This window comes from Phyllopteryx taeniolatus, chromosome 8 (genome assembly GCF_024500385.1).
Source record: "Phyllopteryx taeniolatus isolate TA_2022b chromosome 8, UOR_Ptae_1.2, whole genome shotgun sequence".
Taxonomy (NCBI): Eukaryota; Metazoa; Chordata; class Actinopteri; order Syngnathiformes; family Syngnathidae; genus Phyllopteryx; species Phyllopteryx taeniolatus.
The window spans coordinates 31211563-31479927 of record NC_084509.1 but is presented as its reverse complement, the minus strand read 5'-3'; the positions used below and the strand labels follow the sequence as shown (position 1 = coordinate 31479927).

Sequence of the window (268365 nt, the reverse complement as noted above, 5' to 3'; positions counted from 1 at the left end):
AAACAAAACATGCTCGACCACGAAGGGACTCGAACCCTTAATCTTCTGATCCGAAGTCAGACGCCTTCTCCATTAGGCCACATAGTCATTTACTGTAATCATTGAAATTGACAATGAGGACATAGAAACAAAACATCCCAGCAAGTGAAGATCTCCGTATGTCGAAGAAGAGCTTATCTTTTCCCATTTCCGAAGCTAAAGAGCCTTGACCATGAAGGGACTCGAACCCTCAATCTTCTGATCCGAAGTCAGACGCCTTATCCATTAGGCCACATGGCCACTTTTTGTACCATCAGAATCCCCTCATTAACAACCATGACAGAGAAATAAGCCGCCTGTATAAAACAATACTATTGCCAGTCTCAATACAGAAACAAAACATGCTCGACCACGAAGGGACTCGAACCCTCAATCTTCTGATACGAAGTCAGACGCCTTGTCCATTAGGCCACATGGCCGCTTATTGTACCATCAGAATCCCCTCATTGACAACGGAAAGAGAAATAACCGGACAATACAATGCAATTGCCATTCTCAATACAGAAACAAAACATGCTCGACCACGAAGGGACTCGAACCCTCAATCTTCTGATCCGAAGTCAGACGCCTTCTCCATTAGGCCACATAGTCATTTACTGTAGTCATTGAAATTGACAATGAGGACGTAGAAACAAAACATCCCAGCGAGTGAAGATCTCCGTATGTCGAAGAAGAGCTTATCTTTTCCCATTTCCGAAGCTAAAGAGCCTTGACCATGAAGGGACTCGAACCCTCAATCTTCTGATCCGAAGTCCGACGCCTTGTCCATTAGGCCACATGGCCGCTTATTGTACCATCAGATCCCCCTCATTGACAACTTTGAAAGAGAAATAAGCCACGACTATAAAACACAACACTATTGCCAGTGTCAATACAGAAACTAAACATGCTTGACCATGAAGGGACTCGAACCCTCAATCTACTGATCCGAAGTCAGACGCCTTCCCCATTAGGCCACATAGTCATTTACTGTAATCACTGAACAAAATAATCCCATGCGAGTGAAGATCTCTGTGTTGTGGAAGAGCACGTTTTCCCATTTCCGAAGCTAAAGAGCCTCGACCATGAAGGAATTCGAACCCTCAATCTTCTGATCCGAAGTCAGACGCCTTCTCCATTAGGCCCCATGGCCACTTATTGTGCCATCAGAATCCCCTCATTGACAACCAGGACAGAGAAATAAGCCGCCTGTATAAAACAATGGAATTTCCAGTCTCAATACAGAAACTAAACATGCTCGACCATGAAGGGACTCGAACCCTCAATCTTCTGATCCGAAGTCAGACGCCTTCTCCATTAGGCCACATAGTCATTTACTGTAATCATTGGAATTGACAATGAGGACGTAGAAACAAACATCCCAGCGAGTGAAGATCTCCGTTTGTCGAAGAAGAGGTTATCTTTTCCCATTTCCGAAGCTAAAGAGCCTTGACCATGAAGGGACTCGAACCCACAATCTTCTGATCCGAAGTCAGACGCCTTGTCCATTAGGCCACATGGCCGCTTATTGTACCATCAGAATCCCCTCATTGACAACGGAAAGAGAAATAAGCGGACACAATACAATGCAATTGCCATTCTCAATAGAGAAACGAAACATGCTTGACCATGAAGGGACTCGAACCCTTAATCTTCTGATCCGAAGTCAGACGCCTTCTCCATTAGGCCACATGGCCGCTTATTGTACTATCAGAATCCCCTCATTGACAACGAGGACATATAAATAAGCCAGAAGACAATACTATTGCCAGTCTCAATACAGAAACGAAACATGCTCGACCATGAAGGGACTCGAACCCTCAGTCTTCTGATCCGAATACTGATACTTGTGGAAACGGCATTCAACCCTATGAAGATCTTCGTATGTCGAGGAAGAGCTGTGTATGTTCATGCAGTGCTGAAATCAAATCAGCCATTTTTATGCTTAACGTGTTTCGGAGTAAAGTTTCTGGTTTTCTCTTCAGTTTGAACTTAATACAAGCAATAGAATGACAACATATCTTACGCAAGAGCCTGCATTCAAGGCTTTTGGAAACAGGATTCAACCTGGGTGGAAGAGAACATAATACTAAAATGTTGCATGTACTAAGATGATGCGAAGTCAGACGCCTTGTCCATTAGGCCACATGGCCGCTTATTGTACCATCAGATCCCCCTCATTGACAACTTTGAAAGAGAAATAAGCCACAACTATAAAACACAACACTATTGCCAGTCTCAATACAGAAACTAAACATGCTCGACCATGAAGGGACTCCAACCCTCAATCTTCTGATCCGAAGTCAGACGCCTTATCCATTAGGCCACATGGCCACTTATTGTACCATCAGAATCCCCTCATTGACAACGGAAAGAGAAATAAGCGGACAAACACAATACAATGCAATTGCCATTCTCAATACAGAAACTAAACATGCTCGACCACGAAGGGACTCGAACCCTTAATCTTCTGATCCGAAGTCAGACGCCTTCTCCATTAGGCCACATAGTCATTTACTGTAATCATTGAAATTGACAATGAGGACGTAGAAACAAAACATCCCAGCGAGTGAAGATCTCCGTATGTCGAAGAAGAGGTTATCTTTTCCCATTTCCGAAGCTAAAGAGCCTTGACCATGAAGGGACTCGAACCCTCAATCTTCTGATCCGAAGTCAGACGCCTTGTCCATTAGGCCACATGGCCGCTTATTGTACCATCAGATCCCCCTCATTGACAACTTTGAAAGAGAAATAAGCCACGACTATAAAACACAACACTATTGCCAGTGTCAATACAGAAACTAAACATGCTTGACCATGAAGGGACTCGAACCCTCAATCTACTGATCCGAAGTCAGACGCCTTCCCCATTAGGCCACATAGTCATTTACTGTAATCACTGAACAAAAAAATCCCATGCGAGTGAAGATCTCTGTGTTGTGGAAGAGCACGTTTTCCCATTTCCGAAGCTAAAGACCCTCACCCATGAAGGAATTCGAACCCTCAATCTTCTGATCCGAAGTCAGACGCCTTCTCCATTAGGCCCCATGGCCACTTATTGTGCCATCAGAATCCCCTCATTGACAACCAGGACAGAGAAATAAGCCGCCTGTATAAAACAATGGAATTTCCAGTCTCAATACAGAAACTAAACATGCTCGACCATGAAGGGACTCGAACCCTCAATCTTCTGATCCGAAGTCAGACGCCTTCTCCATTAGGCCACATAGTCATTTACTGTAATCATTGGAATTGACAATGAGGACGTAGAAACAAACATCCCAGCGAGTGAAGATCTCCGTATGTCGAAGAAGAGGTTATCTGTTCCCATTTCCGAAGCTAAAGACCTTGACCATGAAGGGACTCGAACCCTCAATCTTCTGATCCGAAGTCAGACGCCTTGTCCATTAGGCCACATAGTCATTTACTTTAATCATTGAAATTGACAATGAGGACGTAGAAACAAAACATCCCTTGACCATGGGACTCAAACCCTCAATCTTCTGATCCGAAGTCAGACGCCTTCTCCATTAGGCCACATGGCCACTTATTGTACCATCAGAATCCCCTCATTGACAACCATGACAGAGAAATAAGCCGCCTGTATAAAACAATGGAATTTCCAGTCTCAATACAGAAACTAAACATGCTCAACCATGAAGGGACTCGAACCCTCAATCTTCTGATCCGAAGACAGACGCCTTCTCCATTAAGCCACATAGTCATTTACTGTAATCATTGAAATTGACAATGAGGACGTAGAAACAAAACATCCCAGCGAGTGAAGATGTCCGTATGTCGAAGAAGAGGTTATCTGTTCCCATTTCCGAAGCTAAAGACCTTGACCATGAAGGGACTCGAACCCTCAATCTTCTGATCCGAAGTCAGACGCCTTGTCCATTAGGCCACATGGCCGCTTAGTGTACCATCAGATCCCCCTCATTGACAACTTTGAAAGAGAAATAAGCCACGACTATAAAACACAACACTATTGCCAGTGTCAATACAGAAACTAAACATGCTTGACCATGAAGGGACTCGAACCCTCAATCTTCTGATCCGAAGTCAGACGCCTTCTCCATTAGGCCACATGGCCACTTATTGTACCATCAGAATCCCCTCATTGACAACGACGACAGAGAAATAAGCGGACAAACACAATACAATGCAATTGTATTGTGCAATCTCTGTGTTGTGGAAGAGCACGTTTTCCCATTTCCGAAGCTAAAGACCCTCACCCATGAAGGGACTCGATCCCTCAATCTTCTGATCCGAAGTCAGACGCCTTCCCCATTAGGCCACATAGTCATTTACTGTAATCACTGGACAAAAAAATCCCATGCGAGTGAAGATCTCTGTGTTGAAGATCACGTTTTCCCATTTCCGAAGCTAAAGACCCTTGACCATGAAGGGACTCAAAGATCTCTGTATGTCAAAGAAGAGGTTATCTGTTCCCATTTCCGAAGCTAAAGAGCCTTGACCATGAAGGGACTCGAACCCACAATCTTCTGATCCGAAGTCAGACGCCTTCTCCATTAGGCCACATAATCGTTTGCTGTAATCATTGAAATTGACAATGAGGACATAGAAACAAAACATCCCAGCGAGTGAAGATCTCCGTATGTCGAAGAAGAGCTTATGTTTTCCCATTTCCGAAGCTAAAGAGCCTTGACCATGAAGGGACTCGAACCCTTAATCTTCTGATCCGAAGTCAGACGCCTTCCCCATTAGGCCACATAGTCATTTACTGTAATCACTGGACAAAAAAATCCCATGCGAGTGAAGATCTCTGTGTTGAAGATCACGTTTTCCCATTTCCGAAGCTAAAGACCCTTGACCATGAAGAGACTCAAAGATCTCTGTATGTCGAAGAAGAGGTTATCTGTTCCCATTTCCGAAGCTAAAGAGCCTTGACCATGAAGGGACTCGAACCCACAATCTTCTGATCCGAAGTCAGACGCCTTCTCCATTAGGCCACATAATCGTTTACTGCAATCATTGAAATTGACAATGAGGACATAGAAACAAAACATCCCAGCGAGTGAAGATCTCTGTATGTCGAAGAAGAGCTTATGTTTTCCCATTTCCGAAGCTAAAGAGCCTTGACCATGAAGGGACTCGAACCCTCAATCTTCTGATCCGAAGTCAGACGCCTTGTCCATTAGGCCACATGGCCGCTTATTGTACCATCAGATCCCCCTCATTGACAACTTTGAAAGAGAAATAAGCCACGACTATAAAACACAACACTATTGCCAGTGTCAATACAGAAACTAAACATGCTTGACCATGAAGGGACTCGAACCCTCAATCTACTGATCCGAAGTCAGACGCCTTCCCCATTAGGCCACATAGTCATTTACTGTAATCACTGAACAAAAAAATCCCATGCGAGTGAAGATCTCTGTGTTGTGGAAGAGCACGTTTTCCCATTTCCGAAGCTAAAGACCCTCACCCATGAAGGAATTCGAACCCTCAATCTTCTGATCCGAAGTCAGACGCCTTCTCCATTAGGCCCCATGGCCACTTATTGTGCCATCAGAATCCCCTCATTGACAACCAGGACAGAGAAATAAGCCGCCTGTATAAAACAATGGAATTTCCAGTCTCAATACAGAAACTAAACATGCTCGACCATGAAGGGACTCGAACCCTCAATCTTCTGATCCGAAGTCAGACGCCTTCTCCATTAGGCCACATGGCCACTTATTGTACCATCAGAATCCCCTCATTGACAACGACGACAGAGAAATAAGCGGACAAACACAATACAATGCAATTGTATTGTGCAATCTCTGTGTTGTGGAAGAGCACGTTTTCCCATTTCCGAAGCTAAAGACCCTCACCCATGAAGGGACTCGATCCCTCAATCTTCTGATCCGAAGTCAGACGCCTTCCCCATTAGGCCACATAGTCATTTACTGTAATCACTGGACAAAAAAATCCCATGCGAGTGAAGATCTCTGTGTTGAAGATCACGTTTTCCCATTTCCGAAGCTAAAGACCCTTGACCATGAAGGGACTCAAAGATCTCTGTATGTCAAAGAAGAGGTTATCTGTTCCCATTTCCGAAGCTAAAGAGCCTTGACCATGAAGGGACTCGAACCCACAATCTTCTGATCCGAAGTCAGACGCCTTCTCCATTAGGCCACATAATCGTTTGCTGTAATCATTGAAATTGACAATGAGGACATAGAAACAAAACATCCCAGCGAGTGAAGATCTCCGTATGTCGAAGAAGAGCTTATGTTTTCCCATTTCCGAAGCTAAAGAGCCTTGACCATGAAGGGACTCGAACCCTTAATCTTCTGATCCGAAGTCAGACGCCTTCCCCATTAGGCCACATAGTCATTTACTGTAATCACTGGACAAAAAAATCCCATGCGAGTGAAGATCTCTGTGTTGAAGATCACGTTTTCCCATTTCCGAAGCTAAAGACCCTTGACCATGAAGGGACTCAAAGATCTCTGTATGTCGAAGAAGAGGTTATCTGTTCCCATTTCCGAAGCTAAAGAGCCTTGACCATGAAGGGACTCGAACCCACAATCTTCTGATCCGAAGTCAGACGCCTTCTCCATTAGGCCACATAATCGTTTACTGCAATCATTGAAATTGACAATGAGGACATAGAAACAAAACATCCCAGTGAGTGAAGATCTCTGTATGTCGAAGAAGAGCTTATGTTTTCCCATTTCCGAAGCTAAAGAGCCTTGACCATGAAGGGACTCGAACCCTCAATCTTCTGATCCGAAGTCAGACGCCTTGTCCATTAGGCCACATGGCCGCTTATTGTACCATCAGATCCCCCTCATTGACAACTTTGAAAGAGAAATAAGCCACGACTATAAAACACAACACTATTGCCAGTGTCAATACAGAAACTAAACATGCTTGACCATGAAGGGACTCGAACCCTCAATCTTCTGATCCGAAGTCAGACGCCTTCCCCATTAGGCCACATAGTCATTTACTGTAATCACTGAACAAAAAAATCCCATGCGAGTGAAGATCTCTGTGTTGTGGAAGAGCACGTTTTCCCATTTCCGAAGCTAAAGAGCCTCGACCATGAAGGAATTCGAACCCTCAATCTTCTGATCCGAAGTCAGACGCCTTCTCCATTAGGCCCCATGGCCACTTATTGTGCCATCAGAATCCCCTCATTGACAACCAGGACAGAGAAATAAGCCGCCTGTATAAAACAATGGAATTTCCAGTCTCAATACAGAAACTAAACATGCTCGACCATGAAGGGACTTGAACCCTCAATCTTCTGAGCCGAAGTCAGACACCTTCTCCATTAGGCCACATAGTCATTTACTGTAATAATTGGAATTGACAATGAGGACGTAGAAACAAAACATCCCAGCGAGTGAAGATCTCCGTATGTCGAAGAAGAGGTTATCTTTTCCCATTTCCGAAGCTAAAGAGCCTTGACCATGAAGGGACTCGAACCCTCAGTCTTCTGATCCGAAGTCAGACGCCTTATCCATTAGGCCACATGGCCGCTTGTTGTACCATCAGATCCCCCTCATTGACAACTTTGAAAGAGAAATAAGCCACGACTATAAAACACAACACTATTGCCAGTGTCAATACAGAAACTAAACAAGCTTGACCATGAAGGGACTCGAACCCTCAATCTTCTGATCCGAAGTCAGACGCCTTCTCCATTAGGTCACATGGCCACTTATTGTGTCATCAGAATCCCCTCATTGACAATCAGGACAGAGAAATAAGCCATGCCACTAAAAAACACAACACTATTGCCAGTCTCAATACAGAAACTAAACATGCTTGACCACGAAGGGACTCGAACCCTCAATCTTCTGTGCGAAGTCAGACGCCTTATCCATTAGGCCACATGGCCACATGTTAGCCCTTTTGGGACAACAGCTTTCAAAAAAAGTCGGCTGTAATCACGACAAAAAATCCCATGCGAGTCAAGATCTTTGTGTTGAAGAGCACGTTTTCCCATTTCCGAAGCTAAAGAGCCTTGACCATGAAGGGACTCGAACCCTCAATCTTCTGATCCGAAGTCAGACGCCTTGTCCATTAGGCCACAGGGCCGCTTATTGTACCATCAGAATCCCCTCATTGACAACGGAAAGAGAAATAAGTGGACAATACAATGCAATTGCCAGTCTCAATACAGAAACAAAACATGCTCGACCACGAAGGGACTCGAACCCTCAATCTTCTGATCCGAAGTCAGACGCCTTCTCCATTAGGCCACATAGTCATTTACTGTAATCATTGAAATTGACAATGAGGACATAGAAACAAAACATCCCAGCGAGTGAAGATCTCTGTATGTCGAAGAAGAGCTTATCTTTTCCCATTTCCGAAGCTAAAGAGCCTTGACCATGAAGGGACTCGAACCCTCAATCTTCTGATCCGAAGTCAGACGCCTTCTCCATTAGGCCACATAGGTAATTGCACAGTCTTAATGTATTGCAAATTGTCATTTTCAAAGCTATAGAGCCTTGCCCATGGAGGGACTCGAACCCTCAATCCGAAGTCAGACGCCTTATGCATTAGGCCACATGGCCATTTTCTGGAGTTACTGGAATTGACAATGAGGACATAGAAACAAAACGTCCCTTGAGTGTCGAGCAAATAATGTTTTTGCAGTGCTGAAAGCAAAATATCTTTGAGCCATTTATTTTTATGGTTAATATTGTGTTTTATGGTCAAAGTTTATAATATATGTTCAGTTTTAAGCAATAGAATGTCACTGTAAACTATGCTCAGCTATTTGGAAACAGTGCTCAAAATGGTATCAAACGCAACACTATTGCCAGTCTCAATACAGAAACTAAACATGATCGACCACGAAGGGACTCGAACCCTCAATCTTCTGATCCGAAGTCAGACGCCTTCTCCATTAGGCCACATGGCCACATGTTAGCCCTTTTGGGACAACAGCTTTCAAAAAAAGTCGGCTAACTCAGCTACCGCAAAGGTTTCTGCCTCGAGGCAATACCATTTTTTCATGAAAGCATATTTGCTCCGCCCGCTACCAATTACCGCATGGAAATTTATTGCAGACGTGTTGAACCAGTGAAGTGCCAAAAACCACGCTGTTAGATGACACAATGCAATGATTTGTAAATCATGTTCAACCTCTATTTAATTTCATATTTCATATTATTATTTATCTTATTTGTATTATTATATTATTTATATATCATATTTTTTTAAAAACAACTTTTTTATTTTATTTTTTTTCTTGGGGGCGGGGTGCAGCGATAACTCCAGTACTCAATGGAATCGTCGCTTCCAAAAACATTTGATAGCAACAGCCCGAACTGGGACGGTCAGACAAAAATCTCAAGGATGCTCAGGAATGCAAAGTCACAATGTTAAGTCGTATAAGTTGCAATCTTACAAGAATAAAGTTCTTGTCCTTTTTTCTGAACCTATCCTCATCTACTACTAACTCAGTAACTCAGCTATTTGTGTATTTTTGTGCTTTTTCTGTACCACCCTAAAATGCCACACGATGGCGCCAGACACCTGGCTAAAAGGAAAGTTATAATCGGTGTTAAGGAAGTGCAGTATGTCGAACTGATAGTCTTTGCTATTATTGCGATTATAATTCAATAAAAAAGCAAACATTTTGAAAAGAACTTGGGGGGGGGGGGCATCAGTTTTGAACTATTCGTGACAGGGCTCGTCTGCAATCCCCCATGGATAGCGAGGACAATTGTATTACAATTTAAAAAAAAGAAAAAAAATTGTCATAAGATTTAAGTGGCAACATGATGAGAAAAAATATGATGATAATAAAGTTTCGATAGTATCCAAATAAAATCGCCATATTATGAGGAAAAAGTGTGTTGAAAAGTGTTATGAGACAAAAGTGGTAGAATAATTCCACGACACTCCGAGTTATCGTATGTGGAGCTTTCCGAGTAAATAGCTCGACATGGCCACCGTGGGAGACGTCCAGAGCCTCAGCTGGGCTTCTCGCGCTCCCCTCAACGGGTGTGAACACACAAATGTCACTTGTGTTCTATTTGGGTTTTCCCGTGGCTCCAACAAGCGATAGGCGCCTCGGTCGTTGACGTGAATCGTATCGACAGCGCATCTGAGGTTTTTACGAGGTCACCCCACCCCCGGGTGAATAAATGGAAGAATCCGTCTTAACGTCTTCAGACAGCTTTTCATGTCGCACTTCATAGCCATGACAAAGTAGGTGTCAGCGAGCGCCGCGCTAATTAAGCCTTTTCAACGTCGCCGTGATGGAACGCAAGAGCGGATACATTAACGAGGGCAAAACGTGCGCGGGATGAGTCAACGGTGATCATCACGCTGTGGATCACGTTAATAAGCGCATTTCAATCAACCTCGCTAGTACGCGAGCTATCACTCTGGATTTTTGACAGCATCGATTAGTGTTTCCGAACTTTTATCGGGTCAAGGCATATCATATTTTAGACTTCAAACATTGTTAATGTTTCTGAAGAAAAACAAATTCCAAGCATCAAATGTACAGAAAATACTGTTTTGTATTATTGCGTCTGAATACGCCTTTAAGAGGCGGACCCTGGTGAGGTAGCTGCGTGTGGGTGTCTGGATGTGAGCTGTGACCAACAGCAGCTCCTGAGCGAGCGTTTTTCGGTTCTCCCAGCGTTCGACTGACAACTGTGACTCTCCTTTCCCACATGCGAGGGCATTACAATAAGTACCGTAGACTATCAAAACACATTAAAGGTCACTTTTTTAAAAAGAAATGACGTGATATAGCGGGAGTGTCAATCACCTCATTATATTATTACATATGCACAATTTCCCCTGCATAGTTTCAACAACATTCTGTTGTCAATGTTCTATTTGTGCTAGGAATGGATTTGGTGGGGAATTGTTTTGTTAAAAGTGAAGAAAAATTGCAATTTTGGGATCGATTCGCTGCCCAGAGGAAAATAACAAATCAATTTGTCAAGAAATATGAAGTAGACACACTTTATTAGCTTGAATGGGCCACAAGAACCAGATCTGTCCTGAAATAATAACCATTTTGTCGGACTTTATTCACAAATGTACTTTGTGTGAAATCCGGGCCAAAGCTTATTTTGTTTGCTTTGTTTTCAGTCAACAGGTTCGCCGCGCTCACATCGAAAGATGTCGGCTACGTCTCAGAATTGCACCCACATTCGGAAGATGCCGATTCTGATCTGAAGGGAAGCGATCCCAGGATTTGTTTTTGTTCTTTCTTTCTATCGACGTTGCCGTGACGCCTACCCCAATTGTGTCACAAATCCGGTTGTATACCAGCATGCTCCCGAACCGCCCGCAAATATTCACTCGTGCTCTGTAGTAGTGTAGACGAAGTCGAACATCATCCGACTTCTTACGATGCCCTTGACGCTAACAGTTAAAAATGCCGCGGGGACTACCGTATCCCGGCACTTATTGCAGCACTGTGACCTTTGCGATATGACACTTACACGCGCGCACGTCGCCCACAGAGGAGGCCGTGCCAAGAGTGTCCAAATCTGAATTACGGCGTCTGAGCCGTGTGTGGCGGCCAACGAGATAGCTTTTGCGCCGGTGATGTTCGGCTAGGAGGAGCGGAGCACGCTTTCACTCACTTATCATTCATGAGCGTCATCCGTGGGACGGGGGGAAACCAAACGTATCATTTGTTGTGTTAAGGACAGCGGAGGAGAGCGGACTCACGCCTCATTTGCACTTGCTGATTTCCGGAGCAATTTCGGGCTGTGGTCAACCGCGGCGGTCCTCCGGCCGAACCGGCACCCCATCGCTGCACAACACCGTCAGTTAACGTACCGAAAAGCATCGTGTCACGGGACGCGTTAAACTCGCGTGTCGAGGCAACCGCTGGATTGGGAAATAGATTCATTTGATTTCATGATTGCTTTTAAATGATAGCACATTCCAATATGGTGGAATTTATTGATGTATATTGATTAAACACAAATTCCTGCCTAATTTCTACATTAACCATCATTTTCAGGGTTTCCTGATTGTTTGTTAGGTCCTATTGTAGTTTCTAGCGATGGTGAATTCGGGGTTTTCGTTTGCTGTAAGATATAATCTACGTCACTGAATGAAGCTTTTGATACCATTCGGATGTACTGAGATGAGGTTCCGACACACCCGGCCGGGGTAAAACTAAAGTCAAAAAAAATGGTTGCTTTTTGAAAGTGAAATACAACTGAACTGCGATTTTGTATCACATGTCACTAGAGGGCGTAGTAGACTTTGAGAAGGGTTGTCCGAGCCGTCCCCGGCGACTTTGAGGGCAGAGCGCGGCGGTTGTTAGTTCCGCTCGACTCGTGTCCGGTGGCCTGTCACACGAGCCGGTCCCTGAAATCGCACGGCTATAACGGCCGAATCGGCACTTTACGAGCCGTGCTACATGAAATCAATGGCCGGCCTCCGTTTGGGGGAAATGCGGAATATTTGGAGGCGAACCTGAACAAGGCTGCGCTGTTCTTGACAGAAGTGCAGGCAGAACTCAACAATAGCAGCTTGTTTCCATTTCACTCGATAAATGAATAATATATCGGCGGCAACTGCAGCTAGGGCTAAATCAATCAATCTGCTGTAGGAGAGGGGCGAGATGGGTTTGGTGCTGTTGTTGTGTTTTTGGGCACGTGGAGCTACAGCGCCACCATGCGGTGTAGCCCGGGAAAGATGACATCACTCGGAGTAGAAAAGGACCTATTTTTCAAACTTTTGCATGTAGTTTTACTACAGCCTTGTTATTACTTATTATTTGTATAATTATTGTCTCTTTTTCAAAATAAATTATATTGTTAAATGTTTTTTTCTCTCCATTATTTATTCCTTATGGATCTTTTGGTTTTCTTTGGCCACATGCCCGCCGGACCCAACAAATTGGTTGGTTGGTAAGATTTATTGTTGTAAAAATTCAAACTTTCTGCGATTGGCTGGCGACCAGGTAAAAAGGGTGTTGCCCGCCTTTCGCCCGGAGATAGCTGGGATAGGCACCGGCCCGCCCGCCCGCCCGCGACCCTTTGCAGGATAAGCGGAACGGAAGATGAATGAATGAATGCTCTGAATATTATGACTCTATTCTGGTAATTTTACATTGTTTTTGTGCAATAGCAAAACTTTATTGCACTTAATTTGTATATATTTTTTTCTGGTAATTATACATTTTATACAATACACAATAATAAAACCTCATTGTATAGGTTTATACATATTTTTCTCAAAATATGAAAACTTTTTGAGCAATATTTGAAAACAATTCCCACTATATTGAAAATGTATTGTCAAAATATTCCAAAAAATCTTTCAATATTATGACTTCATTCTGGTTTTATTATGACTTTTTTTTTGCCTGGAAATATTAAAATGTTATTGTTGCAAAATCATACTGTATATTTATCAACTTTATTGTTGTAACCTTATGCATTTATTTTTCAATATTCCAAACTTTATTTTCCTAAATTTTTCCCCACATGATATTACAATTTTATTCTGGTAATATTACATCTTTTTTCTCGCAATATTAGAACTTTATTGTGGTGGAAATTCTATTTGTTTTTCTCTATTATTTTATATTATGATTTATTTATTTTTTTGTCATACTCTGAGGACTTTATTCTGGTAGTATTATGACTTTTTATCATTTGCAATATGAAAATGTTGTTGTCATAAAATGATCTTTCATAGTTTTACTAGTTAAGTAATCTGTATTGTCATTACTATGCTGTATAATATATTATTATAGATCATATATTACTTTTTCCCCCTTGAAATTAAACAGTATATATTGTCATTCAATTGTATATTTATAAATGTGACATTTTAACTTTATTCTGGTAATATTACAACTTCTTGTTGCAAATATAAAAACTTGATTGTTCGAAAAAGAAGTTCTTGTAAAGCTGAAAACTGACTATTACGACTATTCCAACATTATTTTAGTGACGAAAAGGGAGGGGGGGAGAAATCCTGCAAAAATGGACTTTATTCTCGTTATTACAACCTTCTTTGTGGAAAATATTTATTTTCCTAATATATCAACTCTATTCTCTATTATTTTTACTTGGTGATAGCCACCCACCGAAAAGACCAAATCTGGTTGGATGCCTGCAGAAAAAAATAAATAAATAAATGGGGAAAAAAAAGTGACATTTTTGACAAATGCCGTCCGTTAGTGTTCCACTCTCTTGTCAATGAATCACCAAATAGAATTGTTCCGCTTTGCTCATTAAGATGCAATCGTATGCATAATTGCTGCGTCTCCAAGCTGGCGCTCATTAATACCAGCGATGCATCACGTTAAGCTTTGATTGATGATGCGTCAGGATGGAGGCGAGACACCCGACCCGGCCTTCTGCATCTCTCTCAGACCGCCGGGCTCCGGGAGGCTGACAGACGTAGCCGGCCAGGGGAATAATTGTCCGTGGCGCCTTTTATTACAAAGCTGGCATCCTGATGTACGGCACTCGAGGGCGGGCGCGGCGGGTACACCCGGTGTCACTGCGGGTGGTGAATGAGCGCAAAGTGGACCACACACTGGCGGACCAAATAGTTTCTGTTCTCCTATGGAGTGGGGGTCCTCAAACTGGGGGCCCTGAACCCCCCGGTGGTCCGCGAGCCACAAGCTTTGGGATCGGCAAAATCATTTGCATTCAATTATGTCGTTGAAAAGTGCATAAGAGGTGTGTCAGAAAAGCTTCAGGACGCGTGTGGTGTCACTAAACATTTGATATCTTGTCCAAATCACGAGTTTCTCTTTTCGGAGTAATCCGCTGACTCGGATCATTCCCAGACTTAACAGAACTCCGACTTAATTTAAGGCGCTGATTGAAATTTTCTATTCCTGAAAAAGGTTTTTGTGGCTGAGCAAAGGTGCACATCGCACACATAGGGGCAGGGGGTCAAAAGTGTGTGTGTTAACTATATTAACTATTGATATTTACTACTGTGATATTAACATTGTTTTTTTGTTGTTTTTTTTTGCTGATATAGTGCCGCATTCAGGGTCCATTATGAGCCACCACTAAATTTAAGAAATATGATTCCAAATAAATCAATAACATAGTTTAGCACACCGTGACAAATAATGAAACAGTACATTATTTTGCCTCCAAAGGTTTTAAAACTTTTTTTTTTTTAATATATATTTTTGTGGATGATATAGACTTTTAGTCCAAATGAATGAATATATGGAAAACACTGCAATAACAGTTAGACCTGTCGCGCGTTTTGGTCATTTAAAAGAAAACTACAACTCCCATGAGTGGCCAAAGCACCATTGCGACATAGGAAATCTGATTGGATACTCGTCCTCACGTCATCTATCGGACCAATGGTGTGCGACACAACCAGGAAGTGATAGAACGGGACGAGATGAACCAACGTGAATGTCAAGTGAAAGCGGAGCCAGCAGTTTGATGCATAAATCGACAATAATTTATTTCTTTAAACATTTTCGCCACGTATGCATTTAGCGGTTTAGCATTCGTGATGTTATGAAGATGTTTCGGGCAGCGACGCAAAGGCTTTCTGTTGCTACCGCGTCCCGACGAATGTTCAAAACTCTGAGGCATTTCTGCAAGAAGGCACCGAGGAAGCTTCGTGTTTCTGAGGCACTTTCAGGCGCTGACTTGGAAGCAAACGTCCAAGTGCAGGTAATATTGAACACCTACCTGTATGTGTTTGACAATCATTTGTGTCCGAACGTTGCTTTGCAGATTCAAGGGAGTGGCGACTAACTTAATCGTGAGGAATTTTTGCACCTGCGTTTTCGGCTACAGGTACAATAACACATCGTTTCACGAGCTCACATCAGGTGTTAAGTCACACTGCCTGTTTTGTCGAGCTAGTCTCCAATTTTCCCATTTCCCCTGAACGCCTCTCGGTGTGATCGGGAGGGACCCACGGCGAGCAATTGACTCCTCCCCTAAATTTGTACAGTTTCCTTTTATATCATAGATTAATCACTAAATATGTCACAGAATATGATACTGAAACAGTTTAAATATCATTTAAAATTCATCTTACAACACTACTTTTTTTTAAATAAATGGCTGGCAAATTATTAAATTTAAAATAAAAATCATAGTCCAGCTAGCTGTCATATTTATTCATGTTTTTATCTTAGCATTTTATTATTTATAAAGCATCTTTGACTACCCTTTAAAAGTGCTCTATAAAATAATAATAATAATTACTATTTTAATAACTCATAAAAATAGCAAATGTCAAGCAACAATAAGGCCTATGTCATTTATTAGCTTTGAGGTTTTTGACAGCCACTTAGCAGAGCAAAAACATTACTACTTTCCTATTAGCCACGGCGAATAAGTGAGTTTTTCTCAACTCAACTGTATTTTGAAAGCACTTTAAAAATAAATAAATAAAATAAATAATAAAAAAAAACCATCTGCAGCTTTTTTTTATTTCAGCGAATGGTTGAGAATAGGTTCCACGCGGTGGGAGAATCGGCGTAAGTACGCTTTACATTGCATTTGCAGTACTTTTCAAGTACTTTTATGCGAACATGTTGTAGATCTCCATTTTGTTGTGTGTGTGTGAATAACACAAAGTGGTTGTCTCGCAGGGATGGGTTCGCTCCGTCAGATCCCAGAAGGCAAATTTGTTCCTGGACGTTAACGATGGGAGCTGCCTGCAGTCGCTGCAGATTGTCGCCAGTCCTCAGCTAAATGACCCGTAAGGACTTTCATTTATTGATGACTACGAACAGAGTCAAACTCATCTTTTTTTTTTTTTACACCACTTAAAGCCTGCTGACATTCGGGAGCGCCGTTGAGGTCCAAGGAGTCCTGAAGCAAAGTCTGCACGCCAAACAGCCCGTGGAGCTGGCAGCGGAGCACATTCGCGTGGTTGGAGAATGTAACTCGTCGGTGAGGACGCTCTTATATGTGCGCTCCACGACTATTAGGGCCACCCTTAAAAGAACAAAAATAACCTAAAGGTTAGATTCAAGTTTTAAAGAATTAAGTCATGTATTTACCAGAAAAAAATTCATTTTCAAGAAATCAGGTGTATATTTTCAGGATGGAAAGTCGGATATTTTTTAAAGTCACATATTTGAATGACTTAAAATTTCAGTCTTTCTTAAAATATTATGACTTTAACCTCAACATTTTTGAAAATCTCAAATATGATTTTTTTCCTCAAAAATACAGTACAATACAATTTTCCTTTTTTTTTTTTTTAAATCTCAAAGATACAACTTTACCCTTATAATATTGACTCATAAAATCTTATTTTCATATGACTTTATACAAACAAAAACATCTGACTTTTTATCCTGAAAATACAAGCATACAACATTTTTCTCTCAAATATTACTACTTCAAAGTAAAACAATTATTTATGTTATTAAAATATATATTTATATATTATTTTAATTTATTTATATATATATATATATTCTGGAAAACCTTTTTTTCTCATGTATACAACTTTATTCTAATATTATGACAACTTTCTGTCTTGGGAAATACAAGTTTAACGTTGTCATAGTCTGACTTTATTTTCTCATTGTTTTTCTTTTCAGTGTGGCCCCAAAATTCCTTCATACAGCTAAACTAGACCCTGACCTTTTTTATGTAATTCACAGCGACCGGTCATGCCTTGCTCTCATTTTCAGGATTTCCCGTTGAAAATCAAAGAGCGCCACAAGCTGGAGTACATCCGGCAGTTCCCTCACCTCCGCTGCAGAACAAACACCTTCAGCTCCCTGCTGAGGATACGCAGCGAGGCCACTTCGGCCGTTCACTCGTATTTCAAGGTGAGGCCAAGTCAGCGGAGGGTTTGCCGAGCGAGACCCCACGCTTGTGCTGTTTCCTGTTTTCCAGGAAAATGGCTTTCTGCAAATTCACACGCCGATCATCACCTCCAACGACTGCGAGGGGGCGGGCGAGCTTTTTCAGATCGAGGTGAGAGTGCATGACAAGGTTCTTGCCGCATACTCAGTAGGTACACTATGGAACCTTAGAATAGAGCTATAGGCATTATTTTACCTTTACATAAATGATATCCTTTATTGATTCCAAAAAATAGAAATAAACATATTGAATTTAAAACAATATATCTCTGAAAGAAAATCCAACCAGTCGTGAAATTAAAACCCCCTTGCAGCGCTGCCTCTGTATCTTTTTACCAAACTTTTACAGTTTTTTACGCTCGCTGCCTGCTGTTCCACTGGTGGCCTGTTGGTGGTCTCAACGCGTATGAGGTTGTCGTCCGATTCCGCAGAGGAGGGAGAGAAGAAGAACAATATGCTACCTATTTTTGAAGTTGTTAGTAGAGGAGAGACAGAGGAAAATGAAACAAGAGGAACAAAGCTCATGTTTGATTGACAAATGCTGGTCCTCCCGTGTAGCTAAATAAGTCATTTAAGTCATTGGGCCTAAAGGCGTACATCCTTCAATTTGAAGAAAATTAAGTTGAATATACACTGTAATTTACAGAGTTACACCACTCTTAACGGGGCGTTCATTCACAGGTGTGTAAAAAAATGCACGAGAACATCCAGAACATACCTGTAATTTCCCGTGTATAATGCGCACCCATGTATAATACGCACCCCCAAAGTTGACCTCAAAATTCTGGAAAACCCTTCTACCTATGTACAGTGCAGTTTTACAATGCATGATTTTGCTTCTACCCATATGATCAAAACATAAAGTATTATGTTTGTTTTTTTTCAAAGACTTATTCTGAAGTTAAGCACTTTATTTGAACACATAATCCTTTTTTTAATTTACTTGCTCTTATTTTTAAATTCACAGGCCTACTTTTATTTAGTAAATTAGAAAACACACAGTTGTGCTCATGTGTTTGATTACCCAGGCAGAATTTGTAAGATGGGTACCAATTCCTTAAAGAAAACATGAAGGACCAGGCAAAACACAATTTTATTTGAATGGTATTCAAATTAAACGGTCAAGCATATCATAACACATAACATAAGAATGAATGATGGTTGTTGTTCATTCATCAGTCATTAAAAAAAAAGAATTCCACAAATTCTGCCAGGGTATGTAAACTTATGAGCATAACTGTACATATATGCAGTCATATGTACCACCTCTCATATTGGAATGAAAGTGTAGGCTGCACCTTTTTTATAAGCAGTAGGTGGCGGTGGCATTTTGGAATGAAAGTGTACAGCTTTTTCATAACCACTAGATGGCGGCATACATTTCTAAAATGTGAAAGTTGTTTTCCCTTTTGCCCCTATCCCTATGTATAATGCGCACTATTGACTTTTGACAATTTTTTGGGGGGGAAAATGCGCATTACACACGAGGAGTTACGGTACCCGCTAAGGTGCGTCACGGTCATTTCCAAAGGCAGCACAGTAAACTCGTATGTCATGGGGGTGCTGTACCTAATGAAGTGGCCGGTGAATGTATTTCTCTGCAGCCTTCCAGTCAGCAGAGCAGCGAGGACGAGAACTACTTCTCGATTCCGGCCTACTTGACCGTGTCTGCTCAGCTCCACTTGGAGATCATGGCAGGGTGAGATGTAATTTGATTAGGTTTTTTTTTTTTTTTTTTGTATAAATATCTTCTTCAGCTGAATTACTGTGCAGTCAGTGCCTTAAGGCAAAGAAAGAGACTCTACACACACACACACACACATTGACGCATACTCAAGTTTATCTCTCCGTAATTATGCCTGCAGGTCATTTTCTAGAGTCTACACATTTGCGCCGGCCTTTCGCGCGGAGAACTCCCAGAGCCGACGCCACCTGGCTGAGTTTTTCATGGTGGAGGTGGAGTTGGCCTTCACCCGGTCCGTAGAGGACCTCACCGAGGTACGCCACTCAATGTTTACGCTCGTTAACCTCGGCACACCATAGGACTGGGTGTGTTGTCATTGTAGCAGCGTTCTGTAAAGCCAATAGAATCATGCAGTAAAGTCAATGAAACAAAAGGGATGTAGGGATGTCCCAGTCACCTTTTTCAGGCGGGTCGCTTGATTTTGAAGATCGGACGATACCGCGTCCGATCCCACACCTCGAGGATGCGTTATGAAGGAGCCAATTGGATTTCTTCCATAGTCAATAATTCATTTACATCACCGTACCATTCAATTCATGCAATGTGACAAAAATTGTTGAGTTATTTTGAATTCCACATCATTATTTTTTTATGAAATACAATATTATGAAGTGCTTCCCCCCCCCCCTCATTACAACCATTTTTTGGGGGGAGTGGGGGGCGGCTGGCTGGAAATGATTACTGACATTTTAAGACATTCGAACGGGAGAAGATGGTTTGAGATGTGAGAAGTGTTTTGAGTTCCAAGCGCGTTCACAATTAATTCAACTCTCGCCTCAAGGTATCACTGTCTTTACAGTTCACTTCGTACTTCAGAATCAGAATCAGAATCAGAATCATCTTTTATTTGCCTGGTTAACATGGTTAGGAAGTCCAACTGTAATGATTGATGGTGCCGCCGCTCCTCAGGTCATGGAGGACATGTTCAAACGGATCACCGAGCGCGTGTTGGACCGCTGCGCTGAAGACGTGGACTTGTTTCATAAGCACGTGAGACCGGGACACAGGGTGAGTCCCTCCGCCCCCCTCAAGGCCGCTCGACTCGTTGAACTCCTCCTGTCTCGCCCGGCAACCGGCCGGCCAATCGTCTGACTCGCTTCTCCTTGTGCATGCGCGACTTGCTGCAAGGATACCGTGGAGGCCACGCTGAAGGAGCGATTCCTCGTGTAAGTTGTTTTTGGAGTATTTGGGATCTTTCTAGAGTCAATGTCGTTCAGTTGAGGGACCGAGTCCTGTCACGATTAGCAGGTGTAATTGACGCCTCGGCAAAAAAATGCTTCGACTTGTCTGTAGTCATAGTTGAAAGTGCAAATATACCGCAAACTGTGACGCCCAAACATCCCAAAGTCAGCTCGCAACATCGGAACTTCCACTTCCAACAACCCAGGCTAAACTGAGCTGCACTCCACTTATCCTCTTTGTGGGGTCGCTGTTTTGCCTTAGCCTATCGCAGCTGACTTCCGGGGGTACACCCTGGACTGGGCGCCAGCCAATCGCCGGGCACATATCTTTTCAGCGACGAATTGGGGATCGGTGCCACAGAAAAAGAACCGATGAATTTGTGAACGGCAATTACGTAGGGGGTTACTGTTAACGATTCCATCTCTCTCGTATACACTATCATAAACAATTGGAGGGTCTATGGATATGTTTCTCATATTTGTGTCTTTGGGAAAGACAAATGATCAATGCAAATTGAACTTACGGTATACTGGTTCGTATGACACTTGATTTTACGTGAGCCTGTCTTCATCTTTTCTTTGCTATTTTCGCAAGTGAAAACTGTTTGCGGCGAGATCTTGATCTTTTTTTTGCAAAATGAAGTCTTATCTCCTTTCAGGATGACCTACAGCGAGGCTATAAACATCTTAAAGCGGAGCTCACAAACGTTCGCCTTCCCCACAAACGTGCGTATTATCGCCTCGGCTGGCCCGAGCGCCGCCTCGACCTCCCGCTCGCTCGCCTTTCTCCTCAGTGGGGCTGCGACCTTAAGACGGAGCACGAGAACTACCTGGTGAAACATTGCGGCACGCGGCCGGTCTTTGTCGTCGATTATCCCTACCAGCTCAAGCCGTTCTACACCAGAGACAACCGGGACCATCCCGAGCACACGGTGGGTTCAAGAATCGTCCCACGGCGGGACGATGAAAAGTTGTGACGCGGCGTTCTGGTGTGCAGGCGGCCGCCGTGGACCTTCTCGTGCCCGGCGTCGGCGAGGTGTACGGGGGCTCGCTGAGAGAGGAGAGGCTGGACCTGCTGAGGGCTCGCCTGGAGAAGTAAGCAGGCGTATTCGCGTCCCCTTTATTTTGTCGAGGAGAATACTTGGCAAATAAAGCTGATTCTGATTCTGAAATCAATATTTCCCAACTTCTTACGGCGCCAAGGCGCACATCATGTCACGGGTGACGAAACTCGCTGCGGTTATTATGTCGATGAACTGTTACGTAACAGCTGCGTGGAAATACAAAAGATTCCTTTTTGAGAGCGAGGTTTTGTTGAATTGAACTCTTGACGGTTGGACAGGCATTCCACAGACGCAGCTATTTGTACACCAGGCATTTAAAAGGGGCTTTTCCATAATACGCCCCCTTTCAAACTGTCAAAATATGTTTTTTTCCTCCTCAGGATTGGATTAGAAGACAAGTACAACTGGTAAAAAAAAAAACCCCATCTATTTATGTACAGTATATTTATTTTTGATGTTGATAAAGGTATTTTTTCATGTAAATGGCCGCACGGATTTATTTTCAGGTATTTGGATTTGAGGCGTTTTGGCTCCGTCCCACACGGCGGCTTCGGAATGGGATTTGAGCGATATCTGCAATGCATTCTGGGAGTGGACAACATCAAAGACGTGATTCCTTTCCCGAGATTTTCACATTCTTGTCTGCTGTAGTGTCAACAGTCGGACGACCTTTTCTACATGATGCCAAGAACAGTTCAAACAGCTATTTAATGTCAGAATTGAACAATAGATTGCTCCATTAAATCGTCAAATCATGTGCGACTGAAGCATAGAAGGCTGCTGCCATGTTCACTCGTGAAAATAGAAACATTGAGTCTTGAGTTCGAGTGCCGCCAGACTATCGCAAAATAGCTGAAATGGTTACATTTTAGCCGTACTTTTATTTAATGAGTTTTTTTTTTTCCGACTTATGTGGAAATTTACTACAGTAAATCTTAAAGGTTAAAAGAATCATCAATCATTGACATCTTTGAGGAGCCTTTTTTTTTTTTTTTTTTTTTATAAAATCAATTGACTGTAATTGTTCACTTACAGTCAAGGCCGCAACATTAGGGACACTAATGTTACCCTTATTTTGAGACACAAGTGGATCAAACTATTCTAAACGCTTTTCGTTTTGTATAATTATTGCAGTTGTACGCCACAATAATAAACATTGTTTTATTAATAGCTCTGTGACAGTGTCAATCCAAACTTGGGCTGTTTACCAAGCGAATGCTTGGCCAATAATTGGTTTCCATTTTCTAGATATTTAATCAATTTTTTTGAGAGATTTCAGCTATGGTAAGTCAGTTCTAATTATTTGTAAAGAAATAAAAGTACATTATTTTCTTAGTAGAATACCATTTTTAGAAGTGAAATGATTTTTTTAAAATGTAATACACTACAATAATGTCCTTATGTTAAAGATTACAGTTATTTTTCATGTGTTATACGTATTTATGTATTTCAGGTAGTGCTGTAGACTTTTTTTTTTTTATTATTATTTTTTGGAGAATTTCTTTTTTACATCCACCGCCACTAGATGGCGGCAGTGAACTACCTCGAATTGAAAATACAGTTATCTGTTGTGCTTTGTGCTCTCATTATATGATTTTCATGCTGGTATTTTGCCAAATGTTTTTTTTTTTGTTTTTGTTTTTTTTGTTTTTTTCTCCCCTAATCATGGGTCCTAAGAAAGCGAGTGCTGAAAAATGTTCCACTAAATTAAAGCTTGAAATCATAGAAACACATGAGGCAGTTATGCGTATAGGTGAAGCAGTACGAGCGTAGTACTTCTAAATGCACTATGCTGAAGCAGAAGGAGTCCATAAAGGCTCTAACGCCAGGCAAGGATGTTCAAATAAGCCGTGGACCTCTGTCAAAGGAAAAATGGAGAAACTGCTGAAAAGAAGGAAAGAGAAAAGGGCAAAAAAAAAAAAAGTTGTTTTTTTTTTTATTCAATGATATTTTTCTTTTTACACGTTCCACAAAAATAGATGTTTTGGGGGACAGCTACGTATTTAATGACGTATATCGAGACCATCGTAAACCGAGGACCCCCTGTAAACAAAATCCAAGCAGCCGAGTGACGCTTGTAATTACTTTGACCGGCCGCAGGATGGCGCTGTTTCCGTGTCCAGCCACGGGACGTTTGGCGACGAGGCTTTTGGATCCACTGGGGGGGGGGGGGGGAAACACGTTTTTATTTTGTTTCATTTATGATTAGTTGTAGTGAAACATGTCACCCTATCAAAAAGTTGAAGTATTGATTGTCAAATCTTGTTGTTGCTTCCCGGCGCTCCACGGGCGCCCATCCCTCTCGCGAGCCGGCCGTGGGCGTGGTGTCGAGTTGGGAAAACAAGCCGCAGACGCCCCGTGACGCTAACCCCGCATCAGTCGAGCTTCCCCGCGGAGGAGCAGCCGAGGCTCGCCCGGTAACGTCTCCCCCACCAGGGCCGTCAGACAGCCGCGGCCACCCCGGCCACCCCTCTTCTCCCCCCCCCCCCCCGTCTCGGATGGGGGAGAACCGCACGCCGACCGGGGGCGTCCTGCGCGTGTAGCCGCCTGTTGGCCACCGAGAGACGGACGATGAGCGGCGGAGAAGTCCTCCTCCACGGCTGGCTGAGGAAGTCGCCGCCGGAGAGGAAACTGCGGAGATACGTGAGTGGACCAAACTCGTTAATCGTCCAGTTCGAACGCGCTCGACTGTCACTTGATTACAGACACCTGCACAATATGCGCTATGACAAACGATGGAGAAATTCATCTCACCTGATTGCGCTTGTGGTTATTTTATTAAATAATAATGATTTTTTTTTGGGGGGGGGGGGGGGAGTAGAGGCCTATGCTACCGTACAACCGCATCGGGGGGGGGGGGAAATGTATCCAATCACATTGGCCTGGATAATGTTCATCTATCTATGCCGCCGACTTCCCAATGAGATGCTCACCCGCTCCCACCGCACATCACGTCAGCATGATATCAGTGGACACTATATGGCGGTGAGACTTTTGTAACGTCAAATACGCGCCTCGGCTGAATAAAGCTCGGGAAAGCCTGTCATAGCGTCCAAATATTAGGGACAGCTCTCAGTCCAGGCTGCAGTTCAGTTCTCCGCCAAAACAATAACACGTGAAGTTTTCCTTTTTCCTTTTTGCCAAAATACTGGAAACGACTCAATTACTACCAAAGTGGATGCAAACTATGCGGGTGATCCTTAACCAGTGTGCCGCGGGAAATGAGCGGATTTCTCTTAATTCTGATGAAAATGATGATTGAATTTGGTCCGCTTTCAAAACAATGGAACGCTCTTTCATTCGACGGCGGACAGAACACAATCGCCCCACGCGGCCGCTTTTTGCGACATTTTTGCTCGCTGGTCTGCCGTGAGATTTCCTTGTCCTGGCTCAGTGAAGGTCGGTAGGACCAGAGCTTAAAACCTGAGGTCACTTTGGTGTACCTAATGATTTGTCCCCTGACTGTATTTGGAGCGGTCGCAGGTTCATCCCCCCCAAAACACACTTTGGCACACTTTGCAAATCCCCACAGAAATACCGAGAAGCACAACTAGTAGTACTTTTGCTTGCTTGTTTGTGTGCTTTTGCTATGAACGTGCACATTTCACCCGGACGCCCACCCAGATGAGAGTGGGTGGGTGGGTGGGGTCAAATGTGCTGTCTACGTTCGCCACTAAATACCTGTCGCACTCACATTCGCATGATCCACTCACGATGAGGTCACGTCTGATGAGAGCCGTTTCCATCTTGTCCGTGTCACAATAATGGTGGCGCTCCTCGAGCGGCCCGATAAAGATCCCATAAGCCCAAGGGGGGGGGGGGGGCTAGTTGGGCGGTCGACGGCCGCCACTCACTTAATAGGATTTACGGAGGCCGATAGTAGCATGAGACAATCTATAAATACAGCTGTCGTTTGTTTATGTGTGGTGTTACATTAATACCGGACCGCTTCGTGCGCTCCGACGAGCCGACTTTGCCATTATATCATCCCCCGGTCTCATCTGGGGTGGGAAAAAAAAAAAAAACAAAACCCATCCGAGAATGTCTCCAAATGTCTTCTTCCGCTTACACGTGGCTGACGGTTACACAGGGACCACCGCGGTCAGCGTGGAGCAGCTGCCGCCACGACTGTACATAGGCTTAGCTTGACCGGGGGGCGAGAGAGAACCCGATCGTGGGGCTGCCCCCGCCCCCGCCCCCACTCCCACCCGCATGCAATAAGCCATCGACGGCCTAGCAGGGATGTAACTAACAAATACTTTGTTACTGGACTTAGGTAGACTTTTCCGTCATCCGTGCTCGAGTCCAGTGGACCGAGCCTGACGGCAAGTAGCGAATTTCCACGAATAATTGACGTGATTCAAATTGTTGATATTATTCATTTAAAGCAGGGGTGTCAAACTCATTTTTATTGCGGGCCGCATTGTAGTTACGATTTCTCTCAGAGGTTCCATTATGACTGTGAAACCATCTCAAATGTTTCATCGCTTCCTAATATTATGACATAGACACAGCAAATTGATGCATAACTCGTTTTGAAATCACAATTCAAGGATAATAGTTTGTTCAGTTACTGCAAAAGAGGGGTTTGGTAACCAAAACACGCTTGAAATTTCGGTGCAGACTTTAACGAGAATCGTGCAAGCTGCACCTGATTTGCTTTCGCGGGCCACATAAAATGAGGTGGCGGGCCGGATTTGGCCCCCGGGCCTTGAGTTTGACAGGACCGTTATGACTGTGAAGTCGTAAGTCGAGGGTAGTTAGTCGTTTGTTCAGCTGTTGTTGAAGTTAGTGTAAAAAAAGGGCTTTGGCAACCAAAAAAACGTTCTGATGTACATATGGCAGATTTGGGCAACAATCATGGAAGTTGACACATATCGTGTGTTTTCCCGGGCTACAGAACATCTTGTGGTGGGCCAGGTCTGGGCCCGCGGGCCTTGAGTTCGACAGCGCAAATATACCACAAACTACAAACCCTTTCATAGCATATCAAACGCTTCCGGACATCTCGAAACATTGCTGTGCACCTTAACTCAGAACGCTGACTTTTCACGCTCATTTTTTGTTTTTGTGACACCTCAAAACGAGAAAACAACAACAAAAAGAGACCGAGAAACGGCTTTCGATGTGTATACAGTGCACACACGCACAATTATTTATTTACAGTATACAACTAAGAGCTTTTTTTTTACATGGCTTTTCGCCATTCACTCCACGAATCTTCTGTCCATCTTTTGTCGTAAAGCAAAGCGCATGAAGTACACGGATGGCGCCGACGCGCTGTCGGGGAACACTGCTGCGTCGTAGTTCGGAGATACGTACGACGACTAGCTCTTCGGTGTTTATCGACCTGAAGCTGCGCAGGTTCCGGGGGGCGGCGACAACACGAATTGGCGCTCGTAGATAAGGTTTGGCGATGTGATAAAAGATTCCCCCGGTTCTGATACCGATTTCCGTTCGTCGTCTCTATTCAAGAATTAAAAGTAAGAATTCATGTTGACTTTTTTTTTTTTTTTTTTTTTTGACTACTCAAGGTAGTACTTCTAATGTTACCATTGTTGTGTACTTCTACGAAAGTACAGAGTGTGAGGACCTTTGCCACCTCTGCACGGCGGACGCACGACGTAGGTGTCATGAGACGTCCACAATGAGGAGACGTGCGGACGCAATCATCCAACCATCTGGAATTCCTTCCTCTTAAAGTCAAGAGCGGGAACAATCGGGACTATTTTACCCGCGGATATTACCGTCAGCTGACCGAGGTGACATTTAGGTCACGGCGCGGGTCTGTCGTTTTCTCCGCTAATCGACGAGCCATTTGGGCCTCTGTGAAATGTTAGCGGAAAGTGAAGAACATGGCAAGCCACCAAAAATGGATACAAACACATTTTTGGGAGAGTGAAAGTGAACAGCAACAAAACAAAAGGGAAGATTTTGCAAAACGAGACCCTGTCCCAGCTGACTTTTGGGAAGAGAAGCGGGGTACCGGTCGGTCCCAATCGATCACAAGGCACACAGCAAACCATTCAGACTCACCATCCAACCATCCGTTTTTCGATCCTCTTCTGGATCCCATCTCTTTTGGTGAGAGAAGCGGGGGTAAACGGCAGGCCACATGCAGACAAACAACCACTCGCCCGCACGTTCACAACTCTTAGGAATTCGGATCTAACGTGTCTGATTTCAGACCGTGAGAGTCAAATCGGGATTCTTTTGACCGCGTGAAGCTTTCCTCCACATTTACAGGAAATTCATTGGAGTACATTTGACTGTCATCTCACTAAGTACCAAACAAACAACCGGCTATGCAAAGCTCACCTTCTTGTGGCTGGAGGTCAATATTGACCTTCCTTAAAGCCAGGAGGAGGATTGGCGAGAAATAAAATGTCTCCTCTCGCAAAATCCATTCGACAATGAGTATGCTCTCACACGTACGCAGCTGACCTTCTCAAAGACGCCACTGTGTCGCCCTCACCCGCGCAGCGGAGTCATCTCCTAAAAATTTGCATTTCAGTCGATGACTCGATGGCAGATTATTTCAATTTCGCTTTACCCTAAGAGCGGTTACAGTATTTTCAATATGAGTGCATTTTAGTACAGTGTGTGTGACAGCATTTCAGTTGTGTGTGTGTGTGAGCGAAATAAATGTGCGAGGGTATTTTACTAGCATTTCAGGAGTATGTGAGAGACAAAAAAACGTGTGTGAGAGCATTTTAGTAGCTAAAGTGTGTACGTGTGAGAGCAAAAAAGAAAACAAATGTCTGTAATGTGTGTGCGAGCGTTTCAGCCGTGTATTTAATCTCATCCCCGGCGGCCCCTCGAGCCGTTTAATCGGCCGTTGCATCGGAACTAGAGTTCCCGTTGTCTCTTTTCCCGACAACGGACGATGAGGCGTCCCGGGTCTCTTCGCCAGTCGCGCCGTCCCGCCCGGCCGGAATGTCCTCCCTCATCCGGACGGGGCCGGATCGTGTTAATCAGTTGCTTCTTGTTTAAATGATTGCTCTTCGTCTTTTGGTTAGAGCACGTGCTCACAAAGTCTTTGGATCCAGGGAGACATTTTTCTTCCCTCCTCATAATCCGCACGTGTGCACCACACTGCCCCCAAGAGGCCAAGGCACGCGCCGCAGCCGCAGCACACGAAACCAGGCACGCACGGTACACTACAGTACAGAGTCAACTCAGGGCCGTGCATGAATCGTGCCTTCAAAAAGATAGTGGCGTTAAAGCGCCGTTACCTTGCCGTGCATTTCAATAGCTGTGTAATTAGTTCCATTTAATAACTGCACAAGGCACTTGAACAAGGCTACATACATGTTATCACGCACGACTTAACGATGGACACAAGAACACAAGAACGTGATCCCCACTTACAGATAGAAATCATAGCGCTCGCTTAAGCTAACGTAGCACTGAACTTAGCATAGCGTGCTAACCTAACCTAGCACATAACAGGTAGGTACACCGACTTAACCGTCGTACACCCACGAAGTGCCGGCTTATTTGACTTCTCGAGGACAAACACTCCAGGATAACTCTCTTCGGTAACACCTCTCGAACCGTTGTCGCGCGACCGGGACGTCATTCAAATTACGGAGGACCTACGGGTTTACAACCCGTGGGAGGTCCCCGGACCCCTAGTTTGAGAACCGCCGGTTGAGAGTGCACGTCAAAAGGCAAAAAGGCAGCGTGAGGGATGACGGAGGAGCCAGTTCGAAACAGGTCGGGCATGCAAATGGGATGCAAAGTCGGACAATCGCTGCGGCGGTGAAGCGGAGGGAGGTCGACGTGTTTACGAGGGAGCGAGACTCTTCTGCGATGTTTGCTACTTGTTTACCGATGTGATTACCTTGAGCGCTGGTGGCATTCTAGTTCCACAGCACACAAACACACAATGAGTCATTGGACTTTGGTACACGCTCCCTGCCTCATGCTAGAATATCAGCTGCGTGTCAATGTTGTCATCATGGAAACAGCTGCTGCGAGTGACACGGCTCAGCTCAGGTTTGCTCATCACGAGATGTTGGTGCAAAAGCCTTTTGAGACGCAAAACTTGGACCAGACGCTTTTTAGTTTCCCACCTGAATCGTCATCTTTCTTTTTATTGAGACATTTTGGACAAATGTATGCTTGGGAACGGGTTTTTTGTTGTTTGTTTGTTTGTTTCCAGTCCGCAAAGGCCTGCTGCGATGGGTTTGGTGTGGGAAAACAAAATCTGGAAGGAAATTATAGAAATAAAAAAAAAACTAAACTACGACTACAACAAAAATCCTCGTGAACAAATCTCTTTAAAAACATCCTAAAATTCACCCCTCCTGTGATACTATTACTACAATTAAAAATAGTCATGTCTTAATTGATTTTTAAATATCCTTAAATCAACAGCTTTGAAATCGTACAATATTTTGAATGTAATATTGTATTTTAATATTTTTAAAAAAACATAACTGCAATTGAGGAAAATGTGTATATATATATATACACATATATATATATTAATAATAAGAATAAGAATAATGATAACCTTTGCAAATCATTTTTAAAAATGTCCTTAAACTCACCGTTTTTAAAATATAACATAAACGTCTTTAAAATGTGCAATTAAGGAAATGTTTGATAATGTAATAATAACAGCAATAATAATAATAATACAAATAATACCAGTAAAACTATACAGAAAAACATGTTTTATTTCATATTTTGAGAAATTCTTGCCAATATCTACAAAAAGCAATGTAAGTACAAATACATTTCCATCCATCCATTTTCCGTACGGCTTATCCTCACAAGGGTCTGTGCTGCATTTTGTGTATTTCAAAAATACTAAAAATCGAAAAGAAAAAAGTTTGATCTAACAACATTTTACCACACCCCAAAAGTCTTCCTTTAAGGGAGGTGCCAATTACAGATGTTTGTGTCACTTTCAACTCCCTTTCCTTCCCACCAGTGTCCCAATACCTTTTTCCGAGCGGCTTGGCGGCGCATCGACCGCATAGGCCGACCGCATACCACCAAAACGATTAGAACGGGTGCGGCAACATTGTTCTTCCTGGTCACCTGATATGTTCCTGTCGTCACGCGTTGCTAGGCAGAGTTCACATTGCTCCCAAAAAGAACACTCGGATGGAGATGATGGCACACTTTCATGTATACTTTGTAATAAAAACATAAATGTTGATTAAAATGTAGTAAGAAGTCGATGTTTGTCGAAAATAATGTGACATTTAAGAAGGGTTTTGACTATCTTGGGCTCTGATTGCTTGCTAGTAACATTGAGTATTCTCAGAACACTTTTGGTTTGGTTCTAAGCTCGACGATGGCCCCCAAGCGTCTTATTATAATAATAATAATAACTGGAACTCCATACACCTTCAGCATTATATCTTTTTTCCACTCAACCGATTAGTTAGACAGTTGGCCATGATGTGCAGTGTGCACTGTAAATAGGAGTCTGAATCAAGCTCACGTCACTCTGCGTACATGAATCATGAATCATCCGAGTGACATCGAGTAAACAGTCTAATTCCTGTTCCCACGTAAGGGATCCCTAAAGAAGAAGAAAAGGGGGGGGGGGGGGGAACACCTGTCCTTTGCGCAAACGTGTCTGTTCACATACGGCGAAGAGTTGCCGCATTCCAGACTGATCGTATCGGGAAGGCGATAGCGCTCTTGCCCTCGTACGTCGGGAGCGGCGGGAGGGCGGCCACCGCCCGTGTCGCGCTGTCGCCCGCCAGCTCGGACGTTGTTTTGCACGCTTGGTCGTGGATGGTGGTGTGGGGGGCTTTGGGAAGGGTCAGGCGGGAGCGCCTCCCCGTTTCCTGCTTTGACAGGCATAGACATTTTGCTTGTTCATTTTTATTGGCAGGCGCTTGTATTCTGGAAAAGTGGAAGGCCTTCATCCGACATCAGTGAGGCATACGTTAGGGTCAGGGGTTAGGGATCATCAAGCGGGTAGGTTTATGGGAGTTAAGTTTAGTGGGCGGGTTAGGATTGGGATCATCAAGCAGACACTTAAGTTAGGGTTACTGGTTAGGGTTTATGTTTCTAGATCATCAAGTAGATCAAGTTAGGGTCGGCTTAGGTGGGACTAGCGTCTCAGTTAGGGATCGTCAAGCAGACACGCGTTTTGGAGGATGAACCGTACGTACAGTATGCACAGATGATTTTCTGAAGGGTGCTGCTTTGCCTTTCCGTGGGCCTGGGTCTCCGTTTGACTTCTTAGGGAAGCGTGCAGCTTTGTTATTAGCGCTGTTTTTATCATTAGCAGTCACAGATTGGGGGGATTTGTTTGGTCAGCAGCGGTTTAAATGTGTTTTATGTGGGATTAGCAAAAAAAAAATGGAGATTCGTGAAATTTAGTCAACAAAACCAATAAACCGGCTGTTAGCGATGCTAGCCAGAAGCATCCACATGCTCCCTCAGATTCCAAGATACATTTTGCACAAGCCTTGCTTTTCTTGCCCCTTGGCACAGAATGTTCACGGGAGTAAGTGTTAGAAATGTCCGAGCAAGTATATCAACGTGAACTTCAATTCGTTGCAAGAAAACACATAAACTCTTTTAAACCCCTTCGAAAGTCCAACCCACCAGGAGCAAGCTTATCTGCATCACAGGGCCAATCGAATGACAGTCACATGATGCGTAAGCCGCAGCCGGTAGCGGGACGTCCCGTGCGGACGCGGTCAAACCGACAGAAAGCACATTTGTGTGCCGACGCGGGAAAAACAGATGAGCCGGTTCTATCCGCAGAGCCGCAGGCCCCGAATCGCTCGTCATAAAGCGCAACCTCACCACCAATAAACCGCTCGCTGCGACCGTACCCTACAAAAAACATAAAAACACTGCCTCGATCTTGCAATTCCAAGCTAAAAGCAAACCGCAAAAAAGGAACTGTGTGTGTTTCCTTCTTCCAAAATATTCGGAGCAGTTTTGGCCGGAGTCTTTGAAGTTAGGAATGCCCTTTTAGAGAACACAAACTAAACTAGTGATCACAGAAGGACAGGACATTCAGGGGATTTTCTTACGGCGCACACAAAGCGCACAGAATTGTTTGACTGGAGTAATTTGGTCGTGCAAACCAGTTATGCGCCCGATTCACTAAAGGTCAGCGTGTGCAAAAACCGGCACAAACTTGTTTACTCACGGAAAAAGATGTAGAAGCGGATCTGCTAACTGGGGCGGCCCAGTATTACGTTGCAGTTCCTCTCGCGCGTTTTGGGAGGAGCGCAGTCGAGTAGATTATCGTAGCACACGCGATATGATCGATCAAACCCGAGAGGAATGCGCTGGCTGATTTGCACCTTTTAAATACCGCGTCCTAAAGGCTGCTGCAAATTGTGGCGCAGGCAACCGATATGCTCGTGTGGGGGCCACAGACTTTGTCTACGTTCGCACTGCAGGACGGGATGCCCAAGTCGGATTACACTATTTATTATTATTATTATTTTTTTTTTTTTTTGTCAAATCCAATCTTTTTATGTAGCCGTTTACATGACAAAAATAAATACAAGTTCTAATGTTGATCAGAATGAGTCCATGATTTGACACAGATGCACACAAAACACAACGCCATTGTTGCACATGGACACAAAACACGAGGCGCAGTGCGGTACAAAAGTCAAGATGGCCCTGTGTGTAGGTTTCAGTCCTGGCAATCTCAAGGATTCCGTGCACCCGGAGCCAGCATTTTCTGGTATTTATTAGTTCTTAAGCACCTTCTTTTTGCTGTTGATTGTTTTGGTTTTGCTTTTCACACGTCTGGTTTGTCGAAGAAGTCGTGACTTTCAGCGCCTTTCGATGGCCGAGCGCGACCCGAGCATCCGGACTGCATTCGCATCAGATACAGAATACGGAATAGTCCTGAATCGGAGATGACAAAAATCTGAATCGTACTGTACACGCTAACGTGAAAAAAAATCTGATCGATCGATTGTGACGTTGGGCAATCAAATCAGAATTGAACTGCAACGTGAACATAGCCTCCGTGATTGTGACGTGAAACCGAACAGTAGCCACCTCATACACTATCTGTGTGTCCAAAGATACACTAGTGCTTTTCTTTTTTTAATGAAATAAGGCAATTTCTTCGTGGCCCCTAATTTTGGAACGGTAGTGTCCTACTGTATGACTGACCAAAACAACAATACTGGCCTACATCGCCAACGGCTGGCCTGGCATGCATATTGTTGTTTTTGCAGGGAGTTTGAGCAGAACCTTTTTGAATTGTTGAATTTTGGATTTTTTTTATTTTAAGCTAACCACTGAGCGTGGGAGGTGTTGCGCTTACACCATGGAGACGCAACGCGACAGCCGGCGGAGGCGGCAAAAGTAGCACAGAGATGGAAGATAACGCTGTGAGGCGGGGAGTCGGGCGTCGTCGTTTTCCGAACGACGAGAGTGTCCGTTGTCATCGCCCTCCGTCCGTCGGTCCGCTCGATGCGTCTCCAATGCTGGGAGTGTTGACAAGGTTCAGCGTCCTCACCGCTGTCGCGATTCTTCTCGGTTGCAGTGCCAATCGTAATCGTGCTGTTGCAGAACAAGAGCGCGATTGATTTTGAGGGTCGGCCGAGGTAGCGGCCGGGTAGTCAACAGATCAGAGTCGAAGATAGGAGCCTCGCCAGGCACAGGGCGCGAGCGTTTACATTGACAAACCAGATTTCAATTTTCCACTCAATATGACTCGCTGGTGCTTGCTTGGTTGTTGTTTTTCAGTGTCCCAGTAAGCTTCCTATTGACAGCGAAGACACTATAGATGATTGGCCACTGCGCTCGATAAAATCAGTACGTACTGTACACGTTCGTTGTCCTTTTCCATTTATCTTCGTTTACGAACGGCAGAGTTTGCAGGGAATCTTTTGTTTGTCGGCGCACCGCATCGATTCGATATCTGTTGCTAGTTATTTGTTCAAGTTATAGATGACACATGTCCTCCTGTGGTTGTGTACGACGTCCAATGGCAGTGCCGAAACCTATTTTGCCGAATGTCGAAGTCGGTTGCGCAGTTTACCTGATTGGTACCATTCTCACACTTGGTACGCTAACATACCCGTAAACGGAATGCCGAAACCGCAAAGGCGGGTCGATAAGGCTTTTACGCCGTGCCCTGTGCTCAGCTAGTATTTTGCAAGCGAACAGCTTGAATGCAACAAGGCTCTCTCTTCATGATCATGAAGTCGAGCTCTGTTAAAGGTCTCGTCGCGTTCCCGTCGCTGTCCGGCGCGACGTGTCCGACCTCGGCGCGTCTGGATTCGCTCAACGCTAGCGACAGCGCCGCGCAAAATGTCTCTCTCTGCGCTCTTCCGTTTGTTTTGTTTGCGATACCTGCTTCGGACGTGACCGGAGAACAACCAGAGACGCGCGGCGTCCGTCCGTTCACGCCGTCTGCTTAACGTCTCTTACGACACTAGCTCGTGTAAACCCTGAGACTTCCCCGCTCGTGTTTGGTTTGAGCTCGCTGGCTGGCTGTTGTGTAAACCGATGTCACACGTGTACGCGCCGATAAGTTCAAGCAAAGGGACCGACCGCCATTAGGAATTACAAAGACACTCGAGGCCCAACCGATTCCCGCATCTGATTTAAGTTTTGTGTGTCGTTTTGCTCGGTTTCAAAAGAAAATCATCTGCAAGCCACTTATTCGTCGGGCTACTGTAAGATACTGTAAGTGTCTGTTGTAGTAGCACACGGCGTGCGTGTGCGTGTGCGTCACTGGTGTGACACACGCTGTGTCAACAAGCGAGCCGAAACGCCCCAGTCATCGTGTTTTCAAAATGTGCGTGAGCAAACATCCCAAACTAAACACGTCGTACTGTACGCCACAATAGGAGGACGAGGTGGAGCTGGCTGTTAACCTGGGGCCCAGCTGCACAAACACAAGGACCCGTCGGTGCACTCCATCTCGTCTATTTCCAGCCGGTATATCCCGACGTTAGCTCTCATGACTCATCAAGTTTTGGATTCGGGCCAAAAGCTCGCCGCAACTCCCGCGGGGTAACGAGTCTTGTTTGACTGCAGTGCTGGAACGCGCTGAGCACGCACGCACGCACGCACGCGCGCGCGCGCACGCACGCAGGCGGATGGAAAGTAGTGCGAGTGAGCTGTGACGTCATGCCCACGTGGGTGGAGGGATGGATGACAGTTGCGCGGGGAGTTTCTCATTCTTTCAGTCGACACTCCTCTCATTCGAATGTGCTCTTTCAGCGCTTTGTCACATTCACGTACAATTTCTAATCTGCTATGATTCCAAATTCCAAAACGCATACCCAAGTTCGCCACGTCGAGGGGACAGATGTCAAACGCTAAATTGTACAAATACTTTGTACGACGACTCCGCAGAAAACATGCCAATCATGTTTTCCTCTGAGCTCCAGCTCGTCACGCTTCTATCTGGCAGCGAGCCTTCCCTGTTGCAAAATGTGCGCGTGTGGGCCGCATCATCATCATCATCATCATCATCATCGTCGTCGTCATCATCATCATCGCAGCTTCACGCTTCTCCGAGAAGCGGCACGTGGGACTTTTGGTTTTTCTCCAGCCTTCTGCTGCCTGCGAAAAAACAACAATAATAAATAAATGTCCCAACAGTGTCGACAAGTGCTGGGCCACACGTGTGCATTACGAAAATGTGTGCCACAAAAGGGTGGCTTGTTGTTGGCAGGGCATGGCGGTGGGACCAGCAGGCGGCCATAATCTGGTCGTCATCAGCAGGCGGTCACACGCAATGCAGGCCACATTCCTGCTTCAGGAAAGACGGAGAATCTGCTCGTCACTTAACTCGGCATTGTCGGACACCTTCGCCTCCCCCGAGGAGGTTTTGAGACACAGACCAAGGAAGATCACTTTTTTTATTTTCCTGGAGAGTCAGGGATCATTTCTTAATGCAAGAACACACACACATATATATATATATATATATATATATATATATATTTATAAAATCTACTTTTCAAGTGGGTTTGAACCAGGACGTTGCCTCTCAACCAGTTAGTCTTTTGACTTGTTTGCCAATGTCAGAGGAGGAACTCTGTTGACTTTATGACTTTATGGCGAGCCAAGACGGTAGAATCCATCCATCCGTTTTCTGTCGCGCTTCTCCTCACGCGGGCCCATGAGGCGGGGCACGCCCCGAACCGGTCGCCGGCCAATCGCGGGGCACACCGTGCCGGACGGTAGAATAGTTCAAAAAAGACAACTCAAACTCTTTGTTCAAATGGTTTTGTGTTGTTGTTGTTTTTTTTTAAACGGGGTGCTTTGTCAGTGGTTATCCTTAGCGACTTGATAGAATTTTCCGTCAGTTCGCAAGATTAGCAAAGCTATGTAAACATGCTGTTTTGATAGCACAAGGGCCGAGTTGATCAAAATGGGTTCGTAGCGGCGGGCAGTGCCCGGGCTCTCTCGAGTGCTGGGAGATAATATCGTTGAACTCAATACAAACCCGATTTACTACAGCCGAATGAAGCCTGTTGAATTGAGTTCTTTTCATCCAGTCGTGTCATTTTTTTTTCAAGTACAGTTCAGTTGGATTCAACTGTTAAGTACAGTACAAAACAAAAATGTGTGCAATACAGTTTCATTGAATCCTTTAGGTGTTGTTGTTGTTGTTGTTCCTGTTCCTTTTCCTATGTTACTGTGCAGTGTTACTGTTCAAACTGTGCTTCATGTTTTGGATGAACACCTTTGAGCTTTTGCGAGGACGTTTGAGAACCTAACCTCCTGCTCTAGGGCACCGCGAATAACCCTTCATATTTGCAATAACGACACGCGACATGCAGCAACCGTCGATCTTATCGTCTTATTTCTCATCAAATTGCGAGATTGCGATGAGGACTCGCGACGAGCTACCGTGTTGTTTTATGGGTCTCCCGGAAAACGTCCGTCTATTATTTCTACTTTGCTGAGATTGTTTGTCTTCCCACAAAAATAGAGACAAACACTCCTGCTTATGGCCAAAAGGAGTGCTGCTATTCTTCGCCGCCAAAGACTGCGGTGTTCTTTTGATGTATATGGTCTCCATTCTCATGCACTTTCAACTGTACTGTTTCATAGTTGTGCCATATTTCAGTTACAGATTTGGAGCAATGGCTCCACAAGTTTGAGCCTACACAAAATCGTCCGCAAAGTCCACTTTGCGGGTCGTCCGCAAAGTGTGTCATGCGGTAAACGCTCACTCACGTTTCTCGTAGTCCAAATGGTTACAATTTGCAGACATAGATGATGTACAAAGTTCATCGTATTTGACCACGAGGCAAGGGCCGGTATCAGATTCTGATGTCCGGAAGCGAAAAGATTGCTGTTTCATGGCATCACGGTATTGCAATTACACTTTTTAAGTGAAAGGGGAAAGCAAAAAACTGCTGGAACGTTTTTCGGTGTGCCTTGAAACCGGTGCACAAAATAATCCAAGATTGCTTGGGGATTGGGAGGGTGGTGATAACTTCAAGATAAATACAATCCTTATCAACAAGAACACATTTTCTATTTCACATACAACTATTTGAAACTAAATGTAGTAATAGTAATAATAGTAGTAGTAGTATTGAAGCAGAATAGGTATCAACCAAACGATCATGAGAAGGGGTGGGATTTCCAAAGTCTAGACTCCTTCCCACTCCCCTTTGAACATGGAAAACTAGTGTTGTGTTTCATTGTCTATTGTTGAATGTGTGTGTGGTTTTTTTTTTTTTCCCCACGCGAAAAAGAACATTTTAAACAAAACGGAAGTTTGCTTGTCTCCCATCTACCAGTCTTGTAGGAAGTCGCGCATCGGACGTGATTCGTTTGCAACCCGGTCGCTAACCGGGCCAGCGTGTCTTCGCCGAGCCGTGTCGCCCGAAGGCGGCGGGAGCCTCGGAGGGGCTCCGATGGGGTGGGGGTTTGAATGTGGGAGGGTTAGCCTAGTTCCGAAGCTGCGGGCCTGACTTCCCACAGTTCCGGTGATCAATGGGCTCAGACGGACATTGTCGGGTTAGCTCATTCCCGTTCTTGTATGAGGTTACGTTGCGTTGGGAGGATGTGAGAACGCAGGAGAAAGTCGGACAGCGGGAGGCTGTGATGGTGCAACTCATCTGTGAATCCTTCCAGAGAAATGGATTCCAGATTCAGACTCTACGATTCGACCTTGATCATTTTGCTGTTGAAATGTTCTCCATTCATTTTGACCCAATTTGGTGTGGAACTTGGTATGACCAAAGGACAAATTCATGCATTTTTCATCATTATCAAGATCCAGAACTGGATCCAAATTGTCCAGTTCTGTATCTGGACCTAGAATCTGGATCGAGGATCTGTATCCGGGTCATTTTTGGTAAACACGGACGGTTGTAAACCGAGTCGGATGCGTCGCATCTTTCTCAGCAAAGGTGAACTAGTTTAACCTTAATCCAGATTGAAAATCTGTACTGGAATCTCTACGTCAATCATTTGTGTTGCGCAAAAAGCGCAAAACTGATCTTGTTTACTTTGGTTAGGTGTATAGCTCGACGTGACAAAAGGACAAATTTCATTTCTTTTTGGGGGATTTTTTTTTTTTTTTTTTTTTTTAGCATGTTCCAGATCTGAATGGAGAATGTTGATGCAGCATCCGTCGTTTGGTAACATGTACAAATCCAAGTTGGAAAAGACATTTGGATCGAGTTTGATGTGCCTGTCCAAATGAGAAATGGAATCATTTGGAATCACGGTTCTGTATTCATAATTTTTGCTGTCACAAAGTCAGAGTGCAAATTTAATATGATAACTCTAAAAAACATTTCATGCTGATTCCGTTTCAGGATGTCGAATCTATGTTCAGTTTAACCCAAAGACAAAATGGCTACATTTGAATCATGATTCTACTTAAATTCAGTATTAGAACACATATATTAACCTTTGAGTGTGATCCAAATTCAAGATCTGGAATCGGTAGTTTGATGAAATCGGGTTGAAAGCCCGGGATTACCCGAACATGAATTGATTCAATGTTGATTTAAAGTTACTTATGGCCCAAGGTTGATTAACTTGTCATCATCTAAACCTGATCGAGGGTCTTGAATCTTTTTTTTTTTTTGAATTAAGTTTGGCTTGCAGCTTCCGTAGGACCCTTTGGCGATTTAAAGATACGGAGGCCAAAATCCAGATTCAGGATAGGGACCTTGGATTAAGATTTAGCATGGGTATGATCATTATGTTTGATTGGTTTGACCCTGTGCCAGGTCTGGAATCTGGATCTAACTAAATCCAATTTAGGTGGTAGCTCGGGTATGATGGAGGTCTGTGCCTGTGGTGTAGTTTGGAACTGCTTTCCCATGGTGAGCTCCTGATTGTACATTCAGTTTGATCAGGCTCCTTACTGGAGACGTCTCTGGGGTAAGACACAGCTGCAGGATGCCAGGAGTGAACGAGCCGGGTTGCGTTGACCTCGCGCAAGCGGGCGCTGCTCCAAAACTCAATGAAAAGACGCCGCCTCTCTCCAGAAAAGACGCAGCCATCTTTCTTCTTCTGTGGAATCTAGCACCGACTCGCTAACATAATTAACATGAATTAGCATTTTTGACAGTCGGGCGAGGGGGGGGGGGGAGGGCTTAAGTATTTCCTTTTCTATTTCTCTTCATTGCGGCGCTCAGTCCCTATCCCCCACAAGTAGCCAGGGTGTCGACAAAATTCAGGAACTTCACACTCGGATGGAAAGTGACCACATCACGTCTTTTAATCAGGAACCCGCACACGCCGCATTTAGCGAGTCTTCATAAACGTCTCCCATACTGAGAAAGGCTCGAGTGTGCGTCGCTGTCACGCTGAGGCTGATCTTTCTTCACTCTTTTGCTTCCCGGTCCGGCGGATGTATGCATGTGCGGCAATATTAAGGTTACCCCCTCGAGGTTTATCTGTGCAGCAGGAAGTAGACTTCTACCGGCCAAATGGAACAATGTGATTCAAATTCGAATTGGTGGGAGTTCACGGTGTGTGTATCGTTCTCGTTGTAGTTGGCGGTCCTTTTCTGCCTCTCGCGAACTGTAGCTAAAGAAGGAGACCAAAATATCGCGCAGTGCAGTTCTACACAAACCACCTTATTAAGCCCTCGTTGACTTGGCGCTTAGGGTGCGGAGGGGGCACTCTTCCAGGCAGGAAACCCATCCGATGTCCCCTAATGAACTGTGGTCAACAGGAAAGTCAATGACAGTCAAGTGGCTTTATTTTGCCTCAAAGCAGGATAGTCTTTATTTCTCCAGAGGCACGTCTGTGACAAGAGTTGTCACTGGGTTCTATATTGTGTCAGTTGGGGGGTGGGGCAAAAGGGGGGCCCGGCAGGATCCTGTATGTCAGCAGCATGCATGCGTGTGTGTGTGTGTGTGTGTGTGTGTGTAGTGGAAGTGCATCGTCGGCGGATGGCCAAAATGCAACCCCCCTCCCCCTCCTCCTCCTCTTCCTGGTCTATCTTCTTCCTCTTGTGTCTCTGACCAAAGAGATAGCCGCTAAGCATGTTTGGAGCAAAGGTTCTTTTGTTATAACAGAGGAAGGTCGAACACAATCCTGGGAAGGTTGTCGTCATTTCGTACCCTCGCCAATTGGCAGTTGGATCATCACAAGATTCTTGTAGATTGTGACAAAGCTTTGGCTAATATGAAAGTCGTCATTGGTGTCAAAGAAGTACTGTATGTTGTAAGTGACACATCTCGACTGGGAGACAAAGATTGCTGTATGTCGGGGGGGGAGGAGCTAAGTTCAGCCTGGGTTGATAGTGGAAGTTACGGAGGGTTTCCGTTGTATGTGTACGTTTTTGCTCTGCCCGGTGGCTATTCAAAAGCTCAGGCTAACAAATGACGCAGCTTTCGTTATGACTTGACTGGCGTTGCGAAGTCGACATACAGTACACGTTCACTAATGGTGCATCTTCTCGAACTCAAATCATCTGTCAGCCATTTATTTTTTACGGTAATGTTATAAAATGAGTTTGAATGATATCTACGTATTTTCTGATCTTAGGTTGCGGTATATTTATGAAGCGAGCCCTTGTGTGTAAGTACTCGCGCCAGATTGCTAGCAAATAGCACTCAATCACTGAAAGCAATAAACAAACAATCTGACAATATTCACAGGCGTATATTCTTTATCCTCTGTGAAGAACGACTAAATTGCTGTGGGTTACGGAGGACTGACCTCCTCATGTATATCTGTATTACACCGGCAACGCGTGCACAACAGAAGAAGCGGCACAATGTCCATTGAATTGAAGCAAACAAATGTGGCAATAAGTGTTTAATCCTTTACATTCTATTCAATTATGTTCTTACTGTACGTTTTTTAAAAGGTTAACCCTAACCCTACAATCATGTAGGGTGCTATTTTTGTTATTAAAGTTCATGGGACACAAATGTCTGGTCGTGTTTTACGGGGGGGGGGGCCTGCAACGAATTAAGTGCATTTCCATTCATTTCTGCGTGGTAACAGAACAAATACAATTCATAAGTCAAGGCACCACTGTCAATATGGCAGTTTGCGACAGCAGTGAGGTCACGGTATTAACGGCACCGCTTGATTGGAAAGAAGTGTACGGTGTCCGTGTTTTGTGCCTGTTTTGGTTGTCAAGGAGGTGGAGCGCAGCCTCGTGTTTTTGAGCTGCGAAAGGGATATCGGCACAGGAAATGTGTTGAGGTTGTGGGCGTAAACACCTGTTACACACCACACACACATGCGACTTTAAAAAAAAAAAAAAAAAAAAAAAAGCGTTTGACAGCACAAACAAAGTCCAGCTGCTGAGTGATTGTCCTGTGATCCTAACTGAATGTGTGGCTTTTTTTTCAATGCACGTTGATCTCATTTAACTGCACAAGTAGTATGTTATGTAGTAGTGGTAAGTAGTAGTAGTAGTAGTAGCGTTGCGTCACAAGTTTCTTATCTACCCCCACCAGGCATGGAAGAAGCGTTGGTTCATACTGCGCAGCGGGCGCATGAGCGGTGACCCCGATGTGCTGGAGTACTACAAGAACGACCACTCCAAGAAGCCAATCCGGGTCATAGACCTGCACTGCTGCGAGCAGGTGGACGCCGGCCTGACCTTCAAGAGGAAGGAGTTCCAGGATAGCTTCGTGTTCGACATCAAGACCTCGGATCGCACCTTCTACCTGGTGGCCGAGACCGAGGAGGAGATGAACAAGTGGGTGCGCGCCATCTGCCAGCTGTGCGGCTTCAACCAGTCGGATGACAACAACCACGGTAAGGAGTTTTTTTCCCTTCTCCTCAGTCTGCAATTTTCTTTTAGTGTTTTTGTTAGGCTGGATGGACTCAAATATGCCTCAAATAATCACTTCATTATTTTATTTTATTTTTTACTTGTCTACTTTAACTCTGTTTCAACCACCAGATTCAACTCAAGTAAACAAGTGTTCAGTAGAGATACATTTGGTTAATTTCCACTATCACTATCTAATAATAAATACATAAATACATAATTAATTCATAATATTTCTCCATATTTTGTTTATTTTTATACATACTTATTATAAAATATATTATTTATTACAGTATTTTATTGTATAATTTAGTATGTATTTAATTCATGTATTATTTAGTATTTATTTTATAATGTGCACTTCATTGTATTTCTTTAATTTATTGTATATATTTTGGAATTTTCAAAAACATGTCTTTTCATGTTTTCTATGTATTATTATTATTATTAATAATAACATTTAGTGACTTTTATTTCTTATGGTCATCATATTATTTATTATATATATATATAAGTTTGATAGATAGATAGATAATAATTTTTTATATTTACAATATTCAATGTTTAGGCTTTGTTCATGTTTACATAAGCGTTTTATCTTTTGTCAAGTCACAATTGATCAAAACAGTGATTCGAGTCGCCCGCTAGTCGCCATCACCGCTAACTAGCTTTCAGGCTAACGTCACCATCTGGCACCTTGTTGGCGTTCATGTTTTTTTCCTGCATGACTGATCGTGTGGAAACATGGAAATATGCGCAGGTGCAGCTTGGTAGTGCGAGGGGATTCCCTCCACATGTTGACGCTTAGCACATAGCGCTAACCGTTAGCTCTGTTTGGCAGGTCGCAACATCTTATTTTGGTGGTTCTAAATACGTATTTCCTTCCCTCTCTTGTGACTATTTTCTACAAAAATAGAACACTAAAAAGCAGCTGTGACCCAATTGCATTTTTCAAGCTCTCATGCTAATTTACTACTCAAATATCTGTAAGCTTTCCCATGAATGCTAGCTTGTTCTACTCTCTGGGAAACACATGGCAAAGATTGGGCTTAAAAAAAAAAAATTAAAAAAAAAAGAGAAAAAGTAATGAAATCAGGACTGTATTACCTAATTCAAGTACAATTTTCTCCCAAAAGAACAGAAGCATTTGATTTCTTAAAACAAGTAAACATACTGTCGCTAACCTCAAAACCCACTAGCGGTGTCTTAAAACTAGTGTATTTATACCGCCTATACCTTGAGAACTATGCTATTTCTTATTTTAAGTTATACTTCCTCATAACCAGTAATACAATCTCAAGAAGGTATTGAAACTTTTTTTTTTTTTTTTTTTTTAAAGGAAAAAGGCTTGAAGGAAGTGAAATCCTGTTACGCAAAAACTGCTTTGTAAAAGGGAATTGCTTGGCACATAAAGAATTTTGCCTTGATTGGCTACATTAAGATTTGAGTTTCTCCGGTGCTCACGAATGGTCATCAGAAATTTCCATCTTCAGCAAAATCCCAACATTCTGTGTTTGTTTGTGCCTGCGGGTGATTTCCGCCTAGACCCCGTTGACCCCGTAGAAACGTTTAGATAATGACGTATTATTGATATTAAGGTGAATGGAAAATCACTCCAATGCATTTGTGGAAGAAGCTAAACATCACGTAGCGTTTGTTTGACTTTTGTATGATAGCGAGCCGGTGTTGCCGTGTATTCGGAAGACTCAACAGAAACTGAAACTGTTTTCTGTCAGTTCGTAGATATGCTTCGGTAAGTCGAGTTTTTGTTTTTTGACACTTTTGTTCGGTCCGAAGTTGTTGACTTTCGAAAGGAAATGAGACCCATTGTTAATCACCGACGTGGCAGGAGATGGTCGTAGTTTCCCGATCGGAAGGTAATCGTCGATGGGTGATAATGACTAATTTTTTTTGCAATTACTAATAATACCGAGGTATTAATTCTTGTATTTGAGACAATTGACTCTTAGAACCAAAGTTAGCAGCTGTAAAGTAAGCAAGGAAGCGAGTTTTGTCAAGATCTTTTTTTTTTTTTTTTTTTTTTTTTTTGCAGCTGTAGCCGACACCAAACAGACAGGGGAAATCCCTCTGTGAGGGAAAACAAAACCGTGGTACAGGAACAAAAAAAAGAAAACCAGTCAAGTCAGATCATTCTTAATAAGATAAGAGGAGCAGATGTTGCTCGGCTAACATGCGTTTTTGACGTTGTTGTTGTTGTTGTTATGTGCACCGAATGATGTGACGATGAGGCGATGTCATGTCTGCTGCTGACGAAGAAGCGTTATTCTGGGAAATTTGGTTGCAGTTGCAGCAGTTTTTCCAAAGATAGCCAAGAGTCACGCTCACCGACGTTGAAGTTCTTCGTGTGGGATAGCGAGGAAGAGTTGACTCAGTGGGAGCATGACAGTAAGTCATGGTTACGTAACTGGCTTTGTTCCTTAAATGGCACAATCATGATGATATTTCATTCTTTGGGTTTATATTTAGATGGAAATGCTGATGCGTGCGGATTCCGTCGGGGTAAATATGCCACGATGACCGTCTATTTTAGGAGCTCTCAAACCTTTTGGGTCCAGGGGAGAATTTCTTTTTCCCATGGACCCTCGTGTGTTTTTGCAGCGTGCGCTCCCATCCTCGGTGAGGCCTGAGCAGCACCATATACTCACTGTGTTACGTGTTGTCCTCCTCATGTGTGTGTGCTGCTGTTATCAGATAGTGATTGGCTGAGTGGCAGCTGGAGTGTTTCCATGCCTCTGGAAAGCCCCTCCCACTCAGCCCCACTCACTCATCTAATGAATGGGGCATCGCCTCGTCAATCACTGTCTTTGTTGTTCGGTCTGAGCTCCCTCACTCGACCGAGAGACGAGGTTAGCGCTCATTAGAAGTCCATTTTAGGTTATGTTTTTGTTGTTGTTGTTGTTGTTGCTAACATTTGGCTAAACGGACTGTCCTAAGGTGAAGAAAGCAATGTTGTTGTTTGATCATCATTGCTTGAAGAATTATACACTATCTGCCAAACTGCTGCTTGTTGTGAAGTGAGTTGAGCTCACTGTCACCATAATCTCAACATTTTGCTCGCCAGTCAAGCAAAAAAAAAAAAAAAAACATCCAAAAGCGACGGCTCGTATCTCCAGGCAACGCTGTAAATTATTATCACTACATTTCTTCAAACACTATAATGAGTGCCTTTACATTTTATCAGTTGTCGAAATAAATGCACAATAAAAAAAATCATTGAATGCGAAATACATAGAAACAAATATCAACTAATTAATCGAAACAACAAGCAATAAACAGATACATTTACAATAAATAAATACACGCTGCTTTTCTTGCTAAAGTCAGCTGGGATCGGCTCCATCTCACCCGCAATCTTGTGCAGTTTAGGCTTGACTTGCATGTCGTCGGTTCAATCAGGCAGCGAGCGTTACTTGTCACTTCCTGCATTCGTGGAATCTGTTACCTTCTCTGTAGCGGTCGCGGGCTCCGCTCGTTTATCTCGTCTTATCAGCGGGGGGGAGGGGAAGTAAGTCTCATCCAACCCCAATTCCAATGAAGTTGGGACGTTGTGTTAAACATAAATCAAAACAGAATACAATGATTTGCATATCACGTTCGACCGATATTTCATTGAATACACTACAAAGACAAGATATTTCATGTTCAAACTGATCAACTGGATTGTTTTTTGCAAATAATCATGAACTTGGAATTTTATGGCTGCAACACGTTCCCAAAAAGCTGGGACAGACAGGCTCATGTTTACCACGGTGTTTATCACCTTTTTCTTTGAACAACATTCAATAAACGTTTGGGAACTGAGGACAGCGTTGTAGGTGGAATTCTTTCCCATTCTTGCTCGATGTACAGCTTCAGCTGTTCAACAGTCCGGGGTCTCCGTTGTCGTATTTTACGCCTCATAGTGCGCCACACATTTTCAATGGGAGACAGGTCTGGACTGCAGGCAGGCCAGTCTCGTACCCGCACTCTTTCACTACGAAGCCACGCTGTTGTAACACGTGCAGAATGTGGTTTGGCATTTTCTTGCTGAAATAAGCAGGGGCGTCCGTGACCAAGACGTTGCTTGGATGGCAGCATATGTTTCTCCAAAACCTGTATGTACCTTTCAGCATGAATGGGGCATTCACAGATGTGTAAGTTACCCATGCCATTGGCACTAACACAGCCCCATACCATCACAGATGCTGGCTTTTGAACTTTGTGTCCAACAGTCCGGATGGTTCTTTTCCTCTTTGGCTCGGAGGACACGACGTCCACAATTTCCAAAAACAATTTGAAATGCGGCCTCGTCGGACCGCAGAACACTTTTCCACTTTGCGTCGGTCCATCTTAGATGAGCTCGGGCCCAGAGAAGCCGGCGGCGTTTCTGGGTGTTGTTGAGAAATGGCTTTGGTTTGCATAGTAGAGTTTCAAGTTGCACTTACGGATGTAACGCAGAACTGTATTTACTGACACTGGTTTTCTGAAGTGTTCCTGAGCCCATGTGGTGATATCCTTTTCACATTGATGTAGGTTTTTGATGCAGTGCCACCTGAGGGATCGAAGGTCACGGGCATTCGGTGTTGGTTTTCGGCCTTGCCGCTTACATGCAGTGATTTCTCCAGATTCTCTGAACCTTTTCAGAATCAGAATCAGAAACATCTTTATTTGCCAAGTATGTCCAAAAAACACACACGGAATTTGTCTCCGGTAGTCGGAGCCGCTCGAGTACGACAACAGACGGTCAATTGACAGAGAACACTTTTCAGACATCAAGACACTGACGAAAAACAGTCACTGAGTAATAAAGGGTTAATAGTTATCTGGTAATGCCGGTTCACCTGTGGGATGTTCCAAACAGGTGTTTGATGAGCATTCCTCAACTTTCTCAGTCTTTTTTGCCACCTGTCCCAGCTTTTTGGGAACGTGTTGCAGCCATCAAATTCCAAGTTCATGATTATTTGCTCAAAACAATCAGGTTGATCAGTTTGAACATGAAATATCTTGTCTTTGTAGTGTATTCAATGAAATATCGCTCGAACATGGTTTGCAAATCATTGTATTCTGTTTTTATTTATGTTTAACACAACATCCCAACTTCATTGGAATTGGGGTTGTAGGTCTCAAGTCTTAACCTTCCAGTTTCAAGCAAGTCCCAACTGACTGAGACAAAAACCAAGCAAGGTGAGTCCACAGTACATTTCAAGCAAGTCTGAATCTTATGAAAACTGGGACACACAAAACCCAAGGTTCCGCTGCGATAACAAAAACAAAAGCATTTCGTTGGCGCCATCTGGTGGAATCTTGTGTCCAGGCAGTATGTTGGAGTAAGTTGAGGAGTTTCATTGAGACATAAGTAGTGCTTTGCCCCCACCTTTTGATGTCAATAGACAATTGCAAACCTTTTTAGGAGGGTGCTAGTTCTGAATTTGGGCCGTTAGCGGCAGGTTTCGGTCTCTGTAATTTATTGTCTTCTCAATCAATCGCAGAACCAAGATGAAGCTGAGTTAACGTTTGACCGGCCGATATAAAGTTTTGGGGTTTTATAATGACAGATGAAGTTGTTTCTTTTGAAAACAAGGGGCACAGTATCTTGAAAATGCTGATTTTCGTCATTTAGTTCAAGTCAAGGTCATGTCGAGTCTTCCATAAGTTTTAGTCAAGCAAGTCCTAAAGTTAGTCTGACTCGTGTCAAATGTCATGTAACTGTGTAGCCACTACTGCTTTACTATGTCATTCCGTGGCAAACAGAGTCAGATATGCTGTGACTGATAGAGCGACTCCAAACACTCTTCAGTGCTTTCAGCCACTTGTGTGCTGGAACGCATGACGAGCCCGACGAGATGCCCGCTGGCGCGCATTGAGGTCGTCTACAGTCATGCATTTCGAGTTAAAATGTCATCCAGTGTTGTTTCAAAAACAAACAAAAAAAAAGCTCCCTGCTCACGTCACTCGTGCTGGAATTCAGGCCCAAACTAGAGCATTTTAACATCACAGGATATCACACTTTTTATTTAAAAAAAAAAAATTATAATAATAACAATACATTTTGAATAAATGTGAAGCTATCACGCTAATACTAAGAACTTTTTGCTTTGTCACCGATGCCACCAAAGTGAGATTAAATGTGCACCAAACCGATTGACTATTTTTATTTTCTTTTTCTTTTTTAAAAACCTTTTCAATACGTACATTTAAGTGCGTAGCAAATGTTGACCGACACGGTTTTGGATTGGATTTAGAATGTTTCCATGCGATTTGGGCCTCCTCTCCCTTCCAATTTTCTGTACGTGGCCCTCAGTGGAAAAAAGTTTGGAAACGCATTCTAGTACGTTTGACCTTCGATGTTCCTCGAGTCCGACGCCGTGGCTTCCATCTCCTTTATTGACTTAGGTCAGTGTGGTGTCTCCCCCTCTCCTCCTGTCCTCACCCCCATAACCACGCGCATGCAAATAGCAGTGTGCCCCCAGAGACTGTGTGTGTGTGTGTTAATGTGTGTGCATCTACTGTACGTACGTGTATGCGTGTGTGTTAACCTTTGCCTGACAAAGCGGCCCATCCCACAATTCACTGCCACTTGGCCAACCAAGTTTCATTTGTGACACTGTCAAAGGCCGTTTTTTTTTTTGTTTTTTTCTTCCAAGAGCAATCTCTTGCAAAACCATTAAGGAAATAGCTTTTTTTTTCTCCTCCTTTCTTTCTTTCTTTTTTTGTTTTTTTTTAAGTCCAAAACCAGGACGAATGTACAGCTTATGGGTCATTTGAATTTTTACATATAGTAATTTTATATACATTTTTAATATGTATAAATAAATTTGGTGTATAGTATATGTGCAAATTGTTTAAAATAAACACTGCTACCTGTAATTGGTTATCGCTGACAATTAAATTTTTTACAAATGTAATTGAATTATTTTTATTGAATCGTTTATTATAATTGAGTGATTTCAAATTCAGACATGTTTAAGTAATATGGTAAAATATGTACATTAAAATTAGTATTAATGAAAATGAACCTTTTTTTTAGGAAATTTCAAATGGAATGTAGAGTCTGGACGTGGTTGAAGTTTGACCTCTATGCAGTTATATTGAATTGCGTCACATCAGCACATTTGGACAACGCTCGCATGAACAGTCAATGTAGCATATCAGAATCAGATCAGAATCAGAATCAGAATCATCTTTATTTGCCAAGTATGTCCAAAAAACACGCACGGAATTTGTCTCCGGTAGTCGGAGCCGCTCGAGCACGACAACAGACGGTCAATTGACGGAGAACACTTTGGAGACACAAAGACATTGACAAAAAACAGCCACTGGGCAATATTGGGTTGCTCGTTACCTGGTAATGCCGGTGCAATTGATTGATTGATTTTTTGACAATTGTGCAAAAAGATGCAGAGGGTTAGGGTTCGAGAACACAGGACCGATTCAATGACCGCTGTGTAAAACTGCCTCAACAGCTCCTGTGGCAGGCCGTGCTTCCTCAGAAGCCACAGGAAGTACATCCTCCGCTGGGCCTTCTTGAGGACGGAGTTGATGTTGATCGCCCACTTCAGGTCCTGAGAGACTGTAATTCCCAGGAACTTGAAGGTTTCGACGGTTGACACAAGACAGCTGGACAGCGTGAGGGGCAGCTGTGGCGAAGGATGCCTCCTGAAGTCCACGATCATCTCTACAGTCTCGAGCGTGTTCGGCTCCAGGTTGTGTCGGCCGCACCGCAGCTCCGGCCGCTCCGCTTCCTGTCGATACGCAGACTCGTCACCGTCCTCGATGAGGCCGATGACAGTGGTGTCGTCTGCAAACTTCAGGAGTTTGACAGCCGGGTTCGCTGAGGTGCAGTCGTTCGTGTAGAGAGAGAAGAGCAGCGGAGAGAGGACACAACCTTGGGGCGCCCCGGTGCTGACGCTGCGTGTGGATGAGGTGGCCTCCCCCAGCCTCACCTGCTGTGTCCTGCCCGTCAGAAATCTGTAATTCCACTGGCAGATGGCAGGCGCGACGCTGAGGTGGAGAAGCTCGGAGGGAAGGAGTTCAGGGATGACGGTGTTGAACGCTGAGCTGAAGTCCCCGAACAGGATCCTCGCGTAGGTCCCTGCACTGTCGAGGTGTTCTAGGATGAAGTGCGGTCCCATGTTGACCGCATCGTCCGCAGACCTGTTCGCTCGGTATGCAAACTGCAGGGCGTCCGGCAGGGGACCTGTGACGCTCTTGAGGTGGTCCGGCACGAGACGGTCAAAGGACTTCCCGACCACAGATGTCAAGGCGACAGGCCTGTAGTCATTTAGACCTGAGATTGTAGGTTTCTTGGGTATTGGAATGATGGTGGAGCGTTTGAAACAGGATGGCACTTCGCACAGTTCCAGAGATCTATTGAAGATCTGAATGAAGACTGGAGCGAGCTGGTCCGCGCAGACTTTGCGGAAGCTAAACTAGCTAGCTAAAGGTATCCGGTCCGATTTAGGCTTTATCTACCGAGATGAAGCCTAAAGCCACCGGGCTGTCATCATCAGTAGGGTCAGGGGTCATCGCTAGGCCTATTTTACCGGGGCTTCAGTATATATAATATGCGTATATTTTTGTATCGTTTATGTAAATATTATCGCAAAATGTCAGCTACCGCCCACATCGAGTGGTCACAGTCTTGAATTTTTTTCCCCCCAAAAAAAGTAATTTACACATACAATGAAATTTTCCAAAAATTGCCAAACTCATTTGAGGTTGAGGCACCTTCGTGGTGCGCTGGTCCTGACCCAAAAGCGTACAATTATCCAAACTGTCTTGGCAACGTGAAGAATTCCCATTTACGTTTGATTAATTAACTGATTACCATGTCGGCAGCACGCGCGTGTGTGTGTGTGTGTGTGTGTGTGTGTGTGTGTGTGGACCGTCCTCTCTCATAGGCTGTCATCTCAAGTGTGATTGCAATCTGCGCAACATTGAGAAAATTCAAAGCCACCCGCTTCAAGCTTCCAAAGTGCTTTGATTCATGTCGCTCCAACTGCCGTTTTTTAAAATTCTCTCCCCCTCCTCTTCTATTTTTACACCCTATTTCAGATTAGATTATTTGACTTCTTCCTTCACTTCTAGCCCGACCGGGAGGAAATGCGCGGCACTCTGACAAAGACGTCGGTTGTCCTCAGTGAACCAGCTGGGTTCTAATTTTGGCCTCCTGAGATCCAGCAGCCACGCTCTATTAGATTACGCCCAAAGAGCAGATGAGACAGTAGGTGATGTATTATGGAGCCTAATTGGGAAAATGGCTCGTGAACTTGGGCACTCGCTGACCCGGAATGTCGACCATGTGTTGTTTCCCCCCACCCAAAGCTGCTGTTTTTTGTTTTTTTTTTGTGCTTTGTTTTGTGCCAGCGTGAAGCCCCTGTACACGGACTGGTTTTCACGTTGGGCTTTTAAAAACGTTTCTACCTCGTTCTTCGGCCTTCTCTCCGTGATGTGAAAGTACTCCGGCCAACGACGAGGCGCTCTAAAGCGTCCATGCCAGCCCGAAACGCCAGTCCATATGCTGGTTGTCAAGTCGGACTTGAAAAAGTAAATCAAACTTTCCCCTTCCTCACTTTTCCAATGTTCTCTGTGAGACGTGCGCGCACCCGCGGCTGACAATGAGGCACTCTAAAGCGGCCATGGAGTGCACTATCCAGAACAAAGATTTTTTGTGATGTAGGCATAGCTAGCTAGCTAGTACGTCGTAACTGCACTGACTAACCGCTAATTTGAACATAGACTCAAGGTCATAGGACGACTACAAAGCGTGACGTGCAGTGCCGTTTTAGCCACGCCCCCCAGAAAAATCAGGAAAACTGAAACGGTGAAAAACACTTCAACACCACATCTCCACAAATAAGTACCTCATAGTTCATAGTTGTATTTTGAAACCTGTCCTATGTAGTTTTCAACAAATCTCTGATTTCCCTTTACAGGGTCTTTAAGGTAATAAATAAAAACCAAATAACCAAAATATTTGGATTTATGAACAATGCTGGATCAACCCAAGGGGATGATCTCTGTTTTGTCGTCTCCATCGTCGACTTTTTGTGTTTTTACGTGCTTGGATGGACGCAATGGAATAGCGTCCCAGCGGTGACATCCATCATTGGACCCATTAACATCAGCCATGAAACATGTTGGCCAAAACAAAAAAGACCCAGAACGAGATATCTGAGATTGCTTTCACGTCGCTCGCTCTCCTCCACGCTCGCTACCCAATCAGGCAGGTGGGGGAGGGGGCGGGGATTGAGTCTCTCTATGACCGATCGATATATCCGCCCACGTTAGTGGGCCTCGGACTCGCGGCGTTGCATGAAAGCTTTTTACAAAAGCTTTTTGCGGGAGAGGAGATGACGCCCAAGCAAGCCGACGGAGGGTGGAATCACTCAGAACAATGGCGTAATTGAGGGGGGGGGGGGGGTTGGCTGTGGGGTGGTGTAGGAGGATTTGGGGATGGGGGGGCTTCCCTGCATGTGTAATGGATGATGTCCAATGGCCTGGACATCCCAATGCCCCTCAGGCATACACCTCTTTTAGTCAGACTGGAACACCCCCCACCTTCTCCTCCCCCTGCACAAGTATAATACACACACACACACACAGAGTAGGTCACTGTGTGTGACATCATGACTCATCTTGAAGGTTTCGAAAGAGCAGCTTGACCTCCGAGACGTCTTGGTAAAGGGAGGCTAACGTGCATGAAAAACAAGCAGAGTGGCGCCTCCCTGATAATGTCTGAATCACAGAGCAGCTGCGTGCAGTGTGCCACTTTATTGTAATACATAAATGCCCGCTACCTTCTTCCCTGGCCTTGCGTGAGATCCACTTACTGTACAGTGACTAAATAAACACCTCTACTCATCACCCAAAACACCAACCCTCAAATAGATGCCTCCTTTTAACCAAGGTCATGATAAGAGATTTTTTTTTTCTTTTCCTCCCAAAAATGTTAGCAGCCTGGTAGGCTCTTCCTTGGCCATCTTGGAGAAAAGTACATGAAATGAAATGCACTTTCTGCAGAGTGACTGAGAGGTTATTTAGCTTCAGGGAAGGTGAGGTTTTGTGTTTTTGTTGTTGTTGTTGTTGTTGTTTTTTTATTTCCATGCGCCCCTCGGCTAGAGTTGCATGCGGCACCACGGGTCGATGGATCGGCTTGCCGCCCACTTTCTCCTCCTCTTCCTCCGCTCGCTCGGCCTCCTGCCCGTGTCTATTCGCAGCCTCGATTAGCACTCTGATGGAGATATCTCGCTTGTCACACAGCAGGGAAAAAGGCAGCGAGGTTGTTGTCTGCGCACGATCGAAGCGGGTCTCGGATCATGTGCACATGATCACGCAACCATCGCAACCACCCCCCCCCCCCCCCCCCCGAAAAAAAAAAGGATGATACTGTGTTGTCGCCTCCCTCGGGGCGCATCCCTCTTATGTATCGATTGGAGCATAGACTGATGCAGCGTAGCCTCCGATAAAACATCACAGTGGGCGTCCACCTTTGTGTGCATTGTTCATTTATGTGAGGTGACCCTTTTACGTGTCAGGCTGGGGATTGACAGGCGTGCCCCACCTCTCGTCTCGCTAAGCCAAGACTAAGGGTCTTTGGCCTTTCACCCCAAAGCCATGAATGTAAATGCTCATTGTGCTCACTAAATCAGGACAATGCAAATATAAAAAATGCATTTCTTTCAATTATGTCAATGTTTCACATCATGGACGCATAATATTAAGTCAATCAATATTTTAACACAGTAATATTATATAATAATTCTAAGAAAAATAAACACAATATATTCAAAATATATTTCTATTATAAATGATTTACAGGTTGCAAAAAATATCGTCACGATAAAGAAGTTTATATTCTAATACACTACAACATCATGTGAAAAATTGTACTCAAAATCATAAAATATAATTTCTAAATAATTTGTTTTAAAATAATATTTTCATCATGAATTAATCAATATGTTAATATAAATCTAGATTAGAATTGGAACAAAATAATACACAATTATAAATCATTTTAATTTGATTAATTAATCTGGTCAAAATAATACATATTTACATATAATGTTCATGTATAATAATATAAAAAAAGGAAAAACAAAACACAAAAAATATTCTCTAAATCGTTTTAGAAAACGTTAAACAAACTCACAGGTTTATTAAATCTTCTCTCAATAAAAGGACAATTACTCAAAAAAAAAGATCAATCTAATTAATACAAAAGTACTAGAAATGCACTGCATTTGTGGACAATGTGAGAAAATCCAGTATGTAAAATAGAATGCATGTTTTTATTTCTTTAGTATTTTTATTATAAGGTTTATTGGAAAATAAAGCACATTTAAAATAAATATATATATATATATATATATATATATATATATATATATATATATATATATATATTTAGTTTTGTTTTTGTTTATATTATACAGAAAACAGACCATCACTTCCTTCTGTCCATGACTTTGCAGGCTGAATGTGATGTTCACTGACATTTAAAAAAAAAAAAAAAAGTTAATAAAGCAATACTAAACTTTTATATATTATAATGGTAAGCCGTTCCATATGCCACTTCGAAATTCTTATTGAGTGTCTTATTGCGTCGGAGAGGGAAGGTCACCTCTGAGCTTTCGAAAGGTTCTGGCGAGGCGTCTCTTGTGTTCCGATCAATAATGCGTACCCTCCCCTTTCTGCAGATGTCCGACTGCAACATATGCCGCGTTCCGTCGGAGCAGATGTCTCCGGCTCCTCGGCCCCTCTGAGCGGCGGCGGCAAGTCGTCGGCGCCCGTCCACTCCAGCCAGCCCGTCCTGTTCACCTTCGACGTGCCCGTGCGCCACTCGCACCACGGCGCCCTGTCCAACAGCGCGCCGCAGGACTACCTCCTCCTGCACCAGTGCATGAGCAGGAAGACGGAGAGCGCGCGGTAAGGGTCACGCTTCCTGTATGCCGGGTCAACGTACAGGCTGGCTGCGCTTCCTCCGCTGTCAGAGCCCCCTGAGGATGAGAGGGCCAAATAAACCGTTTACAAAGATAGATAGATAGATAGATAGATACTTTATTCATCCACGAAGGACATTTACTGCTCCAGTAGTTTCCACAATGGAAACAACACAGTAGCACAAGACAAAACAGGCAAAACAAATATAATGATATTCAAGAGGATCATCTCTACAAGTCTTTAAAAAAAAAAAATCATTGTGGTGTCTGGACATAGAAGTTTACTTTGTCCCCTGATCCCACTCAAATCATCATCATCATCATCATCATCATCATCTTTACCCATTGAAATGATTGGAAATTCATGAATCCATTCCAGCCTATTGAAGCAGAAAAGGAGTACGCTGGCGCATTTTAGCTTTTTAGCTGCTGCTGCTGCTCCCAAAAAAAAAACATATTTGTTATTCGTTTGTAATGGCTTACTTTAACTAGAAAGTAAAGTTTATAAAAAAAATAATAATAATTCGTTTATAATCAAACTATTCACAACTATTAGAATTGACTCAGTAAGCCGTAATATTAGTCATTCACAAGGAGTATAAAGAATAGATGCCTGTAAGGAACACACGCAGCTAACACAGATGAGGTCTGTTAGCAATTAGCATGTAGCATCGTTGTAAATGTCGCTTCAAAGCACATCTTCCGCTATCTCGTACATTTTGACAGCTCTCCTGTTGCATCGGCACGAGCATAAGCACTAACGTTGCTCATTTTAAGTTCCTTTAAAAACCTCTATTTTCAGGTACGTTCATTTCAAATTGTAAGACAATTACACTTCATAACTGTAGGGGGAGCTTGGGAGCAACAGTTCCTTGTAGTGCTGCTTTTACGAAACAGAAATGCAAGTTTTCACCGCGTCTTAATCGTCAACATGCGCCCGAAAGCGTTTGTCAATAACAAGAAGAACAAGAACAAGAACTGGATGATGGATGAGGTCGCCGAGGCTGCAATCCATCACTTTGCTATTCGTTTGCGTCCCCCGTCCCCGCCAACCTCCACCCGCCCTGAAGCCCAACGGCCCTCGCCGCCCCGCCACGCAAACACGCGCGCAAATCTGCTGAGTCGGCACCAAAAATGAAAAGCTGGCCGTCCATTTCATCAGCATCACACACAAAAGAAACCTTCTCTCCGTGAGTCGTTCATTCCCATTACTCCCTGGATGAGTTGCAAAGCCAATGACGCTCCACCGCCGTAAAACCCGTTGTGGTTGTGATGGAAGGTGACCCGAAGTCGGAATTAGCCGCTCGTCGAGCTAAGGTCAAACAGGTTGCCGCTCAAAGTCAAACAGAGGCGTGGCCCTCTTTATTTGTATTTGTCATCATCTCCATGAGAAGCTCGTAAAAACATACAAGTTAGCGAAAGAAGTCATGCCAATTCTCGCGCCGCCGTACGGCGGTTGTGTGGCCCGCTGGGGCAACTCCAAGAATTGAAAACTTGAATTGGACTTTCCATTGGTGGGTTAGCTGCATAAATGTGTTCAATACTCGAAGAATATGTTTTTGTATATACAAAAATACTTCACTTTGCAAAGTCTCTTTTGATTGAATTTTTAAATTCTACCATTTGTAGAATTGGTAGAAAGGTTAAAGTCTTTTGTCTCTCTCTCTCTCTCCTTGGCATGTACATTCGCTCACGCTAATGCACGTGTATTTGAGACCGTCATCGATGATTTAGACGTCGACATAGGTGTTGCTAGGACGTTTGGGGCTTCGCTTGTTCACATGTTTATATTCATATGCGCGCGAGAGCATTAAAGACTAAAAACCCGCTGGAACAATAGACACGTTTGAGAATGTCAAGGAAGATTTCGTCTTCATTGTACCTCCCGTTCTTTTGTCCTATTGTGTTGGCGTTGCAGGAGCGCCAGCTTCTCCCAGGCCACGAGAAGCAACGTGTTCACGGGCAGCGACTCGGCCGTCCAGAAGCTGTCGCACGGCTTCTCTCACTGTCTGAACGGGATGGGCGCTCAGCTGCACGGCTTCTACAGCCTCCCCAAGGCCGGCAAGCAGCACCGGCCGGCGCCGTCCGACGACTCCTGCTACGTGTCGCCCCGGGGCTACGAGGCCCACGGCGCTCCTTCCGAGCTGGACCCGGAGAACGAGGAGGTGTACACCTTCCAGACGCCCTGCAACACCCTGGCCGCCGCCGGCGAGCGGCCCGCCGACAACTACGACCTCCCCACGCCCCCGGGTTCCTTTTACCAAATACCGCGGACGTTTGATAAGAACCACAACTCGCTGACGCCCTCCGGCTCCGAATCGTCCCGCGCGCCCCCGCCCAGGCCGCCCAAGCCCGGCTCGGACGGGCAGTGGGGGAGTCCGCGCTCGCTAGGGAGCCAGAACGGTGACGCTTCGGCCGCCGTGTCGGTCATCCCCAGAAGGAATACGCTGCCCGCCGTGGAGAACGTCAGGCTGCACAGAGGTACGCTGATAGTGTCGTGCGTCACGTGACATTTTATTCCAATTCCGCTTCTCACAGATAGGACTCAGGAACATTCTAGGATGCAAGAACAAAAACACTCAATAGTCACGTCTTGTTAGAATGCCCGCCCAAAGGAATTAGTTTCGAGTCGGAGAGGCAGCTCTTAGCCCCAAATTTTGAGGTCGCTTCCACAATTTTGCGGTGTCGAATTCATGAATACGCTGTTATTGTTGTCGGTGACGGTGTTCCTGATCTTCGAAATCAATGGCTTACCAAATATTTGCCTCTGCGCTCCTCCTAACATCTCTGTGGAAACGTATCGCTTCAACATACCGAATTGGACTAATCGCCGTGGTATTTCCCCGTTTGGGCAGGGCTCTGGCGCCATCTTGTGGCATCGGAAAGCGCACGCAAAACCCGAATAGCTGCGGGAGAGGTCCCACCGAGAACAAACGCAAATGGGTGAATAGCGAAGTGTGGATTCACTGTCATTTATCCTCCGCAGGCTCTTCGTTCGAAACGAGCACCCATCAGCGTCCGATCCATTTCAACGACTCGGGCCAGTCCGTGGAGTCCGTCAACGACGGCTTCAGCTCGTACCTGGTAAGTCACCACGTCCGCCATGTGACGTCCGACACGTGTTGACCAAAGATACGTTATTTGGAGTCAGTGGATTTCCCGCCCTAATCGTTGAAATCGGATCGTTTCGTACGACTCGCTGGTGTTTGGTTACTACTCGACTTGTCCCCGCGACCCCAACCCCGCCGCAGAGAACCAGAACCCCCCTGACCCGCTCGGACAGCGGCAACTCGGACGACAACTACGTGCCCATGAACCCGGGCTCGTCGCCGCTCAGCGCGGCCCCGGCGGACAGTCCCAAGAACGCCTACATCCCCATGAGCCCCGGGCCGCACCGCTTTGACTTCCCGGCCTTCTCGGCCACCTTGCCCGCCCGCAAGGGGAGCGGCGCCTCCCTGTGCCAGCGGCCCGCGCGCCTCAGCGACATCACGCCGCCGCCCATCAATCGCAACCTCAAGCCCAACAGGAAGTGTGAGTGATGTCAAGATTGATCGATGACTACCATTTCTCTCCTTTAATAAGCAGCGGGGTATCATGCACGGCCCAAAAATGGACCTCAAAAAAAAAATCTAGCCATTTATCATGCGCACCCGTGACTTTCTATCCATTGACATATTGATGCGCAATAAATGTTAGTGGTGAACCCACTCCTCATTTATTATTTATTTTGCCAATACATTCCGATCAATAATGTTATGAATACCGAGGTCGACTTGTTCTTTGACGGTGTCTTTAACATTGTGGCGCACCCTAGTGTTTAGTTTTAACACTACGGCTTCAAAATGAATGGCTGTTCGAAAGCTCATGTCATTGACCTCATTTTACTCTGAAAGAACTTTCGAACTTTTATTCTACCGATGCCTTTTATTATATGACTTTTGACTTTGGAAGCTTTTTGGGGGGAACAGTGTGCATTATACACGAGCAATTACGGTCACCCTAATTGATCTGGTTTTTCTTTTTGCAAATATCAAAACGGCTATGGCTAACCTTAACGTATGTGTTTCGTTAACATAAAAGCAGATTTAGGCCTCAGTAAATCTAAAGTACGTGTTTTTGTAAACATCGCAGATGTTGAAGTCTTCTAGGCACTGTGAAAAAAATGTGCTGTCGTCTTTCCAATTTGAAAGGGTTGAACGAACTCATCTGAGCGAAGCGTTTTGCCGACCGGTGTCGCCGCGCCGTGCGGCTCGGACGCGTCCTCTGAAAACGCGCTGACGCCGCGACTTTGTGTTCCGCAGCCAAGCCGACACCTCTGGATCTCAAGAACAACGGCTTCATTGACGAGCTGCCATTTAAGAGCCCGGTCACCATGTCCTGGACACGGCACATGTGAGTCCCGTGCGCACACGCAAACACACACATAGATATACACACACACACACACACACACACTCACACATTGAGACACTCAATCGCGCACACACTCACACTTGTATACATGAACACAGATATAAACAAACACATTTTTACACACACAGACGCACACTCTCTCGCAGGAACTCACGTAGAGACACTCAATCGCACACACACACACACACACTTATATACACGAACTCAGATGTAAACAAACAAATATTTACATACACAGACACACACAAACGCATGCATACAGACACACACACACACAAATACAGACCTACAGATGGTCTCATACATACACGCACATCAACACACACATATATACATAGACACTCTCATACGAACACACACACACCACACACACAAACAGAGACATAAACAAACAAGTATTTACACACACAGACACACACATTCGCTCACAAACACACGCACACTTACTGCACAGACAGACACGCACGCACAAATATAGACATACAGATAGTCTGACACACGCAGCCACGCTCGCACGCATACACTATTATATACTCACATCCACACACACGCACGGCCACAGATTGCCGCTGCATTTCCGCCCGAGGCCCGAAGGTAACCGGCCCGCGGCCCGCCGTGCTTTGCCGCAGGCCCGCCGCGAACTGCGCGCCCTCGCATCGCTGTCGACCCATCTCCACGCAAAGCGTCACCAGCACCGACTCCGCAGACAGCGAGGAGAACTACGTGGCCATGGTGAGGGCCGCCGGGGGTGGGGTGGGCGGGAATCGAGCGGCGTGTCATAACGACGGTCCCGCCCTCAATATAGCAGAACCCGGCGTCTACCTCGCCGGCCGTGAGCGGCACCGGCAGTCCGGCCCTCCGCAAGAGCGGCAACGTGGACTACCTGGCGCTGGACTTCCAGCCCGGATCGCCCTGCGCACACAGAAAGGTATACGTGCATTTGGATTTACACTCTTTCAGTCATTGGCACCCGACTTGTGTGTATGAGCATGATATGCCAACAATTCTCAATACAGACAGCAGATAGCATAATCTTTCCAAAAATGCGCATCAGCGACTGTGGCTCTCCTTTCCTGCATGCCAGGGAGGGCCTTACAGTAAGTAGTAAGTTTCTTGGAAACATGTCCAAAAACATTTCAACCACAGCTTTCCGTGATATTGCAGGGATTGCCGGAATGGACAAGTAGGGGAAAAAAAATCGCTAAATATGGAACTAGATTCCGCGTCACTTTTGTCTTTTTGTGACCGGGCAGCCGTCGACGTCCTCGGCGACGTCTGACGAGAAGGTGGACTACGTGCTGGTGGACAAGGAGAAGACGCAGGCGCTGCAGAGCACCATGCAGGAGTGGACCGACGTGCGCCAGTCTACTGAGCCCTCCAAAGGGGTCAAGTCTTGACACCGAGTCCAGTTGGGGAGGCGAGAGGTCTTGAACTGTTTGGACCGCAAAGCAGCCATAACATGTAGCGATGCCATGAGTCAAAAGTTTTTATACCATCTATGGACCAAATATCATCCCTACTGAGGAATGCTACATTTTGTTTTCTTGCACTGAGCAGGTACAGTAAACCCCGAACCCTGCCGCGAAAAATGGCGAAAAACTGTAAATGCTTCCCCCGTCCCCTTCAAATTCTCTGTGATCTTCAAACTCATCTTGCAACATTAGCCTTCAAATAAAATGATGATTATTATTTATTTATTTTTTTTATATATAAATGCACCGGGAGTGCTCATTTACATGCACGTGCTGCCAAGACTCTCCGTAATTTCTACTAGCAACCCAGGCTGAACTTAGCTCTTCCCTGACATACAATGTTAGATTCTCCATCGAGATGTACCACTTTTATACTTCCTTAACACCAATTACGACTTTGCTATGAACCAGGGCTTTGTTGGCATCTTAGAACAACAAACAACAAATAGGTGAGTTTTTACAGCAAGCAGCTCTGACAAAATATAAAAAGAAGATTTTAGAAGCAACAGCGAACCACGTGACAATATTTGACGCCATCACCAGATTAGTAGCTATTTTACAACACTTCAAGGAGACTGATGCCTTTTGTCACAATTGAAAACATTTCACGTGCATCTTATCAAAACTTCGAATTGAATTTCTAAGATTTGCCTGTTTTGAGGTAGCGAACCCGTCTCATGCAACGCGACCGCTGCTTAGCCCGCCCCCTCCGCTGCAGGGTGTGCCGGAGTCCCAAATTTTAAAAGCCAACGCAGTCCAGTTGCCAACGCAGCGACTTTTGTTGCTACATTTAGCGTATAGCAACTGTAGCGTCTCCCAAAAACAAGGTTATATCCTGTCTTGATACCCTTTGCCTGAAATTAGCCTGTTATGGGACGACGGTCGTGTCTCGTGCAATGGAGCCACTGCTCACCCCGCCCCTTCTACACTTTTGTCGACATGCTAGTGATTGAGTGTAGTCCGAAAGTGTCAGATCTCGGGCCGGCCAGAAACTGGCTCATGGGCTGCCGTTATGTAAAGTGGGATTGCGATGTCACAAAATTCGGAATGACTCACTTAGGCAACCCACAAAAGATTTCATTGCTCATGTTTAATTTCACGCTCAATGTGTGGGCAGGGATTCCAGGGACCCAACTATTTATGTGCCACAAATACAAAACAACACTTTTCAATTCATTTCAAATGCCCCTTCAGTTTTTAATTCCACAATTGGGGATACGCTGTCATCTCGTGTGACCGGGATTCAAATCATTCAACGTTTTGGGTGAAATTAAAAATAGTACAACAGCTTTAGAGGTTCCTCCGTAAACGTTTTTGTGGGCACATGCTCGTCGCCTCAGTTTGTGTTTCATGCCAAAGCCGATTGCCTCGAGGGGGGGGGCGTGAAATGAGTCGCGGTCGATCGAGTCGAAAGGGAGCGTCTCGGGTTGCCCGCGTGCACTGACCTTACCAAGATGGCCGCTCCTTCGCCATACAAGCCATGTAGCCGTGTAGTCCGGCGCCTGACGAAGTGCACTAACAAAAGAGAACGGCCACTCTTTAAGTCATAGCGTCCATGCGTTTGAATTGCCTTACTCATATAGTATTGATTTGCCTTTGATTGCTCTTTTTGCCGCATTCAGGGACAAGCCCAAGTGTTTGATTTTGTGGGCCGGGACCACTGGAGCCCCCGTTTTGCCAGCGTGCCGCTTCCTTGCCTCCTCATGATTTTTCTACCATTTTTACTGCTTTTTATATATATTTTTCAAATATTTTAATTTGTACTCCCTATCAAGTACAATATATTCTACTAAAGAGTATTACAGCCACACTGAGAAGAAGGAGGGGGGGGGGGGGGGGGGGGGGGGGGGGGGGATGACAATACGAGATAAAGTTGTCCAACCGCCGGAGACAAATTCCTTGTGTGTCTTGCAACATACTTGGCCAATAAAGCTGATTCCGATTTTACAACAAAGAAGTCATATATTTTGAGGGGGAAAAAAGGTCGTTTTTAAGATGAAAACAAAGTTTCATATTTTCTATAATAATGTCATACGTTTTTCTCGAGGTCAAAAGTCATATTTCACCAAGAGAATTTCAAAATAAGCCCACACAAGTCTGAGCCAATCATTCCTTCAACTTGCCCTCGTAAAAGTACGATGTTATTCTTGTAAAGTTATGAAATATACGACTCTTTCAGAAAAGCGTCTTTCTTGTCGGAGTATTACGTCTATTTTCATAAATGATCACTTTAACCTAAAAAAAAATACTTCTTTCTCAAAAATACATTATTCTCATGTTATGACTTTCATCATAAACGTGAATTTATTCCAATAGTTTCTGAATGTATTCATGGGAATATATGACTTTCTCCTCAAATCTTGAAAATGTATAATTATTTTCTTTGTTTTTATCACATTACTACTTTCATCTTGAAAATATAAAATGTTATTCTCGAAGATGAATAACTTGACTATTGTAATATTATGACTTTAATTTCAAAATGAGACAACTTTATTCTCATAATATTATAACTTTAATTTAGAAAATATACAACTTTAATCAAAAAAATATATCATTTTATTATTGCAACGTTCCGACTTTAAAATCATGAAACTTTTTTTTATCCTAAAAATACACGACTTTTTTTTTTTCCCAACGATATGTACGACTTCAATCGAATAAAATATAGAACATTTTTCATCTGAAAAAAAAAATATATGACTTTATTCTGGAAAAATTGCGACTTTAATCTTTGTTTTCTTTTCACTGTGGCCCCAATACTCCTTTGTAATATTCCAATCAGGGACGGAGGCAAAATGAAGCCATAGGTTTTTTACAGTGCTACGTTTGTTTGTTTGTTTTTAAAGGTGAAAAAAAGCGGGCAAGCTGGCAATTTGCATGTGCAGAGCGAGCAGGGGGAAAAAAAAAAAACAATCGAAATGGCTGCCGCTCATGATGTCATTTATAATCCATCAGATGAGGTTCGCGTGTGTCGTGTTAGACTGTGATCGTGCTAGCGTGTGACATCACGACGGTGGGGAGGTCCACGTACTGTACTTGTAGAAATGATGATGTTTGTTGTTCATTATTGTTTCATTTTTAACCACTGGTATTGCTCCGACTGTAAAAGCGTTTGCAGGCCTCTCATATGTTTGTGTGTGTGTTAATTTATTAATTTATTGTAACCCCCGCCCGCCTGGCGTCGACGAGGCGTCGCTCTCTGCAGCCGCCGCTCACATTATTAGGTACACCTGAGCCATTGCAATAGAGATACCATGCAAAAAAAAAAATAATGTAGCTACAAATGCACTGTCGTAGGCAAACTATTTTGAGCCAAGGCACATATTTTACAGGAGAATGTGACAAAAAGTATATATTACGATATAATGAGGATCTCGTCTCAATTTACTCACCAATTGACAGGTTCGTTGTACCTTCTGCCATCTAGTGGAAGAGCAATTAATTGTTCTGCCTGTCACTATACGTCGCTGGCATAGACAGACAGAGAGAGAGAGAGAGAGAGAGAGAGATGCTCGGGGAAGAAACTGGTCAGTTCCAGTTTAAACAAGCCTTAATTCATCCAAATGCTCAACAAGAAATACCATTTTTACCTAGAACTGGTGCTAACTGTTGTCCATTTAAAAATGTACACCATTGTAGCTGTGAACGGTGCTTTGTACATTTTGACCCTCTCGTAAGGCAGCCAAAGTATTCAAAACAGCTACTAGTTCCACACCACTGCAAACCACAACCTGCAATTCTAAGCACATAAAACTGAGTATTGTTACGAATCGCTGTGTTGGAATCTCTACTCCTAGATGGCGCAGGTGTGCCCAATGAAGTGGCCAGTGAGTGGTCATGTCTCGATGGTGTGAAGCAATACGAGAGAAGAAGCCAGCTCGCTCACGGAGACTTTCTTATTCCTGTAAACTGTGGATGTAGAATAAATCGACAAGTGAACCATTTGGTGCAAGACTTCTTTTAACAAGACCTCACAGATACACAAAGCACAACTTCTATGGAACCGTCCATTCATTATGTTTCTGGGGGGGGGGGGAATGCAGAAAATCACCTTTAAGTATATCGATGTGCGTGGAAAACAAATGTTGTTCACTTGCCTCAGAAATTAATTGAACGTCGGCGCTTTTCAATTGATTCAACATTGGTGTGTCGATTCCTATACATACAGTCCATAATTCCCTATAGACAGATATACACACGAATATTTACTTCCAATTTTTCCCATTTTATGTGCATTTATTAGTATATATACTGTATAAAACGGTTCTAAAAAGTCTACACACCCCTGTTCAAATTTGGTATTATTTGTGTATCCCTCCTGTCACGTTCATTTCTTTAGGACACAGAAAAGGCACACCCGGTCATTATTAAATTAATAAATTGATCAAATTAAATCTGTGAGTTTTACATGACATTTTATATTTCTATACGAGTGCTTTTTTTTTTTTTTTTTGCAAATTCAACAATATTGTTTTTTAAATATATGTCAAAAGGTACAAAAATAATAATGTTTTATAAATGTTTATAAAGTATAAAACTGGCAAATGGGTCAGTTTGATGTCAAAAGCATCTCTGTAGTCGCAGAAATTAATATTGCTGGAAACTATTTAGTCAGTGTCGAGTTAATCGTCAAAATGTCATTTTACGCAATGACCATTGAATGGCCTGTAAATTGGCAATGATATAATCATAAAATATACAATGCAAAAATAATCATGTACAAATTTTAAAAAGTAAAATATATCCAACTCACATGCTACCAAAATTTACATCATACAATTACTTTAAAAAATATTACGTTCTGAATGTTCCTCAGGTTATGTTCATTTCTTTAGATATACTGAAAATGCACACCTAGTTAAAATCAATGTTTTACTGGTATATTACTTTGACTTACAATACTTGTTCATTTGGGCTGTTTTACTCAAAAGTAATATTTAAGTAATAAAAATGGAGGCGTTAAAAAAAGAAAACACCACAGTTAACAATGACTATTTTTCATAAATAATGTTTTTTTTATATTGGAAAATCACTGAAATAAATTCAGTAGTTTTGCATTACATGTACTACTTCTTAATTTGTATTTTTTAAATACAACAATATTCAAATTATGAAAATTAGATATATTTAATAAGAGAAGAACTAAACAAAAATGTGTAATTTCGCCCTCAACTACTATATTTAACTGTAAAACTGGTCGATTTGATCAATAAACTTCCATGCGTACATTACTCCCAAAAAGTGCAGATTTGGCCAATCACAATGCAGTATCTCCGACTTTGACGTCACCGTGTGACCAATCACAGCAAAGTGAGGAAGATTCTAGACAGGACACGGCACGCAGCAATTTGATTGGCTGCTGCAAATTTTCTGGAATTTGTAGTTAAATCCCTGATTACTAAAATATTTGATAGCTGCAGCCCTAATGTATATATGTATAATAACTGTAGCAAGATTTTACTATGAACTGTTAATATATGTTAGTATCATTACTTTTTATATATTCGATGTAAACATTTCTATACATTTTCCAAATTCGGAACGTCCAAGTGTTCAAATTGTTGGTTTGCCGACGGGCCAAATTCACCTCCCGCTCGCTCCCGATTGTGTCCACCAGAGGGCGCCAGATGAGCTTCTTCCGGCCGGTTGGCGTGTGCGCGCGTCACGCCGGAGCACAATGAGCCTCTGTTGCCTGGCTCGCGCGCGCGCGCGCGCGCGCAGGCAACTCACACGGCTGCTGTCAATGGACTGTTTGAGAAGGATCTCAAATTCTCAATCCGCGGCCACGCCGCGCAGGGAAGAACAGGAACGACGAACACTGAGTGGATTTATTGTGTTTTTTTCCCCCTACTTGCTACTTACCCACGACGAACGTTTTTGGGTGACCCAGTGAGGAACATGTGACCGTGTGCGTGGAAAAGATGTCAGCGACGAATTAATTGAATCCGAGAGTGGATTAATTCATTTGAACGAGACGAGATCACCCCGGAGCGAGGCAATTAATCGCGTGACTTTTTTTTTTTTTGTCCCTTTTGCGTGTCTTTATCGCACTTTAGAGCGACTTTTGTCCCTTTTTTTTTTTTTTTTTTTTTTTTTCTTTCTTTTCTTTCACCCCCCCCCCCCCCTCCCCCCCTCTTCTTCCTCCCTTTCCCTTTCCACATGGGATCTTAGCGGAGTGCTTCCCCACCGAGGTCTCCTTCCAAGCCGAGTCCAGCTAGCTGGAGCCCCCTCGCCCCGGATGGGAGAGGCGTCCCCGGCTCAGTCGGCCGCCGGCGCCTTCGCCCCCATGCCGGCGGGCGTCAGGGGCTCGGCGGTGCCGCAGCTCCACAGCGCCATCGTGGAGCGCCTCCGCGCCCGGATCGAGCTGTGCAGGCGGCACCACTCCACCTGCGAGGAGCGCTACCTCCGCGGCCAGGCCGAGAGGGCGGACCGGGAGCAGGAGAGAACGCTGCGGCTGCTCGACGTCGCGCAGCAGCGGGGGCAGGCCACGGCCACGGGGACGCGCAGGAGCAAGGGCGGCCGCGGGGCTGCCGGCCAGCCGCCCCCGGAGTACGGCGCCTGCGGGGCGGCCGCCGGCGAGCGCAGGCGCGCGGAGGGGGACCACAAGATGTCCACGCGCATCGCGGTGAGTCCGACGTGCAGAAACCCCCTCGTGTGCTGCAAATGGCGACGAGACAAAACCTGTTTGCGAATCAACTCTTGCGCGGCGAAGATGACTTTTCAAATGGAAGTTTAAAAAAACACACAAAAAAAAACTTAACCGCGCTTGTAACCCAAAACGCCTCGTATCTCAAATCATCTCTCCCCATTCAAATGCACGGAAATACCATTAATCCGTTCAAGCTGCCCCCTCCTCTGAAAAACGACACTTTTTGTATTTCAATTACATTTCCATTACAACAACAGAATGTAAAGACCTGTTTAAAGCGACATGAGTTCATGCAGCAATTCAATGGCCGTTGTCATAATGTACATTTAATGATGGAATGCAGAATACCTGCTGTAAAATGTGTCATTGTTTGCAGAACTTAAAGAATATATGCTCCTGAATAGTGTTGTATTCTCTCGCTGTGTTTGCAACTACCATTGGTTGCAACTCACTTCAATAACTTTCGATGAGTCAGATTTTGACAGCTATGACTCGTGACCCCCTCCCCCAGTTTGGACCCCAGTTTGAGCGCCACCGCATTAAACGATTTTAAAAGTAAAAGAGAGAGCGACTGAAAGATGGCAGGTGTTCTCCTGCTGGGGGAAAACAAATGTTTTTGCAACGGCACGCCACTTTTTCGCCCAATAAGCGTATTGTTGGGCTTTGAGGGACATGACAGGGAGGCACCTCAGCATCCCACCGTGTTTTGTCTGAACGAGGTCAGGCAACATCATTATCATGTTCTGTGTGCGTGTGAAAAAGTGATGAGCGCAGCAAAAGATGCGCGAGCAGGCAGGAAATGAGCCGTTGGCGTGCGTGTTGTGGAGGTTAATACACGACCCGTGTGGCGATGGAAGTTAAGTCTGCAACAGCACAGGGCCCCTTGTCACGATTTCATTCAGTAGTTTTGCATTGCAACATTACAAATACTAGGGGGGCGAGGGGGGAATCGAATAACTCAGCCAAGTCGACTTCAAAAATAGGTAGACGCAGAATTTTTGCGTCGAAGCTCCGCCGGGACTGAAAAGAAAAAGGTCCGGAATCATGTTTACGCCGCCGGAACCAATGTTTCACACGGGCGTCTATTGCAGACGGACACTGCGTTGCAGTCTTGGGCCACTGATCGACTTGGCCAAAAACGATAGAGGTGCGTCTGTAAGTGATTTTTAAGACTATTAGAAGTGAAATGTACATATAGCATGATGTGTGAGTGAGCTAAATGGTAGTTATCTTTTATTATTATTATTATTATTGTTATATATATATTTTTTAACCTCAAATGATAATCGCTAGCGCGCTAATGCTAATCGCGAATGCTAACCATTAGCAAAGGCTGATTTTTGTTGTCTCAGATTCTGTACAGTTTATACCATACACTCAGTACCAACATATGCAGTACAAGGATAGAATTACAGACCTCATAAATGAGAATAAAATGGATGTTAGAAGTAAAAAAAATATTTTTTTTTTAGGGAGGGGGGGGGGGGGGGGGGGGGTTCTCGAGTTTTCTCGAGTACTCGACATTTATATTTCTATATATTTACAAAATTCAGGATTTCAGGATACCCTCTGGCACCGTTCCGAAAATTCAAACGTAAAACTATTTTCTACATTCCAATAATCGCCACATTTCCAAAATTCACACTTTTCACAGTAAAATTCCTATAATAAAGGAAGAGATACTTTACATATTTACCCCCGTCCAACCACATCTTTTCACCAATCCGAACTTCCAAAGATTCACAAAATTCCGGACATCCTGGCTACCATTTTCCCACATCAACTATTATATTTCACATTCCAAATATTCCCAAATGTTTCATTATTCCACTGTTTCCATGTCAAGATTCTCAAATGAATCCAGACACTTTACATGTGGGGCCTCCTCCTAACACATTTCTCGATTTGATGCAAATAATTCCGTGTGTTCAACTGTTAAGCGTATTCGGGACATCTTCGGAGCTTTATTGACACAGTCCAGTAATTCCCACGTTTCCAAAACTCCAGATTTTTCACCCCACAAAATCCCCCAGTTTAAGAGAGAATTTGCATATTTACTGTACCCCCGCCTCCCACATTTCTTTACCAATTCAAACTATTTCAGTTTGACAATGGTCAGCTCATTCATGACATCTAGGGTCTCATTTCACATTCCTAAATATCCCATGTTTTTATTAAAATTGGAAATAAATATTCCACATTTTCCATGACAACTTTCCCAAAAATGTACACATTTGCCTCCTCCTCCCACATTTCTCAACACATTCAAACCATTCCAACTTGAAACCGTTCAACTCATTAAAGACATACTGTACACAGAATTAACCATCACATTCCCTGAAATGAAGAAATATTTGTGGACCACCTCCTTTAACATTTCTCAACCGATTGAAAATATTACAACTTTAAATTGTTCAGCTCATTGAAGACCTCTTGGAAACTATTTTTAAAAATTTCCCCATTCATGGAGAGATTTTATAAATCGACTTCAGTCACTTTAGTTCTGTTCATTTCTGAAATTAGAATTTCTGCATGAAGCATTTCAGGTCAATGTCACATCTTCAGCATTCACACTCAGTTTCTACAGTATTTGTGCCTTCTAGTTAGTTTGTTTATTTTTACAAAATGGAAATAATAGCTTGTAGGCTTTTTGCGATATGCAAGTATCGACTGTTCACACTGGAGTTGGCGAGCAAGTGCAAAGGATTATGGGAGCAGCCACACTTGACTACGGTGCTGGTTGAGAGCAGATTAACAAAGGATATTCTATGGGAGGGAATTTGAGAAGAGCGGGGAAGGAGCCGTGTAGGGATTTCCCATAATGCTTTTGCATCTTCCTGTTTTTACCTGCGCCAAGCACCAACAAGCGAGATTTATTGTGTTATTGGCAGGATTACACACACATTAAAAAAATAAATAAATAAATAAAACAAAAAACTACACTTTTGGCATCGATGGAAACCTTTGGAGACGTTGAGATCCCTCCCAGCTGCAATCAGAGCAGTAAGAGATTTAACCCAAATATATATATTTTTTTCAATTCCACCCGTCTTTGTGTCCCAGTACCAAGAAATTATTGTACAGTATGTTTACTTCATGTCATAGTCATTATTGCATTATTTTTCTCAGCTGCCCCTTCTGCTGTGGGGTGGGCTAAAGTGTGAATGAATGCATTACAGCTGCTAACAAAGCGAGTACGGTCCAGTTGCCAATTTCGCGACTTTTTTGGTATACTGTATTAACGAAGTGTTCCGAGCCCTTTTGAAACATCTATCCATCCATCCCTCCGTTTTCTGAGCCGCTTCTCCTCACTAGGGTCGCGGGCCTGCTGGAGCCTATCCTAGCTATCAATTTTTCCAAAATGCGACTAAAGACTGGCGACTTTTTCTGGGGTTATTAGAGACTCTGAGACGCTCTCCGAACTGCAGTCAGAGCAGGAGATGTGTTCACTCTTGTGTGGTAGAGTCCATCATACATTAATCCCCATGAACCAGAAAGTAGCCCGCAAAGCTTACAAACAAACCAAGTATACATTTGCATAGAAGAAGAATGTATGCCTCATAAAAGGTGGTTCGTTCCTGTTGCCTTTCACTTCCACTGCTCTGTGGCAACAGTAACAAGTTGCCAACAACATGGAGCAAAGCAAAGGCGGCCTTGTTATCGTGACGTGTTTAACAAGCGCCTTGTTGAAAGCCGTGCATGTTTGCAGCGCCAGCGTACGCTTCCTGCACGTGTTCCGTCAAAGTCGAGCAGGCCTTGACTGCTCATTAACATGTCGGCGCGCTCGGAGGCAAGGTTTTTGTTGTTTCCCATTTTCGTCCCCGGTGACAGATCTGGGAAGTATGCCGGCCTCGGGCTGATGGCGGTCCTCTGTGCCTGCTTGTGAATGTCCATGCATGCACCACAGCAGCGTTGAGACACATCCTGGTCACAAAGTGGTCTGAAACATCAATCATGTAACCACAAGGACCTTTGTTACGACTTTATGCGTCTGCTGACACAATGGTGAAATTACTCCGAACACTATTTGTTGCTTTGAATCTTAATGCAATTGTGTTTGAGGCGAGAGCGAGTCATTGTAATGTTAAAAAGAATAAGAGGCTATTGGATGTACAAGTTTCAATATATTCCTGCGCTTTTGTTTGTAAATCAAATGCTTATCTTTATGCTAAAAAAAAAAAAAAAAAGCCACCTCAAAAATATGTCACGTACCAACGGAGGCAATAATGCGTCACTGAATTGCCTTCTTAGGGAGCCTCGACTTGCCTGGAAACCCGAGTTTTTGTAAGTGCGGCTAATGTGAGATCCCATACATCCCACAATTTGCTTAGTAGCGCCTCCTGGAAAGTAAAAAAATATATATATATTGCCCGGGATACCAGTTTCACTGATCGACATGTAATACGGCAATATAGACATGTCTATTGAAACGGACCGCACAAAAAAGTCTCAAAGACCCATTTTCGAATTTCTACAGGAAGTTGGCCATTTTGGTTTGAGGCACTTATTTCCGGCAAATTCTAGGGCTCATAGTTGACAAACCCAAATGAGCTCAAGTTGAAGACGGGTATCCTAAGATAATGGGAGATGCTAAATTGCCGGTGTTTCGTCTACGGCGTTGAATGTGGGCGGAGCATGGTGTCAAAGTTTGAGGATCGTTTCCGGGGGTAGATGACACAAGCAGACATTTTGAGCGAATTTCTGGGCTAGTGCCCAAATGAGCTCCAACTGGAAGCGGGTATACTGGACAGAAGGGCGACACTAAATGGCGAAGCTTCTTCATGTGTGCGGTGAATTGTTTCACTTTGATGCTCGTTTTGAGGCTTAGCCTTTAAAAAAAAAAAAAAAAAAAAAAAGGTCACATGAGGGCTCGCTCGTCACCGCTTGTGGATTTCTTCAGTTTGTTGTGCTCTTTCTGTAACGCCGTGAGATGCCGCCAAAGCCCTGCCTAATAGGAAAGTAGTTATTGATGTCAAAGTATGTTGAAGTTACACACCTCGACTTTTTTAAGAGCTTTGCTGGGAAGAAGCTAAGTTTAGTCTGGTTTGTTAGCAGGAGTTGTGTTGTCAATGTTTTGGGATCATAGTTGGTGGTATATTTGCAATTTACATGATTAAATTAGGCAATGTTAAACCTTTTTCAGGGGCGTCAATTAATCCTTTTTTTTTTTTTCGCGCTTTGTGGCAGGGCCCGGTCCCTACTGTACTATAGTTTTAATCAACATAGATTTTAAATAGTGTCCTGTAGCTGATCACAATGTACCCGTAGCGCGTCATGTGGCGTTTCATGCATTTCAGTACAGCAGTGGAGTTGCCTCAACTCCAAGTTAATCAGAAGAAAAGAAGACGATACCATTTTTAGCCCACATTGAGATCTGAAGTATTGTTAAAAATTACTCAAATTGGGACATGAGCCAAATAAAAGTGTTGTCTGTTCACAAAACAACTATAAATCCAATGTATCCTGGCGGGGATACAAGTTATGCAAATGAGCATGGAGGAGAAATAAATTCTCCTCTCTTGAGGCTGTGTGTGTCTTTGTGTTAGGAAAAGTGTGTGAGCTTGCCCTGGTACGACCTATTTAACGCAGAAGCAAGCTGCTGGTGGTCGATGCTGTCAAGTGAAACAATTGCGGTAATCCGGGTTTAGCAAACCGTGCCATGACTATCGAATAACCACCAGTAATTGATGGCACTAAAAATGTTTCTAATTTCCTACATTAATTGTGTAAACCATTAATATAACAGAAACTATGATCCAAAATTAGTTTATCATTAGACAGACATAGCTAGTCAATTAAGATTAGGGATAACTCACCTGAGTTAATTTGAGCTCTCTTTTTGTTTGTTGTGAAATATTTTTCTAAGCATCTTGGTCTAAATTCGTATTGATATTCATGGTAAGTGAAATAAAATTGCTGCTAACAAATGGCAAAGATCTCTTCTGCTTGGGTTGATTGCTCTGTGATCGGTTGATAATGTAGTAAGGTGCACCTGGCGCTCACTCAATACAGACGGGTGTTGGCGAGAGCTGCGTTTGGTCTGCTGTCATACAGGTCGGCTGTGTACGATCACTTTCAATTACGATGACGGAAGTGCGACGGTGCGCGACAACTCGTGTTGTGTATAACGGCCAAACGACGAACGTGGCAGCTCATTGGGAGAGACTTTGACTCCACGCTGCTTTACAGTGACGCGTCAAACATGGCGTACAGACCTCCAGCGATACTGAAGGGTTTTCTGACTGGGATTGCCCATTACATTAGCTGAGAATGCGAGATGAAAAGCTCCCTTTTTTCAGACGCGGCCTTATTTATTTCCATTTTTTTTTTTAGCATTTGTTAAATGAAAAGCATGTTGCAACTGGTCATGTCTGCTGCCTTGGCGCCAGAATCTCACCTGCTTTTAACCTCAGACTGTCACAGTGATGTGTCCAATGTCCGACTGCCTCATTCTTTCACTTTTAACCTAAATATAACCTAAGACGTCACTGATTTTCCTAACAGTCACCGAACTGAAAAGCATGACCACAAAACCGAGATACGAACTGAACCATGAATTTTGTGAACGGTTCCACCGCTAGTATGTACGGTAATTACATTATATGTAAACAGTTTATATCTTTATATTGTATTTTATTATGTTTTTATACAATACAGTGCTATTTTACTTTATTAATACCACATAGCAACATAATGTATTTTTTGGGGGGCTGCTGTAACAGATCAATGGAACGTCAATTTATGCCAACCAGGAAAAATGGTTTGACATACAAGTGCAATGAGTTACTAATCCAATTTGTGAGTCAAGACACCAATTCTGGTACTACTTTCCTATTTATGCTTTGGTGACATCTGTTGGAATCGTCGTCGTTAGAACCTCTTGCGTAGCGTCAATTTCTTCATTTACTGTCTCGTGAATGCCTTTGAGTGGCCTTCAGGTGACACCTGGAAGTGCTGCGGAGGCTTTTTATTGACAGCTGGCGTCCATCGAGATGCCTGATGGGATTAAGATGATCTCCAGGCGAGCATCTGTGATTAAAAGACATCAAAACAAGGCCTGCGTACGCCGCTGCAAAACCCTCTGTTAATCTCCTCTCTCAATTTGGGATTAGTGCTAGCTCCAAGATGTGATGGAGACACGCGCTGTGGCCAAAACGCCTTCGTTTTATTACTTCTAGTGAAGAACATCAATATTCAATTGCAAGTGGTCATGTTATTCTGTACCAAACAAAACGTTACTTTTAATTTCTCTTTGACACAGATTAGTTGGCCTTAGCAGATACAGGTCAGTATCACTATAAAGTGCCTTGTTGCCAAACATTTGTTTCTTTAAAAGTGTTTCCTTCATTTTATGCCTTTTTCTTTTAGTCCTACACACTGTTCTGATAACTACAGTGTATGTCTGTGTGTGTGTGTGTGTGTGTGTAATCAGTGGTTAAATAAAACTAAAACACAAAACGTTTTACGTGGTTTTTACTGTCCACAACAAGTTATTTGATAAAATGAGTAATTTTGACCAGGTATCTTCTATTTTCATAATCGTATTGAACATTTGATATATCCCTAAAATTGTTGTCCACCCTGTCATTGTGGAGTAGCTTTAAGAAACCCTCTGATGTTTTCAGTGACATTACGACCAGCATTTTGTATTTCTTCAGTGGAGGCCAAAACATTGGATAGTTGCAGTAGCTTGCTAGGCTACATAACGTTTTATTGCCTGCTTGCGACCTGTATCATATTAAAAGTACGGGAACATACCTCAAGCGAGCCTTAAACGAACGTCCTCTCCTGTCCTGAGCACCGGTGACCACCAACACACGTTTTTCCCCCATTTTGTTTTTATAGTACAGTCGGCGCGCTCCACTCTTGTTGTCATCGCCAGGGTAACGAGTGTATCCGGTCGCATAAAGCCCAAAAATCATCGTAAAAAACTGGATGCGGTGGTATCAGAATACAAGATTTTATTGCAGTAGTCTGACAATGCAATCGTGAAAGAGAAAATTTGTCTTGTAGTTTGATCCGGGCATTACGTGTTGTCTGTTCCACACCACCGACATGTTTTTTTCTTTTCTTTTATTGGCCGTCAGATATTTCCAATACTACTTCTAAAGACGCGCGACAAGGCTAAAAATAAGCTAGCTTTTGGATTCAAATATACTGTGCATGCGGCGACGCGGCGTAAATGTCTTTTGCAGAGTCATTGATCGGCTCAGCGAATTATGACATTTCAGCCAATCGGCATAAAATGCTAAATATCGTCCGATGCCAATCAATCAGCCCGATAAAATCGGTGTAAAGTCTAACATATATAATATGTATAATTTTTTTTTTTTTTGGGGGGGGGGGGGGGTGAAATGATGACATCTCAAAGACACCTTAAGGTGAGCATATGTTCATGGATGTCTTTAGCTTTTAACATTAATACGCATTACGTTATCGTTAATGTATGTATTAATGGGCTTCAGTGTTTTTCTTGTACAATAGTTGTGTTTCCAGGATGTTTGGACACACGTGTTTACCAGACTAAATTGATACCATCCGCTGGATAAATGGCGCGTGAAATGAAGTTCTCTACTGAGGAGTAATCACAGTTGTTGTTTTTTTTTGATGACATCAGCATGCTGGCATCCTAAACAACTTAGCAACGCAAAATCATGATGATTGCTGCCGGTCACGTGGATCCAGAAGCCAGATTGGTGCTGATGCTCGTTCCTTAAGGGAGGTTGACTTATACTTGAGCAGTCCCTGTCACATACATATTACTTGACATTTTCATGATTTACAATATGAAAAATGGGACTTCTCTTCTCCCCTCGTGGTTTTATTTTTTTATGGTGCCTTTACATTTTTAAAGTAGTTTTCATTCGAGAGTGATTTTATTTTATTTTCCAAACTTGTTTTTTCAAGTCTAGTCATTCTGATCCCCCCCCCCCTTTCAAATTTTAAACAAATTTGTAACTTTAAAACAAATGTTTTTTTAAATTGTTTAATTAAAATGTATTTTTTGTTTAGTTAATCCGAGTCAAGACACATTCTGACTCCAAATTCAAACTGGAATTTGTATTTGTATTTTCTCCCAAATCCATCTTTAATTTTTTATTTTATATTCTTTATTCTTGTTTTGTTTTTGTTTTAGTGAGTTATTTAGTTTCATTTAGATTTTTTTATTATCCAACATATTGTTTAATCAAGTCTATTTATTTTGACTCCAGCTTTGATTTTTCTTATTTATCCCTGATAATTTAAAATGTTTTATTTTAATCCCCTAGTCATTTTGAGTCCTTTTAATTGTTTTAAACTTTGTATCCCAGATCTTTTAAATTATTAATCCCTGATAATTTAAAATAAATGTATTTGTCAATTTTTGCCTTTGTCAAGACTCATTCATATTTTAAATTACATTTTTGATTATTTTTTTATTGTAATTTAGTCCCGTCAAGTCACTGTGAATCTTTTTCAAATGATTTCTTTATCGTAGAGCTGTTGTTTTTGTTGTGAGTTAATATATTTAATTAAATTGTTTTATTTATCCACCCAGTCATTTTTCAATCATCCTAAACTAGTCTATTTTTCAAATAGATTTTTATCCCTGATCATTTTAATTTGTTTTGTCCAGTTTAAACAAGTTTAGATCCATTCTGCCTCCAAATTGAAATTATTATTATTATTTTTTTTTAATTAGATTTTTAATTCTGACTCCTTGTTTCCCGAGAAAAAAACAAAACTTAATTTACACTAACATATTAAGAATGCATTATCACTAAAAGTGCACACTTGCTGGATGTGAGGTCATCCCTTAAGGAAAAGACAAATCCAGAGTAACTGTTATGGAATTGAGCAGGCTTAAGTCAACCTCTTCAACATTGTGTTGGATTCGAATGATCCGTGAAAGTGGGACAACTCTCAAACCCTGGACATTTGCATCGCCTCCTTCTTCTGTAGACTCATTAAAATTTTTACCTCAAAAGAAGCACGTTACTCACTAAAAAACACACGCATGCATATGAAAACCATCCAATATGAAGCAGACGTGACTCACAGAAGTTTCCAGACTTGCTGTCGACCAGCCCAGGATTTGGTGTCGAATCAAAAGGCATTTGCAATTTTATTGTACACTATCTCCACTAGTCCTACTTTCCATCCATTTTACACACACACTCACAAACCACCCCGCAGAGCACACGCTCATGTTTTATTCAGCAGCCTATGGGATGTCTGTGCTCGTCTTTGAAGGCAGTGGAAAAGAAACGGGGGGTGGGGGGGGAAAACGCCGCTGATTCTCTGTCTTCAAGGAACGCCGTCGTGTTATCTGGGACACACGGTCCAGGTGCACAATAGCAGCCACGCCCGTGGGGCTACATTTTAAAACCCATGCAGCACTAACAAGGGCAAATGTTTATTTCTATTGTGCAAGGTGGTGGTAATCATAAATAACCGGTGAGAGGAGCATCAATCGTGTTGTATATGCCCGTGCATGGGACCGGAAGTTCATATCCAGTCGTTTAGGTTATTTCTATTGTGCAAGGCGGCGGTCGTCATTAACTTCTTCACTGCCGTGGACGTTTGTATTAGTCAACTAGAATCCAACCGTGCACTGCCACCGACGAATATATTCGTCAAGTGGGTTTTTCAACAGGTAGCCGTGGAAGAGGGTCTCCCCCAGGTTGTGTGTGAAGTTCAGGTTTGTAAACCGCTGTATTGAGAAAAGGATCCCTGGAGATGGTTGTGTTGCATCACTATGGATTTGGGATCAGCACTGCTTTTGCATCAAGGATAAAGATGAGGGGTTGAATCTTGGCTTGTCACCTCAATTACGAGGGAGAGCTTTACAGCACGAGACGGGTGCGGAACCAACCCGGCTTCTATATTTGGCCACGCTGTGGCAAGGGATTCTGGTTAAAGGAAGCCATTTTAAACTAAAAATAAATAAATTCATTCGTTACTGTCAACACAAATAACGAATCGGGGTTTAAACGGCGAGTCCGCCCACTAATTTCTCATCGTTGTTCAATTCATATCTCTTGTGCAAGGTTACTTTTCATGTTATTTTCTTCAACTCTTTTCAAGTTCAAATGTTCAACTCAGCTTCCCAAGACATTCAGGTGTTATTATTCTGTGATAAATCAAAAACCCTAGTTTGGATTTGAAAAGAAAACACACACATTTTACAGGAGACCAAGGACGATGTCTGCAAGTATATCTTTAGACATGTCTGCCGGGTGATTTCTTGTGCTCTTGGTCAGTTTTTTTCCTGCCTGGCTTCAGTGAAGTGAGTGCAGGCTTGTGTGTGAGGAAGAGGAGGGTAAGGATGAAGGTTATAAAGGGGGGCGGGGGGGGGGTCACGGCAGAGCCCCTCGCGGCTCCGAGTACTTTGCTGAAACTGGAGCCCTGTGGGAACCAGCGTGTTCAGGTGTGACACACACACACACACACACACACACTGGTGTTTGTCCACGTTTCGCGACGTCAGCGGCCACATTTGCGTCGGCAAAGCGAAAGCCGGTGAGCTTATCTTCAAATGTTCTCACACTGCACAGTGTCAGGGTAAACGGGTCTGATTAGCCCGCTTCGATTCTTTATATTTGTAGCCTTTTACATACTGCAATAACTGTTCTGGACATTTTTAAAATGTGGAAATTCAGACAAACTGTTCTGGAAGTGAATTTTGTGAATTTTCCACTGTTGTAGTATTGTATATAGTGTATTTTCCTTGTGGATGAATAAAGTATTTGTCTATTATAATTTATATTTGTAAAATCTGGAAAAAAAGTATTATAATAATGTAACATGTTTCAACCAACTTAAATGTCAAATATTTCGAAAAAATTATTACAAAATGATAAAATAATAATTAAAAAAACTTGAATATCTTAATTTAATATAAAAAACTAAAATTAAAACAAAATTAAAATGAATGGAAGGATGGATAAATGAAATGTAGTTCAAAATAATTGAAGTGAACATTATCTTTTTAGAGGCTTAATTTATAAATTAATAAATCAATAATTTAAATATTTATTTAACGCTTATATTGGATGTCATTACAGTTTGCCGACGTACCTACGGTTGTGGCTGATGTGTGCATCTTAGACCGTTGCTTTTTGTTTTTTTGTTTTTGTTTGTTTTTTTGCTTGTAACATCCGTCCAAACTTGGCGTGGAGGTCCACTTCGGCCGCAACACAATGCATCCGTCCTCACCTCCCTCAGAGTCCTTCACCAAAAAAAAAAAAAAAAAAGCCTTCATCAGTCCAAAGCAGTCCAAAATGCAGGCGGCTATGTAGGAACAATTGGGTTCGGACTTCAGAAAAAGCCCCCTGTTCTCCCTCCAGGGTCGTTACAAAATGAGAAAGTGGGATGCTGATGTCACTAGCGAGCCCCTGTGCAGGGCCCAGAATGGCGGCTTGGACTGGGAAAAAGGAGGGGGACGATTGGGGTGAAGGGCGAGGCGAGTGGGTGGGGGGGGGGGGGCGGGGCGCCGGTTCTGTTAGATCAGAGTTCAGACATGTTTACATTTCAAGCTCAGAATATTTCTCAGAGCTGGGCCAAGCTGCACAATTTCCCAGGCTCCTGAGCCGCCAGGCCCTGTGCACAGGAACAAGCTCTCACATTTTCTACTCCCTCACTTCTCTCGTCCCCCCTCCCTCCTCCTCTGGGCTGCGAGTCAGTTCATATGCATGCAAGCAAAAGTTCTGCTCAGGTTCTGTTTGCCAGGAAGTCGCCGGGTTGCACACGTGACACCGTGTGAGCGCCGTTAAATTTGATGACAACGCGGTGTACACACTGCTGACATTTAAAGAGAATGTACGGTTTAATTGACGCCGCCAGAGTGGTATTCATTTAACAACAATAATGATGATTTAACTGCATTGCAATATACTTTTTTCTGATATTTTAATTACCTTATAGTGACCACCTACGATTGGCTGACGCCCAGTTCAGGGTGTACCCCACCTCTCGCCAGAAGATAGCTGGGATAGGCTCCAGCACGCCCGCGACCCTAGTGAGGAGAACCGGTACAGAAAATCGATGGGAAAAATACAATTTTTAACAAGTGAAAATAATAAATAAATAATGCTGATTATTTTTATCAAAAATCGCATACAAATCTTTTAGAATCATGATTTTTGTAAATGCATTGAACTGACATTTTAAAAGTAATTCTAATCATTTACAATCATTAAATCATTTCAAAATATAATAGCAATAGTATATTTTGATACAGTATCATAAAATATTGTAACAAATATTTTTTTAAATGTCACATACTGTAGAATATCAAGTAATTTTAATCAATTTCTGAATAGTTTAAAGCTATACCATTTAATAATAAAAAAAATTACAATCGAATTCAAAATAATTACATTTTAATACAAATGATTAGTCAGTCCATGGTGTACCTTACCTCGCGCACAAAGTCAGCTGGGATCGACTCCAGCTCATCCGCGACCTGAAGATGAAATGCAAATCGAAATATAATAACCTCTCTGACGGTGTCAATCAAAAGTGAGAGTGTTTATCTTAGTAATGGCAGAGTTTTGCATGCAGCTTTTCTATTGGATGGCATTGTGGTGCATGTGTACCTATTGTTGATTTGACTACAGTGTGCTTATGAGAAGCTTTTGCTTTTTTGTGGCTAGTAATGTTCACAATTCATTAGCGTGTCTTTGAGCTGCGGTGTGGGCGAGCTCTCCGCTGTGTGAGTGGCGAGTGCTCATTCGAGCTAAAACATCAGCAAAGTATGCGAGGAACTCGCTGGGAAAAGAGCCGGCCGGGCTGGAATGGAACACGGTGAGTGAAGAATGAACGCGTAAAAGCATACACAGAACTCTATTCAGCTTTCCGAGTACGACTGCGAACACGCCTCCGCCTCTTGTTGTCGTTTAGCCGTTAGCGCCTTTTGGTCACAGGGATGCATTGGGGCAGCTTTTAATTTTTCATTCTGGGAAAAATGTGGGAAAATTGTGCAATAGCTTGGCAACAGTCAGGACCAAATAAGTTCCCTACACAGCTTGTTAGAATCTGTTCTAAGATGATTATCACACTTTTGATTAGACATATACAGTAACTTGTGACGTGTTTGGTTTCAGATCTTAATTTAAAAAAAAAAAAAAAAAAAAGTCAGTTGAACAGTCAATGGTAAAATAACACTTGATGCTGTTCTACTCCAGTCCTGTAGGCGGAGGTGTAGCTAACTTACTTCGTAATCAATAAAGCGTCAACCCAGCTAACTTACTTACTTGATGTATAACGTAATAACCCAGCTAACGAACAAAACTGATGTTCCGATAAATGATGTAACTAACTTTTGTATACATTTGTGCAAACTGGTTAACTTTGATATTGATGTAACTGACTTATACTAACTTTCACTACTTACTACTCACAACTTTTTAAAAGTACTTTCTTACTAACATGCGCCGCATCATATTGAGCTTTTTATTTTATATACTTACAGAAAACTTCCTGTGGATACATTGTGGCCGTCTCCCACAATGCATTTCTCGTTATTGTTGTGAAGGGAGGATTTTAGGGGTACATCTCTTGTATTGGGATGTTGTTAGACTGTGCAGGTGTACCTAATGATGTGGCCGATTGGGATACATTCAGTTTTATTAGCTATGACCTTAAAGTGCATTATTTGTGCTTTTTAAAAAAATATATATATATTACCAATTTGTTTTGATGAAATTTGGCCATCATAAGATCATAAGTTGCACAAGCTTCAGACATCGAGACTCCTGGAAAGTCGCATGATTTGGGAGTGGGAAAAAAAACGCAAACTTGTCAGCCATCATCCTGGCTGTTAATCGCATGTCAACTTTGACCTACTGTACAGACCTGGAGTTTTTCCCTGCACTGGTATCAATTATTAGCTGTTTGATCACATTCTTAGGCCCTTTTTTAAATTATTTTTTTAAACTTTAATCAACAAATACAAGTGCGTTACTTCAAAATGGGTGCACTATTAAGAGAGAACTTACAAAATCGGCCCAGCTCTCGACCTTTTTTGGTGCCATGGAGTGGTTTTATGTAAAGCAATATTTTGACAGACCAACGTAGAAACTATGTTAAACTAATGAAAAACAAAAAGGGTGTTCGGAAATTGCCAATGTGTCACGTATGTCCAGTTTACGCAAGAACGTTATTCAAGATTGTAATTTTAGTACACTCACCTGTTATTAATTTCTATTCCCAAAGCATAATATATTTTCAGTGTAGTTTTATAGCAATTTGAACATTTGGGACTTGGATGTTTTTTAACTACATTTAAATGATTTTCTCAGTGTTGTCTGGTTTTGTGATTAAATGAGACCAAATACCTCTTTGAAAGACCTTTGCAATATATATTTTTTCCAAATCAGACTTTTTTTTTTTTTTTTTTTTTTTGCTTTATACATACAGTATTTACTTTGAATACTCTAAAGTTATTAGCTTTAACTTAGAACCAGTAATGGAGGAGAAAAACTCATTTTACTCAATTCACACAAAATGGAGAGGTCTGCGTTTACATTTGAAATTAAATAAACTACCTTCTTTCAGAAAAATTGTTGAGTCTCTCTGGGCCGCCCGGTAACAAATGGCCCATGAACCGGTGGTTCGGGATCTGCGGTCTCGACCGTTGAAGCAAGTTTTGAGTCTTGATTGAGACGCGACACACGGGTCTAGAAGAGGGACACAGACTCTCTTGTTCCTCGCTTCTTCGCTGCCAACCGGACGGACGAGCGGCGGCTGCGATGTTTGCGCTGGTGCCGGGCTGCGGCCACGTGTCGCGGATGCTGCGTTGCACTCTGACGCCAGGGGACTTGGACGGACGGAATGGCGAACTCAACTTGTCAAAGTACAAGCTCTGGAATTTGGCCAAAATGGCTGCTTGAAACCAAACTGGCAGACGACGACTTCAGTTTTGTGCACGAGTCTGTAAACGTTTTCGTGTGTACTGTTATGATTTCCACCCAATTTCACGTCGATAAGTGAACCTGGTGTCGTCTTTTATTTCTTTCTTTCTTTCCCGAACTCTCCAGGTGACACTACTGAGTCAGGGTTGGGTGTGTGGGTGTTATGTTCGTGCCCCTTAAAATTTTACTGACTTAGTGAGTGAGTTAGTTACATCACTGATATGAAAGTTAGTTAATTGATACAATAGTTAGTTTGCTAGGTCGTTAGTTAGTTAGTTAGATAGTTACATCATTGATAGTATTTTGTAGTAAAAGTTTCAGTAATTTAGGTAGGATTAGTTATCTAGTTGGTTATTTTCTTGATGCAAAAAAATGAATGTTTTGTTAGGATCATGTTCGGGCCCCTTAAAATTTTCACCAGGATACATGACTACAACAATGTGTGCGTTTTGGGGCATGTTCAGGCACCCCTATAAGGCCGTTTATTATTTGATTTGTTGGTTTAAAATGGAGGTGCTCACTTAGGAAAATGTGCTCTTATTGGGGGAAATAAAGTGTGATGATGCATTTTTTTCATACAGTTGCAACAGTGCAAGCTGGCTCGTGTGTGTGTGTGTGTGTGAGAGAGAGAATTCCTCGCTGCCATGCACCCCACCTCCAGTTTCCTTCCTGGGCTTTTTTTAGAGTCCATTGGATTTTTTTTTGGTGGATTTTTTTTCACATCAGGGAACAAAGGCGGCCATTTTTCATGCCACGGCCCCGCAGCGGCCATGTTCTGAGGTGGACTTTCAGCTTCTTCGCCTCCGACGGAAAATTTGTCAATAGTATCAGAATCGATCAAGAACAAATTGGAGATACTAGCTGTTGTTCCAATAATTTTGCCCATACTTGTTGTCTTTAGGGCAGCACGGTGAGGCATGTGTTTGGCGCATCTGCTCGAAGTTGACAGGGTCCGAGTTTGAATCTCACCTCGCCCAAGAGCTTTATAAAGAATCATGATTGTGAACTCATTGTGTACGTTACTAAAAAGAGAGTGTACAAATGTTCAACATTTAAAAAAAAAACAATCTAAAAATATTTTTAAAAAAAATAGGGTTTTATGATTTAGAAATATTGAATATAAAAAAAAATTAACATTTTCTTAAAATTTTGGGAGAAATGTTATGATTTTGGGGACCACTTCAAGATGTTCTAAGCCTCTCGCGCAATAAAATAGTAATATCCACAGGCGGACGCTTAACCTTACAGTAAAGTTCACCACGGCCACTGTGGGCTCATGTGCTTCGCCTAAAGTAGTTACGGCGAGTGTGTGCGTGCAGAGGTGAAAACAGCTGGAGTCAGTGAAGGAACACAGTTGCCAGCTGAGCTGTGAAATCCGCACAAGCAAGCAGTGTAATTCCCCTTCAGCTGGGATGGAAAGCGCTCTTCCCTTTAGGAACAGGAAAGCCAACTGCACCTTTTTTTTGTGCTGCTGCAACTCGCTTGCACTTTCATGTACTCGTAATTCATTCGTATGAAGGTTTTCAACCTCATTGAATGGACTGCTGTGGAAAGGTCGCTTTGTCTACTTCGAAGCGACGGCCAATGTTTAGTGGATACGCATGCGGTGTTTTTGCTGTTGCTTAGGAGATCATGTGTTATGGAGACCCCGGTGGTCTTAATTGGACAGATCTCTGTTTGCTTTGACTTAAGGGGAAAGTTGATTTTTCCACCCGTGTAAACCTGAGAGTGCAGACACTTGTTGGCTTCTGAACACTGCTTTTGCCATTGATGTAAAATTAGAGTTAGTTACTTAGTCAGTCAGTCTTTCATTTAGTCAGACAGTTACTTGATTGGTACAAATGTTACTGTATTTGGTTAGTTACATCATTGATAGGAAAGTTAGTTGATTGTTCAGTGAGTCAATTACGTACAGAAATTGATCCAAAAGAAAGTTACATTATTGATAGGAAGGTTAGTTATTTAGTTGGTAACATTTCATGCTAAAGTTGAGTTGGTTAGTTAATTAGCTTTTTAGTTACAGGATTGACGTAAAGGTTAGTTATTTAGTTAGTCTGTTACTTAAATAATTCATTCGTTAATTTATTTAGTTACATCATTAATACGTTAGTTAGTTAGTTCACTGTTGTACCAAAAACATCACTAACTCACTAGTTTTGATAATGTAGTAATGGACTACATTTTTGGTCATCAGTTCTGTGCGAGTTGGTTCTGAAAAGGGGATGACTGCAGCTCGGAAGCAAAAAAAAAAAAAGCTTCGGGATGCTTTCTTTTGTCCACGCTATCATTTGTGACACTCCAAATTAGGTCTGTGCGGACCGGCGTTGGCGGAGAAAGTTCAGAACGCATTGCCGAGCAAGTGAGCAAGGGAAAGTGTTTTTGCGTGGTCGTGGCGCTGAGGAGGGGCAACAACTATGGAGGATGCGGGAAATATTTGACCTCTAAACATTCATCATGCATGTGACGTTTCCCAGAGGCCAGAAGACAACATCACATGATGCAGTTATCACGTACTCCATGATGAGGCAGGGGAAAACAACAAGACACCCACGTGGCTTTTCTCCGTCCGGGCACTCCGGTTTCCTCATCCGCATCCCAAAAACATGCGTGCTAGGTTGATTGTAGACTCTTCAATTGCCCGTAGGTGTGAATGTGAGTGCAAATGGTTTTGTAAATAACTGGCGACCAGTTCAGGGTCTACCGAAGTCAGCTGGGATAGGATCCAGCACGCCCGCGTCCCTAGTGAGGTTAAGCGGTATGGAAAATGGACGGTTAGTTCATTGATTTCGTTTGTTTAGTAGATATTTAGTTGCAAGGACGGTTATATTTAGTCAGTTGTCTCGTTAGTTTGTCAGTTACTTAAGTAATTTATTTTCATCATTAAGAATCGGTTATTGAAATCATCCATGTTAAAGTGAATTATCTAGTTACATATTTGACGCCAAATAAAGGTTTTGTTATTTTGGTGTGTTGCATTATTGAGGTCAACTTATGTATTCCTTGGTTATCGAGTAAATCTGTTATGTCGTTGATACAAAAGTGAACTGGTTGGTCATTGTTTAGTTTGTTAGTTACATTTGATATAAAAGTCAGTCAGTCAGACAAATATAATCCTTTCCCTCATTATTTTCTATAGCCTGTAGAAGCCAAAAAGAAGACAATAAGTGTTATTTTCTGGTCTAAAAGCACAAGTAGTAGCATTAGCACAACATGAAGCACTCAGCCGGATTTCCCGCGGGACATCAAATGGATCCTAAAGAGCTCTCCGCTTCACTCAAACACGCTATCCATATCCTGCTTCGGAAAAGGGAAACATCCGCGCTCCGTTGCCATTAAAGATCAGCTTGGCACAACAGTGTTCGCTCGCAGGTCGCTCGATGACGCTCCTTATCGGGGGAGTCGCCGTGGCGGGAGTGTGTACGTTGCGCAAGCCGTCAGTGGCATCGTTGGCCCGCATTGCCACGCAGCTGCGCGGACAACGCCAAGCCAGATGTGAGGGGATGACGGCACAACGAGCAGGAAACGGCCGCTGCGTGCCTTAGGAGTCATCTCTGAAAACAGGAAGGGGATTTTTCTTTCCTTTTCTTTTCTTTTCTTTTCTTTTCTTTTTTTGTTCCACCGCTTCCCGGGCCTTTTCCTGTGGCAGTTTGTGCCCGTTGTGTGCCAGCTGCCTTTTAAGGAGTGTTTGCGCTGGGATTCAACATCATTTGCATTTGCATGGTTCTCAAACTGAGGTCCCCAGACCGGATTGTGAGCCGTAGCTTGTGGGTCTGCAAAATAATTAGCAAAAACAAAAGTCGTATCAGTTCAAATAATTGAATACACACATATTGCGACAATACGACAAACATAATAAACCAATGACTACGTCCTACTTTGGGCCATTCAAAGCAGAGTTCAGGTTTGCCAGTTGTTTTTGAACATTTTGACAAGTCTTTCAAGACAGAGTAGACTCCTCTTTTGTCGTTTCCAGCTGTTTCCGTTCTTTAGTCATCAGCAGTAGAACATGGGTTGGTGCCACCAAAAAGCGGAGAAAATGACTTTTTGCTAAAAGAACCATGTCAAGCAGAAGAGTTACTTTGACGCTAATATTGTTTTGCGTTTGTGACTAAAAAAAGAATTTATTTGCTGACAAAACACGCCCCGTGAACGAGGCCGACTCGCCGCATGGCTCAGGTTTAACGTCAGTGGCTTTTTTTACATGATGTTCATCGTTCTCTCCGTGAACGTCTTTCTCGATCCCGACACACACTTTCTCCTACCTACCGCGAAACATACTCCGTTCATAACGTACACAGGTAATCCTGTGTCTGAGCGTGAGGTGCCTCAACATGCCCAATTTCCAACGAGTTGGCATATATCTGCCTAATAATGGACTTTGCAAACCAGGATTCACCTCCTCATCTTGGTCTTCTACTCAACAATGATGTTTTGCCGCCATCTACAGCGATCTTTTAGTTAAGCGGGACGAGACCCTCTTCCACTTCTACCCATTGAAAAACATACTTGAAAACGGTTGGATTCTATTTGACAAATATAAACGTCCACGGCGATGAACGAGTGCAAAGCTTTGATATACTGTATGATGTATCAACAAATAAATCGCTGCGCATCCAACAGCTTTGTGGCTGCGCTTAGCTTTTGACTTGGTGTGCTAGTAATTAAAAATTGTTTTCCCTCATGTCCCCTTTAAAGGGAAGTACGCTTGTCGAACGGGATGACCTGCAGGTTAACCTCCTGTCAAAATGCGCCGATTTCTCGCTTTCCTGCTGCTGAGCGAGTGAGTTCCAGCTGCACGCCAGACTTCTGGTGTGCCGCCGTCCTTCCTAAAACGTCGCGGCGAGGTTTAGCGAGCGCCCCAGATGAGAGGCGACGGCAGCGTCAGGAGCGCTCGGCAACCCTCGGTTGATGCCACGTGACGGCTTGTCGCCGCCGGCTTGAAGTTGAAGTGAAACCAAGAATGTTATCGAGTTTGAATAATATCCAATACAAGGTGGCTATGGTAACGGAGATCAAAAGGTTAAAATGATGCTCGAAATCAGAGCACTCCCCGAGCCACTTTCATATAGTCCTATATTTTAAATCAGACCCAAGGGTGCTGAATGTCAATCCATATAGTCAATCAATTTATACGACTTGTGCATCACAATTGTCACTTGCGTCATTGATACAACAGTTTGGTTGCTTAGTTACATCGTTCATCCAAAGCTAGTTATTCTGCGAATACAGTACGCGAATTTGTCAATAGGGATACACTGTTCGAGCAATGGATGTTGAAGGATCCCTACCATTTCAAAACCTAAAATATACCTTTTTTAGTGCTGTCTTCCAACAACCGATCTTTTTTCGACATCCCAGCAAGAATTCTATTGATTTTGACTGACCCACAACAGAAGCTCATAAAGAATGTTTGCTTGAGGGATGTGACATTAAAGTCGTCTGTTTGACGCCGAAACAAAGACTCTTGGACTAATTGGAGCGCCGCCTTCTAATCTTGCGCGTTGGGATAATGGAGAACTAATATTTGAATGTCTCTCCAGCTGAATATTTTATGCGCAAAAAAATCTGCCTTGGGTAAATATAATGCACAATTTCTCTTCAAAGCCGCTCTTATCGTCTCTTCTCATTTCCCTGAGGCTGACTCTCCCGCTCATTTTTTTCCCTCCACTGCTGCTCATCCTTCTCTCCCGAGGGCCGCCTCCATGCGAGACAAGTGTGTCAGGAAGTGTGTTGGGAGGCAAAGTGCTGATGAGGCCAGAAGTAGCCCACCTCTGCAGTGCCCTGATTAGCACAAAAACACAGCGTGAACCCGCGTGAACCCTCTCGACACGTGGCCGTTTTGTTAGACGAGCCTCAATTTGTTCTTTAAATCAAGGGTTCTCTTTTTTTTTTTTTTTTTTTTTAGAAATGGCCAAGTATATAAAAATACTCACCTCAACAGTCAATGAAATACAATGAAATTGAGCCGCGTAAATATCCGCTTAAAGCATCCACTGGCCGGAATATATCCCACCGTGTGGTCGAGGGCCTACGAGAGGCGCCAGCCGCGAGCGGCTTCGGGAGGCTCGAGGCTTGTCTGTAGCATCGCCTCCTTGCTTGGTGTTGGGTGGGTCCACGTGACAGACACACTTCAGGGAAAGTCAACTGTTTCTGAACACTACGGCACACGTTATTCAACCTTTGGCTGGCACTACATGGCAGACATTGAGCACATATTTTGTACTGTTTATATACCCACAAGTCTTTGTGTTTGAACATATCTATATTACAACATAAGCAAATCTTTGAATTCACGTTACAGGTTTTCAACCAAAGTCGATTGAATTAAATTGATCCATTTTGCCGGCTATATGCACACCTTCCACGAACAAACTTAGCTATTTGCTCACTTTTATTTAGCCACTTTTCCCACCATGCTGGGAACTATAAAAAAAAAAAATATATATATATATATTTTTTGTTTTTGTTTTGTTTTAGCTATCATTTTATGCAGGAGTCCAGTGGAAGGCAATCACGGAGTCTATCGCGCTGTACATTGCCAAAGACGTTGCCCGTTTGTACATTACAAACGCAGTCATTCGTGGACCCCTAAGTTATGGCTCCTAGTTTGCGAACCAAACTAAATGTACCATCTTTCTCTCCTGGGACTTGGCAGCCATGTTAAGCACATAGTGTCAACACAAAGCATGGGGTGTCTTGCAAACAAAGGTGAAAGGAAGGACAAAAGGCGAGTGTGAGGATGAGTCTCTGCGTCGTCAGCGTCCTCAGCGCCCTCGTCGTCCATGATCTGATTTGACTGAATGTGCCTCGGAGCGGTTTCTCTTACCTTCTTTTCAATAATTCAAACATCTCTCACATTATCAAGGAGCTTTTATTCAACCGCAGGACTTTCACGGCGGCCGGAGACGCCGTCATTACAAGAAATCTACACTAGGAATTAGGGCTGCATAATATATTGTTTGAGCATCGTCATCGCAATGTACGTGTGCACAAAAATCACAGGAATATATATTTTGCGATGCATGTGTGTGTTCTTTTTGTCATCTCAAGTACACTACACACAAAAAGAGCAGTAAGAACACACATGCAAGTTTTTTCCTCATCATGTGTAGGGTGTCTCAAATTGAATACAAATCCATTTGGATTAGGGCCGTCACGATTGCATTTTTTAGAATTGATTATGCGATAGAGCAATCGCCCCCACTCCCACAAATGTTTTTATTTTTTTTAATTGTATTAATAACATGCATTTTATTCTGATTTATGAGGGCTGGACTTCTACCCTTAAAACTGCACAGAATTTGAGGCAACAAAATCATCCAGCCATCCATCCGTTTTCTGCCCCGCTTATCCTCACTCGTGTCGCAGGTAATCCCAAAATCAGCCTTTGCTTAACAGTTAGCACTCGTGAGTAGCATTAGCGTGCTCGTGATTACCATTTTAGGTTTAAAAAAAAATAATAATAATATTTAAATAAAAAAACAAAAACAAAAAAACACTATCTACAATTCAGCTCACTAATACATCATGTTTTATGTACCTTATAAATAAATCACTTAGAGATAGTCCTCTCTCATTTTTGGCAAAGTTTATCATTGGCCCAACACTGCAGCAAATGTTCATGAGAAACATTCGTTCGGGCGGTGCCAAACATGGTTCTGGTCGGAAATATTTTTTCTTTCCTTGTTTTTGTTTTTTTGGTCCTGGCGGATGTTTGGGGCAGAAATTCTGCGTTTAGCAGAGTTATTTTATTTTACATTTTTTTCCCTAGCCGTAATTTGGATGTTAAAAACGTGTACCCCACTTAACATTTACGATTGTCGGCCCTCGCTGCTTTTTTTGAACAGATTGAGGAGGGGGGAAAAAAACATGAACACACCACAGGATAACCACTCGGGATCATGGGTTCTCAAATTCGACGCGATTATTGCTATCTTTGTAGCTCACTTTAGTTCCCACTAAAAAAAAAAATTCCCGGCTGTTTTCCGGGCAGATTGCTGAGTAACAAACTCACTTTCAAATCCTGCGCCACAGGATAATCACTCAGGATAATCTTTTACAGATGAATGCCTGGTCTGACTTTGATGGCAACAGAGGGAAAATGCTTCAAATTTGACCCATTTGTCCGAAAGTGTTTACCTCGCTTATGCCGACTCCGAGTTGGCTAGCTCGTCCTTTCACTCGTCTTAAAACAAACACCCGGACAGACGCCACCTTGAGGCCCGGGTGGCGTCACACCGGCCCGGAGCGCCCTTCCGATTCGCTCAGTGTCAGTCCAGATCGCTCGACCTGACAAGTCAGTTCTGCCCCGGGAGGAATGGCGGCGGCTTGGACGCGGCGCAGACAAAAGGGGTCGGTTTTAAATATTTCCATGTATTTTTCGTGAAATTGCGTCCACAAGTAGGTCGCTGGCCACAAAAGCTGACAATTCTGTGTGTGAAAGCATTTTGTCGTAGAACTTGGACTTACCCGTTCTTAACTTTTAGAGAGAGCACGAAGGCTGCAGGAGTGATTCGGAGCTTCTCCAGCTCATTAAATGTTAATCAAAAAATCTATTTTCAGATGACTTGCAGATCTATCATGAGGATTTGAGGCCGGCGAGGGGCCAGCGCTTGTGAGTGGGATTATCTTTCATTAGATGTGTGGGTAGCGGGGAGCCTGTAAGTGTAATATTTTAATATACAGCTCTGAAAAAAAGAATTCAGAGACCACCGCAAAATGATCAGTTGAGCTGATTTAGCAGACCGGACGGACACAGGCCGGCGATTCCGCTTGAACCGTATGCATGACCTTGGATCGGTTTGGGAAAAGAAATATTCCACCACTGTGAAACCGAATGAAATTCCGTTCGGATTCGGCCTCCTTTTTTCCGATTGAAGCATTTATTATATGGAGCATTTTTATTCGGTTTTGGGCTTCTAATCGGAATACAAGCCGCCATGTAAAACCAGACTACTGATGCCCTCAACAACGTTATGATTTCCTATAATAATACAGTAATTTAAACTGTGAATTTATCACAAACTGTCATCTAAAACCAGTTTAATATAATTTTAAACTAATTGCACAACCCCATCCTTAAAAATAAAAGCCTTACAGATTTGGATTTTGAGGAAAAACACAAACAACAGCCAAAGTGTGTATGTACATACATGCACAAGCGGCAAAGACTCTGTCACTTCCATTGACAACCCAGGCTAAACTTAACTTCCCAACAAACAGAGCTTGTCTATCAGTTGAGCTGTATCAGGTCGAGGCACTTCCTTGACACCAATTGAGACTGGGCTTTCGTGGCATCTTGTGGTATGTTAGGGCGTTTCAGAAAGAGCACACAATGTACAAATAGGTGAGTTTTTCAACAAACAGCTATGGATAGGTTTCCCAGTAGAAAATGTGAATTTGAGAAGAAGTGACCCACCAATATGCTCTACTGTATATGTATGGAGTTGACATTCAAATCTCTCCTGACACAAAACAAAGTGTGACTTGTGGGTCGAAAAGCTCTATTTTTGAGCTTGTGAGGCAGGCCTTGTATCTCAGTGGCTTTTTGCCACACATCCACTGTCCCGCTGCATTATTCATGCCTCTCGCACCAGTTGGAGTCCTCCTCTCCAGGAAAAAGCTCGCTGTCATTACGTGCATGCCGTGAAGGGCGAACGGCGGCCAGGAAGGCCGTGATGTTGTGTCAACAGCTACCTATATCGATAGATGAGTGTGAAATTACATTAGCAAGTCAATCTTTTGTCTTCTCTTTCTGAGAATGGCTGTGAGCGTCATGATTGTCATGATAGACGTCTTTACCTAATTTCATGTCTTATCACTGAACCTGGTGTGAGTGGCTCATTTTTTTCCAACTTTATAAATTAGAATAAAAATGGATTTAGACAAATGCAAAAAAAAAAAAAAAAAAAAAAAAACCCAATAAGAATTTAAAATAATGAAAACATTTTGGGGAAAATTGCTAAATAATGTACTAATTATCAAACGGAAAAAATAAAAATGGTAAAAATATGAATTCAACAATAAAAATACATGAATAATCAAAAATACTTGCTGAAAGAATAAATAATCAAATAAAAGTAGTTGTTTAATATTATTTTATTTCGACATGGAAAAATAAGTTTCATCTACCTTTTCCAAACTCGCCACAGCAAGTGACTTGATTTGTTCTACACAGTATTTGCACTGGAGGCCCTTCCTGATGGAATCAAGCCATTTGACATTGGAGCAGCGTTTTCCTCTCTCTGACTGTAGTTCAGCACAGTCAGTTTTTAGCAACTTCATGGCCATCAAACACGTAGTACAATTTACGCTATCCATGGCAAATTTGTCGAAATAGGATCTGTTCTTGACGAACCGTGCAGCAAAAGGCTTGGGACTACCACAACTGATGAAAACAACACACGAAACCTCTAGAGCAGGCGTTTGCGCAAAGTCTATCCAGATGGCTGCACTGCAATTCAGCTTGAACAGAAGCTCGATTCACTGGATTCAATTGTTCAAAGGCTTCAAGCTGGAGATTCTGATGCTCAACAACCTGAAGTCAGTATGGGTAAAGCTTGATCACTTTCCGAAGCACGCGCTGAATCAAGCTTTTGTGGATGCTGAGTTCCAGTGCAGCCCTCCAAATACACTGTCCGTGGCTTAGCGTGAACGACTGCTCTAGGAGTTCACGGGTGGTTTCGTCAGTGGCAGAACTTCTGCTTTGTAGTTGTAAAGAACAGATCCTGTTTTGAGAAACTTCCCATGGATAGCTTAAATTGTATTATGCTTGGGAGCAGTGGCATGCTCATGAAGCTTCTCAAATTGGTGTAGAACTGTAGTCGGGGACAGTAAAACGTCTTGCCAGGTGGCAATTTTGCAACGCTGCTCCGTCTTGCTTACAAAAACTGCAAAGCTAAAGCTGTCTGTCTGAATGATACCTGAAACGAAACACAAAACAAAGTATACGTGTAATGTGTAGAAGGACTTTTGGGACACCTTGTGTGTATGTATACCCGTGTGTGTGTGTGTGTGTATACTACATGCTAAACATACATGCATACCATTTTGTATCATAAAAGACAGTATTGCGCTTTAAACCAACAAGCAGAGATAAAACACCTCATGACGATGTTGTATTTGTACGCGAGTGACTTTTCCAAGCAAGAACAAGGTGCAAAGCTCCAGTTTAAAATGCAATTTCAACACTTGCGAGTCGGTTATTTTTGATGGCAATGGAAAGGAAGACGATTGCGTCGGCGCACCACGGGGGGCCACAACGGGGGGGGGGGGCTTTGTCTGACTCGCTCATTTGCATACATTAAAAGCTTCCCTCCGCCGTGCGTCGTAACACCCTTCTTCCTCGGCTGAACGCGCCGACTCGTTTACAGCCGCCGTGGCGCTAATCGCACCCAAAAGTGGATGCTTCATATTTCCTGCTATAATAGACGGCATTTGTTTCCATAGCAACACAATAACAGCACTGCTCCTGGGAGTCGCCAGGCCAAATTGCAGTGAGAGGTAGAAAGTGTTTACCCAGTGGCGATATCATGTCGACAAATGTGATCTGATCAAGTGTGCCAGCATGGAAGTCAAAAGGCCTCCTCACGCTGCTGTTGTGTTGTTGTAGGTTTTTTTGTTTTGTTTTTTGTGTTTTTTCCACTGTGGGAACTAGTTTTGAGTCATTCCCGCCAGCTGGCACACGGTACATGGAGATGACTCACGGCCCGAGGGCCTCTGGAGCCCGCGCTCTTAACAGTTGTTTGGAGCCACATCCGCACATTTTAATCAAGGTGAAGATGTCGCCGTGACACACGAGCCTCCTCGACTTGAAGCATTGAAGGAAAGATCAACGCATCATGTTGAGGGTTTTGTTGTATTCAACTCGCAGCACAGTGGGAGGATCACATTGCGGGATGTAAAACTGCTTGACATAAAAAGCTGGATGCTTTCTGCCTCTTGATATCCAATCAGAGTTTCACACAAATGTCCTCTAAAATCAAGCAGAAATTAAAGCAACGAAAACATTTGACGCCAAGCTATTAGATAGGCAAAAAAAGCTCAGGAATTTAGTCTAGGATATTTCCGATTGGGGATCATTTGGGCGATTTCCCGAGTAGGAGTTTGTCAAATTTTGGGGTCCAAAATGGTTGCTTCAAACCAAAATAGCAGCCTTCCTGTTCAATTTCAGCCATGATAGACATGTCCACCCAATTTTGTGTTAATCGGTGAAACTGGTGTCGGGGGCTAATTAAAAAAAAAAATATATAAATATATATATACAATGAAAATATATAGAATTATTTATAAACACAATTATTTATTACATCAACCGTAATATGTACAAAAATAATACCAAAATATAAAATCAGTTTGAAATTAGTTGAAAAAAATACATAGCTACAAAACAGATAATAAAAAAACGAATTTAAAAAAATAAGTAAATAAAGTAACATTTTTTTTTTTTTTTTTTTTATTTATTTATTTTTTTAAATGTCCGCCCAGAATAAAGAAATACAATACAGATAAAAATAATACTTTACAATATATTCAAAATAATAAATAAAAAATCTACAAATATAAAATCACAATGCAAATATAACACAAATAAATAACATGTTTTTTTAAGTAAATAATGTATACCAAATTTCATGTTGATTAGTGATAGATTTTGGGCTTTCCGGTAATAAAATATAACAAAAATTATTTAAAGATAAAAAATTTAAAACCAACACAAAATATAATAGTAAAAATATGAAACAAATAAAAATATAATAGAAGTGGAAACAATGATTTGGAGATTTAAAACAAATATGTCAACAAAATGTTAAAACAAAAAAGACAATAAAAAATATGAATGTAATAAAAATAAATGTTAACATAAATATAAAAAAAAAGTCCAAATATCCACTCATTTTTGTGCTGATTTGTGAAATTGCTGCAGCTGTTTTATTGCATAAAAATGAGTAAGATGAGGTCTAAGTGTTTCCTATTGTGTTTTGCAGCTTCAAGGGTCCTTACGGCGGAAGCTGGAGGGACACGCCCCCAGTCAAAACTGCGTCTCCGACAATTTCTCCGGCTCCGACTTCAAGCGAGTCCGGCTGGAGGCCGGCGGTGGTCTGGGACCAGGCCCCCGCAACCACAACTTAAGCCACGCCCACTCCTTGCAAGCCGCCCCGGCTCATCAGAGGAAGAACTACGTGATGCCGGACGTCTTCAACGTGACCCTGAAGGAGATGAAGAAGGAGCCCGTGGAGGCTCAGTCATCGTGCGACCGTTCCCACCCCGACGCCATCTTCGACTTCAAGGACGAGGGCGGCGGTCAGATCGACCCGGAGCTGCAAGATCTTTTTGACGAGCTGACCAAATCGGTGCCGCCCCTCAACGACCTGGATTTTGAGAAGATGCTGAAGCAGGATGACGCCTTCGGTCTGGACCTGGGCCGCCCCAGCTCAGTGGGCCTGTGCTCCCCCATGGAGAGGCCCATCAAGATGGAACAGTCGCCGGATTACGCTCAGGTCCACGGGGGCTCGCCCCAGCTCCGACCGGCCTCGGCGGGGCCCTCGTTTGCGTTGACCGCCTCCCCCGCTAGTGCCCCCGTGACGCAGAAGGCCGGCACGCAGGCAGGCCCCCCCAGGTCCCTGCCCTGCTGGCCGGAGATCTCCCACGCGGAGCAGCTGAAGCAGATGGCGGCCAACCAGCATCAGCCCAGCACGCATCTCCACCCCCAACACCACCACGTGGCACCCGCAGGTCTTGCGGGTTGGGGCCCCAAAATGGGTCCCACCTTTCAGGACAAGGGGGCGCGGCCGAGGCTCCCCCAGCAGAGCAAAGACATCAACAACTGCCTTTTCAAGTCCAACGGCGTCCACCACGTGAAGATGAAGCCGCTCGTCGCCAAGCCCTCGCTGCACTTCAGCCCCAAGCCGCCGCCCTCCTCGGGGCACATGATGTCCCTGATGGCGGGCAACAAAAGCACCAACCACCACCAGCTGCAGCTTTCACCTCCAGACGCCCAGAACCAAACGAACCCGCCGCCTCCGCTACTCCATTTCCACAATCAGCAGCAGATGTCATCGTCGCCCGCTCTCCTACACGGCGGAGCTCTGTCCTTCAAACTGAGCCAACATCACCAGGTGAGGGCGCCATTCTGAAAACTCTCCACTGAACGTCAGCCTAGACGCAGTTCGCTATTCCCAAATTCACCAATTTTTCCTGGAACCTATCCTCAGCTACTCGCTGATGGGTCGATTGAGAGATTAGCTTGTGAAGGCAGACCTGGTATCTCGGTGGCTTTTTGCCACACATACACTGTACAGTTGCATTAGTCATGTCTCACGTGTCAGAGAAAGAAGCCTGCTGCAAGTAGAGGGCGCGCCTGTTGTTACTTGCGTGCCGTGAAGGATGACAAAAAAAAATACAAAATTAAGACCACAACATTGTCCAAACAAGCTCAGAGAAAGAGAGAAGTGTGAAATTACGCAACGAAATAAATCTTATGTCTGTGAGAGAGCCGTTCAGAATTTTGCCAGATTATGACACAACAGTGGGGACAATTTGCATATTACTGCATTGTGTCATGACAGATGTCCACCCAATTTCATGTGCATCAATGAAACTGGCGTCTGTGACAGATTTTTTTTTTCCAACTTTCTAAATTATATAAACACTAATAATTTTATAGAAATTAAAAAAAAAAAATGCAAAAAGTCCTTTTATGGGCGTATTTTTTTTTTTGGTGACCAAAATCATCTTTTCCAGACTGCAAGGTGTAATATTACGATAATAATGTATTTATAAAATTCACTCCCCCAAAAAAGGTTTGTAATAGTCGATAGATGCCGCAAGATGGCGACAAAGCACTACTTGACACGAAGTACAAACCCCAATTCCAAAGAAAGTTAGGCCGTTGTTTAAAACGTAAATAAAAACTGAATCCAACGATTTGACAATCCTTTTAGCGGCAATAACTTATATAATCAATTATTTTGTCGTTTGAAAACCGTAGTCGCTGTGTTTTAAGTGTCCGTGTCGCAGAAGAAAAAGACCTAGCTTGTTTCACGCGCAACAACAATGCATTGCGGTTTGTTCTCTGACCTCGCTGTCATTGTAGCAGCAGGTTTTTCTTCCTCTTCTTTTTATGCCTCCCTAGAATATCTCTTATCCCCTCTGTGTTTTTTGACGCTGACACAGATTGCCAGCGCACGGTGCATTAACATGCAAGACTTCTCATTTGTGGGCGCCGGCTGGCTGTCAGGCCGCTGATATGCGCAGCAGGATTTGCTAATTGGAGGTTGTTGGCTGCGAGGGACAAGGGGTGGAAAATGACAGTAATCTGCTTAGCCTGGTGCCCGAGGTTGAGTCGCTGATTTATTACGGTGTGTGTGGCGCAGGGAGAGTGGGGGGTTTGGATTTGAACTGTCCCTGCTTCACAGTATCTGTTGCTGCGTTTGTGTGAGCCATAATGTGAGCACACTGCAAACACTAGGCTTAAATAAAATGTAAAAAAAAAAAAGGAATGACGACGTGATCGATATATTACTTGATTTAAGATCAATTGTCTGCCAATAAAACAGTCAGCACACCTGTGACCCTATAGAAAATGGATGGAATACATTGTGTACGTGTAGCTAATGACGTGTCCCGTGAGTGCAGGCATGCAAAATGGGAGTAAGAGAACCAGTGTGACCGCCATACTCATACATTATTTACTCTCCAAGCAGAGCGTTTGGAGAGTTTTTTCCTAAAAGGAGGTTGCTGTTGAGATTAAAGATACAATTTGAAGGTTAGCTTTGCATTTGTACTCTCATTGAAAAAGGAACAGAAAGGAGACGTAATCTGCTAATGTAAGAATAACGCAAATGTGGCACATTCTTGAGTTTTCAATTATTATTTCTTTCTTTATTTATTTGCTTCTTTGACTTATCTAAACAAATACATTTGGGACTTCTTTTGAACATTTGAATTAGTTTTTATTTTGAGAAGTTTTTATTCTTCATTGTAAATTTTTGTCATGTTGTACTTTTCTTACAAACTTTAAATGTTTCTTTATTGTAGAATAAATTTAATTCTTTAAAAAAAAAAAAAATGTCATCTTTAAACAATCTTTTTTAAATGTGTATAATGTAAAAAAAATAGTTTACTTATTTGACTCTATTTGTTTTTTTATTTTTTCCACTTTTGTTTGTAAATGTTTTTATTAGTTGGCATACATGAAATTATTTTTCATTGTATATTTTTATCTTGAAATGTTTTTGTTTTATTTTTGTTTAATTATTCATAAATCCTTTTGACTTTCGACATTGATATATTTCCTTATCTCTTTGAATTTTATATATTTTAGATATCGAATTGTTGGTATCTATGTATTTTATTTAGCTTATCATCAGCAACTTTGCAGCACACACCTATCCTTTGCTCCCTCATAAAATTACCAGCGAAAAAAGGTCTGTGTGTTCAGGCTAAAAATGACAAAATGATAATAAAAATAATAATAACCATTATCACAATTAAAACTTGAACTTTAATGAAATACTGACATATTTTACACAAATATAAATTGTGCTTTCATCAAATAACAAGCAGAAAACTCACTTTGGGGTTAACAAATTAGCTGAATAATGTTTCGGGTTGCGTTCTTTGCTTTTTTTGGGGGGGGAGTGGGGGGACTTTACCGACAGCAGTGTAGCATTCCAAAAGAATAAGCTGGCGATTGTCTTGAGTGGGCAGCATGCGCAGAGTTAAAAAGTCCAGCTAATGAGGAGAAAGAGGGAGGAAAAGAGTCTCTTCCCACAGTGAAGTGAATTAGTAATGCAGGAGACACCGAGGTCCTGAAAGAGATCTCCTGCAGCCCCCCGGTTCCCCCCACCCCACACTGTTCACCCAGGCGACACGCATCGGGATTCTTCCCACCGAGTGTGATGTGAACTTGACTGCTTTATTTATTTGCACTTTTACTTGTTGATATGTGTGAAAATGGTGTTCCAGAAAGTGCAGCAAGGCCCGGCAGCTAAACAAAGGGAAGCACGGGGAATGATGAGTAACTGTTTGGGAATGTTGGAGCATTAGGAGCCAACGTTGGTTACTGTACTGTGCACTCACGTTAGTGCTCTTTGGGAAGGAACATGTTTCTCACTGTTTCCCCACTTTTTCAAATCTGTTAATTTATATATCCATTTTGAGTGTTCTTATTGACTGGTGTTGTAAATGGGTGGGAATGATTACCTCAATACCATACAAAATACTATTGCGATAAAAAAAAAAAAAAAAAAAAGATATTTGAATGTTTTTTTTTATTTTTAATGTACATTTTTTGTATTCTAAAAATTACACTGTCATTTAAACACATTTTTACATTTATTTATGACTACTTTCCTGTTAGTCATGGCGTTAGCACCATCGTACGGTATGTGTAAATGTTTTTGTTTTGGTTTTTTTAGTCTTGAATTTATAATTTTTTTTGGTACTATCGTTCATTATTGCATTATTAATTTGGGCAATTTTGTTTTATTCCTTTAGTTTTTTTTTTTAATTTGAAATGTAATAGTTTTATTTTTTTTATTTTTTTAATTGCATGATAATGCAGCCCGCTGAGAATTAAGAGTGGACTAACTCCGTATTGTCATTTTGCAGGAAACTGATTTAAAATTGAATGCCAGCCGCTCAATGGCTTCCACTAAAAGTTTAGTGCAACAGTGGTCTAAGTCTGAACATCCATCAAATCTATCAATATGTCATGAAAGATGATGAATAACATTATACTATCATGCAGATGCACTGCCACCCAAGCTAAATAAGTTTTTTACGCAATAATGTGAAACCTTGATTTAGACCAGATCTGCTGTTTCTCGATTCAATTCTGTGCTTTACTTCAAAATAACAAATAAAAAACCCTTCACCCACTCTAGTTATCGGTGGCTCATACTATATATCAGGGATTCCCAACCGGTGTGCCGTGGGAAATATCAAATTTTACTTATAATGTATCTTTATTCATCTATTTATGCCAGTGAGGCAAATTGACAACCAGAGCAAATAAATCATTTTCTATTAGATGGCAGGAAGTACATAGGGCAATTAATGTATCCAATTTTTGTGACATGTTTGTTTGTTGGTGTGCCGTGAGATTTTTCATTTGTAAAATATGTGCCTTGGCGCCGTGAAGGTTGGAAATCACTGCTATATATAGACGTGACATCAATCTTGATATTGATATTTGATCTAATCTAACAAATCCTGTTCTTGTGGATGAACTTGGCTTGTAAGCAGCGAATAAGCTCTCCGTGTTGACTGTATGGGTTACCATTGCAAGTGCATTGTAGTCACAAAAGTCTTGGGACACCTTCAGGAAGTGAAAAGTGGACGAACTAGACAACAAACAACACTGCTGGTGAATTTTGACGTGGAGCGTTTAATTGTATGGGAAACTACAGTGGACCTCAAACATTTCCCTGGGGAACCCCACGACAAGTTTCTGACACATTGTTACTTTAGCAGGGATAGGGTTAATGACTGACGGTGTACACACAGTGCATGTTGAGTTGGATCTGCTGCACAAGACGCACTTGGCCATGGATTGACATTCTTAAAGTATGCGTGTGCGTGTATGTTTCATCTTAATCACTTGTTCCAGTAGATACCAAACACAGCACTAGCAGTAAAAGCGTTCTTGGGTTGGTGCTTCCCCCCCCCCCCCCCAGAGAGTTTTGTTGGCCCATTGTAGTTCTCAGTGGCTAATATACTGTGTAGGATTGTATCAGTGTGACATCAGTCTTATACCGATATTTGATCTTATCTAATATATCCTGTCCTCGTGGATGAACTTGCGGCTTGTTAGCAGCAGATTCGGCGGGGCCCCGATTGGGGGCCGGGTGCGTGAAGGGAACGCTTGTTTCCTGGGAAAGCGAGCTGCGGCCAAGTGCAGATGCCGAGGCGCTCCCCGGGGACGGCGTCCTGAGGAAGTGCAGTGTGAGAGCGGGCAAAATCGGCCACCCGGGGCCCGGATCGCTGTCAGCTGCCTGGCTCATGCCACATGTGGTTTGCATTTGTGAAGAGAGAGAAGGGTAAAAAAGAGAAAAGGAGGGGACAGGAAACGTGGAAAAGAGCTTAATGACACATCGGGATTACGCTGTTGTACAAACCATAGTAGCCCTATAGTGGGCTCGTCTTACAACAAAGGTGGAACGAGCTCGCAGTTGACTTCCTTGGTTAGCATTACAAGTACAAAAGTATTGGGACACCTTGCAGGAAGTGAAAAGTGTAAGAAATCTATCATAAACAACACTGCTGGTCAATTTTGATGCGGAGAGTTCAGTTGACAAACTGAAGTGGACCTCAAACATTTGCCTGAGGAACTCCACTACCTACACAAGTGTCTGACACAGTTACTTTGGACAGATGTTGGCAATAGACAATATAATGTAGAAGAAGTCCATTTCTAGTTTCAAGATAGGGTTATGGGTTTAATTTAGGGTTTCAAAATAGGGTTTTAGGCAAGGGTTGGGCTTTCAAGTTAAGATTTCAACTCGGGGTTTTAAATTAGTATTTTAAAATAGGATTTCAAATCGGGATTCGGGTTTCAAATTCAGGTTTTAAAGTAAGTGTTTTAGCCTGGGTCATGGTTTCTAGTTAAAATATTAAGTTAGGGTTTCAAGCCAGTGTTGGGGTTTTGAATTGGGGTTTCAAACAAGGGTTAGGGTTTCAAAATCAGGGTTCAAGCCAGAGTTGTTGTTGTTGTTGTTTTTTTTTAAAGTTTCAAATTAGGGTTTCAAGTTAGGGTTTCAAACATAGGTTAGGGTGTGAGAGTAGGGTATCAAGCCAGGGTTAATGACACACGGTGCATGTTAACTTGGCTACACTGCACATCGTGTGTGTGTGTTTCATTCATCAATGTGATGGTGTTACTTGTTCCAGTTGAAGCCAAACACGACACCAGTAGTAGTAAAAGCTCAATAAAAAGCATTCTGGCGTTGGCACATTTTTCCTGCTGTCTCGGGGATTTTTTTCTCTCACTACTTTTGTTTTCATGACAATGATTAAAAGGGAAGCATACGTGCCTCTTTTTATTGTGTCCTTTTGTTTTTTTCTTATTATAATTTTTTAAAATCTCCATAGGGGGAACACGATGTGTAAGAAAGCGAAGCAAGAAATGTCTTGCACAATGTGTCACTCTAGTGGCCAAGATTATTTATTGCACCATGTTTGTTTGGGATTCTCAAACTTTTCGGGGGATCGACGGGAGACATTTTTCCTCATACTTTATAATCCTAACGTCAATAAAACATAACTACCGTGTGTACCTCGCTGTAGTACACAACTGAATATTCGTAAGAACAAAGATGTAATTAGTCAGGATAGAAAAAAGTTGTATTTTTTTCAAGATTAAATCATATATTGAAGTCAGTCTGTCTATCTATCTATGTACTGTAATCATACAGTACACAAGACACTATGTACTGTATATCTACCTGTACACACAGCATATTAACTATATAATGATTGGTTCGATGTCAGGGTGTCTCTTCTGGACCAGGGCTACCCACCAACGGAATTGTGGGCCAGCCGCACCCCACGGTGCCCGCCCACCGGCTGAAGGGTTCCGTCAATTCTCCCACCGTGCACAGACAGCTTAGCCAACCACAGAGAGCCGTCAGCACCTCAGTAAGTTTTTGGTTTTCACACATTTTAGTCACTATACGGAAGCATTAAGAAGTATTAAAGCCACAGTCAAAGGTATTTTTTAGAGCAGTTTTTAAACTTCAGATAAAAGAGGATTTTTTTACGAGTTGAGTCATATTTGTTTGAGGAAAAAGTCGTGATTTTTAAAAATGGGAATGAAGTCGTAATCTTCATGAGGGTAGTTGTATTTTTGGAGCAACGTTATGTCATGTGAATAAAGATGTATTTTTCGAGAGAGAGAAAATTTTATTTTATAAGAATAAAAATTTTCAGGGCACAAGTCATAATTGAAAGTTGTCAAAGTTTTAAAAGAAAACATCTGAAACTTGCAGAAAAAGTATTTTTAACAAGAAAACAAGCATACATTTAAAAATGTTTTACTTTTCCGTTAAAAAAGTTAATACAAGATTATGGTCAAAATGTAACTTTTTTTTGGGGGGGGTGGGGTGAGTGACTTTATCCTTGTAAGATTGTAATTATTTTGGAAAAAAAATGGCTATTGTCGTAAAATTACAATTTTATTCTAAAAATAAATAAATAATCTTCCTAATCTCAGTCATAACATTGATTTGTTTTAATTGTTTTTCCGTGAAAGTGCAACTACTCGAAAATATCATTTGTTGTTGTTGTTTTTTTTTAATAGCTATTTTTAAAAAATAACTTTTGATTGGACTTTTTATAAAAAAAATAAAAAAATAAAAAAGATTTTGGGGGTAAACTCGAGCCTTTTGTTCATAATGAGTCTTTATCTCGAAAAAATGTCTTTTATTCTCAAAATTGTAGAGACTTTTTCGTCAAAGAAATACTACTTTTTTCTGGGAAAAAAATTCAACTATTTTTTTCCTCTAAAAATAATGCTATGTTATTATTTATAACTCTTTTTGTGGAAAATACACAACTTTATTCTCAAGATAACTTCTCTCGAAACCATACAACATAACAAAATATCTATACCCTATCTAACTTTCTCAAACAAATGTGAAAAAAAAGAACAAGACATTTTCCGGACTCTGGTCATCTTAATACCTTTATTTATTGGACGTGCATTTTTTTCTGTCGTAAATAAAAGTAATAAATGACTTTTTTATTTATTTATTTATTTTTTTAAGATAAATGTTTTTTCTAGTGTACCGTATTCTTGAATTCATAAATGGTGTTTTATATTGCGTGAGAATAAGCAAAATGTCTTTCCAGGACAAAGACAACTCACAGGATCAATTCAACCGTCATCTCACCAGGCCGCCACCGGATTATAAAAGAAGTGTGGTGGGCGTGAACATCTTCCCAGGTGAACTTCCGTTCTGATAGCAAAAAAACACATCAAATAAGAACAGCACAGTCAACCTCCGCATACTGTATTCACTTGAATGTACCTCGGGCACAATCAAACGTGAAAACTGAAAATATCTTTCTGCTTCTCTCTTGATGCAGCTACTAATAATCTGGGTTGTCTACTTTGCCGTTATAATTTCCTTGTTTTCAGTAACATTTCAGTAACAAAGGTGAAATGGGTGATTTTAATGATATAGTGTTCGTGTAAAGTGCTGGTGTGCATATTTGTTTGCCCATGATGTGATGTCACATCAGTTTGTACTAGCGTGTTATTTAGGGTAATATGCTAGCGTCTGATATTGATGAGCCACATGTGAAAGTGGTTTGTTTCTGTTGAATAATTTAACTACTGAATACAGTGGTTTATATAACATGGGTCCATGATTTTGTACATGCGTGATACATGGTGTTGATACTTTATGATCGTCTCTGTTTTAAGTGCTTTGCTGCCATCTTGTAGCATCTGTACGGATTTCCAACCCCCTAGGGTGAGCGTCAATTATTTGCAGATTCCCCACAAATAACGGGGCTTCACTGTGTGATTTTATTTTATTTTTTTTAAATTCGAACTTTATTCTTGTAAGAATAGTAAGGCTGTACAATCCAAAACACGTGAATCTAAATGTTGTCTCCTTTGTGTTCAGGTCCAAATCCATCCCAGTCTTCCAGCGCTGGCTCGGAGAAAGACCTTCAGTCAATGTCCTGCCACCATCCCAGTGTATCTTCTTCCCATGTGAACTCGTCAGACCAGCGCTTCGACTGTCACCCCCCGTCCTGCATCGGACAATATCCCAATCCCAACCGAATGGCGCTGACCCAAAATAAGGCGAGATTCTTGGCCCCCAACACTCAAGGGAACTCCTTCGGGATGACTAACGTAGCTCGTGGGCCACACCCGAGGCCCACAGCAGACCCGCATTCCTCCAGGCTCCCGGGACAGCCGCCGGGGGGCATGATGGCCAACATGAGCTGGTGCTCGGCCGGCAAGCCCACCGGGCTCAGGCGCCAAGTCGGCACGCTGGAGCCGCCGCCAAACCATCAGTATCAACAGAGGGCCGTCGGACCTCCCAGCCAGGTGGCGCCGGACCTCCAGATGATGATCAGGGAGGCCGGGTCCAGACCGGCCCAGCCGCACTTGAACCAACCCTCTCCGGAGCAGCGGGTTCCGGCTGCGGGTAACTTAGTGGAGGCCGCTTCCGGCGGCTACCAAAGCGGCCGCGCCAACCGCGTCACCTTCGACTTCCTCCCCGAGGGAGACAACACCGTCCCGGGTATTAACACGGACTCTGATTTCATCGACTCGCTGCTCAAGTCGGGCTCGGGGAACGACGACTGGATGAAGGACATCAACCTGGATGAGATTCTGGGAAGTCACGTATGAGAGCGGTCCGAAGAGACAACAATTGATACATTTTGAATTTCATACACTCCAAAATGTTTCCTTTCCGAGTATTCCTAAATGTTTTGTATTTACTGTGAAAGGAATACACGTCTACTACTACTACTACTACTACTACTACTACTACATGTTGTCATATGGACCTTTTCATGATAAACAATAGGAGCCAGGGTACTTCCGGGTGGGTGAAAGTGATTGACCACCGCTGACTTGAACTGAAAATAATGAAAACAAAATATTTGAGTAATTGAGTAAAACATTACAGCTAGTCGGCTAACATCAGCTATCACACTAATCATTTCAGCGTCAAAAATGTTTGTCCCATTAATCTGAGCAACAGGAAAAATCATTTAGCAATTATCCTGTTAACTGCGTCTGAATTTCCACCACGTCAATTTTTTAATCGACTTACCTCTTGAAATGTAAATAATAATAATAATTTACCTGACGTAACCTCTTATTTTCGACTGATTTTGAATGTTCACACATTGAAATTATGGCGTGAGAGAAGAAGGCGAATATCATTCAAGCAGTTTACTGTTTTTTCAATCGCTCAGCATTGGTCAAAAGACTTGTAAGGGTTTGTTTACGAGTCGTGCAATCGGAGTTTTAGCCAACCGGAAGTACGTCATGGTGAAACGGTCTGTAGGACAAAAAAATAAAAATAAGTTCACACTGTGAAAATGTTGTTGTGGTGTTGCGTTCAAGTTCATTCACAATAATCATTTTTTTTTTACTCTTGTTCATGCTGTGCAAGGTTTTTTTTTTTTGGTTTTTTTTTGGGGAAATTTATATATGTGGTCGTTTTTGGATTATATTTTAATGATGTTACCATTGTTTCCCATGTTCTATTTAATAAATATTGGGATATTAACAAGACAGTTCTGTAAAATACAATGAATAAATGAAACGTTTGACTACTTTTTGTTAATGTTCGTTTCTTATTGTTTTGTCGTGAAAATATTTTTGTTTTTATGTATTTTTAAATTGTTTTTCACACACACTTCCCGGTGTGTGGAGCGTCACGTGACCAAACCCGGATAACGGGTTAGTCCGGGATAACGGATTTCCTGTGTATGCTGCGATAACTACGGGTTGATGACATGGTTTAAACACGAACTTTTGTTTATTTTATTTTTTTAAATGCCTGTTGTCTTCGTACAAAAGTTAAATACATGTATGTCATTTAAACAAATATGATAGGCTATATGTAAACACGAAAAAGCCTAAACATCGGATATTGTCATGTTTGGTGTAAATCATTGTAGATGTTTTATATTCCTACAGGTGCGTTTTTCCAGTCTCCTGCGATAGAGCTCTGCCGTTTACACGAGCCGGAAGGAAGTGCTTCGACCTGTTTTACTGAATGCGGAAGTTGGTTTCGCAGAACCCCTATGGACATAGAAATGGAAAAATAATAAATAGTTACTATATCTATGCCAGTGGAGGTCAGCTCAGCAAACTTACTTTTAATCGGAGCTTTTTCACATAATTTTAATTTTATAATTTCATTTAAAAAAAAGCATTCATGATTTGCATATTGATACAACAAACCATATTTAAATGAAATTAATACGTTAAAACGTGAGGTAGTCATTTGTGACCCGGAAGTAATAAATGCTTATTCTCTTTCACCGCTGGAGGTCAGCAAAGTCGCTTGTCATGAAGCTCCGTCCTATGGTCACTCGGAACAAGGTAAAAAAAACAATGTTTGTTTTTAGCTTATGTGACCTTAGGTAAACACGCCCTCATCCCGCTTGAATACTCAAAATTTCCCTGAGCGTTAACAGGGTAAATGGCGAACCATTCAGTTTTGTTCGCCTGGAGTGACAGAATACATCAACATGGCGTCACGGGAGAACTTCCAGGCGCCATTTTCAAAACTTTATTTTGATGCTTTTTTTTTTTTTTTTTTAAACCCCAAGTTTATCGGCCTTGATTTCGATAGCGTACCAAACAATCACAACACAATACAAATACAGTTGTAGTCTCTCTCTCTCACGCTCTCTCTCTCTCTCTCCCCCTCCCCCACGCCCCTCCAAGAAACTTTTTGGGGTATTTTCTTTCCTTTTTTTTTTTAAGCAAAACTGTTAATTGTATGCAAAGTAAAGTCAGAGAAACTGATGCTTTTGCAGCGGTCTTAATTTTTTTCCAGAAATCTATATGTAATACGACTTATCTAGACACAAATGTCTTTCCTTGTATAATTGTGACTTATTTTTCTAAAAAAAAAAAAAAAGAAGCTACTTTATTTTGGTAAAATTTTCGTTTTACTCAAACACATACCCACAAATTACAAAATAAGAGAAACTGACAAAAGCATGAGTCTTTCTTCGTAACAGTATGAGTTTATTTTTTATTTTTTATAAACAAATTGAATTAACTTCTTGGAAGATTATGGCGTTCTACACATCTTAGTTTTTTTTTTATTTATTTTTTCTTGTTCAGACTTTTTCTTTTAGTTTATTCTCATAATGTTCCAACCTTTTATAGAACTACTTTTCATGAAAAAAATATAACTACTGTATTCACATAAGATTTTGACACTTTTTTTCACATTTTTTTTTTTTAATCTTGAAAAAAAACGTGACTTAATTCTCATTAGATTATAATAATAATGTATTCTCATGAGATTTTTAAATCCCCCCCCCCCCCCCCCCAAAAAAAAAAAAAGTTTTCTTGGAAAAGTGTATTTACTGTTTATTTCAGAGCCCCTAAAGGAACAAGTTGAAAAAAAATAAAAAAACGTTTCTGGTGCACACCAGAAAGTTTTGTCGCGAGCCCCAAAAAGTTTCTCGTGTGCAGAACAAAGTTTTCTCATTAGAAACCTTTTGGCACTCACGAGAAAATCTTTCTGACATGCTCGTGAAACGTTAACATGCTCACAAGATACTTTGTGGCACTCGCTCATTAGAAAACTTATTTTTGTCCCTTTAGGGGCTCTGTAGTTTCGGAAATGAAAAAAAAAAACAGACTTAGGTTTTATTTGTTATCATATAAAAGGTGTATTTGTTCATATTTGTTTAACTGTGCCTAATGTGCAACAACAGCTAACGTGCAAGTGTCATATGTAAAAATGAAATGCCACACAAGGGAAGTATTACCACAAAGTATATACTTTATTTCAAGCCAATTTCAACATTTGTATATGAAGGGATATATATTTATATATATATATAATGTAACAGATTTTATGGTTCTAAAACACATGCACATATCTATCAAAAAAACAAAAAACAAAACACAATTGAACAGATCATCACGGATTATAAATTCATTTCATGTGCATTTAGAAACCTCTAAATAGCAAATAAAAAAAAAAATCTTTTACTGGTGTGATTAGTTCTACGGCTACGACGATGACAGTCAAAAAGCTAATGTGCGCACCGAAAGTTATGCGCCAAAGTAAGCATAAAATCAACGCCTAGTTGCATCCAAACTGAAAAGCGTAGCCGTGCAATACAAGCACTTGTAGTGTACCACTCTTTTTTTGTAGTTGCATTGTTCTCACCAACACTGTTTGTCTGTCTTCAAATTCATCGATTTAACCGATCAGTAAAATCAATTCTACATAGGAGGTTTCTCACAAGGTGTATATATAAAAACAGTTCTTTGCTCGATAAAAAAATTGTTCCATCAAGTTCCAAAGTTAATGCTACCGAAGGATACTGAAGGTTAGCGATCAAACCGGCGCAAAGATGTGGCGTAAACATCAGAAACACGGTGAAAACTACAAATCACTTGACACAAAATCCTTTAAAATCTCAGGGTTAGTCTCTCAGAACGACCGTCAATGTCCAAAATCTAAATAACAAAGAAATACAGAAAAGAAATTTCTCTGGTAAACCTACTACGATTTGTTTTTCTTCTTTCTCACTAGCTTATAAAACATTTTGTTCATACACAGGTGGATTAACAAATCACTGTGAAACTGGAAGCAGAATAAGTGTCATTACAAACAAAAACAAACATCTTTGGAATCTGCCACAACAAGTCCTGACTCAGATCATAACTGATTGTTTCTTATGTATTCCTCCAAAAAAGAAAGAAAGAGAAAAATCTCCAAACCATCAAACCTCACCATCGACATGACTCTTAAACCTGCTCCGACACGTCCGAGCTGTTTTTAAACATCTTTTCGTATCATTCCGTCTACAAGTGTGTGCTTTCCTTTTTTTCATGGGGGGGGGGGGGGGGTTAATGTTCAGGAATATTTGTTGCAGAAAGACACAAGCTTGTAATATTTGTGTTTCAAATATAGGCCACAGAGCCAAAAGCAAATTATCAAAGTTGTTTCTTCATGTAGTGAAGTGAAAGGGAAAAAAAGGTACAAATAAAAAGAATCTAAGCTATCATACATATTTTGTTGTCGAAAAAAAAAAAAGGCAAAGAATACTAAATGAGAGATAAAAGCTGGTAAGACTGCGATACAGATGCTGAAAAATCCCTCCATCCTGTTAAAATGTTTTAAAATCAACTTGGGAGAAAGTGAAGAAAGTTGTTCGCATTGCTCGCGTTCTGAAAACAAAAGCTGAAGGCACTTGATCTAACGATAACAAATAACAAAAGTTTAACTTAGACACGCTGGCACAGCCAAGCAGCGATGTGGTCAGCTCCCCTGAATTCCCCCCCCCCCCCCCTGCGAAAAACCTTCACCTGTCCTAACTGGGAGCCTCTTAATACCTTGACTCCAAATCCGTATTGTTTGTCAAATACATCATTTTTGGTTCCTCAGGCAAAAAAAGAAAAGAAAAAAAGGCAGAAGATGAAGCTAGATTAAATGCAGGAGAACGAGGCGCTAAAGGGGAAAACATGGGGAGGGGGGGATAACGACGCCTAAACTCGAGCTTCGGGGACCCTTAGCGTTATTGTCTGCTCATGGGCCAGCCTTGAAGACACAGACAAAATGAAGAGAGCGAGGAGACTGACAGAGACAAGAGGAATTACGGGAAAGTCCAGACAGGCTCGCTGAAATGTCTTGTCAAAAGCACGGAGGAGGAGGAGGAGGAGGAGGAGGAGGAAGGGCTCCTTCCCCTCTTATAACCACGTGAGGAAGCTCTCCTTGTCAATCTTGGTGGCCGCCAGCACAGACTCCATGTCGTTGAGGATGTCGGAGCTGAGCGCCTCCTGCAGGCTGGGCATCAGCTCCTCGCCCTCCACCGCCATGCTCTCGCCCTCCAGGGTGCCCAGGTCCACGTCCGTCCCCGGGATGGCGTCCAGGTAGTCGGGGAAGCGGCTGGGCTGCGTGCCCATGGAGCTCGGGAGCGGGTCGCCTGGTGAGCAGATGAGACGGCGGAGTTAAGGACTCTGGTGTTCACGTACCGCGGACTGGCGACATTGCTGAAGTATTTTGTGGAACACAGCTTCTTTACTGAAGTGATTGTCAAAAAGATTGACATTTCAGTTCCATTGACATTTTGAAAAACTGGATTTACTGTAGAAACCTTTAGGGAGCTATTTATTTATTTCCAATGAACTTTGGAAGTGCTAAGCACTTTTTGTCAGCATTTTAAAACAAAGATGTCTATTGTGGAGAAAAACTGTAACATGATGCAAATATGAAAAGCTCTTTCGTAGTGTTGGAGTTTGTATTATTACTGCAAATGAATATCGGCTCCATATATCGTTTTTCGCCCTCCTTGACTACTAATCATCGGCATTGGCTCTGGAAAAAAAAAAACCCCCAAAATTCCGTCCGTCTCTACTCTGTCCTCCTGGCTCGCCGCCATCGCGCCAACTTCTGTTTACCTGGAGTAGTGCGTGAGACTGCAGTAACATTGCTCCATGTGAAAAACACAGTAACATTGCTCACTGCAGAGCTTCAAGGCAGAGGTTTTGCTTATCTTTAATTTGTTTTATTTATATATATATATATATATATATATATATATTTTTTTTTTTGGGGGGGTAATGGAATTCTTCGAGTTATTCAATGAATCCTTGCAGTAATCCTGTAGCATTTCATTTTTGGGCGACCACGTTGACTCGAAGCGTGCGACCTCACCTGTGTCCATCTCGTCCACGCTGTTGAGGAAGTCATCGGGAGTGCGAGGGACGCTGTAGCTGCTCATGCTCAAGCCGCTGTCTGTGCTCTCGTCCCTGGAGTGGTACGTCCCGCTGAGGGACACACACACACACACACACAGGAAACCCACACGCCGCTGTTAAAAGTACGCTATTGGAGCTTGAACTCCACTGTAGTTTGATGCGAGGGGGGGGGGGGGGGGCGACCAAAAGGGACAAAGAAGAGACGACGTTTGACAAGCTGCACTAATTAGCAGAGGAAAAATATGTAGGCAGAGTTCAGCAGAGACGCTATGAATGAGGCCATTGTGAGCGTCGGGGGCCGGGGAGTGGTGCCGGTGGGCGGGGGGAGATTAGGTCGGCCCGTCTACTGACTGGACCTCGTGCTCCCGGCCCGCTCCGTACCCAGCCTTTTCGCTCATGTGGGGGCGCCGATCGCGCTACCGAATCTGGCACGAAACCCCAACAAGGTTGAGAATCACTTTCCAAACCGACCTGTTGAGGAATGGGTCCGAGCTGTTGGCGGTCATGGTCCGGGCGTCCTGGGCCATCGGGGAGGACACCGGGTTGGTGCCGCCGTCTTGCTCCATGCTGGTGGGCAGCTGGTTCCTCAGAGCGAGCTCCTGCGGACCCCCACAGAACACCTCTGGTGAATGAGACGCTTTTGTGCCATGTCAAGTCAGCTGCTTGGCGTGCAGTTAGCAGTGATTCTCAACTGATGGGTCGGGACCCAAAAGTGAGTCAGGACCCATTTGGGTGGGTCGTGGCCAGCTAGTAAAAAATCATACAGTATGTGTTTGTATTCAGATTTTTTGGGTGGTACATTACTAAGGTGGAGTAAGTTCCCGCTCTGAACATATTAGGTAAACGAGAGGGAATGTCACTTCCTTGCGTTTCAGCAAATAGCTTACTTCGTAAACAAACACAGTGTCGCTCAGCCTCTGGCTAGCTTACGTCTTGGTTAGCAGTATGCTTTTGGCGGTACGTTATACTCATTTGAAACGACATTTAGAAATATAATTTATTGTGCACGTGTATTCAGACGCTATTAAAAAAAACACTTAAAAATTGGTATTGTTCTTAACTTAAAAGGGGTCGCGACTTTGCTACAATAGCAAAAGGCGGCCCCCAGGGTGACAAGTTGAGAACCACTGTTGTTAGCATCGCTGTGCCACGATCAAGCGTGTGCTCCATAGACTTAACAGGTCTGAGGTTGCGCTCCTTAGGTGCCGCTTGTTTTCCGCTAACGTGGGGGCACGCACGCACAAGCCAACAAGAGGCCCAATTTAGGAAATTATTTTCCTTCCAAATAGTTTGCGTTATTAAACAACAAACTGTGGACGTGAGGTGCAGGTATTCTTGTTGTCCACTTGGGGTCAACATTCTCGCGTTGCACAACATCTGTGACTTTGAGTGTGTATGGCTTTAAAGTGCCTGGCCTGGCGGGGGAGAGAGAGAGTGTAGATTGGCTATTGTGGGCCCAGGCTAGCAGCTGGCTGTCAACTGGCTAGCCGCTAACCGGGCCGCATATGGTTGAGTGCCTGCGCGTCAGTTGTGGACGCAGCCGCTCGTGTATAAATGTCTTTATTGAAAAAATACAGAACATAAACAAGTGACCTTCCTCCCAATCATGTTTTAGGCCTCTGTATGCACACACTGGGGTCACTTCCGACACTGAGAACTTTAAACAAGTTACTCGTGGTCCACATTCATCATCATCATCATCATCATAATAAAGCCGCGATTCCGGTGTCAGGTCGCTGCCTTGAGTAAACTCCTGAACTTAGGGGCCGCACCGCCCTGTGTGGAGGCGGCGATGTGTCACTAGGAAGTGGTAAAATGGCCACCGATGAGTCACGAGACTTAGCGGCAGCGTGGCGTAACAACGGAGGCCGATCAAAGCGGCGTTTTGGAAGCTTGATCCTCCGAGTGCGATGAGTCATGTTTAAAAGGCTATTCCAGATGTACTGCTCTAAAACGAAAGCCTTTGCCAGTCCAATTACACACAGTTCTAATCGGCGTTATGAAAACATCTGCATGCTCATGGGATGTTTACACGACACGCTTTTGAACTTAAAACAGATTCAGCTTGTCCAAACCAAAACAAGTACGGCGGACTACAGGACTGTTTTTGTGTTTGTTGACGTTTAGGACACTTCTTCTAATTTGCCCAAAAGTGTCACATTCCTTCCACGCAGGCAGGTCCTCTGTTTACATTTAAGGTTAGGGACTTGATTCTGTTTTACTGAACTGTTTCTTGCTTTAGTTTCTGTTAGTTTTGGTTTGGTTTTGCATTATTTATTTTTTTGCTTTGCTTTACATTACTTTTTGCTTTATTCGTCTGATGTTTCATTTTTCATTACATTTGAGTTTTTGGGTATATTTTTGCTTGACTTTGCATTTGTTTTGTGTAACCACCCGGCACAAAAACTGGCACAGACGGTGATTTTTGTTGTTCATTTGATTATTTCATTTTGAAGGCCTAGAAATGTCTTCATCCAAATATTTACTGTAATTATGACTACTACTGCATTATGAGCTAAGACACGCGACTAAAGCTATGATTCCTCCCTACCTTAGGTTTGGGCCAATTCAAATATGATTGACATCTTGTATGAATAAAAGTCATTAATGGAGAACAAAAGGTGTAATATTTTAGAATTAAGTTGTCATTGCCACACCAAAAGGCCTTTTGTTGCCAGAAGGGTGTCATTTATTTTAAAATTACTTTCTTATCTGGTTGAAATTTTATATCATCAAACTATTATTTTATCTTGGAAAAATACTCGTAAGACTTTTTACCTGACAAAAAAAAAGGTATTTGTTCTTCTAGAGACTACTTGTTTTTAAACCTCATAACATTGCAACTTTTTTCTCCCCCCCCCCCCCCAAAAAAAAGAAAAAAAGAATTTGTTATTGTAACATGACTTTTGTTCTCTGGAAATGTTCTCCCCTGGAGACGAAAACTTGAGTAGTCCTGGTTTAAGAGGTTTAACTCCACCTGTTGCTTTGGCTCACATTTCCACTAGACAAAATTGTCTTTTTTTTTCAGCATCCGATCAGATAAACAATTGTTTTTTAACGCGTGGACATAAACAGCCCGACTCCTTACCTGAGGTCTTTGCCGAAGCAGCTCTTGTTTCAACCTCAGCCTCTCCTTCTCCATCTTCTGCAGCCTCAGCTGGTTGACGCTGCCGAGGGTGCCGGAGGGCAGTTGGCCACCCTGCTTCACAGGTGCACTCTGGGAGATCCTCTGCTGGTTCAGGGCTGGAAAGAGAGAGAGAGCAGGGTACATATGTTTCAATACTACAACTTTACTGGTGACTGCGTTACCTATCGCAGTTGTTATAGTTACACAACGACGATGTACTTTCTTCCAGGCTACAGTCACTTTTGACAATGCATACATATATTTTTACTTCCCACTAAAACTAATTCAATTCCGTATGAACTGAAAATAGTCATTTATTGAAGTTGCAGCGAGCGGTTAGAGCGTCTGCCTCACAGGGGTTCAATCCCCGGCCCCACCCGTGTGGAGTTTGCATGTTCTCCCCGTGCCCGCGTGGCTTTTCTCCGGGCACTCCGCTTTCCTCCCGCATCCCAAAAACGTGCGTGCTAGGTTAATTGACAACTCGAAATTGCCCGTAGGTGTGAACGTGAGCGCGAATGGTTGTTTGTTTATGTGTGCCCTGCGATTGGCTGGCGACCGGTTCGGGGTCTGGGACAGGCTCCAGCGCGCCCGCGCGACAGAAAATGGATGGATGGATGAATTTGCAGCAGAAGGAAGTCATATTTACTGAAATCAAAAGCATCATAAGTCAAGTTACATTTCGCCATAGAACCCCTTATTTGATAGCAGGTTCACAGTTCTTATGCCCATGAAACTTTATGGAGCGTTTCTGCTTACGTTTCTTTGAGATGGTGCATTGCCATGCTTCATGAATTTGTTAATGGAAGGTACTATGGAAGAAAGGGGTCAGTCTGACAGTCCACATACTTTTCAGAGGTAATTCTTTACACTTTCATACACCATCTCAAAGAAAATTCATAAATGACTATTTTCAGTTCATTGAAACCTGTCAAATGTCTTGAAACTCTGTTATGCATAATAATTTGGAACAGTGCATTTTAAGTTTTGTATTTTTCCCAAAAAGAAAATACTGCCATCATTGGGAGCTTGGTTTAAAAACATTTGAATGATAGTCTCACTGACAATTACTTGAAAATGACTCCGACATTCGTTTGTATCAACTATTTAGGAAAATCAGAGCAAAATATCTTTTGCATGGAAATTTGGAAGGCACTGTATGTGGGGATGACTGTTATACAAAAAAAAATAATCGGATCAAAGCAGCCGCTTATTATGAGAACGTTTAATACACTGCTGTAAAAATAGCCCGCAGATCATGAACACTGTCATATAAACATTGACAAATGTCCTTCATTTTCCTACTACGGGGATTCATAAAGTACATCTCTCAATCTCTTGGGATGTTTCTGGGCGGAAACTGCGTGTGGACATGTGTGTGTGTGTGTGTGTGTGCGCGTGTGAGTGCTTGGTGACGTTTTGGAACAAAAAAAAAAAAAAAAAAACAGCACAACAGGACTTACAAGTTCAGAAAAAGGCTGGAGGCAAGCCAGTGCAGCAGGTTGTGTCGGATAAAGGAAGTCCCGTCGGGAGGTTTTTTGTTTTTTTCCTCTCACTTGCAGTCCCGAACAACCAGAATTCCTGTAAGACCTGATCCCCTCCCACTCGCTGACTAAGACAGCCATTGTTGGTCGGCCACGTTGCATCAGTCGTGACTTATCCTGTTCATTGTGCTCTTTTGTTTCCGTCGAAACAAATCTGATCGGAGCCCTGCAGACTGCCTCTGGCTCTTTATCTCATTCCGAGGCTCCTCTGAGGCAAGCCACGGGACACAAAATGAGGTACACTAGTGCAAAATAACAAAGTCACCTTTGCCAAGATAATGACGCTCGCTTGGGTTATTCATTTTCTTAACGCATACAGAAAGCTGTTTTACATGTTGGTTATTTCGTGACGTAAGAGGTCAAAACATTCGAAACATCTTGAAGTATACTGTATATACACCAATAATTTAATTATTATCCTTAATTCGTCTTCTGACAAATGATTCGCTTTTTGGGGGCCTCGGCATGCGTATCTTGGAGAACAATGTCGGGTAGACGCGCTATCGTGACAGGACACGTGGAAAAGTATCGAGGACCCATGCAGGAAATTGAACAGGAAGTCAGCCATTTTGGGCAATTTGACAGCATTCACCCCAAATGGTGTATATGTGTATCCGAGACAAGATGCCAAGCTTTTTTGCTTGGCGCATGCATTCAGATGAAACTTTATTTTAGGGCTCCTAAAAACAACCCCCAAAACTCATTCAGTAGCACCCCCTGGAAAGGTGCAAAACGTTTGCGCCTACACCAGTTTCATCCATCGACAAAAAATCATGACGTCTCAAGGTGAGATGCCTGAAACGGAACAGGAAGTCAGCCATTTTGGTTTAAAGCAGCCATTTCAGGAGAACTCCAGCCACCCCCCCCCCCCCCGACCACGCACGTCAGTAAATTCTTACCGAGGAATGAAGCCCACTCAGAAGCAGGATAATTGCCAAGCTTTTTACCGTTGACTTCTTCTAATGTGGATGGAGCATTGCATCATTTCAAGGATTTACCACAAAAAAGTTACTTCAGTACAATAATGTTTATCATGGATTGCCATGACATTGACTTATGCTATACATAAATGAATGATAAAAAAAAAAACAACCAATGTCACAAACATGACAGTTCTGTATAAACACTAAAAAAGTAAAGTGCATGTGAACTGAAATCGTCTTTCTTTCGTCTTGGAATAAAAATTGTCTGGCTGGCACAGCTTACAAAAGACCTTACTCATGTCTATTTCCTTCGCCGAACTTGTTACGTTTGTGAGCCCAAATGTCAGATTTAAAAGTTGAAGGCGCTTGGCTTCACGCCGCCGCTGCTTGTTTTGGTCGCATTTTGGTTGTGTTTTGGTGGAGTGCTTCGTCCAAACAACGCGAATCACCCTCCACTGGCCAGTAGGCGAATCCGTTCATAGGATTTGCTGAATCGATACCGAATTAAGGAGGGGAATATTGTGAATCCATATTTCTCACCACCCACCAGGTGAGATTTTCCAGGTGTCCCTAATGTTGTGGCCACACACCTTTCCTTTGGCTGTAAACGTGTTTGGCTGTCAAACGAGCTTGTGGCACGATGACAACATCACAACAAAAGTTACGTGTGCGTATTGGAGACACAGCTGTTCCTCGGCCGCATCTTTGTTATTTTCGGGCTGCTAATAAACACGAGTAGTGGTAATCTATGCATGCAAAGTGGGTCACAGTTGTATTTTTATCAGCGAGACAAGCAAATGTGCCCGACCACAAGGGGTGTAGCAGTAAATGCGAGCGGTGTTTGCTTATGCGCCAGAGCGCCGAACCACAACAAAGCCCTGACGAGGCCACAATTTTCATGCGGGGGGGGGGGGGGGGGGGGGGGGGGCTAACCGGTTGTCTCGCTCTCCCCCTGTGCTGTCCCGCCCGTCCCCGGCACCTTCCCCGCCATTCAATCACTGTCTGTTTACACTATCTCCGCAGCCGAATGAAACGCGGCCCGGGGCGCTCCCTGGGAAGCACCGGAGGCCCACCGCCACCAATAACACCCCCGCCCGACTCCCGAACGCATCCATCCATCCATCGGCCTCCCACTCCTGCCAAGCTACCCCCCTCCCCAACCCACACCCATGCAGTCATGGGAGAGAGTGCTACTTCTCTCCCCTTCTTATCTTTGCCACACACAGTGAAGGTCTCTTTTTTTCCTGCACATATCCCTCTACCCAATCGGGCACCAGTTAACCCCCGGGTGAGGAAAGTATGGCCTGGGGGCCACATTTTTCATTTCTTTTATATTTAAATGTCTGGCGGCACGGCGGGCGACCGGTTAGAGCGTCTGCCTCACAGCTCTGAGGACCGGGGTTCAATCCCCGGCCTCCCGCCTGTGTGGAGTTTGCATGTTCTCCCCGTGCCTGCGTGGCTTTTCTCCGTCCGGGCACTCCGCTTTCCTCCCACATCCCAAAAACATGCACGGTAGGCTAATTGACAACTCTAAATTGCCCGTAGGTGGGAATGTGAGTGCCAATGGTTGTTTGTTTCTGTGTGCCCGGCGATTGGCTGGCCACCAGTTCAGGGTGCACCCCGCCTCCTGCCCGATGATAGCTGGGATGGGCTCCAGCATTCATTTAGTAGTTTTTCCTAAAATTGGTTTAAGTAAAATGAATAATTATTTTGAAACTCATTTATCTCATGAAATAAATGCTAAGTGATTTATTGTGACGAATACAATAAAAAAATATTGAGAACATTTGTACATTTTTGTTAATAATTGGATGATTAATTTTAACTTTAATAATTTAAATCATTGGAATAAAAAATATTATTTATTAATTCATCAAAATAAACAGTTTTACATACACATTTGACTTCTTTTTTTTTTATTTTTTTTTTTTTTACCACATCTATGAATGAACTGGCCAATAAAAAAAAAAAACATTGCCTCGAGTTCAACTGCTTTCAATGGGAACAGCATAACTGATTAAGATAGTCTGGCAGGCATCATTGTTCAAATTTGTGACGCCTGACTCACGAACTTGTCAATGACTTTATGATGTGTTTTTTTTGTTTTTTTGGGGGGAAGGGGGGTTCGTTTGAAACCCGTTAACTCCTCACTAAACAATTCACGATATGTTTGGTGCAGACAATCAACTTTTTTCATTTTGGGGCTCTCTAAAAATGTATTTGTTACTATTTATCACTGCAGTATAACAAATAAACAATCATTTAAAAAAAAGACATGATAAATACGTTATTCATCCAGCGCAAAATACCAGTATTCCAAATAAAAAAATAAACATGTATTTTATTACAATACATAACTATAATGAATTCATTCTAAATTAGATTATATATGAGTAAATATTGTATTATTCAAAATACTAAATCAAATGGTCAATTTGAAAATTATTTGAATTGACGTATTTTCTTGATACTACGACGACAGTATGTTTCTTGTCTGGGAGGTTCCATTTTGGGGCAGGTCCAGATAAAGGTGCTTATCCAAACTGTATAAAGTCTATATATTGTATTTTTTAGTCAACAACAGGACATTTTTTTCGAACGTTCTCCTTAACTTCCCAGTCAATACTGCATGAATATTAATCAAATTGCCTTTTCCGGTCTTGGGGTTGTCAACCTTGATAAACACTCGAACTCAGCCCTCTTCAAACAAGTCTTTCGAGGCCTACTTTTCGAGTGAAAATGACGATGATGTTCTAAAACAAAAAGAAAGGCCCACCTCGCAGACCAAACAGGAAAGCAAAGGCAGCACGGCGAGTATGCGCCAACAATGAGACAAATGGCCGCCGCGAACGAACGCGACGTGAGAGGACGAGATAGGAGCGAAGGACAGGTTCAATTCAGGGCCAGCCTGATAGCACGCACACGAAGGCCAACTCTGCGTGTGTTTATGCATGTGTGTGTTTCAGAGAGTTTGTGCTAGAAACACATGAGGGCGGCCAACGCTGCCAGGCGGCGGGAGATAAGAGGCCAAGTTAATGCCGTCTGCCTTTTGTCTTCTTCACGCACGCCCGCAACACCGGCGGCGCTTATCAGGCCGTCACACTATACACCAAACGCACGCAAAGGTTAGTGGTGCAAACGAAAAATGGCCCAAATACACTGACTGTCAAAGGATTATTTCACACAAATCACAAAAAATCATGACTTTTTTTCGTCATGTACTGCCAACAAATTGCTGCCAAGTATGTGGCCTATTGGAGTAAACAAGGCAAACAATCCTAGTAGAAAATGTCTGCCATGACAAAGATAACAAAGGAAATTCAAGTACCGGTATTCATTATATGTGTGTATTGTGGTGGTTGTAGAACTGCACTAATAGGTGATGCCGTGCACTTCGACACCACTTCAAACGACATAGACCATAGTAAGGATTTTTAATGTCAATCAAAAGTGTGTCTTACTATTTGGGTCAAGATAGAATTATTGTGCTTGTATAAGCCGAAAATTCCGAGGGGTTCTCCAAGTCGACGCATGAGAATTACGTGACGTTCCAAAATGCCGGACAAACTGGCCCTAAAAACTTGAAATGGAACTTTATATGTGAGAAGGGCAACGTGGCCTGTAGAATAAGTCATGTCCTTGAGTTATCAATAGGTTTTTCTGTGTGAATTTATTTGTTATGGAGGATTTTCAAAGTGTTTGAAGAGCTCATTCCATGCTTTATTTAAAATTTCACAAAGAACGATCCAGCATGTCAGGTTGCGATATTGATTCCTCCAAAGAGACACTGTGACTTACTGCTACTACTGTTCCAGCAATTAGAGAGTGTGACCGCTAAATCCCATGAAAAGTCACACTAGAGATGATATCATTGCTCCCTGCCAATTTTCAGAAGAGGCGCAAGAGTCACATGACACGTAGGCCGCGTTTGACAAAGCTGCCTTACAGTAGAACCAAAGGAGCTAGCAGGCTAGCCGGTTAGTTCGCTGCTCTCCCAAATAGAACACGCCCGCACGGCGTTCTCGTTTTTTTCCCCTCTTCCGCCGCCATGGAGGGTGCATGCTTATCCCGTCTGGATGTTACCTCTCTTCCTCGCTTTTCCTTTCTTTCCCTCAAACCCTGAACCCGAGCCCCCCCCCCCCCCCCCCCCCCCCCCCCGCCCCCCCAGTCTTTGACTGAAAAAGTCTGGAACAGATTAAGAGTTGGAGTGCAGAATAAAGAGGCCTGGCAGAGATTCAAGTCTGTCTGGAGCGACAGCACAACGAGGCTGTGCCTGCATTGGGCCTCACGAAAAAGGGTGGGAGGGGTGTTGGATGTTAGTGTGTGTGTGTGCGTGTTGGGTTGTTAGTGTTAGCAGGTGTGTGTGTGTGTGTGTGTGTGTGTGTGAAGCAGCCGGCAAGGCAACAGGCCTCTGTTAAAGGCGCTCTGCTGCTTTTCTCCTCCAAGCTCAAAATTAGCTTCCATTATCAAAGCAGCTGGCCGGTGATTGGACACCTGCATGGCAGCACAGTTGAGTGTGGAGGAATATGTTCCAAAACAAAAACAGCCACAACAAAGCAGCATTTTATGGCTTTCGGCTACAACGCAAAGGCCCTCAAACCAGGCAGCGACCAACAAGTTCAAGCTCAACCTCAAGGAATTTTTAGTACTGTCGGAATCTTTCATTTCCTAAAAAGAAGACCAACAATTGATGTTGCACTTTGCTAAAAAGAAAAGATTTAAAGATCACTTTATTTGAGAATCTTTCGTGAAGTGGGTGAGTAGTCATCCAATCAGATTCAGTTCCATCCTGCAGTCCCCGCCCCTAAGGTTCCCGATCTTTTTGGGAGTATAGTAGGCTCCCGCATACTGTATTTGCGTTTCGACATTGACAAACTCACCTATTGGTTGATTTTTGCGAGAAGCTATCGTATACTCAGTGTCAATTATTGGCAGATTTTTGCTATTTGCAGTATGGCCCGCTTTAGCCAACTCACCCCAGCGACCAGGGTCTTCTTTCAGCCCACATAATTTATTCTACACCATTAAAAAAAAAAAAAGGTTAGAAACAACCACTCCGACATTTGGCTTCATCCGTCACCATAAAACCCGTAAAGACTGGTAAAATACATTCATTTCCCAAATCAGCTCACCAATAGTGAATAGGATAAAGTAAGAGACAATAGAAAGACTGCTTTTGCTAGTGTACTATTAAAACAAAACCGTGATTGTGAATGTGCTAGTAGAGCCGATGCAAGTACGGATACTGAGTGCAAAGTGGCTAATGCGCGAATATATATTGAGACTGAGCAAGACTGTCAGACTTGCTATAACATGCTTCACCCGAGTAAAGAGTAAAGAGCTTGACTCTTGAAATTTAGTAGGGACTCGACTTGAGCAGCTTGATTTTTGGCCAAACTAACTTTGGGACTTGCATGAAACTTGATATTGAAATGATACGACTTGCGCATACTGTGTGTGCGACTTCCTCCCACTTCTGTATAAAGGCCTGATTCAGGTCTGTGTGGTTTTTTTCCCCGAGTGTGGCGGCACAGCAACGGTTAACACGGCGCAACTCACTATCAGGCGCCCGCTAGCCCGTGTGTTTATGTGTGTGTTCATGACTTATAAATCTTCAAAGCTGCTCTGCTCCCCTAACAACTTTGTTTTGGACTCCCAACACATCCAGGCTTCATCCACTCCAACGCTGCGCTGACATCGAACGGTGTGATGGTACTTCCAAGCGAACACTTTTTTTTTTCAGTCTTATCGCACATACCTGGCCCTGTCACTTATCTGCTACCCCCCCCCCCCCCCCCAGTCAAACTTTAGCTTGGGTCAGGACAGAGGGTGAATGGGGGCGTTACTGTGTGTGCGTGTGTGTGTGTGTGTGTGTGGTGTTTCTTGGGATTAATGGCCAACTCAGCTGTTGTTCCAACACTAAAATGGTTGACAAAAGGTTAGGTACTGCCCCAGAGCAAGAGGGGCAAGTGCAAAATCAAATCAAAGTAAGCCTGCTCAGGCCGCTACAGCTGTGAGCAACTTCATCAGGGGGGCGGGGGGCCTTGAGTTTCTATGACGACAGCTTTGACTTTTGCTTTTCTTTTTGGATAAACGTACGACTAACTTCGCTGCAGAACTCACCGAAGCGGGGGTCGAGCCGCGGGTCCAGCCAGGAAGTGGTTTTGTTCTTGTGGTTGATGTAATAAATTTCACCCTCTGATGTAATCGCTTGTTCCCAGCCTTCAGGGAGCGGACCTGGGGGAGGGCGGACAAGGCATGTGACGTAACTACATTTAATCATCTTTAAATTAACCTTTTGTTGTGTCCAATCATGGTGAGAGTCACACATTCATGTTAAATGAAATGGAAACTCTTGAATGGCTTTGATACAAATAGTCGGGTATCCGGCATGCCTGCTCACCTGTCAAATGTGAAATCAAACTTTTGTGAGCTATTTCTCAGTGAGCCTTTCTTAAACGATGACGTCACAACTCGGATCCGTCGTGTCCACTGCATTACTGTTGTTACGGGGGGCTTGCGTGCGCTCTTTCAGACTCCGAATTCAACAATTAGCTCCGCCCCTGGTCGTCACGGTAATCAAAGTCATAAGGCTTACGTTCACACTGCAGGGCACGATGCCCAACTCAGATTTTTTTTTTGGTTACCCCAAAAAAATACTACTTCTACACACAAAACAGGACGTCACATTGTGCGTGCGCACAGGCACGAGATGTCGTGTTGACGGAAGTCAACACGGCCCCTCGCGTGGGTCTCGTCATGACGCATTTGTGGACATTTCGGAGCCGACATTTTCTCATTATTGATAAGTTCTAAAGCATCTTCTTTCCTCCATTGACTGTTTTCTGCTCCTTCGTCTGCCGCTTGCTTTTGTCCGGCAGTTGTTGCCTTGTGGTGACGTACAGGCCGGACGTGCGCCCCGTGAGCGTCCGTACTGCACTCGCGTCGGATACATATCCGATTTATGTCCGCGCATGAAAGAGGCCCGGGTCGGATGTGAAGAAATCGCAATTGTAATGTTCACGTTGACATGACAGAATCTGATGATGTCACATTGGGCAAAAAAATCGGAATTGACCTGCAGTGTGAACACGGCCATATTCAGCATATTCGACCGACCCCCCCCAAACAGGCTAATTAGTCACAAACATCTTATTAAGACCCCTGGGAACTGTTCTAAATCGTAGAAAACTGCAAATGATATCACCTTTAATGTTTTTCCATCGTGCAAAACATTGGAAATTCTGCGTGTTTTTAGCTCCACGTGCTAGTGAAATATTGTACTTTTTCTGTAAGCCAGATGATGGAACCTAACGGTTTTTTTCTTCTGTATAAGTGAAAATCGATAATACCGAGAGCCCATATAAAAAAGCATTTTTCCTACATAGTTTAAGACTCGAGATAGCCGTCTTGCACACCTTAAACACATTTAAACGTGTTCAAATACACATTGTAAATGTATTTCACGCCAAAATATTTTAAGAACATCTGCACTGAAGCAGGATCTTAATAGGTGACACCCAATGCAGCAGGGAAGTACTGCATTTTTGATATTTGTTTTGCAGTGTGAGGACACATTTTGACTGGGGCTTAAGGTCTAAGACTTGACTGCATTGACTTTGATGATCTTTCCCCCCCCCCCCCCCCCCCATAATTGTTAAAGAAATAATTGTTGCCATCAACCGGAAACACGATGAAGGAAATGTCATTTTGAAACAATGTCACTTGATTAGCTCCTAAATCTTTTTTCCAGCTGTCAAGAACAGATTTACACGCGTGCCGCCATCTGACGACGGTTCGCGTGTAATCTGGGAGTCGAGGTGCTCTGAAAAACACGTCAGACAGGACCTGTCACGTTCTCCCTCGGTCTCACCTCACCTGAGGCAAATTCCAGCAGCGGCGACTCCAGCGAGCTACGCCAAGCATCGCTGACGTGTAGCGACTAGCATGTAGCACATAAATGCCCAGACAGTAGTAGTCGAGCGCGAGGAAATGTACACAAAATCGGCACCGCACTGGAAAAACTGGGCTGAGAAAAACAACGTAAAAACGAATGAAATGAGGAATATATTAAGATCGATTGTCTGCAAATAGAACAGGAGAATGAAAAAAAATTGTCAATTGTGTAAAAATCTGAATTCGGCATTGAGATTGTGTTACTGTTTATGAGTTAAAATGACAAATACCATGGTTCATTCGGTGTCGACGCTATAAAAATAGTAGTTTTACTATTAAACAAGTCAAATTGCCCTGTTCTATTGCCATTTATTATACTGTAGTCCTCAGTTCCTCACTATTGTTCTTGTGCCTTTAAGCTCAGTTTTTGCATTGTCATGTATTTATAGAATGACATCTTATTTTAAGATAGACCCAATCATAACCAACAATAAAATCTCATGAACAAGTTCTAATACCTGATTGGGACTTGATGCAAGTGAAATACTCCGAAGAAATACTGTATCTTGGCAGACAGAGAGCGAGCATAGAGTGTTTTGCATATTTTTTGTCAAAGAAATACAAAATCAAGTGCAAACAAACACACACCGCTGGCCGGGTTCATCAGGTTCTGCTGCTGGACCGGCACAGAGCTGGGCGGGGGAGCCTGGTTCATCTGGAGCAGGGCCTTGCGGGGGTCCTGCCAAGTGGTGGTCTGATCAATGTGGCTGCGAGAAGACAAAGATAAGACAATCAGCATGAGGAAAGTTCAAAGCGGAGGTCAGGCTAATGCGAAGCAGCAGACGTGCAGGAACCGATGAGTCGGACGTAGAGCTTTCAACGGAACAATGAGCGCGATAGAGCAAGCTTCCAACATCAGCCTGGAAAACGTGTTTTGCCTTGAATTCTCTGGAAATCGGCAGCGTGAAAACACTTCGACACTTCCCGCATTCAAAGGCGTGCGCTCCGACGAGACCGTGACAACAGGCGACAACAAATGCTCCTTACCGTAGCAGCACCTGCTAGCAGCCACTTATTGCTGGTGCTATGTCAAATGGCTAATATTTGCCCGAAAGAGTTGCATTCTGATATTTGTGTATATTTTCGGTTGTTTGTGTTTCGATTTGTACTAATATTTAGCATTGTTTTATAATATGTTTGTATATTTTTTGTTAAATATGTCAGTATTTTATATTGAATATTTAAAATGTTCTGTCTAACATTTTCCTATTTTTCTGTATATTTCTATAGTTGGCATTGTCTTCTATTATTTTGTATTGTAGCCTCTTTTTTAAAATATATTTGTGTTTTTTGTATTGAATATGTATGAATATTTTTCTGGAATATTTTCGGATATTTTGGTATTCTAACATTTGTATATTTGAAAGCAATTTGGTACTTTGTTGTCGAGTAGTTTGGGATTTCTGATGGGATATCTGTGTATTTGTAGATCTTTTCGCTAATGTTTGGACTCGTGCCACTCCCTTTAGAACACATACCTGACTGAACCTGACATGATATTCTCATTGGCGATGATACTGATCACTTTGATGATCGCTTCAGCCGCTGCAATCGCGACGTGAAATTTCAAGAGCATTTCTTCCGTGGATCAAAGCAGGGCGGTGAAAGGCGTGCGCGGCCTCAGGTGAGGCGATGGTCTCGAGGCTTTGAAAACAGCAAGCGAAGGGCGGAACAATGTCGCTGCATCTATTTCATGGCTCCTCTTAGCCTGGCAGCGTGGGGGGGAGCAGGGGGGGATGGTGGGGGATTTGGGGTGGGTATTGTGTCGCATTCAGTGAAGGCATTGATAATTAGTGCTTTGTTGGTACTTGTTGCTTGATTAAGATGGAAAGCTAATACAGGAAGCCCTCCTCTCCCGAGCGGGACCCTCTCTATTGAGGGAGGGTCAGTCCCAGGGCTCAACGCAGGGGGTCCTTCTTTTTTCCCCCCTCTTTCCTGGAAGCCCCCTCGGACACTGTGGAGTGTCAGGGGCTTTAACAATCTGGCGCCACATTTACAAAGCTTTCACCTGCTTGACAAAAGCGCAGACTGAGCTACGACCTAAAACCCCACACCATTCACATGTTCTTTTTTTTTTTTTCTCTCGGAGAGACGCCCCTCAGCTCAAACAAAACAGGCAGCAGATTCCACTTTGTTTACGTGGGGGCCGCATTTGGTGTGTTTACAACGTTACTAACCAAGCAACTAACCAGTGGTCACATCTTACGCGTCGGTTTAGACTTTTTGGAAGCTTTCTCTTTGGCTGTAATGGCTGCTTGCTGGTCAGAAAAAAAGGAGTCAGCACTCCTCCTTTAGCTTGACTTTTAGTTTAGCTTACATTTGACCTTTTAGCTTACTTATTTATTTATTTCATTGACGGAAACTTTATTTATCCAGGTAAGGCAATCGAGAACAGATTCTCCTTTGCAATGCCGACCTGGCTGCAGACAGCAAATAAATACAATACAAAGAATAGAAATACTGTACAATCTGACCTATTTACATATTTACATAACACATTACAATATTACATCATGGCATATGATGAATACAAGTTTCAAAAGAGGCTAAAGACAGGTGCGGTGATCGTGTACAAGTTTTTCAACGATGATATTGGGATGAATGAGGTGCGTTGTATTATTTGTTGTAGAGCGTTCCGGTGCGTTTGGGGCAGAAAAGTGAAAAGACGATCGACCACAAGTAGGAAAAAACCTTTTGATAGCTCCTTTGGCTTGACTCGTTAAGTTCAATTTGAGAAGCTCCAAACTCTTTTGTGTATCACTTTTAGCGTTCATTTCAGCCATTAGCTTGAATTTGCCAAGCCAAGAACTCCCAGAGGGCCAGAGACCGAGAGGGCCTGACTCAGCACTCCTCCTCCGGCCCCCCGCCCCGACACCAACCACCCTCCACTGCACAATGCAACCCATTTTGAAGCCCCCCTCTTGTTTATGCTTTACTGATCAAAGGAGCTGCCAAATCCCCGACCCCGGACCCCCTCCCCCTCGTGGCCCTCACGCACACACACAGAGCAAAAGCAAGCAAAGTAGCTGGAACTGCTCAGACTGAAGGGGCCCCCTTGAGAAAGAGGGGTCACGGGGGAGCGGGCTGATACAACTGTCCAATAGAAAAAAAAAGGACTGAAAGAGGGGAAAAAACATCCACGGAAGCTCTGAACGCGATTGGCCGCCCGAGATGCTGCGGTCCCGTTCCACTCTGCCCTGCCTCCCTTCTTCCCACTGTGGAAACTATGACATTTATTACAAAGGGGAGGAGAATGGGAGAAAAGCAGTGGGATAAGGAAGTCAGAATTTGATGAGATCCTCGTACGCCGCTACCCGCAAACAACAAATGTTTTTTCATTCTTTTCCTACCCTTACATCTCTTCAAAGTTTGGCCCGGGGCCATATGTGGGCTTGCTGAATGTTGGGACTTTTATTGGACTTCCGGATATTCTAATTCTAAAAGTAAACACCGCCCGCATTAAAAAGCTTACAAAAAAATCTCGAGGTTGAAAGATAGGTCAGTATTTTTTTTTTAATTTGAACATTTTTAAATGTAGAAAAGTTCAAAGAAACGTGAAACGGTTAAAAAAAAATGTCAAACAATTTGAATGATACAACAATTTGAACAAATATATGTACTAAAAAAGTTAAATGAAAACTCTACATTAAAATTTTTTTTGTTTTTTTAAATGTAAAAATAGCACCATTTTTTTCACATTTAGATGACACTCTAACACTAATAACGCTGTGCTTTGTCACCAATCACAAAATTGATCATTATCCTATTGACTTTTCTATCAAGTCATTTATTGGACAAATCAACAAAAGTTGATGAGCAAAGGAGTTAGTGATGAAATACCATCTTTTCCGCCTCACCGGCACTCTGTATTCAAAACATTTGGTAACTCAGAGAGCGAGTCAATGAGTGACTAGCAGCTGGTAATTCATCACCAGGCTGTAATACTAAAAGATAATCCATTCAGCCGGCCTAATATGGCCTGAGGCGGATGCCGCTTCCTGCGGGCGAAACATGAAACAAAAACAAAAACGCGGCACCAACTGTTGGGAAGGGGGTGGCCCACCAGTTGCTGCGAGGAATTGCTGATGATCCTTAAACCCGGTCCGTGGTTGCAACTGCTCAGTGTTATCTTTACCCGCCTGTGGTGCTGCGGAGACACCCTTCCTCGGGGGGGGGGGGGGGGGGGGGGGGATCTCTGTTTCCCGTAGGGACAAACCACCGAATGGCAGGCCGCTGCCCAACTCGTCAACTTTAGCTTGAATATTAGCTGTTAGCTTCGTCAAGTTTTAGCTTGGTTTTGTCAAGCTAAGAACCATTTTGATAGCTGCTTTCGTTTGACTTTTTCTTGTTAGCTTGGATTTTGGATTTATCAAGCTAAGGCCTATCTTGATAGCCACAGTACGTTCCAGTAAACGTAAGCTTTTCACATTGATTTGTCAGGCCAATATCTATTTTGATTGCTACATTAGCACAACTTTTATCTTTTAACTTGCATTTGTCAAGCTAAGAACTAGTTTCACAGCAATGTTAGCTTAAATATTAGCAGTTAGCTTGAATTTCTTCCATGAGCTTGAATTTGTCAAGCCAATACATATTTCACAGCAACTTGAGTTGACATTTTACCTTAAAGCTTGAATTTTTCAAGCTGACAACAATTTGGTTCACGACTTTAGCTAGACATTTAGCAGCTAACCTGAATTTGCCAGGCTAAGAACCATTTTAACTATTTTAGCTTGAATTTTAGTGGATAGCTCCACCTTTTATTCACACATTCTGCAGAAATATTAGCTTTTAGCTTGGATTTGTCATCAAATAACTATTGTGTTAGGATCTTTAGGTTGACTTTTAGTCGCTATCTTGAATATGTTCATCCAGGAACAAATGTATTTCTAACTTTAGCTTGACTTTTAGCAGATCGCTTTCATTTTCAAAGCCAAGAACAATTTTGTTCGCGATGTTAAATTCTAACTTTTACTTTGAATTTGTTCAGATCAGAGGTATAACGATAGCTACTTAGGCTTTACTTTTAGAATTTAAAAAGCTATGTGAGCTTATTATTTGGATTACTTTGGTCCGAATTTTAGCGAGGAGAATGTTAGCCAATCATACAAATAGATTCAAATAGGCTCATACATAAATTATGATTTAGATTAGACTTAAAATAATGTATCCATAAACCAGAGAATCTGACGACGAGTAACTTAAATGAGTGTTTTACATGTTTTGGTAACTGTACTTTGCGTGCTGGCTTTGTGGGGTGGCGATTGTGAACAGTTCTTGTCACACCTTACATCAATTGAACTGCACTTTTTATGCTAGCTTGGGGGCTAACTGAGTTATTTTGTTGGAGAAATGCTACAAACACAACACTAATCACGTGTAAGCGGCCTTAGCTTAGGCAAAGGATAAGATGGCGGCGTTGTGGTATTTCCATCCACTCAAAGGACTGCTTGTTGTTGACGACGCAGCCGTGGAGAATGAAGTCAAGTCGTCCTATTCATTTTTTTACAGTACAATTACAGCGTCGTTATTATCAAAATGGATGCCCGTTAAGATGCTCATTTGAACTGTCATCGCAGTCTCATGTGGCTCAGCTGAGCCCAGAGCAACGACTCTCGATCCACCCGGACTCTCGACGTGTCCTTGACGGATGGCCCACTTATCAAGGTGGCGTTTATTGTGCGGGTGTTATTTATAATCTCCTACTGAGGAAGAGGAGGAGGAGGAGGAGGAGGAGGAGGGTGACTGACCGGTTTTTAATAAATGACTTTGTTGTTCAGAGTTACAGAATCACAAGTGTACAAAACAATGACTAGCTCAGTGGGTTGCTTTTCATGAAAAAGCACCATATAACTTTGCATGCTCTCGCGAATGATCACATGAATAACAAGTGAATTTCTAGTCTCGGAACTCTCCGAATAATACACTTGAGATAACCTTAGACCAGAACCGAAACTCCGAATAATACCGGTACACTTGATATAACGTCAGCCCAGAACCAAAACTTGATTGACTGTCTGCGTTCCACTTGGCGAGTGTCTCTGTAATGAAAAATGCCCGCTGTGGATGAGTTGTCAGGTTTGAGAAACAAAGGTCCCGAGGTCTCAGCAGTTGCCCCCGCACTGGGGGTACATGCTCAGAAGGCGGTCGAAGCCAGTGACTAAAGAGCGCACCGAGGGGGGCCAGATGTAATCAGGCCCCTAAGATGAGGATGACCACCTCAGCTCTGGTCTTGCTGGGGAATGCCCGGTTGCCTCTCTATCAGCGGGACATCATCAAGGGAGATTATTGGGGCAACCTCCGTGACCCCATTGTGGCTTTAAGTTTCCCTTTGAAGAGACGTTTGTTTCGACAAGACACGTCTAAAAACTCTGAGTGTGTGGCTTTAGCCCCACTGCTGTTTTGTGTGACCAAACACACGTATTTGTCGACTTAATCGGTTGCTCCTTAATCACACGTCATATGCAGAATTATATAATGGTATATAGAGGTATTTGAGCAACTATTTCAATAGCAACTTTAGCTCCAACTTTAACAATTATGTCAGCAATGCCAGCGGAAAGTTTAGCTTTTAACTTGGATTTGTCAAGCTAACAACTTTTGTCACGGCAACTTTAGTTTGGATTTTATCTTAAATTTGTCAAGCCAAGGACAATTTCCTTCGTAATATACGATCAAATGTTAGATTTTACTGAGGATTTGCCAAGCTGACAACCATTTAAATAGCTACTTCAGCTTGACTTTGTGCCCCGAGTTTGGATTTGACAGATCTGAGCAACTTTAGTTTTGAATCATAGCCGTTAGCTTGAATTTGTTAAGCCAAGAAGAAATGTGTTTAAAATGTAATCCTAAATTATAGTTTTCGTTTTGAACCATAGATTTGTCAAGCTAATAACTATTTTGATCACGGAGCTCGACTTTTAGACATTAGTTTGAATTTGTCACGCCGAGAAAAGCTTCAATAGCTTCATTAGCTTCTAGGCGTTACCTTGACATTGTCAAACAGATCCAGTAACTATTTCCATGGTAACTTTCGCATGAATTTCGTCTATCTTGAATTTGTCAAGCCAAAATCAATGTTCATAATGACTCCACAAAATGCTGCAACAATGTTGTTTGCAATGTAAGCTTCAATTCAATAGACTTAATCGTCTATTCGGCTTGATTCTTTTTTTTGTTTTTTGGTTTTAATTATCCGTGAGCTTGAATTTGTCCCGCCGAGAACTACACTTTTGACAGCAACTCAAAATGCTGCCGATGGAGAACTTTAAGGATCTGGTCGTGATCCTCTTGGATGGACAGTAATTCCTTGGCAGAATATTGTAAGAAATAGTTATATACTGATCAGTCTCTGACCCTCCGGACCCGATGAACTCAAGCGGTTTAGTGGACGGCAAACTGGCCAGGCCTGAGCGATGTGTTTTGTTTTGGTTTTTGCCAAGGATATTAGTGGTAACATAGCAAGGCAAGACATAGCACTGAACTCGTTGTTTAAATAGGGAACGTATTTAGAAAAGGTCCTCTTCTTTGGGTAAATTGAAGCCCTGAACCCACCTGAGAAGACCCACTTCCCAGGCTGGAGATGCCCTCAGCTGACAGTGGAGGCATTGATGTCTGGGACAGAGGTGTTACATCAAGACTTTGGTAAACACGGGGCTCGACTTTCTCACAGTCCCATTTGTGTGCTGAGCCGACAGGCCCCCCGGTTGAACAGGAAGGGTCTTGTCTGTGTGTGTGGTCAATAAAGCAAAAGTTTGTCAAACACAAAGTTAGCCCAAATGAGCTCTTCACACAGGCTCACGACGCCTTCTTGCCGAGTGCCATTTGTGCGGCCGCGGGGTCAGTACGGTCGGGAATGAAATCCAATTACGAGCTCGGTGCTCATTTTTGATGCGGTGAAGTACAAGTACAAGGCGTCATTAACACACTGAAATAGATACAACGAGATGGCTATGTTGATATTTAGTGCATTACTTCGCGGAAATGTCCGCTTAAACCCAGTTTGGGGGTCTTTAATGTATGGAAAATGGACTTTTTCTTGGCTTATATACAAACAGTTGGCTCTCGAGAGCAGTGATTCCCGACCAGTGTGCCGGGAGCGCTCTTCCGGTGTGCTGTGGGAAATATCAAATTTGACTTCATTACTCCAAAAATCATTGATTCCATCCATTTTCTGAGCCGCTTCTCCTCACAAGGGTCGCGGGAGTGCCGGAGCCCATCCCCGCTATCATTGGGGGGGGGGGGGGGGGGGGGGGGGGGGGGCAGGAGGCGGGCTACACCCTCAACTGGTTGCCAGCCAATCGCAGGGCACACAGAAACAAACAAGCCCACACAGGCACGGGGAGAACATGCAAACTCCACACGGGATTTGAACCCCAGTCCTCAGAACTGTGAGGCAGATGCTCTAACCGGTCGCCCACCGTGCCACCAATCATTGATTTCCAAGGAATAATGGATCTTTATTCATCTATTTATGCCAGTGAGGCAAAGTGCCAGACAGAACAAATGAATGCTCTTCTATTAGATGGCAGGAAGTACATACAGTCATTGGTGTATCCAATGTTCGTTGGTGTGCCGTGAGATTTTCCAATTGTAAAATATGTGCCCGCGGCTTCCTTGCTCTCGAGTGACTATCCACCGTTATGTGTCAAATTAAACATGCGTTCATCCATTTTCTGTACCGCTTTATCCTCACAAGGGTCGCGGGCGTGCCGGAGCCTATCGCAGCCATCTTCGACCAAGGAAACATTTGAACATCTCCCAATTTCTGAAAACGTGACTCACTGCAAGCCGTTTTGCACTTCCGAGCTCACCGACCCTTTGCATAAGAACTGACCCCCCCAGACACATTTTCACCCCGTGACTTGATCGGCTAGGTTCGCAGAAGATATAGAGCCACTTTCGAGTGATTACACTTTCTGAAACACAATCATGCAGAGGTGCTACCATGCAGAAACACCCACATTCCCATGTGTTCAGTGCTCTTGCTATAATGTCAAAGCCAAAAGCTAAGCTGAGCTGCTGCACGAATTATCATTAGCTTCTGAAAAGTTGCACGTATACCGTATTTTCCCAACCATAAGGCGCACCGTATTAATAGGCGCAGTCTCAGTTACGGGGTCTATTTCTGTATTGAACACATACATAAGGCGCACCGTATTATAGAGCGCAGGCATGGTAAAACATACGCTAGCTTCAAACATACGGTAGACTGCATGCACTCTAAAACGCAGCGGGAACAAAACTGAGCAGTTGTAGTTTATGGAAGTATTTAACAACGTAAACAGTGAGTTCGGTTGTACTTCATTGAAGTATTTAACCGTGTACTCACGTTATTTTTGGATCAATTCTCATCCACAAGTCCATGAAAGTCGTCATCTTCTGTATCCAAAATGAACAGCCGGGCAAGTTCTCCATCCAACACGCCGGGTTCCCTCTCGTCATTGTCGGAGTCCGTCTCGTTGCCGGGGGGGCTGTTCGGCAATGATGCCGGCTTTCGCGAAAGCTCGGACAATAGTCAAAGCAGATACCTCAGCCCGGGCATCCGCAATCCATTCGCATATGGTGGCGTAACTCGACCGGCGCTGCTTCCTAGTCCTCGTAAAGCTGTGTTCGCCATCTGTCGTCCGTCGCTCCCACGCTGCTCGCAACTTCACTTTGAGCGCCCCGTTTACACCGAGTTTCTTCGTCAAGCCTCCCGGAATGACGGCAAGCTCAGAGTTCATTTGCCGCATTTGTTTTTTCACAGCGGCTGTGAGATGGGCACGCATGGAGTCACAGATCAACAGGTACGGTGACGCGTGGGAAAAAACATCCGGTCTCTTTTTTTCCTCGTCCATCCAGCCACGCTGTCCTCAGTCACGTCCGTCTTTCCCCGATATAAGCAGCGTGTCGGCAGGAAATGCTCCCAGTCAGTCAAGCGCAGCGCTCATCAAAGTCACACAACATTTACAGATTTCGGAACTCGGTGCACACATAAGGTGCGGCGGCGCATTATAAGGCGCCCCGTCCATTTTGGAGAAGATTTAAGTGCGCCTTACGGTCGTGAAAAAAACGGTACTTGAATGCTTGGGGGGGGGGTGAATTCTACTTAAATTTTAGGCTTAGAGCAAAATGATGAAATGGAAAAATGGACCACAAGACAGAATTTGATTAAATTGGTCGGGTTTACATGACCCGGAAGTTTGATAACGAACACTAGTAAAGATGCGTTGAATACCTCTCAAATACGTTCCCCGGAAGATATGATACGGTCGATAGATCGTGTTCCTGCCCATTACCAAAATGTCAGGTCACGTAAATGTTCAAATCAAATTCCGTCGTGTGACCTATTTTTCTATTTTTGGACCGCAGCACTAAAACGGAAGTATTAAACATCAGGCATTTGTTTTTGTGTTAGATTGAAAAACCAACAAAATAATCAGTGATTTGTTATATATATTTTTTTTTTTTTTTATGATTTATGATGGCAAATAGAAAGAAGAAATGATACACAAGCTAATGTGCTTCCTTTAATTGTTGTCATGCTGAACAGAAAAACAACTGGACGCGGGAAAAGTGGCCTCTTTTAAAATCCAATTGGGAAAAGACAAAAGCGTCCATCAACACACGGCTTTAGCTGCCCCCGTGGCCGGACAATAACGACTCCGCCAAAGGAGCTCGCCCCAGCTTAGGGCTAACTTCCCACGGACTAAAAAGCTCGTCGAAAGCTGCATTTAATAAGCGTCCGGAAACAGCGATTACCCCTCCTAGTTGGCCGGTGTGTCTAAATTAGAAACCTTCATTAGTTTATGAGCCAGTCCCCCCTAAGCCCCCCCCAGTCAGCAAGCACTAAGCAAGGTGACCCAACCTCCCTGCTGTCATAAATCAAAGGCCACAGCTAAGTGCTGGAAGAAAGAAGAGGAAAGGTCAACAGACTTTGTTGACGTTGGAGCACTCTTTCAATTGGAGGTGTTTTTCTTTCTCATGCAACAATTGGGCAACTCTATCAACATCACAATTGCTCCTGGAACCCTCACTGCCAATTAGCGCTAGATTTATTTGGGCAAACTTCATTTGTTGTTTTTAATACAAACTAAAAGCTGTCATCTCATCACCCGCCATCTTCAAAAAAAAAAAAAATCAAGAAATGTACACGACTTGCCATTATCCATATGTCGTTTCCATTTCGGTGTTTGTAGAGACAAGTCTGAGTTAATATTAGAGAAAAAATAACTTTTCATGACATGAAAGAAAATATTCTCCTCCCCAAGTCTGTCTGGTCTGCTAATTCTGCGTTCCTTGCAAACGTTCAAACTGGTTGCCACCAGTTTCCGCTGCATTTTGACCTCCACCGATCGGTTGGCCAGAGCAAGCCAGGTTCGACGAGCAAAACGTCGTTTCAGTCGCTTAAGTCCCCACTGAAGGCCCAGACACGGCTCGCCAACGTCTTTGCAATATCCCCCATCTGATGCGAGGACTCCTGCGAAACTGTCTTCTGTGACTTTTTCGTACTCCCTGTGGCACTTCATGACAAAAGTCAACTGTACATTTACCATTATTTAGGCTTTTTTCCCCCACCGGAGACAAAACCAAAAGAGAAAACTAATGGCAGTCAAAGAGTGGGTATTTGTTTTTTTTGGGGACACCCTGAATTTTAGGAAGGCTTACATAGGCCTGCGGTGTGAATAAAGCTCACTGTTTCAGTGGCGGGACAAAGGGAACCCCCCCCCCCCCCCGCTTTTCTGCTCGTCTCCACACGGCTGCCATTTAACTCCGCTGACACAAAAGAGGTCCCGTCGCAGCACGGCGGCTCTCTATTGACAGCGCCGCTCTTAAAGGTATCCGCGGGGTCGCTATGACTCAGAGGCCCATCACCCGCCGTGCCGACGGCCTACAGTGTGCTCATAAACAACTGCCGAGGGAATTCCTCCTCCGGCCCCGATTGATACAGCCGGCGGAGACAACTGAAGGAAACGTGAGCTGACGTGCCGCTTGTCCGTCGTCCCCCCCCCCCCCCCCCCCCCCCCCCCCCTCTCCGAGCTTGGCCGCTTGGCCTCAACACTTGGGTGTCAGAGCCGGACTGTTTATAAATAGGGGAGTGTCTTTTCCAGCGGCGGCAGCCAAAGGCCGTCTGCGCTCCAGATCGAATGTCGACGCTGTGATGTGCGATTTTCTTTCACTTTGTGTGACATTTTGGGGGTTTGCAAGCCAACAGCAGAGATGGACCCAAAGTGTTTTTGTTCCTGCTTAGCTCATTGTTTCAGTATAGCAAAGGTGACTTGGGAGTCGGCTTTCTTTGACAGTCAGCCGCATGAAAACACGACACAAATCCCAGCGCGTCAAAACCCGTGGTGTGCCACACAGTTTCAGAACCGTTTTAAATGGTTATATAGATTCAAAAAAGAAGCAGATTATGTCTCCTTTAATTCTCCAGTGCTTAAAAGAAATCCCGTCGGGATAAGACGCAAATTCCAGATCAAATGTTGCCGTTTCGTTCTTGTTTTTCCTTTTTTTAATGCTCTTAATCATGTCAAGCACAATGACTTACCTTGTGCATGAGATGAGCTGTATGCATGAATGTACTTTGCCTTTCTTTCGTTTTTCCCTTGCTCGAATCATTGTTTTGGTGTAGCAAACGCAACTTGGGAGTTGCATTTGCGTCTTTCTTTGACTGTCAGCCAACCGACATACGATTGATTCCACATGAAAAGAAATGCACACAAACGCGAATCCCGGCAATCGAGTCAAAACCCATAACAAGAGTTTCAAGTACGTACAACTGGCTTTTACGCAACCGAAGCCTTAGCCTTGATTTATCTCACCAAATTGAATAATTATCAGTTTCTCAACAATGGCAGCGATCCTGGGAGAGTCTGCAAAACACCGCCCACCCCACCATCCTCAACACACACATTTCTTTGAAACCCGACAGATGTAGTCCAGATGTGAAACGTCTGGCAGCGAAATCACTTTTTTGATCCCGGGTAAATCAGAGCGCAGCGTGTTTGTGCGCTCGCTTTTTGGTTTAACTTGTTGCACTCGAGGCGGAGGAAGGCTCGACCTCCGGCATCAAAACGAACTGTTCCGGAATCGTTAACGTAAGAGCGGCAAAGCGGTAGGTCACTCGCGTTAAAACCCACGCCCTATAGGAAAGAGGCATCGAAAAGTTACGAGGGAGTATCAAGGCCAGCTCAAAAGAAAAATGGAGTCGTTTATTTTCAGGAAAAATGTTGCACGTTTTCAAAATGAGGGTCTGAATTTCACGAGAATCCGTGTGGTTGTTTCTCCGCAAACGTGGACACCATCGCTTCAAAGTCCAAATACGGACCAAAGACGGAGTGCTTCGTTTTAGTTTTGTAAAAGTTGAACTATATCCCAATTTTCTTTCTCTCTCACAGATACTAAATGTCCCCCAAAATGTAGAAAATATACAACTTTATTTTGGTGAAATTAGGAATTGATTCTCCAAAATACAAAAGGATCTAAAAATACTTTTTTCTCAGTGCAAAACTTTATTCTGGTCATCTAAAAAAAAATCTACTACTTTTGTCTTAAATGTACAACTTCATTCTCCAAAATATCAAATCTTTATTTTGCTTCTCAAAATTAACTTTGGTCTTGTAAAATCACAGCTTTATAATCTCGACAAAATACAACTTTTAATCGTGGAGCATAGACAACTCGCTTCTCAAATATAAAATGATGACTTTAATCTAGAAACTATAGTAACAGCTCGAAAAATATTAGGACCTTTTCTCAAATACTCTACAACGGATACGATTTATCTCGACAGTATACAACTACTGTCGTTTCTTGACAATACATGACTTTTTTTCCCAAAGACCAAAATCTAAAATAGGATACAAATAGAGATCAGTTGTATCTTAAAAATCCAACATTGTTACCATGAAAATAACTGAGAGGGTTGCAGCTTGACTTTGAGATGGCAAGTCAGGTTAGCCGTGTCTGCCGAGGCCACCGCAGAGGACCCTTTTGTCTCCGCGGCAAAGCCCGATGAACGCTACATCCAGCCCACCCGAGACTGGTCTTGTTTGCTAGCTAAATGTAATAACCCGCAATTGACTGCGTTTGGGAGGACTGTCCACCGTTGCAAATGACCGGCAGCATAATGTACAGCAGCTTTGATTTTGTACCCGAAACCCTTCAACTTTAGCTGGGTCAGTACAACCTTATCACCTGGCACATTCCGAGATAGGACACATTTTGTCACGAGACGTGCTTGGTCATAGACGACAACATTGTATTCTCACAATGTTTAGGACAACTAATACAGTCAGTTTACGATGGAGTTCCATAACCCCGATTAGTGCGTGAGTCACAATGCAACGTTGTCTACCGCTAGCACAGTAGTAACTTGTTTCGAGGCGACCATTATTTCAACACAGCACTTTCTAATAGTGACTGACTCTTATTCCTTGACTAATTGGATACAAATTGAAACATGGCGGCACGGCGGACATCTGGTTAGAGCGTCTGCCTCACGGTTCTGCGGACCGGGGGGCTTCAAATCCCCGGCCCCGCCTGTGTGGAGTTTGCATGTTCTCCCCGTGCCTGCGTGGCTTTTCTCCGGGGCACATCCCAAAAACATGCACGCTAGGTCGATTGGAGACTCTAAATTGCCCGTAGGCGTGAATGTGAGTGCGAATGTTGGCTTGTTTACGTGTGCCCTGGCGACCGGTTCAGGGTGTAGGCTCCGGCACGCCCGCGACCCGCGTGAGGAGAAGCGCGACAGAAAATGGATGGATGGACCAAGCCACACATCTTCAACCACAGAAAACGGCTGCAAAAATGTTGGTCTCGCAAATGCTGCGCTCGCGCGTCCATGAGCTTCATGAAGGACCTTTCCTTTTCTTTGCTTTTTTTTACAGTAATTTTGACCATTTTTCATTTTTTGGAAAATAATTACACAAAATCACAATATATGTTTGGAATTTGGGAGTTCTGATGTCAATAGTTTCTAAAAAAAAAAAAAAAAAAAAAAAACTGTGCAATAGATTGTTGATTAAAGAAGTGCATAGCTACATATAGGGAGCGGCGCACTCGCAAACACACTCAACCAATTACCTCTCTGGCCAAAGTTTAAAGCTAATATGATTGACATAAATCATGGACGACATGGCGATAAGAGTCACTAATATTGCAGTCCCCTGAAATGAGCATTGAAAGGGAAATTGTATGTTGGCTTCAAAATGTCAACCACAAAGTCACACAAAAGCTTTGCAAACATTAAAGAACTGATTGCATGATACCATTTTGGGACAACGAGGGCAGTTTTCAGAGAGCCTCCCGATCGCCTTCGTGCAACCGATTTGCAGGTCAGGACAAAGCCAGCGAGGAGAGAGTCGATGCCCTTACTTGAGGAAGTATCTCTGGCCCGAGGCGGTTTTGGCCATCTCCCACCCCGGGGGCAGCGGCACGTCGTCGGGGATCTCGTACGAGGACTGCCGCAGGTGCTGGGGGGAGGCGCCCGCCGGCGGCATGCCGGACAGGGAGCCCCCGGAGACGGCGCCCATCTGCAGGGAAGCGGGCGACGAGTGGGCGCGCACGTGGTGCGGTGTGAGCGCGCCGCCGGTGCCCGCGTCTGTGCTTGCCTGCGAAGGGGAATAAAAACACGATGCGTGAGTTGACGGTACGAATTTGCGTGATTCTTAAAGTGTGGTACAGACACCACTAGCGCTACATGGGCTCCCTCTGGTGGTACACCAAAGAATCACTGCCTGAGTACAATTCAGTTGTATTTAACTCACTGATAAGTTAGTTAACGCATTTGCATTTAATCTTTCCTTGTGTTTTTTCAACACTTACTCTCGTACAAATTGAACTTGGGTGCAGTACATTCTAATTGAATCATTATTCATTGACAGTTTTTTTTCTTCCTGTATATTTAAGCGCAGTGTTAATGTTCAAACTGTGTTGGAATAAAACCTCTGTCTTGTTTTTGTCTTGGTAACATGTTGGCCTTTTGCGCTACTAAATTGGAACGTTGGTCATGATGGTGGAACTTGGTGAGCTAAGTATGGATTTCTCTTACGCATTTGGTGTAAAAGGTTTGAGAACCGATGCGATGACAGGAACAGTAGTTCTGATGCATAGCACGTGGTGGGAAGTCAATCATTGTTTTCAGGTATCTGTATCTTTACTCGAGTATTTCGTTTTCCTGCCGACTTTTTACTTTCACTCCCTACGTTTGAAAACTGCTAGCTGTACTTTCTACCCTTTACAAGGAATCAGTAGTAGGTACAGTAGGTGGTCCCGCCACGGTGGTCGACCGGTTAGAGCGTCAGCCTCACAGCTCTGCGGACCGGGGTTCAATCCCCGGCCCCGCCTGTGTGGAGTTTGCACGTTCTCCCCGTGCCTGCGTGGCTTTTCTCCGTCCGGGCACTCCGCTTTCCTCCCACATCCCGAAAAAACATGCACGGCAGGTTAATTGACAACTCTAAATTGCCCGTTGGGTCGGTGTGAATGTGAATGCGAATGCGAATGGTTGTTTGTTTGTATGTGCCCTGCGATTGGCTGGTGACCAGTTGAGGGTGTACCCCGCCTCCTGCCCGATGATAGCTGGGATAGGCTCCAGCACGCCCGCCACCCGCGTGATGTGAAGCGCGACAGAAAACGGATGGATGGAAGGGTACAGTAGTTGAATCAGTAGTTCTAGTTTTACCAGTCTTTTTTTGACACAGGTATCTGAACTTCTGCTTAAGCACAAGGTGTGAGGACTTTTTTTGCCAGCTCTGGGCGTACAATAGGCAGTGTGTGAAGTTTAACACCCGTGTCTGCCCACGCCGCTTTGTGTTGAAAGCAACTGTCACGGTCAAGATGATGTCAGCACACATTTCATTATCTGACCCCAGTGGAGTGCAGTCATTCGTTTCGCTGAAATCCATCCATCCATCCGCTTTCTTTTACCGCTTGTCCTCACGCGGGTCGGGGGCGTGCCGGAGCCTATCCCAGCTATCTTCGGGCGGGAGGCGGGGTACATACACCCTGAACCGGTTGCAGAAACAACCATTCGCATTCGCATTCACATTCACACCGACGGGCAATTTAGAGTTGTCAATTCACCTGCCGTGCATGTTTTTTCGGGATGTGGGAGGAAAGCGGAGTTCAAGTGCCCTCGGAATAGTTGCAATCGGTAAAATCTTTTGCTATCTGCGAGTATGGATTTTGGGATCCCTCTCGATGGAAACACACTGCAATTGTTCTCAGATTTGTTTGAGGATTTTCTGGGTGGCGTGTACAGGAGTCCAATGTTTTCTCACTGCCCACGCCCCTTTGCGATGAAAGCAATTGTCACTGACGTCGCCGCACATCTAATTATCCGAATGTACGAAGCCGCAACGCTTTTACGAACGTGTATTTCAACCGCAGCCGTGTCCTGATCCGGCGAGTACCGTCTCTGAAATGTCACAAAGCGAATAAATCCCAGATCGTCTCTCATGGCAAGGCGAAGGCAGTTTGAGAGTTCGGTTTGTGTCAATACGGTGCTATCACGTCAACAGGACAGCAGTGTGTCGAGCTCTCCCCTACAAAAGTCTACCGCAGACTTTCGCTGAATTTACAGTCCCGGCTACTATCGGCCGTTGATTCCCGAGCGGCCGCGCGCTGCGAGAGATCATCAAGTGTGCGACGGGAAACAATCCGACTTCCCTTAATTGGTGCCAAAATGGGTCGGTATTTGCGGGGGGATACGGACCGAGCCGTGCCGTATGGCGAAAATCGGACTCGACAAAGGACACATTTTGTTTGAATGAAGCTCATCAACTCCAACAGTTCCTCGGAACCGCGGTGCCACCAGATAGCGACGGGCACAACCATTCCATTCACTTCCACGAGATGACAGAAGGTACACGATGAACCCGCACGTCCGCTTTTTGTGTGCCGTCACTGCTATTTTGTCAATGGGGTGCAACCATGATGTTTAGGGAGATAGGGCTACCTTTTTGGCCATGGAATTCAAAACAGAGAGCCTGATGAGATACGTAAGCGCAGATCAGCCGTTTGGGGAGCAAAAATTGGTCACGTTCTACGGAGTTGTCAATTGTCATAAAAACTAAATACAAATAGATGCCTGTTGTTACGTCAACATTATGGCATTACATGACATTTTCTTTCAGTCCTGACCAGAACCACATTTTGATTTAGCACAAAATGGTTGCAGATTGTATGTTGAGTGGACGCAAATGACCTCCTCGCAGCTCATCTCTATTTTTAAAAGCCGACAAAACTTTTTTTTCAGACATTCTTTATGTTCTAATTGCAACTTTATATTTATGTTAGGAGGCTGTGCGTGTGGAGGCAAGCTTGTAGTAGGCCCTGGAAGGAAAGGAAAGGAAAGGAAGGTGGGGGGGGGGTGGGGGGGGGCAAGCAGAAAGGGATGGAGGAGGAAGGAGGGAGTAAGGAGGGGAGGAGGGGAGTTGGGCTTTCTGTTCACGCATGCGCACTGGCCAGTCAACTTCCAAAGGGGAGCAGCAACAGTTGTGGGTATGAGGGTGGGGGAGGAAAAGAGGCACAAATAGGGCAAAAAAATGTGATTTGTGGACTGCAAATTGGCCTTGACAAAACATGCATCCATTTCCAATAGAGGATGCGGCGTCAAACCGAACACACATCCAAGATTTCCACCATCGGCTCACAATCTGACGAGTCGTTGTCATGAATTCAACACGGCTCAGATGCTTGGAAGAGTCGTCTTGACAGTTTGAAGTCTTACTTGGAAAGTGAGGAGGGGGGTCAAAAAAGGTTAAATGGGCCGACCCCCCTTTCCCCAACTGGACGGGCCTGCTGTCTGGGTCGGAGCCGAACCGAGCCGAGCCGAGCCGAGCCTCGGAGGCCCCCCTTTGGGGGGGGGGGGGGGTGGCGGACGACTTACTTGTCTGGAGTGGGACTTGGGCTCGGGCGGCTTGAAGAAGGAGTCGGGCAGCTTCCTCATCCTCATGGGCACCGAGGGGGGCACGATGGTGTTTTTGGGGTTCATCACGGCGTTGAAGAGGGCCTCCAGGTCGGTCTCCGAGTCGCCCCGGACGTGGACGATCTGGTGCCCGGCCGGAGGGTTGTGCTGGCTCGGATCCATTGTCCCGAAAACGTCTGCCGCCAACTCTTGCAAAAGTTGAGGGAAAACACAAGCCCTCGAAATATCGACTCAAATCCCGAGCTTGTTTTCCGTAGAGTTTCACGCAGCAGGAAATGTGCAAGAAAAAAAAAATGTCGACGCCGCTCAGTAAAAGTTGTCCCGGCTCATCCTAAACTTTTTCCCCCAACGAAAAAGTTGTTTGTTAGCTGTCCGAGTGTGCACACGAAGTCGACGTTTTGCGGTTGTTTCTTGCGGGCATTCTCCAGAAGGCAACAAAGCGCATATCTGGAAGTCCTACTGTCCTATCCCGATCCCAAAACTCTTCCAACCAACCGACCCAACAACAAAAAAAACAACAACACCAAACAACCAAACAAACAAACAAAATGTCCAACGGCGTCAACAGCGAACAAATCAATCAAAACAAACAAATAACGAGACCCGAATGTTGCAGTTTGGGCCTGAAATGAGCCAGCTCGGTGCTGGCAGGATAAATCTCCGCTGCTCACTTTGGAGAGAGAGAGGGAGGGAGAGAGAGAGAGAGAGAGAAAGAGAGAGAGAGAGAGAGAGAGAGGAAAAGAAAAAGGAAAAAAAAAAAAAGAAAAAAAAAAAAGTTTCGCCCCAGTCGAGTCTCAACTTTGGGCAGGACATGAAACTTTATGACTCATGGGACGGCCGCTCCGGAGGCGGGGCTAGCCTCCAACCGGGACAGGAGCCTTTAAAGGGACAGGCTCCCGTATGGGGGGGGGGGGGGGGGGGGGGGGGGGGCTCCAACTCCATCAACTTCCCCTTAGGAAAGAAAGCCTTACACTAAATAGTCCATTGACACTTAACCTATCTTTAACTAATAACAATTTTTAATAGAGAGCGAATCCACTTGTCAGTTTGGTTTAATTAACACTTTGCATTTTTAATAGTTAATTCAAGTGCATTGACACTTACAGTATGCTCACTTATTATTATTATTACTATTTAAGCACAACTTCAACCTTAATAATTACTTAATCCACTTCGATTGTATATTTGCTTTGTCTTGAACTCTTCAAATTTATAACAGTGCATTCAAGTCTATTGACACTCATAATGCACACAAATCTTTGAATGCAAAATTAAGCCACTTGACATAAGCTTTTACAATAGTTTATTTGAATGTAGTTTATTACGATACGATAGTTTGTTCAAGTGTATTGCCTTCGTACTTGTTTCCAATAATAATAATAAGCAAGCATGGCTAGAGTTAATTTGAATATTGAGTACATTTGAACACCATCGACTCTTACAATTTCCAATACTTTATTCGGCTTACTTAGTTTAAACTGATACTAAGCAAGCGGGGATATTGGCACTTGGATTATACTGTCAAAAATGTTATTTTGGCATGAAGTCTTTTCTTTTCCATTGTCTTATTTAAGTGTATTATAATAAGTCATATAACAATGCTGAGCGTTTCTATTCATATATAGTTAATTATCAATGAGTTGAGCATGTTAACTGTATTTGTATGTTGGATGGGGAAACAAAAGAGTGACGCACACCTGTTATGACAAGTTTTAGGGCCTTGCACCCCCCCCCCCCCCCCCCCCCCCCCCCCCCCCGTGATGGTAAACACTCGGAGAACCATGCACAATTCCGACTGTATCTGCGTATAAAAATCCTTGTTGCGTCGGGTGCCCGCAGGACCCACACGGCGGGACCTCCTGCGGGTGAAACGACAAGTGACGTGGCCCGTTTGCAAAGTGTGATCACCACCAGCGCGCCCAAATGTGCCCGGGTGCGCGCGGCAGTGGCGTGCTCGCTCGATTCTTAGCACACGTACATTATTGGTTTTTATTTATGATCTGCTATCAGATATGGGGAGGTTTTGTCACGTTTTGAGGCTCTCGGGTTGCTAAATAAGGTCAGCAAAGTAGGAGCAACAGCTCGCAGTATGATGCAATGCATTTCTACTGTTTTTGGTACGGCGCCATTTTGAAAAAGGACATGTTTACCCGTAAATGCCATAGGAATTAAAAAGTAGCCTCTTTTCGAGCCATAATGTTCCATTAACAAATTCTTTTTTTTTTTTTTTTTTTTTACATAAAAGTTTTATGATGGTGTTAAAGAAAAGAATAGCTTTTTAAAATTTTTATTGGAAGTGAATTATTATTATTATTATTTTTTTTTTTTTTTTTTAGCTTTATTCTAATGATGCTAATTTAAGATCATACATTTGGACCCCCGTTTGGGAACCACCACTGCTATAATAAAGCTATAAATACAATACTACCTCTCTGACAGTTTCAAACTATTAACATCTTTGTAAAAGCCGTTTATTTTCATCTCAATTTCTATGTGTACACAATCTAACATTCCCACTCTCCCCCACCCCCCATCCTCCCACAAAATGCATAATGGCACTATTTCTTGTCTGTCTCTCTTCTTCTTCTTCTTCTCTTTTTTTTTTTTACATTCATGAAAAGTAGATCCATGCAGTTCCCACAATTCTCATGCTAATGAGACCCCTCTTCCATTGAGAAATCATTTTGTCAAGATTCACTGTCTCTGGATGCGCAGGCTCTGTTTCCCATACATCTCGATGAATGAATGATTATGATGGAGGCCTATTAAAGGGCGCCAAACAATGTAAAGCAGATTAAGGGCTTGGGCCACCAATCACATGCTCATTTGTGTGTGTGTGTGTGTGTGTATGATCTAAAAGGGCGTATTCATTGTTATATGTACTCAATTGGAGCTTTGTAAAACAATGTGGAGGAGTGAAAAAGAGATGTTTTTTGTTTTATTTTCTGGGGGGGGGGGGGGGGGGGGAAACATGGCACTAATTGTACATTGTAAACGTAGCCGGCAGTAATCCACACGTATTTAAAGCGAGCACCTTATTCGTGGTCATCTCTCGGACGCATTAAAGGGACAGTCTGCAGTGATGCGAGGGGACCACCCACTTGGAGGTGGTCTCATGTTTGGAGGCATCTGTGCACCCCTCCCCCTTTTAAGGCTATGTGCTGTCCTCGAATGTCCTCAAGCTGTATGACTGTCAATCAATCTAGGGGTCACTTGTGTTACACTGCCTGATGTGATATTATTATGGGATAGCGCTCTTTTGCAGCACAAAAGGGAGATCGGGTGCCTCCTACAGTTTAGCATATGTAACATTAGGCACACTTACAGAATTTGTCCATCTGTGTTTTATTTTAATACACTGCTTGTCGTCATTAGGATTGCTGGTGAACCGGAACCTAACCCGGCTGACTTTGGGCGAGAGGCGGGGTATACCCCGGAATGCTCAAAATGAACCTGAAACGCGTACCCAGAGAAAAGCCACATAAGCGTGAGGATCAAATGGTCACGCCACACAGGAAGGCCAGTGCTGAGATTCGAACGTGGGACTTCTCGACTCTGCTGACCGAGGCAGGCGTGGTCAGCACTGTTCCGCGAGGCTGGGATAATATCGAAATATAAGAATTCCCAAAATAAATCGTAGAAAAGCAAAACCAAACAAATCTGCTTTTTGCAAGAAAACATCCAGCCATCCATTCTCTGAGCCGCTTCTCCTCACAAGGGTCGCGGGAGTGCCGGAGCCCATCCCAGCTATCATTGGGGGGGGAGGGCAGGAGGCGGGGTACACCCTCAACTGGTTGCCAGCCAATCGCAGGGCACGTAGAAAGCAACCGACCAACCCTTTAGAGTCTTCAATTAACCTAACTTGCATGTTTTTGTGGTGTGGGAGGAGACCGGAGCGCCCGGACGGAGAAAAGCCACGCAGGCACGGGGAGAACACGCAAACTCCACACAGGCGGGGCCGAGGATGGAACCCCCCGGTCCTCAGAACCCTGAGACAGACGCTCTAACCAGTCGCCCGCCGTGCCGCCGCAAGAAAACATTATTACTCAAAACTTATTATTACTCTCAGTTCGGCATTCAAATGTACATATTGTTTTGAACCTATCTTTCGTTATTCGCTGAAAATCTATTTTTGTGCTTAGGCCAACGGCAATACATGTTTTGCCTCGCCGCCATCTTGTGGCATCGTGGGGCAGATGTTGAAGTGAGTTGAGGAGCTTCGCCAGGACAAAACGCCATCGTGTGGCATTTAAAGGCAATTTGAAATATTTTTGGTGATGCCTCGGTTTGGAATTGTTGCCCCTAGCGGCAGGCCTTGTTCCTTATCCCTTCCACCGTATTCATTTAAATACATCATTCCCGTCGTTGCTTGTAGCTGGCGCTTGACACGGGCTCACAGTTGGCGGGCCGTTGCCCCCCCCCCCCCCCCCCGTGTGCTAGCTGGCTCCTGCGTTGGGCCCTGTTGTTGACTTTGCGATGTTACTCGTAGTCAACTATTTAGACTGTCTATTGTTCTGCTGCGGTTCACACCCCTATTCGCCTTGTCCGTTCTGTCCCCCCTGTCGTCCCCTAGAACCTTTTTCTGTCCGGCTGTATTTTCGATAAACATCAAGAACGATGAACAAACAAAACAAAATTAAACAGAGGGAGTATTTCAAACTCCCGTTAAAACGGCAAAACCGTTCCAGCACAAAAGGCAAGCAAATCGACCACGCTGCTGAACGGGACAGGTTCAATGTATAAATAACAGCCTAAAGGTTATGCTGCCGGTCAAACTGAGCCATCTTCAAGTTTCAAACTCCAGAAGAAATAAAAAAAAAAAAAAAAAAAAAAAGGGCTGTTTTCTTTGTAGTACTGGTATTTGTTTTTCAAATCCAAATTCCCATCATATATTCAATCCCAATTTAACACATTTGTTGATGATTAAACACGCAGCGGGTAATATTGAGCCATGGACATTTTCGGTGGACAGGAGGGCTAATGATACGTTTTAGCGTGCTTGTAGTTTCCAGTAGTGGACAACTGCAATGCATCACAATGAGCGCTATCGCTCATATTGCAACTTGAAATGTGGACTTTTCCACTTTGCGTCAGTCCATGCCAAATGAGCTCGGGCCCAGAGAAGTTTCTGGGTGTTATTGACGTACCGCCTGACTTCTGCTTTGCACGGCAGCGTTTGAACGACGAACGTGGAAAGCGTTCCTGAGCATATGTTGCAATATCTTTGACACGATACTGTTTTTTTTTTGGAATGCAGGCCCGCCTGGAGGGAACACGGGCATTCGATGTTGCTTTCCAACCTTTCTCCATATTTTCGGAATCTTTGACTATTATTGACCGTAGATGATGAAATCTCCGAATTTCCTGGCAATTGTACATTGAGAAAGGTTGTTCGTTAGCTGTGGGACTATTTATATTTCAAAGTGGTAAACCTCTGCCCATCCTTGCTTGTGAACATCTGAGCCTACCCGATCGTTTCCAATTCAACTGATAGCCCGTGGACTCCAATCCAATCCATTAAGGAAATCATTTTCATGTTCCAAACAGGTGGTTTTTTTTGGGGGGAGCATTTCTCCACTTTTTTGCAGGTAGCAAATTCAAAAGGAGTATTTGGAAGAAAGAAAAACAAAAAAACATTGAATGTATCAGTTTGAACGTGAGCTTGTCATTGCATTCAGTGGATTATAGGTTGAAAAGGATTTGCAAATCATTCTTTTTATTTGCATTTTACACAGCATCCCGACTTCATTGGAATTGGAGTTTGTGTTATGTCTATTTAGTAACATACTGTACTTCAATATCCTGTTATCCTGTAGTAAGCTTTAGCTTCTTTTTTACAAGCCTTTGTTCAATTTGTGAAAAAGAAGTCTTCATTGCGGCTCAAAAAACGCGCCGGAGATCAGGGCCCCGACGGCGCGCAAGCTGCAACTTGCAACCAAATGGAAACGTCTTCCCCTATTTTCTGTCTTTCTCGGCGGGCGTTGTCACGGCCCAGGGCTTAAATGTCACGAAAGCTCACCGCCTCCTGTCGGCGATGCGGCGTGCGGCACAATACACTTGCTATTATTATGTGCTTCTCAATCACTTTATAGATTGTGCAATTCAAGTGACGTTTTGAGATCCGGTACACTTTGGGAACATAGTCACGTAAGAGCGTCATCAATATGGAGAGGAGCCGTTGATACTTTAGGTGGGCTTCCTCCTCCTTTTTCTAGAGCAAGTCCTAGCAGGTCGTCGAAAGAGCAAAACCAGACATGCTGGAGGAGGAGCAAAGTCAACCCTCCCAAGCGGCTGGTGAAGCTCAAACCCCCCCCCCCCCCCCCCCCCCACCCACCTCCAGATATACGGCAAGCTACACAATCTGAAATGGTCCGCCATCACTCGAGCTGTATCAGAAATTCTGCCTTTATGAAGATCAGTTGTGATTATACAACAAAAGGCTGAGAACGTACTCACCAAAAACACAGCATTCACGTTGCCACAATGATCCTTGGGGGAGGGGGTGGGGCATGAAGAGTCAAATAATTGTCATCACATTAGCGTCATCGCATATTGAACAATTTGACTGACTGGCATTTTCCCCCCCCCGTGGAATGTATCCCGAGCTATTTGCTGAAAAACACGGCATTTTTGCTTTTTCCTAAATCCCGGAAGATGCCACCAAAGCTATGTCTAACTGGGAATTGGTGTCAAGGAAGTGTGTTGAAGTGACACATTATTACTGACTGAGAAGAGAAACAATGCCAAGGAGAAGCTAAGTTTAGCCTGGGCTGTTGGTGAAAGTCACGGCTTGGCTCCAGAGCGCATGTACACACACGTACCAGTGCATTTTGAAACAAATCATTTTTCAGTGGTAGCCTAATGTTGCACGATGAGTTCAAAAGGATATCAGTGTTTTGGGATTACGGTTTGTGATGTTTGATTACACCTAATAACATTTTAGAGGGGTCGTCAATTTGTGCCTATCCCCCACAAATAGCGCTGAATATTAATAATATATATATATAATATATGTCTCGTTTGCTATTATTGTTGTGTGATGATTTACATCCGTTCGACCCAAGGAACTCCAACATTGCGCAGTATTCCAATGCACTTTTCCAGGTCGGAACGTGAAAATGTTCAATTTCCCACTTTTCTCGGATGCGGAAGACTGTCAGAGGTAGCCGGTGTCAAAGGTCAAAATGCTACATAGGATGGACTTACACAGCTAGGTTGAAGTGGCAATTCAGTTATGTCTTGCCATCGTGTAGGATGCTTGGGTGTCATCATAATGCTTAAAACCCCAAAGTGTTCGATTGGAGAAGGTTATACCAGCAGCCAATCAGAGCCTTAAGAGAATAGCAATTCCTTGAGACTGCTGAAATCTTCATCATCTGTTTTCAATGCTGCACAGTACTTATATTAATGTCAACCGCTATAAAACAGCATAACACGAGATCGCTAGATCGAGATTTCACACAAAAAATCCACAATGCGTTGGAATCGGCCACTCACTCGAACCTGCGGTGTTTTTTTTTTTGAATGAAAAGGTAATCCTCCCTATTGAGTGATGGCTAAACTGTCAAAGTTAGTTTAGTCATAATTTTGAATTCTGCTTCTGCTTCTTAATGTTCTTCTATAAGGCACACTCGGTTTGAAGGTAGCGGAACCCGTTTTCACCTGGAAGCTTTGTGCTACATAAAGCGATCCAGCTGCCATCGTGCTGCGATGTTAAGACTTCAGTCCAGACGCTGGTCAGTGCAAACCACTTTTGCGGTGCAGCTGGCAGTTGAGTCGGTCCAGAGACTGAAAGATTCTCTGCTCCTCCACGGAGATGGACGTCGCCGCCGGGGGTCGGCGCCGGTACTGCTGCCGATGTGGCCGCGAGGTCGTCCTCTGCGGTTTGCCAACCCGCTCCTCCGGCGGCCCGCAAGAGTACGTATCGGTCAGACGGCGCTGGCTGGCAGTTTTGACAGGGCCTGTGACAGAAAAACGCATTCAATCCAATCGGTGACTTCATAGTCTGGACTTGACCCTTTGTTCCCTAGCGACCTTTGTTTGGCTGCTCCGTGAAATGCCCTTTGGGAGACGGTCCGACTGGATTTGTAGCATGGAGACAAGTCATCTGAAAGGTTTACATTTGTGATATAGTGCAGAATCTTGGCAACAGGCACTCACTGGCCGGCCACAGCACAAGAATCCATGTATTATTTATTCATTCTCTTCATTTTACATTGGCAATCCCCCCCAAAATACAAAAATAAACCAGCATAAAAGAAAACTTCAAGTGTGTATCTACCTTGAAGAATTCCGGAGGTTTTTTATCGGTCGAACCGGAAGGTCGTCGGTTCTGATCCGCACCGGATTTGTTACCGGCCCGCCCGCTCGTCAAAGCCTGACAGCAGGGGGTCCCGGCTTTTTCTGAGACAACTGAGGCAAATGTCACATGAAGACACAATTGTCAATGAACTTGTCAACTACGTGGCAATCTTTAAAAACGGACTGAGGATTCTGCACGTTCATGGTCGCGTCACACAGACACTCGGCAACCAACACTTATCGACAACGCTCACTTTTGATTAACACCGATTCATTGTACAGTCGTCGTTTGCAGTGGTGCACAATGGCATCGTACTGTCGGGTGTCACTCATCGGTGACACGGGGGGGATCCGAATATTAGAAACACGTCGGCACCGCTTACAACCACAAAGGTGTTGTTCAATTAAATTAGTAGCGCTCTGATTGTTTGGCAATTTGGTCTGGACACTTGACCTGCAACATAACAGGAAGGCGAATACAACTCTTGCATTGGATGTCCTTACACAGTGCAGGTGTACCTAATGAAGGGTCCTGGCGTTGTCCCGCAGCGCTGATGAAGGCGCTGCGGACATCCTGGCAGAGCTGATAGATGTCTGAGTCCGTGGGGGTGCGGTCTAACACTTTCCCCCCGTATGACGCCCCTCGCCCTCTGCCGCCGCCCCCCGGCGTCGCGGGATGGCCGAAAGCGGGCGAGGCTTTCCAGCTGCTCTCGGGCGCGGGGCGGCTAAATGAGGACGGCAAGCGTGCGTCGCCCGTCATAAGTCGCTGCGTGTCCTTGTGCGGAACCTCCTCGGGAGGCGGAGGAGCGAGCTGATGGCTGACACGGGCCTGGTCCCCGCCGTACGGGCCCTTCGTGGGGCTCCCGTGCTTCGACGCGGTCCGCGACTCCCCCCGGATCCCGGCCACCGGGACCGGGGATTGGGCGACAAAGCCCGAGGAAACCGGACTTGCCCCGACCCCGGCCGAGTGGTCCGCCACGCCGGCGCTGACTTGAACCCCGACATCTGCCCACGCCTGGGATTGGGCATCTGTGGGTCGCACTCCACTGGTTACCCCCGCCTCCTCGTCGAGCCAGCGCAGCTTCTTGGAGGCATTTTTGTATTCGGCGGCCTTGGACCTGGACCTGGCCCTGGCGACTTCGATGCTGTCGCACACCAAAAACTGAACGGGTTTGACGGCGTTAGCGTGAACCTGCGGGGATTCTGCCGGTGTTTCGCCGGGCAGAGTTTTAAGGATGCCTTTCATGAATTGGACTCGGCAGGCTGCGGGCGACGAGGTCTTTGACCCGCTGGATTCTTGACTTTGGCGGCACTTTGGACTTGCCGTGTTCATGTGCTTCCAAACGTCGATGTCCGCTGAGAACTTGTTGAGGTTATTCATTGAGGCACGGGTTTCCTTCTGGGTGGGCAGGTTGTAGTTGAGGTCCACGGGCAACCTGTGGAAGTGTGGCTTCACGGCGACCAAGGTGGGCCCGGGCGCCGACGACACAGGATGCGGGTCGTTGGGGCATTTGAGGTCTTGGAGGGGCTTTTCGGAGTATTGCAGGACGGCGCTTTTGGCCGCTTCTTCGTTCTCCAGACTGTCTTGACTGGACAAGCTGTCGGACTTGGAGCAGCGGGACACATTGTCGTCCTGAAACATGGAGGACAAAGGCTATGAGTGGCAGATACTGAAGCTAAAACTCCCTCTTCTTCGAAGTTATTGCTAAACCCACGCAGTGCTTCCCAAGAGACACCTTTTACATTTTGGTCAGGATCCCAATAAAGATGCAGACGCAAGAAAGTATTTTTCATTTGGGCCAGGTGGGTCGTGACTGGATGTACTGGTAAATTCATTTCTATTACGGTTTTTCAGTGCCAAACCGTAAGTGTCTGCACCGTAAACAAATGCACTGCAGCTCAGCTTCTGGCTTTTGAACAAACTTGGTGGAACAGAATCATGTGAACGTGAGCAACATGGCAGCGTGATCATTTATTATTGGGAGGTTTTTTTTAAACTATCACCGTGTAAATCGTCCGACTGAGTCAAAGCAATAACAAATGCGATTATTATTTCGTTTGAATTTTGGAGTAAATTTACTGCCAACAATTGACAGTTTTTTTGTTTGATTTTTAAAGTAATTAAATATGTTAACGTTTACAATGAAGTTGATGGATGTGAACCGACCCATGACTTTAAAACCAAGGTCTGGACGCAAACGTGCTTTTTTTACCGTAGCCACACTCGTATTGAGCACTTTTCAGCCGTGCTGGACGTCTGCAGTCACCGAATGCTAATTCTCGGCCCTTTTGGCTCTGTCATCCACATGTTTACATGGATACTCGTCGCTAGAATTCGTCGGATTGAAGGAAGCTACTCGGCAGGCAGTTGCTTCCAGTTGCCAACAGAGAGCAATAGTTAGTCACTCAAATGAGGAAACAAAAAACATCTCTAATTGGACTTTTTTGGGGGGGATGAGGGTTGGAAATCTGAGCAGACCACGTTCAGGTGGGTGACACCAACAAGTGTGAATCCTCGTGGAAAAAAAAAAAAAAAAAGGTACCTGTCCACTGTGCTCCCGATGCCTCTCCTGCCTCTTTGGAAGCTCCTGCCACCTCCCGGCACACGGGCTCTGCTCTCGACGTCCTACGCTCGCCTGTACCGCAACGGGCGTGCGGCGAAGGGGGGATTCTGACAACGCGCCGGCAGGTCTGGAAGACGGGGCGCTGATCGTTTGGCTGAAGACACACAGAACACACAATCGTCGACATAAGCTAGTAGCACAGTAACACGAGCCGTCGCGTCTGCCCCACGCTGCGAGTGTTTTCTGATCGGCCGCTTGTCTTGTTAACAAAAACCAAAAACTGTCCAAGGGTCAGCGTGCCTCTCATATCACAAAGCAAAAAATCGACCAAGCTATGGCTTGTAACTCGAAAACCTGGTCAACTGGGCCACTCGCAAGTCAAGGCATCGCCACACCGATGACAGCTCGACAGACGGCGTTACCTGTCGAGGTTCGACGGCAGCACGGGGCCTCGGATTTGACCGAGCGCGTCTTCCAAATCGGGATCGTCTCTTCCGGCAGTGAGCCGCTCACATTGGGTCGGCCTCTGAGAGGGAGGCAAGTAAGCCCTCTGGAAGTGCTCAGTCACATCTTGGAACTTCTGCCGGCGCCGCTGCAGCACTTCTTCGCGCCGCCGTTGCTCCTGCAGCACCCACAGCCTCTGTTTCTCCCTCAGATCCCTGATACAGAGACGAGAAACCGGAACGCTCCACATTAGCTAGCAAAACACCTGCCCCGATACTCAATTTGGACTTGACGCTGTCGGGGAGGAAACGATATGTTCGGGATTGTGTTTGCAGGTGTGCACATACCGACAGCAGCTCTCAGTATGGCTCCACCTTTCTGACACTGTCAATCAATGTTTAGGACATATGACATATGCTATATGATATATGATATATATATATATATATATATATATAATGGTGTTTGGAAAGAAAGAAATGGTTTATGAAGACATTTCTGCCCCCTTTTTAGATCCTTGTGTCTTGGTCATATTGAATGTAACATTCATGAAGGTGTGTTTGGAAATCACTTTTAAACAGAAGAAAAGAAAAAAAACAACCACGTTTTTTTAGTGTGGTTGTAAATGAGCACTTTCCTTCTCGGGATTTCACATTTTGGCCTCAGAAAATTATTTCTTTTGGTACCATTTTCAAATGTTTTCATAATGACACACTGGTAGAGCACAATAGTTCAGATGCACGTTTTCATGATATCATTGCTTTGTTGTAATGAATTTGTTGTCTTGCCTTTTAAAAATGTAAATGGGTCAGTCTGACCCGCAACACAACAGAATCAACATTTGTTGATGGGATTTTATGTAACTATGCTAGTTCATGGGCCTTTTGATTCATTTCTTCATGAATAATGCATGAATATTTGTTTTTTCAAATAAACATTTGAACTGGAAAATGATTGTGGAACATTACAAAATGAATATTGGACTTTTCCTTTTTTCAAACGTTTTAATGTTCAGTTAATAATGCACCGGTACCAGGGGAAGACAAGAATCATGTAATTGTTTAATTCTAAGTCCTTTCATGAATGTAAGTCAGTATTTTGGGATTATTGTGGCTGACGTGGTACTCTGAATATGTATGGCAATATAATCTAAATCCCCTCGTCCTGATTATTGGACTCTAGAACCTCTGCAGGTCTCAAATGTGACAGTCATTGTCCTTAAACTGCAAGGGATGCTATTGATTTAAGTTTTTGTAATTGTATTTCTTCCTATTTTGCAGGCGTTGGGATGCATTACCTGCATCGGCGGTTGGTCTCCCGCACACATCTGCGAGCTCGCTCTCGGTTCACCTTCTGCTCGTCGAGCAGAGCGTCTCTCTCTTGCTGGAGGCTCGACATCACTCATGTCTGAGTGGGAACAACAAGCACGTTTGGTTGGTACTCATTTGGCTTCGGGAATAATAATGCTGCTGCTGCTGCTGCTGCTGTCATGCATGTGAGCAAACGTGCCATCTCATGTAGTCATCCAGCTACCCCCACTACATACAGTAGCTTTGTAATAGTTGCCATGACGTCGGATATTTTCTTTAAAAAAAAAAAACTAAACCAAAAAAAAACACTAAACCGGCTGAGCAACTTCTCCTCGTGTACCAGCACCCTTGCTGTAGAGCCTCGACGTTTATGACGTCACGGTGATGTCGAATGTGGACGCTGAAGCTTGTGTTGTGTCGAACGTTATCTATTTATAAACAAGAATTGCATGGGAAGCGTAACGTGGACAGCACATCAAATGCTGGCGTCAACGTTAGCTTAGCTCGCTAACTAATTGTTGTTCGAAAGCCGCCCGCACTCGCTGTCGCTTGTTCTGAACTAACTAACAACGGTGACTTGTGTTTGACTTATTCAACTACTCTAGTTAAAAAAAAAAAACAATACGCACACAAAAAAGCAGCGTTCACCTGTGTGTACGGTGCAGCCATCATGAAACCACTCGGACGCACTTCCTTGGCGACGGTTGTCGGGAGGGTACCGCATATGTCCAGCAGAGGCCGCCAAAGGCCCCCGAAACGTTTTCTCGAAGCCAGAAGCTGCGGTGCGTCAATGTTGTCGAACGTCACTTCGCGTCTCGCAGCAGCTGTGCAAATGTACTGCACTCACATTCTAGTATCGATAGATACCAAAAAACAAATACAAGTACTGATCAAAGTCCATGAGTGAAAGTAAAAATGTATAGTAAATGACAATTATATATACTGTGTTAAACACAGTTCAGTTGTATTTATTTTTATATACAATACCTTTGAATATAATCTTTTAGCGCTGGTTGTTTTCAAATATTGGTTGAGGTACAATTTTTATTAGCTATGTGCAAAGCATTTTTATTGAACCATTCAAATAGTTCTATATTTAAGTGCAGTGTTAATTTTCAAACTGTGCATCGTGTTAAAGTGGCTAACAACAACATGTCATATACTTTTTAGGAATAAAACCTCTGCCTCGCTATCCCATCAACACTTATGCCGACTACGCCGCTGTATTTTAATTTGGCATATGATGGTGATAATTGGAGAGCGCTTGTGTACTTGGGGCAAGACGGTACAATTGAATTGTGCAGTGACTGATATATCATCAACCCTAGACAAAACAAAAAAACAAGAAAAAGAACAAAGTATTCATCTCTACATGCCAGGCCAGCATTGTAAATGGGAATGTGTTCTCAATTGCCTTACCTGGAGAAAGAAAGGTTAAATACAAAAAAAAACTATTTAAAACATGGTGTTTTTCTATGATGTCATTCTGGGTAGATATGTTATTGTATATATAATTCCAAAAACATTCCTAATTGCATTGCCCAGTCGCCGAAAGGACACAGACTACACAGCGCACGTTCACAGTGTGACCTCCCACAAAAAGACGTGTGCGGTGACCACAACCTCTTGGTCAGTTCAACAGTCTGGAAGGCAAACAGGAGACTGACAGGATACAGAAACAAGCCTCATTATTTTGTTTGATTTCATTGCAGTGACACTGAGGGAAAGCGACTTTTTTTTTAGGTGAGTGGACAAATCATTTTTATTATGAACTTGTTCTATTTATGTTTTCACCAAGATGGGCTGGGAAATTCATTGCTGCATGCTTTATTATTTGTGCAATTATTTCAAAAAAACCAACCTGATGCCATGTCACAATGATTGCTGTATCGAATATTTTGCTCTTCTCATGTCGCTAAGTGAGGAAAGAAATATGAGAAATGCTTGGCACTAATGTGCAGTACGCTGCAAATACTCTGCTTTAAAAAAACAAGACTAACGTAATGATATGAGGAATATATGAAAGCAAAATGATCTGCCAATAGAAAAGGAACTATTGGCTGCCTCTAAAACCCCCTCTGTCTTAAAACTAGTGTATTTATACTAAAAAGGACAGTAATGTCTACTCATGTAAGGCAAATATTGAATAATTACGCTCTCAATATGTAGGGAAATGTGCTTAAATTGAGCATTTGCTAGTGAAATAATCACCATATATTCAAGTCAACTCAGACCAGTCATCAAATCTGATTAACAAGTCACAATACCTTATTAAGATTTTTAAGGGTGAAAAGAAAATCTCGAAGCAAGCATGACAACATATCTTGGTAGACAAAGAACAAGCCTTGGTTTGAGATGGTAAAAAAAATAAAATAAAAAATGTTGTCCACCCATATGGAAATGGGTAAATCAATACTTACTGACAGTTTCAATCCAAAGTGAGCATCTTTGTTTGCGTGCGGTGCTGTCCCTAATTATGCGGCCTGTGACCGCACGTCCGTCCGTTCGTCTCGATTCCGCACCAGCTAATCCTTTCCGACAATGCGTGCAATTGAAAGAAAGGGGAAGTCTCGCTCTGTCATCATCATAAGCTGGAGCAATTACCAGCTTCTGTCAGCACATCATTCAAATAGAAAACTAGATTTACTCAGTGCGGCTTTCGGCGAACACCAAATGCTGACTTTCGCATCTAAATGTTGAATGTAGCGCTTAAAGGGTGGGGGTCGTGCCGCGAGTGTCCTCGCCGGGTTCGGCCTCCCTCAAGGTTGAGCTTGAGGGTGTCACGAAGGCGGACGACGAGTCCGTGGGTGGTATCCTTCACGTCGACAGAGTAATAACTCAGCTCCACAGAATTGTCACCTGTCGGAAGCTCTCTGCGGGGCATACTGTATGGACGGCCGATGAAAATAAATCAACCTTCACACAACAAGCCAGAACACCGCTACGGCGAAATGCCCCGCAGATTCAGAATCAGTTGACACCCTGGACATCACACCTATCCGCAAGTGGCAAAAGTACAGATACTTGTGTAAAAAAAAAAAAAAGGCTTTGGGAAAAGTCAAAGTACTTATTCAGCTCCTTTATTTAAGTAGAGGTCAGAAAAATATTTGTATTCCAAAAAAAAACAAAAACCCAACACTGCAGATTTGATCAAAAGTCCAAAAGGTTTCAAAAGACCTTTTTTTACCAAAGTGACCAAAGTGCATCACAGCAACAGTATAACACTGCTGTCAGTCTCAGAGAACATGCAAACGCCACACACCAAGGGGTAGAGCTGAGATTTGAACTCTCAACCTGTTAGATGGCGCGCTAACCACTCCGAACCATGCTACCCGTGTACCGTACCCCAAAAAGTCCCAATACAAATGCATGTAGTGTCATGGGTTCAAGTCGACTCAATGTTCTCCCGCGCCTGCGTTTAGATGGTGCGGCACATGACAGCCAAACTCTCCAGCTTGGCCTCGCAGGGGGCCGCCCCCCTCTTCCACGCCCATTCCGGCTCCAGCCTCTCCCTGACCGAGGAAGCTTTTTTAGAGGCTGTTGTGCGCGGCAACGTTCCCGAGGTGAGGCGCTTGCTGGACGAGCTGCCGGACCTCGACGTCAACAAAGTCAACTTCACGGGTCAGAACGCCTTGCAGCTGGCTGTGTCCAACGAGCATTTGGATATCACCGAGTTGCTCCTGGAGAGGAAAGAGCTGAGCAGGATGGGCGACGCATTGCTCTTAGCCATCCGAAAAGGTTACGCACGCATCGTGGAGGCCATCTTGAGCCACCGGGCCTTTGCGGACGTTCAGAGTTTAACGTGTAGCCCCGGTCAGGTGGGCATACATCGAGGCCTCTTTGCTTACGACGAGAATGGCGGCCTTTTCTCTAACGACACCACGCCCGTAATCCTGGCCTCTCAGCACCACGACTACGAGATAGTCCACTTGCTCCTCGCCAGGGGGGCCCGTATCCAGCGACCCCACGACTACCTCTGCCGGTGCGACGCCTGTACCCAGCAGCAGGCTGAGGACTCCTTCAGACACTCGCAGTCCCGTATCGACGCCTACAAAGGTCTCGCCAGTCCGGCCTACTTGTCACTCTCCAATGAAGACCCCGTGATGGCGGCGCTGGAGCTGAGCCATGAGCTTGCGGTCTTGGCCAGCACTGAGATGGAGTTCAAGGTATGAACACAGTGCATTGGAATTATTAAGAGAGCAGTGTCTTGGGCTCTAAGGACAATGCTTGGGGACCAGAACGTTTGAGACCCAGCAGACCAAACTTACATTTACAACGTTCAATGTGGTTTTTTTTCAGATTAGACATCATTTTTAACAGCAGAAACTGGTGTTTTTTTAGGCACGACACATTCGCTATGAAGCACTCCTGTAGTGCACAAAATCCCCAAATAATCTGAAATGAGGACACAGATGGGGAATATCTTTGAATATAAATATTTGAATTGGATTTCTGTGCTAAAGGGAATCTGAGCAGTACTCAGGAGCTAATCTGACATCTCCAGCAACTAGTCCTACCTCCCTTTTGGCCACAACTCAGGAAATGAGACAGATCTTGGACTAGAGAGAGTCTTGAACCATCATCCAGTCCCCAAGCAAAGTCCTTAGCAGTGAGCAACTAATGGCCAGAGTCCCAGACTCCAGACTCCAGACTGCTGCGGGGAGCTTGAAGTCTGTCCATTGGTTCAAAAGTACATGGTCATCATCAAACTATGAACAAGTCAGCTGACTTTTTACATTTGGAGATGAAACCAGTGCACCATGTTGACCTGCGACTTTCATCCCCCTGCACCAGAACGACTACAAGAAACTGTCCATGCAGTGCAACGACTTCATGGTGGGCCTCCTTGACTTGTGTCAGAACACAGAGGAAGTGGAAGCCATCTTGCATGGCGACTCGCTCGAGATTCTGCAAAACCTCGCCAGGTTAAAACTTGCCATCAAGTATGAAGTTAAGAAGGTGAGCTTTTGACAAAAGCACTCTTTCTGTATCACAGCCAATGTAGTGAGGATTTACTCTGTCTGTCTGTCAGTTTGTGGCCCATCCCTACTGCCAGCAACGTCTGCTCTCCAACTGGTACCAGAACGTGTCCGGACTACGTCAGCAGACCACGGCAGTTAAGATTCTCCTGGTCCTCGGGGTCGCGGTGGGCCTGCCCCTTCTGGCCCTCGTGTCCTGGATTGCGCCATCCAGCAAGGTTAGTCCTTAGAGACTCTTAGCGTGTTGAAAACGCTCAAGGATCGTGCTATTGTACCCATCAGACTTTTATAACTTGGGAAAATGTATTGTTTGGACCCGGAAAAGGTACAAGATCTTAATTTGTAGTCGAACAATTTGCTCTGCATGAGTAGATACTTACTTGGCTGCCTGCCTACTGGAAGTTTTGGTGCTCAAGTCCTATACCTACCCAAAATGGACTCTGGCTATGCCCATTTCTGGTTCTGTACTCCATCCTATCCTACACCTAGCAACACATACCCACCCTGTGGGCTCCTTCTGAAGCCCCATTTCTGCTGCTAGAATCTATCCTATAGTACACCTAGCTACCTAGCTACGTACCTGCCTACCTGGGTTCCTACTGTAATCCCATTTCTGGTGCTGGAGTCTATCCAAGTATTTTATTGTGTCCTACTATTTTTTGTCAAAAACTGCAGAAAGTTCAGAGTCTTCTACCGTACTTTTCGATTGTACGCCTTGTTCTATCCAAAACGATCCTCTTCGTGCTTGTTTCCTTGGTCCCATCAGCTAGGGAAGTTGATGTCTGGACCTTTCCTGAAGTTTGTGGCGCACGCCGCCTCCTTTGTGACGTTCCTGTGCCTGCTGGTCCTCAACGCGGCCGACCGCTTCAACGGGCCGCCGCTGCTGCCCAACATGACAGCCCACGATCGGCCCTCACAGCTCTTCCGCATGAAGACCACCCGCTTCACCTGGATGGAGATTCTTATCATGTCTTGGGTCCTAGGTGAGGTCTTCTCCTACCGGCCGAGCAACCTCCTAGCGAACTGGACACTTAGGAGCGCCACCCAGCATAAGAGTTAACATGGTGATGTCTTTTTGTGTCTACAGGGAACATTTGGGAAAAATGCAATGACATTTGGTCACAGGACATAAGAGAATATGTCTCAGAACCGTGGAACCTTCTGGACTTTAACATTTTGGCCATTTTCACCAGCTCGTTCATTGCACGGCTGATGGCGTTCTGGCACGTGTACGCCGCTCAGCGCTACGTGGACGAGCACCACGCCGATCTGGCCGGCACCTCCCTGCCTTCAAACATTCAATACTTTCAGCTTCGTGAGTCACAGAGTAGAAATCGCCGATGGTGAATGGGGTTTGATCCGGTTTTTTTTTGTCAGCACTCGATTTGTAAACATTGTCAATCAGGATCCCAATTTTATGTGAAAAGCTCAAATTAGATGTTTTCTAGTCCGCGCTCAGGCAGTCACGTCTTGTAAGATGAGTTTCAAATGACATTAAGCTTTTTTTTGTTATTTTTGGTTCAAATTATTAACAAAGAGTACATTATTAACATTCAATTCTTGTTATGGGGGAATCAGTTACGCCCTCTTTTTGTCTATTTGTGGCCAGGCTCAGTCCCTCTTCCCCGCTAATAGAAGGGGGTTACGTAATGTACTGCACTTTTTAAAACAGTTAACCCCGCGGGCACAGGGAATGAGATCTGCTGCTAATAGCAAAAAAAAAAAAAAAAAAAGTGAGGAATTGACACCCCCCAATAAATAATTGCCTATATCAATGGTTTAAAAGCAGCAATATCTATCCCACAAACTATGATCCAAAAACACTTAAATATCCTTTCAAACTCATCTTACATTATCCTCAGAAACAAATTGCTCACAAACCAAATGTATGCACGTCAATGCACATATGGCGCACAATCTCTTCAACTTCCACTAACAACCCAGGCTAAACTCAGTTCCGAAGATGTTACCCTCTCAGTTGACTTGTATCACTTTAAAACGCTTCCTTAACACCAATTACTACTTTCCTACTAGCCAGGGATTTGGCACCATCGAAAGTATGAAAGAAAAACCAGGACGAGGCAGGTACACCGGGCACTTTATAGGTTCCGCAGAAACAAACGTGTAAAGAGTGAAGGGTAAATACTGTTCAGTATACAATTGATGCAAAAATCATCGTTTTTATTTTCAAGCTCCTCAAAATGCGATTGAGGCCAGCATCACTGCACTTTTCTATGGTTCACTTCCAGCCCGAGTCAGCTGGCTTTCGTCGGATCCACAGCTCATTTCCGAGGGGCTGTACGCCACCGCGGTGGTGATGAGCTTCTGCCGCGTGGCCTACGTGCTACCCGCCAACGAGAGCTTCGGCCCGCTGCAGATCACGCTCGGCAGGACGGTGAAGGACATCTTCAAGTTCCTGGTGATTTTCATCACCGTCTTCGTGGCGTTCATGGTGGGGATGTTCAACCTGTACTCGTACTATCTCGGGGCCAAGTACAACGACGCGTTCACCACGTGAGTTGCGGTTCAGGCTGCAGTTACACCTCGATTACGATCCGATTCCTTGAATGTTGACTTCTTCATCATCGGAGGGGGCAAAATGTACCCACACTAGAAGTACAGTACATGGTTGTGTAAAAACTAGAAGTAGCGCTTCAACTTCTGGGTTTAAAGTATAAAAGGACAGACATTGCTGTACTTAAGTCAGTCAATGATTGAAGTGATGATTGTCATTTTGAACACTTGGAACAATGAGAAAAAAAACTCAACATCTGCACACAAATAAGTTTCCCTCGTATGAGCTTCAAAAGTGCGTGGAGTCAAAACAACAACAAGAAAATTGCGTTACGTTGCGTGTTGGTGTTTATGAGCTATTATGCTATCAAAACACGTTCTGATAGGTTTGCAAATGTATTCAAAAAAAATGCTAAATTAGCTAATTCCCAGCTAGCCAATATTGCAATGTGTATTTTTTTCAGATTGGATCGAAAATTTGGGAGTGTCAGAAGCTGCTGGTTTTTAGGCTGGCACAGAACAAAACATTCGTCACAAATTAATCTTACAATTCTTTTCAATAAGGCCATGGATAGGGAATATCTTGCTTCTTTGAATATGTGAATGCTCCATTTTCCACAAGACCTCAATCAATCAATCAATCAATGAATCAATCAAGATCTCAACCGCAGTGGACTTCTCTCTTCTGCTTTGACTTTCTATCATCATCGGTGGAAGTTGAAAAATCTGCTGTATTTTTAAAAAGTTAGTACAAAGTACGGCTATCTGTTGACAAATGACAAATGACAAAAGTAAAAAAATCTTCTCAAAGTTAAACAAGTGAAATACTCAAGTGAAGTACAAATGCCGCAAAAGATCTGCTTCAGTGTAGGATGAAGCCTTTGCACTTTGTTCCTAAGCACCATTGTTCATCACAGGCTGGAGGAAAGCTTCAAAACGCTCTTCTGGGCCATCTTCGGCCTATCGGAAGTGAAGTCGGTCGTGATCGACATCGACCACAAATTCATCGAGAACATCGGCTACGTCCTGTACGGCGTCTACAACATCATCATGGTGATCGTCTTGCTGAACATGCTCATCGCCATGTTCAACAGCTCCTTTCAGAAGATCGAAGTACGTTTTGTTGCAAAACACTCGCATGATGTTTCGGGGTGAGGCGGTGATGATGGATAGCACGTCCGCCTCACAGTTCAGCCGGAGGTTCCGATCGAAGTTGGAATGTTCTCGTAAAGCGCGGATCGCGCCGCATCAGCTGCGTGAACTGCTACGCTGCCAGTGTCATTGTTGTTTGCACAGGGTGACGCTGACGTTGAGTGGAAGTTCGCCCGAGCCAAACTGTGGTTCTCGTACTTTGAGCAAGGCGGCTCGCTGCCCGTGCCCTTCAACCTGCTCCCGAGTCTCGGGCCCGTCGCTTCTTTCCTGCGGGGACTCAAAGGATCTCTGCGGGAGGCAGCTCGAGGCAAAGGCAGAGAAAGGACGCGGGCTGAAGAAAGGGAACAACAAAAGGTCGGTAAATATGTGACACACTGCAAGCACTGTAAGTCTTTCGAAGTCTCACTTTTCATTTGCATTTGGTTGGCCTCATTTTTCTTCTCTTGTTGGCGATCTTAGTTAAATCAACAAGAAGACTCCAGAGTGGACGCAACACGTTATCAAGTAAACAATCCATCTACGTACCTTCTACCTTCCAACTACCTACACTGACTTACTTACCTACCTACCATACCCCCACTCACCTAACTTCCTACCAACTGCACCGAGCACAACTACCTCTATTAGCTACCCACCCCGACCTAAATACATTACTTCTCTTTCTGACGTTCTGGTGCAAGCCATCCATACAAACGAGATCATCTTTATATTTGGGTGTAAAGAGAAACACAAAAGTAGAAGCTACTCTCCTCAATAGCTCCAGAAATGCGAGCACGCTTGACACTCACACGCACTCGAGCCTTATGTCTCGGTGGCACGCGCAAGTCACGCACAACATTCAAAACAGGTGACCACACACGCACGCACGTGCACAGCTGTGCACGCACACACACACACACACCGCATTAAGCGTTGTAAAACAAGTATTTGCTGGCTGGCATTGAAGGCTAAATGAAACACATGGCTTCATTTGTGAAGAGTTGAGTCATGTGACGGGCTAGCGACGGCGTCCTACTGTCCTTCCACACCACGTCCCTCAAACGCCAACTGAACCAATTTGATGGAGTATCGTGCGCCTGTGGTCCGATTTCTCATTTCTCAGTGCAGAAGAAATTGTCGCACGGGCTCATGCTGCGGAGGCGCCAAATGCGAGGTCTGACGCCTGATACGTACTTAGACAGGAAGTGGCGTGCTATAGGAAAATGATCAACACCGTTCTTATTTTCACTTTCTTTTGATTCTCTTCTATCTTGAACTCACTCAATAAATCCATTGAGACTGATGAAATGATATATAAAGATTGGTGCGAAAAGGCAACCTCTCAGGGACGCATTTGGGGGGCACAGCAAGTCATTTAGCCAACACCGTGTACGTGGAATAGCAGGCCTATTGTTGCACTTTTATCCACTGTGCGTGTTGGAAAAGACGACAAGTCAGAAGATGCCCTGAGGCGGCGTACATTGCGGTTGTCTCCAACTCTTGATTTCAGTGTTTTCCTTCGAACACTGTGACATTGTTAGGAACAAGTGTGTCATTTTAAATGACCCACCTTTGTTCCCAATTTCCAGAAGATCATGAAACGCCTCGTCAAGAGACACATCTTAAAAGCGCAGCGGGACAAAGAAAACGACGAGGTGAATGAAGGTGATTTGTGCAAACACACGCACACGAACATGCACGCCGTGTCCTCAGCGTCTCCGTTGCAAAACATCCTGTCCCTCAGGCGCACTGAACGAAATCAAGCGGGACATCTCCAGCCTGCGCTACGAGCTGCTGGGGATGGGGAAGCGCGAAGTGAAAACCCTGGCAGAGCTCATCAGGCAGCTAAGTGAAGTGACACAAGGACACCGTGAGTCTTGCTAGTTTGTATACTAGGATGCATTCAAAGTCAATTGGGAGGATACACTTCTTCAACATACTGTACATACTGTATTTGTTCAGTTTTGAGGTTGTGGTTTGCAATGGTCCGCAACTGCACCGCATGAAATTGAGAACTGTCCCGAATATTTTGACCCTCTCAAATAATGTACCGGCAATTTATATAATTTGCTGCTGCTGCTGCTGCAAAAAAAAAAAAAAAAAAAAATAATAATAATAATATGTTGTTTATTCATATAAAATTGGTTAGTCAAAATAAATGTCTGCATGCATTTTCATTTAGCTCGTGAAAAAATTGTTTCATTTACACTGAGGAAAAATATGAACGCAACAATTTTAGAGTGGCCTTTTATTGTGGGCAGCCGAAGGCACAGCTGTGCAACAATCAGCATCTTGATGTCCCACGCAACGCAAAGGAGAAGTGCTCACGAAATCAGATCGAGATGGATTCGTGAAAAAGATTTGCTTGAAAAAGGCTTTTTGTGTTCACAGGAAAAGTCTCCGTGCTTTGGTTTCAGCACATGAAAAGCAGGAGCAAAAATAAAAGTGTTGGGTCTATACATTGTCTGTGCTCAGTGTATTTATTGTAAATACAATTTTAGAATGAAGTAAAATCAACATTTTAGCGTAGAATGTTTCTTTATTGCATTAAACAATAGATTAAGTAGAATTAATTATAAAGAATACAATTTCTACACGAGTTAATTTTTTGGGAGTGGAAAATAATGTCAATAATGTCCGTTGAAAAAAACCACAAATGTGGCCCTTGAGCACCAAAGTTTCGGATATGCATGGGGACAAGGCGCAAATTGTGTCAGTCAAAGTCAACCACAGGATGGCGCTGTTGGCCTCTCATACTATTGCCAAACGAATTCTCCATGTGTATTGTTGTTTCCATACAGGTTCAAACGAGGATGCGGCTCCATAACGCACGCTCCTCAAACTCTACAGTCGGGATTATTGTGCTAAACAGACAACAAGGACCCTTTAGATTTGAAATAAAACTGGACAGAGCCTTTACATTTCTTCTCACCCCTCAACTGAACTTGTCTGAGCTTCCACAGACTGATGAAATTGATCCCGGCCGAAATCTCTGTGAGCCGCACAAACCTTTGTGTGCCGAGATGTTTGACAAAACACGTGCGTCGCGGTTTTGATGATCCGGTCGTATGAATACAAATAATACGAGAATATGTCGCGAGTGATAGCCATCAAAACTCAAGAAAATATCATGAACGTGATGTCCATCGTCAATTCGGAGACACAGAAAGACTGGAGGAGTCACAGAAAGACATACAAGTGGACATCCTTGGAAATTGTCACGGACAAAAACACCTGTTCAAAGTTTACAGAAGATCAAATTAAGTTCACCTATGAAGGTTATGCTGCATTTTAGGTCCGTCCTGACATGTTGAGTCAAAGCGAAATCGAAGTGAACGCTGCTAACTTGCGTTAACCGATTGCAAAATCTGGGCCTCTACCGCACACGACGCACGTTGATGACAAGTGTTATCCTGCAGTCGCAACGTAGGCCACGCCCCGCAATGACGCGGGAGATAGGGCCAAGGCCGACCACGTTTAATCATTATTTTCATTTGGCATCAGAAATAACATAGGCCGATGCCAATGAGGGATGCAGATTTCTACTTTCATTCATCGGTTAGCCATCCGAAGGGATTGTTCTTATACAGCAGGTTTATGTTATGTTCATTTGAGGACATCTTTTTTTGTATTTCGTTTTTGTAGGTTTGCGCATAATGCTTCATTTGATGCGGCGTGAATGAATGGACGGATGGATGTTTAGTCATCGAAATGCGGCAGAAACTGGAAAAAAAAAAAAAAAAGATTCCAAGCAAACATTGGAACAACTTATGATTAAATCCATTACTGACAAATTCAATCGATATTTTGCGCAATCGTCGAGCAGATTGCACTTCATTGTGGATCGTTTTCATAAAAAGTTGCAAATGTGTGAAGTCAAGCAACGTGGAATGGGTCCATTTGACCCGCAACATAACAGGGATAAACTAAACTGCTCACCAAGTCACGCAATGGGGACATTTTTTTGGTGAAACTTAACTGTGGATAATTTTGCAAAAAAAGTTGCAAAGTCACGTGTACTTGAAATGGGTCCATTTGACCCGAGGCATGTTCAGTCCCCTCAAAGTGTCAGAAAACCCCAATAAATGTTGGTCATATATCACGACCCACACACAATCCATATTTACGATCAATCTCAACCGATTTGAAACTCTCAAAAAGGAGGCGCGCGGTCAAGGGATTTCCCGCCGACGAACACATTACCTCGCGAGAAACGACGAGAAGAGGCGATTTTGGTGCACCTGCGCGAAATTCACGTACAATGGCGCCCCTATTTCCGGATTGAGGAACATTTAGGCAGTTGGGCTCACGAAATGTGCGTCCCGTTGTGTTCATTCGACACATCGTATGCCGAATTCTCTCGAATTCTTCTCTCTCGTGTCCTGGAGTTGCTCTTTTGGAAATGTCCTCCGAGACGCCCAGAGCCAGGTTCTGTGGGACATCCCCTCGAAAGCGGTTCGGCGATAATCGAGATTCATTTGGGTCGGGGCCAGGGGAGAGTAGGAGGCGGCTGACGAACGGAACCTCCCAACTGCTCGCTCTCCGTTCCGTTTCGATACGCACAGGACTCGCGTCCCTCTCTCTTTTTTGTTTTTGGTTTTGTTCCCCGGGCCACTTTTTACGCACACCGAGATGGAGAAAGTCCACGGCAGGATGCTCGAATCCGTGGGTGACATGCTCGACTTCAGCGACATGAAGCTCCCGGACGATGCCTACGCGGCCGCAGGCATGCCGACGAGCCAGGGGGGCGACGGTTCGGTGTTCCGAGCCTGCGGTAACCTGCTGAACGGTCCGCAAGAGGAGCAGCAGCAGCAGCAGCAGGAGCAGCAGCAGCAGGAGCAGCAGCAGCAGGAGCAGCAGCAGCAGCAGCAGCAGGAGGCTTCGTACGGGCGCGGGAGTGACTTTCTCAAGTGGGAACACTTGGTCAAAGACAACGTGGCGCAGGTCGGAGCCAGCCTGTCGTCCAAGTTCATCAAGGACGAACAAGAGGCGTCCGTCATCATGGAGACGACGCCGTGTCCAGCCTTCGACGACGCGCTCGACGTCTGCTCCCAAGGCGGCCGCAAGCAGCCCCACTTGGGCTTCGCCGCGGCGGGTCCCCGCTCGGCGCACGAGGCTTCGCCGAACTTCCTGGCGCACATGAACCCCACGGAGCAGATGGGCCAGAGCCAGCCGAGGCCCGAGTGCCGCGGAGGCATCGCCGGCAAGGGCGCCGCCTTCCACCCGGACGCCGGCGACGCATACCTGGCCCGCTGGCAGGCGCCCGCCGCGGGGCCGGCGGGTGACGCGCACTTCTGGTGCCAAGCGCCCGGGGGCACGGAGGACCCGTTGGGCTACAACGGGGTGCACAGCCAGGCCGTGGCCCAGCGGAACCACACACATTTCAACGCCTTTGCCGGGTAAACTTCGACCTCCGCACACCCCACCGGGCACAGCTGTCCGTCATTTTCAGGCTGGGTCTCATTGTACTTACGTCTTCCCTCAGTGGCCGCCATAAAAATCATCCTTTAATGATCCCCCGAGGGCAAATCTACACTAGGTGTTAGCAGCGCACACTACGTAATTGATTAGAACATGAACATTACCAGTGAATAGAAATATGTCTTTTTTTTATACACTAATCACTGTATATAGCAGTTTAGAAGCTGTTCAGTGATCGTAAATAATAAAGTGACGTGACTGTTTTTTGAGCAGCATATTATAAGACATTGGCTAAGTTTATGGTCACGTGGTGCCTCGGTTGGCAGAAAGCCTATGGAAGTCAATAGATTAATAGGTCAAAAGTCAATTAACTCAGAAATGGTAGTTTCGCGTTGCGTTATGGGCTGTGCATGCACATCGTTAACGAAGAATTCCTCGAGCTTTTCCGGCATCGCAAAGACATATGAAGGTCATTGAAAGTTTGCCTGCTGCCACATCACGTGACACAACTGGAACCGTAATGACCGACCATGTTTGCCTTTGACACTTTAAGACGCTTAACTTCGTCAAAACTTCCTTTCGTCCGTCCATCTATTTTCCATATCGCCTGTCCTCACAAGGGTCGCGGGCGTGCTGGCGCCTATCCCAGCTATCTTCGGGCGAGAGGCGGGGTACACACTGAACTGGTCGCCAGCCAATCGCAGGGCACATATAAACAAACAACCATTGGCACGCACATTCACACCTACGGGCAATTTAGAGTCTTCAATCAACCTATCACACATGTTTTTGGGGATGTGGGGGGGGAAGGAGTGCCCGGAGAAAAGCCACCCAGGCACGGGGAGAACATGCAAAATCCACACAGGCGTGGCCGGGATTTGAACCCGCGGTCCTCAGAACTGTGAGGCAGATGTGCTAACCAGTCTTCCACTGTTCTGCCCGTCATAACTTGTTTTGCAAAATAATATTTCAATATTAGAGACATTGTTCATAATGATATTTGGTACAGACAAACAAGACATAAATCTCACTAGGTCATAACTTGCGTCTCACTCCTAAATACTGAATGATTGACACTTCGATGCTTTAAGAGACTTGTAGACTTAATCTTTTGTGTAGGCCAAAAATTAAAAGTTGTCGATCAAATACAGCCAGGCAAGGCGGATGGATTTGGGACACATTTGCAGCTAATTTCGTATTTAAGGCAAATTCCGGTCGCCGCTGTTGTACGGAAGCTCTGCTGCATAGCGTTGCTTGGCATCAACCGGCCCAAACTTGCATACTGCCATAAAAGGCCACGAAAACAAGGTTTCTCAGCCCAAATGATGTGGAGGTGAACGGGAGTGTCGGAAAGTTCAAGCACTGGAGTCACCAAAGAAATGCTGCGAACCGCCCCGTGGCATTTGCTTCATTCGGTGCACGAGAAGAAGTGAAAGTTTTGGATGGACAACCCGTGCCTGCTCACGACGCCCTGAGCATCTGATACTTCCTGGCTGAGAAGAACATTACTGTGCAAGAGCGACCTCTCTCCTCACTCTACCTGGCGCTGTGTGATTTTTGTTGTTGTTGTTGTTCTTTTTTCCCAAATTCAAGGGGCAGTGTTTGCACTGACAAAACGGTGGTCGAGGTTTAGCGTCTCCACGGGGAGCAGCGCATCAGGGAAGAGAAGCATATTACCGTAACGGATTACGTCCAAGGAGATTGATTCGGATGTGAAATATACCTTGGTTACACAAGTCCCGGAACTTTTCTGACACACCTCATTGTTACGTGTACACAATCGGCCCGGCGTTTCGTCGTCATTACATATCGTCATATCGCTGTTTCAGCAGCTGCCGCTGGGGCCTTATCGAATCACCATCTTGTGTCTGCGGACCAGCACCCCAAACTGCACAACATCTAATTTATAACTGCTCTATCCATCAACCCCGTGATGGCAACGTGGCTCTCACAGCACTCGAGCAAAACACACTCCAATGGCTGCATCGCCTGGATGTAACAAACAACATGACCTTTGCTGTTCCATGCGCAAGAGCCTCTCCCAAAAACACAACTTTTCAGGCAATGAAAACGAGCCATCTTGCTTGAGTTACCAAACGCTGCACGGTTAAAGTTAGTATACCTTCATCAACACCAACACAACGACACCTATTTGATTCGGCCAAAATGGAATAATCTCATCTAATCTGCACACACATTTACGAGAGTTAATAAAGTTGCACTCAAGTTATTAACACCAACACAACAACACCTATTCAATAATTTGTAAAAAAAAAAAAATAGATCAGATTGGCATGGCATTAGTATCGATTTGGGGGGGGGGGGGAATATGAAATTGACCATATTTGGATGTACAAGATTTCCGCCCTCGATCAATCATAGATTTTTAATGACAAATTGGAATTAAAATCAGAAGTAATGGAAAGTAGTGACAACCAAATATAAATACTATTGTTGTATTTTAATAAGGGATTTCAGGGAGGGGGGGGTGGTGGTGAAATTTTGGTACAGATTTTCTGCCAAATTGAGAAGAAGAAATCCATTTAGCAACCGACACGAACTTGATTTGCTTTTTGTGGGTTCCATAAAACGATGGGGCGGCCCAGATCTGGCCCTTGGGCCTTGAGTTTGACACACGTGCCATTGGGCTCGCTGTTGGACTGCAATAGAGTTGTTTGGTATCAAAGTGCAAAAGTACTCGCACATCCAAAGGCGAAGGTGACGTGTCAAATGTTTATTTATTTATTTTTTTTAATATTAGTTTTAGTTTGAATCCAAATTGTACTATAATATGCAACTATTAATAAAGTTTAGTTTCACTGTGATTGTAGTAAGACTTGATTAAAAACGTCTACTAGGTAATTCACATGAGCCTAATGAAGAATTTTCATGAATAAGCCTCACTATTTTTGTGCAAGGTTGAATTCATTGGAACTTTTTTTTTTTTTGTTTTCTTTCTCCCGCAGTATACCTCCTCAGAGGTGTTGTGTGATCTGTGGCGACGAGGCCTCCGGGTGCCACTACGGAGTTCTAACCTGTGGCAGCTGCAAGGTGTTTTTTAAAAGAGCTGTGGAAGGTGAGGACATTGAACACATGAAACTGTCCGCCATCATTTTTAATAGGATGGGAGCTCTGAATGTTCTGAACTCCTGTTACAAGCAATTACACACCTAGGAAACGGGCATACAAGTACATTTCTTTGATCTCCTTATGGAGAAAATTGATAATTGATTGATCTGTTCTCATTTCCCAAAAATATTACAACCCCATTTCCAATGAAGTTGGTACGTTGCTTTAAACATAAATAGAAACAGAATACAATGATTTGCGAATCATGTTCAACCTATATTTAATACACTACAAAGACAAGATATTTAATGTTGAAACTGATCATCTTTATTGTTTGTAGCAAATAATCATGAACTTGGAATTTTACGGCTGCAACACCTTCCAAAAAAGTTGGGACAGGGTCATGTTTACCACTGTGTTACATCACCCTTTTTCATTCAATAAACATTTGGGAACTGAGGACACTCATTGTTGAAGCTTTGGAGGTGGAATTCTTTCCCATTCTTTCTTGATGTTACTCTTCAGCTGTTCAACAGTCCAGGGTCTCCGTTGTCCTATTTTACGCTTCATAATGCGCCACACATTTTCAATGGGAGACAGGTCTGGACTGCAGGCAGGCCAGTCTCGTACCCGCACTCTTTTACTACGAAGCCACGCTGTTGTAACACGTGCAGAATGTGGTTTGGCATTTTCTTGCTGAAATAAGCAGGGATGTACGCCCGTGAAAAAGACGTTGCTTGGATGGCAGCATATGTTTCTCCAAAACCTGTATGTACCTTTCAGCATGAATGGTGCCTTCACAGATGTGTAAGTTACCCATGCCATTGGCACTAACACAGCCCCATACCATCACAGAGGCTGGCTTTTGAACTTTGCGTCCATAACAGTCCGTATGCTTCTTTTCCTCTTTGGCCCGGAGGACACGACGTCTACGATTTCCAAAATCAATTTGAAATGTGGACTCATCGGACCACAGAACACTTTTCCACTCTGCATCAGTCCATCTTAGATGAGCTCGGGCCCAGAGAAGCCGGCGGCGTTTCTGGGTGTTGTTGATACATGGCTTTTGCTTTGCATAGTAGAGTTTCAAGTTGCACTTGCGGATGTAGCGCCGAACTGTATTTACTGACCGGTTTTCTGAAGTGTTCCTGAGCTCATGCGGTGATATCCTTTACACATCGATGTCGGTTTTTGATGCAGTGCCGCCTGAGGGAGCGAAGGTCACGGGCATTCAATGTCGGTTTTCGGCCTTGCCGCTTCCATGCAGTGATTTCTCCAGATTCTCTGAACCTTTTGATGATATTATGGACCGTAGATGATGAAATCCCTCAATTCCTTGCATTCCTCGACTTTCTCAGCCTTTTTGGCACCTGTCCCAGCTTTTTTGGAACGTGTTGCAACCATAAAATTCAAAGTTAATGATTATTATAGTTGATCAGTTTGAACATGAAATATCTTGTCTTTGCAGTGTATTCAATTAAATATAGGTTGAACATGATTTGCAAATCATTGTATTCTGTTTTCATTTATGTTTAACTTAATGTCCCAACTTCATTGGAATTGGGCTTGTAGTTGTAATGGTACAGGAGCAACTCTGTGTTGCATGGCTATCGCTCAACTTCCCATGCTACATTATTAATAAAGTATCAACTTACGCTTACTTCTTCAGACTGAATCAACAGCGCCTCTGCTGGTTGTGCACAAGTAGTGCGCTCCATTTTTGCCTCGATTGCTTCAATCAATTCCACACAATTGACAATGAATCGATGATTATATCCCTCTCTGATCGAAAAGCATGAGCAAGTCCAGAAGCTGTCTGTTGGGATACATTGTGGCCATCTATGGCCATGGTCTGATAATGCAGGTTGCCATTTTGTATCTTTATAGCATGAAAATCAGCCATTTTAAGTAACCTATTGGCTGTTTTTGTGTCTTCCACGAGGGCAATAAGCCTTTTGAGGAGTAAGAAAATAACATTGAAGAGACATTTTCTATGACCGTGGTGGAGTTTAGACCAAACATTCACATCCTTTTAAGTTGCCCCCCCCCAAAAAAAACAAAAAACAAAACAAAAACCAAAACGACCGCTAACCTTCTTTGCTTTTGCTCGAGGTGTTTAGCAGCGCTATCTGTGGCTTTTTGGACTTGTTTTGCTTGTTATCGCGCGGCGGTGGATACATGAGCGCCACCGTGTCTCACCATGGCCGTGTCACTCTGTCCTTACAGCCTTGCCGCTATCTCATTTTCTCCTTCAGCGCTCTCCACCAAACACTCAGGAGCCCTTCACCGAATCTCTACTCCTCCTCATTACTTTGAAAATAAAATAAGACCAGTTAAAATGTTGTTTTTCTTTTGTGTGCACCAAAGGCCATCACAGTTACCTGTGCGCCGGGCGGAATGATTGCATCGTGGACAAGATCCGGAGGAAAAACTGCCCGGCCTGTCGCCTGCGGAAGTGCTATCAAGCGGGAATGATGCTCGGAGGTAACGTCTGGATAACTAATGAGCCCCAGACAGACTAGTTAGTGAGACTCACAGTTGAAGTTTCCTGTAAAACTAAACTAGCTTAATGCTAACACGCAATGCAAAATGCTTTGGATGGGCTAACGAATAGCATGGATGCGTTCTAACCCTTTAAGCAGCGGCTTTTTGAACACAAACTGTGCACCAACACTTGTTGACAGACGATCCATCAAAACTCACAGACATATTTTCTTTAACGTGGTATTATGCTATTACTGCATTTTTTTGGATAACATACCATACTGTAGTTATTTTTCTGAACAAAAAATGTTGTCGTGTTCCCCCCCCCCCCGTGTTTACAGGGTTTAGCAAAACGTTATGTGCACCTGAAGTTTGTCCCTTTAGCGAATTAGTCAAATGACGTGAATGCTATAAAAAGAAAAACACAAACACCTAACAACAACACAGAGATTCAACCAGATGCTGTCAAAGTAATACAGTGGATCCCCAAATATTCACAGTTCAGGATTCTCATATTCACCTGTTCGTTGGGGAATCCCTGCTTATTCACCTTTAAAAAAAAAAAAATATATATATATATATATATTGTCATGGAGATGACAAGGAATTTGTAATTTTTAATCGCTATCCCCTGCAATGTTATTGCTTTGGCCTCTCCACAAAAACACGAGAACAGCGGACAATGTGTTGGTAGGGATAAGGGCCCGAACCGGACACGGAACAGCAAAAATCCGCAAATAATTAGGAGTATGTGGGAGTCCGCTGTTGAGATTTTCAGGAAATAACGGAGGATAGGTTCTAAATAGAAATGTAAAAATTCACAAATGCCGAACCGTGGACATGTGGCGGTTCACTGCATTGCTTTGGAGTGAAGTTTGCTTTCAGTGATACCGAACAGAACTGGTTTGAACTGGAAACTACAATTTTCCATTAAAAGAATGTAAAATGCACTTTACATTCACTTTCTTCTCCAAATGGTATGTTTTGCAGAAAATAACAAAGAAAAAGCAACAAAAAACCGAGATTGTAATGTCTGCTGGACTGACGTGTGGTGCTTTATTCATGTTTGTGCTGTGTTTTAATGCTCCGTTGGCAGATTTATTGACGTATTTTGGCGCATGAGTGAGAAAAATGGAGTTGATTTGTAACATCACTCTCTAACCAAGCCTTTTGCTCCTCCCTCCCAGGCAGGAAACTGAAGCGCTTCGGGGCCCTCAAGGCGCTGGGCTTTTCGCCCTCCGCCGTGTTCCCGTCACACTTGTCCGTGTCGGCAGACGGCCGGGCCCTGAGCCCCGCGGCGGCCGTGCCGGGCCTCCAGGACGTGCCGTTCTCCCAGCAGATCGCCGGCATCCTGGAGAACATCGAACCCGAGATCGTGCTCTCGGGCCACGACGGCACCCAGGCCGACGTCCCCCACGTGCTGCTCAGCAGCCTCAACAAGCTGTGCGAGAAGCAGCTGCTGCGGATCGTCAAGTGGTCCAAGTCTTTGCCAGGTAACCTTTCCCGGCTCAGCTCGGAGAGACCCGACAGGACGAATTTGCCGAAGGTCTCGGTGCTCTGTGGATATCTGATGATTAAGCCGCTACGAAATGGCCGGTTGCGATTTCCTGTTCAATTTCGTTCATGGGTTGTCGAGACTTTTATAATTCACCCGATTTCACGTCCATCGGTCGAACTGCTGTTATTATTATTAGTATTATTATTTTTTTTAATGCCGGGTTTATGCCGATATAAAATGGCATAGGCATGAAAGGTTCGCAATTTCATCTACAGTCTGTCTCCCGATTGGTGCTCATTTGGGAAGAATTCCACAGCAAGAGTTGGCCCAAGTACAAGCCCAAAAATGGCCAACTTCCTGTTCAAGACCCACCGAATATTGTGTTCTGAACCTACCAAAAGACAGAATACAATAGATTAAAAAAAAAATATATATATATACTTTTGAACTTTCTGTGCTCTCTAGTAAGCAGCAGCAGAACATGGGTTGGTTCACCTAAAACACAGGTTTCTGACCCAAAAATCCGGGAAAATTAGCCTTTTGCGAAAAGAACAGTAACTTTGATGCTATATTTTTTCTCAAGTGACGCTTCAAACTATAAAACAGTGAAAATAAAACTGAGAAAGGGCTTTTGATGGCAAAATAATGATGTATTTACAGTTATACAACTAAGAATCGTGCTGTGAGCGACGCATGGCTCGAGTTGAACATCAGTGGCTTCTTTTTACATTGTGTTCGTCATTTACTCCATGGACTGTTTCTTCCTGTCTCAGGACCACGACACATATTGTACATACTCTGCTCAAGTGTAAGGTGCCTAAACTTCCAACCTGTTAAAATTGGTCTACCTCGTAATTGACGTGACAAGTCGAGATTCGCACACCCTAATCAGTATCTTCTACTCAAAAACTGCGTGCTGATCTCAAATCCAAAGTGATGCAACGCCACCATCTACGTGGATCTGTTAGTTATTGGCGCGGTTTACAAACAGGAATGTTTCATACGAATCAGCTTGATGATACTTTCTTCTATGCATACCCATTGTAAAACGCACTCACGAATATATTCGCCAGTGGTAGTTAACGGTTGGATTCCAGTCGACGAAAATAAACATCAGGGAATAAGTTTATGTCGTCTGACAAAGTCCTGCAAAGAAATGTGCCCAAATGAGGCCCAACCAGCAGCAAGTATCCCGGGCAAAATGGGTGACGGGAAATTCCAAAGATTTTTCTGCCTAATGATCATTTTGCGGAAAAGATCGATTTAATGGATAATGCTCTTGTATCGGACTGTACATGACGAGTACAGTCTGTACATCTGTAGAAATTCCATATTAGCACTTTAAAGTGTGATTTCCTTTGCTAAGGCTTCCGTAATCTGCACATCACCGACCAGATGACGCTTATCCAGTACTCGTGGATGAACCTGATGGTGTTTTCTCTCGGCTGGCGCTCCTTTCAGAACGTCACCAGGGAATATATGTACTTTGCGCCCGACCTCATTCTAAGTCTGTAAGTATGAATACAGAAATGAGTAAATAGATTACTTTTTTGAAATGGAATTGAATTTTTTTTGACTTGAACTGTATACACACACACACACACTCAGTGTCCCGCCAAAAAGACACTCAGTCTTTGATTCAGGTGTTTATTGACAAGATACAAATCAAATGACATTCATTTTAAGATAATTGAATGGCAGAAAATAAAACATTAGTCTTCCCCTCCTTAGTCTAGTTCAGTGGTTCTTAAACTAGGGTCCGCGAGCTATAGTTTGGGGGTCCGCAACATCATTTGCAATCAATTATTCTGTGGTATTATTTAAAGCGGTGCATACCCACATATAGGGACCAGCGCACCAATAAAACTATCTTTAGTCATTTTTTGGAGAATACTAATGTTTAGGTAATAAAAGGCTTTTCCAGAATAATGGGCGTCATATTAGGAGAATAAAGTTGTATTTTTGAAATTTCACTTGTTAAAATGTGACTTTGTCATCATAACATTACAAATGTTCTCTTGAAAATATGGAATTTTGACACAGAAAGAATTTTAAAGTGAATTATATGGCTTATTTGCACCTGACAGAAAAGCAAAAAGTCAAAGAGTGAGCACATTTTCGGGGGGGTAACCACTATTACTGTCCATCCCCCCCCAGTGACCAAATAAGGAGATCCCCCATCCACGACCTGTGCCTGGCCATCCAGTTCATCCCGCAGGAGTTCGCCAACCTCCAAGTGACCCGGGAGGAGTACCTCTGCATGAAGGCTATCATCTTGCTCAACATGGGTAAACACGGCGAAAACTATATTACTTGATCAAGAAAATCGTCTGCTCATAGAACTGGAAAATTCTTAAAACGAGTAAACCTAGCGAGCCCAAATGCCTCCCCCATCATTGGCGCAAACAGTAAAGTCAGTCACGCCAATCAGTCAAATAACACGTTGGCACCACACAGCACGCAGCCACCGCTTAGCTTGTTGCGCGTGCAACGGATGGCAGCTAGCTTGGCCGTGCGATTGAACGTTAACGAAACTTCAGTGCCCGACGTCCGGTCGGCGCGTCGATGGCCTGTGCTATCGACTCTCCATTCGTAGAGATAATATAATATAATGCTATAATGCTCTGTGGGTCAACGAAATGCTAGACCAACAAGGCGACGCGGTCTTCATACGTCTGCACGGTCCCAGAGTAGCAAAATAACATGCTAGTGGATGAGAATAGTGGTTTATCCTCGCTAGCTTTGGATATTCCGATTGCCGCTAGCCTTAAAAGTTTCCTACCAGCAGTACGTCAGGACTGGCGGTGAGGAACAAGGGCTGCGGCGTAAAATCAAACTCGTCTAATAACGCACAGACAGCAATTGTGTGCTAACGAGAACTTTTACCAAAAAATGAGTCTAAGTGAAATACAAGCATGCGCAGAACTGCTACTAATTACGACTACATTCAATGTATTTGTAATCCTTTATTTTAGTTTCGCTCTCACTCCGTCCAAATACGTCTTCACGTGAAACTGATTTGTGGCACAGTAAAAGGCTGCGGACCGCTTTACTGTGCTGAAAGTACATCAATGACATAATCCATTAATCGACTTTCATCACATTATAGTCGACGACGAAAAATCCTGAGTCGTTCAACGTCAGTGCGGGGTGGTCCGGTTACACTAGCTAACAGTTGCCGAAGCGAACGATGAGAGGTCCGCAGTACATTTTCTGCCCTCGACAGCAAGACGGATGAGCCGAGAGCCAGGATAACATCGGGCAGCGCTGTGCTCCGATTTTCACGGAAACCCGGACCGCCAGCAACACGGCAGATTCAGCCATCCGGGTGCCGCCCCGCTTCATCTAGCACAGAGATCGCTCGGCTGCTGTGTGCGTTCCGGCTGTTTTACGTCCCAGCGCGGGCTGACGAGCGTTAGCTCGTAGATAAACACGAGACTGCAAGCTCAGACGCTGGGTTAGTTGCAGCTGGAGATTCTAACCGCTGTAACCTTAGAATTGTTCTTGTTCTCCCTAAGTACGTACTGTACATATTGTAGACAGATTGTTTGCCGTGGAAAGTCATTCAAGGATTTTTTATTTTTTTTCTTCATGTTACAGAAAATCGTAAATAGGCGATTTGTTTTTGCAAATAATGGAGGACAGGATATCCCCGACCCCCCTCACCCAAATAAATCCTCGAAAAGGCAAATTTGCGAATGCAGAGCCAGGGGTAAGCGGGCTTCACTGTCTTTCAGATTTTCCGATGAATTTCTGCATCGCCAAAAGTCTCGGCCTAACCCTTACAACAACAAGTTCCAATACCTGTAGCCGTCCCTCCGCTCAACAGGCAGACTGACATCATCGGACGCCGTGTGCAATCATTTAACATATAAACAAACACAGTATCAGTTCCAAGACGAAGATAAATTACAGTGCAGCATACAACTTGTCTTTTTTGAGTACAAAGATGTTTCCGCATGCCGAGGGCGGTAATCTAAGTAATTCAAGATCTTCCTTCGCCTTGTCTGTTCATTCTATAGCTAAGGCCTGGTATACACATCTTGAGAGATTTTGTATCTGTGACAGGCCCCACACATAAAGATAAAAACAATCTGCCATTTAACAGTTATGTGTGGCGTGCGCCGATCAGCTCAACACAGAACACCACGCGCACACAAAGATTCAGTTCTACCGCCGATCTTGAAATCCCGCGTCTTTGCACGAGATCTCTCAAAAACCCAGACGGGTAGATGCGCCGATCTTTGCCGAGGGGAACGGAGATGAATAAAAAGAGGGAACCCACTTTTGTAGGGAAAAAACATGCTTGTTTTTTGTTTACGGTCTTTTACTTTTGTTGAGTCGGGGCATTTCTTGATCGGCTGCGTTCCGTTGCACTATTTTCGGACCCCATAATTGGGACAAAAGGATATATATATATATATATATTTTTTTCAAGACCAAAAAAGAGCCCGATTGTCTTTGTGTCTACCGGCCGGGTGGGCCTAACGTTCAAAGGTTGAAAGATAAATGACGCAACGAGGAACGCAATTATTATTACATAAGTGAAAGCGGAGAATGTTTACCTTCGCGCCTTTTTACACATTGTCTTTCGTGACGTCCTAAAGCTTCTGTCATCCAAATCTCTTGAGATGACTGCCGAGGAGCTTTCAGCTCGATTCTGTGACATCATCGCTTTGACTGTTGACATGGAGTTGTTTACAAAACCTTAGGATTTTGTCAGGAAAAAGAAGCTTGAAGCGAGTGAAATGCTCAAACACTCAGTACCTGTTAAGAAGAAAAATGTCCATTTGCTACAGAGTAGCAGAAAGAAGTGAGCGTCGGACCTTGACAGGTTGCACGTAGCGGCTTTATCAAAGCTGGTTTACTCCGGCGACGAGGTTACAGTAGACGTGTCATTCGGGCTTGAGAGCAGAAATCCGATTGCCTTTGAATATCTGATAAGAGATGGCCAAGGCAGCCGAGCTCACCCGATAAGACTTGACCTGACTTTTTGACCGCCCCGTTTGATTTGGAACCGTCTGGCATCATTGTTCTAACTCCGAGCCTGTCTGGCTGAGATTGTTTTTATGAACGCTTCAAATATCCTCCAGCTTTTCAAGAAACTCATCGCTTTTGAGGTTGCTAGAAAACTCTGGATTTGAAGTTGATTTGTGTTAAATCAGCAGGGTCATGCTACATTTTCTTCCTTATGCTAGATAGAAAAAGTCTACACGCTCCTGCTCAAGTGCCATTTTTTTGGGCGATATGTTTTGTGGCGTGAATAAATGAGGCCCCGGGTTCGATCCCCGGCATCGCCGCTGTTTAAGGAGCAAAGAGAAGGTGGACGGATGTCGTGAGGGCAGTCGGTGTTGGAGAGGAGGATGCAGGAGGTCGGCTGGCATGGAAAAGGGTGACGCGCGCTGTGGCGACCCCTCACGGGACGAGCGAGCCTTAAAGAAAAAGAAGAAGAAATGAGACCAAGATAAAGAATTTCAAAACCTTTTTTGATCTGTACAACCGTCAAATCTTTTCCAGAGTCAAAGCGAAAACAATGTGGTTGCACAAGTGTGCACACCCTCTTATAACTTGGGATGTGGCTGTGTTCAGAATTATCCAATCCCATTTAAACTAACGTTCAATGGGAGTCAGCGCACAGGCGCCGACTTTAGAGTGCCTCTGTTTAACTCGGATGTTCTAGTAGGCTTTTCCAGACATTTTTGGAGTCACATCTTAAGCCGTGGTCCGCAGAGAGCTTCTGCAGCATCGGAGGGATCACACTGGTTCAAGGTATCAGTCAGGAGAAGGGGAGCAAAATCATTTCCACGGCATTAACACAGTTAAGACAATCAAGTGGAGATATTGCGGCACATCAGAGACATTACCGAGAAGCAGACTTGAACGGTCAGGGAGGCTGCCGAGAAGTCCACAGCGACACTGAAGGAATTCTGATAAAGGTTTAGTACATGCGACAACAATCTCCTGTCTGGTTCTTAAGTTTGAGGTATGAGCTAAGGTGGCAAGACAGAAGAAGCCTCATCTTCCAAAGATAACCCTCCGGTGCACAAAAATCCCAAATGTGGAAATAATTCAAATCCTCACCAAAACAACAACATACTTCCAGTGATTGTTGAAGCCAATGATTGGAGGTGCATCGCCCATCGCCCATCTTCTGTCCTGTATCAAAGAGAGAAGTGTTTTCAAGCGGGTGTTTCTTGTGGTGTGCTTGCTCTCAGTGCCTCTGGAGGGTCTGAAAAGCCAGGGGGCGTTCGAGGAGATGCGGCAGAATTACATCCGCGAGCTGACCAAGGCCGTCCACGTGAAGGAGAAGAGCATGGTGGCCAGCTCGCAGCGCTTCTACCACCTCACCAAGCTGTTGGACGCCATGCACGAAGTACGCCGAGCGAAAACTCCAGACCTGCTTGACAAATCTGTCATTCATCCTTTTCCTTTGCAATTGGCAATCGAAAAAAGAAAAACACACCCAGTGATTAGTTTGCTTTTCGGTTCAATAACGAAGGAGTTAATCCACAACTAATCAACTATGACTTTTGATAATCGATTAATTATGTAGGGACTTACAATTGTTCAACTCCACAAAATATTACTCTTAGTAAATAGTAATTATATTTATTTTACAAGCAGTAAATGTAGTTGTTAATTTGACTTTGGACGTTACGCATCAAACCAGTAACAGATAATCAATTTATGTTTGTGCATTTTGAAATAATATAGTTCTTTGAATAAAAGGATGGAAATGTTAAAGTTTTTAAATTCAGATTCAAAAATGACAGATTCATCAATTATTAAAATCATTTTTGTTTGCAGCCTTATAACGAAATAAATAAAAATTACCCCCCCCAAAAAAATAGACCTGAAATCAAGAATGCAAAATTGAAAAATGGGCCACTAAATTTCATTTTAACTGGTCCAGTTTACATAACTTGTTAGTGTGGTAATGTCATTTCATGTAAACTCAACCAAATTCAGTCCATTGGCCTGTTTTTCCATTTTGTGTAAAATGTGTGAAATGTAAAAAAAGCTTGTTGGTTTGTTAGATTTTCACTTTTCCATTTTGTGATTGCAAACGGAAAGAATGAGTCATCCACAGATTTGCGTCACCCAAATGACTGTTCCCCTCCTGACAGATAGTGAAGAAGGTCAACCTGTTCTGCCTGAGCACGTTCATCCAGGCCAACACCATGAAGGTGGAGTTTCCCGAGATGATGACCGAGGTGATCGCCTCGCAGCTGCCCAAGGTCTTGGCCGGCATGGTGAGGCCTCTGCTCTTCCACCCCAAGTGACCCCACGTTTCCTGGATCTTTTTTTCTATCTTCGAGTGAAAATCTTTCGCCAAAACTGCCTCGAGTGCTCCTCCTGCCTTTGTAATCTTACCGTTTGGGATCAATCGAAAACAATCAATCAATAAACGTGCACTCACAGTAAAAAAGATCATCTTAATGACTGACGCACCCTTTGAGACTATTTTGGATTTGGTTTTTTTTTTTCTTTAGAAGGATGAAAATGCAGGAGGCATAGTAAACACAAAAAATCTTGAGTATGCTCGAATGTAGACCGTCTGGAGCACCGGTGTCAATCTGCGGCCAGCCATGTCGTTTTATGTGGCCAGCGAAAGCAATTCAAGTGATTCTACTTTGTGTTTCTTGCTAAATTGATTTGTTCTTTTATTATGACAGAAAATGCCGAATAGCAAAAGTGCTCTAGTCATTTTTAACTTACTGTCACAAGATCCATAAAAATAGCAACGCGCTTTCTAAATGTAGATTCCCAGTCATCCAGGACATGCAACTACAATCTTCCTTTGTTGAATCTTCTTATTTCTTGTTCACCGAAAACGGTCAAATAAGTCTTTAATAAGACAATTAGACTGACGCTATCGACTTCAAACTGGATGACTGAGAATCTACACAGACATTTAGAAAACAAAAAAAAAACACAATTTTAGCAAGCACATTGCTATTTTTTTTTTTTCATGTTATGTCAGTAAGTTAAAAATGGCTGAGGCAATTATGCTATTAGGCTAACAATAAATAATATGAAGAGTTGTAAAGAGACGTTTGACGTTGCTGTTATGTAAAAGCAAGAGGGCAGGACTGGAAGAATTGTTATTTTTACTTAATTTAATGAATCACTTTCGTGGGGGCCTCAACATGCCAGAAAAGTCATACATTTTTGTAAAATTCCCATTTTAGCAGTCCAGAGGCAGCCACGCCCCTTGAAAAGTTGGAAAATCAGTCCCCTACACCAGTTCCACCCATCCACGCAAAAAAACAAATATGGTGGATGTATTTATCGTAAGACAATGGATGGGTATAATAATAATAAAAAGTTGCAATAACCAATGCACATAACAGGAAGTCGGCCATTTTGGGCAAATTCCAGGGCAGGTCACTTTTGACAAACTCTTAAAAATTTTAGATGCAAAATTTCCAAGCTTTTTTTCCATCACAGGATGTAAAAAGTAGATCTAATGTGGGCACACAGTACCAGCAATGTTTGACGATCATTTGCTGCTTGGTCACGAAGAGGCAGTACGAGGGCCCGTTCTTCATCTTTTCATTGTAATGATCACTAATGTATAATTGTCAGTGTTTTGTGAAAACATTTTTCATATTTAAGTGGAAACTGTGTCAATTATGCAGCAAATTTGGAATTTATTTTTTTTGGGGGGGTTGATTCACGTTTGTCAAAAGTGAAATATTTGCAGTGCCAATGTAAAAAGAATAAATGATCTGTGTAATTTAAAAGGCTACAAATGTCATCAGTCATACTGCAAAAAGAGACATTTTAAAGGTGATGAACAGGCCCAGTTTAATAATACTTAAAACTATAAATACTATTTATGTTATCAAATTCAAGTTTTAAAGGATACATTTTGTTTTATGAGATCGATTGAAGATTTTCATTCAAAAATGTCCCCCCATGATAAAAATAGTGTAATGTTGTTGAAATGTTTTTGTACAATTTCCTACTTAGTTATAACACGCTGAAAAAAGAAAGAAAAAAAAAAAACACCTCAGTTCCCATCCTTCATTAATCATTGTGTTTATTTATAAAGGTGTAAATGCACTGTGGAGACAGTAGTTGCTTGCAGAGGAATCGACCCCCCCACACACATAGAAATGTTACACAATGCGGGACATGTTTAGAATTTCCGCAACTCCCCACTTGAAGGGAGTTTTCTCATTATTATTCCTACGCCACTCAAAACCAAGGCCACCTGACATTCTCCGAATACAGTTTCAGCCTCTCCTTCCCAGGAGTACAGTAACTCGTCAGTTTGTGCTAACTGAACGTTTTTGTCCCCCCCCCCCCCCCAAACCACTGAAACAGCTAAAACAATCACATTAATAGTAATAATAACAACATAAAGTATGCTGGTATACCAGCACACACATTGGAAGGTGAAGTCATGAAAGTATAGCATCTACAGCCCCAATTCCAATGAAGTTGGGATGTTGTATTAAACAGAATACAATGATTTGCAAATCATGTTCGACCTATATTTAATTGAATACACTACAAAGACAAGATATTTCATGTTCAAACTGATAAACTATAATAATCATGAACTTAGAATTTTATGGCTGCAACACGTTCCCAAAAAGCTGGGACAGGTGGCAAAAAAAGTTGAGGAATGCTCATCAAACACCTGTTTGGAACATCCCACAGGTGAACAGGCTAATGGGGAACAGGTGGGTGCCATGATTGGTTATAAAAGGAGCTTCCCTGATTGGTCAGTCATTCACAAGCCAAGATCGGGCGAGGTTCACCTCTTTGTGAACAAGCGTGTTCCTCAACGATGCCAGTGACCTTCGATCCCTCAGGCGGCACCGCATCAAAAGCCGACATCAATGTGTAAAAGATATCACCACGTGGGCTCAGGAGCACTTCAGAAAACCAATGTCAGTAAATACAGTTCGGCGCTACATCCGCAAGTGCAACTTGAAACTCTACTATGCAAAGCAAAAGCCATGTATCAACAACACCCAGAAACGTCCGCCGGCTTCTCTGGGCCCGAGCTCATCTAAGATGGACCGATGCAAAGTGGAAAAGTGTTCTGTGGTCCGACGCGTCCACATTTCAAATTGTTTTTGGAAATTGTGGATGTCGTGTCCTCCGGGCCAAAGAGGAAAAGAACCATTTGGACTGTTATGGACGCAAATTTCAAAAGCCAGCATCTGTGATGGTATGGGGCTGTGTTAGTGCCAATGGCATGGGTAACTTACACATCTGTGAAGGCACCATTCATGCTGAAAGGTACATACAGGTTTTGGAGAAACATATGCTGCCATCCAAGCAACGTCTTTGTCACGGACGCCCCTGCAAGACAATGCCAAATCACATTCTGCACGTGTTACAACAGCGTGGCTTCGTAGTAAAAGAGTGCGGGTACTAGACTGGCCTGCCTGCAGTCCAGACCTGTCTCCCATTGCAAATGTGTGGCGCATTATGAAGCGTAAAATAGGACAACGGAGACCCTGGACTGTTGAACAGCTGAAGAGTAACATCAAGCAAGAGTGGGAAAGAATTCCACCGACAAAGCTTCAACAATGAGTGTCCTCAGTTCCCAAACGTTTATTGAATGTTGTTGAAAGAAAAGGTGATGTAACACAGTGGTAAACATGAGCCTGTCTGTCCCAGCTTTCTTGGAACGTGTTGCAGTTCCTGATTATTTGCTAAAAACAATCAAGTTGATCAGTTTGAAAATTCAATATCTTGTCTGTGTAGTGTATTGAAATTAAATATAGGTTGAACGTGATTTGCAAATCATTGTATTGTGTTTTTATTTATGTTTAACACAATGTCCCAACTTCATTGCTATTGGGCTTGTAGAATAAATCAGTTTACAACAGGGATTCTTAAACCCGGGTCTTGGGGGGCAGAGGAAAAATTTCTCCCCTACAAGGTGTCCCTCTACCCAAAAGGTTTGAGACCCCCTGCTTTACAGGATAAGTGACTTTGATTATTTCTATGAATAATATATGGTAGGACAGCAGGAAGTGCACAGCCAGTGTGATGATCGCTTTAGGTGTTACAAAAAGGCGTGACTATTGAGGGTTGCCGACAAAAGCCCCTTAAAAGTCACTCAGTAGTGCCCCTTGGGGAAAAAAAAGGAACAAAATAGCCCCAAACACTCGTTTCATTGATGGGCACAACCTTAGATGGATGTGTCTCTCGTAACAGGACACACGAAAAACGCAATCGTGATATGATCCAATTTCATTCAATTGGTCCACAAATTATGAATTATTTACAACAAATAATGTGGGCTTTTTTTTTTTCATCTTTTCAAAAGCAGAACAATGAAATGCTATTCCACAAGATGGGAGAAACTCCAATGAACCTGTGTATCCACCTGTTTCCATTTATACAACAGAATAAGAGCTTTGTATTCAGCTAAACAGGCCTAGATTTCATACTGAGTTCATGAATACATTTGTGAGTAAACTGACATGAGATCAGATTTTTGTGTATGTACTTTTTGTGCCATTTTTGTTTTGGTGGTATACTGTGCCATTTTTTCTAATGTATAACATGCAGCTTAGGAAACAGCGTCTTTGTCAGGTGGGCGACACACAAAACAAAATGAAGCTTTACGGTCTGTGCCAGTGATGTCACTCATGAGCTCCCTCTTGTTGAACTCAAAGGAATCACTGCCTGAGCACAGTTCAGTTGTATTTAACTTTTAAACACATTTGCAGTCAATCTATAATAACTGATTTTTTTTTTTTTTAACATTTAGGAACAATTTTTACATAACTCGCAATATGTTTTAATTGAGTCATCTAAGTAGTTTTTTTGTTATTTTCCTAGAGGCTATTTAACCGTAGTGTTACTGTCCTGTCTTGTAATTTGTCATATAGTACCTTCTCGAGCTTAAAAAAAACAAAAAAAAAAGAGAGCAGACCCACAAAATAGCCACAGGAACTCGATGTAAAATTCACACAGCAAGACGGCCATTTACAATTTGCCATCGGCAGGGTCAAAGTCAAACTTTTTGCCTGATTGCTCTCAACTTTGAACTAAGACAGATGGGCGATGCTAAATTGACAAGAATTTGAGTTTTCGATTGCGGGCGGGCGGAGCATGGCGGGAAATGTTGACGGTGTGGGGTGTGAGGTCCCAGTTTTTTTTTTTTTTTTGCCGAGCTCTGTTTTTGCAGAAGAAAATACATTAATCAAAGATTGTTGAAGATATTTCAAGGCAATAAAACTTGTCAAGTGGTTCTCGTGTGTCGTTTGTGGTCGTAAAAACGTGTTGAAAAAAGACAAATGATGTCTGTCTGATTAAAAACACATTTGAGGAAGTCTTTTTCCAAATAAAAAAAGAAAAAGGAGGTATGTTTGTCATGTTCTAGCCCCTATCCAAGCAGCTAGAAACCACACAGCTACAATCACCAGTAAAGGGCTTTTCCATGGATACCATGGAGGAAACAGAACAATTCAGTTAAAGATAGATGACATAGTTTTCGGGGATTAAACCCGTTTTTCCCTGGTAGGTCGCTTGCAGCCATCCTGGTTCGACCGACGGGTACACTGCCAGAGAGAGAGAGAGAGAGAGAGAAGAACACAGTGAAAATGTGGGTCAGGTCAGCGTGTTCCTTTTAGAAAATCCGCACGGCCGTAGAAAGCCCAAGAGCAAGGCACGTTTATTTGCAATGTACAAACAGTTTGAGCAGATCTGAAGTGTTCAGGCAGCTTGTTTTCGGAAAGATTTTAAAAGCTATTATATGACTGACAGGAAGTCAGTGTCGAGGTTTTAGGACGGGTGCGGAGGTTTATCGAAAGTTCTGGGAATTTTCAAAGTTGCAAACTTAGTTGAAGGGGTGTTTGCAATGAAAAAAAAACCAAACACTTTTTCATCTTTATTAAAACGGTCATGATGACTTGACAATAGTACGTAACAAATATCATCTGTGAAAATGTGGCTTAGACAAACCACTGCACCCGAGAAAAACAACCAATCAGAAATAGAAAGCTTGACTTACGGGGCGTCAATCATTGGTCGCTCACTAGCAGGCAGACTTCTGTTGCCTTGTTACCTTATTTATAATGGAGTATTTACCATAAAATGAAATGTTAATCGGTTTTAACGTCTTTTCTTGCGAAACGGTGGAGGTGTGCCTGCGATGAGTTTGCCCGTTATTGGGCGACACCTTGTAATTCACGCCTGCTGTCTCTGATTGGTTGTTTTTCCTCGGGCGTGGTTTTCTTTCAAAGGATTGTCTTGACAAATGTGACGCAAAAGTGATTATGGTTTGAAAATTGCAAACTCGAGAAGATATTTTTCCTGTTACGAGCCAACCGAACTTGAAGTACAAAAAAGCTTCAGATATGCTGCTGCTCGAGTGGAGTGAATTCCCCTCGCATGTGGACGGGGAGATTTATCTATTTTGCTCAGAGTTCTGGTAGTGAAAACAAAATGTTTAATATTTATGCCTGAATAGTATACCTCTCCAATTAGTTACCCTCAATTGCCAGTTAAAAGTTCCCTTAAATCTCCCGGTAAAGTTCAGATTTCTTGGAAATTTACTGGAAACATTTTCCACTGGTTTTGCAACCGTCCTGGTGTTATGTTGTCCATTTTCCTGGTACCAGCAAGAAGTGGAGCGTAAACAAGACTGCATTGTGGAGATTGATCAGAGCAGCTTTAAAAATGATGAATCACTACGACTTCGCTAATGCGCAACCATAAAAAGCCTTCTGCTAAATGGCGAGGAGTGTTTGTAGACGCTTTTTTTTTTTTTTTTCCCCCCCCCCTTCTTTGTATATCTGGCTGCAGGCTCTGCAGGGCCAGAGAGGCGCAGCGGGCGGGGGGCCGGGGGGGGGGGGGGTGAATTAACAGGCCCGGGTTCCTTCCATCACTAGGTTACTGTGACCTTCCTCCCTGCTGTTTGCGAGCCAAGCGGGCTCGTCACGGAAAGGCAATAAAAGCAGAAGGGAGAAAAAAAAAAAAAAGCGCTGTTTGTATTTTAGCATAGCGCTCACACTGAAAGCTGGGATGATGCAAAATGGGTTCAAATGAGCCACTGCAAAGCAGATAAGCAACCAGCGGTGGAAGCTCACAAAGTACAATTACTTAGTTACTCTACTTCAGTAGATTTGTCCAGCCTCTGTACTCATCTATTTTTCCCTTTGACTTCCATTTTCACTTTTTTGGTCTTAAGTACATCTAACTGCTCTTTTTTTTTCATTTGTTAACTTAAAGTAGTTGAATCAGTACTTTGACTTTCATTGGTTGGTTTTGGCGTAGCTCACCGTTGCTGAAGTGCGCCCCCTTGGGGAAGCTGAGCTCGTGGCTGTGCTCGGCCTCGCACGAGTAGACGGCCTGGGCGTCCCTGTCGAAGGCAAAACAGTTTAAGCGCTTAGCCTTAACGTCCGTGTTCATGTGTTCATGTCCGTGCGCTACTGCTGTCCTTGCTAGCAAGACAATTCAGAGCACTAGTAGAACAAGTGTGTCTCACTAGTAATTATGTCTAGAGTGGCATTCTACTTTACGTGTGTGTATGCGTGGGGTAGTTGTAGTTGTAGTCATTTTCTGAATCAAATCATCTATTTAATATCAAGGCTAATGTTGTAAGATGAGTTTGAAATTATATTACCAGTCTTTTGGTGTCATAGTTATGTATATTTAGGGTTCAAACAATAGAAGCATGTATGAAACTTACTGGTGGGGTGGGGGGGGCGGGTTTAATTTAGAAAAAAATGTCACTATACGCGGCAGGGCTCACTTTCTATCCCTCACGAAAAGTGTGCGTCTACGGTAAACTCCACTATTTAGCTCACGGCTCATAATTAGTCACGCGGTGCATTTGAGGCGTTGCGAGAGTGCGCCGGTTACCTCCCGAGCGTGGCGGGCTGCTGGGCGGCGCCGTGTTCAAAAAGCAGCGCTCTGGCAGCCACCCTGCGTGAGAGGGGGAGAGAGAGGGAGGGAAGAAGAAGAGGAACAACATCAGTTCACTGCGTCCGATGAAGAACAATGTGGATGGAGACACGGCGGAACCACTCTTCTCCAATTGTATTGCCCAACCTTGATTCATTAAGCTAAGGCATAGGTTGGGAATGTATAGTGGAAGAAAATGGCATTCTTCTCCCTGTCACTCTACATCACTGCCATAGATAAACAAACGCTGTGATTTGAGGGGGCTAGCGAGTAATTGATGCGCCCCTACACACCCTATAATAATAATTCAAACCGTAACTATAACAAAAATGAATATTGATGATTCGATTTTTTTTAATGCACCGTAAGTGCGGGTGTACATGCCCAGGCTAACCTTAGCCCCTCCCCCAACAAAGAACACTCGTCTTTCTCATGATCCATCACTTCAAGATGCTTCCTTGGAAATCGGCGAGTAAGTGGAAAAAAAAAAGGTTTATTCTGAACTGCAATTGCTTACAGATGCCACAAGATGGTGACAAAGGACTACTTTTTTTTTAAATGAAGCTCCTGAATTCACTTCAACAGTTCCTTGGCAATGAGATGCCACCACATGGCGCTAAAGCAATACTGTTACTGCTTTGGCCGGCCTGAGTAAGAGCAAAGGAAATCGGTGAATCTTTCAGTGACTAAAGGTCAAAATAAAGGAGTCCACAGTAGGCGAATTCGCGAATGTCAAAACAACATTTTCAGACCATTTCATTGATTTCCCTCAACACGCCTGATGATCTCTAATGCGGTTGCGAATTACTGTTGTGGAAAAAGAAGAGTCTGCCTGACCTCTTCCCCTCGACCCGCGTAAACACACACGCTGGCTTTGACATACCAGCATTCCTGACTGTTTGGACAGAGAGCGAAAGGCGGAACGACACAATGCGGGACGTTTCCTTCCTTCCTCAGGTGGTTTTTTTGGTTTTCATTTCTTTTTTTAAAAAAAAGCGAGGCACCGTCATTACGAGACCCCACCGTGCCACCGTGACCTGAGAGTCAAGGTGACGGCGAGCTATGAATGCGGCAACGTGGGAAGGTGATGACTCAAAGGCTTCGTGAGTGGATACACACACACACACACACAACAACAATAATACTGCAAAAACTCAAATCTAACCAGAATCTGATCTGAAATCAAGGCAAATTATGCTTGATTTTTTTTTGTCTGCTAAGATTTTTCATAATGACACAGTTTTTGTGGAAGTGCATTTCACTTGCTTCGAGCATTTCTTTCCCTTAAAAATATGTAAAAATGATATTACCATTTTGCACAAATTCAACACCTATTACTGTAGCATAATTTGACTATTTATCTTAACACACACGAACATCTCAATCTTTTTCCTTTTTCTTGTTTAGAATAGATTACAATTTCTTTTAATTCCTCAACAGTGTTTTTGGTTTGACTTTTTGGGTTGTTTCTATAGTATTAATATTACGTAAAATTGCTGCTGCAACAATTTAATTTCCACTGTAGAATGTATCTATCCAAGTCTAAGAAATACTGTATATTCCCTCATTTTGTTGCCTTTTTTTCTTTAAAAAAAAAAAATCCCAGTTCTTGCAGTGTAAACACACACACATGCACACCCGCACACACATCAAGCAAAGAGGAGGAGGAGGAGGAGGAGGAGGACAGTCTGCTGCTGGGTCACATCAACCCCGAGAATTAAGAGCAGCTCTCCCACCGCAGAGGAGATCACATAAATCGTCTCCGCGCTCGCACACGTGGCCAGGCGGCCTGACAGAGCGAGAAATGCGGCTGACATAATTGTCCTTATTGACGTGTGGCGTACACTCAATGAATACTAATAATCACTCACATGGAGAGAAACGCATGTAACCCCATTGGTCACTTTATTGGGCACACCTGCAGATCTAAATTCGAGCTACGCGGTAATCCAGTTTTTTGTTTTTGTAACGTGAATGACGACATAAAAAGATCGGGTGCGATGAAAAAAAACAAATGTGTGGCCTGCAGTGTGAAGGTAGCCTGGGAAGGGAAATGAAAATGCTTGCTTGAAACCAAAATGGCTGCCTTCCTTTTCAACTTTGTGAATGGCTCCATGTGCCTTTTCTTTGCATCCTGTTATGATAAACATGTCCAATGAATTCTGCGTCAATCGGCGAAACTGGCTAATTATTTTCCAGGGGGCGCTACTGAGTGAGTTTTGGCAGGTCCCGTTGGGGACCTCTAAAATAATCCATCCATCCATTTTCTGTACATGGATGAAAATACAAGATCTACAGGCGCTTGCAAATGTTGTAGTTTTCAGGCATGCTGAGGCTCCCAATTTCCCTAAATGTCCTTCTTGTATTGTTTTGACGAGCATAAAATTCCAATCTTCTGAAGTCAATTGTGCTGCACTATAAAGTCTGACAGTCGTTTGTACTTTCCAAATAGTGAGCCAACACTTTTAAAAAGAAAAATCTGTTACAAGTCATACAACACTTTGTACTGACTCACAAAGAATATTGAAATACGATGGAACATCATTTACACTGAGCCTGGTCTTTGGTATCCGTCGCCGGCTGCCGCGGCCCGCCGCCGGATCACGACCTTGGGCGGAAGCGCCGGGTGCTCTGCGGGCTTCAAGTGATCGATGAGATCCAGCGTGGACAGGTTTTGGGTGGACCTCGAGCAGCTCCTTTGGCCTTGAGGTAAAACAAAGAGTGACATTAATGAATACCGTAATATGAAATACAGTATATACAGTCAACGCGCGTCGAGTCACGGGTCACTATTTCCAAATTCCCCCATTTGCATTTTTTTTTTCCTGTGTAATTCCCTGAAATACTCACCTGCAGTATTTGTGTTTCTTTTGCTCTTTCTATAATATGCGTACGTGCAGCAGGATGGCGCCATAGCTTGACCTCAATAGAAATTGGTGTCAAGGAAGTATGTTCTGTTGCACTAGAGCGGCTCCGACTACCGGAGACAAATTCCTTGTGTGTTTTGGACATACATCTGATTCTGATGAAAGTGACACAACTCGACTGAGAAACATTTTTACATGTCGGGGAGAGGAGCAAAGTTTAGCCTGGGTTGTTTGTGAAAGTCACTTCGATGGGTTTGAATACCCAAGCATTTATTTAGGGTTTGTATTATGAATCGAGGCAGTTTGCTAAACATTTAAAGGGGTCAAATGTCAATTGCATTTTTTCGCCATTCGTGCTCGGGCTCAGTTCCAATCCCTGGAGAATACTGTGTATATATTTTTTAACAAACTACAATAAATTGAATTTGAAATCAGAAGTCCTGGGAATCAGCAGTAAGAAAACATTTCAAAGAAATTCAAAATGTAATTGTCCAATTCAGAAGAAGAACAAGAAGGAATTTGTTTGAAAAATAAATGCCTGAGGGGAATGGTTCAAGTGAAGAACATTTACAATTGCAGCACAGATTGTCTGCCAAAATGTAGAGAGAAACATCACATCGAAAGTTTGATGTTGGTGGGCCACATAAAACTATATGTCTCGAGTTTGACACCTGTGCGCAAAATTTTCCAGAGGTGTGAATATGAGTGTCTTCTGTGCATGTATCTATACGTGTGCGCCGGCCTCTCGCGATAGAGAGCGGGAGGAGGTTTTATGGCTCACCTTCATTCACATGCAGTGACTTGAGAGAGGTTGCGGCCGTGAGATCAGGCGGTCTGAGTCCAGGGTAGCGACGGTGGGGGGCCTTTTTGGGGGCGACGCCGGGGAGCGCCTCCTCCGACTCTACGTCGGTCGGGCCGGCCTCCTCCCTGGAGCTGGACTCGGTGCTCCGGGGCCCGCTGGAGCGCAGGGACGCGGCGTCAGGGAGCGCGACGCGGTTCGGTCGCACGGAGGTCGCGGTCTCTGCCTTGGACGAGCCGTCGTGCTCCGAGGAGTGCGAGGACAGAGACTCGGTGCTGCCCGCGGGGGTGCTGCCTGGACTGCTGCTGCACGGGTCGCCTATGCAGGGGCCAGAGGGGGGGGCACACGAGGCCCGCATTAAAATCTGCCTTTCCACTTCAAACCACTTACAATTTTCTCATGGAAGGCAAGTTCAAATAAAACAATTTCGACTATGCTTTTCATGAAAAGACCACAATGAAAAAAAACAAAACCGAGTACGTTCATTGAAGACAATGTAAATCCAATTTGAAAGAAAATGAAGAATTTAAAAAATAAAAACAAGCAATTAAGAAACACTAACAATAAAAATAAATAGTAACAATGAAATGACATGAAAACTAAATGACAACAATAAAAGAAAATCAAATGCTAACATTAAAACTGAAAAAAATAAATAATAATAATAATAAATAAAAAATAAACTGAAATAAAAAATAAACTAACAACAAAATGAAATTAAAAACAAATGCTAGCAACAAAATGCAGTACAAATTATCACAATAAAATGAGAAATATATATATATATATATATATATATATATATATAGTAGAAATAAGAAAAAAAACATGGATAAATACAAAAGAATAAATCCTACAATAAAGCATAAATACTAAATATATCATAAAAAATAACAAATAAAACTAGAAATCTAATAATAATAAAAATAAGTACAAAAATACAATTAAGATTATATTGAATTAGCAATATTACTAATTCAAATTCCAATAACTACAAATTTGAATGTACCATAATATAGAAATACTCTATTTTATTTATTACCACCTGGATATCTGTAAATATTTTGCATTTTTATCAACTGCAGTTCTTCCTAAATGCGTCCCCATTTTTGCTCATACATTATGTATAAAAAAGAAATCAAAATCAGAAGAATGTTCAAACATAATAAAGGTTCAAATATACCCACATGAAAAATAATGTATTTCTTATCTGGATTTAAAAAAAAATGTTTTTTCTCCCATGCTACTTTGCTATGTTTAGTTTGCACAAATACTTGAACCTGAGTCAATAGAGCCACTTGATTTATAATCTAAAGGGAGCATACAGCTTGAACAGAAAGGGTCCAAGAATAGATCCCTGGGGGAAGCTACACGTCAAAACATCTTTTTCAAGTTCATTACTACCAATAGACAAAATGAGACAACTACACAAGCGTTATTTCCTTTTGGTACTCACTTTCTGCGTCGGCCAGGCACAGGGTGGGCGTGTAGAGGCTGCGGGGCTTCCGGGGACCGCTTGACAGGCAAATGGCTCTGCTCCTGCGGGAACCGGGCCGACCCTGAGGCTGCGGCAGCGGCACATTAGGGTCCGGAGGCTGATGGAAGATCTGGAAATAACAGAATCCATGGAATAATAATGTCTGCTGGAAATACAATAACTGCTTTTATTTCATTTTTTTGCCCCCCCATCGAGAAATCTTGTTCTGTGACTCACCTTGTTACAATTCTCAATCAGAATTTCCATCACAATATTCTGGAACTTGATGTTCATCATGGCGGCCACAGTCTCCTCTTGGGAGCGCATCAGGGTGGGCCCGAAGATGACTCCCAGGTTGGACACGGTCATCATGTTGGACTGACTTTGCGCGGATACTCTGCGGTTGGAGAACACAAAGCTGTGACTTGCTTGTTGGCCGCCAACGACGAGTATCGTTCCTCTAATCCAGTAGTTCAACGACTTTTTACACCAAGTACCACCTCAAAAATAAAATAAAATAAAAAGTACCAGTGTTCATCAAAAATAAGGCAGAGGTTTTATTCCTAAAAGGTATATTTAAGTAATATAATTAATAATGTGAATCATTTTCATACCAATTAAGTACAATTGGGAGGCACGTTTGCCTCACAGTTCTGAGGACCTCGGTTCAAATCTGGCCTCTCCTGAATTTGAGCGATTCAGGTCTCGACTCCGGTTCCTTATTTCCATTGCAGTTCAGTTCCAAACAATTCTTGATTCTGATTCTTTTAGGAGGCTGGGTCAAAAAGGTTTGCATGGTTTAAATAAAGGGGGTCCAAATTATGAACACCAAATTTCTTAGCAGCCCGCAGCACAGACTAAAATGAACATTTGACTCGGGTTCTGCGAGACAACGTTGATGTGAATTTTGTTCCAATTCATTGTGATGTAAAGTTGCTACGATGAAGTTTTAGTTCAATGTTTTTTTGTTCGCCGCCGCCGCCGCCGCCGCCGCCGTTGGGCACAAGCAAGTCGTCGTGCGTGTTCTTCGTTGGTTTTTGCCACTTCTTCTTCGGAGCCAGAGGACTAGGCATCACAACTGGGAACAGAATTTTGTACATTTGAACGATTCCAGAAGAGAACCGTAACTTTAGTCCCAGTTCCTGTCGGTTCTCAATTCTCGATGCCCAACCTTAATGGTAGGCTAAATGAAGACTCTAAATTGCCCGTAGGTGTGAATGTGAGCGCGACTGGTTGTTTGTTTATATGCGATCGGCGACCCGTTCAGGGTGTACCCCGCCTCTCGCCCAGAGTCAGCTGGGATAGGCTCCAGCATGGCCGCGACACCAGCGAGGACAAGCGGTACGGAAAATGGATGGCTGGATGGATGGATGAAGTGAATTTGAATCGTTTCCTGCAGGAAACCAGATGATCACTCATGGCACGCTAATGTGCACGGTGGTTGCCAATTAGACTGCTATTTCTACTACTACAACTACAACATGAATGGAGCGGAATCATACATGACGAGATGTTTGATGAGCAGCTCCAGCATCTCCTTGTTCCTCTCCGGCAGCCTGTGGACCAAAGAGTGCACAGCGCACACTCGGTAGTTCTGGTCATCCGATTCTGACAAAAAACATGTCGACAAAGTTGCAAATACCAAACAGTTCTTTAAAGGCGACATATTATGGAAAATGGACTTTTTAATTGCTTCTATACAAATAGTTGGGTCTCTAGAGTTCCTGCCTAAGCATCAAGTAAGAAGCTACTTGTGTTTGGAGATGTGTCAGGCATCCACAGTAATTGACAAAGTGTAATTTGGCGCCTTGGTGATGAAGTGCTGCGCCCACAAGTGAAAATACAATCCATGCAGCCTTTGTGGTGGCTCGCTTGTGCTTTTCCGTCAACGAACAAGTAGCCACGGCCCTTGGTCGTCACGGCCGCGTTGGGCACTGACCCCGCAATAGAGGGGCAAGCTGAGCACTGGCTAATTTGCACGAGACAAGACAGCCCCCTCAAAATGGCTAATTTCAGTGAAAAGAAACATTATGAAGACAACCATGTTAAATTGTCCCCCCAAAATGCATAACATGTCTCCTCCAAGTCATACTGTATGTTTGATAATGGTGAGGACTGGGTTCGATATGTATGCATCGTAATAATGGAAGGATAACAACTGATCCAAAGTCAGATGGCAACAGGTTTTGTGGAAAGTAAACCCTCACTACAGTCGGGATTGGGACTAAACCCTGACACAAATTGCGGGGAAAAAAACATGCGTAATTGACGCCCCGCCGCCAATGTTGTCTTTTTATCACCCTTCAAAATGAACGGGTTACAGATTATTTCATGTCGAAGAAATGCACCGGACATGTGGGTGTTCGAGTACATGTCGATGCGCTCCGTAACGTTCACTAACAACCCAGGCTAAACTTAGCTACTCCCCAACATACACAGTTTACACTTCAACATACTTCCTTGACAGCAATTTCTATTCAGACAGGGCTTTGGCGGCATCTTGAGGGATTGAGAAATAAGTGAGCTTTGATGTGAATAGTGACCTGCAACTGTACTTGATTTTTATTAATCCTAAAATGGATTGAGATTTGTCCCATTTTCTTTTGTTAACATAAACTTACTGACAGCCATGATGAATTCTTTATGCAACTTGAAGGTCATAAGCGGCTCAGAGAGACACCTGGAGATGTAAAAAAAACAAAACAAAACAAAAAGATAAAAACCAAGGCACTGCTTGTCATTCATTTCCAAATCGTGGCAGCCCGGCTTCCTGACGAGCAGCGGGGCTGCTTGCGTGCGAGAGGCGTTCTGACGCTAAATGAGAGATTTGCGACAGACGAGGACGGGGGCGAGCTGACCTGAGGTAATTCTTCAGGCCGCTGGTGACGGTCTTGTTGTCCCATGTCTCGGGATCCAGGTCCATGTCCGTTGGCGCTTTGGATGCTTTGAGAAACACACAGTTGTCATGAAAGATGCTGCTGCTTTCAGCCACACAACAATAGCCTCACGCAACCTAGTGGCCGGCTTGGTTATGTACACACGGAATCCAACCGGATAACTATAACGGAGAGGAAAAAGAGAGATTATACTGTACATGTGGCTAGTGGGAAAATTAAGTCAGATGAGTTGAAGAGTTTCTCCACGAGTCGCCTAGTAAAATCCTGCTATACCTAACTAGTAGATTAGGATGTATTGTCCACCTATCTTGACTTACAAAACACTGTCACCATCAGCTTTTGCACTTTCGAGTTGACGCCGCCAATCCTGTACAGCCCCATCGTATTTATACCTGCATGCAAGGAGACAGGCACAACATTAAGTCCTATTTTGCTGACTATTTATCATGGTTTTGAACTCGCCTCACCTCTGCTCTCAACCAGGAAGATGCACTTCCTCACAAAGTTGAAGCCGGCCTCGTTAAGGAATGCTAGGAGACAAAAGCCGTGAATGAAGACCACACACTGAGACCACAATGGTCTAAATCTGTGGTTTTTACATAACAAAATAATTGAAATAAATGATCCTGTATCATTTTTCCAAAAAGTGTTTCTACATACAAATATGGATAGTATGTCTGTGTAGATTCTCAGTCATACAGGTCATGGTGAGCCGCAAAGGTTGAGGGTGTCAAATGTGTGGAGATTTGCGACATTCTCTCCTCAATGTCGGCAATGGAGGTTACCTTATTTAACGAGACTGCGCACGTTTGTATTAAATCGCATATGATGATGCCTCTTTACCTAATGTTGTGACAAGTGAATACATCAAAGTGTAATGGCAAAACAGAACATGTTAGAAATGTGTTTTACTGGCTCACACTTACTCTCTTCCTTCTTGCTCAATATGGCGGGCAGGTTGTAAATCTAGACAATTACAAAAACAAAGCAAAACTATTAATTTAAATGTAATAGTATAAATTAATTTACCATATTTAAGTATTGACAGTCTACATCAGGGCAGCTTCGATTTTAATCCAGCCCACTGAGTGTCTACAATTTTTGTAGCGTTCATTTTGACACTTATTTCCGAAAACTGGTTCATTAAAATGTATTTATTCATTTTTCATTCATTTATATAATCAATAATTGGTTAATGCATTTATTGCTAATGAAGACATTCGTAAAATAAACCATTTTCATATTTGACATTTTTTAAATGTATTTTCATACCATAATTAGTGACTATGTATTGTGAATAATAATATTAGCAAAATTAAAAAAATTAACTTTTATTTCATTTATTTGATTAAATAATTAGATATTTGATTACAATGAAATAAATGATACATAATACAATTAAAATGATCATTTTATAATTAAAATCATTACAGCCTGATTGAGTGTTTACTGTAAACTGAAACATTGGCAATATGTATATATATATATATATATACACACACACACATACATGCAACAATTATTTTATTAAATAATTGGTCACTTTATTGCAATTAAATTAATTATAAATAATATAAACCCACAACATTAATGAGTATACAGTACTTGACTTATTTTACAGAAACATTATAAGTATTATTTTTTATTAATTTATTTATTTTTACCTCCTCTACATATGAAGTGGCCCACCTGTCCATTTTCAAAATGACATTTTCGAGCCGAACTAACTACTGTACAGTATATAAGGCAGGTTGTAATTTCTAGCAGCAAACACTTGAGGGAGCCAGTGGCACATCATGATTAGTACAGTACTGAAGTTTTTGTGCATCCTGGCTCGAAAGGACCCCACTGCAGGAATGGCATTATCCTCGACGGGGTTCCTTACCGGCTCCTTGCCATCCATGGCCTCCAGCCACAGCCGTCTGTTGGACTCGGACAGCGCCTGCAGCGTCATGACACCATGCCTGGGGGGAGTGGGGGGAATCTGGTTTCAGTGTGATCTCATTGCTTCTGGCGTGTTTGCAGTGGTCACCGTTAAAGGACTAGTGTGACCAAATATAGCTTGCCGGTGCTTGATTGATTAAAAGCTGCATAATTCCAGCGTGATTCACCACTGCACAGCCAACATGCATCCGCTCCCCCCCCCCCACACCCCCCCCCCCCCCCCCCCCCCCCCCACACCCATCACCTCCTGGCGCATCACACAAAAAGCGCTCAGAGGAACTGATTAAGAGGTGTGGCTCAATTGTTTTGTCCATATGCTTCATGTTTTTTGTTTTGTTTTTACATGACCACATCTGAAGAACCACATGTATGTGTACACTACAAAGTAGTATTAGGGCCACACTTAAAAGAGAAAAGAAATATTAAAAAAAAATAAATAAAAAAAAAGAAGAGGGCATCTTAGGAGACTAAAATCGGATATTTGAGACAAAGTCATTTTTTTCCAAAGATAAAAAGCTGCAATATTCTGAGAATAAAGTCCTATTTTCTAAGAACAAAAGCAAAAATATTAAGAGTAAAGTAATATATTCTAAAAAAAAAAAAGTTTAAACACTACAAGAAAAAAAGTTTTTGAGACAACATCGTAATACCGTGAAGGCCTGCATATTTGCAGTACGGCATTCGGAACTTATCATTGGTTATTCGCTGACAATCTTGGCGCCATCTGGTGGTATTTGGTTGTCGTTAGGTTTAATTTACTGATTGTGTTTTTCGCCTGCATGTGAGGTGTCCTGTTTAGTCATTGAATGCGCCTCATTCACAGTCAAAAGTAAAACTCAAAGATTGCATTTTCTTCTCTACCATTGCAGCTACTAGTTCCCCGTGTAGTCTACAATTTGCTTGTATACACTGTGTAAATACCAAAAAGTTATGATCTTACAAAAATAAAATCATACGCTCTAATTCTTTTTCACATTAAATAATACAACTTTATTCTCGTGCAATGACATTTTTTTTTTACCCTTGAACAAATAAAACTTGAATCCAGTAGTATACACTGTATATATCTTATTTTTAGTGAGGCCCTAATGCTCAATCATATACAGTATAATACATATTCTGTGATTGGCTGGTGACCATTACATAAGCTAGACAGGCTGCAGCACATCCCCAACTCGAGTGAGGATAAGCAGTATAGAAAATGGATGGATAGATATTGTGCGTTGGTCTTGCCACATTCAAAAATAAGTTGAACTGCTTGCTAATGGGTGCAGTGTTTGCCTGAAGACACCATTCAAATGAAGCTCAATTTAATCACTTAAAGATAAAATTGGAAGGTGTTTGCCTTTCATGAGGATATTAATCACTGTACAATCTGCATCAGTAAAAGTAAATTATAAAGCGTACGCACATTTGTCCCAGCAGGCAGGAAACAAGGCAGCAGGAGAAGAAGGTGCCAATCACACACATTGTCAGCGGCCCAAACACACACACACACACACGTGAACATGCGGCGAGGGTCCGCTCACGTACCGGACTTTATAGAACAACCGAAGCGGCCTGAAAAGAGTTCCGCGGCAGACGCCGTTTCTACGTGGACAAAAGAGGACAGAAGGAGAAGGAAATAAAAAGGACTGGGAATGGGTTAGAAACATCCATGTTACAGTGATCCCCTGCATATTCGAAGTTCATTATTCACAAATACACCTACCTAGTTGCTTTTTTTAATTTCGCAAACCAAAATTTGACGAACAAGCGAGTTTAAGATTAGCCGCAACTCAAGTGAAGTGGATGATTAAAAAAAAAAAAAAAAAAAGTTTCAATTAAGGTACTGTACTGCTTTCGGATGTGGGCAAGGAGAGCCACAGTGGCTGATGCACATTTAGCCGTTTACAGTCAAAACACAAAAATGCCACAAGAGAACACTTGCAAGAAGCTGCTGTAGGCCACAACTCACGCCCAGATGCTTACACGCTGACTAACCGGCCAACCCGACTGCAGCTCCTGACCTCACTCACTAGGCCATGCCCCTTAAAGGTATACCTCCAACCAACACACAAATACTATAGTATGTGCAATAATTACACATAAAACAAAACAGTTGATTTCTTTACATTCTCTTTTATTGTGTAGTAATAGTTCTAGAAAAAAATGTGGTGTTTTTTAGAAGGCTGGAACAGATTAACAGCATTTTAATAAATTTGATATACTAGTAAACTGGAAATATGATCTTGGCCAAGGAATTAATTAAACTCGTAGTTGAAGATACCAATGTATGTTGAAGTGATACATCTCAACTGAGAGACAAGCTTTGTATGTTGGGGAGGAGCCGAGTTTAGCCTGGGTTGTTGATGGAAGTTACAGAGCGTCATCGCCGCTTGTCAGTTTATTATTATTATTATTATTTTTTTTTAATCAAATAATTTGTCAGACATTCAGTTTTGAAGGTAATGCAAGATGAGTTTGAAATAATTTGAAACTCTTTTCAGATTATATTTGTGGTATATTTCTGTTTTAAACTATTAATTTAGGCAATTTTAGTGTTGCGAGACAATTACTTGCAGTTTTTTTTTTTTTTTTTTAATCGCGGCAGTGCTCGGTCCTGATTTGTTGCGAATAGCGGGGGATTACTGCATATGTAACAAAGTGGTGCGGGTGTGGGGTGGGGGTGGGGGTGGGGGGGGGGGGGGTATGATGGGTTTCATGCTCGACTCAAAAGGAACTGAAAACATGGAAGCCTTCCAGGATGTTAATGGAAGCCAAACAAAATCAGCGTGTTGACATGGAGAGTCTCTGCCGGAACACGCTGGGTTAATTGAGTTTGATGGAACACAAAATATCTCACATGCATTTCAATCGAGCTTTTTCTTGAGCCTTGAATAAACAGAAGGCTAAAGATTCACAAATTTAAAAAAAAAAAAAAAAAAAAAAAAAAAGCTAGAATAGCATTTTTTCTTGTGATATCTTTAGTAGTTTCAAGTTAAATCACAGACCTTTCCACCACCTCAATGTCGAAGCAGAAGCGCTTGTCGATGGAGTCCGTTTTCCTCCGGATACACGACTTGAGCTTGAACATTTCGGGCTGGTTGAGCACCAGACCGTTCTGAAAGTTCAACGCAATAAAACATCCCAAAATGATTCAATAATACATGTACAATGTTAGTGATTTAAAAATATGTATCAACTCTCATGAGGAAGCAAAAACTAAAACAAACAAAAAACAAAACAAACAGAAAAAAAAATGTGGACAATCTATGAAAACAGTCACCAAGCTAACAATAAGTAAGCAAAACAAGGACCAAATTCAACTAAACTGAACAAAGATAAAATACACATTATGCTAAGAAACCAGAATTAAATTAAACAAAGAAAAGTAAAGCTAAGTGAAACTCACAGGAAAGTAAAGCTGAACAAAACAAAGACCAAACTCAACTATGTGAAAATATGCTAACATAAACTAAAGACGAAAGTCAACTTAGCAGAGCTATGTGAAATGAAGAGCAAGCTAAGCGGAACAAAAGAAAGACTAAACTGAACTAAGCTAAACTCAACTAAAATTTGCTAAGATAAAGTAGGACCAAAATAAAGACTTAACACAAGAAGGCCTAAGCTAAGTAAAGCTAAGAAACTAAAAGCAAACTAACACCGGAAAAGTAAAAGTAAACTAAGCTAAGCAAAAACAAACTACACTGTGTGATGCTACGCTAAGCTAAACTAAGACCAAATTATACTGAACAAAACCAGGAGCACACTCAACTAAGCTAAAATACGCTCAGATCAACTTTGACTCAACTAAGAACAAAATACTAAACTAAGCTAGGCAAGCCCTAACTAAGTTAAGACTTGAACTACGCTAAACAAAACACAGATCAAAGTAAAACAGACCGAAGCTCCACTAAGATTTTGATCTTAGTTTCAAGATGAACAACGGCCGAACTCCAAAACTCAACTCAGCGAAACAAAGACAAAACTTAAGTCCAAACTAAACAAAATCATGCTAAACTAAAACAACAAAAAAGGGGAGTGTAAACTACCTGTTTATTGGCTGACTTGTTGTCAGTATTGCTCATAGTAAACGTCTTGCTGCTTTTCTCATACGTGCAGTAATGTCTCGCCCACGTGCAGCCCAGAGGACCTTGGACACAACAACAAAAACCACCGAATCCCAGTCATACAAATACAGTCTATAAGTATGCATATGTTTTATGTATGTTTTTTACTACAATACTTACCTGTATTTATAATTTGCTTTATGTAACTGTGGATGAAATAGCAAAGCTTGTATTCATTGTTGCCAGCGGTGAACGTTGCGTGCAATGTTGCCGTTGCGATTGACGCCACAGACTAATTAGAGCAAAAGCTGTTTTCCATATTTAAATTCAGAATAAGAGCGATACAATCAGAGCAAAGATTATTTACATATAGAATATTAATGAGAAATCCAGCCATCTCAATTGCCAGGCATAAACGACCCACTAGAACAGCTTGAGACGGGGCATTCTGGGCTTTTCCAGCCCATATGATCTTGCTCCTTGAGAGTGTTGTCATTTTGTATGTGTGTGCTTGTACATCCAATTTTGGCTCGCAACACAAAAGCAAAAATCTGGACCGAGCCAAGTCAAGGTACACTGCAGGGAAATTTGCCAATCGTGAACCGCAAATATGAGGGGATTACTGTACATTAAAAAAAACAAAGTTGAAGAAAATGTGCATTTCTTTACTAACGCTCACTCACGTTTCTCCTGCGCGTACAGGAAGCCCTCCATGCTCCACGGGCCCGGAGCTTTGTAGTCCTGGTCCGCCGACCTGATCCGCTTCATCAGCTTCTCCACTTCCTGCTTGGTGCTCACAAAGTTGTTGCGCGTCTGTGTGGAGAGACGAACACGTTTGCTGCAATCTTCCTATCAGCAGTCAAACATCATCATCACAGTCAGAGGAAGCAAAAGTGCTCATGCTTTTGTACTTAGAAGTACAGAAACTTGTGTAAAAAAGAAACTGGTAAACTCTTTTCGCATAATTATACTCCATTCATGACTTACCACTACCAACATGCAAATTCTTAAGCTTCTGTTTTTTTCCTGTTGTTCTTTTTAAATTTAAATTCCTTTCAACTCCTCCACAATGCGGTGCTTGTATTTGTTTTGACTTTGTTGTTTTTATTGCATATTATTGTAGTGAGTGTACAGTATGTATGTGAATGTTGCTGCGGTGACAATTCCATTTCCAGCAATACACTGTAAGTATCCATCAATCCATCCATCCATCCACCAACCAATCTATCTAAAAAGTCAGCCGAAAAATAAATACAGATACCTGAAATACATCGTTTGGTAGGGAAAGGAGGAAGTATTTGTAGAACTTTGTACCTTTCCACCATTGAGGAAGTATTTGTAGTACTTTGTACCTCTCCACCATTGACAGCAGTGTGTCATAGCGTGGAGCCGTGAGATGCTGATGCAACCTTGCAGTGCGATCGGAGCCCTCACCCTCACGGGGCGTGGAGAGCAAGCGGAAAATGTCAGCGCAACGGCTGCTGCGTCAGGCCGATTTTCAGGGGCTCCGGGGCTGCGACTGCTGTCGACCGCAGCTTGCTGTTCTTTGACTCTTAACCCTTTTTTTTGGTTCAAATGGTTGGATACATTAAAGGCGACATGTTATGGAAAAATGACTTTAAAATCGCTTGCGCAGGGGAGCCTCAGATAACGACGGAGTTCTGTTCCTACACCGGTGACGTAATCCGAACAAGTCTGAATAAGCCATAGTCTAACACTAATTAAAAGTGTTTGCCAACCTTTACTGAACTGTGGCACATAATTTACAGTACAATAAATAATAATAATAATTGCATTGCATCCCACCAAACAAAAATGTCACAAAAAAATGTCGACAGAGGTTTAATGTATATCTTCTGCCATCTGGTGGAAAAGCATTTAATTGTTTGGCCTGTAACTATACGTTACTGGCATTATTTGTATTATTATTATTTTAAATCAAAACATTTTGGACCAATGAAGTGGAATTGGATAACAAGAAGCCACGAACATAGTCGCAACGCCCTCGCTCAGGGGCGGGCTGAGCAGAACTTTTATGAAGACACCTGGGAACTGTTTCAAATGCGCAACTAAAAAATGCAAAGTGTGTCTCCTTTAAAACCAACAGCAGAGAAACCTGACGACCATACAGGGTCCGGTTGAAATACGAGATGCGGTACTTACATTCTGGAGGTTGAACTGGAGCTGCTGCTTGTACGGCTCAAACTCGTGAGCCAGCTCGTATCCTTCGTGGTAGAACGTAAACAAGCCCTGCAGGAAGGCCAGCAGCTGTGGAGGAGCGGCACTGAGGCATTAACAATCACGCACCTATACGCACACTAATAGGATACGGTGCTGTAAAAAAGTTGGAGATGAGGTTCACTTCCACAAACTCCCTCGCAGATGAGCAGCTTTTGGTTATGTTTGTTGCTGTTGTACACAGATTATGGCAATTATCTTGTTAGAAATTACATCAACTCGGTGCATCACATTACATACTGTATATGTATATATATATATATCCATCCATTTTCTGAGCCGCTTCTCCTCACTAGTGTCGCGGGCGTGCTGGAGCCCATCCCAGCTATCATCGGGCAGGAGGCGGGGTACACCCTGAACTGGTTACCAGCCAATCGCAGGGCACATACAAACAAACAACCATTCGCACTCACAGTCATGCCTACGGGCAATTTAGAGTGTCCAATTAATGCATGTTTTTGGGAGGAAACCGGAGTGCCCGGACGGAGAAAACCCACGCAGGCACGGGAAGAACATGCAAACTCCACACAGGCGGGGCCGGGGATTGAACCCGGGTCCTCAGAACTGTGAGGCTGACGCTCTAACCAGTCGACCATCGTGCCGCCTCGTGTTAGTGTGTGTGTGTGTGTGTGTGTGTGTGTGTGTGTGTGTGTGTGTGTGTGTGTGTGTGTGTGTGTGTGTGTGTGTGTGTATATATATACACACACACGCATATATATACATATATATATATATGTATATATATATATATATATATATATACATACATATATATATATACACACATATATATATATATATATATATATATATGTATATATATATATATATATATATATATATATACATATATATATATATATATATATATATATACATATATATATATATATATATATATACATATATATATATATATATATATATATATACATACACACACACACACCGTAATTTCTCGTGTATAATGCGCACCCCCAAAGTTGACCTCAAAATTCTGGAAAACCCTTCTACCCATGTATAATGCATTTTTTCAATGCATGATTTTGCTTCTACCCATATGATCAAAACATTAAGTATTATCAGTATTTCGTTAGTTTTTTTTCAAATAATTATTCTCAAGTTAAGCACTTTATTTGAACACGTAATCCTGTTTTAAATGTACTCTTATTTTGAAATTCACAGCCCTACTTTTATTTAGTAAATTAGAAAACACACAATTGTGCTCATATGTTTGATTACCCAGGCAGAATTTGTAAGATGGGTACAATTCTTTCAAGAAAACATGCATATACTGGCCACTCTTGCCAGAGTAGCATCTGCTCCATTGCAGACTGTTTGAGGAGTATCTGTAACATTTGCACAACCAACATTGTCCCAGATGATCGCACTACTCGTCACTTTAAACCGCATCCACTCCTTGAAGTCTCAGCGCCCCTTGCACAATGGTCATTGCACCGGTCTATTGCAATATTAGTCATTCGAACTGCTCTAAGTGCTAGAGGACTCTGCATCTTTTTGCACAATTGTTTTTTGTCAATGTCTTTGTCTCCAAAGTGTTCTGTAAATTGACTGTCTGTTGTACTAGAGCGGCACCAACTACCGGAGACCAATTCCTTGTGTGCTTTGGACATAAAAGATGATTCTGATTCTGATTCTGATGAAGGGCCAGGCGAAACACATTTAATTTTATTTAAATGAGATTCAAATTAAACGAATTAAATTTCCGAAAAGCATTATCATTAAACAAAACATAACCATAAAGAAATTAATGATGGTTGTTGTTCAGTCATCAGTCATATTAAAGAAATATATATATTTCACAAATTCTGCCAGGGTATGTAAACCCATGAGCACAACTGTACATATATACAGTCATATGTACCCCTGTCATATTGGAATGAAAGTGTAGGCTACACTTTATTTTATAACCACTAGGTGGCGGTGGCATTTTGGAATGAAAGGGTACAGCTTTTTCATAACCACTAGATGGGGGCATACATTTATAAAATGTATATGTATGTGTGTGTGTGTGTGTGTGTGTGTATATATATATGGGCTATATATATATATGGGCTATATATATACACACACACACACAAACTGTGATTCTATAATTTCTAATTCATCGTACAACATGATTTGAGCAAAAAACATGCATGTAACCTCCACTCACAGCCCAGACTAAACAACTTTATTTGTTTTTAAAGGGACTTGAATGCATTTAAAGCCTGTCCATTCATTTCAATAAGGGAACATTGATTTGCTATGTTAGCAAATTGAGTTCCGAGCTTGGTCACGGAACAAATTCAAGTTGTAAGTCAGGTTACCACCATGTTTGTGTGTTGTTGTTGTTTGGAACCAATGCTCTGTACTCATCTATTTGCTGCTCTCTAGAACGCCCTAAGATGCCTTGAGAAGGTGCCACAGTCCAGCTAATAGGAAAGTAGTGTCCACGAAGTATTTTGAAGTGACACATCTTACTCATTTAAGATCTTTGTATAGCTGGTGCATTTATTATCGAAATCAAAACATCTGTCAGCCATTTCTTTTCAAGGGTAATGTTGTAAGATGCGTTCGAAATGATTTTGAAGTGGGTTTTTTTTTTAGATCATAATTTGTGGTATATTTACAGTTTAAACTAAACCAAAGAGATGGCTTTTCCCCCCAATGTAGTGTAGGTTTTGCGTCGTGCTAACCTGTTTTGAATTATTCACGTTTTAGGCAGGACTCCTTTATTTATACGTTCCCCTTTTATGGTTTCTGTGTCATGCTAGGCCATTTACACTACCATAGCATTTTAGCTGTGATTTTTGTTCTTTTTTTTTTTTTTTTGCAGAGAATATTGTTTGTACTGTCTCCCATCAGACTGCACAGGGGTACCTAATGTTGTGACCGCCCGCCGGGCGCAGCTGTCCGTCAAATCCCGGCGACACAAACACTGATTTGATCCCCAGGATGAGCTCGGCTGTATCAAACGCTCAAGGATGAATCACCTCATCTGCGCACAGATTCATCACGGGGGCGCAAGGCTGACTCCCGTCACGGCGACCCGCGGGGCTTGGAGATTTACATTTCAGTTGGCGAGGGGGGGGGGGGGGGGGGGGGGGGCGCTTTGTAAGGTGGGCTGACAGTCGATGTAAACAAATGGGAGCAGGGGATGTAGAGGGTACGTTCGGGGTGATTCTTTCAAAGAAATACTTGACTCTCAACTCACGTCCCCCCCACACACAATACAGTGAGAACTTCATATTACCTGTCACCTTCACCGATGGAAATGCTGGAAGTGACTGCACACATTGTTACGCTTGGTTTTATGAAGCACCCGCGGCCGCCTTGTACACTACCAGGCCACAACATTAGGCACACCTATTTAATGAGATAGAGCTTAAACCAGTGGTTTTCAAAAAAAAAAATCAGTACCACCATCATGGCCTATAGTAAAATACAGTAGCATAGTAGGCCCAAGTGTACATCCAAAACGAGGCAGCGGTTTTACTCCTAAAAAGTATACTTCATATTATTGTAAGGCGCTTCAATATGCACAGTTTTAACATTAGCACGCTTAAATATACGAAAAGTAGAACAAAAAAACTTCAATGATCCAATTAAAATGTATTGCACAGAAACATGAAACAAAAATTCAATACAACTGAACTGATTCTTTCACACACCACACTTTGAGATTATGATTTAAACCATAATTATGACACAAACTATGATCCCAAAACACTTCTTTTTAAAGCCATCTTCCAATATTACAAAAATAAATGGCTTAAATATGATTTGATTTTAGAAAATGCACCAGCAAAAACATACACATGCCGCGAATTATAGTTTAATAATTATAGTCAAATTAAAATGCTCTTTTCCAACGAATTGAACTCGTGAGTCGATTTGTTATTTGGATTTTCCACCCTTTCGTTTCATCTCGTTTGTAATCGTAATTTCTTTGCCTCTGTAAATCGCTTTGGATTCGCCTTGTGTATGACTCACGCTATAAAAATAAACTTCCCTTTCCTACGGAGCTAAATTGTTGAGACTAAGTTCAACTTACCGGCTCCACAAATTCAAACTTCTTCTTTTCTTGCACTTCCTGTATTTTGAAGACATACTCGAGGGACGCGTCGTAGAAGAGTTGCCTCTCCTTATCAATCTGCGTGTCGGCCTGCCAACCAGCAAAAACAACCGGGTCAGCGTCCCGTCAACCAGAGGCGAGTCCCGGCTTTCCTCGTCTCCAAAAAATGACAGACAAAGCTGCATTTGGAAATGCTTGCTTGGGTTTTACCTCTTGAAGATAAGCTTCTTTCTTTTTGGACGACAGGTTCAGGTGTCTCTCAAGCGTGGAGTAATATTTCTCCGTCTCCTTATCAAATTTCTTTTTCCCGTCCTAAAGTCAATAGGAATAGAGAAATCAAAGGAGAGCTTATAAACGGCAGGTTCTGTGTCCTGGGACTGTGACACAGCTGCCACTAGGTGGAAGTCAAACCACATTCCCACTCCGCATGATGTACCAAGGGCGGATAAATAAAAAGCAGTCATAAACGCAACACAGGACTTTTTGATGAGACTTGCTGGTGGAATTATCAAGAGCAGTGGTTCTCAAACCTTTTTCTTTTTTTTTTTTTTTTTTATACACTAATTACCACCTTTAAAAAAAAAGACTTTCCTCAAAGTACCACAGTTATGACCAACATTAAAATGCAGTAGAGTAATAGGCCCAGTCGTTCATCCAAAATGAGAAAGTGGGGGTGTATTCCTGAATAGTATTATTAGTATTGTTGTACACCACTCTAAGTGTTAAGCAGTTGGAGCCTTAACACTACTTAAGTGAAAAGGAAATTCAAATATATATCAAAAGCACATAAATGACATAAAAATTGTACCTCAATAAAAGGAAAATGGAAAACTAGCATTATCAGTAAATACAATGATTACATCATGAAATGGAATGTAAAGACGTGCTTTAATTCAATGGGCTTCCTTCTGGTGAGTGGGCCTTGGCCACTAGGAGGCAGTATCAAAAAGATATCGACATTTGGATTCGCAGCTAAGTCTCGCCACTCTCAGTTGTTTTTCGCAGGGCATTAAGAATGAGTATTGTTATATTGTCCGTACATCTGTTCAAATATAATATGTTGTTTGAAAGGGTAATAACTACCGCAACACTGATGCTTATTTCAGTAGCCCATCCGTGGCGTTTTGCATTGTGTGTTAGCATTAAGCTTGCGTACTTTCAGAAGAAAAGGTTATGTGGTTTGCAAAATACAAAGTGTAATTCTCTAGGTTTTCTAATAAGTTTTACAGTCAACTTCAACTGGGAGTGGCAATAAACGTCTTAAAGCAGGCAACTGACCTCTTAGTCGAAGAATTGATCGCGATACGTTCGTTGTTAAGTCTGCTGGCACAAGCTAGTAGTCGGATCTCAAATTTGCACTTGCAACTCAAGACAAATCATCAAGCCGGCAACGGCTCGTATCTCGAACAGCTTAGGTCACTCGTAAGTGGAGGTACTACTGTGTAGGGATTTTTAAGTCCACTTTTTGGTGAACTACAGTGGAACCCTGCTGCTCGTGGGGGATTACGACTGGACAGGGCCAAACAGCGAACAGTTCAAATCTGCGGAGAATTGACACCCATTTAGAATTGCATTGCAAATTATTCTTTTTTTAAACCCCAGAAATTGTTGAATAAGCGGGGATAAACAACCAATATGCGTTTTGGGAGTTCGTTGACCCCAAAAGTGGGAAAGAAAGAAAAAATAGATCAAAATTTGAAAAAAAAAAAAAGGAGAAAAAGGAAATATTTTCTTTTTTGGGGAATCTGCGAATAGGTGAATCCGCAGGTGCCGAACTGCAACTATGCGTGGATCCACTGTGTATAGTCCAGTGTATATACATATAGAAATCCCTATTCAGTGACAATAGAGCAGGGAAAGACTGAATGATTCCTAACACAGCCTACGATGCCGAGGGGTCAGGAGGGTGGGCGCTGCTTTACAGTAAACCCTCAACAGCAGCGGCTCTGCTTGGGGGTGAAAACATTCTTTTTTTTCTTTCAAAGTGGATGGATGACGTTTGTATTTTCCAAGACGGTCCCTGAGGTCCGACAGAAGGTTCCCGTGAGAGGAACAGGAAATGGGCTTTTCATGCCAGACGGCCCATCACGCAAGCATGTAAGGCCACAAGACTTAACTTTTAACACCCCCCCAAAACATGATCCAAATACGAGGCCTTCTCCTTTGAGAAGGCATTTGTGTGTTCTGACCACTTTAACAGAAAAGGGGGGGGGGTAGGTAGGGTGGTGGGCCTGGTGGTGGGCTTGAAACCAGAGCCTGTTAGTTTGTTTTCATTCCCATGGCCCCGATGTTCAGCAAGCCAACTGGACCCACAAGAGCGTTCTGCCTGAACGAGTTAAAATTCGCCACGAAACGCAACTGTGAAACAATCCCGCTATGAGAGAGAAATCAATAGATAATTTCACGTGGCTTCTTATTTCCATCGTGCCCGTCGTATCTGGCGCGCAATTGATTTTTGTCGGCTGAGGATGAAGGGGGTGCTGTTGTCGAGAGAGACAAGCAACACAAACAGGTGTCGAGCTAAATAAACATGATTAAGTATGATACGACGCTGACAGCAAATATATTTCCCCCAAGAACCCACCATGTACTTTTACTTGGGAGTTGAAAAAAACATTAACTGCCAGCTTTGGTAAAGTGCCGTCGACGTGACATTATTTTGGAAGCACGCATACGAGTGAAGTGAAGCCCCCCGGGAGGGAGAAAACATACACACACACACACACACACACACACACACTCACTACGGGAATCAGAATAAATTAAGAACTTGGGTTTTATCCGCAGCCAAAGCGGGAGTCTGACCAGCACAAGCGTGCCGCTAACGGCTGCTCACCACATCACGACAAGCAATTTCACATTGTGGGGACTGCGGAGTGAAGGCGGCGGTGTGAAAGTGTGAGGAGGCGCCAGTCGCATTTTGGAACCCTGCTTTGTTTGTTTGCTTGTCAGTGGTGGGAAGTAATCAAGCACAAATACTTCATTACTGTACTGAACTACATTTTCCTGCTATAGTTGGACTGTGACTTGCGCGTTTTACTTTTTAACTCAAATCACCCATCTCAAATCAACTTTCCCCATTGGGATGAATGGAAATGTCATTAATCCGTTCCAGGACACCCCCCGCAAAAAAAAAATAAAACACCAATATTTTTTGGAAAGTGCTTTTTAATACAAAAAACAGCACTGTACAGTATTGTATAAATATACTATAATAAAATAGAACAGAGAAATGAACTGTTGTTCCTTAACTGCCATATTTTCTTTCACTCCTTTGTCACCACACTTTCAGCAACATTCATAGACAGATGTCCACAGCTTAGAAAATAGTTAAACACTCTTGGCTGGCATGAGAGCCTTTACTGACTCCTTTTATTTCAGTATAGTACACGTTGTAGAAGTGCTACATACGCTCGTACTGCTTCGCCAAGTCAAGTTCATTCACACCTCGCTCATGTTTTCCAATGATTTCAAGCTTTAATCATTCAATCAAATCATTCGCTTCATTTTCTCAGCACTCACTTTTTTTTTTTTTTTAGGTCTCATGGCTAGGAAAAAAAAAAAACTAATTTACCAAAACACCTACACAAAAAAAAAACCAGAAAATCACAACACAACAGATAACTACTTTCACTGCGAGGTAACCACAAACAAACCACTTGAACCGATGGCGGTTGGATGTTGTGAAGCGTGCTGCCACATATGGTGGCGCAGTGCGAACGTCACTCATAAGTCAGCTAAGTAAGCTTAAAAAAAAAAAAAAGGCAATGCAAAAAATCTGATCGACAGATTAATCGATTATTAATATAGTAAGTTGCAGCCCAACTTTTAATAGCTTTATTTTCCACTTCACTCAAATTGTAGCATATCTCAAGCTTGCTAGTACCTCTTTTTTTTTTTTACAAACGCATCTATACTACATCCTGTTGGTCGTGCAGAGAGCGGCCAAGTCCTTCCAGAGTGCACCAGGTGCTCTCTGAGTCGTCCCGATAACGAGTATGGCACCTCCATCACCTCGTGAAGCCTGCTGGATGGGCGGCAATGCAGGTGGGGGGGGGGGATGACACAAAAGAATCCTGCCAAGCTTCAGACTGATGTCATCGTGTGTCACTCTGGACGGACTTGGCTGTAAAGGGAGCGGCAGAGGGTGGCGGGTTCAAGACCACCTGCAGACCAAAAATAGGTGGATAGCAGCTTTTTCCTCGCTGCCTGAAGAGGATTACGCACATACTAGCAAAAAAGGGAGCGTGTGTGCTTAATGTTCTTAAGTGAGGTGCAGTAAAACCGGGCTATTTATGAGGGATAGGTACTGAGCAAAACAAAAATAAAAATAAATAAATGATAATGGACGCCCCGCTTTATTTTTTTAAACTAATTGCCAATATTAATAGTTTAAACTACCACAAAGCTTGATCCCAAAACAGGTTTGTATCATTTCAAAGTCATCTTACCACATTACTCTTAAAATAAATGGCCTGATTTAAAAAAAAATGCACCACAAGAACATGCGGTCATGCATATGCGGTGAAGACTCTACGTAACAACACGGGCTAAACGTATTGTAGCTCCTCCCAAACATACAAAGCTTCCCTCTTCGTCAAAATGTATCATGTCACCAATCTTTTGGACACCAATTAGGTATCAATTATTACTTTCCTATTTAGCCAGGGTTTTAGTGCCATCTCGTGGCATTGTATATTTCAGAAAGAGCACCAAAAATGCAAATTAATGTTTTTTTTTTGTGTGAAATAGCAGAGGATAAGTGCCACGGAAATAAAGACAACTAGGTGAATTTGTTAATAGTGAGCATTTTCCCTCCCTTGCAATCAAATTGATCCAACCTAATTTATTTATGAGTGATAATCCTGTGGTGTGGTGTGTGAAGAGAGTGATTTTTCCTCTCTCATCTGCTCAGAAAATGGTCAAGGCCTACAATCGTTCATGTCAATCCTGTTCAAAATTTTAATACAGGAGCAATTGGTTGTGTGCGTGCGTGCGTGTTTTTAATCCCTATTTATATACAGCGGACCCGAACTATTCGCAGGGAATAGGCACTGGGCCTGACCTTGACTAGTGAAAATATGCAAATAATTGCCGCTCATTATAACTGGAATGAAAAAAAATAAATGCAAAAAATATTCAAAAGGCAAAAAAAATGTGACTAAGTGGGGAATTGGGTCCCAAAAAAAATCCCCGAATAAGTGAATCCGTGAATGTCGAATGCAGCGGTCCACTGCACCGCGCTTAAGGTGGCTTTATCACTGCTGGCTGTCCAGTTTGGAAGGAACCAACGCGGGATGGGTGTGTTCAAGTGACTCAGCCAATGTGCTGGCTCCTCAGTGCCCCTCTGCGTGTAATTTGGTCCATCCCGCTATTTTCTGTGGTGCTTGTCCTCAGTAGGATATGACAAAAAAAAAAAAAAAAAAAAAGATTCATACCTTTTCACTACTGTTACGCCATTAGGATGTTTGTATTTTATTACTTTTTGCTCATCTTTTGGTAAAATTCTACATAAAAGCATTTATTCAATTCTTTTTCTTTCAATTCTTTTTAAATCTTGGAATAGTCTTGTGAATTTGGTTTTCACATCCTGATATTTGACATCCTCAATGATACAACGCTCAATGTTTTTTTGTAGTTCTTGCAGAGGTATTTGGCACTGTATGACTAGATGATATAATATACAATTGAACTGAACTGAATTAAATTAGGGTCACGGGTGAGCCGGAGCCAATCAGAGCTGACGGGCGAGTGGCCGGGTACACCCTTGAACAATCCTAAAAGAAATATTACAAAGCACTCACACGAAGATGTAGTACATTTTCCAGCCACTCAAACTATAACCGCAATAATAAATAGTAGCCAGTGAAGAGCAGGGATACCCATCAAAAAGCATCGCTGCTTTGAACGCTCGCAGCACGTTTACATTCGCCTGTTTGATACTTCGGCCGCGTTGATCACAAACGTGGCGCGCCGCAGCGTTATTGAAGCATTAGATGTGTTGCGGTATTGTTTAAACCCCCGCAGCGCAGCGCAGAAGGGCTCTTTGACCCAAAATGATCCCGGGTGCCCAGGAGGAATCAGCTGGCTGGGAAAAGAATAGAAGCAAAGCACTTGTGAGCGCTCGGCAGCAAACACAGACACTTGATAAACGCGCGCACGCACGCACGCACGCACACACGCTCGACTCTACTGTAGCACCTGGGAGATTTCCCCATGTGATGGCTTTGTTCTCGCTCATGAATAAATCACACACAGGAAGAGAATATTCCGATGCAGAGCGATGGTGTGTGTTGTGGTGGCGTGTGTGTGTCAGCTATGCAGCCTCCCCAGCAAATACACTCCCCAGCAGTATATTAACAAGATGCAATACAAGAGCGGTGTGCATTTGCAAATATCAGTAGTGCAGATGATCACTATGTACTGTATATATGTCGTACATATATACTGTATTTGTGGTTCACAAACGAGTCCAAGGACCCCCTCGGGTTTGCAAGCCATAGCTTAAATGAATAAACGATCTTGCTGTATCACTTCAAGTGCATCCCTACATATAGGGACTAAGACATAACCCCTTTTTACTCCTTCCCACCTTAGCTTTGGGCCATTTCAAAGCCCTCATATGATTGTGATGTATCACATAAATCACTGCTAGAATATTTTCATATGATATAAGAATAAAAAGGATCTTTTTACAATAATAAAGTCCTTTTTTGTTCCAAGCATATAATGGCATTTTAGATTTTTTTAAATGGCTTTAGATTAGGAAGACAACTCTTTTCTCGTAAGATTGCAACTTTTTATCCTGGCAAGTACGACTTTGAGCTTGTAAAGGTCATTGTTGTTGTAAGCTGGGAAAGGCTTCATCAGGTCGTGATCTCCAACTCTCACTGGAGTGGTTCTCGCAGCCGAGTGTGAAGCGAGAAATCAGCACCTCCAAATCTGAGACCATGGTCCTCAGTCGTTCCTACCCTCACCTATGGTCACGAGCTGTGGGTCGGAAGAACAAGCGGCCGGAATGGAGTTTCCTCCGCAGGGTGTCCGGGCTCTCCCTTGGAGAGAGGGTGAGAAGCTCGGTCGTCCGGGAGGAGCTTAGTGTAGAGCCGCTGCTCCTTCGCACTGAGAGGAGCCAGATGAGGTGGCTGGGGCATCTGTTTAGGATGCCTCCAGGTGAGCTGTCCCGGGCACGTCCCACCGGGGACGCCCCAGGACTACGTCTCTCCGCTTGCCTGGGAACGCCCCGGCATCCCCTTGGAAGAGCTGGAGGAAGTGGCTATGGAGAGCAAAGTCTGGGCTTCCCTGCTAAAGCGACCCGACCTCGGATAAGCAGAAGAAAATGGATGGATGGATGGATGGATGGATGAGTTTTTTCTCAAAAATACGCAACTTTAAAATCCCTATGGCATTTAGGTATACACATGGGAGTGATGTTTAACTGGATTTAGGATTATAGGGGGCGAGGGGGCCTTGGAAAAATGTCTCCTCTGTAAATTAAATTTGAGAACCACTGCTGTACAGCATCTCATCAGCTGTGCAGGTGTACCTAATGCTATGGCAAGTGACTGTATAATGTCGCTAATAATGAGGAGAAAAAAAATGATGCTGGCAGGAATATATACACCTGCCTAACATAGCCATTCTTGACATGCGTGCTAATGAGCCACAAGCCCAGTGTTTCCTTGCCGCTCGTCACCATGGTAACAGATGTAAGCGGTAGGTAAGGGAGGTCGAACGTTCGCTTGTGTGTCAGTAAATAAAGGGGGGGGGAAGTAATATGCATCATAACACTTCAAGAGTAAAGCCGACATCGATGGCTGACGTGACGTCACTTATTACTCACCTATTTGCCTTATTTGTACTCTTTCTAAAACACCGCAATATGGCACTCAAGACCTGTCGAATACAAAAGTCGCACAACGGTGCCTCGATGTACGAGTGAGTGAGTAGAAGTTCCACATCCGGCCCGCCACATCAATTTATGTGGCCCGCCAAAGCAAATCAAGTGTGTCGACTTCATGTTTCCTGCTAAAATCACAACATTGCAAATCGTCTTGGCTTTTATGTAACGTTGAGTGCAAAGCATCCCCATTTCAAAAGAAACTGAGCTAACAACGTTTTACTGGATTCTGGTTTCAAATATAGTTATTCATCCATTTCTTTGTGTGTATGTAATAATTGTGCATTTACTATACGTGTGTTCGCGCCCATGACGGCCCTGCGAGCGAAACCATGACGACGATGTGGCCCGCGGCAAAAATGAGTTTGACACCCCTGTCATACACGATGTACAGTAGCATAATTAGCACATTTCAGGCTTGACATGAACAAAGGCAAATGTCACGTCCGTCTCCGGGGACCCAAACTAGCCAAGAACTTTCTGACGTGTGCGCTTCTGACGTGTTTGAATTAGGAGGGGTCACTTTTGCATAGTTTGTAGCCTTTGACCTGAATGTCCTCTCTGCATTTGTCATTGTTCTGCCAAAAGCGTGTCTTAAGAAGCTGTCACGGGACGTACTGGATGTGGATTCCCCTGTAGTGGTGCAGCCCGTGCGCCGGTGCGCTGTGAGCGTCACGCGTCAGCACCCGCCGAGCCGAAGCATCCATACGTGACCTCCGGGGATTACTCACAGTGCAGCCAAATAAGGCGCTAACTGGAAGGGGGACATGCGGGGGTTGGGGGAGAAAAAAAACAAACAAAGGTCGACCACAGCTCCACATTCAGAACAGTGGAAAAGTCGCGACTTTTTATCTCCCTGCAGTCTGGCCCAAATGTTTGGCGGGAGGAGAGAGTCATTAGGAGGAAGTGGGCGGAGTGAGAGCGGCGTGGGTTGCGGGCTTTTAAGGAGCCGCTCTAGAAACGTGAAAAAAAATAACACTGAGAAGTGGAGTGGGGGAAGAGGGAGTGGGATCACTCAAAAGAGCTCGGACCTCCACCCACCAAGGCTTCAAAAATGGCAACCAGCAAAATGAACGAGTCAGAGTGCAGTATTTGGGGTGATTTGCTAAAACAGTGGTACAGTCAACCTTTGTGACTCGCACATTCACCTTTTGAAAATTGGGAATTGTTTTGTTTTTCAGCAACGTGAATAAATGACCCCAACCCCTTAGGAAATGTTTACAAATGCCTGTAGGAATAGTTTTTACCTTTACTATAATGACCACAAAGTACAACACCAGCAGAAACATACACGAGGTGAAGACTCTCCAAAACTAACCCAGGCTAAACTTAGCTCCTCCCCCTCTTATGAGCTGAAATAATTGTAGAATGAAGCCCAGGGCTGTTGGCGGTTCGAGATTCGCTAACTCTTCACCTATTTGCGTTTTCCCCCTGCGGAAGCTACCCTCGCCTGTTCACTGAAAAACGTACATTACGGTTTCAAACAAGGGTTAGGGTTTGAAATTAGAGTTTGAGATCAGGGATCCGGTTTCAAATTCGGGCTTCAAACATGGGTTAGAGTTTCAAACCAGAATTAAGATTGTCAAAGTATGGTTTGAAGACAGGGTGAGGGTTTCAAATGAAGGTTATAAATTAGATCTGCAAGCCCGGGTTACGGTTTCAAACAAGGAGTAGTGTTTCAAGGAAGGGTTTCATGTCTGGATTAGGGTTTCAAATTAGGGTTAGGATTTCAAACCTCGGTTAGGATTAGGGTTTCAAACTACAGTTAGGGTTTCAAATAAGATCAAACCGGGGCTACGGTTTCAAATGAATGCTTCGAGACAGCCGTAGGGTTTCAAAGTTCTTCGGACTAGGTCAATAATGCAGACTTGATCACAGATGTACAACGTACGTATGTGATAAAAAGATGTAGAAGTGGAGATGCCCGAGTGGACTCACAAGGGTCACGAGAGGCTGAAGTGAGCTCAGAGACTCGGCGGGACGCCGTGGGAACGAGCGCAAACAAGCCGCCGTTGCTTTAATTTGACGGTTCTGCTCTGGCCGTGAATGAACGGCGCGCTCGTCCGTGGCACCGAAGCAACGTTGCTCTTTACGAGTCATCCGCGGGTGCCCGGCGGCCGCTCTCGCTCGCATCGATCCCGTTTGTCCACTCGGGTGTGGAGCGTGTAACAGGATTATAGTAATCTGATTATAAAAAATGGCTTATACTATAAATGTGACACTGTCGGGTTGGCGCAATAAGATTAGCAAAGCTTGAAGAAAAAAAATACAATAAAATAAATGCTGGTCAGCAGGATTGTGAAGAAGCATCCTTAAGAGACGTGCGATCAGCTACGCCCTTAAAACCCGCCCAAATAGAATCACTTGCACATATTTCATTGACACTCGGGCCAGATAATTAATGATTATTTGAATCATCGTCATATTGCAATACAATACAATCATATTTTTCCGATTAATAGATGAATTGGATATGTCCATTCCTTTATTTAAAAAAAAATGCACAAACAGATAGATTATGATTCAATTACTGGGTAGTTCTGTAACGTCAGAAAATCGGAAACAAATATTGACTATTGCTTTCCAAAGTCCAAGCTGATTTTTGCAAAGTCCTAATTTTGATAAAACACAAAGATAAATCTCAAGAAATCTGAGAATATTTATAATTTAAAGCAAGTCTCCAAACAATTAATCCATGATGAAAATCGATTAATTGACTTGACACCAAACGTTGTAAGAGGAGTTGCGTGCTGTGATCAGTTTAGTGCATATGTAGGGTTTCAACTATTCCAAATAAGTCAATTATAAAAAATCTTTGCTGAGGAGAAGCGTCAATTACTTTTGCCATCCGTGTGTAAAGCGAGATTGAACGGACCTTCTGATTTACATCCCGCACGGCACAATACTGTCAAGCCGTTCATTGGACACGGTGTCGTTTTTGCTTACCTTGGCAACGCCGATCTGCTCCTTGCGAAACGTTTCCAAGGGAGTGATCAAGACGTCATCTGCGTTCTGAATCTGAGGGGAAAAGAAAACATAAGCAGACAAATGTCAGGCTGTGTTCTCCAAATTGCAAAAAATTCAAATCGAATTAAAAAGCTTGATGTAGTTGTCATCCCGGCGTTGTTGCGCGAACGCAGCATTTCTGACGCGGAAAAAACTAGCGAGTCACACATACGTAGATGCGCCAGCATTTACAAGAGCCCATCGGATTTGATAGATTTTGATGGCACGACTTGACCCAAGACTTGCTCAAGTCAATTCGTGACTTGAAATGTACATTTAGTGTCGACTTGACTCGCTTTAATATATGCCACAGTAACCTTTAGATTTAGTTATGACTTGCACATACGGTACATTTTTGTTTCCCCAAACCACGGCGACGTCCCCCTACGCAATCGAGGCTCACAATCCGGCGCGCCTACCGAGTCCTCCGGCACAGAAGCGGATAAGATTGAGATGTATTGCCCCAATTACAGAGCACATTCAATCCACGGGTAACTGTGCCGGCCGAAGGTGCCATTACGGCCTCGGAAAACTCCAGCGGGGTGAGCTTTCGGCCGTGGCGGGTCGATGACATGAGAGCAGCGGGTGAGGTCTGGGGGTTCCGCCAACAACGCGGCTGTTCGAGTGATGCAAGGTTTTATTCTGTGCAGTGAGTGGACGTGATCAAAGTAAAAAGGATTGATCCAGGACAGCACAGGGCGAGGTGTTAGGTTCATTGGGCTTGTTTCCAGAAGCTCGCCTAACAAAACATATTAAGGTTGACCATAAAGAATTTCATTATCATAATGTGACTTCAGAGTTTCACGGTAGGGTTTTAAACCAGGGTTAGGGGTCAGAGTCTGAGTTTGGGTTTTAAAAAAGTGTGAGGGTTTCAAATGAGGATTTCAAGCCAGGGTGAGGATTTCAAAGCATTGCTTCGAGGGTTAGGGTTTCAAGGAGGGGTTTCATGTTCGCTTTTTAATGTCTGGATTAGGATTTCAAATACTTTCAAATGAGGTCTTTAAACATACTTTCAAACAAGGTTAACATTTCCAGGAATGATTTCCAATTGGGGTTCCATGCATGGATTTGGGTGTCAAACAAGGTTTTTTTTACTTTTTTATGACAACGTCAGGGTTTCAACCCGGCGTTAGGGTTTCGGGTTAGTGTTTTAAATTACAGTTTCTAGCCTAGGTTAGGGTTTCAAATAAGGGTATAAGGGACTCTCAAGATAGGGTATAAAATTCGGGTTTCAAGCCTAGGTTATGGTTTCGGACAAGGCTTGAGGCTGGGTTGGAGTGTCAAACAGGGCAAGAGTTTCAAGTTAGGGTTTCCAATTTGGGATTAAGGTTTCAAACAACAGATGTTAGGCTTTAAAATAAGGGTTTCACATCAGGGTTACAATTGCATATGACTACTTCAAAGACAGCATTACGATTTCAAGTTAGTGTCATTTTTTGAAAGCAAAAAAAAAAGGGATGAACGTAAATGTCATTTTAAAAAGTAGTTCTCATTTCTCAGTACCAAACGGCCTGGTGGTTGGGGGCCACTCAGAAAACTGCACAATTTTAGGGCCCCAAAACATCTGTTTGAGCCTACACAGACATTCCAAGAGGAGCTTTGGTCCTCATTGATTGGCCCATTCTTTCATGTAATCACCGCAAATTCCGTGTCGATACAAGCCAAAGGGCTACAAATGTCCTTGCCAGACCTTTTCCAGCATGCATAAATCATCCTATCATCCGCACGCATCTGCTGGCGAACCCCGGGACGTCCGTCAGATAGGTCATTCATATACATGCAAAATAGCAGCGAGCCCAAGACGGAACCCTGGGGTATGCCTCTTCTACTGTCCTAAGCAAATTGTGCTTCTTCCCCAGGGGTGCAAGACGGACCAATGCAGAAAAATGCAATTTGGATTCCAACACACTGTGGGGAACGTTACGGGAATACGTTTTTAAAAAGGATGGCTTTTGTCCAACACAAATGAAGTGTACAGTGAATAGGGACCGAGCCCAACCATGAATAGAACGTTTCCGGGAATAATTGATGCTCCCTTAAAAGTGATTATACTTGCCCGTATTGACACAGTTTCAACGATAAATACTGTATAACATAAATGATTATCTTGAAACACTTTAATAGCATTTCAAACACTAAGAAATATCTGCAAACATTGCTGTAACCTTTATTTTTTGACCCCAAAAATCCGGGATGTTATCTTTGACTCACTTATCTCCCTTCAATATTACTAGAACTACGTTGTTGCATCTTCGCAATGTCGGTAAGATACATCCACATATACGAATCAGTAGTTCATGCATTTGCTACATCTCACTTTGACGCTCGGATCGCGTGTTGCTTTCTGTTCTCGCCATATTAGTACAAGACTGGCGAGACTCTTGACGAGGACTAGAAAGTTTGATCATACTATCCCTATAGTGGCCAACTTGCACTGGCTCCCGGTCCACCATAGATTTGAGTTGAAGGTTTTGTTACTTACAATAAATACTCATTATTACAGGGCTAATGGTACCTTATTTTCTATTCGGAGTCTTATGCTGACAACATGCTGGTCCTTTTAGTAAGTCCGAGAGCTAACAAGACTTCAGCGGGTTCTCGAGAATTCCCGATTTGGGCTCCAGTACTCTGGAATGCCCTACCCGTGGAAATTTGAAATGTTTCAACCTTGCTTTAAAACTTGTTTCTACATTCTTACATTTTGTTAAAGTACACTTAGGACGCAACTCGTCTCTCACCCTGCCTCACCACTGAGATCTGGAGTTTGGCCTGTTTGACTGCCGCTTCTCTTCTCTCCTCACTCCCGGGCAACGGCCAGGTGGCAATGAGTGAATTGAGGTTGTTGCTGTGGAGGGTTCTGAATCGACAGACAAGGGGGACCAATCATGAGGAGAACCACTTCCCCGGAGGAATGTACCTGTGGCGCTTCATTTCATTCAATTGCCTCTCCTAATAGTTCAATTAACATTGTATAGCATCTTATCATTTGATGAATGCTCCCCATTCGGCATCCATTGCAGCCTGGTCATCCTTGTCCCCCATTCTATTTTTTCCCCCCTAAATGTTTTGTTCCTTTAGACCAGAGGATGTCATTGATATTTGCGAACTGTGGGCTTGTGAAGCCCTTTGAGATTCATTTTTTGAATCAAGGGTTATATAAATAAACTTGACTACTGAGAGCTTTACAAAAAAAGCGATTTGTCTTTGATGTACGGTAGCTTGAATTGCTTGCCTCCAATTACAATTCCCAATCAAGTACAAAGTGCTGAAGAGAAGATATTTTTGACATTCGAGCTGCTTAATTTGCTTTTTGGTGATTAACATTTGAGCCAATACAGTAAGGTATTTTTCCCCTCAGAACGGCACTCATTAGAACGTGGCTTTACTTTAGTGACAAATTGGTGGTTGCGGCAGTCTTTTTGTCTTCACACTTGCTGGAATATCGGCCTGGCTCTCATTAGTGTAGCATGTGATGTATGCACTCAATTGGCGATAAGGTCAGCGCTTTTGTCACTTGTTTTCCTCGCCAGCGGTGACAGTTCCATTTTTGTATCGCCCGTGCACATGTATATAAAATAATCAGATTAAACACAGGAAATGGGGTGGGGGGGGGGGGGGGGGAGAAAAAGATGGGGGTCTTAAATCGTGGAATCACGACATAACCACGAGAAAACTCCATCTGAAAGCATCGGAGGACGCTTGGCGGTCGTCAAACGGCGCCGGGCTGTAATCCCCACACCGAGTCGCGCTGTTATCTATGTGCACCAGCGGGGATCTGCCCGTGCTGTAAAGTCATTTCCTACTCTTTATCAACACCGTGCTCGCTCGTCTAATTGAGCCTGTGGTGTGTGTCACTGCGCTTTCCAATACAGACATCTAATAGCGCCCACTTGTCCAACTGCACTTGAACAGACAGCACAGTAAAATACACAGGTTGATAAGCAGCAGCGATTAACATCTAAAAAGTAAATGTCAATGAAAGAATATGTACTTGTCCTTAGCTTATATTCAATTGTATATGCAATGAAGAACATTTGGATTTTTAACATCGTACATTTTTTTTTCATGTAATGCAAGATGGAATTCGAACTTAGAACCGCAACTGTTAGGCAGACACGATAACCACATGCGCCACTACTGCCTTCCCATGAACTAATACCACGTGCTAGTTTTTAAAGCATGTCATATTGTTACTCTCCAATGACATGCATGTATCTCCACATTTTCAGATTTAGAAAAAAATGAAACCAAAAAAAAGGAGTGTTATTTGTCATTTTTTTAATGTGGGGGGGGGGAACAACAAGAACATTTGAATTCAATTTGCCAGCTTCACAGTTTTCCTGTTGGTTACAGCTCCAACTGTTGTGTCTTCACTGGCAAAACCCAAATCCGAAACAGAGCGTGCACAATAAAAAGTCAGCATTCAATGTAGTAGGACACAACTTAAAAATGCAGTGAACTTCCATTCACAAATTCACCGTTTGCTGTTTTTTATGTGGAACGTATCCTCAGCTATTTGTTGAAAAACTCAAAAGACTGTAGTCACAGTTGTTGCGCTCTTTCTTTTTAAGATGCACTCAAAGCCATAGCAGATCGGTATCAAGGAAGTATCTTGAGTAGGTTGTAAGATGGTGATTGATTGATGATTGAGAAGCTACCATCATTGGGGAGGAGTTAAGTCTAGCCTGTGTTGTTAGTGGAAATTACGAAGGGGGGGGTTACTGGACCCGTTTTTATTGGACACTTTGGACACTGAACCACTGTAATAAAGCAAAAATTGAATGATTCTTAAAATGTTGCTCATCAAGCCGAGAGCACAAAATAGATCCCAATTGAATCCATTTGTCTTTGCAGTAAATGGATTGAGATATTTACACCTGAACGGGAGACAAACTTATTTAAGACTCCGCCAATAAGTGAGCGGCATTGTGCCAGATGCCTTAGCAGCCGCCTTCCTCCACAGGATTAAATCCGCAATGCTCGAAAGGACACGGCGGCGCTGAAGAATTTCATTACTGAGCAGGGGCGGCGGAATCCCAACGTGCTCAACTTCTCCCGCTGAACAAAGTGTTGTTTTCTCACACCACCACAGGCGCAATGAACACTACAAAGTGTACAAAGGGAGCCTGTGGTAACTGTCACGGAGTGTATCGTCTTTTAGTGCTGTGCTGACAGCTTTGGAAACATTGTGTGCAAAAAGACACATTTTCCACACTGTTTGGTTTGCCTCTCTTCCAACACAAAGAGCGACAACAACAATGTTACAAATCTTTATTCTTCTTGAAATGAGACATTTTGTATCGTTTCCAACACAATCCTGTTTCACCCTCCCAATGAAAATGAACTTGATCATCTGCACGGATGCCTATGCCAGACACAGAATTTAGTAGGGATTTGTACAAAAACAATCAAAACCGAATGAAATGGACTCTCCAAGGATCTTTCCAAATTGGGATGTCACATTACAGGTAATTGACTTCACAACTTCTTCAAAGATCAGTCAAAATGCTCTAAAACGGCAGGCAGCAAATCATTTGCACATTAATTGGGTAGCGATTGTAAATCTGCGGCTTGGTGTCAAAATGCTTCCCCAACGAGTGCAAATACACTTCGACTTCGGCTGTTCGAGGACAAGCCGCTGATTGCTGAGTGGCCACGCCCTAGCTCCACCCCCATTTGCGTGAGACAGGACCGCCTCCTCAAAAGGGCCTAATTTCAGCAAGGCAAATATGTGGGCCATCTTGATCCTTGAGCTATTCTGACTAAATGAATCGTCATATTGCAATGAATCCCAAGATAACCTGCTTTCGACGAGCGAGCGTATAAGCTAAGTGGTTACATTCAAGTCTTCTTAGTATGTTCCATCAGATCATTCTAAGCAATATCATATCACATTTTTTACACTAAAGAACTGTAATTCTGTTGCACGCTGTATAAAGTATGCATTCTAAATCCATTATTTGTCGTGTTGGCCTGGGCATATTTATCACGCATTATCAGTAACGAGGAGCGAGCTCTCAGTCTGATATCGATTTCTTCACGGTCGGGGTGGATGCGGCAAGCAGGCAGTCTGCTGAGCAAATGAAGTCTTGAGAAGTCAAGAGGTGACAAAACAACAGCATCGTGCAGGGACAAACAAAGTCAGCAATCGAATGTTTAAGCTGAATATTGATTCAAGGGCATTTTTCCGCTTCGATTTCATGGGGAAACACCCTCAAGTGTTGTTTCGTGTTTTGGCGAAGAAAGGAAGGGTGTAAGAAGGCATGGGTAAAAAGCAGGTCTGAGGGGATGAAGGTGGGAGGCAAGGAAAGAAGAACAGAGGACACAAAGTAGGTTTCAACAGAAGGAAGGATGAAAGCGAAAGAAGGAAGGAAGGACATAAGGAAGTCAGTTCGGCCATTTATTTAAGGGTACTCTAGGTTGAGTTTGAAACGATATCCAAGTGTTTCGGGACCGTGGTTTGTGGTATATTAGCAGTTTAAACTATTAATATAGGCAATTATAAAGATTGCTAGTTGTCAAACACTCTCAGTTCAGCATTTATTAACCTCGACGCCAAGATGTCAACATGTTGAGCGGCGTGTTAATGTAGTTGGCGGCTGAGCTACCCGATAGCAAAACCGTTTCCCCGTCTCTTCATCTTGAGCCACATTCCCGCTAATGATCGCCGGTAGCATGAAATATAGGTAACGCTCGCACCTATAATCACAACGACAGACGGGGCGCCCTCAAGAAATTAGCCTCGCTCGCAAAACTAGTCCCGAGCACGCACGCCGACCCAATGAATGCATAATAAACATTCCACCCTCGTCATTACCATCGAATAAAATCTCCCATTTCGTGCCGAGGGTGTGAAATGACCTTTATTTAAAAAATGTTTTTTTTTTTTTTAAAAAAAAAACAGCGTGTAGATTGGTTTCGGCGGGGAGGCGTGCTCGTTGCAAACGGCGGAGGGGGTGGAACAATCTCACTGCACAGCCTAATATTTATCATCTGGTGCACAAATGGCACGTGCAGCAAGAACCCAAAGTTGCTCAGGAGCTATTCCATCACAAACTTGTAGGGAAGGGGGAGAAAAAGCTTCTCCTCCCTCCACAGGTTTTCTAAGGTGTTCAAGTCTGGAGACTGACTCGGCCACACCATGACCTTAATATGATTCTTCTTGAGTCGTTCCTCTAGTCGCTTTTGGGTCATTGCATGTCTTTCATGGCAAAATCATTATTGATTCACAGACATAGTCGAACTAAGAAATGCACCAAATGGCTTGTTTAATGCCAGTGAAAAAAGGAGGAAGAGGACTAGCTGTACATTGTTTGTAACAACAACTGGATTTGATGCAGTTTAATTTGACGCAATTATTTTTTACCGTCTTGTATTTCCCTCGGCAGACGAGCAACTATCGAAGTCGGAAAAGGTCAAGCTGTGCTATTTCTCTTTATATGTGAAGCACCACCTCGCTGGTATGAATACTTCACGAGTGAGTCGAGAAGAAGGGTCACCCCAAAACAACAACAACAAAAAACCACGTACAGTCGACGTGACGCGTTTGCCTCACGTTTCATTGGCGAGCAAGCCGTAAAAACAAGCGTACGAAGGACCTGATATGAAGGGGCTTTGCGGTTCCCTGGGGGATTTTCCCCACACGGCGCTATTCTTTGATTGTGATGCCGCTTGAATGGCGAGTTTGAGGGCTGATGCAGAGAACTTCCCTGCAGCTGTTTGATGTACCCAACTGAGGCAATGGATTCCTCGGTGTGTGCTAGCTACACTGACACGAATGGCTGCGCACTCCAGGGTTGTCGTTGGAAATGTACAGCGACGGGCCGCAGCACTATGAAAAAAAAAAAGAAGAAGAAGAAGAAGAAGAAGAAGAAGCTATTGCATCCCACAGTGCAGACCATGAACAGGATCCCTCTTTTTTTTTGCCAGGTACGATGTGGTAAATTCAGCCGGGCTTCAATCAACATGGTCTGTTTATTGCTGACGGAGAATGCTTCATTGTGGATGTGCCAAAGCAAGTTGTTTCTATGGCTTTAATGTTACAATATTAACACTATTACAAACGGTAGCGCAGTCTGTAAGACAGCACTTCCCAAACATTTGACCTAGCGCACCCCCTGAAGGCACTCATTAAACACTGCTGAGGAATCTCCACTGCAAGAAATTGGCTCGGGGACTGGAAAGTGGCAAGATGGAGATGTGAAATTCCCTCGACGGAAAACGCAGAGGACCCACTTACAGACCAAACCTGGAAAATTGGAGCTGGTTGCTGGAGAGATGCCAGCGGGTTTGCCAAGCACTGTCCACAAACTGTTACAGTTGGAAATAACTTTGAAATACAACTTCATATGTGGATGAGTTTAACTGTACCACATTTTTAGCGGAAAGCTTTCCGACTGTACCACACACTTCCTTCGACCACGTTGGGACGTGTAGAAGCCAGGATCTGAGCTTGGTTATTGTTGTTGTTTTTTGGGCGGTCCCTGCATCAGGGAACGGAAGGCTCCACGTGAATTTAAAATTGATTCAACTTATACCCCCACATTCCCAAATGGATTTTTAAAATTGTTTTATTTTAATTGGGATATTTGAAAGATGGGGTCGATGCAGCAAAACCAGCGAAAGTTGATGAGTTGAAAAAAAGAAATTGTTCCGCAGAGCTGTAGAATCCTTTGGTCCGCGTTATTATCTGTTTTTGGAAAATGGTCCAAATCAGTTTGAACATTTTGGAACACGCAGGAAGGAGTAGACTCGACTCAAGGGAGAATACTAATGCTTTTCTTTTATGCTACTAAAAGGGAGAATGCTAATGTTTTTTTTTATTTCATGTTGTTATTAAATGATCTTCAATTTTCTGTCTCCAAGGATCATGGAGCAGACATTAGTTCAATCAGTGACTGAAGCAAGCGTTTATAATTTTGTATTATGTTTTTATATTTATTAATGACAGTACAGAGCTTTTTTTCCCCTTCCCTTTTTATTTTTGGGGGGGGGGGGGCTGGAACGATTTAGTCGCATTTCATTTTATTTCAATGGGGAAAATTTATTTGATATACAGTATGACTAAATTGTGAAATGTCAATACACCTTTAAATCACAACGAAACATATGAGTAATGGCCAGTCAAAGAGTAGATCATTCATCTTTTGGACATACTGTATTCACGTAACCTATATCACGCATTAGTGTTGGAATTTTGCGGTTAGGTTGGAATATGTGGACATATTCTCTGCACGATCGAGGTTACGGCTGATATTCTCATCTCGGCTCAAATTTGCTAAGGCTCATTGTCACGCAAGTTTTTATCGTCTGCTCCAAATAGTTTTCCGACGTTCATCAAACACACTCGGGCCGAAGTCTGCCGAGAACAACGGCTGTCTTTATTTGGCACTGTTGTTTCAGGGTCATCGGAAACATTCCTGCGTTCACGGGCCGGCACACAAGGTGCCCGGAGAGCCGAGTGACTGCACACACAAAAAAAAAAAAAGAAAAAAAGAAAAAAGAAATGTCTAACTCCGCCACAGGCGCACAAAGATACAAGGGTGGGACAGCGTTGTCTTTGTCTAAGGCGGAAAAACGGTTCTGGGCAATTTTAAAATGTGTTTAAAAGCCTTTGAAGGAAATGTAAACCTAAAGAAAAGTGTCAATGTGGGAAATAAATAAGAGGCTGCAAAGCCAAACAGCACTTAAGGGATTGGGAGGCTTTTGTTGTTCATTTTAAAAAGCAGCAGGAGAAGACGTGAATTACTATATGAATGAAAACCTGGCACTTATTACTGGGAGTACAATACGTTTGTACACTATAAGCGCCAATAAATATAATAATAAAAAAAAAAAAAGAACAGCAGCAGATCATTTCTAATGCCTTATTGACTTTCCAAAGTTTATAGAAGAAGAAGAAAAAAAAGTGTCTACTGTTTCCCCCCTTGAGCGGTCTTCAACGTCTGTGTTGTAGCATTTGTTAGACATTTGTTTTATTGTATTTTATTTTTTGTATGAGTGTCAAACAAAAAACAACTTTTATTAACTATAGCGTTATGATCATATACAGCAGATGTAAGACCAGTCCTCCTATGTACTATAAATATTAGCACTTTATTTAGGCAGGATAAGCACTATGTAGCTTTTGTGTTTCCTAATCTTCTCATTTTAAGCCCCTTGTTGCCAATTTACACAACCAGATGAAAATAACAACGTCGCACAATTACAAGTTAGGTGTTATATCTGGCTTGACACAATTAGCTAGCTTTACTGTGTCTGCATTAGCCACATTTACACTATCTGTGTTGGCTAGGCTTATATTAACACTTGGGGTCATTGACTTTACAACAACAGCCAGCTTGACATAAACACCATTTGTATTCTTTTGCTTTATACAATATGCTATGTGATAGGTGGCTTTACGCCGTTAACGACCAGTAAACGACAGTACATTCACAGTGTTTGTATAGGCCACTTTTACAGTATTAGCTAGCCTAAATTACACCAACATGGTTTGTACTATTTTATCTAGCTTCACGACATATTCTTTAGTTCCCACCGCATTGAGCTGGCTTCACGGTGGTTACAGTGCTAGCTTTAAGGCATCTGTGTTGGCTAACTATAGTACCATATACAGTACACTAGCTACCGTCCCTAAGCAAAGTAGCGTAACAGCCATCTTAACTAACTTCACACAATTGGTACTACCTGGCTCTACACTTGAGTAATTAGGGCCCGAGCAGCGACCGCTGCAAGGGTCGTATTTTCATCGTAAGAATTATTCTTTTCCTTCATTATTATTATTGTTTTTAATTTGAAGCTTTACACCACGGAGTGGCAGTGATTTCCACTCGGCAAAAATAATTTACCTCTTTGTTTTTGTCACTAAGAAGTTTAGCAGCAGGGGGGGAATTATTTTGAAGTATTTAAAGTGTTTGAGAAACAATTTGTCTTGAAAAGTCTTGGTCGGTGTGCCAATCATGACATAATTTCAGGCTTGGTTTCCCAGCAAGGCGGCAGACAATAAACGGCGTCATGCCTGACGCAGCCTGTGCAAATTGGACTTGTGGAACAAGTCAATCCCGAACACTAGGGGAAAAAGAGAACACAGAGGAGAAAAAAAAAAAAAAAGTTTCTTCCCCATCTGTTGTCAGACGTTTGGCTTTCAGCGAGGAGCCTTATCGGTGAAGTCTTTCTTGCTATTTTTAGCCATTTATTGAGTCCAGATGTGAAAGGGGAGTAAAAGGGGGATGGGCCAACCTGAATTAGATTTTTGATGGCCCTCTGAAAATAAAATGAAAAAAAAAAGACAGAAAGAAAGAAAAGGAGATCAAAAAGATTCTTACACGCACACTTTTACCTCCAAATGTCTCGCTGGCTCCAACACCATGTTGCATTATTAAAATGAAAAGGAAACAAAGAGGGGAAACATCTTGCAGAAACTTTCATTCCATAGTAATTATATAGCTTTAATCAGTAGGGATGTAATAGTACCTCGCCCTTCCACCCCCCAAAAAAGAACGTTATTTTCTTGCGTGTAAACAGGAAAATATTCAATGATGTTAAAAAAATGTTATACTGCTAGCAGTAAATTCTCCAATACAGAAAATATTCTCAAAGAAACAAAAAAGTGTATACAATACAATCAAAATAAATTGACCATGACAAAAGCTTGCAATTGATCCACAGTCCTTCGCCATTGGAAGCCTTCAAACAGGAAGGGGCCACTGAGCTTAGTGGGTCACAGAGTGTCATCAGCAGGCTGCAAAAGAGAAAGAGAGACTGGAAGAGTCACAGAAAGGCATACAAGTGGACACCCTTGGAAATTGCCATGGATCTAAAACGTGAAATTTGCCATTCAGCTCCTTGTTAGAGAACATCAAGTTGCGCAAAAAGTACTTTACATTCAAAAGGCTGGACAAAAAAAAAAAAATCAACTGTAAAGTACATTTGAGGTTTATCCTGTAATTTCACACGAAAGCCCAATATGCCCAACGTTTGAAAGTAGTGTACTGTATGACGGCTGGCCAGTTAAATTGTGAATAAAAGTTTGCTTGGCCTGAGTTCCTTTGTTGTTTGTTTTAAGTTTTCCAAGCAACCAAAAGTGCGAATTACATTTCACCGAGGAAGCAGCTTATTGGCAGCCAATGTAAGTGTAAGTGGCCAATGTAATGGTATATTCCATAAAAGCACATTTGTCTTGTTTGGATTTACAACTCGTTCATAAAGAGTTTTTGACCTCTCGCCTAATGGATGTTTAAATCACTCGGGGCGGAATAGGATGCGTTAATAGTGTGCATTTTCAATGCCAGCTTTATATTTATGTGGCCCAGACACACACTAACCCCCAAAAATAAATAAATAAAAACTAAAAAAGCATCTTAAATTATTTACAACGGCTCGCTTCGCGCCAAGGTGGCAGGGTGATGGGCAGTAAAGCAGAGAGGTGGGTTTTGGGAGCCAACCATTCATCTATTCTCTATTTTGCTTAGCCTGTTCAGCGTCGCGGGGGGAGCCGGAGCCTATCCCAGCTGACTTCGCCTTCACATCACTGCATTAAATACTACGAGAAGAGTGGTTTTTTTTTCGGTTTTCGACACCGACGTACAATATACAGTATATACTATACATTTTTCATCAAGATGGCGTGGAAGAGGGTCTCGGCCAGCTGGCCAGTGAAATTCAGCTTTGTAAACCATTGCAATGGCTAATACATCCCTGTAGATGATGGCATCACTTTGAATTTAAGATCTTCACAGCTTTTGAGTAGAAGATGAAGATTAGGGAGTGAATCTCTGCTTTTCATGGCAATTATGAGGGAAAGAAATGCCAACGCACTGAAAGTCAGACAAGTTTAGGCATCAGAGTATGTATACGAGTATTTATGTAAAAAAGAGTTTGCGTCGCGATAGGTAGTAGAAAATGTACGTCGTGACCGGGAGAAAAGATGACGCACGTCATGGAGTGAAAGACGAACGGCAACCGATGTTCAACTTTAGCCATGCGGTATGTCAGCGTCGCACACAGCGTCTTTCTCAGTCTTGTTTTTTTGATAGTTTGAGGTGTCGCAAAAGCAAAAAAATATCAGTAGCAATCACTTATCTGCTTGACGTAGTTTCCCCCCCCCCCCACAACAGCTGTTTTTTGCTGTTTTTCGTGAAACCAACCCATGTTCTACTGCCACTTACTATATACAGTAATGGAAAAAACTAGAAACAAACGTTTTTTTTTTTTTCCCGGCAAAAGAAGAGAGTCTACTCTTTCAATTTGTAGGTTTGCTGCTTACATTGTCACAGAACAAAATAATCTGTAGGCCTTAAAAGATCAGTCAAAATTCTCTAAAACAATATGGGGAACTCTGCTTTGAAAACAGAAGGCAGTGAATGAGTTCATTGGCGTAGGGATTTTGAAGAAGGGTCCTTAGAAAAATATATCCTCCGTAAGGGCTCCCTGGACCCAAAAACCTCAAAAACCTCTTTTGACTTTAGAAGTCTCTTTGCAGATGCAACTGGAAAGTCGAGAGCAAAGAACAAAATTACTGCATATTGGGAACAAGGTCTGCTGAGGCGAAGAGCAGACGTCAGGAGATACGAGGGTGTGTGTGTGTGTGTGTGCACGCGTTTCCGTCTTATCAAATTCAACACAGCGACTTATTAAATTTCTCTCCCATCTCTTCCTCCACTGTTCTGTTTCTGTTATCCACCACAGTCCACGTTTGTCATCACCATACAAAATGGAATGCCGGCAAAACACCTGCATGAATATGTATTCTATTCAGCGGTCTCTTTGGAACGTTGTGTCCTCGCCTCATTATGCGCGCCGAGATGGCCGATGTAACTGCCATGTAAGTTTGCGCCTGTGCAGCCCTGATCAACATCGACAGCGACGGAGCACTCACAGGGACGCTACCGTCCTCGCCATATGCTGAGGCGGAAAGCGTCCAAAACTAAATCAACAAGCGGAGAGCACCAACCTCCACCAAAGCTTAAGCTGTCACCTGTGAAAAATCAATGCTGCAATGGCTGCAGTTGAGGATTAGCTAAAAGGATGCAACTGTCATGTGACTTTCGTCTAGATGCATAGGAAGAAAATGGGTTCTAGCGTGGGCAGCACGGTAGTAAGTGGTTAGCACCTCTGCCTCAAAGTCAAGACATCCGGGTTTGAATCTCCAAGTGGTGTCTGCATGTTTTCCAGATGCTTTGCGCAATATTGAAAGGTAAGAACAATACAACTTTAGGGACAATCGCATATTGCAAAGTTAAGTCGAGGCTGAGGTGGCTCGGGATGCCCCCTGGACGCCTCCCTGGTGAGCTGTTTCTGGGCACGTCCCACCGGGAGGACGCCCCGGGGATGACCCAGGACACGCTGCAGAGACTACGTCTCTTGGCTGGCCTGGGAACGCCTCGAGGTACCCCCAGAAGAGCTGGACGAAGTGGCTGGGGAGGGCTTTCCTGCTAAAGTTGTTCCCCCCCCCCCCCCGCGACCCGACCTCGGATTAGCAGAGGAAAATGGATGGATGGACGGATGCGCAACAGACTATGATCCCAATAGACTTTATCATCATTTCAAACTCTTCATAGAACATTCCCCTTAAAAATAAATGGTTTACAGATAATTTGATTTCATTTTCATAGCCACTCAGCAGAGAAAAAATATGCACACAGGGCGAAAGATCTCCCGTAACCTTCTGCTAGCAGCCCGGGCTAATCTTAACTCCTCTTAGACATAGAAAGATCTTACAACAGTAGAGATTTATTACTTCAACAATGACTACTTTTCTATTAGCCAGTGATTGAGTTAGGATAGGTTGCATGGGAAATAACACAAATAGGGGAATTCATGAATAGCAAACCTCTGAAAAGTCCAACTCAACATTGATGCGACGTGACGATGCAAAATAAATAAATACAATAAAAATTGACAAAAAGAACAGAATAAAGCAAAACAGGGAGTGAATTTACACTTGGGGTTATGCATGATACATGGACGCGAGACAGCATCTTTAGACAGCATACAGGTGAACCATATTGTCAAAGGGAAACTCTCTCATAAACATTTAGCTGCACTTTGACCGTCAGAAAAAAAGAGAGAGGGGGAAAAAAAATAAAATAAAAAAAAATCACAGCCAGACCTCAAAAAAATTATACCGCAGCTCTTTATAGCCTGAGCTTGTTTTATTTTATTAGTCTATATACTACATGGTAAAACACAGAGTGAATGTACAGTATGTCCACATGAATAGCAAAGTCAAAGCCAAGTACTTGCAGTTAGGTGGTAGATGGTATAAAAAAAAAAAAATTAAAAAAAAAGCTTTACTGGGGGGAAAATGTAAAAATAAACGTTTTTGTTATTGGAGGAAGACATGACTTTGGCCTAACGTCTGCAGACATCCCAACTCGTCGTGGGCTTGTCGCTCGACCTTTACATACAGAACTCGATGCTGTTTTCCCCCCGCAAGTACAAAGACGAGATGGCAAATGTACTCACACTCTGTAGTTAAGTAGAAGTACAGGTATTGAGTTAAAAAAATAAATCAATCAATAAAAAATGGATTCAACTCCTTTAGATAAAGGGAAAAAATACGCTCAAATGTACTGAAGTAAAAGGTAAAACTACATTTTTTAATGATAATTATACACAATACCGGCCCGTTTTGATAAATTGGCACAACAAAAAACCAAAATCATTGCCCTCTTTTATTAACTTGGGCTTTGCTAACATTGTGAGCTGACTAACAAAAAAAAAAAAAAAAAAGCTAAATTAGTGAAAAACTGGGGGAAAAAATTCAATAAATCAACTTACCTGTGTGTCCCTGTTTTTCCCCACCTTTTCAGTCACCAAATTCCCAGTAAATCAATAAAAATGTCAATTGTGGTTAACTTTGTCACATCAACATCTGTTGAGGTTGAAAAAAGTAACAAGCCTATTTTGACAAAAGTAAGGAGGGCAAAGTACAGATATCCGTTTTCAAGTGCTGTGTGTAAAAAGTCGTCTTTGTTACTTACCACCACTGGTAATACATCACAATAAACAGAGTCTTATTTGTCCTTGCTCAAATTGAAGACGCTATAAACAAAAAAATGGTAGATTGTTGTTGTGCCATTATTTTAGTATCACACCATTCCCACAAAGTATTGCACTATTATTATTATTTTTTTTTTGATGAGATGAGACGCTTGAATAGTAATGATTCATCTTGATCAAGGACGGTTGTTATTGTTTTCCCAGTTGGTGCCTGATAAACACACAGCTGATGCAACAAAGGATTATTAACGATTGTAAAATGTTTTGAAGTTCATATTGAGCCTCTCAGTTGCACTACAATCCCCCTAAACAATCAACAAACAAACAAAAGAACAAAAGCAGAAGGTTGGAATGGACAACAGGGGATTCTTGAGGCTCAGAGGTAAACATCATTCATAGTGAAAGCAGTCTAGTGACAATTCAAGCATCCAGATGAAAACAAACGCACGCAAGGGGCTGATGTTGAGGGTTAGCAGTTGCTAATTTTGACGAGCTGGGGAACCTCACTCAACTTTGCACCAGTCGGTTAAAGGGGAACATATGTGAAATTAACTTTGTAATCGTTTATATGCAAATTGTTGGGTCTCTGAAGTGCCTGCCTACCCATCAAGTGTGAAATTTAACAACCAAGTAAACCTTGTGTTAGCTGCCTATTTAATGAAAATGTATCTCTGATGTTACAATTCGGCTAATTGACATAATGCCGCCCCCACCCATGACTTGACAGCTAGGCTGGAAGAAGTTCCACCACTTTGAAGCCCGACTGGACTACACGGTCTGAAATACCAAAAGTTAAGAAGAGCTGCTTTGAGTTAGTAAAGTTGTGGGTGAGTTGGGGGCGGTTGGGTATTTGTGCTTGCCGATGTGTCCGCTACATGGGCCACATGCACACTCTGCGCACGAACCGACAAGTGAATGAACTGCTGCCTACATGAGTGAAAATGCGTTCATTTTTTTTGAGGGGGACTCACTACTGTTGGCGCACCACATGACCCATGACTGAGACTAAGCTTTTGACACTGGGCTACATGATTGTCTCCAGATTTATTACGCATTTCACTCCACAATGCCTTGACAGTCTTGAGATTTCCTTACACCCTGCACAAATTCAAGATACCCAGTGCCAGATGTAACAAAGCAGCCCCAGAACACAACAGAGCCTCCTTCATGTTTCAAGCTTTCTGATACTGGGCAGCATTGATTGTACGTTGCAGAGATTCACAACACCCTGTGCCCGGATGGAGTAAAGCAGAAAACCTTCCCTAGGTACGTTGTTGTTGTTGTTTTTATTGATTTTTTTTATTCCAGCTATTTCGTGATATTTTACTATTACCATATTTTCTGGTCAATCATTAAAAGTTTCCAAACTGCATTCTTACCAAGCGTCGTCTCTCCTCTTCCACGGTGTTGAGCAGCTTGGAGAACTCCTTGAAGGACTGGGCTGAAATGGAATGAAGAAAAAACTTTTTACACAGACGTCATTGGGAGTTTATCGATCCAGCGCCGTTAGTTAAACAAGGGGCGTCACCGCTGTGCGCAGTGCGTCGTGATGGAGTCGTTAAGTGTCAGATGCTCGCGGCTCGCCGCAAGCATCGTAGTGCGGCCCTAAAATCTTTATGGAACTGCAGCCTCCGAGCTTTCGCCGCAGCATATTTTAGAATGGTAATAAAGTCATGCAGCTGTCCGAAGACGAGTACTAAAATAAACAAAAAAAATGCAATACTTGAAATTGAGCGAAGACCATTGATTACATCCCTGTATTTTCTTTCTCCTGCTGGACTCTGTAACAACACGCTACTGCCAATAGGAAGCTGATGCGGTTAAGATACGCCGGCAGCACCTGGGGCTTAAATTACAAGCTACAGGGTCGGATGAGGCAACCTTGGTGGTCAGCTCTTGTGTCCGGCACACCCTGCTTGCCAACTTGCCGCTGACACCATTACCAGCCGGGCATCAGGAGCCATGCATCATCGTGGGTGGACACGTTGGCCCATTTACGCGGCAAAGCAAAGTGGAGGGAGCAATGATTTTGGCTCATCCGGCCTCCCATTAAATCCACCGGCTCCTTTAGCAAGCACACAAAAGCTCTCAGGGAGCCACTGATGGCACTCCAAAGACAGCCAATTGGGGTCAAGGGTGGTTACGACTTGGAGATCGCTCAGTGGCAAATGAACGAAAGGTAAGTGCAGACAACCTTGAAAAAGGCACCTTTTGCACCAAGTGATTGCATGCTTAAAGGAAACATGATGTCATGTTTCCGCAATTTAAAAAAATTCCTAGACGTCTTGATACAATATCTATGAGATTCTTATTCATCTATTTGCATATTTGTGTGGAAGCTATTTTCTGGTATTCGCTGAAAAGCTCACCTATTTGTGTTTTTTTGTGTGCTCGTTCTGATGCCAAACAAAAGCGCTCATTAATAGGAAAGTAGCAATGGGTGTCAAGGAAGTACTCTATGTTGCAGTGATGCATCACAACTGTTTTAAGATCTTTGGATGTCGGGGAAGAGTTAAGTTTAGCCTGGATTGCTAACGGAAGTTATGGCGAGTCTTCTTTGCATGTTTTGGAAATCACATCAGAATTTATTTTCAAGGGTAGTGTTGCAAGATGAGTTTGAAGTATTATTTAAGTGTTTGCAAACATAGTTGCTGGTATAATTATTGTTTAAACTTAATATAAGCAATTATGAAAAAAATGAGGTTGAATTACTCAAATATTTTTGACTATTCGCATCAGAGACTGAGCTCATCGTCATCCTCCGCTATTTGTGTATCACTGTATCATAGCTGATTTTCTTCCAATATATTGATCATCACATCATAGCTGTGTCGTGATATCGTTATCACAGGCAAAACATCGGCACAATTCCCACCCCTATAAGAGACCCACCGGATTTACCACAGCACACTTTTCCTGCGAGACGAAATGCATCTCAGGTTAGTGGGGTTGACAGATTTTCAAACGTCGCCTCGCTGGCGCAGGCTACGGGATTTGCTTTCCAGGAGAAGGGCAAGCAACTTGTCAACATTTTAGAAAGCGTTCTATCATCGCATCAATCCTTTGGTGGCATCGATTGGCTGCAGAATGTGAATGTCACGGAGCCAAATCGATGCAAGGTCAGGTAACCTTTGTGGCGGCGCGCACAGGGTTCCAGAGCGATGCGATGGAAGTCGGGAGCATCAAAGAGAGGCGAGGGTCCGCCTGTGTCGGTCGAGGGAGTTGCATGGTCGGGCTCATCCTCGCTGTTTACTAGATTGATTTCCACAGGGTGTTTCAAAAAGTCGTTGGTGACGGTGAGGAGAAACCCTGCGTTATTGTATGTTCCCAGTGTTATATGGGCTACAGCATTGTGGACGTCTGCACCTACGGTGAGAATGTAATGTGTCAGAACGTGAGGTTCACTGACCGACACCAACACAGTAGGAAACTCGTTGTTATAGTGACCACAGCAGTGCATTGAGAAACACGTTTGATTCGTTCGGCGACTACGCTAGTAACCTCAAATCATCGATTGATTCAATTGAAATGAATGGAAATGTCACTTATCCGTTCCAGTCCCTCGAAAAACAACCAACAAAAACGTTTGCAATCTGATTTATAATAAGGAAAATAGCACTCTTCAATAGCGTGCTTTCAAAGAATTAAACACTTTGGGTAAAATGGTATATTATTTGCAGTTCCAGCTGGTGTGTGAGACTGGCCACTTGGCAGCAAAATAAAACAGTCATGCAGACAAATGAATTTTTCATCGATGGTAAAGAATATATGCCTGTGAATATTGTTATATTGTCTGTCTACATGTGTTGCTGCATTGTTTGCGTTCAACTATCCATTCCTTAAAGCATTATAACACCACCACATAGATGCTATTCGTTAGCCCGTCTCATTGTGTTGTGTAATTGTGCGCAATGCCAGAATCATTTTTCCTATGCCAAGCTTCCATGCATCTATTTCGTACGTGACAGGTGGCCACCATCTTCGTGGGATTTTCGAAAAGCCATGGCATGGGCATTTCAAACGCCTCGAAAATCCTCCATAACAAATAAATTCACCCAAAAAACTATCGATTACTTAAGTACATAACCTATTCTACCACCCACGCTGCCCTTCTCACAAATCTTCGATTTGTGCTATTTAAGTTTAAGCTTTTAGGTTAAGTGACGCCGTTCGAAAGGTGTCACGATAATTTTGAAGCATCGATTTGGAGAACCCCTCGGAATTTGGGCCCGTACGAGCTTATTGATGGATATCTTTTAACTGAAACATGTCAGACAATCAGAGAAGGTGTTCTCAGAGTCAGAGGTGAAACATAAGGTTCGAGGAGATACTGTATGTAGAGGAATAATTGTTGTTTTTTCTTTAACCAGACAAAACGTTCCCCAAAAAGGCTATCCGATTTTCTAAATTCTTGTTGCATTGTACTCACGTTGAAGTGGCCATTCCGACCGGACTCAGCAATTTCACAGACTGTTATTTTTTTCTGGGGGGGGGGGGGGGGGGGGGGGGGGGGGGGTCTTGTCACATTGGTACATGAAGTTCCAAAGTAAAAAAAAAACCCACACATTTTCTTGAATTACACAGCGTCCGTGAGTGCACATAACTGAATGCGTGTCCAGCTCAGCCAACCATTGTTCCATCGAGGAAAGAAACCTCATTCCTGATTGACAGCCCAAAGAAAGGGAACACGCTGTCATTGTGAAGATTTTCTACATCTCTTTCCACATAGGCGAGCATAATTGGCCTCTTACCCCCCACCCCAAAAAAAAATAAACACCTATCGTGCAGCCTTGGCGGCGACCATTTACTTTGCATTCAGTCGAACGGCTTCATGTCGAGGAGGTCGTTGGCCGCTCTTCCCTCGCAGATGGTCAGTAATTCGGCAGCCTCCTCGCCGCAAAGAGACAAGGCCTCAAACTGAGCATAACGAGCATTGCAATCAAGGCAGGAAAAAAAAGGGGGACCAAAATCCAGACTGGCAGATTTCGGCACAGATGCTTTCACATTCCTGCTGGAGGCTCAATAGTTCAGAGCTTCTTTCATCTCTGACACCGGTCACACAATTAGTCCCCCTGATCTCCTACCGAGAAAGCCTCATAAGCCAATCAATGGCATCAATTATATGCGGAAAACACTTAAGACCCTGTCTGAGGGGTACAGACTGAGGCGATAGAGTTCAGTTTGCCAAGGAACAATTTGCATAAGAGATGTCAATAATAATCGATTAATTCATGGTTTAGAATTGTGTTACAATTATTGTTGATGAATCACATTCCTCGGGCACAACCAGCAGCTAGTGGAAGAGTCTCAAATAATATGCAGTCTCAAGAAGGCAACATGATTTCAGCTATCGGGAGTCCAGCTACATTCACACAAACCTTGTTTTTCTAAATATAACATTGTCATGGAAACAGTACAAAACATTCTGAATGAGATTCTCCCACCCCTTTTTTTGTCAATGAATTGATCTTGACATTTCGGAGAAGTCAGAAAAAGCCAGGCTAGACTCACCAATGTTCACCTCATCATCGGTCTCGGCGTCACCGAGGCACTCAAACTGGAATTCCTGCAGCGACTGAGAGAACTTCTGGACAGCGGCAGAAAGATCTGGACAGCAAGAAAGCAGGAAAGCTTCAACATCAGGAAACTGAATACCAACTTGGTCTACTTAGACCTGGTAGACATAAGGATTTTTTTGTTTGTTTATCTGTTACAGAGCCCACACGTGAAGATTTATAAAAAAAAAATAAAAATAAAAGTGGCCTCATTTATCAAGCGTTGTTTCCCCAAGTGCTTCTGAAATGACAGGAGGTGGGAGTGTTGTAGAATGACGATGTCGTAAAAAAAAAAAAAAAGACTCAAAAATACCCCCCCCCCAAAAAACAACCCAGTTTTATACAAAAGCCCAGCCCCCCCCCAAAAAACAGACATTGTGTAGGACATGTTTGTTTTTATTCACGGCCGCTCCCTTGTTTGTCAGTCATGTCTTTGGAGTTGTCGTCTTTGGTTGGAAATATTGAACACATTTAATATTTAAGATCGTTGGCCCCGACCTGTCTTGGATCCTATTGTCGGGACAAATTCACTCTTAACACACAGGATCACCTTATAGGATAATCTTATCAAATAGGGGCAAAATGGGGACAAAAACAGCCTCATTATCTTGCTGTGTGTACCGGGCCTTAATTGCTTGCCAACTGAGCCACGACAGTGTTTACTTTTCATTGATCTTTGACCATAAATATTTCATTGTCCATTGATTTAAACCACAGCAGTCTGGAAATACGAAGCGCTAACGAGTTATGCCTGTATGGAGACTAAGTTAAAAAAAATCAAATCAAAACCATGATAAGCTACTGATTTATTGTTCATTCTACTTGCCGTTACGGATGAAACAGTACACTGATAAACAGCAATGTCATTTGAGATGGTGAGTCTTACCGTTTCAGATTTTCATTTGAGTTTCGTTGCTACTGTATTTAGCATCTCCGAGAGTCGTAGTTGTCTTTTGTCATCTGCATACCCAAGACCGCAGATGGACAATTTCAGATAATTACCCCCGTCAGCAGAGAGAGAATTTTTCCCCAGCAATATTTACACCGATTCAAGGTGCTATAAATGCATCACTGTCCTTTTAGTCATCCATCCATTTTCTATTGCACTTGTCCTCATTAGGGTTGCTGATCTCAACTGACCATTCGCAGTCAATTTCAGCAATCTGGACGGCTCAATTAACCTTACATGTTTTTAGAATGCGGGAGGAAGGCACCAGAGAGTACCCAGAGAAAATCAGCCACACAAGCACTGGGAGAACATGCAAACTTGGGAAGGTCGGAGCAGAGATCAGCGAACCTGAAAACCAAACATGCTAACCACTAGGCCACTTGGTCACCATTCTGCCCCTTTCATTCATTTAGTGAAATGTCTGGGGTTATGTACATACAGTTCCGGATTTCATGTGGGGTTTTTCTTTTTCGAAATAAAATACTTTTGGTTAGTTGATATGCTATTTCTTTTAACATTTCCTGGGAATAGTGATAAATGTAATCATTTTGTTCACTCTCATCCTGATGTAAAATATTCATACCATTTCATCTCTGCTTGTTATGAAGTTTCTTGCATGACATTTGACACCTTCCAAAGTGTAGCGCTTACTCCCTTACACATCTTGTATTCAAAGCCTTCATTAGTGTGTGGCAGCGCAGAAAATCGGGTGGTTTCAGACTGCGTGAAAATTATCTTCCGCACGCTGCAACATCTTTGCTAATTAAACGGGAAAAAGTAGTAATATGTGACAGGAGTTTACACTTCCCATAGGGTTCAGAAAAGTTGGTCCTAAACGAAACTGACAGATTAATGGTGTGCATACTGTATGCAGTGCATATAATGAGATCCAGTGCAGGGTTTATGAGGGAGTTTGGTTTCAACGTAACCTGAATTTGTCCTTAAGTCTGAATGTGCCGTTGTCTATCGCTAACCTCTGCTGACGCAGTACATGAGTCAGATTTAGAGTAAATATGTGTGTGTTAAAAATACATATAGGCCACGGATTTTAAATAATCAAATGAAAAACCGTAAGTCAGTAAGTACGACGGTAAATGAGCACGCAGACGTATTCTTATGATGGTGCACAAACTAGTTAATTGCCTTGAAATACTGAGTGTCGGTACCATCGTAAACCATGGACACCCTGAATCTGAGTGGAGCTAGAATCGAGACTTGTGGAACTCCACTTTGTTTTTTATTGTAACACAAGCCAACCTTGACATTCATGTAGCGCAGGGGACACCAAGCGCTTTGTAACCGAGAGCTACTTCTTGAGTAATGATGAATGCAGGGAATACCAGTTTGATACACACTTCTGAAATATATTTGCTCAAATTACCTTTAAATATATGTTAATATTAATCAATGGTATTCTATCGATTATCAATCTATCCATCTATCTATTTGAAGACAGTTCTCATATGAATTTTTCAACAATGATTTAACAAGGTAGGAAACAAAAAAACTCTATATGCAACACTTCTTTCATTTTCCGAAACAGAGGCCCCTGTGCACAAAATAATACCTTTGAGAGCTGGATGAAATAGACTCATACAGTGCGTAAATATGATTCAACATGATTACATGATGTAGTTCTTCACTAGGCAGCCAGACCTCAGATTGAAAGCCTCTTTCGAGACAGCTACATTATAGTGAACGACGAGCGCTTGTAAATGCTTGCAGAGGCTGCCCCCGAGTGCCTCTGAGAGCAACATTTGCAGAAGATGTATTACGCCTCCGACGCGCTCCCACTTTGTCTGTGCGGCTGCAGATTTGGGGATCGATACCTCGCCAGCGGTCTAAACACGCTTGCAGGGCCATCAATAATGGAAGATCTCTGAGCTCTGACATTCAGACAGGCGTAAACCTCAGAAACAAACACAGGGTCATGTGCTATACGCTGTTTCTGAAAAACCGCCAAAAACAGAAAAGAACGACACCTTGCAAACACCTTTAGAGAAATTGGGGGGGATGGCATGGGTACAAATGGTGTAAGTCTGCTTTGAGGACCACTTTTAAGGGATTCTTTCTTATATAAATAAACAGTACCGTAAATATGCGGTTCACTAGTCACACATTTGGCTATTTGTGTTTTTCTGTGGGACCCATGCCCAGTTATTGACCTTTTTTTGTGCTCTTTCCGAAGCACTGGCCCCTATTCTTGGGGATGACTGTACTTGGGGGTTTACCAGTACATGTATTTTTTTTTTTGAATACAGTATAGAGACGTACTGAGTTCCCTAAGAAGCTGGAAGTCTACCTGCTCCGTGTTTGATTATACTGATTGGACTTGATTAGGAAAGTCTGTATAAGACCTTACAGCTCAGAGTTCACGTCAGGACAACTCCGTGACTGTTCTTGAAAGGACGAGCCAGAGCCCTGACTTAAACCCAATTCAGCATCTCTGGAGAGACCTGAAAATGGCCGTCCACCAACGTTCACCATCCAACCTGACAGAACTGGAGAGGATCTGCAAGGAGGAATGGCAGATGATCCCCAAATCCATGTGTGAAAATCTTGTTGCGTCATTCCCAAAAAGACTCATGGCTGTATGAGCTCAAAAGGGGGCTTCGACTCAATACTGAGCAAAGGGTCTGAATACTTATGGCGGTGTGATATTGCAGTTTTTCTTTTTTAATAAATATGTCAATACGGGGTGCTGTGTGTACATTAAGGAGGGAAAAAATAATCATTGAAATGATTTTAGCAAATGGCTGCAATATAACAAAGAGTGAAAAATTGAAGGGGGTCTGAATACTTTCTGTACCCGCTGTACTAAGATGTAGCATGTCTCGGTATTCTTTTAAATAGTGTCCTTCAATCTAACTGACGAGACGCCTAAATGAATTGGTTGTGAATAAATGAAGACCACACATCAAATATAAGCTTTCAGGAAAAAAAACAACAACTAGTTTTGGCAAAATGGGGTGTAATTACTTTTACTAATGATATATGACACGCCCACGTGTCACAGTCTTTACCACAACACATGGCACCTGCACAGCAGACGACCGTACAGCTGACAAGTACGCAGTAGTTCATAGAGAAAGACATTACAGTATTTCGTAATTGACGGAATAGGAATTATCCATCCATCTTCTATTGCGCCTGTCCTCGGTCACGGGTGAGCTGGAGCCTATCCTTTTTTTTCTTGGCAGAAACCAGTGTTTTTGTGAAACTATCCCATTTTCTACTGCTGATAACTAAAGAACGAAAAAGGGTAGAAAAAGTTTTACAAAGGTCCACTCTTTCTTTTGTTAGGTTTTGGCGCTTATACTGTCACAGAACGATATTCTGTGGGTCTTGAAAGCTCAGTCAAAATGCTCTCAAATGGCTGGCAATATGGGTCACTGTTTTGAAAATGGCTAGCAGTGAAAATTAAGAAATCATTTCCTCGTCGACATCCGTGCATTTCACGCGCACACACAGACACGCACCGCCATTTACAAGCATTTTTCTGTAAGTTGAATCATCTACGACACAAAGTAAACACGAGGAAAAGGGCTCGCTGACATACAGCGACCAACACAAGAGGCCCCATTAGCTTCCCCTCTACAGGACTGCAGGGAAATAAGGGATAAAAGCCCCAAATAAAGCGGCGGCCACTCTGAAGGGGTTCGTGCCAAGTAAAGATGTCACGGCTCCCCAGATAGCTCGTCTTCATCTGCTCTGACAGAAGAGGGAATTTGGTGCGTTACACTTTGATTATATGTGGCGAAGACGAGCTGTGGCGAGCCAGGCGGGTGTGGAGGGGTAATATAAAAAAAAAAATGGTGGTGAATGTCTGAAGTGTCTTGCTGAGCACATGAAGCGTGACAAGAGAGGAGCAACGTGATAAAAGCGCTGTTGCAAACCTAAGCGCTGAAAAATAAAACATTTTGCACTTATTAAAAAAAAACAACCAGGGTATTAAAATAGCCACATCTCATTTTATTACATTCGACAAGCATTTGATCGAGCCCATTTTGTGCTGAAATGACCCTTCGGCACAGCGGTGGAGGCGCAAGAACAATATTAGCCACGGGAGCGTCCTTGTGTACAGGTTTAATCACTACGCCAGTTAGCAGCCAACGCGCGAGACACCCCTTCTCTACGCCGCTGGGGGGGGGCACCGCGATCTTGTCTCCAGGACAACGGCACGCACGGAGGCCGAGCATGCCTGTCGGAACACACCGCCGGCTGCCTCGGGGTAACATAGTCGACATTCTTCTTTCAAAGGCATCTATTAATTCTGCGGAAGCTGGTTCCCCAATGTGATGTAGCAGGTGTATATTGTAGTAAGATCCAGTATTTGCAGCACAAAACACTCGAAACTGACCACAACAAAATAAAAATGTACCCAGTGGTGATGGTGAGCAAGGCCTTCTCTCCTGATCTAAAAAGCATCACAAGCACTCATCTACATTTACAAGCTACATTTGAATCTTTATTTGTCCCAGGAAATTGGATTCATTTACTCCCAACATTCGATCCTCTTCATTTCGTAGCATTCCTCTTGGCTGCACTTCTTCCTGTACGTTGGAATTTTTTTGTCCAATCAGGTTTTCGGCTTCTGCTTTGCCATGTCAATCAAATCTACCTCTTCAGAGCCTTCAGAATCAATAGCGTTAGCCGATGTAATCTGAACTATTAGCAATGGAGCTGTTTCTTGAAGGCCTCGTACACGAAGATAATTGGGCTGTTTTTGACCTGATTTTGCTCCTTCCCGACCAGGGATAATCCTATAAGATTATCTTTGGTTCTGAGGCGTGTTAAGCGTTATTCTGTCTCGATAATAGGGTCCGGCATTTTTGTTAGATCACCTTTGATCACGTGGCATATGTGTCTTGGAAGACTGGATTCTAGATCGGCGGTAGAACACAATATTTATATGTGCGGTGTTCTGTGTTGAGATTATTGAACCACACCACAAACAGTACGACCAAAACTGTTAAATGCCTGATTCTTAATCTTCTTGTGCGGGGTCATTAACAATCTTTTAAGATTTGAAAAATCCTTCTTTGTGTACCAGGCCTAAGGGACCTGAAGGACTCTCAGACCATGAAAGACCAAATTCTGTAGTCTGGTGAGAACAAGATGGAATTCTTTGGCATGAATGTCAGATGTCACATTTAAAAAAAAAATAAAATAAAAATAAAACAGCCACCGCTCATCACCTGGCCAATACCACCCACACAGTGAACTGTGGTGGCAGCATCATGCCGTGCTGATGTTTTTCAACAGCAGGAACTGAAAGACGAATGCAGCAATGACCATAAACATCCGGGATAAAAAAAAAAAAAAAAAAAAAAGCTGTTGCAGAGCGCTCTTGACCTCAAACTAGGGCGACAGTTTACCTTTTAGCAAAGACCCTAAACGCGCAACTTATGCCCTTTGTACCGGTTCTAGCCCCAACCAGCCCAACCCGACTGAACTGTTGCGTCGCGTGTGTGTGATCCGGCAACCTTTTTCATGAGTGGCCGATTAGTCTGCCGCAGGTTTTCCCGCGATTCAAAATTTCAATCGCCGTCTTAACGTTGCTGCGGATAAGCTTTCCCTCACGGGGAAAACACATTTCTGGGTTTAACAAGCCGTGCCGCTGCGCTGCATCAAGCACCATATAAATAGTATATAAAGCATCAAATATTGTGTTTTTACATCTATACTATATTCCAGAATGTACGCGAACGTGCGTACACGCTGGGTACGTTCAAATGAATGGAGCCGGCAAGTCTCCTTTCCAATATCCACGCTGGCATCCACTTGTGAATTGCTCATATACGGGGGTGAGTCGGCAACTCTACACGATGGTCCGGTCCAGTCGGGTTCGACCACGTCGCGCAGTCTGCCAGGCCAGGCCAGGCCAAGCCATCTACGCAAATTGGAGAATATTTATTGCTGCGAGGCAGAAATTGAGGATTTGGACCAAACTCGGTCCCTAAACGATTAACAGATTATCAAAATGAATTTGATAATCGATTAGTTGTAGATTCATCAAGTCATTGGTTGCACCGCTGAAACTTTGAAAATGTCCTTTTTTTCCATGTCATTACGTGGTGTTGTGTGTCAAATGAATTTATTCCATTTTGGAACCCATAAATGGGCGAAAGGTGCCGCGAAGACTTTGTGGACGCACTGTAAATGTGTTCTACTTTCTTATTTCTCTACATCAAAAGAAGGTGCTCAAAGGTGTTAATCTTCATTCCCCTCCAAATTGAACTATACGTCTCAGTCTTCTACAGTGGCAAAAACAAGCACAAAAGCATCCTGCAAACAATGCGCTTCTTTTTGTACCGCTGACGCTCCGTCCTCCATTGCATTGTGCTCAAAAACACCATTTCATCACTGTTGATTGAGGCCGAAGAGGTTTTCCAAAGGGGAGCGCCTACTTCTTCTATTATCCCTCCCCGGTTTAATGGGGGAGGTGAGGGAGGAACGGTGGGGTGCATTGTGCCACTTTGATGGAAATGAAACATGGAGGCTTCCGTTCAGGTAAGACCCCTTGCACTCCACGTTGCGTAAGCCTGTCAGTCGCACAGCGGGGGCCGGATTCCAGGAGACAAGCCTGTGGGAAGGCAGATTCTGCGCAACTTTTCCCACCGCCTTGCAAGCTGGCAAACTAAAACTCTTTTACTCATTTCATACTCTATTGCATTGCAACGTGTTTGATTGTGAATATCAAAAAAAAATGTCACATCAGCAACTTCAAGCACTTTTTCCACGTTAAAATAGTCAACAGAAATAAACAGAAGCAAGAAAAATGATGCATAAAATGCCTGTAAGATCCCAAGATACACCACGGCAAACAATGGGATTGATCTCGTCTCCTACTGGTCGCAATGTGAGCAGGAAGAAGGTGACATGAGGCAGCTGTGGTGAAAGACCCAAGCGCAAAGCACCGAACCATCGGAAAAGTTTTAACAATCAATTTAAGATCAACTGTGACAGGTCAATTCAGAGCCAGAATACAGTCAAGAGGGTCAGGCTTTGTCTTGGGCCAAAGTGAGGCAATGTTCCGTAATCCACAGATAGCAGGTTAGAAAATGCTCAGATTTCACAGTTCAACATTCAGAGAGCTGAAACGGGAAAACTCATGATGAGGCACTACCTTGAATCGGTTCATGCTTTTACATCAGATTTAGTTCTAATTTCTAATCTAATGTTGTGGCCTGTTTTATCACTACGATGCCCACCCCACTGCAGTGGTGACAAATGAAGCAATGGAGGGTATTTGTCTGCCATGAGACAGACGTTAGAGCTGTTTTTATGCCGTCTCAATTTTTTTTTAAAGTCTATTAGTCCTGCCAGCAGGAAAAGAAGTCATCATATTCTCTCAGAGGAGGGGCCGTCTCGCACCACATTTGACCACAAAAACTTTCCAAGAAATGGCACCCAATGAAAAGTGGGGCGAGCGATCATTAAGGCCCTTTCACAATTGAGCCAGCTTCCTGCTGCGATTGAGACGACAGGGATTCGTCAGAGTTTCCATTTTCCAGGCACAATCAATACAAAAAAAGGGCTCTGACCAAAAAGTATGAGTCTGCTAGTTTTGTCAGTTTTTTATGAGCTGAAGTTTAAAATCAGTTGGGGCGGGAGGGGGGCGGTGTTCGTCCAAGATCTGCTTGTAAAATCCTCGGAAGCGAACTGATGATGTTGCTGTTGTTGGACACAAATTGAGGAGCAGCTGATTGTGTTGAGTGTTTGTATGAAGTGCTTCAAAAAACATTCACCACAGAATTTAACACCACAATGTAAGTTACCAGATAAGCTAACAGTCAGTTTAGCTGCCCCCCCCCCGCCCCCCAGTACTAAGCACCGTGATGGAATGTTCAAGGGACTGTTTCAGTGACTAAACAAAATTTTGGGGATGGAAACAAATGGTGATTAGAAACGCTTCCAAAATTTAAAACTCATGTCCCCTGTTGGTTTACAAATGTGTCACATTTGCATGCACTTAACTCTGTGTGTGGTCCATGCTGTAACTTCCAAATGGGACCAAAATCCCCTAAACGTGTCAATCAATAGGATTCTTGCATTGATGTAGATCTTTTAATCATGTCATTTTTACCTATTTGCGTTTTTTTTGCGTCTTGGGTGAAAAACTCACCCGTTTTTGTGTTTGTCTGCAGCACTCTAGGATGCCGTCAAAGCCCTGGCTAACAACAGGAAAGTAATAATCGTCAAGGAAATATGTTGAATTGACTGTTCTAAATCTTCGCATGTCGGGTGGTTAGCTGAAGTTACTGAGAGTCTTCGCCACGTGTATGATTTGTCTATTAGTGATTATCAAAAAGTTGAAGCTGACAAACAATTACGGTCTCGCTATTGTTTGACAATTGCTATTTTTCAGGGTTGTGAAGCTGACATCGACATGCACTTCCAGTGCATTTCTTTAACTGTAAGTCATGTATTTTAAGGGTCATTTTGTAATTATGTTCTGCGTTTACAGTTTGCAGTGTAGTTCTGGTTTAAAAATATTAAGTAGATCGTAATTGTGACAAAAGTGACAGGACTTACAAGTGTGAAGTATGAGCCATCGGTTTGGTTGATACTGTCAAACTAAATATAAAACAAAGAGAATACCTGTGGTGTATTTAAACAACCACGTAGCGATGCCTTATGTTTGCTTTTCATAATGGTAACAAACAATGCAAAACACCATAGATGGGCTAACAAACAGCATCTATGCGGTGGCGTTATGACAATATAAGCAACAGTTATTTGAACACAAATGGTGCATCAACACGTTGACAGATAATATACTCCGAGGCATATCTTTTTTTTAATCCTCTGCGACAAACGACTAATATTACTGCAGTTTACCCACTCACTTATATTAGCTGTGAAACTCGTCTTCGTTTGTGTCTGCATGATTGTATTATACTGCTCCCCGGTGGCCAAGTCGCACACAGCAGGAGCCGTAATGAATTAATCACGACGCAATTCTTTACTTTCTATTTATGTTATTATTATGTTTTTATTAAAGTACAATCATATTATAAAGTGATGTTTTCCTTATTTAAAAAAAAAAAAGCATATGACAAATATTTTGATTGGGTTTTTTGGGGGGAGGCTGGAACTTAATAATGGAAATTCCATTCATTTTAATAGGAGAAGATTATTTGAGATGGGTTATGAAGATAAGAGAGTGGTCACGGAACAAAATGAACTTGCATATCAAGGCATCTTTGCATAGGTAATCTTTTTTTTTTTTTTTAATTACGAGCAGCATCAGTTATTCAAATTTCTTTGCTATTCACGGAAGGGCTCGGTCCCGATCCCTGCAAAAAGCGGCGGGTTACTGAATAACAAATATCAAACTCAGAACAACAGATTTTTTGGGAGAACATTTCTGCAATATGACTTCATCCAACGCGTTACACCGATTTCAGTCCCTCGACACGCAAACACACACACACACACACACACTTAAAAGAATACAGGCCCCCGCAGCAAAGCACTGTGATGTCAGGCCAAATGCAATGCGAGGGAGGACGGGAAGGGGTTGGATGGTTACACAGGCAAGCATGTTTACAGGACACTTCCTGTGGCCGAGCCTCAGAAGCGTCATCTGGCCTCACATCAACGCCGAGACGTCCCAGAGCTCCAAAACCGACGTGATAACACATCCGTATTATTATTTTAATAACTGCGCCAGTGGCACATTGCTTGGATAAAACATGCACTGTGTCAGGACAAGTGGAAATGCCGTTTACAGACCGGCTGCACGCGGTGATGGATAATAACATCATGCATAGCGTCACCCATTCATTAGTGTTATAACACAGAACTGCTGAGCAAGCACGAGCAAGCATCGGGTGTAATAATATGCAATCATGTGACATGTTGATGACCTGCTATGCATTCAATTAATGTGGACAGATTGGAATTAGCTCATGGATTCATGGCAGGAGTATCCAGAAAAAGACATTTTTGTATACCCAATAAAGAATTGCATTTTAGTTGGGAAAATGAAGCCGTACAAATAGTCCTTATCGACCTCATTGCGCAGCAGTTTATTGAACGTGTCCCTGTCGAGTGCCAGCTCTCCTTTAACAGCAGTGCGGGGCAGCTGATGCCTCTGCCCCAAGAGTTGCCGAAGAAACAGTACAGTGAGCATACCAGGTTTTTCTTGGGGGCATAAAATCATTGTGTCCAACATTCTGCCGAGCAGCAAGTGGCCACATAAACATGCAAAAAAAAAAAAGAATCCGAGCATCTCCCAGAATAATCAAAGAGTAGTTCGCGGGTGTCAAATTTATTAATCGCATCCTGAAGCAATTATGACTACATAATGTGATTATGTCCTCAACGCCTGTCCTGATTTTTTTTCTGGTAAATAAATTGCAAAATAAAATAATAATAATAATAATAGATAGATAGAACTATTCATTATACTTGAAGTCCTTGTAAAGTGACAAAAATGCTTTTTAAATTTGACACACCCAGGAGACTAGTGTTGTCAACAACCCTGCGAAATTTGAATGATTCAAATAATTTCCCAGTATATAAAATCAAGCCGTTTCTCACTGTACTCGAACGCTGTCGGTGTGTCTGCTGAATGCGCTGAAACACCGAATCGAACACCACTACTACGACCTGAAAAATGGATGCTACTTCATCGAGCATCTTTCTTATGCCTACACCTAATTAAATGTATAAGACGCAAAAATATATCCACTTAAAACCACCTGTTGTTGCCAGAAAGAGGGCTGTCTATATCATCACATTTTATTTATCATCAAAGACTCAACCCATCTCGCACACCCTCTCTTCCATCCGCTACCCTTGGGCAGGAGGCTACGGAGCATCCAATGCAGGACCACCGGGCTGAGGAACAGCGTCTTTCCGGAAGCTGTTATAGTATTAAATTATCACCGACATCAGGCCCCCAGTGCCTATGCCTATTCATCTCTGTACGATGCACACTTTATTCTCTTCAAGTACAAGGAAATATCATTTAAATATTATGTGCAATGCAAGCCCCTGGCATTCGTATTTTTGCTGCATTCAAATCCCTGCTGCATTTGCACCTGTGCACGCATTCACAACTGCGAATATTTATTTATCTTTATCTTGTCTTATTATATTTGATTTTCTTATTCTATGTATATTTCACAAGTCTTGAGACTTATTGGGCTAATCTGGGACCTTGGTTATTTATCTCATTTTTTGCCGTATCATGCGTAAATGTGTGTTGGTATGACAATTAAACTCCTTGAGTCCTTGAATATATTCCACCAGGTGGTGGCAGCACCTTTCCACACATGCTTGCTGTCACGTTGGACATTCTTTTCCCCTTCCCTCAGTTGCTTTTCTCTGTGACGTGCGTGCACTCACGGCTGACAACGAAGCGCTCTAAAGCAGCCACGCCAGTGGACTATGTGAAGGGAAGATGCATTTTCGGGGTGTAGTTATAGCTAGCGTGCCAACTTCATGCCGCAATCGCGTCGGATAGCCACTGATGCGAACGAAGGGGCTCAAATTCGTATATAGTGGGAGTTGGGCAACTCATCAGCCACCCGCGTGTGTCAATGAACCCTGTTTTAGCCACCCCCCCGCCCCCCCAAAAAAAATCAGCAACTGAAATGGTGAGTAACAGTTTAACGCTATATAGCCACAATTCAGTACTACATAGTTCTGTCTTAGCACAATTATTTTCAAACATGTATAATATATTTCGAAACAAATCTCGGAATTCACGTGACAGGGTCTTTAATTCTCATTATGTCCCTGCCAGCTCTCCCCGTCCTTTTTGTGCTCTGTGGGGGGGCAGGTACAGCGTCTGCCCCAAAAGGAAGTAAGGAAACATCACAGGGATGTTTATGGGGGATATATTTTACTTTAAAATGAATAATCAAACAACAGCTTTATTGCATAAATATATAGTAAATCTACTGGTGTGAACCAACCTGCTGTGCGGCGCTCCCAAAACAACCTCACCTGGCCTCCTGAAGATGCATCATTATTGGGTTCGCCTTCACGCTCCCTCGCCCTCCCCCAGCTCGCCAAGGCGTAATTAGTGTATTCAATTAGCGCGGCCACGCCGAGGGAATTAATACAAGTCAGCGGTGGTTACAGAGACCAGGTGTGAATACCAAGTAGCTGGGCGGATGCAGATGGATCGCACTTGCAGCTGGAATCAATTATCCGTGGCACAATAAGTTCAGGATGCTTTGGACTGCCATTCATTCAAGCGGCCATAGAAATTTCATCGCTACAGTAAAGCTAGGCCATACAACAGCGTAAAGTCTTAAAGATAAGCGAATCTTCAAAGTAGGGTCCTGATCGTGAGAATTTATGGGAATAAACCAGCTCTTAATTCATTCTAGCATCATTCTGATAAAACAACTACATTTGATGCAAATACAGTGGTACCTTGACTTAAATATACCACAAACTATGTTCCCAAAACACTTTAACATCATTTCAAACTCATCTTACAACGTTACCCTTAAAAATAAGTGGCTTATAATGTTTTGGATTTTGAAAACAGGTACCAGCCAAAACATTTACATATGAAGATTCTCAGTTACTTCTGCTTACAACCCAGGTTAAACTTAGGTCCTTGCCAACATGCAGAGATGAATTACCTCAACCTACTTCCTTGACACCAATTACAACTACTTTCTTATTAACTTGGGTGCTGGGGCCATCTTGTGGCATCTTCGGGCAAAGTGTTCTGACACAGAAAATCAGCCCCAAATGTTCATTGAGCATTGGTTGACAGTTGGGACTGATAGCAAAAGGTTAAACATCAAGAATTAAAAGGGTTATTGCTCAATTGTTAGAGCACAATAATCCCACAAAAAAATGGACATGTTTTATTTAACCATATATTTATTTTAATAAAATAAACATATTCAGGGACATATTTTTTTTTTTTTTTAGCCATAATTGTTTTTTTTTAACTTAATTTACAGTACTTCATATTCTTCAATTCTATAATTAGGTAATCATTATAAGTTAATGAAGAACATACTGGCCCGTTTTTTCTTATGTGTACTATTTTAATATTTTGTTTTAATTTCATTTTATTTGTATTCATATCGTATTCATATCTAATTACATGACATAACATACTTAAATACAAAATTAACTATGAATTAATTATCTGAAATTAAGCTAAGTAAAAATGAAAAATTGGCACTAAATAAACTAGCAATAAATTAGTGCTTTAATTACACAAAACCTAAGACAAACCATTTATACATTACAAAATGTAATGAAAATAAATGAAAAATAAAAATAAGGTAAAATAATATTTTAAAGAATATCTATAATGAATAAATAAAATACATAAAAAGAATAAGAATACAAATGCAATTTATAAAAAATAGGCAAATCTAGATAAAAATCTAAATAAGGTACTGAACCGTAGAACTAGTTAGAATTTTTTAAAAAATGAATCAATAAATAAATAAATAAATACACTTTTTTTCTTTTTTGAATAGTCAAATCTAAGTAAAAATCTAAATAAGGCGCTCAATGAACTAGCATCACCAGTTGCCTGTGTAATCGGCAGCAAAATATATAAAGGCAAACAATAACATGACCATTTGTGTGATGACCAGAGAATTGTGTTGAGGACACGAGTATAAAAGGATGCGAAAAGGTCTTGCGGCTCTTAAAGCCTCTGTGACGTCCAAAGTTAAGGACCATCCATGATTTACTTCCATCCTCCCCATGAAACACCCGCTCTCGCCTCCTCCCTCCAACTGCAGGTGATCCAGTTCACCCCATTTGCAGAGCTTTTCCACGCAAATTGGGACTGTTAAGTCTAACGAGGGCCCATCTTCGCAAAAGCGCAGCTCCAACAAGACAACAGGAAGTCCACCTTATCAGCTTGCTGGTGGAATTTGAAATGGTGGACAATGAGTCTTGAAAGAGTAGCCGTAATAAAGGCAGGATGTCTTTTTGTTGACTCGTATCTTTGCTGACTGCTTTAAGGGCCGCAATGGAATCAACCCAGACGGCTCCAGGTTGTATCATTTGGTCAAAAGTCACAGAAAACCCCACGAGACTTCATTCAGTGAGCAAAATGGATGTTTTTCTTTTTCTTTTTTATTTGTATTAGCTTTCAATCAATCAGTCATGTCAAAAACACAACCAAGGATAAAGCCTCACTTTTCGGAGAATGAAGCTCCAGCTTATTATGCCTACACAACCTCTTTCCAAAACAAAAACATACTTCAGCAAGAAAACTTTGAAGGCCTCAACACAAGCAAAGCGACATTTAATTAGTAAAGCTAACACAACCAAAGATTCCAATATTTTCACAATTTCTATGGCCAATGCATGTTTGTTTCTGGTACTTAATCATACAGGTATATGTAAAGAGTGTAATTGAAATTCACAATTTGAAATCATTTTCATAATCATTCCAAAAATGAACACATCTCCGCTTCTTGTCTTGTTTTGGTTTTTTTTAAACACCTGTTCCCCTCCAACCGTAACAACTCTCTGACTTCAAACAGTATAAAAATATTGTTTACTTTGTACATTATCTCTGCAGTTTAAAATGCAACAAAGTCAAAGAATGTAAGAGTGTTGAAATGGATAAATGGTGCATTAGTTGGTTCTATGTAGTTAGATGGATGAATAATTCTTCTTCGCTCTTTTTCGTAACTTCAAAATAGGGTGACTGTCGGTTTTGTATGTGTTGCCCCATATCGCAACACGGTCAGTCATATACGGAAGTCGACAGTGTGCAAAGGAATTTCTTATTCAGGACATCCTCGGTTTTGCAAAGAATATCAATGGTCTTTGTCATTTCGGTTTTCACATTATCTATCTGTGCCTTCCAAGTTTCACATCAATTATCACTCCTATAAATGAATTATTATTCACTATTTCAATGGCAAGTACACTGATTTTTAACTCGTTTTTTAAATGATTATTATTTGTCTAGTGCCTAATGTTACATAAACATGATTTTGTTTAAATTCAGTGCAAATGTATTCACATCTATTTAATTCCCTTTCAACAATGGTTAAACGCTGTTCCAGGTTTTTGCCTGAACAGGAAGTGTTCTGTTATCAGTGAATAAAACATATTTGAGTACTTTAGAGACATTGCAGAGCTCCTTCATAAATAATGTGAATAATTTAGGGCCCAATAAAGACCCTTGGCTAACTCCATAAGTGACCTTTAATTTTGGGGATTTTACATTGTTCGGGTTACAGGGGTAGGGTTTCAAATACCTGGTTAGAGTTTTAAAATGTGAGTTTGACCCCAGGGTTCGGGTTTCAAAGTAGGGTTTTAAGGTTTCCAAGGTTACCATCAGAGCATTTTCCCATGCATCTTAAACAAAAGCCTTTCACCGAAAGAGACATTAGCACAAAAATAAACCAGAGATGAACAAACAAACAAAGTCCTTCGTCGAACACTTCAACCTTCTCTAATAGAGTGGGGTGAGTCCCACAAGTGGTACACGGGCTCACTCGATCACTGAATTAAATACATTTTAATCATGAAATACAAGCAAAAATATTAAAAGCAAGCTTGTAGCTATGCATATACATAGCTGGTTTAAACGTTTTCTCATCCAGCAGTGTACATGTTTTTTTTACTTTTCATGAACAGCACAGTTTTTTTTTTGGTACTTTTCAAGTACAGTAGAATTTCTTTTTGGTAGAGTTCAGATTTATTGAACTGTCTAGTACAGTCCATACATACACACACACACATTTAACTGTAACTTTCGATACAATGCCTTTTAATGCTCGAAGTGCGTCATACTACTACAGTGGCATACAAGGAATAAAAGCACTTTCTCGGACCACGACATCACTGTATTCGAATGTCGCTCATGATGATGGTATACTTGGAGAGCTAAATCTATTTTGAGGTTGGACTTGGACTTCAAAAGGGTTGAGAACCACTCTTTGAATGCATCCTCAGAGCAAAAGGGGAGTGAGTGGGTGAGTGAGTGAGTGAGTGAGTGAGTGAGTGAGTGAGTGAGTGGGTGAGTGAGTGGGTGAGTGAGTGGGTGAGTGAGTGAGTGAGTGAGTGAGTGAGTGAGTGAGTGAGTGGGTGGGTGAGTGAGTGAGTGAGTGGGTGAGTGAGTGAGTGAGTGGTAGTCGAGTAAACTCCTGTGGGCCTCGCAAGGCTCAGTGATGCAAGTCTCAGCAAGTTGCAAGCAAGGCAGAGAAAAGACAAGTGAGAAAACAAACAAACAGAGAAACAAACCACTCCGCGTGTTTTCACATGGAATAAATGTCACTTAGGTGGATTATTAGACGTCACACAAACTCCATTCAAGCGTCATTCCATTCCATGTCAAATGAAGCGTGTTTTTACTCACTCCTCAGCGCGCCGATGAGCATATTTCCATCCTTAATAAGCTCCTTGATGAACTTATTGGTCCTCTCCAGTTCGATCTCATGACACTTGAGGCGCTCGCGGAAATCGGGGCCGTCCAGAAAAGAGTCGCTGAACTCCAGCGTGGGGAGTCCCATGGCTGCCTTCCGTGTCTCCGCCGCACAACGAGAAAACACGCGAGCCGCTTCACGTCTTCACGCGCAGCACGGACGCCGCATCGAGGGCGGAAAACAAAACAAAAAAGAAGTTGGAGGCGACGAACTTTCGGCTGCTCTGAGCCTCACTTCCGGGTCCCTGCTTGTGTTTGGGTTTGGGGGTGGGGAAGGTGGAGGAGGAGGTGTGCGGGGGTGGGGGCAGCCATCCTATCGCGGTGGTCGTCTGACTCCTGCTGGTGGCTCGGGGCCCACGCCCACCCGTCTTCGATATCTTGAATGAATGAAGGAAGGAAGGAAAAAAGGAAGGATGGAAGGAAGGACAAAAGGAAGGATGGAAGGAAAGAAGGATGGAAGGAAGGAGGTAGGGAAGGAAGGAAGGAAGGAAGGAAGGAAAAAAGAAAGGAAGGAAGGAAAAAAGGAAGGATGGAAGGAAAGGATGGAAGGTAGGATGTAGGGAAGGAAGGAAGGAAAAAAGGAAGGATGGAAGGAAAGAAGGATGGAAGGAAGGCGGTAGGGAAGGAAGGATGGAAAGAAGGAAAAAAGGACGGAAGGAAGGAAGGATGGAAAGAAGGAAGGAAGGAAAGAAGGATGGGAGGGAGGAAAAAAGGAAGGACAGAATGAAGGAAAGAAGGGAGGAGGGAGGGAGGGAAGGAAGGAAGAAAACAAGCGAGCAAGGAAAAAAGGAAAGAAGGAAGGAAGGAAAAAAGGATGGGAGGGAGGAAAAAAGGAAGGACAGAATGAAGGAAAGAAGGGAGGAGGGAGGGAGGGAAGGAAGGAAGGAAGGAAGAAAACAAGCGAGCAGGGAAAAAAGGAAAGAAGGAAGGAAGGAAAAAAGGAAGGATGTAGGGAAGGAAGGATGGAAAGAAGGAAAAAAGGATGGAAGGAAGGACGTAGGGAAGGAAGGAAGGAAGGATGGAAAGAAGGAAGGGAGGAAAGAAGGATGGGAGGGAGGAAAAAAGGAAGGACAGAAGGAAGGAAAGAAGGGAGGAGGGAGGGAAGGAAGGAAGCGAGGAAGGACAGAAGGAAGGAAGGAAGGAAGGAAGAAAACAAGCAAGCAAGGAAAAAAGGAAAGAAGGAAGGAAGGAAAAAAGGAAGGATGGAAGGAAAGAAGGATGGACGGAAGGATGTAGGGAAGGAAGGATGGAAAGAAGGAAAAAAGGATGGAAGGAAGGAGGTAGGGAAGGAAGGAAGGAAGGAAGGAAGGAAGGAAAGAAGGATGGGAGGGAGGAAAAAAGGAAGGAAAGAAGGGAGGAATGAAGGAAGGAAAGAAGGAAGGAAAAGGGAAGGAAGGAAGCAAGAAAGGAAAGCAGGAAGGAAAGAATGAATGAAAGACAGAAGGAAAGGAGGAAAGAAAGAAGGAAGGGAGCAAGAAAGGAAAGAAGGAAGGAAGCAAACAAGGAAGGAAGGACAGAAGGAAGGAAAGAAGAAACAAAGGAAGGAAGGAAGCAAACAAGCAAGCGAGGAGGGAAAGAAAGCAGGGAAGAAGGACAGAAGGAAGGAAGCAAACAAGTAAGCAAGGAAGGAAGGAAAGAAGGAATAAGGAAGAAAGGAAGAAAGGTATGGGAGTCAAAAAATAAATTATAGTAGTAAATTATAGTAAAGGTCGGGTTTCTAAACAAGATTAGTATTTAAAATTTAGGGTTTCAAAGTAGGGTTTCAATACAGGATTCAAGTTTCATAGTAGGGTTTCAAGCCACAGTTTAGGGCTTCAAATGATGGTTTAAAGACATGGTTAACATTTTAAAGTAGCTTTTCAAAACAGGTTCAGGTTTATAAATTTGGGTTTGAAGCAGATGAAGATTTCAAAGTAGGGTTTACAGGCAGAGTTACTATTTATACTTTTGGTTTAAAACCAAGGTTAATGTTTCAAAGTAGGGTTTCAAGACAGGGATTTGGTTTAAAACAAAGGTTTGGGTTGAAAATGAGGCTTTAAGACATAGTTCTGATTTTCAAATTCGAGATTGAAGGCTGATTTAGGATTTCAGACAAAAGGCTAGGGTTTCAAACCATGATTAGGGTTTCAAATTAATGTTTCAAGCATGCGTTAGGGTTTCAAGTTAGAATTAGGAACCAGGGTGAATGTTTTAAAGTAGGTTTTCAAATCAAGGGTAGGCTATCAAATTATGGTTGAAAACCTGGATTAGGGTTTCGAATTAGGGTTTCAAAACAGGATTTAAATTCTGGTTAGGATTTGAAGCCAGGGTTACGGTTTCAAATCAGGGCTACAAGCCCGGGTTAGGGTTTCAAATTATGGTTTAAAGCCAGTGTTACGTGTTTCAAGTCAAAGTTCCGTCCACCCGACAGTGATGTCATTGTTTTGAGGCTTGGTTACTCAGACTGTAAATAAAGACTCAATAATTATTAAGTCATTATTAAGCCCAAAAATTCCACCCCAGGCCACATTTGTCATGTCCATAGATGAGGATTTCAAGTTAGGGTTTGAAGCGAAGGTTAGGGTTTCAAATTAGGGTTTAAAGCCTGGGTAATGTTTAAAAATAGGATTTCAAGAAAGCGTTAGGGTTTCAAACGAGGGTTAGGGTTTAAAATGTTGGTTTAACGCCTGGGTTAGTGTTTCAAATTATGCTTTAAAGCCAGGCTGAGCGTTTCAAATTAGGGTTGTAAACCAGGGATAGGGTTTCAAATGATGCTTTCAAGAGAGGGGTAAGAGTTTCACAGTCGGGTTTCAAGACAGGGTTAGGGTTTCAAGGTAAGATTTCAAGAAAGGGTTAGGTTGCCATAATGTTCTTTGAAGTCAGGGTTATGGTTTTAAACAAGGGTTTGGGTTTCAAATGTTGGCTGAGATCCCGAGTTAGGTTTCCAAAGTAGGGTTTTAAGCCCGGGTTCGTGTTTCAAATGAGAGTTTCAAGCCAATGGCTCGTGTTTAAGTTGAACTTTAGGCAAATGGCTGCGTTTAAAGGGGACACAACTCGCCGGCAGCTCAATCTAAATCTAGTGACATGTTTTGTCCACTTAGAAAGTCTTCAGTCAAATTAGCGTCGAGCCGGTTAAAGCTTGTTGCCGGGTGGCACATCGCGCCTCCTGAGAGGAGAACACAAGCTGCCAGTGTTGTTCCGGCTAATGATTAATGACCCTAATTTACACCTTTTTTTTTTATAAATCCAATCATGCTGTGACATTTCCTATCAAATGAGTCCTTCCTCATTCTTGCGTTGTTTACCTCTTGACAGAGCAATCTCGCGCCGGCGTCGGCTTTATGACTC

At 43.0% G+C, this 268365-nt stretch overlaps 8 protein-coding genes and 35 non-coding genes across 67 annotated transcripts; 5 read left to right on the top strand and 38 right to left on the bottom strand.

The window, feature by feature from the left end:
- Positions 1 to 14: 14 nt before the first annotated feature.
- trnar-ucg (transfer RNA arginine (anticodon UCG)) lies at positions 15 to 87 on the bottom strand. Its single transcript has one exon. It is a non-coding gene; the product is annotated as a tRNA-Arg (tRNA).
- A 119-nt stretch (positions 88 to 206) lies between these two features.
- Positions 207 to 279, bottom strand: trnar-ucg (transfer RNA arginine (anticodon UCG)). Its single transcript has one exon. It is a non-coding gene; the product is annotated as a tRNA-Arg (tRNA).
- Positions 280 to 385: 106 nt separating this feature from the next.
- On the bottom strand, positions 386 to 458 carry trnar-ucg (transfer RNA arginine (anticodon UCG)). The gene has a single exon. It is a non-coding gene; the product is annotated as a tRNA-Arg (tRNA).
- A 99-nt stretch (positions 459 to 557) lies between these two features.
- Positions 558 to 630, bottom strand: trnar-ucg (transfer RNA arginine (anticodon UCG)). Its single transcript has one exon. It is a non-coding gene; the product is annotated as a tRNA-Arg (tRNA).
- A 119-nt stretch (positions 631 to 749) lies between these two features.
- Positions 750 to 822, bottom strand: trnar-ucg (transfer RNA arginine (anticodon UCG)). The gene has a single exon. It is a non-coding gene; the product is annotated as a tRNA-Arg (tRNA).
- Positions 823 to 930: 108 nt separating this feature from the next.
- Positions 931 to 1003, bottom strand: trnar-ucg (transfer RNA arginine (anticodon UCG)). Its single transcript has one exon. It is a non-coding gene; the product is annotated as a tRNA-Arg (tRNA).
- A 274-nt stretch (positions 1004 to 1277) lies between these two features.
- On the bottom strand, positions 1278 to 1350 carry trnar-ucg (transfer RNA arginine (anticodon UCG)). The gene has a single exon. It is a non-coding gene; the product is annotated as a tRNA-Arg (tRNA).
- Positions 1351 to 1468: 118 nt separating this feature from the next.
- Positions 1469 to 1541, bottom strand: trnar-ucg (transfer RNA arginine (anticodon UCG)). Its single transcript has one exon. It is a non-coding gene; the product is annotated as a tRNA-Arg (tRNA).
- Positions 1542 to 1642: 101 nt separating this feature from the next.
- trnar-ucg (transfer RNA arginine (anticodon UCG)) lies at positions 1643 to 1715 on the bottom strand. Its single transcript has one exon. It is a non-coding gene; the product is annotated as a tRNA-Arg (tRNA).
- A 564-nt stretch (positions 1716 to 2279) lies between these two features.
- On the bottom strand, positions 2280 to 2352 carry trnar-ucg (transfer RNA arginine (anticodon UCG)). The gene has a single exon. It is a non-coding gene; the product is annotated as a tRNA-Arg (tRNA).
- A 105-nt stretch (positions 2353 to 2457) lies between these two features.
- On the bottom strand, positions 2458 to 2530 carry trnar-ucg (transfer RNA arginine (anticodon UCG)). Its single transcript has one exon. It is a non-coding gene; the product is annotated as a tRNA-Arg (tRNA).
- Positions 2531 to 2649: 119 nt separating this feature from the next.
- On the bottom strand, positions 2650 to 2722 carry trnar-ucg (transfer RNA arginine (anticodon UCG)). Its single transcript has one exon. It is a non-coding gene; the product is annotated as a tRNA-Arg (tRNA).
- Positions 2723 to 2830: 108 nt separating this feature from the next.
- On the bottom strand, positions 2831 to 2903 carry trnar-ucg (transfer RNA arginine (anticodon UCG)). The gene has a single exon. It is a non-coding gene; the product is annotated as a tRNA-Arg (tRNA).
- A 274-nt stretch (positions 2904 to 3177) lies between these two features.
- Positions 3178 to 3250, bottom strand: trnar-ucg (transfer RNA arginine (anticodon UCG)). Its single transcript has one exon. It is a non-coding gene; the product is annotated as a tRNA-Arg (tRNA).
- Positions 3251 to 3367: 117 nt separating this feature from the next.
- trnar-ucg (transfer RNA arginine (anticodon UCG)) lies at positions 3368 to 3440 on the bottom strand. Its single transcript has one exon. It is a non-coding gene; the product is annotated as a tRNA-Arg (tRNA).
- A 420-nt stretch (positions 3441 to 3860) lies between these two features.
- On the bottom strand, positions 3861 to 3933 carry trnar-ucg (transfer RNA arginine (anticodon UCG)). The gene has a single exon. It is a non-coding gene; the product is annotated as a tRNA-Arg (tRNA).
- Positions 3934 to 4041: 108 nt separating this feature from the next.
- Positions 4042 to 4114, bottom strand: trnar-ucg (transfer RNA arginine (anticodon UCG)). Its single transcript has one exon. It is a non-coding gene; the product is annotated as a tRNA-Arg (tRNA).
- Positions 4115 to 4495: 381 nt separating this feature from the next.
- Positions 4496 to 4568, bottom strand: trnar-ucg (transfer RNA arginine (anticodon UCG)). The gene has a single exon. It is a non-coding gene; the product is annotated as a tRNA-Arg (tRNA).
- A 119-nt stretch (positions 4569 to 4687) lies between these two features.
- Positions 4688 to 4760, bottom strand: trnar-ucg (transfer RNA arginine (anticodon UCG)). Its single transcript has one exon. It is a non-coding gene; the product is annotated as a tRNA-Arg (tRNA).
- Positions 4761 to 4929: 169 nt separating this feature from the next.
- Positions 4930 to 5002, bottom strand: trnar-ucg (transfer RNA arginine (anticodon UCG)). The gene has a single exon. It is a non-coding gene; the product is annotated as a tRNA-Arg (tRNA).
- Positions 5003 to 5121: 119 nt separating this feature from the next.
- Positions 5122 to 5194, bottom strand: trnar-ucg (transfer RNA arginine (anticodon UCG)). The gene has a single exon. It is a non-coding gene; the product is annotated as a tRNA-Arg (tRNA).
- A 108-nt stretch (positions 5195 to 5302) lies between these two features.
- On the bottom strand, positions 5303 to 5375 carry trnar-ucg (transfer RNA arginine (anticodon UCG)). Its single transcript has one exon. It is a non-coding gene; the product is annotated as a tRNA-Arg (tRNA).
- Positions 5376 to 5649: 274 nt separating this feature from the next.
- Positions 5650 to 5722, bottom strand: trnar-ucg (transfer RNA arginine (anticodon UCG)). The gene has a single exon. It is a non-coding gene; the product is annotated as a tRNA-Arg (tRNA).
- Positions 5723 to 6103: 381 nt separating this feature from the next.
- Positions 6104 to 6176, bottom strand: trnar-ucg (transfer RNA arginine (anticodon UCG)). Its single transcript has one exon. It is a non-coding gene; the product is annotated as a tRNA-Arg (tRNA).
- A 119-nt stretch (positions 6177 to 6295) lies between these two features.
- On the bottom strand, positions 6296 to 6368 carry trnar-ucg (transfer RNA arginine (anticodon UCG)). Its single transcript has one exon. It is a non-coding gene; the product is annotated as a tRNA-Arg (tRNA).
- Positions 6369 to 6537: 169 nt separating this feature from the next.
- trnar-ucg (transfer RNA arginine (anticodon UCG)) lies at positions 6538 to 6610 on the bottom strand. Its single transcript has one exon. It is a non-coding gene; the product is annotated as a tRNA-Arg (tRNA).
- A 119-nt stretch (positions 6611 to 6729) lies between these two features.
- Positions 6730 to 6802, bottom strand: trnar-ucg (transfer RNA arginine (anticodon UCG)). Its single transcript has one exon. It is a non-coding gene; the product is annotated as a tRNA-Arg (tRNA).
- A 108-nt stretch (positions 6803 to 6910) lies between these two features.
- On the bottom strand, positions 6911 to 6983 carry trnar-ucg (transfer RNA arginine (anticodon UCG)). The gene has a single exon. It is a non-coding gene; the product is annotated as a tRNA-Arg (tRNA).
- Positions 6984 to 7257: 274 nt separating this feature from the next.
- trnar-ucg (transfer RNA arginine (anticodon UCG)) lies at positions 7258 to 7330 on the bottom strand. Its single transcript has one exon. It is a non-coding gene; the product is annotated as a tRNA-Arg (tRNA).
- A 119-nt stretch (positions 7331 to 7449) lies between these two features.
- trnar-ucg (transfer RNA arginine (anticodon UCG)) lies at positions 7450 to 7522 on the bottom strand. The gene has a single exon. It is a non-coding gene; the product is annotated as a tRNA-Arg (tRNA).
- A 108-nt stretch (positions 7523 to 7630) lies between these two features.
- On the bottom strand, positions 7631 to 7703 carry trnar-ucg (transfer RNA arginine (anticodon UCG)). Its single transcript has one exon. It is a non-coding gene; the product is annotated as a tRNA-Arg (tRNA).
- Positions 7704 to 8012: 309 nt separating this feature from the next.
- On the bottom strand, positions 8013 to 8085 carry trnar-ucg (transfer RNA arginine (anticodon UCG)). Its single transcript has one exon. It is a non-coding gene; the product is annotated as a tRNA-Arg (tRNA).
- Positions 8086 to 8184: 99 nt separating this feature from the next.
- Positions 8185 to 8257, bottom strand: trnar-ucg (transfer RNA arginine (anticodon UCG)). The gene has a single exon. It is a non-coding gene; the product is annotated as a tRNA-Arg (tRNA).
- Positions 8258 to 8376: 119 nt separating this feature from the next.
- Positions 8377 to 8449, bottom strand: trnar-ucg (transfer RNA arginine (anticodon UCG)). The gene has a single exon. It is a non-coding gene; the product is annotated as a tRNA-Arg (tRNA).
- Positions 8450 to 8844: 395 nt separating this feature from the next.
- On the bottom strand, positions 8845 to 8917 carry trnar-ucg (transfer RNA arginine (anticodon UCG)). Its single transcript has one exon. It is a non-coding gene; the product is annotated as a tRNA-Arg (tRNA).
- Positions 8918 to 15346: 6429 nt separating this feature from the next.
- Positions 15347 to 22980, top strand: nars2 (asparaginyl-tRNA synthetase 2, mitochondrial). The gene is made up of 14 exons (XM_061783361.1): positions 15347 to 15656; positions 16589 to 16698; positions 16772 to 16892; positions 17645 to 17785; positions 17853 to 17933; positions 19426 to 19520; positions 19687 to 19819; positions 20475 to 20573; positions 20694 to 20731; positions 21406 to 21472; positions 21541 to 21678; positions 21744 to 21841; positions 22191 to 22217; positions 22317 to 22980. The coding sequence occupies exons 1-14, from the start codon at positions 15498 to 15500 to the stop codon at positions 22459 to 22461; spliced, it is 1452 nt and encodes a 483-aa protein (XP_061639345.1). The 5' UTR covers positions 15347 to 15497; the 3' UTR covers positions 22462 to 22980.
- Positions 22981 to 23526: 546 nt separating this feature from the next.
- gab2 (GRB2-associated binding protein 2) lies at positions 23527 to 62055 on the top strand. 8 transcript variants are annotated; one of them, XM_061783355.1, is made up of 11 exons: positions 23527 to 24453; positions 42690 to 42993; positions 55711 to 55939; positions 57872 to 58434; positions 58940 to 59037; positions 59205 to 59484; positions 60255 to 60345; positions 60996 to 61098; positions 61172 to 61294; positions 61383 to 61463; positions 61531 to 61762. In XM_061783355.1, the coding sequence occupies exons 1-11, from the start codon at positions 24382 to 24384 to the stop codon at positions 61609 to 61611; spliced, it is 2025 nt and encodes a 674-aa protein (XP_061639339.1). In that variant the 5' UTR covers positions 23527 to 24381; the 3' UTR covers positions 61612 to 61762. The 8 variants fall into 8 exon arrangements, with proteins under 8 accessions (XP_061639339.1, XP_061639341.1, XP_061639340.1 ...); XM_061783357.1 differs by lacking the exon at positions 61383 to 61463 and having other exon boundaries at positions 61175 to 61294; positions 61620 to 62055; XM_061783356.1 differs by lacking the exon at positions 61383 to 61463 and having other exon boundaries at positions 61620 to 62055.
- Positions 62056 to 67957: 5902 nt separating this feature from the next.
- On the top strand, positions 67958 to 108695 carry zmp:0000001236 (mastermind-like protein 2). Of its 2 annotated transcripts, none has more exons than XM_061783351.1 (5): positions 67958 to 68466; positions 97373 to 98503; positions 104880 to 105026; positions 106239 to 106332; positions 107021 to 108695. In XM_061783351.1, the coding sequence occupies exons 1-5, from the start codon at positions 68080 to 68082 to the stop codon at positions 107755 to 107757; spliced, it is 2496 nt and encodes an 831-aa protein (XP_061639335.1). In that variant the 5' UTR covers positions 67958 to 68079; the 3' UTR covers positions 107758 to 108695. The 2 variants fall into 2 exon arrangements, with proteins under 2 accessions (XP_061639335.1, XP_061639336.1); XM_061783352.1 differs by lacking the exon at positions 67958 to 68466 and adding an exon at positions 69520 to 69645.
- Positions 108696 to 110873: 2178 nt separating this feature from the next.
- yap1 (Yes1 associated transcriptional regulator) lies at positions 110874 to 146988 on the bottom strand. 3 transcript variants are annotated; one of them, XM_061782742.1, is made up of 8 exons: positions 146242 to 146988; positions 142728 to 142963; positions 127959 to 128077; positions 125538 to 125651; positions 116912 to 117066; positions 114295 to 114422; positions 113780 to 113892; positions 110874 to 113048 (listed from the first exon to the last, which is right to left on the bottom strand). In XM_061782742.1, the coding sequence occupies exons 1-8, from the start codon at positions 146440 to 146442 to the stop codon at positions 112813 to 112815; spliced, it is 1302 nt and encodes a 433-aa protein (XP_061638726.1). In that variant the 5' UTR covers positions 146443 to 146988; the 3' UTR covers positions 110874 to 112812. The 3 variants fall into 3 exon arrangements, with proteins under 3 accessions (XP_061638726.1, XP_061638727.1, XP_061638728.1); XM_061782743.1 differs by lacking the exon at positions 125538 to 125651; XM_061782744.1 differs by lacking the exons at positions 142728 to 142963; positions 146242 to 146988 and adding an exon at positions 136702 to 138145.
- Positions 146989 to 149932: 2944 nt separating this feature from the next.
- Positions 149933 to 159616, bottom strand: cep126 (centrosomal protein 126). 4 transcript variants are annotated; one of them, XM_061782736.1, is made up of 8 exons: positions 159548 to 159616; positions 158887 to 158996; positions 157568 to 157804; positions 157125 to 157299; positions 155086 to 156214; positions 154562 to 154692; positions 154315 to 154387; positions 149933 to 154241 (listed from the first exon to the last, which is right to left on the bottom strand). In XM_061782736.1, exons 2-8 carry the CDS (start codon positions 158985 to 158987, stop codon positions 154018 to 154020), a joined length of 2070 nt encoding a protein of 689 aa, XP_061638720.1. In that variant the 5' UTR covers positions 158988 to 158996; positions 159548 to 159616; the 3' UTR covers positions 149933 to 154017. The 4 variants fall into 4 exon arrangements, with proteins under 4 accessions (XP_061638720.1, XP_061638721.1, XP_061638723.1 ...); XM_061782737.1 differs by having other exon boundaries at positions 155101 to 156214; XM_061782739.1 differs by lacking the exon at positions 154315 to 154387 and having other exon boundaries at positions 154075 to 154241.
- trpc6b (transient receptor potential cation channel, subfamily C, member 6b) lies at positions 158885 to 169971 on the top strand. 6 transcript variants are annotated; one of them, XM_061782729.1, is made up of 12 exons: positions 158885 to 159022; positions 160612 to 160642; positions 162322 to 163065; positions 163694 to 163858; positions 163932 to 164096; positions 164645 to 164861; positions 164966 to 165193; positions 166128 to 166392; positions 167310 to 167505; positions 167689 to 167898; positions 168004 to 168048; positions 169113 to 169971. In XM_061782729.1, the coding sequence occupies exons 3-12, from the start codon at positions 162322 to 162324 to the stop codon at positions 169374 to 169376; spliced, it is 2499 nt and encodes an 832-aa protein (XP_061638713.1). In that variant the 5' UTR covers positions 158885 to 159022; positions 160612 to 160642; the 3' UTR covers positions 169377 to 169971. The 6 variants fall into 6 exon arrangements, with proteins under 6 accessions (XP_061638713.1, XP_061638718.1, XP_061638717.1 ...); XM_061782734.1 differs by lacking the exon at positions 158885 to 159022 and having other exon boundaries at positions 160465 to 160642; positions 169113 to 169178; positions 169268 to 169387; XM_061782732.1 differs by lacking the exon at positions 158885 to 159022 and having other exon boundaries at positions 160466 to 160642; positions 169113 to 169188; positions 169268 to 169971.
- A 1750-nt stretch (positions 169972 to 171721) lies between these two features.
- pgr (progesterone receptor) lies at positions 171722 to 192225 on the top strand. The gene is made up of 8 exons (XM_061782740.1): positions 171722 to 172922; positions 175911 to 176020; positions 178381 to 178497; positions 179685 to 179990; positions 181362 to 181506; positions 182153 to 182283; positions 186211 to 186368; positions 187123 to 192225. The coding sequence occupies exons 1-8, from the start codon at positions 172156 to 172158 to the stop codon at positions 187276 to 187278; spliced, it is 1890 nt and encodes a 629-aa protein (XP_061638724.1). The 5' UTR covers positions 171722 to 172155; the 3' UTR covers positions 187279 to 192225.
- On the bottom strand, positions 189024 to 265397 carry LOC133482521 (rho GTPase-activating protein 42). Of its 7 annotated transcripts, none has more exons than XM_061782724.1 (25): positions 264973 to 265373; positions 247653 to 247748; positions 243521 to 243582; positions 226077 to 226148; positions 215444 to 215545; positions 215213 to 215323; positions 211081 to 211185; positions 209601 to 209730; positions 208900 to 209000; positions 207859 to 207968; positions 206399 to 206455; positions 204807 to 204885; positions 203848 to 203887; positions 203389 to 203451; positions 203239 to 203313; positions 202883 to 202967; positions 202646 to 202704; positions 201527 to 201632; positions 200262 to 200421; positions 200004 to 200154; positions 198530 to 198865; positions 197431 to 197584; positions 194840 to 194902; positions 194257 to 194336; positions 189024 to 192534 (listed from the first exon to the last, which is right to left on the bottom strand). In XM_061782724.1, the coding sequence occupies exons 1-25, from the start codon at positions 265124 to 265126 to the stop codon at positions 192446 to 192448; spliced, it is 2640 nt and encodes an 879-aa protein (XP_061638708.1). In that variant the 5' UTR covers positions 265127 to 265373; the 3' UTR covers positions 189024 to 192445. The 7 variants fall into 7 exon arrangements, 6 of the variants coding, with proteins under 6 accessions (XP_061638708.1, XP_061638707.1, XP_061638710.1 ...); XM_061782723.1 differs by having other exon boundaries at positions 198530 to 198877; positions 264973 to 265371; XM_061782726.1 differs by lacking the exon at positions 206399 to 206455 and having other exon boundaries at positions 264973 to 265372.
- Positions 265398 to 268365: the final 2968 nt, after the last annotated feature.

Bases quoted from the DNA above. Each gene is read 5' to 3' on its own strand.
- nars2 (XM_061783361.1), top strand. From the start codon at position 15,498: ATGAAGATGTTTCGGGCAGCGACGCAAAGGCTTTCTGTTGCTACCGCG. The intron at 16,699-16,771 runs GTAAGGACTTTC...CACCACTTAAAG, and splicing joins AGTCCTCAGCTAAATGACCC to CCTGCTGACATTCGGGAGCG. The intron at 17,934-19,425 runs GTGAGAGTGCAT...ATTTCTCTGCAG, and splicing joins GCGAGCTTTTTCAGATCGAG to CCTTCCAGTCAGCAGAGCAG.
- cep126 (XM_061782736.1), bottom strand. From the start codon at position 158,987: ATGTCGAGCCTCCAGCAAGAGAGAGACGCTCTGCTCGACGAGCAGAAG. The intron at 157,300-157,567 runs GTAACGCCGTCT...GTGTGTCTTCAG, and splicing joins CTGCCGTCGAACCTCGACAG to CCAAACGATCAGCGCCCCGT. The intron at 154,242-154,314 runs GTCGCTAGGGAA...TTTCTGTCACAG, and splicing joins CACGGAGCAGCCAAACAAAG to GCCCTGTCAAAACTGCCAGC.
- pgr (XM_061782740.1), top strand. From the start codon at position 172,156: ATGGAGAAAGTCCACGGCAGGATGCTCGAATCCGTGGGTGACATGCTC. The intron at 178,498-179,684 runs GTAACGTCTGGA...CCTCCCTCCCAG, and splicing joins AGCGGGAATGATGCTCGGAG to GCAGGAAACTGAAGCGCTTC. The intron at 179,991-181,361 runs GTAACCTTTCCC...TCCTTTGCTAAG, and splicing joins GTGGTCCAAGTCTTTGCCAG to GCTTCCGTAATCTGCACATC.
- yap1 (XM_061782742.1), bottom strand. From the start codon at position 146,442: ATGGATCCGAGCCAGCACAACCCTCCGGCCGGGCACCAGATCGTCCAC. The intron at 125,652-127,958 runs GTGTGTGTTTGT...GCCCTCCCCCAG, and splicing joins CCTGATGAACCCGGCCAGCG to GTCCGCTCCCTGAAGGCTGG. The intron at 113,049-113,779 runs GTGAGGTCGCAC...TCTGCTCACCAG, and splicing joins CGTGGACGAGATGGACACAG to GCGACCCGCTCCCGAGCTCC.
- LOC133482521 (XM_061782723.1), bottom strand. From the start codon at position 265,126: ATGGGACTCCCCACGCTGGAGTTCAGCGACTCTTTTCTGGACGGCCCC. The intron at 226,149-243,520 runs GTAAGAATGCAG...TTTTCCCCTCAG, and splicing joins AAGAGGAGAGACGACGCTTG to ATTCAGAACGCAGATGACGT. The intron at 197,585-198,529 runs GTGAGCCATAAA...TTTTACCTCAAG, and splicing joins GTCACTGCATGTGAATGAAG to GCCAAAGGAGCTGCTCGAGG.
- trpc6b (XM_061782729.1), top strand. From the start codon at position 162,322: ATGGTGCGGCACATGACAGCCAAACTCTCCAGCTTGGCCTCGCAGGGG. The intron at 164,097-164,644 runs GTTAGTCCTTAG...TGGTCCCATCAG, and splicing joins GGATTGCGCCATCCAGCAAG to CTAGGGAAGTTGATGTCTGG. The intron at 166,393-167,309 runs GTGAGTTGCGGT...TGTTCATCACAG, and splicing joins TACAACGACGCGTTCACCAC to GCTGGAGGAAAGCTTCAAAA.
- zmp:0000001236 (XM_061783351.1), top strand. From the start codon at position 68,080: ATGGGAGAGGCGTCCCCGGCTCAGTCGGCCGCCGGCGCCTTCGCCCCC. The intron at 68,467-97,372 runs GTGAGTCCGACG...TGTGTTTTGCAG, and splicing joins AGATGTCCACGCGCATCGCG to CTTCAAGGGTCCTTACGGCG. The intron at 106,333-107,020 runs GTGAACTTCCGT...CTTTGTGTTCAG, and splicing joins GGGCGTGAACATCTTCCCAG to GTCCAAATCCATCCCAGTCT.
- gab2 (XM_061783353.1), top strand. From the start codon at position 24,382: ATGAGCGGCGGAGAAGTCCTCCTCCACGGCTGGCTGAGGAAGTCGCCG. The intron at 59,038-59,204 runs GTAAGTCACCAC...ACCCCGCCGCAG, and splicing joins ACGGCTTCAGCTCGTACCTG to AGAACCAGAACCCCCCTGAC. The intron at 61,099-61,171 runs GTGAGGGCCGCC...CCCTCAATATAG, and splicing joins AGGAGAACTACGTGGCCATG to CAGAACCCGGCGTCTACCTC.